At 45.9% G+C, this 288358-nt stretch overlaps 3 protein-coding genes and 3 long non-coding RNA genes across 8 annotated transcripts; 4 read left to right on the top strand and 2 right to left on the bottom strand.

Annotated features, from left to right (window-relative positions):
- Positions 1 to 39389: 39389 nt before the first annotated feature.
- LOC139054447 (uncharacterized) lies at positions 39390 to 50161 on the bottom strand. Of its 3 annotated transcripts, XR_011511238.1 has the most exons (5): positions 50079 to 50148; positions 47713 to 47894; positions 46897 to 47241; positions 46470 to 46765; positions 39390 to 39505 (listed from the first exon to the last, which is right to left on the bottom strand). It is a non-coding gene; the product is annotated as an uncharacterized lncRNA (long non-coding RNA). The 3 variants fall into 3 exon arrangements; XR_011511237.1 differs by having other exon boundaries at positions 46897 to 47894; positions 50079 to 50161; XR_011511239.1 differs by lacking the exon at positions 47713 to 47894 and having other exon boundaries at positions 50079 to 50147.
- Positions 50162 to 73438: 23277 nt separating this feature from the next.
- Positions 73439 to 203152, top strand: vnc (GNAT family N-acetyltransferase vnc). The gene is made up of 7 exons (XM_070531427.1): positions 73439 to 73604; positions 144780 to 144878; positions 144944 to 145002; positions 168598 to 168646; positions 187515 to 187675; positions 187743 to 187827; positions 203004 to 203152. Exons 1-7 carry the CDS (start codon positions 73584 to 73586, stop codon positions 203094 to 203096), a joined length of 567 nt encoding a protein of 188 aa, XP_070387528.1. The 5' UTR covers positions 73439 to 73583; the 3' UTR covers positions 203097 to 203152.
- On the top strand, positions 152489 to 153403 carry LOC135906197 (uncharacterized). Its single transcript, XM_065437458.2, has one exon. The coding sequence runs from the start codon at positions 152536 to 152538 to the stop codon at positions 153391 to 153393; it is 858 nt and encodes a 285-aa protein (XP_065293530.2). The 5' UTR covers positions 152489 to 152535; the 3' UTR covers positions 153394 to 153403.
- Positions 203153 to 205544: 2392 nt separating the features above from the next.
- On the bottom strand, positions 205545 to 208599 carry LOC139054446 (uncharacterized). The gene is made up of 3 exons (XR_011511236.1): positions 207936 to 208599; positions 207286 to 207389; positions 205545 to 207171 (listed from the first exon to the last, which is right to left on the bottom strand). It is a non-coding gene; the product is annotated as an uncharacterized lncRNA (long non-coding RNA).
- Positions 208600 to 208979: 380 nt separating this feature from the next.
- Positions 208980 to 211539, top strand: LOC139057184 (uncharacterized). Its single transcript, XR_011512617.1, has 4 exons — positions 208980 to 209070; positions 209192 to 209443; positions 211054 to 211128; positions 211197 to 211539. It is a non-coding gene; the product is annotated as an uncharacterized lncRNA (long non-coding RNA).
- A 1700-nt stretch (positions 211540 to 213239) lies between these two features.
- LOC139057177 (uncharacterized) lies at positions 213240 to 231716 on the top strand. The gene is made up of 3 exons (XM_070534984.1): positions 213240 to 213263; positions 228586 to 228825; positions 229084 to 231716. Exon 3 carries the CDS (start codon positions 229104 to 229106, stop codon positions 230118 to 230120), a length of 1017 nt encoding a protein of 338 aa, XP_070391085.1. The 5' UTR covers positions 213240 to 213263; positions 228586 to 228825; positions 229084 to 229103; the 3' UTR covers positions 230121 to 231716.
- The last annotated feature ends 56642 nt before the right edge of the window (positions 231717 to 288358 follow it).

Here is a 288358-nt window from a genome sequence, read left to right as displayed (position 1 = left end):
TCCGACTCCCCCTCCCTTTCTTTCCGACTTAGTTCTGTTGCACCCTTCCCATACATAATTCTCAATAACTGGCGGCTCTTCTGAGTCTCTAAGGTGCGTTTCTGTAACCGCACACACCCCTATTTGTTCTCTATGTAACTGCTCCTCAATCTCTGCTCACTTTTCCTTTCTTCTGCCGCCCTGCATGTTAATGTAGCCTATTGCATGGCGAGCTCTTGTTCTTGCTTTCCTGCTTTTTCTGTTATCGACGGCGATGCTCTTCTGATGTTCCCCTAGGGGACCTTCTTCATTACTACCTACGCTGACCTCCTGAGCGCCCGCGGGCCCCCTAAAAAAGCAACAGCGCGACCCCCAAGTCGCCAGCCCACTTCTCGTGCTAGCCTGTAATTGAAGTGGATCCCATCTCCTTTAAAACCACCACAACTTCTCACTTCCCTGTTTACTTCGACAACCTCGAAGCCCTTCTCTCGGCTCATTTTCCATATTTCCTCATTGGCAGCCATTACGGCTCTTTGTACGTGACTGTCACGCACAGGAACCTCCGGCATCGTGCACACCACGATCTGTACTTGAGGGGATAGCTCGCGCAAGTCGTCCACCCCTTTCGCCAAGCGCTGGGCTAGTCCTGGCCCTTTCCTGTTTAGGACGTCATTTAGCCCACTTGCTACTACGACAAGGTTGCGTACGTGGGCATTTTCTGTGAGCTTTTCTTTTGCTCGCTCCATGACAGCACTCAGTGTCCGCCCTGGAAATGTGCCTACCGCCACTCTTTTGTCCCCTTTCACGCTCTCCACAATTGCTTTTGAGCACCCAGCCATGTTTGAGTCGCCAGCGATAATCACCCTTTCACTCTCTCCTACCTCTCCCTGCTTCCCTGTGTCCTTTTCCGCGTGATTTTGACTCGACAAAGGGCATTGTCCCTTGGGCTCCTGCTTTTTCCGCGTGGCCTCAAGGTAGGTGCCGCTCTTTCCAGCTTCCTGTGGCTGCAGCGTCGCCTCACGAGGGGCGTGTTGCGCTGCTTCAGTATAGCTACGCCGATTCACCGGCGGCGAGCTGGCGACCGCTTGCTTTGGCTCCCTGCCTCCCACTTCGCCCGTAGGGTCTACCCTACTTTCTGAGTCTTTGCCACCGCTTTGGTGTCCTGACCCGACATTCTCCGCTGCCCGCGTCTCAAGTGCGTCGAGCCGCTTTTTCAGTTCGGCGCTCCTTTCTTTCTCTTCGTCAAGCTCGGCCACAGTCCTTACTAACTGCGCGGCCTGGGCCACCTCCACCTTGACGAAATTTTCAACTTTAGCCTTGTTACGTTTCACCTATGACGCGCGGTGTAGCCGGCGCGGATTCAACGGACGCCGGGGCTTCGTTCAAAGCGGCGGACATTTTGGCCCGTTCGGAGCGGCCGCGACGCATCCCCGCCGAGCGCGTCCCGGCATGTTTCAGTGCCACGTGTCTTCGTGTGTGCGTGTGTGTGTATGTGCCCACGCTTGTCAAAGCGCGGCAGCTGGGGAGAGGAGCTCCCCCAGTGTGAAGCGAGGAGGTCTGACCGGCGCCGGCCCGGCTGATGCGTCACCTCCTTCTCTCTACATGTCTCTCAGTCCGTCCGTGCCTAGCTGTCACGTGGTGTCATCTCGTGACCTTCCTTCTTGCCCGCGACGCCAAGAGTATAAAAGCAGCTGCTCCCGGACGCCAAGAGAGAGGCTCCGATTTCTACAGTTGAGTTACGTGCTCTCCCGTCTCTCCACTTCGGTCGACCTGACCGGCCGCTCTTTTGCGATGCTAGAATAAACAAGTTGTTCTGTTAGCAGTCGACTCATGCTTTGCCAGGACCTTCGGATGCTTCCAGTGTGCCCCAGGCCGCCAGGCCAACGCTACCCTTGGGGCTTGCGACCCATTTGCAACAACGGGCGCCAACGGTCCGATTGCAATAACGGGTGTCAGCACTGAGGTTCCAACAGCTGGTGGCAGCGCTGAGATTCCAACAGCCGGTGCCATCGGTGAGGTTCCAATAGCCTGTAGTGCTACCCGCTTCTCCTGCTCCCCCCTCAGGTTTGCCTTAAGCTCTTCGAACTTAGCCGCCCAATTCCCTTCCAGTTTTTGGACGGCTTCCCTGACGCCCTCGCACGACCTGCACGTGAAACTAGACCCCTCCGCGTCTGCTGAATTCTGGAATTCAGTCTCGTCGAGGAAGCACCATCGCAGGCACTCGTCGCACTGCATTGCTCCCCGTCCCCCGCGGCTTTCACGTTCTTCGATTTCATCGCTAGGCCTACGTCCCTAGGCCCAACGAGCAAGTTCGTCAAATCACTCACGCAATGCCGACCTCGACCACTATCCCAAACAAAATTAAAGAATTATCACTCCCTACTCCATGTAAGCATCCGAAGAGCTAGCTGAAAGAATTAGATAAGCCTATCAAATAGGTCCCTCCATAGAGTTTCTCACTACATTACCTGGAGGGAAATCTGGCGCTGCTGCGCAGTGGTATGCATGGGAATGCCGGTATATTGTGGATTCGGATTGGCATCGTTCTCGTAGAGACAGTACACCTTGAAGACGGGCTTGGCAAGTACCATTCCGTCTGGAAAGTGTCTGCGTTCACCCGGTCGACGGAACGCAAGCGTTAGGTTCACCCAAACGTCATGTCCGGGATGTCGCATTCATTCTTTGTTTTTCGCGTCCGTGATGTCACATCCGTCTTTGGTTTTGGCGGCAGAATGGCAAGCTCAAAGGAGAGCTACGCTCAAACAACTGGACAAAGATGTGGATCGTTTATTTTTGGGGGCTTGTGCTAGCGTAAGCTATCGTAAGTACTTCACTTTTCCATTCGATGTGCCTTTACAGTGAAAGCTCGTTAATTCGAACTTCAATAATTCGAATTTATGGATAATTCGAACTGTACGATTTGGTCCGGCCAAGCTCCCACAGAAGTCTATGTATAAAAAGTCCGTTAATTCGAACGCGAGAAGGTTCCCTCACGGATAATTCGAACTACGCTCGCCTGGCACACGGCCAGAGAAACGCGCCTACTGCCTACACACAAGGCTGTATTGCCTCCAAAACGGAGAGAACGGCGAGAGAAGGCAAAATCGGAAAAAAACCTAACCCACGCGGGGTCAGCCAGAAGGCAGCGGCGGCAGCCGCCTCTCCGTTCTACGTAACCTCCGAGACTTCTTGCCCGTTGCGAATCTCGGAGGCTTTGCAAATCTTTTACAGCTGCTAATGTTGTGCGGAGATGGCACGGCAAGCTCCAAAACACAGCGAATCAAGTACGTCGCAGCTGCGCTTGCGATCAAGAACCAACGAATCAGGGCCTTCGCCACCTTCACATGTTCAGCGTCTTTGTCTCGGCAGTCTTCATCGGTTGTGCACCTCTGTTTTCAGCTTAGGAGGTATCGGCCGTCGCGAATCATTGTGATGGTGTTAAGCCTCGGCCAACGTTCGTTTCGGTAGACATCGGTGGTGTGGCACAGTCGGACCCAGAGCTTCGACTTGAAGATGGCGTGTGCCCGCGGCACACGCCATCACTTTCTGATACGCCAAATTTCTGACATGCCCTACTGCTTCCAAATCGCAGTGTACTGTTGCCCTCCTTCACTTTCGTTAGCTCGAACTTTCGTTAATTCGAACTGAAGCGGCTTCCCCTTGCGGTTCGAATTAACGAGCTTTTACTGTACTATGCAAACCTACGCTTTCGGCTGCCTGATACTTCATTTCCAGGTTCCTTACCAGCTTATTTTCCTTGTGGCGCATCCCGCGGACTGCCGCACCGATCAGCCAGTGCTACAGTGTACTGGTAAGAGCCTTTTTCACAGTCACTTAAACGTAACATTACCTGGTTACGGTGCTGCTACACGGCAGAATGTGTAAATGGCAGATAACTCAAGTGCGGCATGTGCGCGCACTTGTTTAGAGAAAATAAAGAGTATTCATCATTTATCTCGCAATGTAAACGCACATTCCTGACACATGGTTCAGGTCTGCCGTCCGCCGACGAAGGGCGGTAGTGAATGAAGTCGCTAAATGAGTGCTTTGCGGCGTCATTGCACGCGCGGGAAACAGCGTTCGTTTACATAGTAATATGAGCCTTCACATAGCAATATCGCTGCGCTGTCAACAGCCATTCTCTGGTAACCTTTCTCCGCAGCGTAACGCTCGAGTGCTCTGTGCAGATGTGACAAAGGTTGTGTGTGCGGTCGGTATTTGTGATTTTCTAGAAAGAAGCTTCATTACAAAGTGCATGATCAGGCTGCGTGGTCGTCCATTCTACTAGAGCGGGACAATCAATAAACGATACATGCATGGACATACACATGCTGTTGCCAAATAACCCTCAAGGTGGGTGCATTTAATACTGGTGATTTAATCGTGGATGAAGACTGGGATGTTCTCTTTAAGTGCTTGCTTCAAAGTAGGATAAATCGAAACTTGGCCAACAAATTTTACTAGTGTTATAAGGTTTTGTGAGAAAGGGTGTTGTGTATACGCTCCTGACACTGCCCAGGCGGCGCGACCGAGCAGCGATCGTCAGCGCCTCTTGCGGCACCTTCCGTCAAAACTGACACTGACGCACGGCCGGTCTTGAGTGGAGCGCGCGCTCGCTCTCCTAGAGACCGGCCGTGACTGACGGACCGCGCTACTCACGCTGCCCACGCGGATCTGCCAATGTGATCGCTTGTTCGTGCTTGTTTTGAAAGGAAGAAATGGCGCAAGTTTTGCTGTAAGGTTTCAGACCAATCTTAAAATTAGACGGTCGGATACGCCCTGCCATTCGTCGTAAAGGGGAAATGTTCTACGCTGCCGAGCACGTACACAGCGTGAAAGAAGTCGCCGGCGTGACTGTGCTGGCGAAGTAAACAAGAAGAAAGGGGGTTTACCGAGGGGCCCGATTTTTTTATTAGTCATCTCATGAGAACTCAATCATGAGAAGTGTCCTTCCACCAAGGCAAGCACAACTGCAGCGTATCTGTAGCCTGAGTACACTCAACTATCACATTATGCTGTGAACAAGCAGCTTGCAGGCATGGCTGAGCTTATTAAGCGTTAGGGGCAGGTAAAGAAGGGAAAATCAGACATCCACCCGTTCGTGCTACAAAGGAAACCTAAACGGGTTGCTCAAAAGAAAAGTCTCAAAGTTGAAGAAAAAATCGTCCTGGTCCGGGACTCGAACCCGGGACCACCGCCTTTCCGGGGCAACTACCATCTGAGCTAACCAGGCGGCTAGCAGATGGCAGGGCCAAGTCGAATTTGTCGACAACACGAAGCAAAGGCAAGAGTTTGACGTAATAGTACTGCGGAAACCCGCAAGGTGGAGATAAGTAATTAAATAAGGGAAAATCAGACATCCACCCGTTCGTAGCAATTGCTACTAATGAAACCATAGGTGTTCTTATCCAACCTTTTGAGTTACCGTAGACCCGTGCCGCAGACCCGTGCCGTGTCCTTCCGTGGTGCTGTTTTGACACGCTTGCAAAGCCTCATTAGCCAGGGATGATAGGCGCCATATCTTTCAAAATTGCTAAAAGGCTCTTGTAAACAACTTGCAGAAAATTTTCATTAGACTGCTATTAGACAAGCAACCGCAGTACTTTGTTTAGAACTGCCGAGGCACCGGCACGACCAAGCTTGGGCCGCTCCTGCCGCCAAGACTCGGATGACCGTATCCGGCAATCTGAACCCAAACAGAGCCACACAGCGGGAAGTGCTGAGCGACTCACGCAAGCCAGAACACCTGCAGCCACCGCGCAGTATGCCTCGTACACAACAAAATAAATAGCTCTAAAAGATATGGAGAATTTTCAAAAATATGTAAGTCGGCTGCTCGGCAAGACTCTTCCTTGACCAAAAACTTCAGTCTACTGACTACAATGCTTTCTAGTACGATCCTCCAGGAAGGAAGCGCGAGCACAAAACCACGGCCGGCCAGGAAATCTGGAGTCGGAGAGCAGGCATCCCTGCACGGCTGTTACAGCCTTTTACGCAGCAGTACCGCCGTCCCCACGCTACTTTTTCCTGGGCAGTTTTCGATGTCTTGCACATTTGTCATCGTAAAACAGCGGTATGAGAACGTTTACCCGCAGGACGGTGGCGCACGTGGTTCAGAAGTTTCAAATCACACGCGGTCATAACAACAACACGTGCGCCACTACGCCGTCGACTGAAGTTGTATCAGTACCAGAGTTGCGCTTTCAACGCTACAGGTGGCGCGGCCGTCGCCGGGAAACTCCACTGTCAGGAGCGTATTGCTTTGTAACGAGTGACTTTTAAGAGTGTGACATTGTCTCCTATCGCACGTGTATATCCCGGCTGGAAGTTATTTTCATGTGCTCAACAGTGCTTCAGGAACCCTCTGAGCACTTACACGTTGATATTACAGCCACTTGTGAATTCTGGTCCTAATGTAAGCATTAAGGGGTTTTAGCACTCCTCTTAGTGATAACCTTAGACGTTAATTCTATAGTGTATATTGTTAAGTGACAAGCTGGGTCTGGTAAGTTTTACATCTTGACACTAAGAACCTGTGGCATGATGAGTTTGCGCAAAAGAACAGTGTAGGTGCCATCATATATACATTCATTGTCATTCACGCACACTATTGGAGGGACTCCAATCTACATTAAGTACAGCGCAATCGGCGCCAGTACCAGTGGTTGCTCAATGTGTGGTTTGGAATTTACGCCAGTGCAATAATCAGTACCATCTTCAATCACGCACTAACTGGACAGCGTTATGTGAACGATATCCTTGAAGGAGTGGTTGATGAGTTTCTCAGCAAAGTCCCGCTGTCACATCTTCCACTTCTGCTGTATCAGCAAGATGGGCCACCTGCATGCAGCAGCAGCCGAGCACGAAACTGGTTGGGTGCTACTTTTCATGCGCAATAAATTGGAAGGCACGAGCCTGTAAATAGGCCGGCTAGGTCACCTGACCTCTCCCCGTTCAGTTTCTTTCTTTGGGGTTATGTGAAAGATTGTGCCGGACGTCAGATTAGTTCAAGGTAAGGATAATGGATGTCTGCCACAGAATTCCGGCATCGGTCATCAAGAAAGCCACTAAAGGTGTGATAAAATAGACAGTACTACGTAGCTGCAAAAGGAGACCTATTTGAACACGTCCTCTAGGCTGATGTTCAAAGGGGCTTACGAATTAATAGATAGTAAGAGCACACAGTTTTTTTTGTCTGTGTGTGTGTGTGTGTGCTGACATTCTGATTGCCAGTTCGGCTCATAGAAGCGGTATATTTAATTTCGTGAACGCATTGGTTTTGCCTTTTCTCTACAAGTTGGTCGCTTTCCAGTGTGTTTATTTCGCTTTTATTTGTTGACACGAACCTGTTTTTGCAGCACGTATACACTTTCATGAAAAATAAAACGCTCACTTTATATTGGCTTTGGTCCGAAGCAAGTTTCTGGTGTGAAATATAACTTCGCCCGCACTCTTTCGATGCGGTGCGAGCAAAGTCTGGATTTTGAAACATTCTGTGCCTATTGCATTGCTCTTCACATTTCGTGTGTGGTCAGAGCTGCACTTTGGCTGCGTTATCAAGGTGCTTTTGTTGTCATTTATCAGTCGGCCTTGAGAGAGAGATAATAAGTGTGACGTAGAGAGAAAGGAGTAGCTGCGAAGCTGCGAAACCTGCTGTTGGGGCTCCTTCCGTACCATTATCAAGGTGGTGCGCTGTCTCTTCGGGTTTGCGATAGGCAATGCAGTTACTTTCAATCAGCTTATTTGAGGGCACTGCTTTATGATGCGGGTGAGAGTTCACTCACATGGTGTTTTTCATAGTTCGTGAGGTTATTTTCCAGTCGGTAAAATTGTACGCAATTAGTATGTGGCTGAATACACTGCAGTTAGATGTCATTTTGGGATGCCAACAAATGCCTCATTGACACTTTGAAAATTATGAGAGTTCTTCTCGAGTTAGATAATTGTAATTACCAAATTAAATCTCAGTAACGAAAGAATTACTGGCTACTACTACACTTTACTGGAAACAATATGCACTAGGTTTTCTTCGAGTAACGGAACTGTTATTTATATATATATATATATATATATATATATATCTTAGTGCATGATAGCTGTGGAACACTCTCTCTCTTCATCCCTATACTCCTTTCCCCAGTGCAGGGTAGAAAAACGGACATGCGTCTGGTTAACCTCTCTGCCTTTCCTCTCTTCTATTTCTCTCTCTCTATAATTCAGTCAGTAACCGTAATGAGGCCAAGCCAGATTCACTCGAAATCAGAATCAACAGCAGTCATGTGCGGCAGCACTTATGCTCGGACTAGCAGAAAAAAAAGAGAGAGGCTGCAGTTTTGCAGAAAGGCGAAGCAGTGTTAGTGATAGCCAAGTATGCGACAATTACACGAAGGAAGATTACACCAGCAAGGGGACTCAGGCTGTGAAATTGAACTGTCTCCTACTATGAGGTCTTGTATATACTTAACGCCGTCACTTCAGTGCTCAAGTCTTCGAGGTCAAGCGAAGTTTCTTGAAGTGCAAGAAATATATATATATATATATATATATATATATATATATATATATATATATATCGCAAGGAACCGCTTTATTCCAGCCAAGCTCGGACTACTACCTCGAGGATTAAACTGTGCTGCTGGTGATGATATATGCAGATGGAAAAGATGCGCAGGTGATGAAGTTGAAAGTCAGGCATGTGTTGTTCCCATGCTAATTCTCTCTCGCTGTGGAAGCGGCCGCCTGGCAGCGTGTAAGTACTATAAAATGCGTCAAGTATTTGGTTTTAAGCGGGAGACATGCACTATCTCTGTGCCACAGCAACGGGAATCGGGTGGCGTTCTAACAAGCGAGACATGCCAATTGACAGGTGATGTCTGCTCAATGACCGTGGAAAGTCGAATAAAACACGAGAAATTTTTTGCATAAGCCAGGAACGCACACAGGAGTCCAAAGAACTTCGTCACCAGGAGAAAAAGTCACAGCACAGTGGGTCGAGTCGTAACGAAACTTGCGAGCGTCCTGGGAGACGCCGGTGTTAAGCGGGGCGAGGCGTCTGCACTCTGCGAGGCGAGACACAAACTGTTCCAAGAAAGGAACTGATGGGGGTACAGGAGTCGAAAGGAATGATACATCAAGAATGAAACTTGGTGAACAGCCATAGATGAAGAAAAAAATGTTAAAAGCCAGTAGTGCGTTGCGTAGCCATGTTATATGTGAATGTCATGAATGGCAGGATTGCATCCCCGTTCGTGTGGCCAGGGTGGATGTATACATCGGAATCATGTCGGAGAGGGTATGGTGAAAGCACTTCGTCAACCTGTTGGTCTGCGGATGGTAACTGGAAGTCGTCTTGCAAATTCTGTTAGAGGCGCACAGAACTTCAGTAAGGATAGAAGAGAGGAAGACTGCTGCGGTCACTGAGGAGAACGCGCGAAGCGCTGCGGTGTAAGATAATGTTGTGTAAAAAGAAATCGGCGATTTCAGCTGCAGTCCCGGATGGTAGAGATGCTGTCTCCGCACAGCTTGTTGGATGGTCTATGCCCGTTGCAATCCAACAATTTCCATGTAAGGTCATGGGAAGAGGACCGTACAAGTCTATTCCAACTACTTCAAAAGGCGAAGCGGGACAAGGCAGAGGTTGTAAAGAGCCAGAAGGAGCTGTTGGGTTTGCTTTGACAATGAATGCAGGGTGCAACATACTTCGCAACGGCTGAAGATGGGCCAGGCCAGGAGCAGCGACTTCATATTCTGTTGTAAGTCTTGTGGTAGCCTAGATGACCAGTCGTCGCATGATCGTGAAAGGCTTTAAGCACCTCACATTGCAGAGAACATGGTATGACCGGGACCCATTTGTTGCCATCGATCTGATAAATGTTGCGATGTAAAACCCCATTGTGCAGCTTGAATTGATTAAGTTGTCGACGAAGTCAGGCATTTGGAGGTGACGAAGAATCTTCCATGCGTTGGAGAATAGTTCAGCAGTATGGGTGGATGCGTTAGTGGGACACAAGGACAGATGGGCTGTCGTGTCTTAGCCATTCGAGGGTTACAATGGGTAAAGCCGATGAAGAGGACTCAGGACGTACACAATCACGGAGAGGTTATGGTGAATCGTCATGATTCGCAGAGGGTAGCAAGAGAGAGCATTGGTGTCTTGATGCTTCTTTGCAGCCCTGTAGGTGACATTGAAATCGTACTCCTGTAGGTGAAGCACACAGCAACCCAGGTGACCTGATAAATTCTTTAGCGATGAAAGCCAGCACAGTGTGTTATGGTCGGTAACGACTGTGAAATGGCGGCCATGAAGACATGGGTGAAATTTTTGCACGGCCCAACAGCAAGGCACTCCTGCTTGGTTATGGTGTAGTAATTTTCTGCACTGGTTAGTGCACGACTAGCATAAGCAATTACTCATTCGCGGAATGTGTTGTCACATTGCAGTAGAATGGCACCGAGACTGACTGCTAGCGTCGGTGTGAGAGATGGTGGGCGCGGTCGGATCAAAGTGGCACAGTACTGGGTCTGACGTCGGGGCATGTTGCAAAAGCAGGAAAGCATGTTCACATTCGTCGGACGAAACAAAGGGCGCATTACTGGCGAGGAGTTGATGGAGCGGGGACGTAAACGTAGCGAAGTTGCATGTGAAGTGCCGGAAGAAGCAAGTCCAAGAAAACTGTGCATGTCTTTTTGACGCAGTGGACACAAAATTCGAGGATGGCAGTAAGCTTCTCGGGGTCCGGTGGAATACCTTCTTTGCTGACTATGTGCCCCAGAACTTTGATGGCCTGGCTGGCCAAACTGCATTTGTGTGTGTGTGCGTGTGTGTATGTGCGCGCGCACGTGTGCGTGTGTTGAGCTGCAAACCAGCATTTGCAGGACAGGCAAGGACTTCATCAAGATGTTGCAAATGTTGTGATAACATGGTTGAAAACACAATGTCATTGAGATAGCACTTTTCAAGCCACACAAGACTTATCGATCATGCGTTCGAATGTGGCAGGCACATTGCAGAGTCCAAAACGCATCGCACTGGACTCGTAGAGCCCATCAGGGGTAGCAAATGTCGTTTTTGCTTTGTCGGATTTGGACATCAGTATTTGCCAGTAGCCTGGTCTAAAGTCAAGGCTAGAAAAATATTCAGCACCGTGGAGTGAATCGAGTGCATCATCCATCCGTGACACGGGGTAAACATCTTTGCGCACGATTTTGTTCAGCGCACGGTAATAGACGCAAGAACACACTGAGCTGTCTTCGTGACAATTGCAACGACATTAGTGTCAACAGCTCAAGTGACAGTTGATCCACGAGGCAACAGTTGGGGTTCGATTTGGTTTATTGCAGTAAGCAATGCAGACCCCTCAGAGAAGCGAATAAGGCCAGGGGTAATCAGAATTGCTCGAGATAGGGTATGGTCATAGGGTAGAATGAATACGCCGCCATCCACAATGTTACAGGAGTTGACACCTATAATCTCTTCTCTAGGTGGCCAAAGAACGTAATCGGAAGAGGTGACGAGACGAATGCGTTTTTCGAGGTTAGGAAGAGAATTGCCAGTGGCATCCAGTTGTGTGAGGCGCTGACGACAAGAGATAGAAGCGAACGCCAAAGATAAGAAGTCCCACCCCAAGATGAGTTCATGGGTCACTCACGAAATACCGCAAAAGCAATGTGTTGAAGAATTTAGTCTATGGACACACGAACAGTACACGGTGCGATTGGACGAATAATAACGTTGGCCGCTGCACAAAGAGAAAGGCCGGAGTAAGGCAATTCTTGTGTTTTATAGAGTCCCGAACAGTCACATGGCAATAATCGCCAAGCGTCTTGTAACATGGAGCCACCTCAGAATTGCACCAAACAAAGATGATGGATGCAGCCAGTCTTGCCAGATAACTACATTTTGACTATTCTTTATTGTTGGCATTTTTTGTGCAAAAGGAATTCTCGCAGAGAGTTTTATCTTCAGTGGCCTTCAATTGACGTCATCTGCTACAACTAGCACATAAGTTAACTCCATAGCACCACTAGGATGGAGACATTGTGTCGTGGGATGCTTCCTTAAAAGTGGACAAGAAGATTCTAAAGGAAAAGTGTGAGATGGTCACAGTAATAACCAAGGCATTTGGCATGGGAATGACCCAGCTATGAAGGTATTATCAGATGTGGACAAGCATATAATACTAAATGGCGCCTCGCACGAGCCCCAAGTGTCAAATGTAATGAGTATTGTGCATTGAAAGGGCCAAAAATGTTTTGTACATGCAAGGGAACACTATGGGCATTTGATAGCAGTTGCTTAGATGTACTACATTAACAGGAACCAAACAAACTCCCTTAGATATAAGCATGCAGCAAATTCAAGGACTAGATGAAGCTTCAAAGAAGTAACTGCATTTCATGTAGGATAGGTGTGAATGACCTTTGTGCATGAGATCAGTGACAAAAACACTAAATGAATGCAGTACAGTGTCTGTATCATATCTTGTGCAGACCAAACTAGCCTGGAGTTTCAGCGTTCCTTGTCAGTTCATTTAAACAGGAACTACATTGTTCAAAGTGCAATATTGTTCTACAAAACATAATATGCAAGATGTAGCATGCTAACCCTCGTGGCTCAACAACTACTGAACCGAAACCTCAATGAGCAGTGAAGCTTCCTTGTAATTTTCATCGTAACCATACTTTTGCTCTTGAAAGTGAACCTCTTTAGTGAATTTGCTTGTGTATTAATTTTTCTTTAGGCAAGTATTTTTTATACATGTTAATGTCTCAATCCTGCTTTCTCTTTCCGGAGCTAAACAAAATGCCTCTTATTTCAATTTTATCTTTTGACCTAGGAAGCCATCATCTGGTGCTGTGTACAGCAAGCACATGCTTCGGGCAAGGAGGCAGCCAGCACCATATCTACATCAGCAAGAACCTCGGTGCTCAAAATAAACATTTTCAGTGCAAATAACTGTATTTTTATACTTCCAGCATGAATTAATAAGTTTCTTTTGCCTTCACATGCAGGAAGGTTTATAGGAATAAATAGTGACTGTTGAATGCCCAGGAAAAGCCTTGAAGCCATTTTACTTGTACAGTGATAAAGTACATGTGTACTTGAACTTGATAGTACAGAAACGAAAGGCAAAGTAACAGGCAAAATGCTTGGGGCAGTAGTCGTATAAATGGTAGATGAACACAGCTAATTGTGCTGTCTAGTTTCATTCAGTTTGACCAAGTGTTGCAAGAATTGCCTTCAATATGAATCATTCAGTTTAGCCAGCTAAATTCGAACTCGTACAAACTTTGGAATGTCTGCTGAGAATTTTAGCATAAATGGTATGTGTGCATCCTTCAGCAGCACTACAAGCCCAATAAGGTTTTTGCGTTACTGTACCCCCTCCCTTGGGGTTATTGCAGTGTCTACTTCAAGTGCTTGAGGGTATAATGGAGAATGACTCCAATTTGCTATAAATATGTGCAGTGTTGATCCAGAAATGAGAAGGCTATATAAATATGCAGGATAAGAGCTGGTAGGCCTGGTTATAAGCATGAATTAGAAATTTATAGACCAAAGGCAATATGAATACAATATGTTAAATTGCATCCATATGTGGGAACTGCCCACATGAAAGGAAAGGAAGTGCAATACTTGCAACCTACCAACAGAAACATCAGTCTAGGGAAGGATTCTGTAAGGATCCACTAAGTGGACTGTTTCAGCACACACTGATTAGGTAGAGCTCTAAGCTGGTAGAGCAAGCGGCAATCGTCACCGTGGGCTCTTGTGCTCTATTCATTCAGCGTGTACTGGAATGGACAGTCCACTTAGTCAACACTTACAGACTAGCCCCCTAGGGCGGTGGAAGCACGCAGTATATTAAGCTTAAGTCTGGAGTGCTACCTCCTACTTATGTGGCAACTCCTCCTGTTTACCTGTTCCTTTCAACTGAGAGCTGAGCACCGCCTAGGTTAAGTTAGAAAAAGTAACCAGCGTCCATAGAATTCAAACTATTACTATTTGCCCTATAAAGGGACAGTGGAGCCTAAAATGACACTTGACTTGGGCCATATTTTTCGCGATATGCCCGAGAATATTGGGATTTCCCATCAATTTTACCCTTCCTACATCACATAGCGAACCTGAAAACTTAACACTGTTGCGCAGAGCAATGATGGGTCAGGATTTGAGCGAGACACCTGAGCGCAAACTATGAACTGGTTTATTTTTCTGCAAGTGAAGCGTACATAAAGCCTACACGCATGCACAGGAGTCCTCTTCCCGGTCTACCTACACCCTCTATTGTCAGCGATTATGCTAATCTCTTTATTGCTGAGTGAAATAAACGGCGGGCTGACACATGAGCCCTGTGGGTCCACCTTGAGGTTGTATGCTTCCACGACTTCTCTTTTCCTTTGGTTCCTACTTTTCAGCAGAATCATTGTCTTGTGATAATCACCAGTTGATAGTTTGTGCTCAGGTGTCGTGTGTTGTTTTCTCGCTCAAGTCCTGTCCCTTCGTCACTCCGCACAACAGTGTTAAGTATGTCGAACCAACTAGCCCACTGCACAATTTTCCTGAACTTGAAAACAATTGTAAACTAAAGTCCATGAGAAACGAAGTGTTCTGTCATGACATACAGATTTATGCATGATCACTTTGCTATATAAAAATACAATTTTAGCCAATGTTAACGAAGAGCTTCACTTTTGGAGTTCACTTAAATAATGTCTGTGATGCATTGTGACAGTAGGAGGTCCTGGAGATGCTACTGTGGAGATATGTCAACATTGAGCCTATTCCTGTTTAATCTATGGATAGATGCCTTCACGAAGAGTTGGAGAAACTACACAATACAATGTTTTATATCACATGTAATAATTATGCTGTGATAAAGTGTACACACTGAGCTTAATGTTTTAGAAAAGCTCAAGAAAAGGCTCCAGAATAGGTATGATGGATAGGCAACCTTTTATTTGGCTCTCTTCATAGTGAAGTCTAGACGCATCACCTCAGCCACACTTAGTAAAATTTGTGGGCTCGTACTGCCCATGCCTTTACTGCACAAGTTGCCTTGGTGCTCCCAGTCTTGACAGGTAACACTTAAGCACCCTCTCATGCACATGTTTGTTCCAAAGCTACAGTTGCTAACTAAAGTAACTCCCACATGCGATTCTGTAACTCTAGACCTAACTGCAAAAATGCATGCAGTACTACGAGTTTGGCATGGAGTCCACATGACATGTGCACAACTTCAAATTTCCTATAGGCAACAGATAACTGGTAACCTGTTAGAGTAACAAAATGGATGCCAAGGAAAATTCACCCAAAGCCTTAGGCTGGAAAATGAGGTGTTGTGATGAGATTAATAGCAATCACATTTGATCGACTGACTAAAAGCTGGCAGGGGTATTGCATTTGACATGATTGAAATGAGCTGCAGTATGGCATGGTAACTGTGGCAGCCTTTACAATGCCGTGCTCTCTGAATTACACTTGTGTGCACCCGTATGCTGCAGCGACCAACTGATTTTATTCAAGAAAGCCAGGTTTGTGGTTCAGTACACATCATACGCTGGCAAACTCACTGATGAGTCAACTCCCTCAGATCATCCCATGAGTCTGAGTGAGCCCCGCTGAGCAGTATTTTGGCGAGTTTGAGCCCGAGTGAGCTCGGCTGAGTAGTATATTCTTATGAGTTCAAGTGAGCAGCTAAGTATAATTTTGGCGAGTCTAGATAGGGAGTTCCGATTATTTTGCCAACATATATATGGTCCGTGTACTTTCGAAATTCAGGTACGACACTTGCGCATAGGTTGGAAATTAAGCTTCTCGCCAAGTGACTACTGCAGAAATGATCATATATAGAGCTAGAGAAGAACGATACGCCTTAATGATGCAGCGTGCCGCGCGGGATCCATGTGTGCAGCGTGCCAGTGGATGGGTACGTGTTTGGGAAATTAGGGGGTTTCGACCCATCCACAGATGATTTCCATAATACCTTTCTCCATAGTGTATTATATTTTTCGATAGCAATTTTTGGACACACCAAGCGAATTTTCACCATCGCCCTGATGTTTGGTTTAAAGTCGAAGTGTGACAAAAATTATAGTGCCCCGTTGCATCCCACATGCTGGGGTTAATTGCGAATGAAAGGGTGCGAGGGTGAGCCGAGAAGGATGGCAGCTTTATGCGCGCTGTCCACGTCCCGTGATCAAGCGCGCGCTAGGGAAGGAGAGCGCGCGACGTCTCTTGCCCGGCCGTGCCCGTGCATATGGCTGTCCGCGCGCAGCAGAGTGCATACACACGGCCCGCGCCTGCCACATTTTTAAAAAGTAATTTGCGTCCGGTGTAAAGGCGGCAAGCCGACGTGGCTGCTGGCTTCACGATTGTTGGAAGTAGCGATAAGTTTCGGACAAAACTTAGAGAACAGTGACTTAAATCAGTGACTTCCTTAGAGGGGCCAAAATTTTGGGGCGTATGAGCGGCACGTATAGTAGAATGCAGTGTTCCATTGTAAAAAAAAATTTGATGTAAAAATGTAGAGTGCTGAGTGTTAGGTCTTTGTTACATCAAGGTTCAACAAAAATTAAGCGCTGGAAATCAGCGCTGGACGCATATGCAACTCCTTACTCCACACTGAAAACATTTGAGAAAACATTTTTTAAAAATACTTTGCACATTTGTATAAATCCCTACCTGCAGATATTCCTCTGGTTTAGCCTAATTATGTGCTGCCTACTTAACTTACTGACGCAGCATACGTATCATTGCGAAATTTATAATTTTTTGCTTTCAGAAAAAGCATCGAGTTATTGAATTTTGTGAACAGAAAAAAAAATTGCAACTTCCAATATAGCGCGCTTCCTAGGCTATTAAATAGCTACAATGTTCAAGGAACGTACTGTTTCCATGAGTGGTTTACTCATGCAGTAAGATATGTACTGCTCCTACACCTTGTCGACACATAGCAGCTGATATTCTTGCTTATTTTCTCATCACAGAGGTAGGTGGGGTACATGAACCTATATGCTCACACAAATCAACGTGACCAACTACTGCGGAGACATGGCAACGAATTCTTTGTTTACCTTGTGCACCACAAGTGCGAGGTTTGCGCATTAATTTGACTTCATGAAACCCTATTTATACTACAGGCTTTACGGCAGTGCTTGCATGCAGTGCCGTGAAGCGCTCGACAAAACTGCACATATTATATGGTTTGTTTGATATTAACTCGAGATGCAAACGTTTGTGCAGGCAGGCAAGCAATGTTTCCATTCACGCAGCGCACCAAAAGAGCGTGGTATATGCATTGATGTGGTTTCATGACATTGTACTTTTGCCACTACCTTTACGGCAGTGCTTGTGTATAGTGCTGCGAAACACGACGGAACTGCACATTATTATACGGTGTGCTCGAAATCCACTCGAGGTGCAAACGTTTGAGCAGGCAGGAAACGAATGATTTAATTCACGTAGCACAACATGAGAGCGCGCTCTATGCAGTCCTTTGATTTAATAAAACTCTATTTCTGCCACAGGCTTCACAGCAATACTTGTGTAGCGGGCTGTGAAGCTCGACGCAGCTGTAACAACATCCCACGGTACACCCGATTTTTACCGAGTTTGTTTTAAAGGGCCCCTCACAGGCTACATAACAAATTTTGGTTATACGCTGAAAGTTGTTACGTGCCCTCTAAGAAGTGTTCTACCGCAAGCATTTTTCAAATTGGTTCATTAACAACAGAGAGAGAATGATTGAAGTGCCGCGAACACATGATTTCAGGAGGCGAGCGTCGCCGCCTATATAAACACTCTCTCGACATTCCCCGTTTCGCCTGTGTAAGCGAATTTCCTTCACTGCGTTCTCCCATACCGGAGCCGAGGGGTCGCGCGGCGGGTATACCCTGCCGTCTTCTTTTTTTCACCGTCACCGGCACACTTCCGGTGACGGTGTCGCGCGAGCTCTTGCGCTTGTCTCGTTTCCTGCAGCGGACGATAATGCGCTCTCTACACGAGAACACGTGATTAGCGGTATAAGTCAGTGCCCCAGCACTGAGGCAAACGCGAGAGGATGAAAGAGCATGATCGCAATGCTGGAACACAGTAGACAATGACGTATAGTTTCGTTCTCTGCGCGCATGCAAACGTCGGAAAAAGGAGACGAAACGAAAATTCATCTCTCTTGCTACAGTGCGAAGTAAAACAAAAGCACCCAGGCATTCGGGTTGTATCTTTCATTATTTCTCTAAACTTTAATTAGTCCACTGAAGCAACAGATTCAACAAATAACTGATGCTTCTTCTTGAAACTTATTGTGCGCAACAAACAGGGACGAAGAAGAGAAGAAACACAAGGACGAGCGCTTTCTAACAACTGGTTTTATTTTTGAAGAACCACCTGCTTATATACCCACAGATCTGCGCGATCTAGTCAAACAGAGCACACCTATAGCGCATATAATGCACACAGATCTGCGCGATCAAGTCAAGAGAGCACATTTACAGTGCATATACCACTTGTGATAAAAAACAAAGACGTGGACCAAAGCCACCCGGTCAACATAAGAACAGCAAGGTGCATGAAACATGAAACTGATGCTGCCTTGAATCTAAGTCACGTGTTACTCTGAGTGCCATCACAGCACAGCCTGTGCTCCTATGCAGCAGCAAAGTTACGGGCATTCATCTGCTTGCTGCTGCGATAACATTATGACACTTGAACTCGGAGGTACGATTTTTGTTGTGTGAGGTTATAGATAGCCAGTAGACTACTTGTCTGATGTTAAATGCTATGACCCACTGGCAATCCACGATGCACTCAATGAAAACGTTTTTATGCTGTGTGCGGCGTGACTCACCAGTGACCCACACGCAAGAATTCTCGCTCTTGTGTTGCCATCTGAGGTTTGAAATTGCAACTAATATATCTTTTTACTGCATTGGACATGGGGTGGCATGTTTGTTTCGGAGAGTGGAGTGGCGGCACATTTCTCAGTTGGGTTTCTTGCAAACTTTTCGCCGCAGTTCTTGAAATACGTGCCATTGGAATAAGTACCTGCATTTTTCTTGCTACTCCCAAACTTTTCAGCGTGTCTCATAGATAGATCCTCATACCCCTTATGGATGCAAAAAAAAAGCACAATGCAGAGGAAACAAATAAACTTCGTTCTGGGCCAGAAGAATGCACCAGCAACTTCGCGATCGCCAGCGGATGAGTCAAGTGCTTCAGTGTCAGATGTTCAGCAGTGGACAGACAGTGAAATCAGTGAGAAAGATAGTGTTTATGAACCATCACAGACCTCAGCCAGCACGTCGAATGGAGATCAGACCTGACTGATGATTCTGAGGTGAATGATTCAGGATACGATGCTCTCATTTCTCTCAGCCCATCTCTAGAGAAATGGACACCGGCAACAACCACTTCGCCTAGTGTGACACCACACTCTAGGCCGCCCACTATCATTCAGTTGCCATCTAGCCATTATGCCCCATATTTATGTTCACTGTTTATTACGGATGACATTTGGCAAATGATGGTCAATGAAACAAACAGGTTCACACAACAAGTGTTGAAGTCAACTACTCCTAAATCTAAATCACGGTTGAAAAATTGGACGGAAACCAATGCCAAAGAAATTAAAGCATTTATTCGAATACTGATTTGTATTGGTCTCCTCTGTCTTCCTACTCCCAAATCTAAATCAAAGTTGAAAAATTGGATGGAAACCAATCTCCAACAAACGAAAGCATTTGTTGGAATACCAATTTGTATTAATCTCGTCCATCTTCCTATCCGAGTCACTACTGGGCAAAAAGTAACTTGTATGGTGCTGAACTCATTCGTCAAAATATGAGCCGTGACCGCCTTTTCCCTACTTCTGAGGTTCCGGCATTTTGCGGACAATTAACTGGTTGCAGAGTTGCAGGATCATGTCTTTAAGATCCATCCTCTGGTAGAGAAATTGAACCAAACTATTTGCCACTGTGCTTGAGCCAGGAAAGGAGGTTGTGATAGATGAAACAATAGTGCCATGGCGTGGCAGACTTTCGTTCTTACAGAGTCAGGCTGTTCAAGGCATGTACCAAAGACGGTTACAGGCTAAAGGTTGATGTATATGCTTGTGACTGAACAGTTGGCATCGGACATGCCGAAGATGTATGCTTGAAACTCCTGCAAAATTACAAGGAAGTCGTGTGCCCGCTGTACGTAGACAACTTCTACATGAGCTTGCCGCTCACTCTTCGCCTTCTAAAGGAAGACACTTTCATTCGTGGCACAGTTCGCTCAGTGAGGAAAGGGCTGCCAAAAGATCTCACTGAAGTAAAGGTTGCAAGTGGCAGTGTTACCGGACTTCAGTCCAAAAATGGAGTGAAGGCACTGAAGTGGATGGACAAGAGGCCTGTTCTGATACTCAGATCTGTCGCCAAATATGAAGCAACTTTGGTGGACAGTGGAAAGAAAACAAGGGACGGCGCACCAGTCATGAAACATCAGGCCGGTCTCGATTACAATGCAGCAAAAAAGGGCGTCGACTATAGTGACCAAATAACGTTATACCACAACTGCCTTAGAAAAGGACTCAAGTGGTACAGAAAGGTAGCTGTTGAGTTGCTTGTTGAAAGTGCCATCATAATTAAAAGCGTGGAACATTCGTGGCATGCTTGAAGGAAACTCTACGCCAATTATAAAATTTCAAGATGAACTGGCTCATTCACTGTTCGGCCCTCGTCAAGACAACATCGAAGAAACTCGTGGGAGAATGCTAAGAAAAACTGGCACATCGGCACACGAGACTCAGTGGCACTGCACTGGCTGCTATGCGGCCAACAGTACCAGCAATAGCCCAAACACTACGGTGAGAGTGAGAAAAGTGACCACTTTCTGTGGATAACGCCCCGGCAAGCCATTCATCTGTTTGTTATGCTTTAATTCTAAGCACAAGTAACCTGAGAAGCAAGCTAGCTTCAACTGTAAAATGATTAGGATGAAAACTTCAAAACATGGCTAATGTTCAGACTAAATTTTAGCCTTTCTCTAACTAATAAATATTTCTAACACAGGAACTGACTTCTTGTCTTTTCTAATGGCAAGCACTTTATAGTTCAACATAGGTTTCTAGCATCTTGAATCCATTGAGGGGCTACAGAATGTATTAAAGAAAGATAAAAATGCATAATGTTGTGTTGAATGTGATCAAGACACATGTACAAGAAACTATAGTTATTAGTTAGATGAGGACAGTAATGTGCTTTAGCAAGTTAGAAATTTGTTACCAACTTGCCCACATTCACATCTTAACAGATTTAACAATGTTTCCACTACGTGGAGAACCTTGACCTACAGTGCTTTTATCATCCTGAAGAAGGTTGGTGTTCCTATTATAACACGTGTACTTAAGAAGCTCAATCTCTCAGGATTTCATGTTGTTTTACTTGACATAAGCTTACGAGGATTACAGACTACATGCTCGTATCACAACGTAAACACTAACTTCCTTTTCAATGATTTTCATTTCTGTAAAAGCACAGTAAATTTCGTCAGACGAGAAGTGCAAATGTGTTTTTTATTCTTCCATACTTGGTGCTTGCTATTATACAACTTACTTATATCAACTTGCTTGTTTAGAAAACTCATAAAAAACACTCCCCCCACCTTCTTCTTTCTTCTTTTACTTTCCATTGACTCTAACTTTCATTATGCTAATAAACTTCAGAAGAGCTTGCTCTCAGGCTAGTTTGTACACACTGCTAAGAATGAAAAAATGGAGAGAAAACGGGACAAGAAAGAAAGGCCTACAGAATGCTGATTTGCGCGCGAATCTATATCAAGGACGGGGTGCTGTACCAGGGAAGCTAAGAAGCCGCCACAACAAACTATGGGAGCTAGGTGAATGGCTTCGATGTCCACACAGAAACATAAATATAGGAATGTTAGAGAATGCTGTGTCATTCAACAACCCCGTGAATGTTGAAAAGTGGTACAGTGATTAGCTGAAAAGAGTTTCAGAGAGCTCCAGGGAGTTGGGAGGATGATACAGTAAGGGGGCTAGGGTGGTGACACGCATTAAGGGCATCAAGAATGAAGTGAAAAATTATGGAACATAGGGGGATTGTCTCATCACTGCTCGATCGCTCAACACCAGATAGCTGTGGCCAGTTGCCTTAGCTGAGATTCACCTACCCTGTCATAGCATGTGCTGTGCTTGCTGCTCTGCAGTCTTTAGAATAGGCAGGTGTCAGGGAAGCATGCCCATAATGCCTGCAATTAAGTAATAGGCGACTTGCAAAATAGTGCTCGCTCTCTTTCATACACAGCCATGGCTGAACCACTCACTAGCAAATCTGGTAAGAAAATAACGCTGACCTCCACTGTTACTTGGGCTGCAACAAGTCTGGGCTGCAAACAAGACACAAGACAGAGCGCTGTCATGTTTTTAGCACAGCTCGCTTTCCTAAGTAATGTACCAACAAGGTCATAATATACATTATATAAATACATCAATTTGTAAACAAAATGTTATTTTTAATATAGTCATTTTTAAGAACAGCAGAAGGATGATAGCATAATTTTAGGTCTAGTGGCTGCATGCCTTAGCAATGAAAAACTTTTGTCAGAAGTTAAGCAAAGTTGTTTTGGCAACGTAAAAATGTGCATCCTCATTGCTAAAGCATTCCTGTCCAGGGAGTGCTAGGAGTTTGTCTTTGTGTGATGTAAAACCCTCCACACATTTATATAGTGCGAGAGAGAGAGGTGATGGGGGAGTGGTAGTGGCCAGTGGAGAATCCTTCCCTGAAATAAATTTCTGGCTACGTCACTGAATGTCTGCAATGCCTTGTAATAGCAATAGGTCTTGGATGGAAGCACTATAGATGATACCAGTGAACCTATTGAGCCTATTCCTGTTTAGTGAGGTGATGGATGTTTTCCCAAAGAATTATATAAACTGTACAATGGAATGTTTTGTACCACCTGTAATAACCATGCTGTAAGAAAAAACAGAAAGGCTGAGCTTAAATGTTGTAGGAAATCTCTTAAGAGGCTCGAAGATAGGTAAAGATGACTAACTCCCGTATTCTTCACTCAACACTCCACCTGGATTCAAATGCACAGCAGCCCTGCTCCTTGACAGAGGCGGTTGCTTAGCTTTAATTAAACTTCATGTCAATTACGATGAAACACAGCGTCGTCTTCAGTCTAGGGGTGGCACTGCGCTCAGCGGAATGAAGCTTCAGTCATAGATGGTTTCGGAATACAGGGTAAGTGACCTCACATTTTACTCTCTTCGTCGTGAAGTCTAGACACCAAAGCCTCGGTTTGAACAAGTAATGCTTTAAGTGCTCTCTCATGCATATGTTTGCTTTAAGGCAGGGTCAGCTGCCACCTGTACGGCCAACATGGACCACACCCACACCGTCCCGCAACATAGAATAAAGAACCAACTTATAAAGCCCAAACACACGGCTGCACGCACACATCACGACAAGCGAGACGCCATGCTGCTACCTATGCTGCTACCATAGAGTTTCTCACTACATTACCTAGAGGGAAATCTGGCGCTGCTGCGCTGTGGTATGGTATGGTATGGTATGCTGCGCTGTGGTATGGTATGGTATGCGCTGTGGTATGGTAAACTACAAATAAATTTAACACCAGGATCAGGTACATAAACATGCAAGGCGGTAGAAAGAGAGCGAGGTGGTTGGAAATAGAACAGCAGTTAAAGGACGAAGAAGTAGGTGTATACGCGCTATGCGAAACACACCTCAGGGATCTAGAAGCCCCACCGCTGATTGAAGGCTACGTCTGGGAAGGGAGCAATAGAACAACAACGGAGAGGAAGGGAGGAGGAGTAGGTATATGCTCATACACCAAGGAACAAATTGGCAAAGAATAAAGTTAACTTGCAAAGAACATGTCTGGGTATCAGGTACAATTGCCGGTAAAAAGGCATGGCTAGGAGTAGTTTATTTAGGGACAGGGGACAAATACAGGCAAGAGAACAAAGATCTAGTGAAGTGTCTCGATGACGATATAAAGCAGTTTGGAGAAGGTGCTGATATTTGTCTGCTGGGTGACATGAATGGCCACATCGGGGATCTGGATGGATACACAGATTGTAATGGGAAGTTGATGCTAGACTTCTGTGAACGACACAACCTAGTTATAGCAAATAGAGAAACTAAGTGTGAGGGACAAATCACGTGGGAGTCCCGTAACAGACAAACGACCATTGACTACTGCTTAATGTCGCAGGGATTGTATAGCAAGCTAGCAATAATGGAAATAGACGAAGAGGGGAAGTACAGCCTCGGAAGTGATCATAAACGTATTAGTCTACAGTTGGGAGCCCTACTCAAAAGAGAAATACGGGGAAGCCAAAAAGAGTACGCAAAATTAAATGACGCGCAAATAGCGCAAATAGCGGCTGGCATAGAGGAAGCAATAAAGAAATATCCCATGGAGAGGTGGGATTATAATCAGTTAGAACTACTCATTAGTACAAAAATAAAAGAGGTAAAAGGAGTAAACCGCTGGAGAGGAAAGGGGAAGCCACGAAGTTGGTGGAATAAGGAAATTAAAGAGGCCATCGAACAACGACGGTGGGCATCTCGGGAACACAGAGAAGCAAAGAGGGCGCAATTATCTGAAGAGGAAATAGGCCAAAAATGGGAATATTATCGACAAAAGAAACAACAAGTGCAGGTCCTCGTCAAGGCAAAAATAAAGCAGTCCTCTGATCGCTGGCTGGCTGAAGTTCGCGATGCAACTAAAGGGGGGTCAAGAAAATTCTGGAACCATATAAGCTGGCTGGGTAAAGCTAATCACAGAAAAGAGGAACAGATTCACGATGCCACGATGCAGAGTCATTTAGGAAAGACGATAGGGTAATCGCCCCAAGTGAGGGAGCAACACAGAATAGCATAATAGAAAACAGCTTAGAATTGACCAATCTTAACTGGAAAAAGGCGGAAGCAAATGTTCCAAAATGCACGTCCGCGGGGATAGACGAAATTCCAATCAAGTTAATTAATGAACTTGGCCCAAGAAGCAAGGAAACGCTGATAAAAGCATTGGAGGCAGTCATAACAAATAAGCGAATTCCGCACAGCTGGAAACAGAGTAAAATGAATTTGATTTATAAAGGGAAAGGTGATAAGAAGAACATAAAATCTTTCCGACCAATTACGATAACATCAGTTATATATAGGCTGGCGATGCAGGCGGTGAAATTAAAAATGCAGTCATGGGTAGAAAGTAATGGAATATTTGGAGAACTTCAGAACGGGTTCAGAAGTGGTAGGCGCTTAGATGATAGCCTGTTCGTGCTTACCCAGTGCATAGAAATAGCTAAGGCGGAAAATAGACCTCTGTATTTAGCCTTCCTGGACATAAGTGGTGCCTACGACAATGTGAACAGGGAACTCCTGTGGAACATATTAAAAGCTGAAGGTATCGGTAATGAGGTAATTGATTTTCTACAGGAACTATATCGAGAAAATAATGTTGAAATAACATGGGAAGGAATCAAGAGTACGACAACTGTCGAGGTTCACAAAGGATTAAGGCAAGGTTGTCCTCTATCACCGCTGCTGTTCATGCTTTATATGATAAGCATGGAAAGAAGGTTACAACAAAGCAATCTAGGGTATAATCTGTCGTACAGATTAGGCGAAAAGGTTGTTGAGCAACGACTACCAGGTTTAATGTATGCGGACGATATTGTACTGTTAGCAGATAGCCAGGAAGATTTGCAAACTCTGGTTAATTACTGTGGGGATGAAGGAGACAGTTTAGGTTTAAGTTTTAGTGCAGCTAAGTCCGGTGGGATGGTTTTCAACGATACAACTGATCAGGAGCTTACAATACAAGGCCACGAAATACCCCAAGTGGCCGAATACAAGTATCTCGGGGTATGGATAAACAAAGGGCAGATGTACACGGAAAAGCACGAACAGTCTCTAATAGCAAAAGGGCGAAGAGATGCCGGGATAATGAAACATAAGGCATTGTGGGGTTACAACAGGTATTAGGTACTGAGAGGCATTTGGAAGGGAGTAATGGTGCCGGGGCTTACTTTCGGGAATGCGGTCCTGTGTTTAAGGGCAGAGGTTCAGTCGAGACTAGAAGTAAATCAGAGAGCTGTGGGAAGGTTAGCACTAGGTGCCCACGGGAAAACCACAAACGAAGCAGTACAGGGAGATATGGGCTGGGCATCATTCGAAGCAAGGGAAGCTCAGAGTAAAATCCTATACGAAAAACGTCTGAGGAAATTGGATGATAACAGGTGGGCCGCCAAGATGTTTAAATACCTATACAGAAAGAGCGTTGACTCACAATGGCGGAAAAGAACTAGGAAGCTAACCAGTAAGTATGCCAGACACGAGGACGAAAAAGGACAGAGCATTAAACGACAGGTTAAAAAAACGGAAGATAAAAATTGGATAAATTCAATGGAAAAGAAGCATAGCGTAGAACTATATCGATACTGGAAACAGCAGATCAGGAAGGAAGCGTTTTATGATAACTCAAGAGGCAGTGCCCTACTCTTTGAAGCTAGATCAGGATGTCTTAGAACACGGAGCTATAAAAAGAAATTTAACGAAGAAGAAGACACATGTACTGTGTGTGGTAAATATGTAGAAACAATGGAACACCTCATACTAAAATGTGATGGTATCAATCCCGATGTCGATGCGGCCACAGTCACCCTTCCTGAGGCCCTAGGGTTCAGAGATAATGATAGTCATGTAAATAAATGTGCGGTGGAAATTAGCAAAAGGCGATTGGAGGATTGGTGGCTCAAAAGCAGAGAGGGGACATAAGGTTAAAAGGGTAGGAAGACGTATTTAAAGAAAATCGAGAAATTCAATAACACATAACACAGATAAAAATAAAAGGCAAAATAAAAATCTGAGCATGGTGGCAACTGCCATCGCCCCGTTTCAAAGGGGAAGCTCCTACCATCCATCCATCCATCCATGCATGGGAATGCCGGTATATTGTGGATTCGGATTGGCATCGTTCTCGTAGAGGCAGGGGCCGGCGTTGCGCGTACCTGGTGGTTCTAACGGGTACGTTGCGTTCACCCAAATAGCCAACTTATTACTGATTTGGCTTGGCTCCCGTTGGATTTTTAAAAGGCGGCGGTAGTGCGCTTTGGACATTTCTTGAATTTCTTGTGAGCGTCTGTGCAACAAGGTGTAACCTTTCTCTATGGTGAAAACTTTACGAGGTGTTTCTGCGTTGTATGTTCGATTTAAGTGGTCTTCGCTGCCGTGGTTAGTTTGTTTGGCTAGTTAGTACATGTGCAAACGGTCTTTTGGGATGTTCTGGAGTTGTGGAAGGTCGTCGCCCCTATTGCAAGTACTTGCGTTGTCGCGACATCATTCGAACACTACACGATCAGAGCAGAAACAAGTGCTGTAACCTACCCCGGTTATTGTGTAGGCGTCAGCTCTCGAAGTATTGGTCAATGCACGGTGGGAGCCCGTTTTATCTGCGGATGCGTGCTTGCACCAACTCTGACGAAACTCTGATCATTCGGGACCTATGAAAGCAGTGCTGTGTTGTTTTTGTTCCCTGCTTAGTTCGCCTGTTTACATACTCGCCTGAATGTGTGCTATTGTGGTTTTTAAGTTTTCCCCCGTGGGTCTGTACCAGATACCTCGCATTCAGCTGCTTGTCACCTGTGGTCGTTTATAACTTTGCTGCAGAATTTTGTCCTTAAGTCGAATAAACTTTGGAAGGAAATCGTGAAGCTTTACTCCCGGAAAGCGCTTGTACGTCCATAGAATTTACAGTTCAAATGCAACACATATCCTCATTTAAATTTTAGAAGAATTTATAGTTTCCGTAAATTGAAATTGCAGATAAACAGAATTCAATAAATTGAAGATTTCTATATGCACACCAAAGAAGTTCTGCAAAGTAAAACGGTTTGTTACAATAAAGTTCAATATACGGAGGTCTAATTGTACAAAATTGATTGATATAGGGGTTGATTGGATACAGGGTGTGCATATTCACACGCCTGGTTCCGTAGTCAGTCGTTACGTGCCGCTCTACTTGGGCAATAAACCAAGCAACAGTTTTCGAACTGTTCATATATCGGGAGCACACCAAGAAGGTGATCTAAAACCTCCAGGCATATGGTGACTTTCTGTTCCAAAAGAAAAAAAAGTAATAGTAATAATGTGTACAGTGGCATAGCAGAGTAAACAAACAAAGAAGCTGTCTTTTTAAGACAATGCTACATTTTTTTTTCCTAATTACAGCAGCTGTGCAAGGTGTTCTAGACCAGTTAGGATATTTGAAAATTCAGTGTGATGGGCCAGTCTGTTTCCCTTAGTGTTATAATGTCCTCATATTCTTGCGAAGTTAATCATATGACTCCTGTATCCTTACTACATTGAACTCCTGAAATGTTTTATTCCGGCCACTGCTCCTCATCCACCATGCTGCTTCTGCTTAATAGTTCTCAAGGCAATTATATTGCCCTCCTCTCCCTATTATTCAGGCAGAGAAACAGATCCACATGGCCATCACAAACTAATTTTCACTTGCACATGCCCTGACGTTCAAAACATTGCAGTTGAGCTGGAAGCTAGAATCAAGCTAGAAGCTAAAGGGAAGCTAGAATTAGCACTAGTGAAATGTGAAGGTTGTTAGCAAAAGTGCCCACAGTGTGTGAGGCCACAGTTTATGCGAAGATAAAAGTTTTGAGAAAAATTGTATAAATTTTGCAGTTGATATTGTTGTTTTATTAATGCTGCTCTTGCTTTAGTTATCCTTTTTTTTTTAGTCACCATATGTGTTAAATGTCACAGCATTTGATATTATAGCATTGACATATATCAGTGGGGTGGGGGGTCCTCATCTGGATAGTTCATTTCTAATGCATACACTTTGCATGGCTTGTTCGCGTTGCCAACACCTACTGTATTACTTTGCTATTAAAACCTTCACAATTGTTTTTCACACATAAATAAAACAAGCAGTCTAAAAATGCTCCTTTGTCTCATGCAATATAGCGCTCCTCTCAACTAAAGCTGTATGTTCTCGAGACACAAGTTGACAGCTACATGTTAGCTGCAAAACCTCTTAAATTTGCAACAATATTGAATATATTGAGACAAAAAAGCTATCTTGGTGAACATAATGCTGCAGATGCTGACCAGCACATGAGTAGTGCTTCTTTTATTACAAACATTTAATCACATTGCAGAGAGTGTGTACCACTTAAATCACAATCATTTTATTGAGATATTTTTGTGTCATTTGCATGTGGCAGAAGCAGGAAATAGTAAGCTGACTCTGCCTTAAAGCAAACATATGCATGAGAGAGCGCTTAAAGCATTACTTGTTCAAACCGAGGCTTTGGTGTCTAGATTTCACGACGAAGAGAGCAAAATGTGAGGTCACTTACCCTACATGTATTCTGAAACCATCTATGACTGGAAGCTTCATTCCACTGAGATGAGCGCAGTGCCACCCCTTGACTGAAGACGACGCTGTGTTTCACAGTAATTGACATGAAGTTTAATTAAAGCTAAGCAACCGCCTGTGTCAAGGAGTGGGGCTGCTGTGCATTTGAATCCAGGTGGAGGGTTGAGTGGAGAATACAGATGTTAGTCATCTTTACCGATCCTTGAGCCTCTTAAGAGATTTCCTACAACATCTAAGCTCAGCCTTTCTGTTTTCTTACAGCATGGTTATTACAGGTGGTACAAAACATTCCATTGTACAGTTTCTATAATTCTTTGGGAAAACATACATCACCTCACTAAACAGGAATAGGCTCAATAGGTTCACTGGTATCATCTATAGTGTTTCCATCCAAGACCTATTGCTATTACAAGGCATTGCAGACATTCAGTGACGTAGCCAGAAATTCATTTCAGGGAAGGATTCTCCACTGGTCACTACCACTCCCCCATCACCTCTCTCTCTAGCACTATATAAATGTGTGGAGGGTTTTACATCACACCAAGACAAACTCCTAGCACTCCCCGGACAGGAATGCTTTAGCAATGAGGATGCACATTTTTACGTTGCCAAAACTTTGCTTAACTTCTGACAAAAGTTTTTCATTGCTAAGACTACGCCTAAAATTATGCTATCATCCTTGTGCTGTTTTTAAAAATGACTATATTAAAAATAACATTTTGTTTACAAGTTGATGTATTTATATAATGTATATTATGACCTTGTTGGTACATTACTTAGGAAAGTGAACTGTGCTAAAAACATGACAGCGCTCTGTCTTGTGTCTTCTTGTTTGCAGCCCAGACTTGTTGCAGCCCAAGTAACAGTGAAGGTCAGCGTTACTTTCTTACCAGATTTGCTAGTGAGTGGTTCAGCCATGGCTGTGTATGGAAGAGAGCGGGCACTATTTTGCAAGTCGCCTATTACTTAATTGCAGGCATTATGGGCATGCTTCCCTGACACCTGCCTATTCTAAAGACTGCAAAGCAGCAAGCACAGCACATGCTATGACAGGGTAGGTGAATCTCAGCTAAGGCAACTGGCCACAGCTATCTGGTGTTGAGCGATCGAGCAGTGATGAGACAATCCCCCTATGTTCCATAATTTTTCACTTCATTCTTGATGCCCTTAATGCGTGTCACCACCCTAGCCCCCTTACTGTATCATCCTCCCAACTCCCTGGAGCTCTCTGAAACTCTTTTCAGCTAATCACTGTACCACTTTTCAACATTCACGGGGTTGTTGAATGACACAGCATTCTCTAACATTCCTATATTTATGTTTCTGTGTGGACATCGAAGCCATTCACCTAGCTCCCATAGTTTGTTGTGGCGGCTTCTTAGCTTCCCTGGTACAGCACCCCGTCCTTGATATAGATTCGCGCGCAAATCAGCATTCTGTAGGCCTTTCTTTCTTGTCCCGTTTTCTCTCCATTTTTTCATTCTTAGCAGTGTGTACAAACTAGCCTGAGAGCAAGCTCTTCTGAAGTTTATTAGCATAATGAAAGTTAGAGTCAATGGAAAGTAAAAGAAGAAAGAAGAAGGTGGGGGGAGTGTTTTTTATGAGTTTTCTAAACAAGCAAGTTGATATAAGTAAGTTGTATAATAGCAAGCACCAAGTATGGAAGAATAAAAAACACATTTGCACTTCTCGTCTGACGAAATTTACTGTGCTTTTACAGAAATGAAAATCATTGAAAAGGAAGCAAGTGTTTACGTTGAGATACGAGCACGTAATCTGTAAGCCTCGTAAGCTTATGTCAAGTAAAACAACATGAAATCCTGAGAGATTGAGCTCCTTAAGTACACGTGTTATAATAGGAACACCAACCTTCTTCAGTATGATAAAAGCACTGTAGATCAAGGTTCTCCACGTAGTGGAAACATTGTTAAATCTGTTAAGATGTGAATGTGGGCAAGTTGGTAACAAAGTTCTAACTTGCTAAAGCACATTACTGTCCTCATCGAACTAATGACTATAGTTTCTTGTACATGTGTCTTGATCACATTCAGCACAACATTATGCATTTTTAGCTTTCTTTAATACATTCTGTAGCCCCTCAATGGATTCAAGATGCTAGAAACCTATGTTGAACTACAAAGTGCTTGCCATTAAAAAAGACAAGAAGTCAGTTCCTGTGTTAGAAATATTTATTAGTTAGAGAAAGGCTAAAATTTAGTATGAACATTAGCCATGTCTTGAAGTTTTCATCCTACTCATTTTACAGTTGAAGCTAGCTTGCTTCTCAGGTTACTTGTGCTTAGAATTAAAGCACAACAAACAGATGAATGGCTTGCCGGGGCCTTATTCACAGAAAGTGGTCACTTTTCTCACTCTCACCATAGTGTTTGGGCTACTGCTGGTACTGTTGGCCGCATTGCAGCCAGTGCAGAGCCACTGAGTGTCGTGTGCCGATGTGCCAGTTTTTCTTAGCATGTGGACACTTCTCCCACGAGTTTCTTCGATGTTGTCTTGACGAGGGCCGAACAGTGAATGAGCCAGTTCAACTTGAAATTTTATAATTGGCGTAGAGTTTCCTTCAAGCATGCCACGAATGTTCCACGCATTTATGATGACACATCCAACAAGCAACTCAACAGCTACCTTTCTGTACCACTTGAGTCCTTTTCTAAGGCAGTTGTGGTATAACGTCATTTGGTCACTATAGTCGACGCCCTTTTTTGCTGCATTGTAATCGAGACCGGCCTGATGTTTCATGATTGGTGCACCGTCCCTTGTTTTCTTCCCACTGTCCACCAAAGTTGCTTCATATTTGGCGACAGATGTGAGTATCAGAACAGGCCTCTTGTCCATCCACTTCAGTGCCTTCACTCCATTTTTGGACTGAAGTTCGGTAACACTGCCATTTGCAACCTTTACTTCAGTGAGATCTTTTGGCAGCCCTTTCCTCACTGAGCGAACTGTGCCACGAATGAAAGTGTCTTCCTTTAGAAGGCGAAAAGTGAGCGGCAAGCTCATGTAGAAGTTGTCTACGGACAGCGGGCACACAACTTCCTTGTAATTTTGCAGGAGTTTCAAGCATACATCTTCGGCATGTCCGATGCCAATTGTTCAGTCACACTTTCCGGCATATACATCAACCTTTAGCCTGTAACCGTCTTTGGTACATGCCTTGAACAGCCTGACTCTGTAAGAACGAAAGTCTGCCACACCATGGCACTATTGTTTCATCTATCACAACCTCCTTTCCTGGCTCAAGCACAAGCAAAAATTCAATTTCTCTACCAGAGGATGGATCTTAAAGACATGATCCTGCAACTCTGCAACCAGTTAATTGTCCTCAAAATGCCGGAACCTCAAAAGTAGGGAGAAGGCGGTCACGGCTCATATTTTGATGAATGAGTTCAACACCATACAGGTTACTTTTTGCCCAGTAGTGACTCGGATAGGAAGATGGACGAGATTAATACAAATTGGTATTCCAACAAATACTTTCGTTTGTTGGAGATTGGTTTCCATCTAATTTTTCAACTTTGATTTAGATTTGGGAGTAGGAAGACGGAGGAGACCAATACAAATCAGTATTCGAATAAATGCTTTAATTTCTTTGGCATTGGTTTCCGTCCAATTTTTCAAGCGTGATTTAGATTTAGGAGTAGTTGACTTCAACACTTGTGTGAACCTGTTTGTTTCATTGACCATCATTTGCCAAATGTCATCCGTAATAAACAGTGAACATAAAGATGGGGCATAACGGCTAGATGGCAACTGAATGATAGTGGGCGGCCTAGAGTACGTGTGGTGTCACACTAGGCGAAGTGGTTGTTGCCGGTGTCCATTTCTCTAGAGATGGGCTGAGAGAAATGAGAGCATTGTATCCTGAATCATTCACCTCAGAATCATCAGTCAGGTCTGACTCTCCATTCGACATGCTGGCTGAGGTCTGTGATGGTTCGTAAACACTATCTTTGTCACTGATTTCACTGTCCACTGCTGAACATCTGACACTGAAGCACTTGACTCATCCGCTGGTGATCGCGAAGTTGCTGGTGCATTCTTCTGGCCCAAAACTAAGTTTATTTGTTTCCTCTGCATTGTGCTTTTTTTTTTCATCCGTAAGGGGCATGAGGATCTATCTATTAGACACGCTGAAAAGTTTGGGAGTAGCAAGAAAAATGCAGGTACTTATTCCAATGGCACGTATTTCAAAGACTGCTGCGAAAGTTTGCAAGAAACCCAACTGAGAAATGCGCCGCCACTCCACTCTCCGAAACAAACATGCCACCCCATGTCCAATGCAATAAAAATATATATTAGTTGCAATTCAGACCTCAGATGGCAACACAAGAGCAAGAATTCTTGCGTGTGTGTCACTGGTGAGTCACGCCACACACAGCATAAAAACGTTTTCGTTGAGTGCATCGTGGATTGCCAGTGGGTCATAGCATTTAACATCAGACAAGTAGTCTACTGGCTATCTATAATCTCACACAACAAAAATCGTACCTCTGAGTTAAAGTGTCATAATGTTATCGCAGCAGCAAGCAGATGAATGCCCGTAACTTTGCTGCTGCATAGGAGCACAGGCTGTGCTGTGATGGCACTCGGAGTGACACGTGACTTAGATTCAAGGCAGCATCGGTTATTTGTTGAATCTGTTGCTGCAGTGAACTAATTAAAGTTTAGAGAAATAATGAAAAATACAACCCGAATGTCTGGGTGCTTTTGTTTTACTTCGCACTGTAGCAAGAGAGATGAATTTCCGTTTCGTCTCCTTTTCCCGACGTTTGCACGCGCGCAGAGAACGAAACTATACGTCATTGTCTACATGTGTTCCAGCATTGCGATCATGAATGCTCTTTTATCCTCTCGCGTTTGCCTCAGTGCTGGGGCACTGACTTATACCGCTAATCACGTGTTCTCGTGTAGAGCGCGCACTATCGTCCGCTACAGGAAACGAGACAGGCGCAACAGCTCGCGCGACACCGTCACCGGAAGTGTGCCGGTGACGGTGAAAAAAAGAAGACGGCAGGGTATACCCGTCGCGACCCCTCGGCTCCGGTATGGGAGAACGCAGTGAAGGAAATTTGCTTACACAGGCGAAACGGGGAATGTCGAGAGAGTGTTTATATAGGCGGCGACGCTCGCCTCCTGAAATCATGCGTTCGCGGCACTTCAATCATTCTCTATCTGCTGTTAATGAACCAATTTGAAAAAATGCTTGCGGTAGAACACTTCTTAGAGGGCACGTAACAACTTTCAGTGTATAACCAAAATTTGTTATGTAGCCTGTGAGGGGCCCTTTAAAACAAACTCGGTAAAAATCGGGTGTACTGTGGGATGTTGTTACAGCTGCGTCGAGCTTCACAGCCCTCTACACAAGCATTGCTGTGAAGCCTGTGGCAGAAATAGAGTTTTATTCAATCAAAGGACTGCATAGAGCGCGCTCTCGTGTTGTGCTACGTGAATTAAATCATTCGTTTCCTGCCTGCACAAACGTTTGCATTTCGAGTGGATTTCAAGCACACCGTATAATAACGTGCAGTTCCGTCGTGCTTCGCAGCACTATACACAAGCACTGCCGTAAAGCTAGTGGCAAAAGTACGATGTCATGAAACCAGATCAATGCATATACCTCGCTATTTTGGTGCGCTGCGTGAATGGAAACATTGCTTGCCTGCCCTGCACAAACGTTTGCATCTCGAGTTAATATCAAACAAATCATATAATATGTGCAGTTTCGTCGAGCGCTTCACCGCACTGCATGCAAGCATTGCCGTAAGGCCTGTAGTATAAATAGGGTTTCATGAAGTCAAATTAATGCGCAAACCTCGCACTTGTGGTGTACAAGGTAAACAAAGAATTCGTTGCCATGTCTCCGCAGTAGTTGGTCACGTTGATTTGTGTGAGCATATTGGTTCATGTGCCCCATCTACCTCTGTGATGAGAAAATAAGCAAGAATATCAGCTAGCTGCTATGTGTCGATGCATATGCTTTTTATTACAAGGTGTAGGAGCAGTACATCTTACTGCATGAGTAAACCACTCATGGAAACAGTACGTTCCTTGAACATTGTAGCTATTTAATAGCCTAGGAAGCGCGCTATATTGGAAGTTGCAATTTTTTTTCTGTTCGCAAAATTCAATAACTCGATGCTTTTTCTGAAAGCAAAAAATTATAAATTTCGCAATGATACGTATGCTGCGTCAGTAAGTTAAGTAGGCAGCACATAATTAGGCTAAACCAGAGGAATATCCGCAGGTATTTACACAAATGTACAAAGTATTTAAAAAAAATGCTTTCTCAAATGTTTTCATGCAGTGTGGAGTAAGGAGTTGCATGTGCGTCCAGCGCTGATTTCCAGCGCTTAATTTTTGTTGAACCTTGATGTAACAAAGACGTAACACTCAGCACTATTTTGTTACATCAATTTTTTTTTTACAATGGAACACTGCATTCTACTATACGTGCCGCTCATATGCGCCCCAAAATTTTGGCCCCTCTAAGGAAGTCACTGCTCTAAGTTTCGCCCGAAACTTAGATATCGCTACTACCAATTGACACTCGTGAAACCAGCAGCCACGTCGGCTTGCTGCCTTTACACCGGCCGGAAATTACTTTTAAAAAATGTGGCACGGGCGGGCCGTGTATATGCACTCTGCTGCGCGCGGACAGCCATATGCACGGGCACGGCCAGGCAAGAGACGTCGCGCGCTCTCTGACCCTAGCGCGCACTTGATCACGGGACGTGGACAGCGCGCATAAAGCTGCCATCCTTCTCGGCTCACAATCGCACCCTTTCATTCGCAATTAACCCCAGCATGTGGGATGCAACGGAGCACTATAATTTTTGTCACACTTGGACTTTTAACCAAACATCAGGGCGATGGCGAAAATTCGCTTAGGGTGTCCAAAAATTGCTATCGCAATAATACACTATGGAGAAAGGTATTATGTAAATTATATGTGGATGGGTCGAAACCCCCTAATTTCCCAAACACGCACCCATCCACTGGCACGCTGCACACATGGATCCCGCGCGGCACGCTGCATCATTAAGGCGTACGCATCGTTCTTCGCTAGCTCTATGATCATTTATGCAGTAGTCACTTGGCGAGAAGCTTAATTTCCAACCTATGCGCAAGTGTCGTAGCTGAATTTCGAAAGTACACGGACCATATATATGTTGGCAAAATAATCGGAACTCACTATTTAGACTCGCCAAAATTATAATTAGCTGCTCACTTGAACTCATAAGAATATACTACTCAGCCGAGCTCACTCGGGCTCAAACTCGCCAAAATACTGCTCAGCTGGGCTCACTCAGACTCATGGGATGATCTCAGGGAGTTGACTCATCAGTGAGTTTGCCAGCGTATGATGTGTGCTGAACCACAAACCTGGCTTTCTTGAATAAAAACAGTTGGTCGCTGCAGCATATGGATGCACATAAGTGTAATTCAGAGAGCGCGGCATTGTAAAGGCTGCCACAGTTACCATGCCATGCTGCAGCTCATTTCAATCATGTCAAATGCAATACCCCTGCCAGCTTTTAGTCAGTCGATCAAATGTGATTGCTATTTATCTCATCACAACACCTCATTTTCCTGCCTAAGGCTTTGGGTGAATTTTCCTTGGCATCCATTTTGTTACTCTAACAGGTTACCAGTTATCTGTTGCCTATACGAAATTTGAAGTTGTGCACATGTCATGTGGACTCCATGCCAAACTCGTAGTACTGCATGCGTTTTTGCAGTTAGGTCTAGAGTTACAGAATCGCATGTGGGAGTTACTTTAGTTAGCAGCTGTAGCTTTGGAACAAACACGTGCATGAGAGTGTGCTTAAGTGTTACCTGTCAAGACTGGGAGCACCAAGGCAACTTGTGCAGTAAAGGCATGGGCAGTACGAGCCCACAGATTTTACCAAGTGACTGAGGTGATGCGTCTAGACTTCACTATGAAGAGAGCCAAATAAAAGGTTGCCTATCCATCATACCTATTCTGGAGCCTTTTCTTGAGCTTTTCTAAAACATTAAGCTCAGTGTGTACACTTTATCACAGCATAATTATTACATGTGATATAAAACATTGTATTGTGCAGTTTCTCCAACTCTTCGTGAAGGCATCTATCCATACATTAAACAGGAATAGGCTCAATGTTGACATATCTCCACAGTAGGATCTCCAGGACCTCGTACTGTCACAATGCATCACAGACATTATTTAAGTGAACTCCAGAAGTGAAGCTCTTCGTTAACATTGGCTAAAATTGTATTTTTATATAGCAAAGTGATCATGCATAAATTTGTATGTCATGACAGAACACTTTGTTTCTCACGGACTTTAGTTTACAATTGTTTTCAAGATCAGGAAAATTGTGCAGTGTGCTAGTTGGTTCAACATATATACTTAACACTGTTGTGCGGAGTGACGAAGGGACAGGACTTGAGCGAGAAAACAATAGACACCTGAGCACAAACTATCAACTGGTGATTATCACAAGGCAATGATTCTGCTGAAAAGTAGGAACCAAAGGAAAAGACAAGTCGTGGAGGCATACAACCTCAAGGTGGACCCACAGGGCTCATGTGTCAGCCCGCCGTCTATTTCACTCAGCAATAAAGAGATTAGCATAATCACTGACAATAGAGGGTGTAGGTAGACCGGGAAGAGGACTCCTGTACATGCGTGTAGGCTTTATGTACGCTTCACTTGCAGAAAAATAAACCAGTTCATAGTTTGCGCTCAGGTGTCATGTGTTGTTTTCTCGCTCAAATCCTGACCCTTCATCGCTCTGCGCAACAGTGTTAAGTTTTCAGGTTGTTCACTATGTGATGTAGGAAGGGTAAAATTGATGGGAAATCCCAATATTCTCGGGCATATCGCGAAAAATATGGCCCAAGTCAAGTGTCATTTTAGGCTTCACTGTCCCCTTATATAGGGCAAATAGTAATAGTTTGAATTCTATGGACGCTGGTTGCTTTTTCTGACTTAACCTAGGCAGTGCTCAGCTCTCAGTTGAAAGGAACAGGTAAACAGGAGGACTTGCCACATAAGCAGAAGGTAGCACTCCAGACTTAAGCTTAATATACTGCGTGCTTCCACAGCCCTAGGGGGCTAGTCTGTAAGTGTTGACTAAGTGGACTGTCCATTCCAGTACATGCTGAATGAATAGAGCAGGAGAGCCCATGGTGATGATTGCCACTTGCTCTACCAGCTTAGAGCTCTACCTAATCAGTGTGTGCTGAAACAGTCCACTTAGTGGATCCTTACAGAATTTTTCCCTAGACTGATGTTTATGTTGGTAGGTTGCAAGTATTGCACTTTCTTTCCTTTGATGTGGGCAGTTCCCACATATGGATGCAATTTAACATATTGTATTCATATTGCCTTTGGTCTATACATATCTAATTCATGCTTATAACCAGGCCTACAAGCTCTTGTCCTGCATATTTATATAGCCTTCTCATTGGAGAATGGAGTCATTTTCCATTATACCCTCAAGCACTTGAAGTAGACACTGCAATAACCCCAAGGGAGGGGGGACAGTAACGCAAAAACCTTACTGGGCTTGTGGTGCTGCTGAAGGATGCATACATACCATTTATGCTAAAATTCTCAGCAGACATTCCAAAGTTTGTACGAGTTCGACTTTAGCTGGCTAAACTGAATGATTCATATTGAAGGCAATTCTTGCAACATTTGGTCAAACTGAATGAAACTGGACTGCACAATTAGCTGTGTTCACCTACCATTTATACGACTGCTGCCCCGAGGATTTTGCCTGTTACTTTGCCTTTCGTTTCTGTACTATCAAGTTCAAGTACACATGTATTTTATCACTGTACAAGTAGAATGGCTTCAAGGCTTTTCCTGGGCATTCAACAGTCCCTATTTATTCCTATAAACCTTCCTGCATGTGAAGGCAAAAGAAACTTATTAATTCATGCTGGAAGTATAAAAAGACAGGTATTTGCACAGAAAATGTTTATTTTGAGCACCGAGGTTCTTGCTGATGTAGATATGGTGCTGGTTCCCTCCTTGCCCGAAGCATGTGCTTGCTGTACACAGCACCAGATGATGGCTTCCTAGGTCAAAAGATCAAAGTGAAATAAGAGGCATTTTGTTTTAGCCCCGGAAAGAAAAAGCAGGATTGAGACATTAACATGTATAAAAAATACTTGCCTAAAGAAAAATTAATACACAAGCAAATTCACTAAAGAGGTTCACTTTCAAGAGCGAAAGTATGGTTACGATGAAAATTACAAGGAAGCTTCACTGCTCATTGAGGTTTCGGTTCAGTAGTTGTTGAGCCACGAGGGTTAGCATGCTACATCTTGCATATTATGTTTTGTAGAACAATATTGCACTTTGAACAATGTAGTTCCTGTTTAAATGAACTGACAAGGAACGCTGAAACTCCAGGCTAGTTTGGTCTGCACAAGATATGATACAGACACTGTACTGCATTCATTTAGTGTTTTTGTCACTGATCTCGTGCACAAAGGTCATTCACACCTATCCTACATGAAATGCAGTTACTTCTTTGAAGCTTCATCTAGTCCTTGAATTTGCTGCATGCTTATGTCTAAGGGAGTTCGTTTGGTTCCTGTTAATGTAGTACATCTAAGCAACTGTTATCAAATGCCCATAGTGTTCCCTTGCATGTACAAAACATTTTTGGCCCTTTCAATGCACAATACTCATTACATTTGACACTTGGGACTCGTGCAAGGCGCCATTTAGTATTATATGCTTGTCCACATCTGATAATACTTTCATAGCTGGGTCATTCCCATGCCAAATGCCTTGGTTATTACTGTGACCATCTCACACTTTTCCTTTAGAATCTTCTTGTCCACTTTTAAGGAAGCACCCCACGACACAATGTCTCCATCCTAGTGGTGCTATGGAGTTAACTTATGTGCTAGTTGTAGCAGATGACGTCAACTGAAAGTCACTGAAGATAAAACTCTCTGCGACAATTCCTTTTACACAAAAAATGCAAACAATACAGAATAGTCAAAATGTAGTTATCTGGCAAGACTGGCTGCATCCATCATCTTTGTTTGGCGCAATTCTGAGGTAGCTCCATGTTACAAGACGCTTGGCGATTATTGCCATGTGACTGTTTGGGACTCTATAAAACACAAGAATTGCCTTACTCCGGCCTTTCTCTTTGCGCAGCGGCCAACGTTATTATTCGTCCAATCGCACCGTGTCCTGTTCGTGTGTTCATAGACTAAATTCTTCACCACATTGTTTTTGCGGTATTTCGTGAGTGACCCATGAACTCATCTTGGGGTGGGACTTCGTATCTTTGGCGTTTGCTTCTATCTCTTGTCGTCAGCGCCTCACACAACTGGATGATGCCACTGGCAATTCTCTTCCTAACCACGAAGAATGCATTCGTCTCGTCACCTCTTCCGATTACGTTCTTTGGCCACCTAGAGAAAAGATTATAGGTGTCAACTCCTGCAACATTGTGGATGGCGGTGTATTCATTCTACCCTATGACCATACCCTATCTCGAGCAATTCTGATTACCCCTGACCTTATTCGCTTCTCTGAGGGGTCTGCATTGCTTACTGCAATAAACCAAATCGAACCCCAACTGTTGCCTCGTGGATCAACTGTCACTTGAGCTGTTGACACTCATGTCGTTGCAATTGTCACGAAGACAGCTCAGTGTGTTCTTGCGTCTGTTAGCGTGCGCTGAACAAAATCGTGCGCAAAGATGTTCACCCCGTGTCACGGATGGATGATGCACTAGATTCACTCCACGGTGCTGAGTATTTTTCTAGCCTTGACTTTAGACCAGGCTACTGGTAAATACCGATGTCCAAATCCGACAAAGCAAAAACGACATTTGCTACCCCTGATGGGCTCTACGAGTTCAGTGCGATGCCTTTTGGACTCTGCAATGTGCCTGCCACATTCGAACGCATGATCGATAAGTCTTGTGTGGCTTGAAATGGAAAACCTGTCTGTGCTATCTCGACGACATTGTGTTTTCAACCATGTTCTCACAACATTTGCAACATCTTGATGAAGTCCTTGCCTGTCTTGCAAATGCTGGTTTGCAGCTCAACACACGCACACGCACACACACACACACACACACACACACACACACACACACAAATGCAGTTTGGCCAGCAAGGCCATCAAAGTTCTGGGGCACATAGTCTGCAAAGAAGGTATTCGTCCGGACCCCGAGAAGCTTACTGCCATCCTCGAATTTTGTGTCCACTGCGTCAAAAAGACATGCACAGTTTTCTTGGACTTGCTTCTTCCGGCACTTCATATGCAACTTCGCTACACTTACGTCCCCGCTCCATCAACTCCTCCCCAGTAATGCACCCTTTGTTTCGTCCGACGAATGTGAACATGCTTTCCTGCTTTTGCAACAAGCCCTGACGTCAGACCCAGTACTGCGCCACTTTGATCCAACCGCGCCCACCATCTTTCACACAGACGCTAGCAGTCAGTCTCGGTGCCATTCTACTACAATGCGACAATACATTCCGCGAACGAGTAATTGCTTAGGCTAGTCGTGCACTAACCAGTGCAGAAAATTACTACACCATGACCAAGCAGGAGTGCTTTGCTGTTGGGCCATGCAAAAATTTCACAGTTGTTACCGACCATAACACACTGTGCTGGCTTTCACTGCTAAAGAATTTATCAGGTCACCTGGGTTGCTGTGTGCTTCACCTACAGGAGTACGATTTCAATGTCACCTACAGGGCTGCAAAGAAGCATCAAGACACCAATGCTCTCTCTTGCTACCCTCTGCCGAATCATGACGATTCACCATAACCTCTCCGCGATTGTGTACGTCCTGAGTCCTCTTCATCGGCTTTACCCATTGTAGCCCTCGAATGGCTAAGACACAACAGCCCATCTGTCCTTGTGTCCCACTAACGCATCGACCTATACTGCTGAACTATTCTCCAACGCATGGAAGATTCTTCGTCACCTCCAAACGCCTGACTTCGTCGACAACTTAATCAATTCAAGCTGCACAATGGGGTTTTACATCGCAACATTTATCACATCGATGGCAACAAATGGGTCCCGGTCATACCATGTTCTCTGCAATGTGAGGTGCTTGAAGCCTTTCACGATCATGCGACGACTGGTCCTCTAGGCTACCACAAGACTTACAACAGAATATGAAGTTGCTGCTCCTGGCCTGGCCCATCTTCAGCCGTTGCTAAGTATGTTGCACCCTGCGTTCATTGTCAAAGCAAACCCAACAGCTCCTTCTGGCTCTTTACAACCTCTGCCTTGTCCCGCTTCGCCTTTTGAAGTAGTTGGAATAGACTTGTACGGTCCTCTTCCCATGACCTCACATGGAAATCGTTGGATTGCAACGGCCATAGACCATCCAACACGCTATGCGGAGACAGCATCTCTACCATCCTGGACTGCTGCTGAAGTCGCCGATTTCTTTCTACACAACATTATCTTACACCGCAGCGCTCCGCGCGTTCTCCTCAGTGACCGCAGCAGTCTTCCTCTCTTCTATCCTTACCGAAGTTCTGTGCGCCTCTAACACAATTCGCAAGACGACTTCCAGTTACCATCCGCAGACCAACAGCTTGATGATTGCGATGTATAGTCACGTGCAATATGAATTGCAACACCGGTGCCCGTGGTCGAAGGGGTTCCAAGGCTGTACGGCTGTGCAGACACATGGTAAGTTCCAGACCGAAACACAGCTTCAATTAGTGGTGTCTATTAAACTGCTATTTCGAATGTCAGAGCTGCTGCGCAGCCGTGGAGCCCCTTCAACAACGAACAAGAGTGTTGCAAGTCATATTGCATGCGACTGTACATCTACCCTGGCCACATGAACGGGGATGCAATCCTGTCGTTCATGACATTCGCCTATAACATGGCTACGCAACGTACCACTGGATTTTAACATTGTTTCTTCATCTATGGCTGTTCACCAAGTTTCATTCTTGATGTATCATTCCTTTCGACTCCTGTACCCCCATCAGTTCCTTTCTTGGAACAGTTTGTGTCTCGCCTCGCAGAGTGCAGACGCCTCGCCCCGCTTAACACCGACGTCTCCCAGGACGCTCGCAAGTTTCGTTACGACTCGACCCACTGTGCTGTAACTTTTTCTCCTGGTGACAAAGTTCTTTGGACTCCTGTGTGCGTTCCTGGCTTATGCAAAAAATTTTGCAACACTTCTTGCTTATGCAACACTTCTTGCTTATGCAACACTTCTTGAATGCCCACACCACCGTATCATCGGGCAGCGAGCACAACCTGCGACACCCATGTGGCCACAGTGACGAGAGGCGGCCTGCGCAGCTGGCCGGTTGGGGTCATCAGGTTGTCGCCGGCCATCCACTGATTATATTGTTCACGGACACGGTCTTTAACAGGCTTGTTGAGCACGACGTCCAGTGGCTGAAGTGTTGACGTCATGCCTCCCGGAATGACGCGAGTTCCGTCCTCCCGTCGCGGAGTGCCAGCTTCAATCCTGCGGTCAAGTGCCCGCGAAAGGCATCGAAGACGAGCATGCTCGGACACCGCAAGAGTGCCCCTGGTTGCCGATTCCAGACGGTCTTAATCCAATTGAGCATGAGGGCCTCGTCCATATAGCCCTTTTCATTCACGCGAACGACATCCCGTGGGAATGCCTCTTTCGGCAGCGTCTTCCTCTTGAATATTACGTATGGGGGCAGCTTTCTGCCATCTGCAGTACACGCGAACATCACCGTGAATGCTCGTTCCCTGTAGAAAGAAGCTCGACTTCTTTTGTGCCGCGTTCGCACACTGTGGTGAGCGACGGCATGTCGAACCACACCGGCATTTCATCCGCGTTGCCGATCTGTACCAACATGTAGCCATGCTGCTGCCGGAGACGGATAACATAGCGCTGGAATTCGACCAACTTGTCCTCGTATGCCTCTGGCTGCTTCTGCCAGATTGATTTGCGCTGTCGAAGTGCGAATCCCTTGCGTTGCATGAAGTGACGAACCCAATAAATGGAGCCCTTGAATTGTTCCTTGGGCAGTCCGGATTCTCGGGCGATCTCAATAGCTTTGATGCAGATGAGTTCTGCTGTGACTGGCAAAGATCTGGCACGATGCTCGCGGACAAAATCCGCCACCCTGTCTTTGAGCTCCGGGTGCACTGCGCCATAGAATAAAGAACTTCGTCAGAATAAAGAACCGCACAGCGCCCGCGAGTTGGGCCGCGTCGGTCACCAAGGGGGCGATAACAATGTGGATGCCGAAAGGTCTGCGCTCCTACATGCTGCCAGACGAGTATTCATGCTGTGCCAAGGGCCGGTATGTAAGTCAAGGGGTGAACTTTTAGTAATATTTTTGGGAAAAAACCTCAACCTATATTCCGCACTATACGGTACTCGCACTGCTGGAGACATATGCCGTGGCCGAGAACCTACGGCTTCCCGACTACTCGGGTGCCACCACCTGTGCCACACGCAGTTGCACTGCGGCACCCTGCCTAGATGGAGTCCATAAGCCAGGAAAGCCACGCACGGCAATCTATGTCCGCAGCACCCTGGCGCGTGCTGTTCTACCTGTTGCTGACATCGCCGGTGGCCCCTTGGAGTCATGCGCCGTTGTGGTACGCCTTGGCAGCCAGGACACGGCTGTGGCGAGCATCTGCATCTGTCCAGGAAAGCCGTGGGATCCCTCCAGCCTCATCCAGCTGGCTGTTCGCCTTGGTGGGCATGCAGTCCTGTGCAGTGACTTCAACACACACCACACGGATTGGGGAAGCCGCAGCTGCACCCGCTGAGGCAAAGGCCTCACAGATGCCATCAGCTGAGCTGGCCTGCTGACCTTGGAACACCAGGGAGCCCACCTACGTCTACCGCAGAGCTCGCACGGCCATTGACCTCTCCCTCAACACTGAGCAGTGCTCCTACTCCTGGGCCACAACTTCGGACAAATGGGGGTCTGACCACTTCCCTATTGTGATCAGCCCCAGGTCTGGGAGAAGGCCTAGGTCAAGAACTTACGTCACAGACTGGTCCCTGTTCCGGAAGCACTGCAGCAAGTTGGACGATGGCCGTGACTTCCTGAGCGCCATCGTGGATTGTGCTCAGGCTGCCACCGTTCAGTGCTCTACCCAACCAGATACCCCCGCTCCGGACCTCCACCTGCTCAACATTCGTGCCTCCAGGCGCCGTATGGAGCGTGGAGCAATCCGGACGGGCAAGGCAGAGCATTGGACCGAGTACAGACGTGCAGATGCCCGCTGCAGACGCCAAGCCCGGCGCAGGAGGAGCCTCTGCTCTGCCATCGAGGGCAGGTCCAGGGGACCCCTGGCTTGGAGACTGCTCAAATCCCTCACCAGCAGGAGAGGAAGCCTACAACCTGTCCTCGCCGTGGCCATCACGCTGAGCATCAGCGAAGAGGCCCTTGCGGAGCTCCTCGCCAACCAGTTTGCGCTGGCTGTACCACGCACTGCAGCCATCCTGAAGGTAGGGCAGCCTTCCGTCAGCCTGCCTAGCTGCCTGCACAACCACCACACAGGGTCTTCGCTTCTGTAAATGGCCTGTCATCCAGTCTTGGGAGCCTGGCCTCACAGTTCATTGGCCCAGAAAGCAGTCAGAGCGCTTTTTCGCTGCCTGAGGGCAACAGACTTGAGTGCCCGACTATAGACATCCTACACTTAAGTTCTCTCTTCCTCTTTCACTCCCCATTCCCCTCCCCACGTGTAGGGTAGCAAACTGGACTCAGCCTGGTTAACCTCCCTGCCTTTCCGTCTTCCCTTCTCTCTCACCACCCAGGGTGGCCATCGAGCCAGGTTATGGCTATCTACCAGGACCCGCTGACGCTGCACGAGCTCCAAGCATCGCAGTGCACCAGGAGCCCAGTGCACCAGGAACCCAAATGCTTCGCAACCTGGCCGCCAGCGAGCAGCTGCACCTGCTTGACTGCTTAAACATCTGGCAGTCAGGGCAGGTGCCGGAGTCATGGCGCACAGCCTACGTGGCCCTCATCCTGAAGGCCGGCTGAAAAACGTGAGCTCCTATCGGCCAGTCTCACTCACCTCTGCTGCTTGCAAGCTGATGGAGGCCATTGCTTTCTGGCCGATGAGCAGATAGGCTTCCGGCGGAGCTGATGCAGTGCGGACTCCATCGTGGACGTGGTCTCCACGCTGGAAGAGGCCAAGGCCTGCGGTGACGCCGTGCTCCTGGTGCTTATCGGCATGAAGGGGGCCTTTGACGGCCTGCCCTATCCAGTTGTTCAGCAGGCCCTGGACCTATTTGGTAGAGGGCGTCCCACAAGGATCAGTGGTGAGCCCTTTCCTGTTCAACCTGGCCCGACTGCCTGCTGTCCTGCAGACTGACCCCAACAACCACGTGAATACCTCCATCAACGCGGACCACATCGCCCTATGTGTGCGAAATCCACCACACAGCCACAGCAGTGCGCGCTCGGCTCTGCAAAGAGCCCTCGACACCGCCGCTGCTTACCTGAGCTGCATTGGCCTTGCCATCTCGGCAAGGAAGACGGAGGCCATGCTGCTCCACCCAAGAGCAACCGCCCGCTGCACAGCTGCAACTGGAAGGCGACCTTGAAGCCCGGCAGTGACGTACCCGGGGCTACACGTTCATCACCGGCTGACCTGGCTGCCTGCTGTCAAGACCCTGCATGTCCAGGTCCTCCGGGTCCACAAGGCAGTCTCCCAGCTTGTTGCCCAAGGACAGAGCTGCACCACTAGGTGGGCTCTGCGGCTGTACCATGCAGTAGCCACCTCACGCCTGCGGTACGTCCTCCCACTCGTGGCACTACCACGTGCCCGTCTCAAGAAGCTGGAGCTGCAGCATGGGGCCGAGATTAGGTTCTGCCTGGGCGCTCCCTGCAGCTCTGAAATCGCTGCAACCTTGGCCGAGGCAGGAGCATGGTCCCCATCACTCCTGTCACAGCCCACATTCTACAATCAGCCACAGCTGTGCACATCGCTGAATGACACTGCGTTCAGGAATATCGGTCGCATACCAACCGCACACACAACCCCCATCACACCTGCACTGAGCATTGCGCTGCGGAGAAAGCTTATCAGTGAATGGCTACTGACAGCGCAGCGAAATTTTGGTTCTAAAGCAATTTTTCCCGACCGTGCAATGAGGCCGCAATGCGAGACCGCAACGAAGCCGCAATTTGGTCACTTTATTCACTACCGCCCTTAGCCGGCAGATCTGAACCATGCATCAGGAATGTGCATTTCCATTGGGGAACAATAGAAACTCTTATTTAGGCTAAACAAGCGCGCGTACGTACGTACTTACATGCCGCACTCGGGACATCTGCCATTCAAATATTCTGCCATGTAGCAGCACCGTAACCAAGTAATGTTACTGTTACGTGCTTCTGACAAAGACTCTAAATAACTCTGAAGGAGCGCAGTTCCGTGTAATATACGTTCTCTGCATTAGGACACTGTAGCACTGGCTGGCCGGTGTGGCGGTCCCTGCAATGCATCACAAAAGCTCGTGAGGAACCTGGCTATAAAGTATCATCACAGAACACCTATAGACCAGAACACGCTAGTCTCGCACCCAGACTAACCAAACGCATACTCTCGCACCCGGTTTGCCCGGTCGACCGGCGCACTGGGCTGCCAAAGTGTGTTCGCCGGCGACCAGTAGACATGGCAAGCGCCAGCTCTAGGGCTCCAAAGTGCGGAAATGTGCCCGTTCACACGGATCCAAAGTACAAGAAGTCATCTGGGCATCATTGCGTCGTGTTTGGATGCCAAAACAACCAGCGGAAAAGGAGCAGGTTGCTTAGCGCTGTTTGCGAAGAGCACAACACACGTAGGGAATCGTGCCGGTGCGGTGTTTTCAGCCTGCACCGATTTCCATCCGCAACGAAGAATGCCAAGCTACGCCACCGGTGGATAGCTGCAGTGAATAGGAAGAACTACCAACCCAGTGAAAATGCACGAGTGAGTATTCGATCTGTGTATATTTTGGTGCCACGTTCAACTTTGCGCCCTACAAGCGTAATATGTGTACCCCGCAGGTTTGCTCCGAGCACTTTCTGGGCAACAAGCCCACAGAGCAGAATCCCGCGCCGGTGCTTCGCCTTGGCGATAACAAAAAGGCCAGCCTTTTCGTGTTTTCATTCAGGCAGAGCTCCCGACGGTTAAACGGAACAGTTGAGTTTGCGGTTAGCGATACTTGCAGCTGGTGCACGGAATGAACATTAAGCGTGAACAAGTTGTAGGCCGTGCTGGTGAGCGTTATTACTAATGAAAGTAAACCGAAGTCTGCTCGTCACGTAGCATGCGTCCACAAAAACGTAAACGACGACTACTCGTCGCCGAAGGTGTTCTTGCAGCGCACCTACCTTTAGGAGCTGGTGTTGCAGGTGTCATTCGTAACGAATTCATTTGAGCCTCCTGAGCTCTAAACTGCGTGCGGGCTGTTATGCGGGGCAAAGCGCAAAATATTTCCGTTCATATGGCGAGGAAAATAAGGTGCTTAATTATTCTTGTATTTTGTAACAAAATTTTGATCGTTCTCACTATTTTTTTACTGTTTTTTTTTCTAAGGGAGCGCCAACAATCCGATGGCCTCGCACAATCGAAACAGGTCTGGTACCAGGTAGCTGCAGTTGGTGGGGCTAATTTCTTGGAATGCAGGTGCGGTTGTTGTCTTGTACCAAAGGGGTCCTGATGATGCAGCTTTAAGTAGGGATGGTAATTTTACGTGCCCTGTCATGGTTTGTGCAACTGTACAACGCCTGCATCTGTCATGCTCGCCCTGTTATATGGGCTTTGACTGCACATGTAGTTGAACATTATAACTACTGTAGTACCTCATTTTCCAATGAGTGCAGGTTTAGCATCATATGCTGCTTGTTCGAGTGCTGTAGGCTTTTGTTCTGAATGTTGTACTCTTAAGTGGTTGCACGATACAATTGGCCTGGTGTATTTTCTATTTCATTTTGAGAGGACTTTATATCTTCGCAACAGTGATGGCATGGGAAAGAACTACAGCCCTTCTTACTATAACATCTATTTTGTTTTCAATGTGCAGGTGGTGAAGGGCAGGCGTCTGCTAACCAGGCAGTCAGACGACCTCGCCAGTTGGTTGCCAAACGCGGCCAACCCAGTAGAGACCATGACAAACAAGACCAAACTGAAAGTGCAGATGACAGTGTTCTGCGTGCTTTAATAATATATGGCACCAACACAGTGCTGTAAATTCCTTCACAGGTTACGTGCCAAAAAGCTCACACGTGTTCTAGCATATAGCGCGCGGTTTGTACAAACGTAATAGCGTACCTTCCCGATGCATTCGCTTCTGCAGTCCGCACAGCACTCAGTGTGGCCATTGCGGACTTGCATGAGGTCTTGAAGTTTGATTGAATCCAGACAGCGAAAATGACAGGTTAGAAAAAACGCGAAACACGCCTTCCGCCCAGCTAAAAAGCCCAAGTTTCGCTTTCGCGCCGGGTCGCATCACCCGGCGTGGCAGCCCAGGCCTGCTACTTCGCGGCGCTTGGGATAGATGGCGCGACCGGCGCTCATCAATATGGCGGCGCCCTTTGAATTCACGGTGTTCTGGTGTATATATGGCATCATGCAGTCGAAAGATTAGCTACGCGTAGTAGATGCACATCAAACGCAAAGACGAAGTATACTTACGAGAAGCAAAAGCCCGAAAAATAAGCGATCCACCGCTTCGTGCACTCCGAGCCTGCCATATGCCATATTACGCCGCCAAAAAGGCGGGATAGGACCAATAGGTCGTGGCAATGCCTCCTTTACTAGATGCCAGCCGCGTTGCTCGCTTTCCCATTGCGGAGGCGGTTCCCTTAGTTCGTGGCCTCCGCGATTCGCAGCAACGGCGCGCCGCCGGAGCCGATCGCGGAGCCGATCGCGAAGGCCACGCTTAGTTGAAGTTAGTTCAGCATAAATTTCGTGAGGCGGCGCTCGTTGCCTTTTCAACTTCCGGCGGATGCGGGCCTCCGAGATGGCAACAGACGCCATGGTAATCTCCGAGGCCGCAGCACGTGACGCAGACGTCCGCCACAAGCGGCGCTCGTTGCCTTTTCGCGGAGGAGAGTAAAGGGAGAGGGCCAGGAACCGAGTTTACGGACAACGCGGCTGGCATCTAGTAAAGGAGGCATTGGTCGTGAATAGGACATCACGGACGTGAAAAAACAAAGACCGGATGTGGCGTCCAGGACGTGACGTTTGGGTGAACCTAACGCTTGCGCTGCGTTCACCGGGTGAACGCAGACACTTTCAGAGGCAGGACACCTTGAGGACGCGCTTGGCAAGTACCGTTCCGTCTGTCACAATGATTCATTTTCTACTAAAACAGCACATGAAAAGCTGCTTTAGCTTTATTATTACGCGAAAACATGTTTTGTTTAACTATGAGAACTTGTTATTGTGTGTACGACTACATGTTACGTGAAAAGTATCAGCGCGCCGCTAAAGCTGGAGGACAGACGACAAGGTTTGCTCTCGCTTTGCAACAGTTTGTCGTCTGTTCTTGCTTTTCTTCGCTTGGTCATGCATCGTGGGTGAGTAAAGATGTAATATGCGTGAATGGAAACATTTTATCAAGATTTTACTTTGAGAACGCTTTATTTGCGTAGCCATATCCACGTTTTAGACGAAGCCTCTTACAACACCAGCCAACACGAGCCTCGCAGACACATATACCGTCATTCCCATGACTTAAGAAACTCCCATAGACGGTGGCGCCAGATTACCCTCTAGGTGTTATAGTCAGAAACTCTATGGGTCTCTCCTACCACCTAGGCCCATGCCTAGGCCTAACGGGGGAGCCGACAGACCTAGACAAAGCCTATCCTACCAAGAATTCAAAATTTGCGCCCCTACTCCATGCAAAAGAAAACACTTCAAAACACTAGTTAATAAAGATAATAGAGTACTTAGCTACGAACGAAGTCGCTGAAGCCTCGTGCACAGGAGCGTCCGCGAGCCACTCATGGAAAAGGCAGTGTCTGCTGTGCCCGGGGCACAGCAGACGAAAGGTGCCCGAAATGTCTACGTTCACCCATGACGTCACGTCCGCTATAACCCGTGATGTCACATCCGCTCATTTTCATGGCGTCTGTCTTACGGAGCCGGCTGCGCTGCGAAACGGTTCGTATTCCGTGCCCACTTAGAGCGTGAGTAATTCATCTTTCCACGCTATATGCGTGTAATAAAGGATTGGGGCTGTGAGCTGTTTGATGCGTTACCATTGGATACCTTGTGCGCATATTTTGCCTCATAGCCGCGTCAAATTGCCGCCGGCATGTGACATCTTATATGGAGCTGCTCATGTGAGTGGTATTGCCTCCATCAGGATCGTCAGTGCGTGCACAGAACCATTCAGTAGTCTGATTCAGGGGAGGGTGCGCGTAAGAACGAGGACGTAAGAAAACACTGGCATGACGAGCTGTTCCGTCAGATCGCGTTACATCGCGCTTTTTTTCTAAGACCATCTCGCTCGAGCGAGAGGATCTTAGAACAGCATTACTACTGCTTTTTTACAGCTTTGCTGCGGCTCATTTAATCATAACCTGCATTCTTTTAATAATACAAATGGCATCGCTGCGCGGAAGAGCGTCTCTTGAAGTTTACAAACAAGAGCCAATGCCGCCGTGCCTGCTGCATGCATACACGCTTACCAACGCAGCTACGACGCTGCACTAGCTCTGCTACTGCGTGATACAGGGTCACTGTGATAAGAAAATTAAAAAGAACAAACGAAATTAATGCAGAAAATGTCAAACGCTGCCAAGCGTGATAAACGGACCTGCCTCGCTAGACGAGTTGAATAAATCGGCGTCCTGAAGTCAGCTTCGCCGCAGTAGACTAGTGTTACGCGGTGAAGCATGTCAGAACTGAAGAGTGACCGCTTTCACCGACATATATAATATGTGTTCCTTAATGGTGTACGCGTGCACCTGCCGTCTCCTATTACATTACGCGCGCCGAGGCGCCTAAGTGTACTGGCCGGCCTTCGGCGCTATTTCGGACGTGGCTGTGGTGCTTTGAACCGTTGGTTTGTCGACCTCGTAAGCCAGTTAATGTTTACACGGCCATTTTTTTTCTGAACTGTTGATTTCCTCCGTCTTTGTTGTGTGTGAAAAGGTGACAGATACACAATATAGGGAGAACGCATGCACTTTCATATTTTCTCGCGCTCAAAAAAAGCCGGAGGAATAAGGTTTCTTCACTGTGCCATAGAAACTATATGTTTGCTCTCAAAGGTAATTCTGATTCATTGGATATGTTCCTGTGCTGTGTTTATTTTCTTGAGTGTGCTTTAGTTTTTGCACGTTAATGTTTCAAACTCGTTTTTATTTTCACAGACTGAACATCCCACGTCTTGGTTTGACTTCCTGGTACAGGATACTTGCACTTAGCATGGAGTGATGAAGCAGAGCAGTGTACTTTTATTAAATGTGCAGATTTTAGCAGTATAACAGCCGTTCATTAAAAAAAAAATGTGTGCTGAAAATAAAGTGTTCTTACCCACATTCCTCGTTGTCTATTTATTTATTTATTAATACTGTCAACCCTCATAGAGGGTCATAACAGAGAGGACAATACAATTACATAAATCAAATATGGACAATGTCAGTGTACGTAAAGTTGCTTAGCACTTGTCAATTCACAGTGAATAAGATGTTCACTTGAATGCTGTTCAGCACACTTCTGACATTTATCAAAATACGTACAATGAATATCAAGTTGCACATATCACTTGGCACTTCAAAACTAAATCGAAAACTCCCATAAATATGCCTCAGCAGCATTTTTAAAGTCGGTGACATCTTTTAGGCTAACAATAGCGTTTGGCAATTGGTTCCACATTTCTATCGCATCCAGGAAAAATGAGTATCGATATGTATCACTGTTGGTACGGTCCGGCTTCATGACGTAGTCGTGGTTATTTCGCGGGTATCTTTTGCCTGGAGCATGTAGATATTTGAGCTTATCAATCTCAAGTTGATCTTGCATTATTTGATGAAGCACCTTCAGCCTATATTTTTTCCTACGTACCTCAAGAAGATAGAAGTTACAACGCTGTAACATAAGCGTGACCGATTCCTTCCTTCGGTATGTCGAACAAATAAAATGTGCCGCCAGACTCTGTATCCTTTCTAACTTCCTCTTAAGCGTCACTTGATGGGGACTCCAAACAACGGCTGAATATTCTAGTATCATCCTAATGAAGGCGGTGTATGCAATAAGTTTTACATTACGCGATACATGTTCCAGTTTTTTTTTTCTCAGAAAATATAACTTGATAGGCAGTTATGCAGACGTTATCTATATATTGGTTCCATGTCAATTTTGCTTGTATTTCTGTATTCTCATCAGCAAAACCACTTATATGGGGAACTGATCATGATAAGTGCTCATGAGCATTTTAAAGAACAGCCTTGAACCCTACTCATGTACCGGTAAAATGTATAGATGCAGTGAAATTGAAACAGAAGGCAAAATAGCAAACATGATGCAGTATTTGTCAGACAATTATGTCAGCAATCTTTGCATAAAACAATTTACTTAGAGCATACTAGCACTACAAAGTACCCATCTTTCTTGTTAGGCATACATTACCACAAGCTCTTTAAATGTGGTCACAAGAGAGATGCTGGCTTTAATGAGGAACTATAGAGGTTAAAGGCAGCCATGAAAATGTATTAAGAAATAATGCAATGCATAGCATTTACTCAGTTCAGAGAGCTTCCAAAGTTGCCATAAGGCCTTGATAGCTGTGGATGAGGGAACAGTTGTAGTCCAATTGGAGTATGAGAAATGAACATTAAGATCGAAACAAGTAACAACTTGTAATGCAATTAAAAAATCTTGCTATACCTTTAAAAAGACATTGAAATAAAATTAGTGTGACAATTTCCTTTTACTTCATTTAGGTTCAACATACTTATTTTAGTAACACAAAAAAGCAGAGGTGTGAAGCACATAAGAAAGATACTAGTCTGTTTTTATATTCTGCCTTCTCTAAATTCAAAGTTCAGTAAAGTTATCTTAGAAAGCTACAGTAAAGCCATTGCATCTGCCTGTATGGTGTATAACAGCAGCAATCGCCAGCCTAACTGCTTGGGTTTACAGTGCCTTATTTGTATTGTATACCTTTTAAGTGCTGAGCTATAGGAAGATTGATTAAGGTGGCCAACATGCTGAACCAGTAGTTTACTGAGTAAAATACATGGAGAAGGGTGGAAAGATAGGACAGAGCACAGGGGATGTATTCCGTGTCCACCTAGTGGAAATGTCCATTTCATCCGCTGCTGAAGTTCTGATTGGCTGGGCTGGGGTATGCACGAGAAGGAGACATGCTTCCCCAGCTGATTCAGCAGAAGAGGATATGGAAATGTCCACAAGATGAATACTTACAAAGCTATTCAATAAAGTACTTCTGTAACCAACATGCCTGCTATGCCATCCTTGCTTTCAATGTCTGTCTTAGTAAAAGTGTGAAAGAACCAGGTTTGTGCATAAAAAGTTTTCCGGAGGGTGTGTGCCTTGAAGCTCGTAGTGGTAATCGCAGGAAACGGGGGTGGATCCAGAGTAGCACCAAAGGGCAAGCCTTCATCGAAACAAATAGGGAGGAAAGTGACTGCATGCTCAAACTTGTCAGCTCACAAGTTTGCCAAGATTAAGTGATGTCAGAAGCTGATGAAGCCTACATGGTTAATTTATAACCGCTAAGGCCAAAATTATTTAGATACTTTTTATGAGGACTACGTATTTACTGGAAATCACAAAATAATTATATTAGTGCAGAATACCTTCCACTAGGTGTGACGTCCTTGAAAGAACGAAAATGTTTGAGTTGTACTTGTGTGGTGCATTAAGGTACATTAAACAAAAACTCAGCAATGGAAACAAAATGCAAAGAGTAGTATTTGAAATAAATTGCCACCTCTTGAGTGCTAGATGAATTCAAATAATAATAATAATAATAATAAGCAAATGAAGATCGGGCATACAAGATAGATGCTTCGGCTCCCACTTGAAAGCCTTGTTCGCAAAGATTGTGAACAAAGCTCCAGTTGAACCAGTTCTTATTTTTCATTTTTGTGGTTAGCATCTAATTTTAAACTACTTACCATGCCTCTTTTGACCAAACCAGACAGGCTGCCGTCAAACTCTTCACTACTTCAATGCAAATAATTGGAGGTTGGCAAATACATTTTTCTAATAGGAATAGTAGGTAACGAATAGTCAAACACTGATGCATACAGTTACAGCAGGCATACTTATCTTGGAATTAAGCACCATGCTTATATTGTCTAGTAAAAAAACGACAGCTATCAAGGAAGATTAGGATTATTTTTAAGCAAAAGCAATTATACCTCATATACTTGAAGCAGATGTAGTGCTTCTCAAGAATCACGTCCAAACTGCACACACTAAAACATTAAGCTGGGATATTCAAAAACACAAGTACATGTTTTGCTCGCCAAGTGACTTTTAATGTGCTCAATTACGTAAAGTGTGCTATTATATGATTAATGTAGTTTGCTAATGTAAAGAAAGAACAAGCCAAGATCTCTTGCTTCATATATATGCGCTGAATCAAGAAAGTAATTAAGGAAGAAGAACACCAGAAATAAACACAAATATTTGTGTGCTTTCTGGCATAAAATAATTCTCATGTAAGCCACATAACATGCTTTCCAAAGCATCCCCTATCTTAACTTACAGCTGCATCACATGAAGGCACTTTCTAAGAACACACATGCTTCATGATCATTCACTGTGTTAGTGACTCCCACTGAAGTAGACTGAGAACATATCTGGGCATTACATTCAATAGCTGATGTAAAGTGAAAAGACTGCTGCTTGTAGGTACGAATGAACCAAGTGAATAAGTAATATAAGTTCTCAAACTTCTAGTAGTAAGGGTGGCAGCACTTAAGAAGAACATATTGCAACTAAAAATTGCAACACATGATGAAATAGCTGAAATAGCTAGGGAGAGTTTAATAGACCAATAAACAGGAAACTGCCAATTCCCAACATTTCTGAATACTTTTCTTCACATGTACTCACCTCATAAGTATGACTTCCCTTAATGCTCGAACCTCTGCCTTAATTTCATAATTCACCATTCTCGCTGCTTCGCTCATGCTGATTGACATCTAGCACAAAGGTTGGCAAAAGTATCTGAGCATGTGCATGTGTTGTGAGGCAAGCTGCCCACATCTGGTAGCCGCATGCCAATTTCTCAGAGTAGATGAAAGGGAATTCTTGAGGGTAAACCATAGAGAAGACGGATACCTTGGTTCAATGATAACTGAAAACACCAACATGGAAAATTTGGACAGCCCACAGAATCAGCAGAATTGACATAGTTTGGAAAAACTGAAAAGATGCATTATGATATTTATGTTAAACAGGTTCCAGTCAAGTTGAAGATTTTCACTGTCTAATAAACTTATAAGACAATCCATGACCAGCAATACTGTATGGAACCTAAACAATTTTAATAATATCACCTAGAAGTCAGGATGGAGAAGTAACTGAATTGAGGATGCTAAAATGGATGAGGTGGAGGCAGATTGTGAAGACGTCTTAAAAAATTAACATTCAACACACACTTAAGTTGGCAAAGATTGGACTCAATGTTCAAGAAGAAATTGACTAAGATAATTGATTGGTATACATACATGAGAGAGCAGCAACAATACAGCAGAGATAACTGTCATGCAAGAGGAAAGGATGTCAGTCTAAAAATTAACATTTGATCAGAAGAATGGTTATGCCTGGGCTCAGGGTCACGTACAATTCTGTATGGTACGCATGATGTCAGAGCTGCATCGCATAAGGAACTGTGGCCTTACATGCCTTGATTATGAAATGATGTGGGCCAAGAGTGGAACAAGGATAGCATCAAGAGGGGGCCTCCTCCAAAAGGAGAACGGTAGGGAAATGGGGCGAGAGAGATTTTCTACGCAACACATACAGAGTCATATGAGTCATAGTCATAGAAACCATGACCCAAGGAGCTGCACAACAAGGTATATAAATTCAACCCTCTATACAGTTAAGCCTCAGTATAACGAAATTCTCGATATAGCGAAGTATTTAACTTTTCATAACCTCTTCTCCATTGAACACCATGCATTTAGAGCCTCAATGTAAAGAAGTGTGTTTGTGTGCAATTTCAATATAACGAAATTTCGCTTCTGCCGCAGAGGAGTGCCAAGACAATCAATGGTAACTTCCGCGGACGCAGATAGACAAATGATTGAATTACAAGCGGCTGCTTGCAAACGCACCTCTCAAACTGCGTGCAGCGCGACAAGAACAACAGCGTGGAGCCGCATCATGTTCCGCATAAGTCCAAGTGCGATCAGATCCTATCGCGCCCCGCGCACTTGTGCTTTAGGTGCGAGGGTGAGACAAGAAAGATGGTGGCTTCGTAAGTGCGGCCTTCCCACGCGAGCAATGGCAAAGTGGGGAAGGAAAGCGAGCTCGCGGTAACGCGATCAAGCGCGCGCGAGGGCGCGGAGTGGGGGGGGTAAGTTGGCGCGCGTCTCGGCCATTACTGCGCGTGGCTGTAAACGCGGCTGAGCGCATAGCCGCGCACCCCGCTCTAGAGGTAATCTGCTGCGTGTGGAAAGAGCGGGCATGCCAGACGGCGTGGCATCATGTAAGCTGTTTTCCCGCACGTTTAGTATTGAAGGTTGCGCAATCTCGAGTTTTGATGACCCGTTGGAACGAGAAGCAGACGAAGCATTCGCTCCCAGCTGCTGGCGCTTTTCATGATAGCGTCGTCGCAATGCGACCGGGCGACGCTTTGGGGGCGGAGTGCACGCGAAAGCATATGGCGTCACTTAATTCGTACGTACCGCTGATGTGAAGATATCAACGTGGCATGAAACCGTATCATTCATCACTGACTCCTATATTCGTCAAAATAAAATGTTTTCCCATTCAAACTTGCTTTCTTTTATTGCCTAATAATTCGGAAAATTGCATGGCCCCTTTCCATGCAACAAAAATTGATTGGCGACTGTACTCATTTGCATAACAGATCGAATTTCAATACAAGGAAATTTCTATATAACGAAGCGAATTGCCGATTTTACCTACTTTGTTATATCAAAGTTTAAATGTATAACGAAATTACCTGTTCTCTACACGGGGGCGGCATGTGGGCTTGTTCGTTGATCATCATGGAACAGCATGTAGTGTAGCGCAGCAAAAACAAGAACACAAGAAGAAATGAAACACAGAAACAAGTGCCTAATTATGTCTGTGTTTTGCTTTTTCTTGTGTCCTTGTTTTCGTTCCATTACACTACATGACATTCAATACTTTCACTGTCACATTCATGAGCACTGAAAACCTAGAATCAACTAATATCTTGCCCGATTTGCCATAATTAAAAAGAAAAATGTGGGTATAGTAGCATGGTCTAATTGGGTTCTGGTGATTTTAGTATCACTGACATATAGCTTTTAAAAATGTTTAATCGTTTCTTCTGTTAAGGCAGAGTACATGCTCAACTGCTACAATAAGTGTGAACGTAGGCAAAAACGACATTTTTGGCTCTTGCATCAATTTTATGGCATGTTGCGTGATCTAAGCAAGTGGTTTCAATTTGAAGAAGTTCTCGATTTAACAAAATAAAACCTCACATCCCAATAAAATTTATTAACTAGACTTACTGTACTTTATAACCAAAGTACTGTATTACTATAAGCAGCTACAGCTGCCATGAGTGGCGAGCAGAATTGAAATGAAATTGCTTTAGTCGAAACACGCCGAGCGCTGCTGCTAAAGTATGCGCCACATGCATTGGGCGACTGCGGGAACCGCGGTACCACACGCAGTTATTCAAAGCAGCACATAAAAGTGCCGCGGACTCAAATTGGTTAGTAAATGCATTTGGAACCAGTCTTTCGATTACTCAATTGATATATCAGCCACACACTCGCATAGCACGGCCACGTGGCAAACGCGGCCATGCGGACGCTTCACTATGCACGGATCGGCTGTTTGCAATATTGGGGCACTCTATGGGTGCATGTTTAAAGCACAGCGTATTTTGCCTATCGCGTGATCATTGCGGGTGCTCCATGGCTGAGTGTATTGCATGGTACAGAATTGGCCCCAGTACCAAAAGTACACAGGTAGGGTGGTCCGTGTAGATGAAGCGTGAACGCGAGCTCAACATAACCACGTCGTCATTATTCTGTAGCGATTATTTATGCGAAAGCGCCAAATGGCCCATTGAGCAAAAAAGCCGGCGTCTGTCGTCTCAGCGAAACAGCACCTCAAATCTCATTGGCTGCGACCACGTCACAAGCACACCTCGATGAAACAGAGCGGGTGAAAGGGTACACCTGCTGTCGCTATAGTGCACCAGGTGTTGCGTGAGGGGAGAGGGCGTCGCCGCGATGCCACGTCATCCTTGCTCTCGCAAGTCGCCGCCCGGTCCGTATCTCCACCCTCCACTGGGCTTAACTGCTGCGCGTGCCTGCCAGCCTTGGTGGCCACTGCTGTTTCCTGGTCTCTGGTCATGCAGCACGTCGGTGGCATGCGGTGTTGGCACCACAGGCTGCTGCTGCTTGCTAGCTCGGGCCCAATTTAGCTCTAGGGTGCATCACTTGCAGCGTAAAACTCGAAGGACTGCTCAGCGGCGTTCAATTGGGCATTAATGATTTCGCAATCACAACTCAGATAAGACATGCTTAGCTGTCCTCATATGTTTTTCTTTAGTTGCCAAGTGGACGCATCATTGTTCACCATTCACAGTCTTCAATCTGTCGTCATCATTGCATTGTCATTTCAAATTAGTTGTAATATCACGCCGTCGGATGCTGCCGCCTTCACGCTGTGTAGTATATACGCAGTCGTTGCCATGCATGCACTCATCATCCCAAAGTTTTTATGCCTCAATCGTGATGACTCTGGACTTGTCATCCCATTGTCGATCATGCCATCGTTGTCACCGCATCAGCATCGTACTGTTGTCGGCATTCGACAGATGCCTTACACAGATCTAGCATTACCTTTTCAGCTTCTAGAACAGAATGCACATGGTGATCTACTGCAGTAATATTATGAGAGACACTTGGGCGGAACAATTGCTGGCCTCAATTGCCAAGCCTCCCTGTAACATCATTTATTTCAATCTCCATAATAATCCTAAATTGTGTCACAAAACTTCTACAACAAATGTCAACATGGTTTCCATAAGACCTTGTCTCTCATGAAAAACACAACTATATTGTCATGTTCACTAACTTGATCTCCTCCATTGAACTTAGTTCTTGCGTTGAATGGATGCTTTTAGCGTTTTAAATTCTGCTACGTGGTGCCACTGCCTCCTTCTCCTGAATAAGCTAACTTAATATTGATCCACATGCAATTACTAAAATTCACTGAATGCTTTCTTCATGACTAAACACAATTTTTATGTTAACAACCCCAATTAACAAATCTGTCTTTTGTCACTTCTGGCATGCCACAATGCTGAGTGTTTAGGACCTTGATTTTTCTCATTTTAGATCTCGCAAAGAACTTAACGTAGAAAACTAAACTTTCTGTTGATGACTGTGTGTTTTGTCGTGAAACAACCAAACTCTGGCAGGTCTGTTTCTGTTCAAACAGACTAAACAAATGGCCCACTGAGTAAAAAAGGCAGCGTCTGTCGTCTCAGTGAAATGGAACCTCAAATCCCATTGGTTGTGACCACATTGCGAGCGTGCCTCTACGGAGCAGAGCGGGTGAAAGGGTACATCTGCTGTCGCTCTAGCGCGCCAAATGTTGCGTGAAGGGAGAGGGCGCCGCCGCAATGCCACGTCATCCTTGCTCTCGCAAGCGGGCGCAAAGTCCATATCTCTGCCCCCCCCACTGGGCTTAGCTGCTGCACGTGCCCAGTGGGGCAATGTCTCCACTATATGTCTCTCCGGAGTGCCATCACTAGTTAAAAATCTAACATCAGTACCCTAGCAAAAAAACTGATAGAAATTTCTATAGTCTCTTAGGAATATGTATAGGTTGTACAGGTCCTTCTAAGAGTGATATATATTCCTACCTGACCCATAGAACTCTTTACCAGACTGGCAGGCAGCAGATAGATCTCACTGTGCTGCCTACAAGCCCAAATAGCATGATGTACGTATCAGTATTTTAAACCCAGATAGAGATCATCATATGACATACAGAAATCTGATTGAGGCACTGATAAAGCATGTTAGAAATAGCACACATGCCGGTGCCCACATGCCTGAAGAGACGTTTTTAAAATGAACTGAATATACAACCCTGAATGCATTGCCTGTCACGTGAACAGATTAACAAACACAGTTGGGATATTGGAGTATCAAATAAAAATGAAGTGTGTAAACTGTGCAATTATCAAAACTTTTTACAGCTTGTATGCAGATATATTATCCTAAACATGTTTCAACATAAATTAAAGCACACATTTTTAAAGCACAGCAGTGTTACTTAGCCTGTGAAACTACATTGGGGAAGTTGCATGAGAAAAGTATCAGTCCATCATTGTAGCAGGTGTGCTCCAGTTCTATTTATACAAAATTACATTTACAAATTTTGCGAGACGGATGTGCAACATTTAATACATATCCAAAACAGGATTACTATCATCATCATCATTATATTTATGTCCACTGCAGGACGAAAGCCTCTCCCTGTGATCTCTAATTACCCCTGTCATGCGCCAACCGCTTCCAACTAGCACCCGCAAATTTCCTAATTTCGGCGCACCATCTAGATTTCTGCCATCCTCTAGTGCACTTCCCTTCTCTTGGTACCCATTCTGTCACCCTAATGGTCCAACGGTTATCTAATCTGCACATTACATGACCTGCCCAGCACCATTTTTTTCTCCTAATGTCTATTAGAATATCATCTATACCCGTTTGCTCTCTTGTCCAAACTGCTCTCTTTCTGTCTTTTAAAGTTATACTTAGCATTCTTCGTTCCATCACTCTTTGCACGGTTTTTAACTTGTTCTCAAGCTTCTTTGCCAGTCTCCAAATCTCTGCGCCATATGTCAGCACCCGTAAAATGCACTGATTGTATACTTTCCTTTTCAATGATAATGGTAAGCTCCCAGTCAGGAGCTCACAATGTCTGCCGTATGAGATCCAACCCATTTTTATTCTTCTGTGAATTTCCTTTTCATGGTCAGGGTTTCCTGTGATTAGTTGACCTGGGTAGACGTACACCTTCACAGACTTTAGAGGCTGACTAGCGATCTTGAACTCTTGTTCCTTTGCCCGGTTATTTATCATTATCTTTGTCTTCTGCATATTAATCTTCAGCCCCACTCTTACACTCTCCCTGTTAAGGTCCTCAATTATTTGTTGTAACTCGTCCGCAGTGTTCCTGAATGGAACAATGTCATCGGCAAACCGAATGTTGCTGAGGTGTTCGCCGTCGATCCCTACTCCTAAACCTTCCCAGTTTAATAGCTTGAATACTTCTTCCAAGCACGCAGTGAATAGCACTGCAGAGATTGTGTCTACTTGTCTGACTCCTTTCTTCATAGGTATCTTCCTACTGTTGTAATAAAGTTTATTTACAAAAGCAAAACAAAGCACTTTCAAGACTGTGGATACTAACTGTAGCTCTAACATGTCCGGCTGAGTTTGTGAATGCCATAAATTAGACACTGTAACCAACGTGATTTCATTAAAGCTACTTTCTAGGCTAGTTTATGCATACTTGATTTGAAAATTAAAACAACGCTAATGCATCCATCCACAAAGGAACAAGGACAAGACACAAGCAACATGACTACAAACATGACTAGGGTTTATTTTACACTCCACTATCTAAAGAATAAGCAAGCAACTTTAGCCACATTTAAACAAACACATAAGAGGAAGAACACAGACTGAAGTACCAACTTCACCATGCCCATTTGTGCTCACAGATGCTGTATAGAGCACCAGGTCTAATTGGCATATGCTTTTATAATATTACAACTTCATGTGAAGCTATTTTGTCTAGACTATGCATTTTTGCATTCATCCCAAAAGTGTTGTGATATGTGAGAACACAAGTGAGCTTGTGCAAAAAGAACAAACTGGCATGGAACACTGACAGGAAGCAAGGAAACAGGACAAGCATCGCTATTGGTACAAGATCTACAGCAATATATCAGAACATGACAATACAGCAATATTATTTAAGCAAAAGTGAGTACATATCTGAGAACTTATTCAAGTAAGAACATGGATTTACCATTTTTAAAACCACATTCATGAACAAAAACAGCTAAACATCAGTGCACATATTGCAAAATAAGAAGACACAATTCTTCACTGGGTGCTAGTTCAACCACTGCACCTCGAAATATGTAAAAGTAGTTTAACCTGTGTAGCCTTCAGCATGCGAAAGCAAAGAAGACTATCAGAACAGGCTTCATATATAGTGTTTGGAGTCTTTGATTCAAGCCGTAATACATTGTTAAAATAAAATTTCAGAGTTTGCTTGTTTCATTCAGAAAAAAGATAGTGTCTTAGTCATGCTGCCACAGTTAACGGATAAACTTGCACCAGCTACATTGAGTCAAAGGAGTAAATAAAGTGAGGCAGACAGATGCATGGTGTGAAAATGATGCTGTTGTATCAAGTAGCATAACTGCTCACTTAACATTCAGCTGCTTTCCATGCCTCTGCATACAGACTGAGAAGCTTTACCTCTTCACCGTCTGCTAGTGAAGCACTGTTTGTTCACTGTGATCATCCACTCAAGGCAGTCACGTGGTTAAGTAGGGCCCTTCGCTACATGTAAGAACACCGACCCGAAACTGTGCATAAGTCCTGTAAAATATTGTCATTTTTTGGCTACTGCAGCTGTTCATCAGCAGCTGCATCACTACTGCCAACATGCAGACCATGCAATTCCCCAAGCACTTAATCAACAAGAGTACAATAATGAAGAGTGGCAAATTGGGCCAGCTGGTTCATTAGGAAAACAAGAAGCTAACGCATGAAAAAATAAACACTCTAGAATTTTGATGGCTCTGGCTTGGTTAATATATTCAAACTTCAAAAAGCTGATTATTACAGAATGCCATAAAGTGTGGTGCACTGTTACCAACTGTTTTTTTTAAAGCTATAACCTGTTATTACCAGACATTCATGTACCGTGGCTGAAGACATACTGATCATCGTTGCCATGTCTTGAGCATGGGAATTAGTCGCTTTCATAAAGGTTTCGTATTATCCATTCAAAAATATTGTTGTCTATTAATTTCTATATACACATAAAGGCGCATAACTTTGCTGGGTGTTACGTAAACTAGTGGCTCCTCTCTTCTGACGCAGACTGAAAGGTGCTTTGCATGGAGAATTTCAATAGGAAATAGTTTCTTGCATTTCAGAATTATACAAGAATTCACTCCAGTAAGAATTCTACAAATGAGAGAAAACGCACTTGAGAAGCTGATAAATGCACTGTTTTTAGTCTTTATAGTTCAAGTGTACTGGAGAGAGTGGAATGTTTGTTGGTTGATGAGCATTCGCTAATATTCAGTGACACTTGTTGAGTCACAGCCACGGTTGTGGACTACAGCCTGTTTTTCACTTTCATCCAAGTTCAGACACAGCTTTCCAGTGCCTAACAAAACTGTCTGCTGACCAGCTCTCCTCTCCTGTACACCAAAAAACTCACTGCTTCTGGTGAAAGATTTAAACTAGCTTTAGCTGCCTGTAACTTTCGAGCAAGTACATAACATTCCAATATTTGCAAAGGAACATCATTAGCTCCGCTGACCGATTTCACAAGAAGTTCATTTCCGCCTTCAAATACAAATGAAGAATGCGACCAATGAGGTGCTAGTTTAGCCGCACTTTTAGGAAGATGCAGGATTTGGTGTACATTGTATGTCACTGCACCCAATCCAAACAAAGACTGTGCTCTCACAACAAACTCCGAGAGAAGATCAGATGATCTCATTATGGTCATCTGAAGTGACGGTGTCTAGTAGAAGTATATAGACACCCTCCACAAGCAAACTGGAATGTCTGACTTACTTATCTGGCAAAAAGCCATGAAGGCATGGTAATGAATAATGAAGAACCCACCACTTCCATTCACTGGCTTTCCAGATTGTGAAGTCTAATAATCTTTGTGGTGTACGTGTAAACCAATTCGGTGGCTTGATTGCCAATAACCTCCTGTTTGAAAAGGCTAAACTTTGTTGTGAACCAATCTAAACATCTTTTCTCTTTTAAATGTGATCACATTTTTATTCTTTTTAAGCTGTTGTATGGTGTATATTTGTTCCAACAATCTTTCCTTTCTGAATCCTGGGCTTCATATTTGATTTATATGTATTGTCTTTTCTGATAATATAAATGCATTATTTCTGACTCATTTTTTGGGCAAATGAGGAAGCTTGCTTCTCCTTGAAGCACATTACACCTATACAACACACATAGATACTGATAGACTAAAGATCTGGCAAACTAATATGAATACACTATTACACTAATAAAAAGAATACACTAGTAGACTTGTACAAGCAGAATAGCACAGATACGTCCAGAATAGAACTGAAAGTAATTTTATCAGTGTATCAGTTGTATCGTTTCATAATGCAGCAGAAACAAACTGATTTAATTTTTATTAGGTTGCCCTATCAGATTTTTCGCTAGTGATCTTTCAGTGTAAATGCATATCAACTTTTTGACTAATGCTAATAACTGAACACATGGCTTTTTTTGCTGCAAGTTTTCTTGGACTCCTGCTTCCCTTAAACTTATACTGTATGATATGCTTGCAAGATCAAAACTGGAGTATGCTTCATCAATCCGGGATACACCGACAAAAAACACAACTCTCATATTTAGTTGAAGCCATACAAAACCAACCTGTACATTTTATTGTAGCTGCTTATTCCCATACCGCAAGCATATCAACAATTACAACTTGCCTTGATTGGCCAGGCTTGTCAACAAAAAAACTTAACCATTTATTTCACAAATTCTCAATTGAAACATATGTTATTACCTCCTTGTATCTCACTGAGAATGAACTACAACCTCAAGGTACAGGTGCCAACTTGCCAAACCAATCTTTACTATTCCTGTAAAAGGCAGCCTCAGAACACACACACGCACACACATATATATCAATGAGCTACAAGGAGGTAATAAAACATGTTTCAATTGAGAATTTGTGAAATAAACAGGCAAGTTTTCTTGTTGCCTAGCCAATCAAGGCAACTTTTAATTGTTGATATGCTTGCGGCATGGGAATAAGCAGCTACAATAAAATGTACAGGTTGGTTTTGCATGGCTTCAACTAAATATGAGAGTTGTGTTTTTTGTAGGTATATCCCGGATTGATGAAGCATACTCCAGTTTTGATCTTACAAGCATATTATACAGTATAAGTTTAAGGGAAGCAGCAGTCCCAAGAAAACTTGCAGCACAAAAAGCCATGTGTTCAGTTATTAGCATTACTCAGAAAGTTGATATGCATTTGCATTGAAAGATTATTAGTAATATGATTACCTATGTACAAGGTGCTTAATAAGAACAGAGTGTTTAATTTTGTAGGTAAATGTGTTAAAAGGACTAGTCATGATGTGAAAATCTCATTTTACTTTTACCACCCCACCTTACCACCATTTTACCTTTACACACACACACACAGACACACACACACACACACACACACACACACACACACACACACACACACACACACACACACACACACACACACACACACACACACACATATACCATGGCACCCTGGCACCCATTCCGTAACTCTAATGCTCCATACGATAGAAAATACGATAGAAAATTGGGCAAGTTGTTGAAGCTTCATGGCAGCTACTGCATGACAGATGCTGACAAAAGTAATAGAATGGGACAGGATACAGCACTATCAAATGAAGTTTATTGAAAGAAAACAACCAATATATAACACACATCATGTGACCAACACCCGGCCCCCTAGCATATGCAGATACATACCAAAACAACCTTCACATCACCGAATGCACATGTTTTGACGGCAACACACATGTCACGGCTGATTAATCAATGTAAAAAAACAATTACTAAGGCACAATGCAACTCAGTGGCTTTACTTAAGATCTAACACGGCAACTCGCTATCTTACAGCGAGATGGATGGCTGGCTCGCACATAGTGAGCCTTTCTTTCTAATGTGATAAGCCTCCATTAATTCATGTGAGAGCTTTTCACAGTGTGTGAACAGCAGAATAGTACTTTCAAAAACTGGATGAAGCCCAATGCTGCAACAATGCACAGAAAGGTGTGGATGCGCAAAAACCTTTAAAAAACTATGGTACTTCCTTAGTCGAATGTTTAGGCACCTTCCAGTCTGACTGATATACATTTTGTAGGCTTCAAGAAAAAGGAATCGAATAAACAACATTTTGTGTGCAAGAGACAAACTGTATGCTATATTTCACTTTGCAGTCCTCCCTGCTCAGACACCCGTTGTGAAGAATGTGCTTGTTTATTGCTTCACAAATTCCCTTCAGCTTATCTTTAAATGAAAACCCAATCCTCTCCTGGAACTTAGAAGCCACCTTTTTCTGCCTGTGCGACAATTAATAGAGGGGATAATGGCAACTTTGTTCCGCTCTTGCTCCTTAAGCTTCTTCCACCCTGGTCGCACCTTAAGTTCCTTAATTAACGTGCTTCAATATAAAGAAACCAATGAAACTGAATAACCTGCCTCATTAAGCCTTGTCACCAGATTCCTTACACTTTCAAGGATAAGGTGAGGATAGCTCTTGGTTGGGGCATCTCTAATTGCGTGAGTGGCAATACTGTACTTAATAAGTTTTGGATGGCTAGACCTATAATCAAGAAGGAGCTTAGAAGTTCTCAACTGATATCCCCAGCATACGTGATCCCACATAAAAGTAAGCCTGACATAAGAAGTTGCAGCACATTTTTTTTCTGGAACTTCTTAAGTGAAGTTGAAACCTTGCTATTGTTCTCTCAATAGCTTCAGTACTTCGATGACAGCTCTGTGAAAGTTATCATTTGCTCATGAAAAACAAATAATCATCCACGTATCTGAAAATTTTAAGAGCAAGCCCACTCAGGTTTTGATTATCTTCTGGTCAACATAACTTAAGATATTACTGAGCACTGGTGCAACACCGGAACCTATGCAGATGCCAGCATTCTGGACACATATTTTACTTTCCCACCAGACCAAAATTGACCTTAAATAGAAATAAAGAAGCTCCAGAAAGTTTGCAAGAAGAATTTTACACCTTTCAGCAAATTCCAGCTAACCTGTTTGCTTGTGTATGCAGTCCTTAACAAACTGCAAGAGACGCACCTGCGGCAAAGAATTGTATAAATCTTCTGCATCTATACTAAAGCCTGCCCATTTTCCCAAATTATGCTCCTGCAGGAAGTGTACAACAGTCTGAAAGCTGGCAGCAAGAAATTGGTCGTTGATTCCCAGCCTGTCAAGGTGTGTCTGCAGAAATTCTGAAACATGAAGCCATGATTTATATTCCGACACAATGGTTCTGAAATGGATTCCCTAAGCTTGTGTGTTTTGCACTGAAGAAGGCACATAAAAGAAAACCTTTTTCCACCTTAACATCATTTGAGACTGTTGTCAAACCAAACTGATTCAACTTCATGACAGCTCAACATTTTATGTCAGCTATATTGGTATAAATTTCATTAAAATTGATGTCAGTGGCTGACACACCCTCCTCTGGAAAAGTGTTTTCCAACATGACAACACAATGCCCTTTTTTGTCTCCAAGAAACCTCCAAGTTTCTGCCCCATACGTTAGCTCAGGTAGAAGGCAATGATTCTATGCTTGATTGTACGAAATTATATATATATATATATATATATATATATATATATATATATATAACTTTGTATTCACCATCCAGGGCCAGGGAACAAGAGAAGCCAGACACCACTGACCAATTTCTGACTAAAAGAATTAATTTTTGACCTTATACATCTTGTTTTTACTGTACATGGCCCTCACCTCCATCCAGGTTCCCAACATTTATATCTAAAAAGCTTGTCTATCACCACATACAGGGTCTGTCCTGAAAGTAATGTCAGTAAATTTATTGTGATGTGACTTATGTCACAGCGGTCTAACTGGTTGAAACTAGTAGTGACGGAATCCAGCTAAGCAGCGGTCCGTTAGTCAGTGTGCTCCGAACATCGGAGAGTGTCGGACGGGCCCGTCGGTGAGCTGTTTTTTATTCTTGTGCAAGTGAAAATGCAGCACTCATTAGAGCAAAGATTTGCGATCAAGTTTTGTGTGAGACTTGGCAATACCGCTGCGGAAACTGTTACTATGCTCAAGACTGCTTATAAAGAACATGCCTGGTCAGATCGGCAAGTGTTTCGGTGGCACAAGGCCTTTTGGAAGGCTGGAAAGAGGGCGACGACAAGGACTGCGCTGGATGGCCATCCACGACCACTACGACTGACAATGTGACACGAGCGAGAGAACTGCTGAACTCAGACCAACGATTAAGTGTTCGTTTAATGGCCGACATGTTAAACGTTTCGAAAACCCAAGTTCATGAAATTGTCACAAACAATATCGGCATGCGGAAGGCGTGCACACAAATGGTTCAAAAAGTGCTCACTGACAACGGAAAGTCACGCGGCATTGAAACATGCCAAGAAAATCTCAACATGTGCAAACGTGAGCGAAAATTTTTGGACAACGTCATTACAGAAGACGAGACTTCGGTATTTCAATATGACCTGGAGACCAAAAGGCAATCATCTGAGTGGCACACACACTCGTCCCCTCTCCAGAAGAAAGCCAGGATGAGCAAATCAAAGATCAAGATCATGCTTATTGTTTTTTTTCGACATCCACGGACTGGTTCATCATGAGTTTGAAGAACCTGGAACCACTGTGAACTCCAAATTTTATGTGGATGTCCTTGAAAGACTGAAACGCAGGGTTCAACATATCCGGCCGGACATTGCACACAACTGGAAGTTGCACCACGATAATGTGCTGGCCCACAGTGCCTTCATCGTCACCGACTACCTGGTTAATGCAGTGGGGCCAACGATCCCCCAGCCCCCATACAGCCCGAGCTTGGCTCCCCCCTGACTTTTTTCTGCTTCCATGCCTCAAAACACCCCTGAAAGGCAATCATTTTGGGACAGCGGACGTGATGAAAGCAGCTAGCACCACAGCATTAAAGGCCATTCCGGAGGAGGACTACTGCAATGCATTCGAGACCTGGAAGTCTCACTGGAGCCGATGTATTGACGCAAAAGGAGAGTATTTTGAAGATTTTTAAACTTTTTGTAACAACGAATTCAATAAATGATTTTTGATCGCCTTACTGACATTGCTCTCAGGACAGACCCTGAACATGCACCTTGAAGGTATGTATGTGGAAAGCATTTCAACCTCTGCTTGCTTTTCTGCATGGAATAAGACGGCCTTTTGTCTCTAAACCACTTACATTTAAACTATTCCATTTGGTTCATTTTTCTAACTTCTGCAGAGTTGCATTCACAACTTTTATAGTTAACCGGCTCCGTTTTCATTTTTGCTTCCTAAAATATGCCTTCCTGTCATGCATAACTTGGAAGGCCTCCTGTTAGCAATGGGTATTGTATTTCAAGACTATCAGTGCAATGTTGCATGAAGAAAACTATTCTTGGAGAAAATTATTGTTCAGCTTGATATCATGATACTGCTGCATGGTTGTTATTTAACTCTGCAAGAGATTGGTCCTGCCATCCTACCAAGAGTGCATTTCATGGGTATTACTCTCTTTCTTTTGACATTAGTTTATGAGGCTCACAGATATGTATCTGTGTCAACAATAACACCTGACATCTAATTTTGTGCAACATGCACTACATTTAATCAGATAAAAGTTGCATGTTTTGTCTCTTGGACCAGTCTGCTCAGTGGTAGGAGGTCGAGACCACAAATGAGAATGGCTGGTCAAGATCTGTGGTGTATTTCCCGTGTTATGCATCTGACAAGATTTCATGGTGGCAAGGAGACATGTCGGACCTGATGTGATCTAATTATTGTGCACTGAGTTATCAGCATGATAATATCCTTAATGCTATAAAGAGTACCTCCAGCAAGCAGTCTATATGCTTATGCCTTTTTGTTGCTTATGGCAACAAAATCCAACATCCTTTGAAACATGCTCACTTGCTGTCTGATGCACAAAATGAAGAACGCTGCCTTCTCTAAACTTATTAGCAACAAGAAAGCCACTCTGGAAGCAATTATATACATACACAGCAACACACAATAAAACCTACAAGTGGGAGAAAAAACACAAACTAGGCTTACAATAAAAGAAACCTGACACCCAACAAGTGTTACATGTTACTCAAGTATGCACATTCAACCTGAGTTAGAGAGATAGATGGTCGACTCCTGCACTCCTGTGCATGCATGTGGATATGTTAAGCCTCAGCTACTCTTTCTATATCATAACTGTCCCCATGTTTGTGAAATCTGGTGTACAACTGCAAGAACAATGATGGCTTGACAGGTGGTTTACCTTTCAGTGAGTTCTATAAGGAGGATGCATCAACTCTTCCAGCCAATGTACACATTACCACATGAAAGCAGCAGCTTTTAAACAGCACAACACCATACAGCACAAATTATATATTTGCCACATGTTATTAAACTTACATAATTAAAGTACATTAGAATTGGTGCTAAGGCTGGTGCACAATATATGCATATACTTTAAACAATCATAAATAATGCAGGAGCTTGGAATATGATTGGCTATTCTCGGAACTGCTTTGATAATACAAAAGTCAAGGCTTTGTTTTTGGCATCACCCACTCCAATTCGTTTTCTTTCTTTTTCCAATTGAAGCATTGGCAAGGTTTGTGCCATGCGCTTCGACCATGATTTTTCCTTGTTCGCGCACGGCCATGACCATAATACAATAAAATCGCCCCAGTAACGCAGTGGTCCCTGCCTACTTTTTCATATACTTTACCGCAATACGTTACGTATGCTTCACCGCATAACATGACTGTATTGCGGCAAAGCTGATTTTATGGAACTGACATTATGTAACGGACCTTTTGTTCTTCTGCTGCTCGCATGAGCATAAGCTCGAAAAACCACAAAATAAAGACTTGGCTTGCTGCTGGTTGATTTCTAGCTAACAATTCGAGACGTCCACGTTGTTAACAAAAGCATCGGTGAAGTTTCTCGCGCTCGGACGCGCTTCAAAAGGCAGCGTGTGACCACCTATAATTAAGGCAGTCATAAGCGGCAACGAAATCCACACAAGGTACATCAACTTCCGCAAAGCTACTGGGCAACGCCATCAATAACTGGCACACGGGCCACCCAGGAGCTGGCAAACGCTGCGATGACATCCACACAAACCACGTCGGTTTTTCACAAAGCTATTGGGCAACACGATCAGTCACAGGCACAGGTGAAGTCCGCAAAACACTACATGAGCAGAACCACTACGGCCATACTCAATCACTTCGCCACAAGCTCTCACATATAACGACATCAAACAGCTACAATCACTTCTCCACAGCCACTGACCCAGGCGAAGACCGCACGGACAGAACGGAAGCACCGATTCTGGGCTCGATCGTCGCGTTCCACAAAGCTAGTAAACCACACGAGCAGCCAGGGGCACGGCCGAAGTCCGCACGGGCAGAATGGAGCTCACGTCGCGTCCATCACTTTAGCGACACCTATTTAAAAATAATATACAGAGCCAAGCCAAACCATTATTTAGCGGCTATTTGGGTGAACCTAACGCTTTCGGGCCCCTAACCGTTCGTACGACCAGGGCACTATAACGGTTACCCCCCCTTTCCACTCCTACGACCGGGTCGCAGGAGTGGCGGCCCATGGAAAAAGTTTTCCACCCTACTTTGCCATGTTAAGCGTCGCCATCTGGCGTCCCCCCCGCTAAGTTTCATGCGCTGCCGCTGCTTATTTTCGTACCACTGCGGAAGGTACAGTTTCCCTTCTCTAATGTTGGTCGTTATTCTATGGAGCCCTCGGGGGCGACGTTCAGGTGGCCGTGGTAGCCGTGGCTTAGTGTTTTGTGATCGTACATTGAGACGTTGACTTGTCCAAGACCTGTGCTCCTGCACTTTATTTATCTTGAAAATGAACATCCGTTGCGCAAAGGTAAGCAGCGTTATTGGTTTCTGTGTTTTCGCGGAACCTTCTGAGGTGCCCCGTGAATGCGAAGGATTTGTCGCAGGTACCACACTGCAACCGTTGTAATCGGTAGTATTCAATACGGCAGACGGAGGTTTCAGGTGATTAAAATAAGGTGATTAAGGTGATTAAAATAAAGCGGGCGGTGCAGGGCACCCAAGTGGCAGCCGCGAGATCAAAGCTGGAACCATGGCGGTCCGCGGGTTCGGGCCGGCGAGGCCTCGGCGTATACTGTCGGGCATGCCGTGCGCACGCGGAGGCCCAGGCGATCCTCACGCTTTGGTGTCACTCCTCTCCCCCCACCCCACTCCTCGGGTGTCCTGGAGGCGCCGCCAAAGCGTACTTGATAACTTTCTTGTGTTGCTTCTCTGCGTTTGCTGCTATTATTTTTAAGCACGGCGAATTTCAGAGAAGCGTGTTTCGCATAGATCGTACAGATTTCTGTTGAGTGCATTTTCTTGAATGTTTCCTTGGGATGTTATACTGAAGGGATGGCTGCAACTTTGAGCCAATCTCCAGCGGTCAAGAGCTTATTCCTCATGAACGTTTCATGATTTATAGAGTCGCAATTACGAAGTTGAGCCTTGTGCGACTAGGTTTGGCCATGCAATTCAGATTCCCGGTGTTGCGGCTCAATCTTCAAGGAATCGGTGGAAGCAGGCGTTTACGTGCTTGTCCGGAGTGCCCGAAAAATATAGCCGTTAAGTGGAAAGGGTGGTCTTAAAATTTTAAGTTTTACGTTCGGTAGTGCCGTGATTACTACAGGAGATGCTGAAAATGTCCACCACTGGCTTTAAGACGTCTGCGCACGACGCTGCATAACGTACGGTAGAGGGTTGCTGGAGTTATTTGGGCTGGGGAATGGCTGTCTGTAGCAATGTGAGTGTTGTTCTCATAAAAGGTCATAAAAGGTGATTCAGAGAAGGTGCATGGCACCACAAATAAAAAGGTGCAGGTGGTGCCAGTTATGGTGTGCCAGGCTGCAACCACTCACTGCAGGGTTCAAGGGTGCACTGCGGTAGCACCTTGCCCTGCACCCCGCTCAATCGAGCACGGGGGTGCAGGGTGCACCACTGCACTTAAGTGAATCGAAGGCCTAGGTGCAGTGAACCGTTAGTAGGTGCACAAGGTGCAGAGAAACTTGGCTGAATCGAATAAACCTATACCCGTCCTTTGAGTGCACTCCATAGATGTTATTAGGTCTGCAGGTCTTGCACTATCATATTGCACGTGAAACTGTGATGTCATTCACAATTATCATTATAGTTTTAGTTTCTCTGCACCGTTATACCCAAGTCGCATGGTCACATTTTAAGGGCCCTTGAGTCGAGGTCCTTTGACACTGCCAAACTCGGTTGAAGGTGTTGTTTTGCTACCACTCAGCAGTTTTCAACGGCTCTTGAGAGTTTCACTTGTTCCACGTTATGAACGAGTGTCGTGATGGTCACCATACCAAAGCCTCACAAGAAAAAAAAAAAAAGAAAACTAACCAGTCATTCGTAGCACAATCTACCTGCATGTATAAAAGTATCTAACTCGGTGCTGATAGTTTTTAGAGAATGTTTTGGGGGCAGACATTTCTTTATCGTGTTTGTTTCAAAACACTGCTACGAGAGGGCATGCAATTGCTACTACAAGACCTTCGAGAGTTCGAAAGAGTTGCATGAAACTGTTGACTCGATTGACTTTTTGACTCGGTGGCCACCGAATCAGCGTGTGTGGCAGCACCCAATTTGCCAATGAGTAGAGAGACTGCCAGTTCAAGGGCCTCTGAAGTGCCCGTGTGAGGTTGGTTGTATTTTTTTTACTTTCGGCACAAGGCAGCTCTGCTTAGAGGCTACTGCCAGTGCCTCTTCAGTGGGGTATAGCGCTGCGATTGCATCATTGTCGCATCTATAACCCTGTCAATGTAATCGTGGTTGGTTAATTGCCGTGGACAATAGATAAACTCTTAGCAGAGTGCGTTTGTGGTTTTTGGGCCTTGCCAATGGGGGGCTAGTTCAACGTCATTTCTTTTCATGGGAGGTAATCTGTGGAGGGCTATTTATAGCTCCATTGCACACACTAATAATTACTAGTGCATATGAATGAGCGATGCATCAATACAGAGATTTCAATTCACCATGCGGAAGTAGCATGAACTTGACATCAAACTCAATAAAAGAAGGCCGTTCCAGTGCTGAAACAAGTTCAAGCATCTGTGATTTAATAAGCATGCTATCGTTTGAAAGGCAACTGATGGCCATTTTATGAGAAGCACACTCGCCAAGGTGCATGATTCAGTCTTCAATGCAGGAGTACTGGGCACTGTGGTACAGCATGCAAGTCATAAAATGCAAGCTATATTTGGCAGGTTTGATAACAAAGTCTGTTGCAGTCAACTCATGGGAGCAGGAAAAATACAGTAGCTCATTGAGTGATCGAAGAATAGGACATTGTCATATTAAGAGACTCTTCTGGTTGATGCAGGACCATCTGTGTCGATCCTTGGTGGCAAAACTCTCTACAGCTGTTGGGCTATCCGAAGTTGAGAGGAGCCGTCCAGGGATTCCACTCAATGTTGACTTAAAAAAATCACTATAAAATTTATTACAGGCGCTGAAGTGTGCAGAGCTCTAGTGCTGTATTTTTCATGCGCAAGTTTGGGTCGCCTCCCCCCTTTCTGTGTTACCCTCGCTTGAGGGCCCTTAGGGGTATTTCAAATAAATATATCATCATCATCAGCCTGGCTATGCACACTGCAGGGCAAAGGCCTCTCCCATACTTCTCCAAATACCCCAGTCATGTACTAATTGTGGCCATGTTGTCCCTGCAAACTTCTTAATCTCATCCGCCCACCCAACTTTCTGCCGCCCCCTGCTACACTCCCCTTATAATCCAATCCGTAACCCTTAATGACCATCGGTTATCTTCCCTCCTCATTACATGTCCTGCCCATGCCCATTTCTTTTTCTTGATTTCGCTAAGATGTCATTAACTCGCGTTTGTTCCCTCACCCAATCTGCTCTTTTCTTATCCCTTAATGTTACACCTATAATTCTTCTTTTCATAGCTCGTTGTGTCGTCCTCAGTTTATGTGGAACCCTTTTCGTAAGCCTCCAGGTTTCTGCCCCGTAGGTGAATACTGGTAAGACACAGCTGTTACACACTTTTCTCTTGAGGGATAATGGCAACCTGCTGTTCATGATCTGAGAATGCCTGCCAAACGCACCCCAGCCCATTCTTATTCTTCTTATTATTTCAGTCTCATGATCTGGATCCACGGTCACTAGCTGCCCTAAGTAGATGTATTCCCTTACCACTTCCAGTGCCTCGCTACCTATCGTAAACTGCTGTTCTCTTCCGAGACTGTTAAACATTAGTTTCCTGCAGATTTATCTTTAGACCCACCGTTCTGCTTTGCCTCTCCAGATTAGTGAGCATGCATTGCAATTGGTCTGCTTAGTTACTAAGCAAGGCAATATCATCAGCGAATCGCAAGTTACTAAGGTACTCTCCATTAACTCTTATCCCCAATTCTTCCCATTCCAGGTCTCTGAATACCTCCTGTAAACATGCTGTGAATAGCATTGGAGAGATTGTATCTCCCTGCCTGACGCCCGTCTTTATTGGGATTTTGTTGCTTTCTTTATGGGGGATTACGGTGGCTGTGGAGCCGCTATAGATATCTTTCAGTATTTTCACATTCGGCTCGTCTACACCCTGATTCTATAATGCCTGCATGACTGCTGAGGTTTCGACTGAATCAAACGCTTTCTCGTAATCAATGAAATCTATATATAAGGGTTGGTTATGTTCTGCATAATAGTTTCTGTATCATCTGATTGATAGTGTGAATACTGTCTATTGTTGAGTAGCCTTTACAAAATTCTGCCTGGTCCTTTGGTTGACAGAAGTCTAAGGTGTTCCCGATTCTATTTGCGATTACCTTAGTAAATACTTTGTATGCAACGGACAGTAAACTCATTGGTCTATAGTTCTTCAAGTCTTTGGTGTCCCCTTTCTTATGGATTAGGATTATGTTGGCGTTCTTCCAAGATTTTGGTACGCTTGAGGTCATGAGGTATTGCCTATTTCTAGTTTCTTTTTCACTGCTTTTAGGCTTCCTTTGTTCATGAGAGCATGTTCAATTCTATCCATATTATACTTCCTTATGTCAGCTGTCTTAAGCTTGTTGATTAACTTGGAAAGTTCTGCCAGTTCTATTCTAGCTGTAGGGTTAGAGGTTTTCATACATTGGCATTTCTTAATCAGATCTTTCGTCTCCTGTGATAGCTTACTGGTATCCTGCCTAACAAAGTTGCCACTGACTTCTATTGCATACTTCTCAATGATGCCAATAAGATTGTCGTTTATTACTTCAACACTAAGGTCCTCTTCCTGAGCTAAAGCCGAATACCTGTTCTGTAGCCTGATCTGGAATTCCTCGATTTTCCCTCTTACCGCTAACTCATTGATCAGCTTCTTATGTACCAGTTTCTTCCTTTCCGTCCTCAAGTTTAGGCTAATTCGTGTTCTTACCATCCTTTGGTCACTGCAGTGCACCTTGCCAAACATGTCCACATCTTGTATGATGCCAGGGTTAGCGCAGAGTGTGAAGTCTATTTCATTTCTAGTCTCGCCATTTGAGCTCCTCCATGTCCACTTTCGGCTATCCCAATTGCGGAAGAAGGTGTTCCTTATCCATATATTATTTCGTTCTGCCAACTCTACTAATAACTCTCCCCTGCTATTCCTAAAACCTATGCCATGTTCCCCCACTGACTTGTTTCCAGCCTGCTTCTTGCCTACCCTGGCATTGAAGTCGCCCATCAGTATAGTGTATTTTGTTTAGACTTTGCCCATCGCCGATTCCACGTCTTCATAGAAGCTTTAGACTTCCTGGTCATCATGACTGGATGTAGGGGCATAGACCTGTACGACCTTCAATTTGTACCTCTAATTAAGTTTCGCAACAAGACTTGCCACCCTCTTGTTAATGCTATAGAAATAAATCAGGGTGTCTACCAACCTGGAAAACCGGGAATTCTCAGGGATTTTGGGTAGTCTGGAAAAAATCAGGGAAAACTCTGTGAATTTGTTCCTCTATCAGGGAAAATTAGCTGTAATTTTATTAAAATGGTCGAAAGTCGCGGTTATGCTGGCTCGAGTAACAGGCAGGAATCGTAACTAGTCGTCTTTGGCGCCCAGTTGTCGGCTGGAGGAGTTGTCAGTGTACAGTCAACGACCGACTTTCCGGATTCCCGATAATTTGGACGGCTTCGCGGCACCACCACGTACCCCATAGAGTCAATGTATCATAACGTCTGAGATTTCAGACGCGAGAACTCTTCGCCGACCGATTTTCCGGATGTGTTGCGTGATCGCAGGTCCGAAACGGCATTAATGAAAGCCACCGCTGCTGCCATTTTTATTACCTCGCTGCCTTGAACCGGTGCTCTCGCACGCAGATCCGCTGGCAGCCGTAGCCACCACTGCGGCAACGCTAGGCCTAGCTTCTTCGACGTTCGCTATTCAGCTTCTTGCCGTTTGGTGCCGTGTTTCTTCATTTCTCCGCTGTCAGCAATAATTTTGGGTTCGAAGTTCGGAAAGCACGGCGCATTGCATAATGCTGGTTCCCGAAAGTCAGTTTCGCCTCAGTACAGTCGTGTGAAGCGGTGAAACTTAACAAGCGTAGAAAGGGGCAATTGTCACGGGACACAGTGGGCCTCTTCGATTTTCGCTGTTCTGGCAGCCCGCTGGTAGCCAGACGGCAGCCAGCTAGTTCCGGTTCTGACAGGAAGTCACGTGGGCTGGGATCCCAAGACAACCCGAACCTGCCCGAAGTTTGCAAAATCGAACGCCGGTACAGCTGGCCGAATGTAAACATGCTACCAACATGGCAGCGCCCGTCGAGGCCGACGCGCGCTCGGCCTAGTCGGCCCATTTATGCGTTGCCACCTTGAAAATGTATAGTTGCATTCAGGAATACGATCGCTTTCGCGCGATTTCGCGCGACTCGTCGCAGGACGCGTACTGGGCGAACCTCGCCTTGCGCAGCGCAACAGATGGCCTCCGACGCGGCAGATGACAAGACGCGAAATCGTGATTGTATATCGAAAGCGATAGCTGGAAGATCCCTATTCGCAGCGATCACGTCGCCCTCCGGCGACATTGATGAGTTGGCGCTGTGTCATCACAAGACATGAGAAAGCAGGTTATCGGGTACGTCTCATACGCATAAAATTTCGCGCCTACCTGCATGAGCTTCGATTTCAGAAAGTTTGTTGTGGCTGATGGTGCTTCTCATTTAAGGAGCTGGACGCGGCTGGCGCGTGAAAATGCACGTCGCCTGTGACCAGCGAAACGTTTCACACGAAAAACAACATTGGTCGCAATCATGAGAGCAATAAGCCAATGTACGTGTGTCTAAATGTACCGAGTGCAATCAGTGCAATCAATTCGAGCTGCCACCTAAGCATACGACGGAGAGACGGAGCGAACACGGGCTAACTGCAAAGCCTTCGCGAACTGCAGAGAAAGGAGAGATATACATACGCGAAATATGTGAAAAGGAACGCCACCAGAGAAAGACGAAACCAAGATGTACCGCAATGTGTGAATGAGCGTCTACAACTCGCGTGGAACACGATGCAGATAACATGCACGCATGAGAGCGCGGCGCGCTGTTTACCACCGCGAAGAAGCAATCAGGGGACACACACACACAAAAGCTTCAAACAGTTCACCACGGCTCGTATCACACCGCTTCGCGATGCGGAACGGAGCGTTAGCACCTAAAAAGATAACGCTAGAAGTAAGGAAATCCGGAGATGACCGTATACAGTTGACTGAGCGAGATAAATTTAACTCCTCAAGCGCCCGCGTTGAAATCCGTGAAGTCCCCGTAAAGATGGCGGCGAGCGCCCATTGCCTCTTTTAGTCGTCTGCTAGCCAGAGAACTTCCAGAGAGCAGCCAGACCAAAATCGTCCTGGCAGGTTCTGGCAGCCCGCGGGTAGCCAGAGCCGTCCAGCGCGAGCAAAACGAACGCCCGGCGGAAGTGCGTAGCGCGGTGGGCGGAGCAACCCGAGAAAAACGAAGACGCTCTGGCTGGCTCTGGCAGCCCGCGGGTAGCCAGAAGTGGAAAATCGAAGAAGCCCAGTATGTATTCCTTAATTTTACACGTGTGCACCCGCCCTCACCTGTCACAGTAGGAGCATCGATATGCCGAATGAGTGCACTATCAGGCAGTCAGAGCTTTTTCAGACTTGCCTGTGTTGATTTGTGCCCTTAAGGGCAGTAAAAGGCATGGATTTATTTTTTCGGACTGCCTGATTTTTCGAAAGCTTTCGCGGCCCCTAGGGGGTCCGAAAAATTGGGCGTTGACTGTAAATTGACCAAGAGTATTCTTCAAATGGTGCGTGGGGCGAATGCGCGGCGAAAGGAGGATGAGAACAGAAGGGATCGACGCACTGAGGAATGAACGGGGAATTAAGTATGCGATCGCTTCTTTGAAGGAGCCTGAGCTCAAAAAAAACAAAGTGTTGGCTAACGCCGAGATGCAGGTGTCCCTCATTGAAACCAACGTAAACTCTTTAAAACAGTGAAACACAACACTGAGACGTCTTGCCCGAGCTGAGAGTATGTCAGGACAGTTGAGGTTGACTTACGAGCTGTTTAGAGAGAATCTCAATTGTGACAAAGTTTGGGCCTCATACCACTGAGCTTGCTATCAGTTGATAGAAATAGCTCATATACGAAAATATTTGCTTCTGTATGCATCTCCTTTTTATTTGTACTTGAGAATGTCCAACTTGATTTGCAATTTTTTTTGAAGACATTTTATTTGCTGTACAGTTTAATAACCACTCCCTTCTGTTCTTTTTTTGAATAACATAAACACTACTCCTTAGTATTCAAATCAGATTAAGTCGGTTTTCTTTAAAAACATTTTCATATGCTTACTAGAGAGTGACAGCATCGGGCGATATGGTTTCAGCCCATCTTGAGATAAAACATTGTTCTGCATCACTGAGGGAATTTCGCAAAGGCACTCAGGGAAAACCTGGAAAACTCGGGGAATTTGGAAATGTCAACTTGGTAGACACCCTGATAAATATATAAGCAGTCGCAAAGTAAAGATGTCGGGGTTGCTTGTATAATAGGCCAGGTGAGCTGCATGAAGACAAGGACATGAGATACAAAAAAATAGCACAGCTTGAAAGTATGTAAATTAAAAATGTTACACAAAAATAAACACAGAAAGGCAATATACCCTTTAGCTGATGACTCTGCATATGGAAGTTTGCTGCTACCCATTAGTGAACGAGATTAATTCAGTTGGACCACCATTGGGTGCTCAGTCAGTGTCTGCCAAAAAAATCCTTGCCAGGTGTGGTGTGGCTTTTGCAGTGTGCACTTAAGTGTGTCTGTTGGGGGCTGTACTGAATGTGTGTGGTGCTAGCTTTGTGTGGATTTACGGTTCATACTCTTTATCAACTGTATGTCTTTGGTAATACATGTGCCTTTGCTAAAGCTCGTGGTAAAAAAGTTGAGCGCACACGAGCAAGTAGTCTAGCCCTGTATACCTTTCCTGTGATCAGTGGTGGAATAAAAAAGATTACATGCTCACGCCGCCCTGATATGGTTCATAAAACAAATTTTAAATGTGTAGAATATCAAATCTACGAAGTGCTCCTTCCTTAATGGGAAAATAAAGAAAACAAATTTCAGCTGCACTAGTAAATTACTTATAGAAATAATAAAGTAGCCGCTCTTACTGTGAGAACAGGTTTCGTAACCTTAAAACAGATGCTAGAAAGACAAGTGGCGACCCTGCTTTGGAGTTCCCGCCCCAGCCTACTGTGATGTCATAGATTTTGATGGCGACTGCTCAGGCTCAGGTAAATGTTCTTCAGTGTTGTACTACATTCCATCCTATAAGAGTGGAAGACGACTTAGCAAATTTCAAGTCCTTTTACAGGACCACAGTGGCCCAAGTACGAAAAAGTACTTTGAAATATGTGATGTCAAGTTAGTGCTGGTATTGCAGTGCAAAATACATTCAAGACTGTGACCTTCATTTGCTATTCTAATAATCTACCTCATACCAAGAAATGGAAGATTGTATCTCTCTATGGTGTCCCTTTAATGCTCCTTGCGTGGTTTTGCAGAGCGCTGCCAGTAGCATGTCTCCGTTAATGTATGATCGCTGCTTATGTCACAGCTTGCTGTGGTGAATCACTTAGTATGCTCCTAGTTTTTATGAGTATATGATATGTGAATAAAGAGAATGCTGAACTAAATTTCGTTTTTCTGCGTGTGCTTTTCTGGGAGGCTTACACCTGCTCCAAAATTAGATTTTGCTTGCTCCAATGGCTGCTCCAAAATGCTGAAGGGCATTCCCCCCACTAAATTCACAACTTGGCAGGTATGTAAACAATCTTAATGCATGTGGAAATGCTGCCTTTTTGGGCACAGCCACACCTGTACAGCGAGATCTTCAGACTCCCTTATATGTCACTATGTTTGAGTGTGCTCAGGGCAAGTATTAAAAAAATGTGGGCTATCTTTCCCTTTCCTCTGCTCCCTTCCTCCCACAGAATTTTATTAATTGTAAAGTTCACAGCTTGGCAAGTATGTAAACAATCCCAATGAGTGTGGAAATGCTGCCTTTTTGGGCACAGATGCAGCTGTACCACAAGATCTCCTTCAAACTCCCTTATATGTCGCCAAGTTAAAAAAATGTGCTCAGGGAAAGTAAAAAAAAAGCATGCTATCTTTCCCTTTCCGCCGCTCCCTTCCTACAGTAGGATGTTACGAATTGTAAAGTTCACAGCTTGGCAAGTATGTAAATGATCTCAATGAGTGTGGAAATGCTACCTTTATGGGCACAGTTTGCTTCATTTCGCAACAAAGTCAAGGTGAAAGAACTGTCTACTTGAGAAGTTTCAAAATCTAGGCGCTCAGTGAAGAAAAAAAAATCATTTGTGGGTTATCAGCAGAATTCATTTGGCAGTATACCTGTACCACGAGATCTCCTTCAGACTCCCTCATATGTCACTAAGTTAAAGAATGTGCTCAGGGCAAGTGTTAAAAAAAATATGGCAGCACAGACTCTGACTGCACAAAGTTACAGTTATAGGCAATGTACAACTAGTAATTTGCATACTTCACTCCTTTTTTTTTGTAATTGCATTTCATCTACCACGTTTAGGAGATAACACTCAGCACCGTTCTACTGCCTTCAGCACGAATTGTGTGTCATGATGTAGAGAAGGGGTGAACTCAGTGGCGTACCAACGATTTCACCAGTGGGGAGGGGCATACCGAAAACCATCTCTCTCTCTCCCCCCCTCCCCCCCCCCTCTCTCTCTCTCTCTATATATATATATATATATATATATATATATATATATATTATTGCCACCTGATGTTTTGAGCCAGCAAACGGTCAGCATTGCATGCCGAGCAAAGACGATGAAGACGACAAAGTCAAAGATCCCACGCCAGCTGGAGAACCGTCCCTTCGTGTCTGGCTGCTGGTACTGTTGCTTACTGTTGCCTTAGCATGTGGCAAACTGGTGGAGGTGCTGGGTAATTAATCAGTGCACCAAACCTCTCCCAGCAGCAGGAGCTCCGGCCCCGTACTGGTGGTTACGCCTGTACATCGTGCCAGCAGAAGGATCTGTGGACAAGCCCCTGAGTTTGGACTCCTCCCAGAGAAAATGGCAGCTTCGACCACCCCAACCGGAATGGAAGGCAAAATGCCGATTCATTGGACGCTACTCAATCCGCGAACGCCGAATTCCTTCCACGGCGCCATACATGAGGATTGAAGCTTGGCTGGTGCACTATGAATGTGTTTCTGCGTTCAACAAGGATGATACAGACAAACTGAAAAACGTATATTTCAGCCTTAACAATGGCGCATGTGTTTGGTATGAGAACCGTGCAGATGCCCTAACTTCATGGGCAGAATTCAAGCGCCGGATTCTTGAGACGTATGCGAGCCCTGATCGCCGAGAGCGAGCTGAGTGTGATCTCCAGTCCCGTATACAAATGGCGAACGAGGGTGTCGAAATGTATGTCGAAAACATGACTCATCCCTTTCGATGAGCCGACCCCAGCATGTCGGAAGAAGGTCCGGTACGTGATGTGCGTAGTGAAAGAGCAGCTGTTCAGCGGTCTCGTTCGCAGTCCTACCAAGACTGTCAGAATTTCTTTCCGAGGCCGTCACCATGGAACAAACTCTTCGGCAGCGGGCACCATCATACTGCTATGGAACAATATGTGCGATCACGAAAAGGCGAGCAGTGTGAAGACGACGACGACGATTAGAAGCTAGCGCGGGCTGTTGCCACTTGGCCTAGCGCAGCGTAATTTCTTGTAAATATACTTGTACATAGCTTTTCGTCTGCCTCTTCCTACGTAACATATCTGGTAGGGGTGGACGTTCCCTGTACCTCGTCACGGAGCTTCGCAGTGGACGGTATGTCGAGCCTTCCTTCATGGCTCCCGGCGACGACAACCGGACTCCCCAGGCTCCGACACCTGCTGCCACTTCGACGACCTACATCACTCTCCCTGCTCCCCGTGATCCTGGCGTATTCTCGGGCAAAGATGGGGAAGACGTCGATGACTGGATCAGCCTGTATGAACACGTCAGCCGCAATAACCGGTGGGACCCTACTATTATGCTCGCCAACGTAGTCTTTTACCTCGGTGGCACACCTAGAGTTTGGTATCGCACGCACGAAGATGAGCTCACCAGTTGGGATTCACTTAAAACACAGCTTCGAGACTTGTTCGGCAACCTCTACGGTCACCAACTTGCCGCGCAGAAGGCGCTTTCCAGCCGTGTACAGACGTCAACAGAGCTCTATGTCACGTACATTCAGGACGTCTTGGCTCTGTGCCGCAAAGTTGACACCCACATGACTGAGTCGGACAAGGTTGCCCACATCCTCAAAGGCATTGCCGATGACGCCTTCAACTTGCTCGTTTGCAACAACATAGCGACGGTGGATGCTGTTATAAAACGTGCCGCTGCCTGGAACTTGCTAAAAGCCGACGTATTGACCAGCAGTTTGCCCATCTGCCCAACACCCCAGCGACATCTTCCTGTGTCGACACTCCTCGTCCCAACAACACTGGCGACGTTACCAGGATCGTCCGCCGTGAGATCGAGGCCGCCTATCCGGCTGCCCTCGACTCCAGTCCCACCAACACATCTGCAGTCATGGTCTCACTGATACAGGCAGTTGTCCACCAAGAGTTCGAAAACATGGGTCTTCATACCATCTGCTCGGCCCATCATCCCGATACCCGCCCGGCTTCGATTCCGCCCAGTCCCGCATCTTCTTACCCACCACGTTTCCGCAACCCATCTGAATGGCGCACTGCTGACGACGAGCCCATTTGTTTCCACAGCCATTGAATCGGGCACATTTCTCGGCACTGTCACAGTCGCTGGAATTCCCCGACCCGGTTTACTTATACTGCCTACTCTCGCCCTCCAGGTGGCCCTTCTCGTCCCTATGCCGCACGCTCTGATAACGCCGCCGCTGATTCTCCTGCACCGAACCGCTCCTATTCTCGTTCGCCTTCGCCCCAACAACGACCATCTCGCTCTCCCCAGCCCCGTCGCTCCTATTCGCCGACTCCCTTCGGACGCCGCTCCCAGCCGGAAAACTAGCCGATGCAGCGCCTCGAGGTGACGCTGCATTGCTCCCTACGCCGCCAAATCCTCTCCTGACGTTGCCCACTCATCTGAACCTTCTTGACGTGCAAGTCGACGGTGTTCCTGTATCAGCTCTCCTAGACACTGGGGCGCATTTGTCGGTAATGAGCGCGGATCTTCGTAACCGGCTGAGGAAAATAATCACCCCCGCCACGACGCCTGTTGTCCGTGTCGCCGATGGCGGAACAGCCCCCGTAATTGGTATGTGTGCCGCCCGCGTCTCCTTCGCCGATCGCTCCACTACCGTGCTATTCACAGTCATCGCTCACTGTCCCCACGACATCATCCTCGGCCTCGACTTCCTCTCCGCACATTCTGCTCTCATCGATTGCTCCGCCAGTACTCTCCGCCTTGACCTGCCTGTTCTGGATCCCGCTGAACAACACCTTCCTCGCCTCAGTTCCGTCGACTTCGTTCGCTTGCCACCTTCGGCACTGACCTACGTTGACCTAGTGTCTTCCCCACCAGTCCCCGATGGTCACTACATCGCAGCTCCTATGCAAAACGTCCTCCTTACACACGGGGTCACAGTACCTGATACAGTTTTATCCATTACGACGAATTCCGTCTGCCTGCCAGTGATCAACTTTGGCTCGACGACACAAGTACTGCCACGCGGGATGTCTCTGGCCCAGCTTTGCTCATTTGAGGATCACTCAGTAGCATCTATTGCAGTAGACGACAGTTCATCCGATACTCCTCTACCAACGCAGTTGGCAAATTGTACCATCGCTGACTTACAGAAAATGATTGCGCCCGACTTGCCGTCCGAGCACGCTCGTGAACTCTACCGCGTTCTGTTTTCCTACCACGATATTTTTGACTTTAACGATCGTTCTTTGGCCCAAACTACAGCTGTCAAACATCGCATTAATACCGGCGATGCCCCTCCTATTCATCGCCGCCCGTATCGAGTGTCACCAGCTGAGCGTCAAGTCATTCACGCAGAAGTTCGCAAAATGCTTGCCAAGAACATTATTGAACCATCATATAGTCCATGGGCGTCACCTGTTGTCCTGGTCAAAAAGAAGGATGGCTCATGGCGCTTTTGCGTGGACTATCGGCACCTCAACAGGGTTACCAAAAAGGACGTGTATCCCCTACCTCGGATTGATGACGCCCTTGACTGCCTCCACAGTGCTCGCTGTTTCTCTTCTATTGACCTTCGCTCCGGCTACGGGCAGATTGCCGTGGACGATCTCGACCGCGAGAAGACTGCTTTTGTAACACCCGACGGTCTTTATCAATTCAAAGTGACGCCGTTTGGTCTACGTAACGCCCCTGCCACTTCTGAACGCATGATGGACTCCCTTCTTGACGGTTTCACATGGTCCACGTGCCTGTGCTACTTGGATGACGTTATCATATTCTCCCCAACGTTCGCTACGCACAAGCGCCTCTCAGCAGTCCTGGACGTTTTTCGTCGAGCCGGTCTGCAACTCAACGCATCGAAATGTCAATTCGGCCGTCGCCAGATTACCGTCCTTGGACATCTCGTTGATGCGAACGGATTGCAACTGGACCCAGGCAAGATCCATGCTGTTGCGCACTTCCCTGTTCCGAAGTGTGTCAAGGATGTGCGCAGCTTCATCGGCCTTTGTTCGTACTTCCGCCGTTTCGTGAGAAATTTCGCCGCCATAGCACGAGCACTAACCGAGCTTTTGAAAAAAGACGCCCCTTTCCAGTGGGGTGATAACGAGGCCTCTGCATTCTCACATCTAATCGACATTCTCACAACGCCTCCCGTTCTGGCCCATTTCGATCCTTCTGTGCCTACCGAAGTCTGTACTGATGCCAGCGGTCACGGAATTGGCGCAGTACTGGCACAACACCAGCGTGGCCACGACCGTGTTATCGCTTACGCCAGCAGGCTCCTCTCAACCGCGGAGTGCAACTATTCCATCACTGAGCGTGAGTGTCTGGCCCTAGTTTGGGCGGTTGCGAAATTCCGCCCATACTTATATGGCCGAACCTTTTCCGTTGTCGCAGACCATCACGCGCTTTGCTGGTTATGCTCACTGAAAGATCCTACAGGAAGACTTGGTCGCTGGGCCTTACGCCTCCAAGAATATTCGTATACTGTCACCTATAAATCTGGCCGACTACACAAGGACGCTGACTGCCTGTCTCGCTACCCGGTCGACGAGCCTGACGACGCTGACAGTAGTAGCGCCAACGGCATTTTCTCTGTGTCTGCCTTCGCTAACATCGCCGATGAGCAGTACCGAGACCTATCGCTGCGAGCACTTATCGAGCGTCTGCGCTCAACACCTACCGACGCATCCGTTCGCCAATATGTCCTCCAGGGCGGCATTCTGTATCGAAGGAACTTCCTCCCTGACGGCTCTGATCTTCTTCTTGTCGTGCCAAAACAGCTACGACAGACTGTGCTCTTTGAGATGCATGACGCACCCACTGCAGGACATCTCGGGGTAACCCGCACGTACGACCGCGTCCGCCACCGCTTCTATTGCCTGCTCTCGCCCGCTCCGTTCGACGCTATGTTGCTGCCTGTTATCTCTGCCAGCGACGGAAAACACCTCAGGTGCTACCTGCCGGTCATCTCCAGCCGATCACCGTCCCTGTAGAACGGTTCTTTCGTGTTGGATTAGACCTGCTCGGTCCCTTTCCCACGTCATCCTCTGGGAACAAATGGGTAGGTGTCGCGACTGATTACGCCACCCGATACGCTATCACTCGTGCTCTCCCTACCAGTTGCGCCACTGACATCACGGAATTCCTCTTGCGTGACATTATCTTGCTTCATGGCGCCCCGTGACAGCTGCTTACTGACCGTGGTCGAAACTTCCTCTCGAAAGTTATCGCCGACATTGTGCGTTCCTGCTCCATTCAACACAAACTGACTACCTCATACCATCTGCAAACCAATGGCCTGACAGAGTGGTTAAACCGTTCTCTTACCGATATGCTGTCCAAGTACGTTTCGAAAGACCACCATGACTGGGACATTGCCCTTCCTTACGTAACATTTGCGTACAATTCTTCCCGGCACGACACTGCCGGATTTTCTCCATTTTATCTACTGTACGGTCGCGAACCTACCTTGCCCCTAGACACGGCACTTCCTCCTGCTGCGATCTCAACAAGCGAGTATGCGCACGACGCCATCGCTCTCGCCGACCATGCACGCCAGCTTGCCCGTGCTCGACTGACGGCCTCACAAGCCACTCAGCAGTGTCATTACAACGCCCGCCATTGTGACGTACAGTTTTCGCCTGGTGCGCTCGTGCTCCTGTGGTCGCCCTCCTGTCACGTCGGACTTTCAGAGAACTCCTTTCGCGATACACAGGGCCCTACTGCGTGCTGCGCCAGGTGATGCCTGTGACTTACGAAATTGCTCCTGTGGGTTCAACCTCGTCCTCTCCTTTGGCATCAAGTGATGTCGTGCATGTCAGTAGGCTCAAGGCCTACTACACTGCTTCCGAGTCCGATCTTTAGTCGCTCCGGGACGGCGCTTTTGCAGCCGGGGGTAGTGCTACGGAACAATATGTGCGATCACGAAAAGGTGAGCAGTGTGAAGACGACGACGACGATTAGAAGCTAGCGCGGGCTATTGCCTCTTGGCCTAGCGCAGCGTAATTTCTTGTAAATATACTTGTACATAGCTTTTTGTCTGCGTCTTCCTACGTAACAATACGAACACCAAGTGAACGCTGCCTCACTTGTGGACTTCTCCGGAGCTCTCGGTGGCCACGTCGATTTCTTTCAAGAGCTCATTCGTTCCGTAATCCGCGAAAAACTCTAGAAACTGTCGGTACCCTCGCAGCCGACGCTCAGCTCCTTGTCTAGCGTTCTCTGTGACGAAGTCCAGTATGCGCTAAGAGAACCACCCTTCAACACAGAAGTTCGACCGCTAAGAACTGAAAGCCCCCGTATGTCATATTCGTGAGCTTTGAGGCAACCTGCCCCACCTTCCTCCCCGCTTTGCACTGCGTGCCAGGCCATGCTGCAGCCCGTCCAAGTGGCCTCGTATTACCAGGACCACCGACAGGCCCCAAGGAAACCAGACATGTGGCGGGCACCTTATTGCCGTCCCCTTTCCTTTTACTGTGGCGAAGCTGGGCATGTCTGCCGACAGTGCTCCTATTGAAAGCTCGGACTACGCGGATTTTTAGCAAACTCACTGCGACCTAGGTTCGGCCAGCGTTCTCCTGAAATTGAAGAATATGTTGCCCAACAGAGCGGATCCCCATCAGCTCGACACCAGTCACATCACACTCCCTTTTGCCGCGATGGTTTTCTCAGACTCGCCGTATGTATTCGAGCGTCGTGCAGGGTTGGTCGCCCAGCCTGCGCCGAGAAAACTAACCAGCGGCCTTCAGGGGCGAGGCCGCTCAGTCTGGAGATGCTCAAGGATCCCTACTGACATGTACGCGGACTGACGATACATTGACGTTGACAGTACCTGCTGATTACGGAAGAAGAATTTCCTGGGACATTCCTGTACTGCTTGACGGTCATGAATTGACTGCTTTAGTGGGCATAATCTATAATCAGCGAAAAAGTGGCCACACTCCTGAAGAAAATGACGACGCTTTGGAATCAAACGCCAGTTCGTACAGCTGGCGGGCACATCGTCACACCACTCAGCATGTGCACAGCACGAATACAAATTCACGGTTCTACATTTGTTGCCAGCTTGAGCATTCTCCCTCAGTGTGCTCGAGACCTATTCATTGGCAGGGACTTTCTCAGGGAGCACGGAGCTATCATCGACGTTTGACAACGCCTCATCACTTTCTCGACAAAGAGCGCTGCAGCGATGGCCAACACCATCCACCCTCGAGTATCTCCTCGTGTCATCGACGATGCTGTCACGTTACCTAGGCGTACAAGTGTCGTGGTTCAAGCGGCATGTGACAGACTCTTACACGGTGAAGTGGTCGCAGAAAGCAATCACTCTCTTCTGCTTTCTCAAGGTGTTTGCATAGCAAGAAGCCTTATTGATCTCCATGATGGTTACTGTGAGGTTCTTGTCACGAACTTCAGCTAAGAACACCGGCACCTTTTCTCCGGTACTGTCATCGCCTACGCCGACCCGATCGCCGATGTCACTGAGTGTTTTATTTCCGAGGCAATCGGCACTGCTGAAGCACTTCTACGCAACATCGACATTAGTCCAACGCTTCCTGAATAGAACAAACAACCCCTGCGCGAGCTGTTGCTCGAGTTCCACTCTTGCTTTGCACGGTCGTCGAAGATGCGTCAAACATCAATCACAAAACACCGTATCATCACCTATGACGACGTGCCCCCCATACGGCAACAGTCTTATCGTGTTTCCCTGACCGAACGACATGCAATTCAAACGCAGGGGAAGGAAATGCTTCAAGATGGCGTAATACAGCCTTCATGCAGTTCCTAGTCATCGCCAGTCATTCTTGTTAAAAAGAAAAATGCCACGCTTCGCTTTTGTGTTGACTATGTGGGGTCTTAGGGTCTCACAGGAGTACCGACCGCCGCGGGTTCGAGCTTAGCGAGCCACAGGGCCGCGTCAGCCGTCAGCCTCTAGCGCCGCTGCGCGCGAGCTCAGGCCACAAGGGGCTACCGAGTGACACACGCAAGAACACAGTATTGCCCTAAGTTTACGGGAACCGTTTATTGTCTCCAACGGCACCCAGCACTGCACGAACGCCCGGTCCCGGGACGGCGGGGAACCAAAGGGGTCCCGCGCCAAGGGCGAAAAATACAGTTAGGGGGCACCTGTAGCACATCGCTGCGAGAGCACAGGCTCAAGCTGGGAAGCGCCGCTAGGAAAAGTCCTGGCGGCTATGCTACTCACTCTCGCGATAACCGATGGGCCAACTCGCGAGAGCTCGGGCAATCTCCTTCTACTTGCGCCTCCAATGAGTGCGGCTCGGTGTGGTACGACCTCGCGCGAGCATTAGGCACCCGTTCTTCAGCTTAGCGTCAGGATAGGAACAACACGAGGTACGCGCTCCCTGCATGGGCAAAGGCACCGTGCGTGAGCTCAGTCCTAGTCACAAAGGTTTTGGCGGATGAGAGGAAGCATGTACGTACCGGGCGCCGTTCCAAGGAGCAAGAGAGCCGCTACCGTCACGGCAGTAGCCACCTGGGGCCGCTCCGTGACGTCAATAGCTCCGCCCTCACGGCGAACCACCGCGAGTGGAGCGCCACCGCTAAACTGGTTCGGAGCGAGGACAATCTGGCTTATACGGATTGCAGAACAAGGTGAAATGCGCCCGCGCAATGGCGTGTCGAATTCCCTAAGTCCCCACAACTACCGAAAGCATAACAACGTCACAAAGAAAGGCATGTACCCGTTGCCTCGTGTCGACGATTCTCTGGACAGGCTGAGGCGCGCGAAGTATTTCTCTTCTATTGATCTGAAAAGTGGCTACTGGCAAATTGAAGTAGATGAACGGGACCGCAAGAAAACTACTTTTGTGACTCCAGACGGCCTTAACAAATTTACTCCCTTTCGGCCTCTGTTCTGCTCCAGTGAATTATGGATACCGTTCTCGCTGACCTCAAATGGAAAAACTGCCTCGTCTATCTCGATGTCATTGTTTTTTCGGAAACATTGAAGAGCATCTTCAACGTCTTCGGAATGTATTCGAAGCCATTCGATCAGCTGACCTTGCACTCAAGTCGGAAAAATGCCATTTCGGTTACTAGGAACTGAAGTGCCTTGGTCATGTGGTGAGCAAGGCACTTGTTTGGCCCGATCCCGAGCAGGCTGCTGCCATAGCTGCCTTTACCGCTCCAACCGACAAGAAAAGTGTCCAATGATTTCCAATGATCGACGCTTCATAGAAAATTTTTTGAAGATTGCAGAGCTGCTATTTCGCCTTACGCGTGACGACGCGCCATTCCTCTGGACTGATGAACAGACCGCCTTTGCAGAACTACAACGTCGATTGTTTTCTCCTCCCATGCTCGGTCATATTGATGAGGATGCTGACACAGAAGTACCCACTACCCCCAGCAATATCGGTCTACCCTGGTGCAACGGCAAGATGGGACTGAACGAGTTATTGCCTACGCGAGCCGCACTCTGTCACGCGCCGAGTCCAATTATTCCACCACAGAGGAGTGCCTCGCGGTTATTTGGGCTACAAAGTTTAGGCCATATCTCTACGGGCGGCCACTTAAAGTTGTGACCGATCATTACGCTTTGTGCTGGTTGACCAACCTCCAAGACCCTTCTGGACAATTGGCACGTTGGAGTCTGCGACTCCAGTAATTTAACATCATGATCGTATACAAGTCAGGCAGAAAACATAAAGATGCTGACACGCTATCACAAGCATCTGTTGAATCTCAGAATCCTGACGAGAAAGACGACAGCACCTTCCTGGGAGCCCTCAGTGGGCCGGATCTGCTCGCTAAACAGCGATCGGACGCTGAGTTAAAGTCCAACATTGAGCACTTAGAAGGCGGCATCACGTCCATTCCTCGCCCTATTTCGCGATGGTTGTCGTCATTTTGCCTATGAAAGGGCATCTTATACAAAAGAAACACAGGTGCCGCCGACAAGCCACATCTTCTAGTAGTGCCTCAAGCCCTTCGCGACGACATCCTATTAGCCTGCCACAACAAGCTGACATCTGGTCACTTGGGCTACTCAAGGACTCTGGACAGGGTACAACTGTACTACTGGCCTAGGCTGACTGCTTGCATCAATTGCTATGTGAAAGGATGCCGTGAATGCCAGTGCCGCATGTCACCACCCTTCAAGCCTGCAGGCCTTCTACAACCCATCGACCCTTTGCGTACGCCGTTTGATCAAGTTGGAATGGACCTTCTTGGATCATTTCCCTTGTCTTCCTCTGGCAATAAGTGGATCATTGTCGCAACTGATTACTTGATGCGTTATGCTGAGACGAAGGCACTACCACGCGGGACAGCATCTGAAGTTGCCCAGTTTTTTATGCATCACATCGTGCTTCAGCACAGCACACCGTCATTCATCATTACTGACCGAGGGATGGCATTTACGGCGAAGCTTCTGGACGACATCTTTAAGTTGAATTACATGAGTCATCGAAAGGCCACTGCATACGACCCTCAGACGAACGGCTTGACAGAAAGACTAAACAAAACACTGGCAGACATGATCTCTATCTACATGGATGTTCATCGCAAAATGTGGGACGAAATATTGCCGTATGTAACGTTTGCGTACAACATTGCCACGCAGGAAACTACACGATTCACGCCATTTCTCCTCGTTTATGGTTGAGATGTTCATTGTTGAGCAAAAAATTGATTTCTGTGCGCCTAATTTTAAGCAATATATAAAAAACCTACTCATACACTATCAAATTAATTACACATAAATTGCTATCATACTAATTTTTTTTTAATAATGCACTATATATATTGCTTAACCTGCGCGGTAAATGTGATTGCACAAACAAAAACTGTAGCATAAATGTCTTTTACACATAGTCATTGTATAATGTACACGTTATCTTGTTTACTTGTCTTTTGTACATCGTACTTGCTTGTTTTCCTGTTATATTTGCTTTTTTTGTTTGTACATCGTATCATCATGTAACCCGAACGCACTTAGGAGCAAGAGCCCCTGTCAGGCCGTATGGCCTTTAGCTCTTGTTTCCTCTTTCTTTATGTAATGAAGAAAGGAAATAAACTTCAAACTTCAAACTTCAAACTTCAAACTATGCTAGACGGCATGATTCCGTATGAAGGCATCGATCAGCTCGACCAGTTAGCTCCTGACATCGAGGAGTACATTCAGCGCGCCAAGGAAGCACGTCAACTGGCCTGTCTGCAGATAAGGCAGCAGCAGTGTACAGATGCAATAACGTACAATCTCCACCATCAACAAGTTACCTATGAGCCTGGTGACCAAGTTTGGGTTTGGACCCCCATTATATGGCGAGACCTCTGCGAGAAACTCCTGAGCAAGTACTTCAAACCATACACAGTATTAAGGCGTGTAAACGATGTGAACTATGAAGTGATTCCAGACGAAGGCCTGCCATCGTCCAAACGTCGATTACCATGCGCAGAGATCGTACATGCCGTCCACCTCAAGCCGTATTTTACACGGTGATGTTAATATAGTGTACTGGTGAAACAAACTTTTTTTTGCGGTAGTCGCGTCGTCCTCCAAAAAATTGCGAAGCATTCTTTTTTTTTTGTTCCCGACCACAAAACACATTTTTTGCCTCGTGCGCATGTCCGTATGTGTGCTGGCGCATTCCCTTTTTTTTTTACTTACCTCATTTTTGTACTTTCTGTGTACGTCTTGTCTTTGAGCATCGAGTCGATGCTTGATTTGGAGGGGGAATAATGCCACCTGGTGTTTTGAGCCAGCAAACGGTCAGCATTGCGTGCCCAGCGAAAATGGCGAAGAAGACGATGATCCCGCGCCAGCTGGAGAACCGTCTCTTCGTGTCTGGCTGCTGGTAGTGTTGCTTACTTTTGCCTTAGCACGTGACAATATATACACACACACACATATATATATATATATATCGACGGTACCATTGTACAGAAGGAAGCAGACGAGTCTCTGCGATCGCCTGATTTACTTTGCCTCATCCTCTTCTTTCTTATGCCCACAGTCCGAGTGCCCAAGCCTAAGTTCCTCTTTGTCTTCGTGTGAATCATTACACTATATATATTGTGAATCGCCATTGCATTAAGCGAAAGAGCCTGGAATTGCATCGGCCAGGTAATTTTGTTATTACCAGCCATGTAAGCCAGTATCAATCACACAATGTGAACGATGGTAGGTCAAAAAATTATTTGAAAATGTGCCCTGAAATTAAATAAAATCTCAAGAGGATGCAGTGACAAAAGACAATGAGTGCTTGACAGGAGTCCTTGACCCCACACAGTAGCAGCAGTGCAATGCATATAAATCTAGACATTTGCTACAATTTTAATTATTCAACACATGATAATACCTGGTGTATTATAAGTCTACAACACAAATTTGTCCCCGCAGGTGCGTCTGCGTCAGCAGGCGTTTGGTGTGTGGCGACACCACGGACCCGAGCACACGAGGGTTGGACCCTCCCGCGTGTAGCCGTGCGCGGCTTAGCCGTGTCTGGGGAAAAGGGGATCCTGGGGGTTGAGCCGATGCTGGGTGTCTGGACCTTTAAGGCCCCCCGGCGGAGGCAACACACCCCTTTGGCCTCTGCTTCACATAGACGGCACCCCCGGACTGACCCACCCGGGGGAAATCGGCAGTCGCCTCTTCCTATCTCTTCCTCTCGAATCTTTGTCTTTATCTCTTACTTTTTACCTTTCCTGTCTTCTTCTCTCTTCCATTTACTTCATTCTCCTCGGCGGCAAGGGTTAACCCTGTGTGGTTATCCAACCTTGGGTACACCATATTTGGTTATAGTGGCGGCGTACGGCTGGCGTCGTGCAGACTTGCATGCAAGCTCTGCCGCGTCCCCTCGTTGGGCTCCGTGGTGGGTGGTCGGCGCTGTTGCCGAATTTTCATACATTTTCATGGAAACCTCTTTCCCCAAACTTCTTGATCGCCCTCAGAAACGAGGGCGCACCGAAGAGCTCTTTCAATTTTTCGGACGACAAGTCCACAACTTTCCTCGATTTCACGTCATTCACTCAGAAAAGCCAGACAAACTAGTGCGATCCATTTCACCGTTCCTTGTTTCCAAGTCTTTGACCGAAGTTTTCGGTACAGGATATAAGGTGTCGAGAATGTCAAGTGGCGATCTCCTTTTGGAGCTCCAAAACCAGAAGCAGTATGAAAAGCTGCCGAAACTTGTCGCATTTGGCGAGACCCAAATAACAGTAACCCCGCACCGTACCATGAACACAAGCCGCGGTGTTGTCTCGGACGATGACTTGCTGGAGCTCACGGAGGATGAACTCTTGGAGGGCTTCAGTGACCAGAACGTTATCAATGTTAAAAGAATTAAGATCAGGCGTGACAGCAAAGAAATCAAGACCAAACACCTTATATTGACTTTCGGCTCAAGTATTCTGCCCGAGTCTGTAGAGGCCGGGTACATCAAGCTCCGTGTTAGGCCATATGTGCCAAATCCGCTTAGATGTTTCAAATGCCAACGCTTCGGTCACAGTTCGCAGAGCTGCCGAGGCCGTCAAACCTGTGCGAAGTGCAGTGCACACGAACATACTTCTGAAGCTTGCGTGAACACTCTCCATTGTGTAAACTGTGAAGGCGAGCACGCCGCATACTCGCGGTCGTGCCCGTCCTGGAAAAAAGAGAAAGACATAGTCACAATCAAAGTAAAGGAAAACATATCATTCAAAGAGGCACGCAGGCGTGTAGCATACTTGCCAAAGAAAAGCTTTGCCGAAGTGGCGCGTCAGGGGGCAGCGTCACAACGGCCTCCGGCGGCTGTCCGACCCACAGGCAGTGAGTTGGCAGCTACGCCATCTGCCCCCACGGCGGTTGCAGCTAGCGCTGCTCCGTCAACCCTGAATGAGGGATCATCGACCCCGAAGGTTGGCGCAGCCGAGGTTGCCCCGGCCTCCCCGGCCCCGTCCTGCGCTGGCAACAGCCGGCGCAGCCAAATCCCTCAGGGAGCCTCATCGACCTCCGGGCTGGTGGGCGTAGGGGTCTTGCCCTCCAAGGCGGGACCCTCTCTAGTAACTTCTCGCTCACAAGAGCACGTGTCCGGCGCCTCACACGAGCCAATGGACACTACACCTTTCCTCACGGCGCGCCAAGCGCCTAAGGAGCGGCGAGGCTCCCTCGAACGCTCCAGAAAGGGCAAAACCCCGATTACAGGGCCTCGAAAGAGCTCTGTAATCTAAGACATCTTTCAGTTTCCGTACACACAGCACCAACTTACATTAAATATGGATACACAAATCATACAGTGGAACGTCAGAGGTCTTCTTAGGAACCTTGATGATGTGCAAGAGATTATACACAAACACAATCCAAAAGTGCTGTGTCTACAGGAAACACACCTCAAATCACAACACACAAACTTTCTCCGACAGCATGTTACTTTTCGCAAAGATCGCGATGATGCAATCGCATCATCGGGAGGTGTTGCAATTGTAATCCAAAAGAGCATAGCATGTCAACATTTACAGCTACGAACGGCCCTTGAAGCAGTGGCGGTTCGAATTGTTCTGCTAAACAAACTTATCACTATTTGCTCGATTTATATACCTCCACACTACAAACTAAGCAAACATGAATTTCAGTCCTTCATAGATGAATTGCCAGAACCGTACGTTGTACTTGGGGATTTCAATGCGCACAACAGCCTGTGGGGCGACTCTCGTATAGATGCGCGAGGCCGTCTTGTTGAACAGTTCCTCTTCTCTTCTGGTGCATGCCTGCTGAATAAGAAGGCACCCACATATTATTCTCTCGCCAACCGAACATTTTCATCAATTGACCTCAGCCTAGTTTCCCCGTGTATATTGCCTGAACTCGAATGGGAAGTTATGAAAAATCCTTACGGGAGCGACCACTCCCCCATACTAATAAGAGCATCTAAAGAAAACGAATATCCTCCACAAGCTCCTAGGTGGAAGATAGACACAGCCGACTGGCAGAAATTTCGAACTCTCTCTAGCATCTCATGGGCTGACCTATCTTCTTTAGAAATTGATGCTGCTGTGGATTATCTTACAGCATTCATAATAGATGCCGCATCACATTGCATACCCGAAGTAAGTGGTTTGGCATGCAAACCACGTGAACCGTGGTGGAACAGCGAATGTCGAACCGCCCGTAAGAATCAGAACAAGGCGTGGGGGTTGCTGCGAGCTTCTCCCACCGCTGAGAATCTTGTCAACTTTAAAAAAATAAAATCCCAAGGTAGGAGAACCCGCCGGCAGGCCAGAAGAGAAAGCTGGCACAAGTTTTTATCGAGTATTAACTCGTTCAGAGATGAGGCCAAAGCCTGGAACAGGGTTAATAGGATTCGAGGGCGGCAAACATATTCACTCCCTCTAGTAAATACACAGGGCGATACACTGAAAGATCAGGCCGACTCACTTGGGAAGCACTTTGAGAGTGTATCAAGCTCAAAACATTATTCGCAATCCTTCCTAAATTATAAACAAATAGAAGAATGCAAGCCACTCATCAATAAATACCGACAGAATCAACCGTACAATTGCCCTTTTAGTATTGCCGAATTGAAAGCTGCCTTGAGCGCATGCAAAAGCTCCTCACCGGGATCCGATAGAATCATGTATGAAATGCTCAAAAACTTACACAATGACACGCAAGAAACACTACTTACACTTTTCAACACTATGTGGGACGCAGGGTACCTTCCAACGGCATGGAAAGAAGCCGTTGTGGTCCCTGTTTTGAAACAAGGGAAAGACCCTTCTTCAGTGGCAAGTTACCGCCCGATAGCCCTCACAAGCTGCATGTGTAAGGTATTTGAAAAAATGATAAATCGGCGACTCATCCATTTCCTTGAACAAAACAAAATGCTTGATCCCTTTCAGTGTGGCTTCCGAGAAGGGCGCTGCACAACCGACCATCTTGTACGTATTGAAGGACATATTCGTGACGCGTTTGTACACAAACAGTTCTTCTTATCGATATTCCTCGATATGGAGAAGGCGTACGATACGACCTGGCGCTACGGAATCTTGAAAGATTTGTCAGAAATGGGCATTCATGGTAATATGCTAAACATAATAAAAAGCTACTTGTCCAATCGTACCTTCCGGGTGAAAGTAGGCAATGTGCTGTCACTTCCTTTTGCACAAGAAACCGGTGTACCCCAGGGTGGCGTGCTCAGTTGCACACTCTTTATTGTTAAGATGACAACACTTCGTGCTTCCTTACCACCGGCCATTTTGTATTCCGTCTATGTGGACGACATTCAAATCGGTTTCAAATCATGTAACCTCGCAGTGTGCGAGAGACAGGTACAGCATGGTTTGAACAAGGTGTCAGGGTGGGCAGAGAAAAATGGATTCAAAATCAATCCTCATAAGAGTTCTTGTGTTTTGTTCACAAGGAAGAGAGGCCTAGTTCCGGATCCCTGCTTGGAAGTGTGTGGACAACAGATACCTGTAAACAAAGAACATAAATTTCTAGGTGTCATACTTGACTACAGACTCACTTTCGTCCCCCACATTAAATATCTTAAAGAAAAATGTCTGAAAACAATGAACATAATGAAACTTCATTCCCAGACTACGTGGGGTAGTGACAGGAAGTGTTTAATGAATCTATATAAAAGCCTCATTCGATCACGACTAGACTACGGTGCCGTCATTTATCACTCTGCCACCCCGAGCACACTAAAGATGCTAGACCCTGTTCACCATCTGGGTATCCGTTTAGCCACAGGAGCTTTCAGAACGAGTCCCGTACAAAGTTTATATGCAGAATCGAATGAGTGGTCACTACATATCCAGAGAACATACATCAGCCAAACATATTTTTTGAAAGTCCACTCTAATCCCGAACATCTCTGTTTTAACACCATTAATGATATGACATATGCTACACTATTTCGTAATCGTCCTTCCGTAAGACAGCCTTTCTCGCTGCGTGTGAGGGAGCTTAGTCATGAAATGCATGTTCCAATCCTCGAACTTCGCCTAATGCATCCAGCCAAGCTGCTACCTCCTTGGGAGTGGCAGTCGATACAATGCGATACATCTTTCATTGAAGTTACAAAAAACGCTCCAGAGATTGAAATCCAGATGCATTTCCGGGAACTCCAGCACAAACACTCCTGCACGGAGTTCTACACAGACGCATCGAAGTCACACGACGGGGTGTCCTATGCAGCCGTCGGGCCATCCTTCTCAGAAACCGATGTACTGCATGCGGAAACTAGTATCTTTACGGCGGAGGCTTACGCACTATTGTCGGCTGTGAAGCATATAAGGAAATCAAAACTCCAGAAAGCAGTCATATATACGGATTCCCTTAGTGTTGTGAAGGCCTTGATGGCTTTCTCAAACCACAAAAATCCAGTAATTAACGAACTTTATTCTGCTCTGTGTAAAGCGTATATAGGTAATCAGCATGTCATCATATGCTGGGTGCCAGGTCATAGGGGCATCGAAGGTAACATTCTTGCGGACCAGATGGCCACGTCAGTTACATCGCATTCTGCTAATCCCACCGCTGCAGTTCCTGTCACAGACCTGAAGCCCTTCTTACGGAGGAAACTACGGAACCAGTGGCAACGGCTATGGGACGCAGAAACAAATAATAAGCTCCACGTGATAAAGCCACAGTTAGGATTCTGGCCTTCAGTAACAAAATCACGCCGGACAGATGTCCTATTCTGTCGTCTAAGAATAGGACACACATTTGGCACACATAACTTTTTACTCACCGGAAACGAGCCTCCAACCTGTGGTAGATGCGGGGAGAGGCTGACCGTCCTCCACGTCCTCCTGGAGTGTCGGGAAGCCGAACATGAAAGAAAGAAGCATTTTCCCTTAGCATACCGGCAGCGCATCCCCCTTCATCCAGTAATGTTACTAGGCCCAGAACCGCTGTTTGACTCCAGCGCAGTCCTGGGCTTCCTGAAAGATGTTGTATTACATGTTATAAGCCCCACACACTCGTAGCGTCTCCTCTTTCCAGAGGATGCCGCTGTGATAATCTTTTTTATGTAGCACATGCCTCTAGGCCCTTGTGTCTCAAGGGCTCTAACGAGGCAGTGGTGCTCTAGTGAATTTTAGAATCTTATATATTTTCTATTTTGCATCATTCTTTTACGATGGATTTTAATGTACATAGTATCCGTCATTAGTCATCGCCATAATTTTATAGCACGCAGATTTTACGCACTTTACAGCGACTATTTTTAGGCCACTTTACAGCCAAGTCACATCTCCCATATTACATCGTTAACACTACCACTTGTCATGGCGCTCTTTGGCCAAACCTGGCCCTTGCGCCATAAAACACAACACATCATCATCATCATCAACACAAATTTGTTCCTAGTTAAGACAATAGTATTGTTGAGGTTAAAGCAACACAGTCAACAAGAAATACTTACAATATTTACAAGAAAACGTCTGCAGATGTTTACGACCTTGCAGTATTGCGAAACAATTTCCAGCTAAGTATTTCATTTGAGCAGTTGAAACAAGAGTTTCAGGTTCCTGTAATTACATTTTAAAATGTAGCCAGTATAATTGCAGTTCCATTTGAAACCTTGCCTGCATGTAACGCTTTTGAGAACTTATTGTTAGGAATTTCTAAAGGCAAGTAATACATCAACATACATTTTACTTCACCAGAACATTAATTATAGCCTTCCCCAACCCCCTTATGTTTGCTAGATTTTACCTCGGTTTGGCTCGCAGTTCTCCCAATGCAGAGAAATAAATTCTGCTTTGTTCGTAAAACACATTTATATAAAGCTCTGGATTGCTTGCATGCATAATTAACTGCAGATGTCCTAATTTGTCCCCTCACTTTGAACTTAGCTTACACATTACCCATAAAGTGTCTCTTATTTTCGCCAAATATGCCCAAGGTGCCTTGATTAGTTCACCGAGGACCTCGGAGAAACCAACTATGAACGTCTTATGATGCATAAAAATGGGGGGAGGGGGGGGGGGTTGGATTCAGTAATTATTTGCAACGCTTCTAACTGAACCAAGAACGTAAACATTTTGTCAGACATCACGCTTACCATCACCACCCCTCCCATTTCCACGAAACAAGTTTATTGTAACCTACAGCTATGTCGGGACAAAGGGAAGCTGCTGATAGTGACTGTAATACACATTCTAAAACTTGATTAAGACATTTTTTTTTACAAATTGAAGCTGTGTTTGACCCAACTGATTTACCTTTGCATAGAGATATTTCGTAGCATTATTGCTCTGCAATTTTCGCTAAATTTAATCTTGGTGACATTTGTACTTCTGCCAGGGTAAAAGGCTAAATGTTGTCCCATTTGTTAGACACACTCATGATACTTTGGAGCACTTGTATATGTAACTTCTTACCACAGCCACACTTACGTACCCACTTTGAACTTCGCGTACACGTCCCCCATTACCTCGGCATTACTGTCGGGGAACATAAAGAAGCCACCTTGTTTAGATCCCTCAGGACACCAGGCTAACCTAATATACATATCATGCATCAAAAGCCTTAAAAAAAAACAGTGCTTCATGATTATTTGTAATGCTTCTAAATAAGCCAGAAATGTTATATCTTCGTGACACATTGCTCTTAAGCTGCAGCCATTCCTTCTAAATATAAAGTTTGGAAAAGGCAGGGTTCTCATGAAAATTTGGGAAACGTAGTGAATAACGGCAGCTTGACACTTTCGAACACTTGCTTAACATTAAAAAAAAAAAAAATTGCAAAAGCTGTATTGCATAGCGTTCTCCCTATGTTAGCAAAATTTTGCCTCAGTTATAATTTTAATTATGCCAGATCAGTGGTATAAGTTTTACGCCGGTCGTAAAACACGCTGGTAGTACTCTGGACCACTTGGATTGTAAAAAGGTGCATTTAACCCACCTGGTTGGAACGTTGCCTACATATTACACACACTATGCCTCTAATTTTCCTCAAATATGAGCAAGGTGCCTTGTTCAGTTCACTGAAGACACCGGAGAAACAAACTGTGAGCCTTGTATATGACGAACAAAAATAAGGAAAAAAAAAAAGAGGGTTCAGTAATTATTTACATTACATTTAAAGGAAGTAAGTGATAGTTTCGCAATGCATTACACAAAAAATGCTCCCTTTTTACATGGAACATGAAGTTAATACATTGTGCACTTGTTTTAGGAGTCTCGGAAACATTTTGAATAACAATAGTATGACACCTTCGAGTGCTAGAACAAGTAACTTTCTACAACGGCTGCAATGGACCCACACAGATTAAATGTCTAGCGCTCGTCACTCGGGACATGGTTCCTACTTGAACTAAATATGAACACATCGCATAGCTTATTGAGGAAACTGGGAAATGTAGCTAAATGACTTGTGTAACGCGTGAAGATTAGGGAAAAGCAGGCATTTGGTAAATATTATTGAAGTGCATAAGTGACGTACACCGTTCAAACTTTCGATATGTGCCACCCAAAAGGTGGCTCCCATTGCCTCGAGATATGAAACTGCTTGTTTTGCTTCTGCCAGGGACTGTGTGCTAGTCCAACCCTTATGTTGAAACAGCCTAAAAATAAAATGGGCAGACGTCAGAAGTGACACCATAGTGATAGAAAAAAATTTGATATAGTACAGTGGTATCTCAATAAACAGAAATCGCATAAATGGAACTCGTGATAAATGGAACCAATTTTCCAATTTCCCTGGTCCCTTGAGGTTCCATTCAAAGAGAGTCTACTACTTATATATATATATATATATATATATATATATATATATATATATATATATATATATATATATATATATATATATATATAAATTGACTTTTTAAGTATAGCTTGAAACGTTCAAGAAAGTGGTCAGGCAGGGAGATACGATCTCTCCAATGCTATTCACAGCATGTTTACATTAGGTATTCAGAAACCTGGATTGGGAAGAATTGGGGATTAAAGTTAATGGAGAATACCTTAGTGACTTGCGATTCGCTGATGATATTGTCTGGCTTAGTAATACTCAGGGAACCAATTGCAATGCATGCTCACTGACCTGGAGGGGCAAAGCAGAAGAGTGGGTCTAAAAATTAATCTGCAGAAAACTAAAGTAAGGTTTAACAGTCTCGGAAGAGAACAGCAGTTTACGATAGGTAGCGAGGCACTGGAAGTGGTAAGGGAATGCATCTACTTAGTGCAGGTAGTGACCACGGATCCGGATCATGAGACTGAAATAACCAGAAGAATAAGAATGGGCTGGGGTGCGTTTGGCAGGCATTCTCAGATCATGAACAGCAGGTTGCCATTATCCCTCAAGAGAAAAGTGTATAATAGCTGTGTCTTACCAGTACTCACCTACGGGGCAGAAACCTGAAGGCTTACGAAAAGGGTTCTACTTAAATTGAGGACGATGCAACGAGCTATGGAAAAAAGAATGATGGGTGTAACGTTAAGGGATAAGAAAAGAGCAGATTGGGTGAGGGAACAAACGCGAGTTAATGACATCTTAGTTGAAATCAAGAAAAAGAAATGGGCATGGGCAGGACGTAATGAGGAGAGAAGATAACCGATGGTAATTAAGGGTTACAGAGTAGATTCCAAGGGAAGGGAAGCGTAGCAGGGGGCGGCAGAAAGTTAGGTGGGTGGATGAGATTAAGGAGTTTGCAGGGACGACATGGCCACAATTAGTACATGACCGGGGTTCTTGGAGAAGTATGGGAGAGGCCTTTGCCCTGCAGTGGGCGTAACTAGGCTGCTGCTGCTGCTGCTGCTGATGATGATGATGAAACGTTCAGGTGTCAATAGGAAAGTTGTGGAGCTCCACAAATATTTGCCAACCCAGGCACTTCAACGAGATAGACTTAGCGTGGGCATTTTTATTTGGGAAATATGAAACCCCGTGGAGCAAAAAAAATACCACATGACAGCGCGCTCTGCGCGCCCGAATGCACCACAATTGCAGCGCTCTCAGCAGTCTCTGCCTTTAGCGCTTCTGGTGTAGTTGTAGGTTTGCGGTACCCTCGGTCTTTCACATGTCCCCACAAGAAGAAGTCAAGAGGTGTCAAGTCCGGTGACCTTGCAGGCAATGCCACTGGTCCATGCCGCCCGACCCACTGCCGTTTGAAGGCTTCGTCAAGCTGCAGGCTCAGGCAAGGCTGCTGCCGTGGACTGGTGCACCGTCGTGATGATACCAAGTTCGTTTTAAAAACGCGAGAGGAAGATCACAGCGAAAATCTTGGACTGGGCCTTCCAAGATGTCATTCATGTACCGATGAGCAGTGAGCATGTGGTAAAAAAATATGGGGCCAATTATTCTTCAGTCAAAGATACCGCACCATACACTGAATGACCATTGGTACTGGTGACTGGTCTGCGCCACCCAATGCAGGTTTGTATCACTCCAGTAATGCGCATTATGGATGTTGACTTGAGGATTTTTGGAGAAGGTTGCCTCATCTGTCCAGAGCACTTTGTCAACAAAATCTGGGATTTCGTCACTGTTCACAAGGATCCAATTTGAGAAATCAAGCCACCATTGAAAGTCTTTTTCTTGTAGCTTTTGATGTAATTGGAGGTGATACGGATGCATTTCAGCCTTCCTAAGAACTCTTGACATCGAAGATTTAGAAATGCCGACCTCACCACTCACATCATGCACGCTGGAATGAGGGCTAGCACTCATGAAAGCCAAAATGTCTCCTTCAGCCTCTTCACTGATGGTCCCCTTTCTGTACCGCATCTTCTTGACCGCGTGTACCAGTTTCTTTCAGTGTCAGGTAACTCCTCATAATTGTGTTCGCGCTTGGTCTTCCTCCACATTGCCAATTTCGGTATACCTTGGCAGTTTTCCTCTTGTCGCCTCGTGCCGCTCCCAAGGCTAAGACCATGTTCGCCTTCTGCTTGCTTTACAGCATGCTTTAGGCACTGCAAACAAATTTTTCGAAATGGTTGCGTGGCACGACAGTAATAGACAGTCGAGCTCACATGCATCTAACCGCTGGCAAAGCTTGGAAGAAAAGTGGCGTAACAAATTATGCTCTCTATGCACGGGTTCCAGATGTATGATGCATGTTTTGTGTGTATTTTTTCTATTCCGCATCAACTAGAATGCTAGAAAAAGAAAATTGCTCTTCTCGTCATATCGGAATAAACGGCTGATGACGGCGCGTTGTTCAGTGACGGGCGTGAGTGGCTGCTGACGAAGCGCTGTCACCAGCCGCTGCCGGTAATGTCAGAGTCAAGCAAAGGTTGAAGCCCTTTCTCGTAAGTGAAGGGAAGGCACGGTACTGGCGATGTTTTTACAAATCACTCATGAGAGCGCTGTAATTGCAGCTTATCGGGCGCACAGAGCACACTGTCATGTGGTATTTCTTAACCTCCGCGGGCTTTTGTTTCTCCCGAATAAAAACGGCCACGCTATGTATATCTCGTTGGAAATATGTGGATTGGGTAATGTTTCTGAAGCTCCACAACTTTTTAAAATTGGTACAGTGCAACATACAAAGAAACTAGCCGAGCCGGCCAGATAAAGGAACAGAGCGCTGACTCCAAACTGGTTTATTAGGGAGTTGCACAAAATATATATCTACAAGAAAGCATCAGGACAAGTCTTCAAAGCACCTCACAAAACGTCACACCGATCGAAGGCTACACCATCACAGAACGCGCAATTTCATCATGCAAAGTTAAACTGATCAAGAAATCTTGCTTCCTGTGGAGATAAGCACAAAGATTGCGCTAACGCACGTGCTGCCAACCCTTGCTATGAGATCAGCTTCAGTGATCTCCTGCGTAAGTTGTGATCGGTGCTTTTTTAGCACTTCACACCGATAAAAATTCGGTTTACATCCACAGTCTCCATCCACAGTTTACATCCACAGTGAATTCCTAAGTGGTGGAGCACATTGTAATTATGTTCTTTTAGCCTTTCATTAAGGCAGCGGCCCGTTTGACCTATATATCTCCTCCCGCATGATAATGGAATTGAATAAACAACTCCAACAACGCATGACTGAAAACGCTTCTTGTGCATAGTCGACCGGGCAGTAGTGCGCGGATGGAACGCAATTACGACAGTACAGAGCCTGCGTAGCGTAACCGGCGCAGAAAACACTTTTTTCATCTTTTTTCATCTGTGAGAGACGTTATGCAAATATGGTATGACTACCGGCCTCTTGTGATCGTTGTTGAGCTTCTGAAATAGCGATCACAGTAGTGAAATAGTGATAGTGAATGATAGTAAAATAGTGAATAGTGAAATAGAAATAGTGATCACAAGAGGCCGGTAGTCATACCATATTTGCATAACGTCTCTCACACATGAAAAAAAGATTGGCCGCAAGGGAAACGTGGAAGTAGTGTTTTCTGTGCCGGTTACGCTACGCAGGCTCTGTACTGTTGTAACTGCGTTCCATCCGCGCACTACTGTCCGGTCGACTATGCACAAGAAGCGTTTTCAGTCATGCATTGTTGGAGTTTTTTATTCAATTCCATTATCATGCGGGAGGAGATATATAGGTTAAACCGGCCGCTGCCTTAATGAAAAGCTAAAAGAACATAATTGCAATGTGCACCAGGCCATACAGAGACACTTAGGAATTCACTGTCGCGACTGTGGATGTAAACCGAATTTTTATCGGTGGGAAGTGCTAAAAAAGCACTGATCACTACTTACGCAGGAGATCATTGAAACTGATCTCATAGCAAGGGCTGGCAGCATGTGCGTTAGCGCGCCATCTTTGTGCCTATTACCACAGGAAGCAAGATTTCTTGATCAGTTTAACCTTGCATGATGAAATTGCGCGTTCTGTGATGGTGTAGCCTTCGATCGGTGTGACGTTTTGTGAGGTGTTGTGACGACTTGTCCTGATGCTTTCTTGTAGGTACAGTGAAAGCTCGTTAATTCGAACTTCAATAATTCGAATTTATGGATAATTCGAACTGTACGATTTGGTCCGGCCAAGCTCCACAGAAGTCTATGTATAAAAAAGTCCGTTAATTCGAACGCGAGAAGGTTCCTTCACGGATAATTCGAACTACGCTCGCCTGACACACGGCCAGAGAAGCGCGCCTACTGCCTACACGCAAGGCTGTATTGCCTCCGAAACGGAGAGAACGGCGAGAGAAGGCAAAATCGGAAAACAAATCTAACCGACGCGGGGTCAGCCAGAAGGCAGCGGCGGCTGCCGCCTCTCCGTTCTACGTAACCTCCGAGACTTCTTGCCCGTTGCGAATCTCGGAGGCTTTGCAAATCTTGTACAGCTGCTAATGTTGTGTGGAGATGGCACGGCAAGCTCCAAAACACAGCGAATCAAGTACGTCGCAGTTGCGCTTGCAATCAAGAACCAACGAATGAGGGCCTTCGCCACCTTCACATGTTCAGCGTCTTTGTCTCGGCAGTCTTCATCGGTTGTGCACCTCTGTTTTCCGCTTAGGAGGTATCGGCCGTCGCGATTCATTGTGATGGTGTTAAGCCTCGGCTAACGTTCGTTTCGGTGGACTTCGGTGGTGTGGCACAGTCGGACCCAGAGCTTCTACTTGAGGAGGGCGTGTGCCCGCGGCACACGCCATCACTTTCTGACACGCCAAATTTCTGACATGCCCTACTGCTTCCAAATCGGAGTGTACTGTTGCCCTCCTTCACTTTCGTTAGTTCGAACTTTCGTTAATTCGAACTGAAGCGGCTTCCCCTTGCGGTTCGAATTAACGAGCTTTTACTGTATATATTTCGTGCAACTCGCTAATAAACCAGTTGGAAGTCAGCACTCTGTTCCTTTATCTGGCCGGCTCGGCTAGTTTCTTCCTTTGTATGTTACGCTGTACCAGTTCTAGAATGCAATACCAACTCGCCCAATCTTCAACCCTAGTGAACTCCACAACTTTCCTATTGACGCCTGAACGTTTCAAGCTATATTTAAAAAGTTAATTAACTTATCTAGACTAATTTCTCAAAGTTGAGCAAAAAAATAGTACTGTAAGTTTAGATAAATGCTGACATCCACACAATTTCTGTTCTGAAGAACGCATAGGTTTTTTCAAAATCTTTGTCCAAGTTAGCTGGGACAGCCTGTGTATGTTCAATAGTTCCGGTATTTGATAATCCAACAGTTTCATGCTGTAAAGCGCGTTATCGTTGATCGCGGCTGATTATCGTCATTTTTTTCAGACCCCCTCCTCCTCGTCATTAGGTTACAGGAAGCCAATTTTGTGTTTTGAAATAGGATTACGTGGTCCCAAAAAACTATGCATGAAGCCAGGCGTGCAATGTGAAATTTGTGTTGGCAGGAACTACCCAGTGCCAGCCTTCTCCGCAATGCCAGCGTGTGTGGTGCACACCATGGACGCTGCCCCCTTCGTTGTCTGCTACAGCTCTTCACGGTGAGGCACCAAAGACAATCCACACTGCCCGTAACGGTACGCAATAAAGAAAAGCATTATGTGGCTAATGCATTCAGAAAGAAACTTTGGCCTCAGCTGTTATTTGGTTGGACTTCCCTGTGCTGCTGAAAGCACCCGATTTCAAAAGGGGTGGGGGGGAGGCAAGCAGCATACTTTGCCCCTCCGCTTCTGACAGTGGGGGGGCAAGTGCTCCCCCCCCTCGTTAAGTACGCCGGTTGGTGGACTACACTCCAGTTTGGTCGGTCAGCACACCTACTCAATCTAGCCACTGTAAATGATAGGGCCCCTCACCAGGCCTTATAGCAAGTTTTGGTTATACGCTGGAAGTTGTTATATGCCCTCTAGGGAGCGTTCTACAGCAAGGATTTTTCAAATGCATTCGTTAATAGCTGAGATAGAAATATTTAAGTGCCACGAACCCATGATTTCAGGAGGCGAGTGTCTCCGTCATTGTAGGCACTATCTCCACTTACGCTCGTCGAGTCTCTGCAAGCGAAATTTCTTCCCTGCGTTCTCCCATACCGGAGCTGGAGGAAAGCTGGAGGATCGTGTGACGCATACGTCACGGGCCCCACTGCCTTTCTTTTTTACAGCGAAGCCGTTTATGGCTAGGGTTACGTGCAATTTTCCTGTGTGCGAGCGAAAACTATCATCATCAACAATGGCTTGTGCCACTGCTCGCGCGTTCATTGTCGTCTTCTTCCACGGCAGGCTTGTTGCTGCCCCCCAGTATAACCCTGCAAATGTGCTTGTGCCACGGCTCGTGCGTTCGTCGTCTTTTTCCACAGCTGGCTCCATTTCCGCTCATCATGCCAGTGTTCCCAAACTGCTCCTCATGCTCGTGCCACTGCTCGCACCTTCGACATTGTCGTCTTCCACAGCTGGCTCCAATGCCATCAATCAAGCTAGGGTTCCCATACTGCTCCTCCCTCTGTGAAGGCGCTAATGGCACTGGACCACTACCAGTCGGTGCGGTGATTTGTGTCTGAAATTCTTTGCCTCAATATACCGCTTGCGCCTTCGTCGTCATCGTCTTTCAGAGCTGGCTCCGATGCCGCTAATCATGATAGGGCTCCCATACTGCCCCTTCCTATATGAAGGTGCTAATGGCACTGGACCACTGCCAGTCAGTGCAATGATTTCGGTCTCAAATTCTTTGCTTCTATATATCGCTCGTGCCTTCATTGTCGTCGTCTTCCACAGCTGGCTCCAATGCCGCTAATCATGCTAGGGTTCCCATACTGCCCCTCCCTTTGCGAAGGCACTAACGGCACTGGACCACTGCCAGTCATTGCGGTGATTTCGGTCTTAAATTCTTTGCCTCAATATATCACTTGTGCCTTCATCGTCGTCTTCTTCCACAGCTGGCTCCAATGCCGCTAATCATGCTAGGGTTCCCATACTGCCCCTTCCTCTGCAAAGGCGCTGATGGCACTGGCCCACTGCCAGTCAGTGCGGTGATTCGGGTCTCAAATATATCGCTCACGCCTTCATTGTCTTCTTCCACAGCTGGCTCCGATGCCATTAATCATGTAAGGGTTCCGATACTGCCCCTCCCTCTGTGAAAGCACTAACGGCACTGGACCACTGCCAGTCACTGCAATGATTTCGGTCTCAAATTCTTTGCCTCAATATATCGCTAAATCAAGACACAAACGTATATAACGAATCTATAACACGAATGAATGTGGATGTATAGCAATGCATCTGCCTTTCCTCGTGATGACTATCAATCAAGACAATAAATGTGTTCGTACCTTTGTTCAAAATTCTGTGTCACCACTTTATTGTGTGCTACACAGCTTTGCTGGTCATCCACCTTCGCAGAGTGAAGTGGCTCAGGATTATTTTTTTCTCGCTTTTTTGCTGCATGGCCCATTTCTGCTGATGGTCTCGCATGCAAGCTGTTTTGTTTGTCTCAGTTCGCACTCTGTGCACAGGAACACCTGACTCGCTGAATGAAAACTAGGAAGGTATCAGCCTCGATCAAAAAAAGGTATTTTAAACTACCAGTCAGCTCATTCGAAGCTTGTAAAAAAGGGGAATTGCAAAAAACTGCCTGCGTGCTGCTTTTGATAAGTCCTGCCAGCATGAAATGCAACATAGCGTGTTCTTGCAGTTGCAAAGACTGTACAGCGCAGGATTTCAGTATGATATGGTCACATGATTTTGGCTTCTAGCGCGAAGTGAAACACGGACACAGAAAGGAGCAGACAGGACGAGCGCTCCTTTCTGTGTCCGTGTTTCACTTCGCGCTAGAAGCCAAAATCATGTTACCGTACCAACTCGCCCAACTGTCTCTCCTTTTGATATGGTCACCTCGGTGCTAGAAACCCTTGCCAAGGAAGCACGGGGCCCATCAGAGCTCCGCCCAATCGTAGAGCCGCAACGTCATAGACCTGTTGCCATCCCGTACTACCACCAAATCTCCCACCGCCTCAAAAAGGTGGCTGAAAAATGTGAAGTACCGGTGGTTTTCACGGCGGCCAAAAAACTGGTGGCCATGTGCAACATGGTGCAGGGTAAGAGCAAAAGAAATGAATGTGGTATCAAGCACGTCGACAGGTTCGTCCCATGCAGAATAGGGGCAGTGTACCAGATACCTCTCCCTTGTGGCAATAGCTACATAGGGCAGACGGGACGGTGCCTAAACGTCAGACTGCAGGAGCACCGCGCAGGAGTAGAAGGATTGGCGGGGTTGGAAAACTGGCTGACCATTGTCGCCACTGTCGTAATTGCACGCCTAGGTTCCGCGACACTAAAGTCTTGAAGATGTTTGCGTCACAACTGAGCCGAGAAATCTATGAAGCTTACTGTATAAAAATGCAATCTGGCAGTTGTGTAAGCAGCTCTTCAGTGTCATTGAGCGATAAAGAAAGAGTTCAAATATTTACAAGCAAATTTGCGGCACTCACCCCCGCGTGCCAATGTCGAGTGATAGCTGTCTGATGATTAGCAAGTGTGATCACGATACTTGTATAAATGTGGGATTTCCCGGAGTAAATCTTAGTTGAAGTTCTGCGCCTGTCTTGTGTGTTCCTTCTTTGTCCCTTGTTTTTGTGCGGGTTACATGATGCATTCCAATAACGACCACCAACTAGCCCGCTTATCCCTGTTAGATATGAAAACTGAGGCAGATGCAAGCATAACACAGAGCATGATCCCCTCGTAGGTGTGTTTCCATCAGCAGGCATTTGGTGTGTTGCGGCACCACGTGCCCGGGCACACAAGGGTTGGACCCACCCACGTTTAACTGTGCGTGGCTTAGTTGTGTCTGAGGAAAACGGGATCCTGGGGGTTGAACTGATGCTGAGTGTTTGGATCTTTAAGGCCCCTTGGTGGAGGCATCACACCCCTTTGGCCTCGGCTTCATGTAGACGGCACTATTGCACTGACCCACCCGAAGGAAATTGGCTTTTCCTGTCCTCTCCAATGTTCGTCTTTCTCTCTTGCTTTCAATCTTTCCTGTCTTCTACTCACTTCTGGTTACTTCTGATCTTCCAAGTAGCAAGGGTTAATCTTGTGTGAGTAGCCAACGTAGGTTATGTCATATTCAGTTGTAGCGGCAACCTACAGCTGCCATTTGCGGGACCTGTTTTTACAGGCCCTGCTGCTTGCCCTTGTAGGGCTCTATGGTGGGTGGTCGGCCTTGCTGCTGAAAACTTCACATTCCCCTATGGCTAATTTCGTCCCCCCACTCCCTGATCACCCTCAGAAAAGAGGGCGCACCAATGAAGTTGGCTTTTTGGTTGTCAAAAATAATCCTTTTCTCGATTTTATGTCATCCACTATGAAAAACCAGACAAACAAGTACGTATAATCTCACATTTTCTTGTTTCAAAACCTCTAACTGAGGCACTTGGACCAACTTATAAAGCATCAAAAATGGCTAACGGTGATCTCCTTTTGGAAACTCCGCGGTAAAAAGCAACACGAGAAACTGTCTAATGTAGTATTATTTGGTGATGTCCCAGTGAGTGACCACACACTGAATGATGAACACCACCCGTGTCATTGTTTCCGATGCTGATCTGATGGAGCTGACTGAAGCTTGGGTGATCAGAATCTAATCAATGTCAAGAGAATTAAGATGCGTGACAGAAAAGGGATCGAAACTAAGCACCTAATTCTAACTTTTGGATCAAGTATGCTGCCTGAGACCATTGAGGCAGGAGACAAAAGATCCGGGTCAGACCGCACATACCCAATCCTCTCCGAATCTCTAAATGCCAAAGATTCAGCCACAGTTCCCAGAACTACCGAGGCCAACTAACCTGTGCCAAGTGTAGTGCCCACAAGCATCCATCTGAATCTTGGGGAAACACTCCTCATTGTGTCAACTCGATAGGGAGCACGCCACCTACTTGCGGTCCTGCCCATCATGGAAGAAAGAGAAGGAAATAGTTACACTTAAAGAAAACGTTTCATCTAAAGAGGCAGGCGGGTATCATATCTGCCCAAGAACAGCTTTGCCGAAGTGGTGTGTCAAGGGGCAGTGCCACAATGGCTTCTGGCAGCTGTCTCGCACACACGCAGTGAGCCGCCAGCGGTGACATCTGCCCCCTTGGCGGCTGCAGCTAGCGCTGCTGTACCACCCCAACAGAAGGGGCCATTGACCTCCGGGCTGGTGGCCTCAAAGGTGTCGTCTGACGTGTTGAGGCCTTCACGTCAAACGCACCACATGTCCAGCTCCTCGCAGGAGGCGATGGACACAACAACCAGCCAGACGGCACTGCCAGCGCCTAAGGAGCGGCGAGATTCTCGTGATTGCTTCAATAAAGACAAGCCTCGTGTCATGGCACTTGGAAAGTGTCCCGTGAGTTAATCTTCATCACACAGCACAGCACAAAACACTGTTTTCATAATGGAGACTCAAATACTACAATGGAATGCCAGAGGACTTCTTCGTTACTTTGACATTACAGAACTGCACAAACATAATCCAAAGTTGCTGTGTGTTCAAGAGACACATCTGAAACCTACACACACAAGCTTTCTTCGTTATTATACCATCTACTGTAAAGGCTGTGACAAGGCAAACACCTTGTCAGGTAGTGTAGCAATAAAGTGCAGACCACCTATAACGTAACCGCTTTTAGTGCGGGACCGGTTATAGCGTGGGTTTCTTGATCACCGATATATCTCCCATTGAACTCAATGTATAAGTGGACCGTTTATTGTATAGGCGTGCGAAGCAGAATACCGGTTATAGCGCGGTTCCTTTAAGCGTGCGACCATGAAATTGGTGCACTGAGCACGGCCGCATGGTTGCCGGGTGCGCAAACACAAAGAAGGGGGAGTGTGGGTGCATTCGTGGAGACCAGCGGCGAAAAGCGGAACAAAAAGGAGGAGAAGGGCAGGAGACTTTAGAGGAAGGAGGGCGAATGTTTTCATCATTATAGCAGCGTGGTAAAAAATGCGGGGTAAAAGCAATAGCGGCTATGCACTCTTTTTTTTTTCAGTCTCTTTGTTGCATTTGGTGTGTGCACATCGTGACCTCGTCGTGTCGTAGTTGTCCTGTGTGCATGTGTGTTGTCGGGCTTTTGTTACCATGGCGTCGGCGGCGTCTTCAAGCGGTGTGAGGAAGAGGCATGCCTTATCGCTGGAGATGAAGGAACGCGTTGTAAGGTACATAGACAGTAGGCTGAAGAAGGCGTCGGTGGCGGCCAAATACAGCGTTTCCGACACAACCATGTCGACCATATACGAGAACAAGGACAAATTGTGGGAGCAACTGCAGCAAGATTCGTCTTCCCTGAAAGTACGAAGACATGGATGCAGCACTCTTCAGATGGTTCCGTGAAGTTAGGGCTTGGAGCATACCATTGAGTGGCCCTATGCCCCAACAAAAAGCCAAGTCCCTTGGTGCTCTTTTAGGCCACGACAACTTCAACCTACTTAATGGATGGATCCAGCGATTCAAGAATCACCATGGCATCGGCTGCAAAGTGGTGTGCGGTGAAAGCGGTGATGTCAACGACGAGTCCATCGAAGTCTGGCTTCGCTTAAATTTGGAAACCATGCTGTCCACATATACGAACAGAGACGTATACAATGCCGACGAAGCTAGCGTATTTTATAACCTTCTGCTCAACCGCACTCCTGTGCTGAGAGGCGAAGCCTGCTCTGGCCGCAAAGCCTCAAAAGAGCGCACAACTGTGTTGTTCTGCGCTAACATGGATGGGAGTGACAAGCGCCACCTGATTGTCATCGGAAAATCAGCGAGGCCACGTTGCTTTAAAAAGCGAGAGTGCCTGCCAGTGACGTACAAATCCAACAAAAAGGCATGGATGATGCAAGACATGTTCACACTCTGGCTTTGCAAGTTCGATGAAGACATGGTGGCAGAGAAGCGACAGGTCATGATCATTCTCAACAATTGCACAGCTGACAACATCAAGCCAAAGTTGACTGCAGTCAAGTTAAGGTTTCTGCCTGCCAGTATGACTGCAAAATATCAGCCGCTCGACCAGGGTGTCATTGCAACCGTAAAGGCACTTTACAAAAAATGCATCTGCAAAAGAGTTTTGCTGAGCATGCAGCAGCAGCACCCTCTTAAAGTGAATTTAAGGGGCGCGATTTATATGGTTGCTGCTTCGTGGTGGCAGGCAAAAGCCACTACAATAAGCAAGTGCTTCAACAAAGCAGGCTTCGTGCGCAATGCACAGGCTCTTGACGCCGATGAGCCGAGTGACAATGTTGCCGATGAGACGGTCAACACCGACGACGTGCGGTCCGGCCTCGTTGAAAGCAAGTTTGTTTCTGCCACAGACATCTTCCAAGAATATGTTGACGCAGGTGAGCCGGAGCTTCCTCTCTGCGAGGAAGCGAGCATGGATGATGCAATCGTCGCAGCGGTGCGCAGTAGCACGGAGCTTGCAACTGAAGACGAGTCGGACGACGATGTTGACCTGACGCCAGACCCAGATGTCCCGTGCAAAGACGCTTTGGAATATTTCAGCAAAGTGAAGATGTACTGTGCGAAGAACAGTTTGAGTGAGAAAGTGCTTCAGTGCTTAAGCCTTGTAGAGGATGAAATTGTTCGAAGCGCTGTTAAAAAAAATCTCCAGACAAAAATAACAGCGTTCTTCCGCTGTTGCTGCACTTGTCAGGAGAACTTGGTTTCTGTGCTGTGTTGCATGTGTGTGTGTGAGTGAAATATGTAATAAATTGTGCTTGAAAGTTGGGTGGTCCATTTGGCATAGGCAAAAGCCGAAAAAAGCATGCTTTGGTTATAACGCGGCACCGCTTATAGCGACAACTCCCACGGCTTAACATTGTAAGCGGTCTACACTGTAGTTGCTGACAAGTCAGTAGCTTGTCAACAACTCGCCCTTCAGACACTCCTTGAGGCAGTGCCAGTTTGGGCAATTCTTTTCAGCAAGTTGGTAACTGTATGTTCCATTTATATACCCCCGAATCATCATCTCGTGAAAACAGACTTCTATAACCGTATTGATCAACTTTCCGAGCCCTACTTACTTGTGGGAGATCTTAACACCCACAATACGATATGGGGAGACTCGCAATGCAACGCGGAAGGCCCATTCAGAGAAATTTTTTTAGTAAACTCTGGTGCATGCCTCTTCAATGAGAAGGAGCCATTGTATTATAATTTTCACAATTCATATTCATCAGTAGACTTGTCAGTGTCAGTTTCTTATTCCCTGACTTAGAATGGAATGTGATCAGAAATCTACTCGGAAGTGACCACTTTTCATTAAATCTAAGTTTAGTAAAACGAGTTGACTCCCTTCCACATGTCCCTATGAAAAGGCCTTTGACAAAGTTTCTCACCGCCACTTACTACTAAAGCTTTCTTCTTTGAACTTACACAGTGACGTACTCAAATGGCTCGAAGCATTCCTAACTGATCGCTACCAATTCGTTTCTGTAAATAACAAATCATCCACTCTTCTCCCTGTAACTTCTGGAGTCCCTCAGGGATCAGTTCTCGGTCCTCTTCTTTTTTTAATTTATATTAACGATTTACCCCAACACGTGTCTTGTAAGATACGAATTTTCGCCGATGACTGCGTGATTTACCATCCAGTTTCTAATGCTACTGACGAAAACACCTTACAACAAAGTCTTAACAACGTGCAGTCTTGGAGTGAAAATTGGCTGATGACTCTTAATCCCAACAAATGTAAACATATGTCTTTTACCCGTCGCCGTAACCCTTTCCTGTCCTCTTATACTATAGTAAACGTTCCCTTAGAATCAGTAGAATCATTTAAGTACTTGGGCGTCACACTTTCTCGTGATCTCAGTTGGGGTACGCATATTTCCAACATACTTTCATCAGCTAACAGAACTTTTGGCTTCATGAGACGACACTTGCGTGACGCCCCGCAGAACGTAAAACTACTAGCTTTCAAATCCCTTATCAGACCGAAAGTCGAATACGCATCACCCATCTGGAATCCATATCAAGTCTATCTAGTTAACGAGCTCGAGTCCTTTCAAAACCGCGTCGTCAGATACATCCATTCCTCATACTCATACGACGTAAGCGTATCATCCTTAAAAGCAAAATCTGATCTACAGCCCCTTGCACGTCGCCGTGCTACTGCTAGCCTTTGCCTCTTTCATAAGTTTTTTTACAGTACCTTATTTCACGAGCCATATATCACACCACCCGCACGCATATCTCTACGAACTGGGCACCCATTACAAGTCTTACGCCCACGCTCCCACACAACTACATTTTCCTCGTCTTTTTTTTCCCGCACAGCATCAGATTGGAACGCCCTTCCCCACCACGTAGCTGCAATCACTTGCCCGACATCGTTTCTGGAAAATGTGTCCTTGTTGGCTAATCATTAACTTGCTTTCTCACGTGTTATTATTTCTGTTGTTTTGCACTTGCGAAAATGTAGCTTCAATGTACAATTTTTTCTGTATACCTGTGTTTATATTTGTATATTAATCTGTACCCACCCCTTATGTAATACCCCTAGCAAAGGGGTCTTTAAGGAAATAAAACTGAACTGAACTGAACTGAACTAGGTGGAAACTAGTCTCTGCCAATTGGAAAATTTTTAAGGAATCAACTTCTTTATCACAAGATTTTATGAGTGCATTTAGTATAGATGACGCAGTAGTGTTTCTACCATTTTTATCATTGACACAGCAGAGAAGTGCATTCCACAAACAAGGGGTAGCCTGTACAAACGACGAATTGGTGTAATGAAGACTGCAGGCAGGCTCGCAAAACCGAAATAAAGCATGGGGCATACTTTGTTGGTCGCCAACTGCTGAAAATCTGACAGAGTTCAAACACATGAAATCCCAGGGAAGGTGGACGCGACAGCAAGCTAGTAGAATGAGCTATGAGAGTTTTATTTCAAGCTTAAATTCCTACGCACAGAAGGAGAAAGATTTGAATGGGCTTAGAAGACTTAATGGGCAGCAAACCCCTGTTCGACAATCAAGGGAACACTTGAAAAATCAGGCAGACACCCTTGGGGATCTCTTTAAATGCATATATAGCTCAATTAATTATTCTAAGTTGTTTCTTAAATGAAATAGCAGAATGTAAGGCACTGGATCAGAAATGCGAACTGAATGAATCTCATAACATTGTAACATTGCATAACATTGCGTTGGCGTGCTGAGAGCCTTATTGAACACATGTCAGAGCTCTGCACCCGGAGCTGACAGGATCGTATACGACATCATCAAAAACTTGCGTAATGTTAGATACGGGACTGTTTCCTGAGCCTACTTCGAGTTCACCAGACCACATCGAATCGCACCACAGCTAATTAAGGAGCGCAGAAGCACGGATACCGCATTCCTGAGGCGCGGCACGTGCAAACAAGTTGGCGGCCCCCACTTCGTGTGCCGCAGCTGGAGCTATTCACTGCTTGACTCTTCCCAAAAGTGAAGCGAGAGCCTGGCACTGTTCCAGGTAACGTGGGTCCAGAGGCAAGACGGCTGTAAGGCACCGTGAAACCCTGTCCGCCTTGGTCCGCCGTCGCCCCCATCCGCCTATTGTGACGGCGCATTGCAAGTCAGCAAGGCAAGACCGCAGGGAGAAGTAAACCCTCGGACAATGGGGGACCAAGCAGCAACCCTCTCCGCCGGGTGTGACACCATCGCACGGGCGCCTACCATTGGCCGAAAATGACAACTGAGCGGGCTCGCCGATTGGCCGAAAATGGCGTCAGCTGAGCGGGCTCTCCCATTGGCCGAATGTGACTTATCTTTGAGACACCGAAGGGCTTAAAAGACACAGACCGAGAGCATTCCTAGAGGATTCCTTGATTCGTCTCTTTCGAGCTTCTTGTGACAGGCCGCAGCGTCTGAGTTGCTGCCGGCCCGTAATGACTTTAAGACTGTTACTTGACTCTCACTGTAAATAATGTAAATAAACCTCCCAAGTTTTCATCCCGACGTCCTCCTCGACTCTTACAGTAAAAACACTCAAATAACACTACTTGCACTTTTTAACTGTTTGTGCTTCCGGATACCGCCCTTCAACATGGAGAGAGGCTATTGCAGTTCCAATATTGAAACAAGGTTCTTCAGTTAATAGTTGCCATCTGATAACTTACAGGTTGTCTTTGCAAGCTATTTGAGAAGACTTATGACACGACGTGGCGCTACAGGATATTGCAAAATTTGTCGGAGATATGGGTATTTGCAGAGGCATGCCTAATGTTATAGAAAGCTACTTGCCTAACCACATATTCTGTGTCAGAATTAGGGATTCTCTCCCCAGGCCGTTTCTCCAGGAGCAGGGGTGCCCCAGGGTGGTGTACTTAGCTGTACTCTCTTGATTGTAAAAGTGAATTCATTGCACTCAATTCCACATACGTTGTCTTATTCAGCATATGTTGGCAATCTGCAAGTTGGTTTCAAATTGTGTAATCTCTCAGTTTGCAAGTGATAGGTTCAGCTTGGCCTGAACAGGGTGTTGTGAAATGGGCTAACGAAAATGGGTTCAAGTTAAATGCGCAGAAAAGCTCCTGCATCATTGTTACATGGAGGAGAGGCTTCTTCCGAGATGTTAATATCGGACTTGATAGAGAGTGCATACCTCTGCACACAGAGCACAAATTTTTGGGGGTCATACTCGACTACAAACTATCTTTCATGCCCCACATCAAATATGTTAAGAATAAGTGTCCACAAACAATGAATATTCTCGAAGTTCTTTCGCACACAACATGGGATAAGGATAGGAAGTGTCCAATAAACCTGTACAAGAGCCTCATACAATCGCATCTGTACTATGGCACTGTGGTCTATCACTCTGCAGCACTGAGCACGCTAAAGATACTGGACATTGTTCATCATTTAGGGATCTGCCTGGCCACAGGCACCTTCAGGACAAGTCCTGTGCCAAGTCTACGTGGACTCAAATGAGTGGTCACTTGAACTTCAAAGGTCATATTCTAGTTTTGCGTATTTCCTGAAAGTGTGTTCAAACCCTGAACATCCTTGCTACACAACTGTAAATGACATGACGTGTGCTATGCTGTTTAGCAATCACCCCACATTCGGACAACCCTTCTCGCTGCGTGTTAGGAGTCTTAGTGAAGAAATGGTTGTCCCGCTTCTAGAAGCCGGTCGGAAGACCCCAGCAAGGACGTTATCACCATGACAGTAGCAAATTGTAAAATGTGACAAGTCATTTGTAGAAGTATTGTGAAGCATGCTCCACACGAACACATTTGAATGCACTTTTTGAACTGCAAGCGAAGTACTCTTGCATGCCTCGCAGGGGCATCTGCGTAAGCAGGCGTTTGGTGTGTTGCGACACCACGTACCCGAGCACACGAGGGTTGGACCCTCCCGCGTGTAGCCGTGCGCGGCTTAGCCGTGTCCGGGGAAAAGGGGATCCTGGGGGTTGAGCCAATGCCGGGTGTTTGGACCTTTACGGCCCCTCGGCGGCGGCAACACACCCCTTTGGCCTCGGCTTCACGTAGACGGCACCCCCGGACTGACCCACCCGGGGGAAATCGGCAGTCGCCTTTTCCTGTCCTCCTCTCCAATCTTCGTCTTTCTCTCTCGTCTTTTTCATCTTTCCTGTCTTCTTTTCACTTCTGCTAACTTCCTAGTCTCCCGGCGGCAAGGGTTAACCTTGTGTAGCTAGCCAGCCTTGGTTATGCTGTATTTGGTTATAGCAGCGATGTACGGCTGGCGTTGGCAGGGTTTCTCTAGCAGGAACTCCTGTCACGTCCCCCTGTTGGGCTCCATGGTGGGTGGTCGGCATCGCGGCCGAAAACCCTACTGTACTCATGGAAAACGCTTTTCCTAAACTCCCTGATCGCCCTCACAAACGAGGGCGCACCGAAGATCTCTTTCAGTTTTTCGGACGACAAGTCCAGAACTTTCCTAGATATCATGTGATCCACTCAGAAAACCCAGACAAACTAGTGCGTAACATCTCACCGTTCCTTGTTTCGAAGTCTTTAACTGAAGTTTTTGGAACAGGATATAAGGCGTCGAGAATGGCAAGTGGCGATCTTCTCTTGGAGCTCCACGATAAGAAGCAGTACGAGAAACTGCCGAAACTTGTCTCATTTGGCGAGACCCAAATAACAGTAACCCCGCACCGTACCATGAACACCACCCCGGCGTTGTCTCGGACGATGACATGCTAGAGCTCACTGAAGCTGAACTCTTGGAGGGCTTCAGTGAACAGAATGTAATAAATGTTAAGCGAATTAAGATCAGGCGAGACGGTAAAGAGATCAACACGAAACACCTGATACTCACTTTCGGTTCAAGTGTCCTCCCCGAGTCCATCGAGGCCGGTTATATCAAACTTCGTGTTAGGCCATACGTGCCAAATCCTCTCAGATGCTTTAAGTGCCAAAGGTTCGGCCACAGTTCACAGAACTGTCGAGGCCGGCTGACATGTGCCAAGTGTAGTGACACTGAACATTCCTCCGAAACATGCCAGAAGACTCCACATTGTGTCAACTGTGATGGCGAGCACGCCGCATACTCGCGCGTCTGCCCGTCCTGGAAAAGAGAAAAAGAGATTGTGACAATCAAAGTCAAAGAAAATATATCTTTCAAGGAGGCACGTAGGCGGGTGTCATACCTGTCTAAGAGCAGCTTTGCCGATGTGGCGCGTAAGGGGGCAGCGTCGCAACGGCCTCCGGCGGCTGTCCGACCCACAGGCAGTGAGTCGGCAGTTACGCCATCTGCCCCCGCGGCGGTTGCAGCTAGCGCTGCTCCGTCAACCGAAGAGAAGGGACCATCCACCCCAAAGGTGGGTGCAGCCGAGGCCGCCCCAACCTCCGAGGCCCCTTCCAGCGCTGGCAACGTCCAGCGCAGCCAAATCCCTCAGGGAACCCCATCGACCTCCGGGCTGGTGGGCGCAGGGGTCTTGCCCTCCAAGGCGGGACTCCCTCTCAAAACCTCTCGCTCGCAAGAGCGCTTGTCCGGCGCCTCACACGAGGCAATGGACACTACACCTGACCCCAAGGCGCACCAAACGCCTAAGGAGCGTCGAGAATCGCTCGAACGCTTCAGAAAGAACAAAACACCTATTACAGGGCCTTGAAAGGGCTCTGTAATATAAGGCATCCACTCCATTTTCGTAAACACAGCACCAATTTACCTTAAACATGGATACACAAATCATTCAATGGAACATCAGAGGTCTCCTTAGAAACCTTGATAATTTGCAAGAACTCATCCACAAACATAATCCAAAAGTGCTGTGTTTACAGGAAACACACTTAAAATCTAAACACACAAACTTTCTCCGTACGTATGTTATGTTTCGCAAAGATCGCGATGATGCCGTCGCATCATCGGGTGGTGTTGCGATTCTTACTCATAGAAGTATTGTGTGTCAACCTTTACAGCTACAAACGCCCCTTGAAGCAGTGGTGGTTCGAGTTGTCCTACTAAAAAAACTCATCACCGTTTGCTCCCTTTACATACCCCCGCATTACCAACTGAACAAACATGAATTTCACTCCTTGATCGATCAATTGCCAGAACCTTATGCTGTTCTTGGCGATTTCAATGCGCACAGCTCCCCGTGGGGCGACTCTCGTATAGATGCGCGAGGTCGCCTTGTTGAACAGTTCCTTTTTTCTTCTGGAGCGTGCCTTCTCAACAAGAAAGAACCCACATATTACTCTCTTGCAAACCGATCCTTTTCGTCAATAGATCTTAGTATAGTCTCCCCGTCTGTACTGCCTGAACTTGAATGGGAAGTTACCAACAACCCTTACGGTAGCGACCACTTCCCTATACTGCTAAGATCATATAAAGAAAACGAATATCCACCATACGCTCCTAGGTGGAAGATTGAGACAGCTGATTGGGAGAAATTTCGATCTCTAACTAGTATCTCATGGGCTGACCTGTCTTCGTTAGGAATTGACGCTGCCGTCGAGTTTTTTGCAGCATTCATAATAGATGTCGCATATAAATGCATATCAGAAGTAAAAGGCTTGGCCTGCAAACGGCATGTCCCATGGTGGAACGACGATTGTAGGATCGCTCGTAAAAAACAGAACAGGGCGTGGGGGTTGCTACGCGCTTCTCCCACTGCAGAAAATCTAGTCAACTTTAAAAAAGTAAAATCCGAAGGCAGGCGAACCCGCCGACAGGCCAGACGAGAAAGTTGGCAGAAGTTTCTATCAAGTATTACCTCTTTCAGAGATGAGGCGAAAGCCTGGAACAGGGTCAATAGGATAAGAGGGCGACAAGCACACGCACTCCCTTTGGTGAACACAGAAGGCGATACCCTACAAGATCAGGCGAACTCACTTGGGGAGCACTTTGAGAGCGTGTCAAGTGCCAACCATTACTCGCAATCCTTTCTGAAATATAAACAAATAGAAGAATGTAAGCCACTCATGAAAAAATGTCAACAGAATGAACCATACAATTGTCCTTTTAGCATTGCCGAGTTGAGAGCTGCCTTGAGCGCATGCAAGAGCTCTGCCCCGGGATCTGACAGAATCATGTATGAAATGATCAAAAGTTACATAAAGACACCCAAGTTACACTAGTCACAATTTTCAACACGATTTGGGCTGCGGGATACTTCCCGACTGCATGGAAAGAAGCCGTTGTGATCCCGGTTTTGAAACAAGGCAAAGATCCTTCCTCAGTGGCAAGTTACCGCCCGATAGCCCTGACAAGTTGCCTTTGTAAGGTATTTGAAAAGATGATCAATCGCCGTCTCGTGCATCTCCTCGAGTCCAGTAAAATGCTTGACCCATTTCAATGTGGTTTTCGTGAAGGGCGATCTACAATCGACCATCTTGTGCGGATCGAAGCGAGCATTCGCGATGCCTTCGTGCACAAGCAGTCTTTCTTATCTGTATTTCTGGATATGGAAAAAGCGTACGACACAGCCTGGCGGTATGGAATCCTGCGCGATCTTTCCGCGCTAGGTATCCGCGGGAATATGTTAAATACTATAGAAAGCTACCTAGAGAACCGTACATTTCGAGTGAAAATAGGCCCTGCACTGTCGCGTACATTTATACAGGAAACTGGGGTACCCCAGGGTGGCGTACTCAGCTGCATGCTCTTTGTCGTAAAGATGAACACGCTTCGTGCATCCTTACCACCAGCTATTTTCTATTCCGTCTACGTAGACGACATACAAATAGGTTTTAAATCCTGCAACCTCACAGTCTGCGAGAGACAGGTACAGCATGGTTTGAACAAGGTGTCACAGTGGGCAGAGAAGAATGGATTTAAAATCAATCCTCACATGAGTTCCTGTGTTCTGTTCACAAGAAAGAGAGGCCTGGTCCTGGATCCTTGCTTAGAACTGTCTGGACAGCAGATACCTGTAAACAAGGAACACAAATTTCTAGGTGTCATACTTGACTATAGACTCACTTTCGTCCCCCACATTAAACACCTTAAACAAAAATGTCTGAAAACAATGAATCTAATGAAACTTCTATCCCAGACTACGTGGGGTAGTGACAGGAAGTGTCTAATGAATATCTATAAGAGCCTAATTCGATCACGACTAGACTATGGTGCCGTGATCTATCATTCTGCAGCCCCGAGCGCGCTAAAGATGCTAGATCCGGTCGACCATCTAGGAATCCGTCTGGCCACTGGCGCTTTCAGAACGAGTCCCATACAAAGTTTATATGCAGAATCGAATGAGTGGTCACTTCATATCCAGAGAACATACATCAGCCAAACATTATTTTTGAAAGTCCACTCTAATCCTCAACATCCGTGTTATAATACCGTTAACGAGATGACATACGCTACACTCTTTCGCAATCGTCCCTCCGTAAGACAGCCTTTCTCGCTGCGTGTGAGGAAGCTTAGTGAAGAAATGCATGTTCCACTCTTTGAGCTTAGCCTAATGCATCCAGCCAAGCTGCTACCTCCTTGGGAGTAACAGCTGATACAATGCGACACATCTTTCGTTCAAGTTACAAAGCACGCTTCAGATATTGAAATCCAAATGCATTTCCGGGAACTCCAACACAAACACTCCTGCACGGAGTTCTACACAGACGCATCGAAGTCACACGACGGGGTGTCCTATGCAGCCGTCGGTCCATCCTACTCGGAATCCGACGTATTGCATCCGGAAACTAGTATCTTCACGGCTGAGGCCTACGCAATGTTGTCGACCGTGAAGCATATTAGGAAATCAAAACTCAAAAAATCAGTCATGTATACTGACTCCCTAAGTGTTGTGAAGGCTTTGATATCGTTCTGTAAGCACAAAAATCCTCTCATAATCGAACTTTATTCCGTCTTATGCAAAGCATATGTATCTAACCAGCATGTGATTATATGCTGGGTGCCAGGTCATAGGGCCATCGAAGGTAATGTTCTGGCAGACCAGATGGCCACGTCAGTTGCATGGCATTCTGCTAATCCCACCACTGCAGCTCCTGTCACAGATCTGAAGCCCTTTTTACGGAGGAAACTACGCAACCACTGGCAACGCCTGTGGGACGCGGAAACAAATAATAAGCTCCACGTGATAAAGCCACAGTTAGGATTCTGGCCTTCCGTAACAAAATCACGCCGAACAGATGTCCTATTCTGTCGTCTCAGAATAGGACACACATTTGGCACGCATAACTATTTACTCACTGAGAATGATCCTCCAACCTGCGGTAGATGCGGGGAGAGGCTGACCGTCCTCCACGTCCTCCTGGAGTGTCGGAAAGCCGAATATGAACGAAAGAAACATTTTCCCTTGGCATACCGACAGCACATCCCCCTTCATCCTGTCATGTTACTCGGCCCAGAACCTTTATTTGACACCAACGCAGTCCTAAGTTTTCTGAAAGATGTTGTCTTGCATGTTTTTAGCCCCACATGTTCGTAGCGGGTCCTCTCTTCAGAGGATGCCGCTGCGATAGCTTTTTCGTATCGCACATGCCTCTAGGCATTTGTGTTTCAAGGGCCCTGGCGAGGCAGCAGTGCTCCAAGTAATTTTAACATCCTATATTTTTCTACTTTGCATCATTCTTCTACGATGGATTTTAATGTTCATAGTATTCGCCATTTGTCATCGCCATAATTTTATAACAAGTTAATTTTACGCACTTTACAGCGAATATTTTTAGGCCACTTTACAGCCAAGTCACATCTTCCATATTACATCGTCAACATTACCACTTGTCATGGCGCTCTTTGGCCAAACCTGTCCCTTGCGCCACAAAAAAACACATATCATCATCATCATACTCTTGCATGGAATTTTACATGGATGCATCAGTCGCATGTGGACGTGACCTACGGCACAGTTGGACCCTACTGCACTCGCTAACCAGCATCTTTATGGCTGAGGCCTATGCGTTATTGTTGGCTGCAAAGCACATTATGCAAATAAATTTACTGAAGGCAATTGTATTGATACATGCATATTGCGTGTTTCTTGTGGCCGAAGCACGCGGGTGCCCCGACGAAGACGACGAACGCTCTCGAGCTGTCGGCTGAACTGGCCAGCGCTGTTGGCCAGTTCAGCCGACAGTTCAACCTAACCTTTTGTAAATATACTTTGTAAATAGTCTACAGTCTTAATCCTTAATTCGCGTAACATTTTAGTGGAGGGTGCCGTTCCCCGTCCTCGCCACGGAGCTCCGCAGTGGCCGCACCGTTCTGCTTTCCGCCATTGCTCCCGGTGACAACACCTCGTCTCCTTCTACGCTTGCGACCCTGACAACAACGTACGTTATAGTTACCAACCCCCCAATCCTGGCATATTCTGCGGCCAAGATAATGTCAACGTTGAGGACTGGCTCAACCTGCATGAGCGTGTTAGCCAAAACAACCGCTGGTACCCTACCATTATGCTAGCCAATGTCCTATTCTACTTGGGCGAAACTCCTCGTGTCCGGTTCCAGACACACGGGGACGAGGTCTCTAGCTAGCATGCTTTCAAGGAAAAGCTCGTCTAACGCTTTGGAAATCCCACCGGTTGGCAACTGGCTGCTAGAAAAGAGCTTGCTACCCAAGTTCAGTCTTCTACTGAATTGTATGTCTCGTGCATATAAGACTTGCTCGCTCTTTGCCGGAAAGTCGACGAGAAAATGGCCGAGGTTGACAGTAGGCCACCTACTCAAAGGGATCGCGGACGACGCCTTCAACTTGTTGGTCTTCAACAGTGTGTCCACCATCGACGTCATTTTCAAGGAATGCCACCGCTTTGAGCTCACCAAAAGCCGCCGCGTCATTCCACACTTCTCCCGGCTCCCTACCACGGCTGCGACGTCGTCTTGTGTCTACCTTACCGCTTCACCACCCTTAAATGAGCATGTCACATGTATTGTTTGCCACAAACTCGAGGCTACAAGTCCTGCGGCGTTCCATTCACGCCCACTTGAACCCACCATTGACCAACCAGCCCCAGCGATCTCCCTCATTCAGGCAGTTGTGTGTCAAAAATTTGCAAACCTAGGGTTTCCTGCTGCCTGCTCCGCTTCCCGACCTGACGCCCGACCGCTGCCGACTGCTCCGCCTCACGGTGATCTGGATTCCTCTCCCAGATACCGCAACCTTGCCGAGTGGAGAACTCCGGAAGACAAGCCCATTTGCTTCCGTTGCCTCTGCATTGGCCACGGGGCTCGCCACTGCCGCACCTCCTGGACATTGCCGTATTCAAGCTCCTTTTCCCCATCATCTCGCCCATATGCCAATCCGCGCCGTCACTCACCTCGCCGTATGCCTCCTACCTTTGACGTATCCGTCGATGTCAGTTGTCCTGCTCGCTCGCCGTCACCTCAGCGCTGTCGGTCCCCGTCGCCCCAGCCACGCCACTATTCATCGCCCACCAATTATGGACCATCCTGGACGGAAAACTAGACCATGCAGCTCCTGGAGGTAGTGCTGCATTATCTTCTTTGTGTCGAAATCCTCCGTTGACGCTCCCAACGAACCAGAACTTACTTGATGTTCATGTTGACGGTGTCCCTTTGACGGTGTTAATAGATACTGGAGCCCAGGTGTCCATAATGAGTTGTAACCTTCGTTGTCAACTGAGGAAAGTTCTCACGCCTCCTACTATTCGATCCGTACAGTTGGCCAATGGCAGCACTGTTGACGTCACTGGAATGTGTACTTCCCATATAAGTATCGCTGGCCGCCACATTCCTGTTCTTTTTACAGTGCTGACCAATTGTCCCCATGATCTAATCCTCGGACTCGACTTTCTTACGGCGCATTCAGCTTTGATTGACTGTTCTGGTGGTACCCTTTTCCTGGAACTTCTCGCGCACATTCGTGCTGAACTGCCGAACAACTTTAGTGTGTCCGCCTTCGTCCGCCTGCCGCCTAAAGCCTTGACTTTTGTTGATTTGCTATCCTCTTTTCCTGTGCCCGATGGTGATTATGTCGCCACACCTGTTCTTGATGTCCTTTTGATGCGTGATATCACTGTGCCCCACTCTGTCGTCACCATCACCGATAACCGGACATGCCTCCCTGTCTTTAGTTTTGGCTTGACAAAGGAAGTTCTACCCAAAGGCATATCAGTTGCAATGCTCCGTGCTATCGGAGATGACCACGTCACGATGTTTTCCGTAGACGTCTGCTCAGATTCTTCACCATGTCCACAGGATGCTATTTGCCCTGACACAACCTTTCGTCCTATGATTGCTGCAGACCTATTACCTGAACAAGCAGCAGCTCTGTGTCGCCTTTTGGTTTCCTACCACTACATATTCGACCTTAGCAATTGCCAATTGGGCCAGACTTCAATTGTTAAGCATCACATAAATACTGGTGATGCCAGTCCTATTCATCGCCGGCCACATCGAGTTTCTTCTTCAGGGCGTAAGGTTATTCAAGATCAAGTGACCAAGATGCTTGCCAAAGGCATTGTTGAACCTTCGTCGAGCCCTTGGCCGTCGCCCGGGGCTTGTTAAAAAGAAAGATGGCACATGGCGTTTTTGCGTAGGTTATCATCATCTGAACCGCATTACCAAGAAAGACGTCTACCCCTTGTCTAGCATTGATGATGACCTCGATTGTCTCCATTGTGCCAATTACTATTCATTACTAGACCTACGGTCTGGTTATTGGCAGATTTCTGTGGAGGAAAAAGACCAATAAAAGACCGCGTTCGTCACTCCTGATGGTCTATATCAATTCAAAGTTATGCCATTCGGTCTATGCAACGCCCCGGCAACGTTCGAACGCATGATGTATTCTTTGCTTCCAGGGTTCAAATGGTCAACGTGTCTCTGCTACCTAGATGACGTTCTCATATTTTTGCCTATATTTGAGGCGCACCTTGAGCGCTTATCAGCTGTTCAAGTCTTCCACGAGGCTGGGCTCCAACTAAATTCCTCGAAGTGTGACTTCGGTCGTCGGCAGGTTACAGTGCTGGGCCACCTCGTCGACGTTTCTGGTATTCAACCAGGCCCAGAGAAAATTCATGCTGTCACGTCTTTTCCTGTACCTTAGTCTGTCAAAGACGTCCGAAGTTTTGTAGGACTCTGCTCCTACTTCCGACGCTTCGTTAAAGACTTCACAGAGATTGCCCGACCTCTTACTGATCTTCTGCAGAAGGACGTGCCATTTATATGGAGCCCCGCTCAAACTGCCACGTTTACCCACCTCACCAACATTCTCACCACGCCACCTATACTGGCCCACTTTGACCCGTGCTCTCCTACAGAGCCGATGCCAGTGGTCACGATATCGGAGTCGTCTTAGCCCAGCGCCAACAGGGTCAAGATCGCCTTATCGCATACCCTAGTCGCCTCCTCACAGCAGCGGAGCGCAACTATTCGATTACAGATTGTGAATGCCTGGCTCTCATCTGGGCGGTTTCCAAATTCTGCCCGTACTTGTATGGCACGCACTTCTCTGTAATCATGGACCGCCATATGCTCTGCTGGCTTCCCTCACTCAAGGATCCTACCGGCCGGCTTGGTCGCTGGCCTCTGCGGCTGCAAGAATATTCCTATACAGCAGTGTGCAAATCGGGTCGATTACATCAATACGCAGACTGTTTATCACGCTATCCAGTGGACAAACCACCTGCCGACTTTGACCCCAATACCGACGCTTGTGTTTTCTCCGTTTCTCGGCTGCTAAACATTGCCGGCGAGCAACGTCGTGATGCCACTTTGCGCACCATCATTGATGGCTTGGAATCTTCGCCTTCTGATTTGTCCCTTCATCTGTTCTCCGGGATGGTCTATTATACCGTCACAATGTACACCCTGACGGTCCTGCCCTACTCTTTGTCATTCCTAAGTACTTCCGGTCAGCTGTTCTCCGAGAACTTCACAATTTACCAATGGCAGGTCACCTTGGCGTCTCCTGCACCTACGACCGGATCCGCCGAAGCTTCTTTTGGCCAGGCCTTGCCCGCTCTGTCCGGAAATATGTTGCGGCATGCGAAAAATGCCAGCTCCAAAAAACACCATCGATGCTCCCTGCCGCGTGCCTTCAACTGCTCGACATTCCTTCGGAGCCGTTCTTTCACGTTTGCTTGGACTTGGCCCTTTCTTGATATCCACGTCTGGCAACAAGTGGGTCACTGTCGCGACAGATTATGCCACGCGCTATGCCATCACCAGAGCGCTTCCAACAAGCTGCACCACAGATGTCGCCACTTTTTTTTTACGTGTTTCTGCAGCATGGTGCTCGACACCAACTGCTCACAGACCATGGTTGGACATTTCTATCTCAAGTCATCGCCGACATCCTGCAGTCCGGCTCCACTAAGCACAAGCTGACTACGTCTTGCCAACCACAGACTAATGGTCTCACTGAGCATCTGAATCACACCCTAACAGACATGCTTGCAAAGTACGTCTCATCCGACCATACTGATTGGGACATTGCCCTACCTCATGTAACTTTTGCATATAATTCTTTGTGTCACGACACTGCCGGTTATTCCCCGTTCTTTCTGCTGTTCGGCCGAGAACCCACATTGCCACTGGACGCATCCCTTCCATCCGCCACAGCAGAGACCAGCAAGTATGCCCTTGATGCCATCACCAGGTCAGCTCAAGCACGCGAAATTGCCCGCGCTCACTTCCTGACCTCTCAAGACAAGCAACAGTGCTTGTATGATTGCCAACACCGAGACGTCTACTTTTCGCCTGGATCTCTGGTACTTCTGTGGTCCCCAACTCGTCAGGTTGGCCTGTCAGAATAAACTCCTGTCTCGGTACACAGGGCCATATCGAGTGCTGTGGGCCGTGACTCCAGTTACCTACGAAATCGCCCCAATCAGTACCAGTGCCTCATCTGCCCCAAATTCCACTGACGTCGTGCATGTCGCACGCCTCAAGCCATATTACTCTCCTGTTATCACCAATATTTAGACGCCCTGGGACGGTTCTTCCGCCGCCGGGGGTAATGATACATGCATATTGCGTGTTTCTTGTGGCCGATGCACGCGGGCGCCCCGACGAAGACGATGAACGCTCTCGAGCTTTCGGCTGAACTGGCCAGCTTTTCAAAACAACTTTTTTTATTACTTGTACTAGAGGTATCGGAATTGAAATTCAGACAGTTATAGAAGTTCCTATGCAGATTTCAAGTGTGTTATTGCTTTTTGTGTAGCTGTTATATTATAGTTCTTGAGTTATGTGATGACTAGTGGCAAAATAGTCTGTGTGCACTTTTTTATGTACTAAATTTTCACAAAAAACATCGTGCTGTAACATGTTTAGTTCTTTGTAGATCACAAAGTGCTGATATCTAACCAAACAGCGTGTGCAATTACTATGGAACTATGCAAAAAAGATTAGAGCATTTCAACTAATTTTTTTTCTTGATTCCCTGAAATATAACTTTGTACTTTTGCAACTACTGCTGGGAGATATTGCAGTTTCAAATAGGTACCAGCACTTGCATATCTTCAAGAGTATATATGCCAAATTTCGTTAGTATAAGACAATTATAAGTGTACAAGGTTATTTTCATGGGATTGGGGAAAATATTAGTTGAACTGCCCTTATTTTTTTTTTCGTAGTTGCAGCCATCGTAGATGCTGTTTGAATAGATATAGGCACTTATCGGTCTACAAAGAGCTAAATAAGCTACAACCAAAGCTTTTTCTGAAAATGTATTACACAATAAAGTTGAGGCAGCAGGGAGGGTGCTCTAAACTTAGGAGGGTGCTCTAAGTTGCATATTTCTTCAAGGACGAACGTCTTAATTTTTTATTTAGTGGAAAGTTATATCTTTGCTTCCCTATTTCTTAATGGGTGTTCAATGTTTAATGTTTTTCTTTCAAATTACACAGAAGCATGTGTAAATGTGATATCTTGTATTTTGAATTACCCTGAATGTATGATGTGCAATAAATTTTTTCTATGCTTTGTATTACCTGTTCTGAACCCCATTCACATTTTTTAGGAGTAAGCTGACGCTTCATATTACTGAAACTTAAGGAGTGGAAGACACCGGCCAAAGAACAGCCAAGCTTTCTTTCTCTCAGTTAATACCCCTCTTAATTTCCTTTTTACATATTCCTTTATGCCCTGAGGCAATAAACAACGTTATTAAAAAAATGCAATCGCACGAACCCGAAACATATTTCAATCCCAATTCTTTTGGTGTGTGTCTCCTACTGTCGCCATGCACTATCTTGACCACACGGGACTCATTCGGACCCTTCAATTCCTGAAACTGAAAGGATTTGCGAATAACGCTTTAGATACGCCGATGTGTTACGCAGCAGATGTATTGCAGAGGCAACCACTCGATTTTAATGCTTTTGTTTGTGGGGTTTCACGTGCCAAAGTGACTCGGGCTATGAGAGATGCTGTAGTGGAGGCATGAAGGACTCTGGAAATTTCGACCACCTGGGGTTCTTTGACGTGTACTAACATCGCACAGCAAACAGGCGCCTTGTTTTTCGCCTCCATCGAAAAGCGGCCGCTGCGGCCGGGATGCCATCCCTCATCCTTGGGCACAACAATCGGGTGCCCTAACCACTGCACCACCACGGCTTAAAATTGCATTCTGTCAGCCATAGTCACGTTCGACTAGCGTTTAATGAGCTAAACCATTGCTTGCAAGAACATCACTGAAAGGCCGACGCGTTGCGTGCACGGCAGGCCTGCGTCCTTGCGTATGCTCAAAGCCAGCGGCGCGTACCATGCATCGCATTACGGCCAACAGCGCCACCTATGCCCGGCTTGAAATGGAGGAGCGGCTTCCATCCACCGTTGGCGTCGCCTCTCCCTTCTAGCCACCATATCCTTGCTGTGTTTTGCGCTGCAAAACTTCAGCTCAACTTGTCGAAGTGCCAATTTGATCGTCATGAAATAACCATTCTCAGACACCATGTAAACACCCACGGAATTCAATCTGACCCGGCCAAAGTTCGAGCCATGCAAGTCTTTCTTGTGCCATGCTCAATTAAGGACATTTGTAGCTTCATAGGCTTATGCTCGTACTTTTGTCGCTTTGTTCAAAATTTATCTGACATTGCTTGCCCTCTCACCAAGCTTTTAAAGAACGACGTCGCTTTCACGTGGGGACAGCGGCAGGCTGAAGCATTCACAGCACTCATCAGACTCTTGAGGAGCTTCCCTAGTGCTGGTTTGGGCAATAGCGAAGTTTCACCCATACCTATGTGGTCGTCATTTCCATGTAATTACCTACCACCACACGCTATGCTGGCTCTCCTTGTTGAAGGACCCTACAGGGCGTCTTGGGTGTGGGGCATTGCGCTTGCAAGAGTACCATTTCTCTGTAGTGTACAAATCCGGCCGTTTATATCAGGACGCTGACTGCTTGTCTTGTCACCCTGTTGACCCACCGGAAGCCCTCGAATCTGACACCACCATTATGTCCATCTCAGACTTCCTCAACATTGGCGATGAACAGCACCGTGATCCCTTTCTTCGAATCATCATAGATCGGTTAAGCTTGCCAACTCCTGATCCTTCCCTGCGTCTCTTCTGTATTTCCGACAGAGTCCTTTACAAACGCAACTTGCGCCTTGATGGTGCTGACCTACTGCTGGCTGTACCGGGGCACCTTCAACGCACCGTGCTTCAACAACATGACGCACCCACCGCTGGGCATCTCAGTGTTACTCGCACCTTCGACCGAGTCCGGTACCGTTTCTTCTGGCCCGACCTCTACTGCTTTGTGCCCCGGTATGTGACTGCTTGCGACCTGTGCCAATGCCGAAAATTTACTCCCGTGGCTCCAGCTGGGCTTTTACCACCCACCGATATTCCAACAGCCTTTCTTTTGCGTGGGACTCGACCTACTTGGCCCTTTCCCTTTCTCAACCAAGGGCAACAAATAGATTGCCATTGCAACAGATTACGCCACGCGCTTAGCCATTACGGGAGCTCTGCCTACAAGTTGTGCCACTGATGTCACGGATTTCCTCCTACACAACGTCATCCTACACCACGGTGCTCCCTGTCAGCTCCTCACGAATCGTAGATGTTACTTCATGTCAGAGGTCATTGATAATATCCTCTGCCTAAGCTCTACTGAGCATCAAATAGCCTCTGCTTACCATCCACAGACTAATGGTCTCAGAAAGCGACTGAACAGAACACTTACCAACATGCTAGCTATGTACGTGTCTCAAGACCACCAGGACTGGGACGTCGCTCTGCCATATGTCACTTTCACTTACAATCCGTCCCGCCATGACACTGTAGGTTATTCACCGGTTTATCTACTGTTTGGCTGTGATCCCGTTTTGCCCCTGGACACTGTGCGGCCACAAGTCACACAGTTGCACACCGCTTATGCCCGCAATGCGATTTCTCTTGCAGCACAGGCCCGCCAGGTTTTGCCCGCGCTCACCTCACTGATTCCCAGGCTTCCCAGAAATCCTGTTACGATACGCACTATAGGGATGTGCAGTATTTACCTGGCTCCCTCGTGCTCTTGTGGTCACCATCTCATCACGTGGGCCTATCAGAAAAACGTCTGTCACGATATTCAGGTCTCTACTGAATCCGGCGACAGCTTTCAGATGTGACGTACAAGATCGCTCCTGAAAAGCCAGTCTCGTTGTCCGTGCAGCCAAGAACCGATGTTGTTCATGTCTCCCATTTAAAGCACTACATGCATGCCTTTGCCTGGCCATAATTGCTTGCGCCGGGTCAGCGCTCCATCCCCGGCGGCGTAGTGTCGCGATGCAGAACAGGACATGCAGGCAAGAGACAACGAAAAAGTGTTGTTGCTGGGGCGCTTCAGCCGCCATGTTCTAGTGTCAGCTCGTGTCTTCAGCGTTCGCCTTGCATAAACAGCATTTGTGTGTGTCTCCGCCTCGCAACTATATTGATGCCTTAGATGTTCTTGAACGTCAACCTATCACTTTAGCTTGATGTTATATTTGCCTTTAGTGTCCCTTTAGCCCCTTAAGTGTTTTATTTTTTTGAAAATTCTTTACCCAAAAGTGCTTAATTTTTATTGCTGATTTCGAATCGTATTGTAATAAAAACAATTACTTGATGTTGATAAAATGTTTGCAGCATATACTAAGTCAAATCAACACAATACAGTTTATTTCTGAACATTACATACGAAACCAGCTGTGTAATCAGTTCATTGTCGAGAAACTGCTGCCAGACGCCCATCTGGTGATTTTAAATTCAAAGTCTTGCTTGGAATATCCAAAAATGGAAACCGAAGAGGCTTTGCGCCAGGATTGTCGACATCAAGATGCACCCACTGACGAGCGCGCACAATGTTCACTTCAGAGATGTTCTCATCATCACCAGAACTGCTCAATCCAGCGTCATTGCTGTCTTCACTTCCGGACACAAGATAAACATCGGTATCCAAATAATTTTCATTTGAAGAAGATGACGAAATTGAAAAGCTCATTTTTCTGGTTGTCGGGCCAGCTGTGCTGCATGTGTAGCCACCACCGGATGCTATGTTTTCGCACCTGTTTTAATTACTGCTTACTGCTAAGCATTCTTAGTCATTTGTGATCAATTATGGTCATTATAAGCCGTCATTAGACATGTTGGTCACATAAGTCATTAGTAGTCATTACTAAGCATTTTTAGTCATTTCTAGTGAATTGTAGTCATTACAAGTTGTTGTTAGACATATTGGTCATTTTGTAGTCATTACTAGTCATTTCAGGCATATTAGTCATTACTTCTCACTAATAAGCATTGTTAGTCATTTGTAATCAATTGTGGTCATTACAAGCCGTCGTTGGACATGTTGGTCACCAGTCGTCATTACTGGTCATTACTAAGCATTTTTAGTCATTTCTAATCATTTGTAGTCTTACAAGTTGTTGTTAGACTTAATAGTCATTTCATAGTCATTGCAAGTCATTTCAGTCATTATTAATCATCATTGTTCACAAGTAAGCATTCTTAGTAATTTGTAATCAGTTGTGGTCATTTCAAGCCGTCGTTAGATAGATTGGTCATTTCGTAGTCATTAGTAGTCATTCTAGTCAATACTCTAATTACTAGAAATTTCCTGTAATTTCTAATCAGTTGTGGTCATTACAAGCCGCCGTTACATATTGGTCAATTTGGAGTCATTAGTGTCATTACAAGTGATTAGTAGTAATTATTAGTCATTACTAATCATTATTAACCTCTACCAATCTCTATTATAACGTTATAATTCACTGTCACTATCAATCATTTTTCATTCTTTAATCTGTCTTCATATGACGTGGTGACGCTTCGGCGAACACTCCGGTGGTCAGGTCTGCGGACACAAACTTCACCATGAACCTAGTAAGGCTTTCGCCTTAAAATGCTGACGGAATGTTGGTGGAGTCGCACCTTCACAGTTGGCAAGTTAAGTACTTGTATCGCAGGTTTGTCTGATCAATTAAGGAAGATAACGTGTGAAATATAAAATGCTGTGACCAAGAGATTTTACCAAATCAAAATTCTTGAATTTAGATGAGTATAAACTATTTGATTAAGAAAGAGACATTGAGACATAAGTGTACCGTAATGATGCCTGTTGGTGGCTTTTGTTTGAGGGGGTTGCACTTTTATTTTCTTACTAGTGGCGTGAAATGAATAAATTAGTATAGTTTGTGCCTTTACATGTGGCCAGTTTCAATTTAGATGAATGGTTCGGTTATTTTCCAATAATATGGCTGGAAAACAACTCAAATTTTTCGTATCGGAAGAGATTATATAAGATTTATTTGATGACAAGAGGGATGACTAATCTGCTTAGAGCTTGATGAAAAAGATTCCAATTTTTAGGTAATGTTGACAACGTGGGTTTGATTATGACTACAGCTACCCTCTCATTAATTCTGTAGAATTCGTCAATGTTGCCCGCTGTGTCCTTATGGATTAGGAATCCTGCCCCGTATTGCTTATCTGGGAGACCTCTATAGCAGAGGATATGTCCGTTATTCAGCAATGTATAAGCCTCATCAGTTCTTCTAATATAAGGCCAATGATATCCCAAACAATGTTTGATAGTTCCTCAAAGAAATCTACTAAGCAAGCCTCACTCAACAGTTCGGCAAATAAAGGTTGACAGGGTCAGTTTCCATTGGCGGCCTGTCCGGACCCCGAGATTCTTAGCACCCACTGCTGCATTACAGGTCTGACCGCCGCCTTGGTCAGGTGCTCCGCAGCTGCTGGGGACTAAGGACCATGGGTGAAATTGTAGGGATCCTTTGGGCGGTGGTGACTGAATACTGCATGAGGGAGTCTAATTCCTGTTCTGGTGAGGGAGTGTCTTTGTAGAAGCTTAGTGAGCCTTCCTAATTTGGGTGTACCTAGATTAGTATAGCCCCACTCGCTCTCGGCATCTTTTGCCGGTGTCACGCGCCACTCTAACCCTGCAGGTGTTGTGCACTGGAGAAGATGAATTTCAAGCTCACTATCGCAAAAAAAAGAAAAGAAAGAAAAACTGGGATTTAAATTGCGACTATGGCAACTGAGCATTCGACAGAAATCAGCATAGAACACTCCCGGAACAATCAAAGTCATCGAAAGAGGGTATGTATGCCGGCTAACAATCTCGCAGTTTCGGCTCTTAAAAGCTATGTGTGCTGCCAAAGGGTCATCTAATGAAGAAGGCTCACAAAACTGAGCTTTTTACAGCTGACCCTCGTGTACAACACAGGTAAACAGTGTATTCCCCAGTGCAAACATCCAGAGGATTTTATACCATTAGAAATATTTTCTATTGTGAAGTTTGACAGCTTGGTAAAAAAAAGCTTGTATAAGGAAGTACTCAGTAAGTTGAGCAAAATGGGAATGACTTCGTAATGCTGGCAGAAGAAATGAATGTTTTTCCAGGTGTCAACCTTGTCTTCATGAGGTATCGTATCCTGCCAACCCAAAGAAAGTAACCTACGGAGTGGACCAAAGATCAAAAATTGTGTTCTGCCTTCAAGTTTTCACTCAATTCCTGGACATTGGAGTAAACAGTGCCTACAGCAAACTGCGAGCTGACGAGCCCACTCTTCTATAAAGAGGTTGACCTCGGTAGTTCTGCCAAGCAGTTGCTTGCATGTGTTGGAAATTTTTTGAACCAGAGTGGAGCACAAGTCTTCAGCAGGTATACAGGTGCATAAGAACATCAACAAGGCCAGAAGCTCCCGAACAGCAAATTACAAAAAGCTGCTGCTCTGAAGAAGTGCTGGAATTATGCCAACTCAAAGCTTGAAAACCGCACATTTACTTCTGCTTCACTGCTGCAAGAAATTATTTCATGGAGTTTCACAGCAGAAGCGGCTAAGAAACGCACCTAAATAGAGCGTTTTAGTTTAGCGTCTTTACGGTCCGCTCCGCTCCGAGTTGCCCCGCTAAGCCACAGCGGAGCGGTGGGCGATTTTCACATTTTAGTTATACGTTTAGTGGAGTGGGCGATGGATAGATGGATGTTATGAGCGTCCCCTTTGGAACAAGGTGGTGGGTTGCGCCACCAAGCTCTTGCTATTGTTCTGCCTAATGTCCTACCTAGGTTAAAAAAAAAAAAAAAACACGAATTCTCATAACCGAATTTTCTGACCTCCTATTGTGAACTTTGTTTTTATACGTCTCCGTTTTTTTGTCATTTCCCTACTTCCACCAATCTTGGAAGCGCCTCTTTCTAATCTCTATTGTGGACATGTTCACTTTCCTTTTGTAGTTACGGACCTTTCGTAGCTGCAGCACCCTCTGGTCAAATTCAGGGTAATAAAAGAAAATAAAAATGCCCGTTGATCACTTTTATAAAGTAAAAGGAATGTATATAACTTATTTGTCCATGAAGTATCTAGACATGCGTTTGTAATGTGTTACCGGTCCATTTTATCCAGTGGAAAGTAAAGCGTCGTCTTGGGGAACGCCACTTGATATTCAGCGAGCTTGCTTTTGCATACAATCCAATCCTTTCTGATGCCAACGGTAGCCAACGCGCTGTGCAGCACGCTCCACTCGGGCAGCTTGTAAGTGGACCGTGCTTGCCGCTCCGCTAGCCCGCTTGCGGCTAAGCGAAGGGCGCATGCTCATTCGTGCTACCGATTTGCTCAGTTGCTGAGTGGAGTGTAAAAACACCAAACTAAAACACTCTAATGTTCGGTTTCCTTAAAGGGCCCCTCACCAGGCCCCATAGCAAATTTTGGTTATATGCTGGAAGTTGTTACATGTCCTCTAGGGAGCGTTTTGTCATAAACATTTTTCAATTCGGATCATTAATAGCCGAGATAAAAATATTTCAGTGCCGCAAACCCATGATTTCAGCAAGTGGGTTCCGCTGCCAAGCAAGACGCTCTCTCCACTTGCCCTGTCTAGCCTTCGCAAGCGAAATTTCTTCCCTTCACAAGCGAAATTTCTTCCCTAGACCTCGAGGATCGTGTGACGAATACGTCACAGGCCCCGCCTTTATTTTGTTTTTTCCCTGGCACTACGCATTTCCACTGACGCCGTCACGTGCGAGCTGTTGTCTCAATTGTGCAGTACACGATTTTGTGCGCTGTGCACAAGGAAACATGACTAGCAGTATAACTCAGTGCTACGCGCATACTGAGGCAGAACAAGGGAATCACAGAGCACGGTAGAAAATGGCATAGTTTCGGTACCTACGCACGTGACCGCATGACCGTGAGAACAAGCAGACGAAGTGGAAGTACATCTCTCTTCCTTCGGTGCGAAGTAAAACAAAAAAACACACAGACATTCCATTTGTGTGTTTTATTATTTCTCTAAACTTCAATTCAATTCAATCAACAGATTGCACAGATAACAGATGTCTTGAATAATTCGAAATCATGTGTCACCACGGGCGACATCGCACTGTCGCCCGTGGCGCAGGGGCACGACTACGTCACCGCCCGGCTTGGAGCGCAGCGGCCGCGAGGAGAAGGAAAAACGGCGTTCGGTTTGAAATTTCAGATCTTTCCGTGGCGCATAGTGATATGATACTTTGCATGCACGATTGTTATCGCACAATGTATGCTCTGCGCTTGTCAGCTCAAAAATTGGAGGACGCTTAAGCTTCGCCTTCAAGAGTGGGACGCGACAGCGTTCCCGTCGACCCGCCAAGGGGTATAAGACAATGCGCTACGGCACAGCGATCACTTACGATGCGCCCCGCATCGGACTTAGCGCCCACCTATCACGCGGTGAGCGTCGAGCAACGCAGCGTTCGGCGCGGCAACGAAACGTGCGCCTGAGCGAACGGAACGAACCAAAGAACTCGGTGTCTCGGAGGGGAAACGATCTACGCCAGCCAAACGTCGTGATCGGCACGGGCAGAGAGATAGATAGTAATCTAAAGAAAGGAACGGCGCTTGATTCTGCAACCGGGAGCACGGCGAAGCGTCGTCAGGGGAGAGGGAGTCCCGCGATGCGCCTGGCAGCGGTCCCAATGCGCGCACGGCGCGCCTCCTGTCGGGGCAGCGCCGTACATTGAGAGGAGGGGGTCTTCTGTGTTTGCCGCAAGATGGCTCTGCGTGTGCGGAAAGCGCAGAAGAAATGCAGTGGAAACGCACTTCGCAACTCGTGTAATTGTGACTTCTGTACGTTACATGGTCATAATTACCGATATACACCGCAGTATAACTTTCCACGGCTCGTTTCGAAGGCAACACCGCATTCACTAGAGGCGCGTTTGCACCGCTTGGAAGCATCGAACTCGTGGCTGAGTGGTAGCGTCTCCGTCTCACACTCCGGAGACCCTGGTTCGATTCCCACCGGGCCAATCTTGGAAGTTGCTTTTTATTTATGAAGCGCCTGCCGTGATTTATCGCTCACGGTCAACGCCGCAAACACCGACGCCGACGACACCGGCTTTTCTGCGACACGAGCTCCTTAACGCTATCTTAACGCTCCTTCTATATCTTAACGCTATCTTAAACCATAGCTCCTTAACGCTATGTTTTTGATTGTATGTATCCACCTAACTGTATTAGGTGGTATCATTAAAAAACTAGATAAGCGCATGACATTGTAGCTGCTACTACAAATATGACTATGGGCCTACACTAGCCTTTGGCTACAGGCCCAACAGTTCCTTTGTACAAATTATTATCAATGAAAAATAAACTGAATTGAATTGAATTGAATTGAATCTCGTTAAAATGGCCAGACCTGGTGAGGGTCCCTTTGAGGTACATAGGGACACACATGTACCAGAGAGTAACATACTGGGTTCGTAAACCTTCTTGAAGACCCTTGAATTTGGAAAAATAGAGGACCCTTAAAACTCCTTGAAAGTAAATGTGCTCCTTGAATTACTTGAAAACTGGGGTTGGGGGTGACTTTCAAACAATAAAAGTAACCAACTCTGCATAGGGGCTATGTCATGGACGCTGCCTAGGGGAACAATCCTAAATATTTTCTTTTGAGATTGTCTAAACGATTCCAATGTGGCATTTCCACAGCCACCAAGGACAGCCTTGCTTCTCACCTTTGCCATCATGGAGCTAGACAAAGCCAGATCAAACGACCAAGCCATGCCACAATTTTTTGTTTTGCTAGTTGGTTCACACGGCAGCCATCATGGCTCCACTTTCAAGCCATGCCTGGCAGAAAGTAAGTCTCACCCAATTAACTTTAGCACGAATGTCTTAATTTGGCTCAAGTCGGACACTACTAACCATTATGCCAGAAGGCCGGTACATCATTACAATGGGAAAGTAATGCAAGTCATAAAAAGTGACCTGAAGAGCTTGAAAAGTGTGTCCAACACAGCAGCTGCTTAGTTGCAAGATGTTGCAGCTAAGAAGGACAATTCACTATTTTTCAGTGTGTGTGCAAATAAAGTTTGTTTCCCCCTCCTTGAGTTTTGGCCTTTGGTATCCTTGAAATCCTTGAATTGACCTTATCATAAGAAGCCAACACTGACACCAAGGACAACATAGGGGAAATTACTTGTGCTTAATAAATGAAATAAAGAAACGATAAATTAAATGGAAATGAAAGTGGATGAAAAAACAGCTTGCCGCAGATGGGGAACAATCCCACAACCTTCGCATTTCGCGAAATGCTAATTACTCATGCTGAAATACTTTGCTCAATACATCAGTCAAGAATGCTGAACAGGTTGCATTTGCGCAGTGTTTTTAAGGCTTCCAGTGGTTCAAAAAGAGACAACAATCGCCTCATGTCCATTTATGAATAACTTAACTGGCTGCATTTGTTTTTGTTTTTGGCAAGTGCTTAGACAAATATGAGCAAATTGCTTTATTTACTGATTCATGGCTGTTTGATGGCCTCCTACATTATGCTGCCAAGCATGGGTAGGGATTTCCACCAATATTGTGGTCCACTGAGCTGGATGAATCTGTGTTGCAGAAAAAGGCTTTTGAGTGCCTGTTGTGCATGCATGTAGAAGGAATGCAGAAGGCAGTCACGCTTGCATGCACCATTTCCATTTTCATTGCAAAATCCTCTTACCCTGTCTCCACCCCCCTTGTGTAATTTGGGGCACTCGAGGTGGATGCCAAGCATGATGCAGCCATCCAGACAAGTGTGAAATGCAATTCCTAGTGTAACAGAAAAGTAGGCCATAGCCGCCTTACATTTGCCACCTGAGACAATTTTTTGTTGGTTGATATGCTGCAGACTGCACAGTTGTTGACAGCAAACGTTTTCCCATGCAGACGGAAGACCTGATGAACATGCAGCACTGCAATTTGCTGTGTCTTCCAGAGAACTATCAGATGAAGTATTACTTCTACCATGGTCTGTCGTGGCCACAGGTATTGCACACAACTAACTGCGTTGTGTGTAGATGTGCGCCTAACGCCACCTTCATTTGTTGCAGCTCTCATATGTGGCCGAGGATGAGAAAGGAAAGATTGTTGGCTATGTGCTTGCAAAAATGTAAGTTGCTCACCATTCATTTGCTACTCTGTTCTGTTACAGGCAGATTTCGTATCTTGATTGTAAATCGTGGAGTTTACCTTATGCACCGAACTTTGCTCTCTGTGCCATTTCTTATTTTGACCGTAAAACACTGAGTACTGGCAGCTTGTTTTTGCGAATTACATGTAACATTTGGCTATAGCCCGTGCACTGTATGTACCACGTGTTGTTACAATCGGCCAGCAGGGGCAGCGACCTTCGAACCTCTCCTGCTTTCCTAAGACGAATTGTTTCAGCTTTGTGAAGTTAACACTATGTCCCATCAGTCAGACCAGCGGCGACACCATGGTGTGACAAGTTTCACAAAAAATACGTGGTTGATGGATGCCACTTGGTTGTTGACCTCGACGCTGGGACCGAGAAACTTCAGTGAAAGTGTATTCTATGGTGCTTCGTTACGGCCGCTGCTGGCTGCCAAAGCCGACTGTCAGACAAACCAGCTAATTACTGGGCCATTCCAGGAAACCTCCTATCAATGTGCGTCTGCTCCTTTCTCTAGTGCAGTGAACTGGGTGCACCTTAGGGCACTTCTCTGATTGTGTTCAGTCAACAAAGGTGCCGGAGTGGTTGCGTGCACCCTCGCTGTCAAGGCGGAGCCTTTGGCGAGCATGAATGCTCCGATCGGAGGATGGAGTGACTGCGGGTTTTCCGGGCCTTGGGATCTAGGGAGACAAGATGGATTTAAGGGGTCTTTTTCATCCTCAAGTGTTCTCCTCAAAAGATGTAGCCTGCTCTGACATGTAGCTCGTGCTACGAGAACAATGTACTGCGCTCCGTGCTGCCGCCAGTATGAGTATCCCTTGTTCTGTAAATTCGTTTGCCTCTCCTATGTAAATAAACCCCTGTTTCGTTTCTCTATCCTCTTGACCTCCTACTCATCATGAAAGAAGTAACCTGTGTCAAGAAGGCTTGGACAACAGCATGGGCCTGCTAAGCCTCGTGTGACGCCCCGGTAGCATAAGCCAGCTATTCGTTACAGGACACACCAGCGGTGTAGGCTAGAAAGCGACTCTCTGTGTGGCACCAAACTCCAAGACCACGACCTCCGAATCTTAAACTGGTAGGCAGCGGCGAGATTGACTTCAGGGACCTTGGGACATGGTGACCGACTGGTATTCTGATCAAGTTGGAGGCCACTTGGGAATCGTTCATACGGTGGAGAAGGACTGGTGACATGGTGCTGCTTCTGTGGGTAAGCGTTTGGTTTTTCCTGTAAGATTTACCAGGCTTCAATTTCTCTTGGTTAATAGATTTGAATTGATGGGGATTTTTTACTTGTATTCTGATTTGCATGGGTATTGCAGCAAGTGTTGTGTGACAGCAGAGCCAAAGATTATAGTGACCGTGGTCCTATTGTGTTTGACGAGAGCTGACCTGTTGGTTGTGTGTATAGGTCGAGGTAGACGTAGAGGAGGACTTAACAGAAGCAGAGATTCGTAAAACCATTCTCCAAAGTGACAATGATTTGAAAATCATTGAATGTCTTGGTAACAGATTTCTAAACAAAAGACAGGGACAGGATGCAATTAGGCAGGAACGGGTAGAAAGCAGGCAACAGCAGAAAGGAATGAGACAGAAGCTGAGAAAAAATTTTCGAGGAAAATGATAGGCTGGTAGAAAGGAAAGTAACGAGGCAGTTAATGGCAGCATTGGACAAAGAGATTGAATGGTTGGAGCAGCCCATCAAACAAAAACACCAGCAGCTTGAAAAAATCTGTAGGTAGAACGCAGTGAAAGTGGCGAGAAGTCGCTAGGAGATTTTTGTCGAAAGCCGAAGAGACAAGTAGTACCCGTCTGGGTTAGCAGAATGTTCATATGGGAACTGAAAGTGCTAGCTGTCAACGACGCCTTAGGCAACAGCGGCCATTGAAGGCTGTAGTGAGAGTGACGAGGTGCTGTGCCAACAGAACACTATAGGTACAGCTAGGCCAGCTTTGAACGAATTGGCAAAGTCACCATGTGTGTGCATCGCAGGTATTGCTAATGAGGTTGTTAATGAAGTACATAGTACTGCTGACCCGACAGACATGGCCACCCGTGTCAAGTCAGGGCTGTGTGCTGAAGTGCAGTGCCAGCTGTATGATGCAGTTGAGGGAATTCGCAAGATTGCGAGGTGCGCAGCTCAAAGGAAGACAACTGCATTGTTCAGGAATCAGTGAAGCTGTCTGCCAGTCTACGTAGCTGATTTAGTTACGAATTATTCGGACTGTGCAGGTGAGACAGCGATCGAGACCGACGAGCTGTGTGCCGATACACCGCGTGAGCTGGACAGTGCAGTAGAGGGCAGTTCGCAAGAGTGCGAGTTGCATAGCTGGAGTAAAGACTGCTGCATTGTTCCAGAGTCAGTTGAGCTGTCCGCCAGTTGAGGCAAAGAGAGAGTTGATTTAAATAAATATCACTCGGACTGTGTGGTAAAGACAGTAATCTGGGCTTATGAGATGTGTAATGGTCAGCACAAGGTGCGAGAAGATGGCCTGAAAGTTAGTTCGAGGAAAAAGCATCATAGAAAGAAACGTAAAGATTGAAATGCGGTGGAGAGTGTGATGCTGCAGCATGTTCTGTGTGAATGCGGACAAAGGGCACTGGGCAATTATGTTCCCTGTTGTTCCATCGTTCTCTTTGGGGTGCAGCGTTCTGTGCGAAGGAGCGCAAGGTAGCAGGATGAGACGAGGTGTTAGCAAGGCGTGACATGGTCAGCCGAAGTCATTATGAAAGCAAGTCGCCAGGACACCAATTGGCAGAGTTCTGTAACATCTGGAAATAGCCGATGAAATGTTAGGCCTTTTGTTGCTCCTGGATAGCCAGAATAGCTTTTAGGGCACGACCACGTTGAGTACGGCACAAAAGTAGGAGTCCATTATAAGCAATCGGAACGATAAACAAATACAGGTTCTTAGAAGCAAATGTTTTGTTTTGTTTGTTTGTTTTTGAGCCTTTGAGTAGTTTTGCCATTTGAGACTAGAGTTCCTTTCTAAGTTAGAAGTTTTTTTTAGGTTTTACTTTGAGAAGCTCGGGCATTTGAAAGATATGTTTAGAGTAAAGCTTTAGTTTCACGAAGTGTTCATTAACGAGCTGATAGGCTTTCTTTTTTTTTGGCAAGTGACTTGAAGCATCAAGGTTATTTGTTAAAGGCTTATAGTAACGTGCGCGTATATTAGTTAACTTTTCTTGCTAAGTGTTTTTGAAGTTTTCTTCTCAGGTTAAGTGCATTGAGTAAGTGCATAATTTGCAAGAAGTGTTGGCACAGTTCCATTAACAGGCATCCTTTTCGGACGGAAGTAAACAATGTCAGTGACTGGGTCGCTTGTGTGTTTGGAAAGTGGCAGCGTTTGGCATATTCTATTAAGCGTGTGTGGAAGTAGTTAATATGAGGCGCATATTTTTTTAAGGTTCTTGTGAGTGCATAAGTTACAGAAGTTAATTTTTGTTCTTTTAAGTTGTGTCCCGAATAGACAAAAAGGAAAGAAACATGTGTAGGCATTATGAAACGTACGAGTGAGTCACGAGTATGCGTTGAGCTGCGGCCACAAAACTAGCGAGATTTTGATTATGTATCCGTAGAGTTGATGAGGCTGTTCATTGGCACCAGTACCTGCGATAAGTACTATTCCTCTGTGATACAGTGTGAACCGGTTGTTGGTGACGTTAGGCTGCATAAGTTATGTTGAAGCATGGGTTATTTAAAGCCTTTGGTTTAGTTCTACGGACACCTGTGCTCTCCTGCAGCACGACAGTCGGGTTTCGTTGAACTCAAAGGGAACATGAGCACTCACTGTGGCGGCACAAAATTTTGTAGTCGAAATTTGTAATTCAGTTGAGCAGCTGCTATTGAAATTGTGATATGAAGCCTGGTGGGTTAACAGCTGATTCCAGGCGTTTGCGTGCTGTGTGGTGCTGTGTTGTCAGGATTGACTCTCCCCTGTGGGTTATTGTGAAATGGTTGGACGCATTCCAAGTTTGCAGTTGTTGCAGAGAGCCAGTCCATCCTCTTGGTCACCAGCCATTCTCATCCTGACCAGCAGTTGTCAGCGCTGGACAGTCGAGATTTTCCAAGGCATGGAGGAGCTGTTGCGATCGACCAGTTGGGGCAGCGACTCTTGAACCTCTCCTGCTTTCCTGAGACATATCGCTTCAGCTTTATGAAGTTAACAGTACGCCCCATCAGTCAGACCAGCAGTGACACCATGGTGTAACACATTTCACGGAGAATACGTGGTGATGGCTGCCAGTTGGTCAGCGAGGCTGGGACCGAGAAACTCCAGTGAAAGTGCGTACTATGCCGCTTCGTTTCAGCCATTACTGGCCACCAAAACCATCTGTCAGAGGAAACAGCTAATTGCTGGGACAGGAAACCTCCTGTCAATGAGCGTCCCCTCCTTTCTCTGTGGCAGTGAACCATGTGCGCCTGAGAGGCTGTTTCTCCCATCGTGTTCAGTCAACAAAGGTGCGGGAGTGATTGTGCGCACCTTCGCCGTCAAGGTGGAGCCTTCAGTGACTATGAACACACCATTTGGAGGTTGGTGTGACCATGGGTTTCCCTGGCCTTAGGATCTAGAGAGACAAGGGGGATATAAGTGGACTTTTTTGTCTCCTCTGGTGTTCTCTCTAAAAGATGTAGTCTCCTCTGACATGTAGCTTGTGCTATGAGAACAGTGTACTGTGCTCTGTGCTCCAGCCAGTACGAGTATCCCTTGTTCTGTCAATAAGTTTGCCTCTTCTATGTAAATAAATCCCCTGTTCTGTTTCACCATCCATGACCTCATACTAATCGCGAAAGAAGCAACCCTCGTCAAGAAGCCTTAGACGACGGTGTCGACCCGCTAAACCTCCGTATGACGTCCCGATAGCGTAGGCCAGCTACCCGTTAAGAGACGCACCGGCAACATAGGCTAGAAAGCAACCCTCTGTGTGACGCCAGACTCCGAGGCCACGACCCCCAAATCTTACAATGTACAGTTATCAAAAGTAGAAATAGCACTACTTGGTGCAAATAATCCTAAATGCATAATTCCTGATTCTATGCCAATCTTATCATGGCCGACCCCATCGATAACGCAGTGCCGCTCTGACCACTGACGAAAAGGCATAGAATCATTACATCATCCCGACCCAGATTTCGGAGAAACCTAACAGGTGTGTTTGGTGACACAAGAAGTTGATGCTGCTGTTTGTGTACTGTATGAATGAGAAGAAAGGGGATTAACCGAAGGACCCGATTTTTATTAGTCATAACATAAGGAGCCAACAAACACTGACACCAAGGACAACATAGGGGAAATTACTTGTGCTTAATAAATGAAATAAACGACAAATTAATGGAAATAAAAGTGGATGAAAAAACAAGTGGCCGCAGGTGGGGAACGATCCCACAATCTTCGCATTTCCTGTGCGATGCTCTACCAATTGAGCTACCACGGCATCGTTTCCCCGTTCACTTTCTTGGGTATTTATGTTTCCTTGTAGAACCCTGGGAGTGTTAGCCAGCGCCGCTACTATATAGACCTATATTGACCTTGGCGGTGGACGTGGAACATCCTTTCTGTTGCAGGCGTCATGAGAACGTGATCTTTTTGGGTGAAGGCAACCGGTCAATAGACCAACACATGCTACCTGAAGGCATCAGTGTTGCTGGATTCGAGACCCTCATTATGTAATAATGAGAAGAAAGGGGATTAACCAAGGGGCGCGATATTTATTAGTCATATCATAAGAAGCCAACAAACACCCACACCGAGGACAACATATTGGAAAATTCTTGTGCTTAATAAATGAAATAAAGAAACGATAAATTAATGGAAATGAAAGTGGTTGAAAAAAACAACTTGCCACAGGTGGGGAACGATCCCACAAGCTTCGCATTTCGCGAAGTTAGTGGGACCCCGGACACAGAAAAACAGTATTACAACACAGACATAGTAGCTGAAGACCAAATGCTGCAGTTCATCGTGAAAAAAGGGCTGAGAAGTTATTATAAGTGACATGATAACGAAACAGTAACAACGAGAAACCAACACCGCACATTCATCTTTGTACACTGGTGGCTAGGAGTCGACACCAGGAGCAATCCACACTAAGTGCGGTAACGACAGTGGCTCTGCTCAGTTTTGCAGGGAATAGTGTTCTGGAACATCCCGTAGATACTGTTCTACAGACCTTTGTAGCCATTTTTGTCACTTCAAATGGCCTGCAAATGTTGTGTTAAGGCCGCCATAGCCTTTCCATACTAAAATCAGCTCGCCTAAAATAATAGCGGGAATATTGTTCCTATAACGCTTGTCAAATGCTCGCTTAAGGGCCTCCCTATGTTTTGTTTGCTTCTCTACAGTTTGATTTGTCTCTCCTCTAGGTGCATCTTTCCTGTGATAGCGAGTATGTTGTCTGCAGGCAGGTACACTGGCTCACCGAAGGTGGCATATTGAGGGCTGCATCCCAAAGCAGTTGCATGAGATCTGTTGGGATGCGACACTGCTGATTGCAGACAACACTTACATCCTCCTGGAAATCCCGGGTACATGCTTATACAGTGAAATCTCGTTATAACGAACTTCAGGGGACTGCAGCAATTTATTTGTTGTTCTGGAGAGTCAGTATAGTCAAAGCCCCAAAATTAACCATTTTGCCCATCAACCCATCAGTTTATCAGTTGTCACAGTATGAGCTGCTACGAAAATGTTGCTGTTGGCTCTTAGCCCACGCTGTTACTATTTTTCATAGATTCCGCCACGATGCAGCTCCCTCTGTAGAGCAGCGCGCACAAGAGAGATGCTGTCGCCGAGAAAACCAGCAACAAACAAGCTCCATGTTGCCTATAGAGCGTAATGTTTCTTTTAGAGTGCAACTATTAGGTGCCCGTTCCCACGCCGAGCATTGGTGTTGGCGCAGTAGCATAACCGAGTGAACAAGCACAGCGAAAAATGACAGCGAACGCTGAACGCAAGCCGAGAAGAAAAGCATTGTGCTGTGCAAGGCTTGCAATGACTGTTACGAGAAGGCGCCAGAGGAGTGCACCGTCGTCTGTTCACCGATGGCATGTGGCTTGCGCATCGCACGATCCCATATGTGTGTAGCGGCGCGGCGATGGAGCTGCGCACCACCCCCGCAGCCATAAACAACTCCGCGGGGCGTCCCGCGGGCCTTCCGTAAGCGGACCTTCGCGAGTGTTGGACACCAGGCACACGGACACATGATCTGACTCACTGTGCCGAACGTCGTGCGCGAGCTCCCTTTTCTTGTTACTGTGTTTACTGCCTTCCTTTCGCACTAGGTCCGTGCACCGCACTTCTCTATGCTCCTTTTCCCTCTTTTCTCCTCTCGCTCTCTAAAGCCCTCGCCACTTCCGGCGCGCTGCACGCGCCCGCTCAATTCTCTCTTTTGACAGAATAAACTAGACCTTGTTACCGAAAAGACGTGTGTCCGTCTCGTTTACCACGGCTCTACAAAGTGGTGACCCGGACGTGATCTTCGCGGCACTGCCGAAGTTATTGTGGAGCCATGCACAGCAACGAGATGCAACCAGGCACTGAACCTACGGGCACGACCGAGCAACAAGACGTCTCCGCGGTTTCCATCCGACTCCCACCATACTGGGACCGCAACCCTGCAGTTTGGTTTCTGCAAGCGGAATCTCAATTTATTCTCTCTGGCGTTCGCACGGAACAACGCAAGTACCACCTAGTTGTTTCGGCACTGTCGCCTACTGCTGCAGAAGAAGTTGCCGACCTGCTTTCTGGACCACCTCCCGCCACTCCATACAGCGATCTTAAGGCTGCACTTCTCGAGCGCACAACAACATCGCAGCGAGCCCGCATGCAACAGTTGCTCTCCGCAGAGGACTTGGGAGACCGTCGGCCAAGCCAGCTCCTTCGCCGTATGCGACAGCTCATGAGCGGCAACACAACAGTAAACGATGACCGCCTCCTTCGGGAACTGTTCATGCAGCGCCTTCCAGTAAACGTTCAGATGATACTCGCTACAGCCACGGTAATGGACCTCAACAGCCTGGCCAGCCTTGCGGACAAGGTCATGGAGGTGGTGACACCAGCGGTGTGCAATGTAACACCATCAAGCACCACTGCGAGTTCAGTGCCGCAAACATCATCCTCCGCCGCTTCTCCGATCGACGTGCTCTGCAATCGCCTTGAACAATTAGTTTGTGCTGCGGAGCGTCATCGCACTTCACCCCGTCACGGAAGGTACCGCAGCTCGAGTAGATCACGGCGTCCAAGAGAAGAACGCTCCCGGTCTCAAACGCCACCACGGGTATGCTTTTATCACCGCCGCTTCGGGCAGGAGGCGCGCCACTGCCTCCGTCCTTGTGCGTGGCAGGGAAACCAGCCGGCCGACCTTTAATGGCGACAACCGGTCAGGGCCAAAGCAAAAGTCGCCTATTTCATGTCATGGACAGAACCACAGGCCAGCAATACCTGGTGGACACCGGGGCGGAGGTCAGCATTATTCCCGCGCAACGTTCCGACCGGACTACACCGCCAACCTCCTATCTTCAAGCTGTCAACGGTAGCAGGATACCTGTTTACAAGTCGCGGTCCCTCACCCTGAACCTTGGCCTGCGCCGCGTGTTCCGTTGGGTTTTCCTCGTCGCTGACGTTCGCCGTGCTCTTATTGGCGCTGATTTCCTGGACCACCATGGACTGCTCGTCGATGTGAAACGCCAACGCCTGCTGGACACTGCTACGTTGCTGTCTGTTCATGGCGTCGTTTCCTCTGACTCGCCTATAGTCGCCCCAACCACAACAATTGCTGGTGATCCTTTTGCTCGCCTCCTTCAACAGTTCCCCAACCTCACGCGACCACCAGACTGGACAAAGCCCGTACAACATGATGTACGTCATCACATCATAACAACTGGTCCACCTGTATTTGCTCGCCCACGACGACTCGCCCCGGACAAACTCAAAATTGCCAAAGCAGAGTTCGAACACATGTTAGAACTTGGAATCGTACGACCATCGTCCAGCAGCTGGGCGTCTCCGCTCCATTTGGTCCCCAAGAAATCAGGTGACTGGAGGCCGTGTGGGGACTACCGATCCCTGAACGCAAAAACCATTCCGGATCGGTACCCACTGCCTAACATCCAAGATTTCACGTCGGCACTGGATGGCACTACAGTGTTTTCCAAAATTGACCTGGTGCGAGCCTTTCACCAAATTCCTGTCGCACAAGAAGACATTCCAAAAACAGCAATTACTACCCCATTTGGCCTCTTTGAATTTTTGAGAATGCCTTTCGGTCTCCGAAATGCTGCACAGACATCACAGCGGTTCATCGACACAGTCACACGTGGTCTGCCGTTCGTTTTCGCCTACGTTGACGACTTGCTTGTGGCAAGCTCATCCCACGAAGAGCACCTCCAACATCTCCATCAGCTTTTTGAGCGCCTATCAGCAAATGGTATCGTCGTCAACACTGCCAAGAGCGAGTTCGGAGTACCATCACTTGATTTGCTCGGCCATCGCTTGGATAACAACGGCATACGCCCTCTTCCTCACAAAGTGCAAGCCATCATGGAGTTCCCCAAGCCAGCTTCAATCACTAAGCTTCGCCAGTTTCTAGGCCTGGTAAACTTTTACCGCCGATTCATTAGAAACTGTGCTATGCTGCTGGAACCCCTCGAGCGTTTGCTCTGCGGCAAACAATCGTCAACCGCACTGCCCTGGGACAGCACAACAGATGAAGCTTTCAATTCTATCAAGCATGCTTTGGCCGATGCCACACTGCTAGCTCATCCCAACCCCAACTATCCTTTGTCGCTCATGACGGATGCCTCCAGCTCTGCGGTCGGAGCGGTACTGCAACAAAAAGTAAACGGTGGGTGGCAGCCCCTTGCCTTTTTCTCAAAACGCATGACCCCCGCACAAACACGCTACAGTGTTTTCGGCCGTGAGTTGCTCGCCATGTTTCTCGCCGTGAGGCATTTCCGACACCTACTTGAAGGCCGCTCGTTCACAATATTCACTGACCACAAGCCTCTCACCTACTCAATCGGCCGCTCTGAATCATTATACACTCCACGTGAGGTGCGCCAGCTCGCTTTCATCTCAGAGTTTTCAACTGACATACGCCACGTCAGCGGCGTTGACAACTCACCAGCTGACGCCCTCAGCCGCGTGGATGCTATCACACGCAGTCGCTCCAAGAGCTCTCTCTCAACATCATTTCCTTTCAACCTCCAAGAATTGGCTACACAACAAGCTAATGACTCTGAGCTCCGTCACTTACGTGACTCCTCAACATCTCTTCAGCTTGAATCAGTTACCTTTGAAGATGTGCCAATTGTTTGCGACACCTCCACGGGCACACCTCGGCCTTACCTAACCACCTCATTCCGCAAGCAAATATTTGACTCATATCACACTCTTGCACACCCAGGCATTCGCGCATCCCAAAAGCTTGTCTCATCATGCTTCGTCTGGCCGGGCATGAACGCAGATATCAGAGACTGGGTCCGCTCGTGCGCACCTTGTCAGCGCGCGAAAGTTCAGCGGTACCCTGTCCCCCCCACAAAGCCTTTCTTGCAACCCAACGAACGTTTCTCCGTTGTGCACGTCGACATTGTCGGCCCGCCACCCCTATGCCAAGGCTATCGCTATCTTCTGACATGTGTCGACCGCTTTACACGCTGGCCCGAAGCGACACCTATCCCCGACATGTCTGCAGCTACTGTCGCCGCAGCTTTTGTTTCCATTTGGGTATCCCGATTTGGCTGTCCAACGAAAGTTGTCACTGATCGAGGCCGGCAATTCGAATCGTCCCTTTTCACGGAGCTACTTCAACTTCTCGGAACAGCACGCTTGCGAACTGCCTCCTACCACCCTCAAACAAATGGCCTCGTCGAGAGATTTCATCGCCATCTCAAGGCAGCACTCACAGCGCACGGCTGCCCAAACAAGTGGGTTGACAGACTTCCGCTCACGCTTCTCGGAATTCGATCTGCCTTCAAAGAGGACCTCTCCTGCGCTACTGCGGAGCTTGTTTACGGCACCTCGCTTCGCCTGCCAGCCGACTTCTTCAAAGACAATACCCTCACCTCCTCTCTAACAGCAAGCGAGTACGTCGACCAGCTTCGCGATGTGTTCCGAAACCTCCGTCCGCAGCCTACGCGTTTTAACAAACCCCGTGCAGTGTACATCACTTCGGACTTGCAGACAGCCACACATGTTTTTGTGCGTTACGGCCCTGTGCGCGGCTCGCTGCAGCCCCACTACCTCGGGCCATTCCCCGTTTTAGAACGTTTTCCTTCTAACTTCGTCGTCGACGTAAATGGGAAACGAGATACAATCGCGCTTGAGCGACTCAAGCCAGCATTCAGCGAGGCACCCGCGCTTAATTATCTCGCCTCCCCGGAACATGCGGACTCCGCCTTGCAAGTGCGCGGTTCGTCACCTCTTCGTCGCGTTCACTGGGCTGCCACTTGTGCATTGTGAGCATCGTTCGTCGCTTCAGCTTCCTCTCTAAGGGGGGAGCAATCTGTAGCGGCGCGGCGATGGAGCTGCGCACCACCCCCGCAGCCATAAACAACTCCGCGGGGCGTCCCGCGGGCCTCCCGTAAGCGGACCTTCGCGAGTGTTGGACACCAGGCACACGGACACATGATCCGACTCACTGTGCCGAACGTCGTGCGCGAGCTCCCTTTTCTTGTTACTGTGTTTACTGCCTTCCTTTCGCACTAGGTCCGTGCACCGCACTTCTCTATGCTCCTTTTCTCTCTTTTCTCCTCTCGCTCTCTAAAGCCCTCGCCACTTCCGGCGCGCTGCGCGCGCCCGCTCAATTCTCTCTTTTGATAGAATAAACTAGACCTTGTTACCGAAAAGACGTGTGTCCGTCTCGTTTACCACGGCTCTACATGTGGAAACAATGCGCTCCACGAGCAGAGGTCTGTCTGTGGCGGCTGCTGTGAGTTGCACCCATGCATTACCCTTGTGTTACCCACATGTCACCCATGCGCTGCCTGTCATGATCTTCCTATTAGCGAGGCAGTTGTGTAACACTTTACTCCATTTGTAACGTGCCGCACGAAACAGATTGTCTGTGCCAGCTACTACATTGTGAAATCAAAACACGTATAGAGCTGCGCTCAAATTTCGCATTAGGGAGTATCGTAGTCGGTGAATTTTTTTGTTTGTTTTCACATTACTTGCCGTGGACGCTGCAGCTGTCTCGCTTGAGGGACATGCCTGAACTATTTCCAAGTGCAAGCATGTGTAAATGGCACCATCCAGAAAGTGCAACTGTATGGTGTCCCCGCAAGCATGGAGGTTACATTTCTCTGTGCACGTGGCTGGCACAAGCACATGCAGAAAGAAGGGCTAAAGAAGGAAGAGACGCACCTCCATTGCTAGGTGACACTTGTCTGGGTGGAGTATGCGCTTGCAAAACTTGATGCGTCGTTGCCTCTGTAATAATTTTTAAAAAAAGTTCCTTTCTGGTTAATTTTTTTCTCCAGTGCTCTCTGGGGTTTTACAGAATCCATGCGCTGTAGCATTTGCTTTCTGTGCCTTGTTGTTTGCTAGCCTACTGTTCCGGCTGCCGTAAAGGATACACGGAAATCTAAGAATCCCTAGATTTCAAAATGCTAGTTCGGAGTACTGTGGTGTTGTTAACATGACAAGAAAGCTGAATAACGATCGTTATTCTGAAAAGTTCGGTATCCTGAAGTTTGTAGTGCTGAAATATTTTTACATCGAAACTATAAGCAGTCAGCACGGGATTTCTGGAAAGTTTGTTAATGTGGGGCGTTCGTAGTAACGAAGTTTCACTGTATATTGTTACATGTCTCGTATTCTGTGAGCTGACGGATGGTATGGGGCTTTGTGCAAGTGCCTGGCTCTTGAACACAGAACCATTGTCAGACACTGTGCATTTAAATTCCTGAAACACTTCTCTATTCCAGAGCTCTGTGACAGTTTTTGCATTCTTCCTTCTTTTCTTGGCAGCTACGATCCTTGAGCATTCATCAATGCACACTAGAAAAGACTGTTTTCTTCACGCCTTAGCTTTTTTTCTTTAGCTCGAAAAAGTCAACATGGACTGTCTCAAACGGCACAGTTGCATGAAATGGAAATATTGTACAGCTCGTTTTCTCCTTATACTTGGCCTTGTTGAGTTGACACTCTTGGCAGGAGCTGATGTGATTGCCAGTATCCTTCTTCGTTCTGGGCCATGTAAATATTCTCAATTTGTAGTAGGTTCACTAAAAACCATTGTGCACTCCTGGCTCTGGTGGTATAGCTCAAGAACATTTCGTACCAACATAGCTGGAACATAAAACTTTCCTCCTATGTGCATCAATTTCTCTGTACCTTCCTACATTTTGAGCGAGTTCACACCTTCCTCGTTCCCACTGCTGCTGATAACTGGAAGCCGAGAAAGTGCAACAGCATCTGACAATTCTTGTTTCCCTCTGTGGGCCACTTCAAAGTGCTCAATTTCACTGATCCAGTGGGCAACTCTTCCTTTTGGTTGAGAAATATTTAGCAAATGGGCAAGTGCCTGATGATCAGTGAATAGTTTGAATTTTGTGCCATTGAGGTAAGACTGTAAATACCTAATTGCTAGCACACCTGCCAATGCCTCCTTCTTTGTTGTGCTGTAGTTCTGTTCGGCATTCGTAAATGTATATGAATAGTAGCCAACGACTTGGGCTCCTCTTTTGCTGGTACAGAACAGCGCCTGCACCGAAGTTAGAAGCATCTGTTGGACCCGCCATGGTTGCTCAGTGGCTATGGTGTTGGGCTGCTGAGCACGAGGTAGGGGATAGAATCCCAGCCATGGCAGCCGCATTTCGATCGGGGCGAAATGCGAAAACACCCATGTACTTAAATTGAGGTGCATGTTAAAGAACCCTGAGTGGTCCAAATTTCCGGAGTCCCCCACTACGATGTGCCTCGTAATCAGATCGTGTTCTTGGCATGTAAAACCCCATAATTTATTTTAGAAGCATCTGTTGGTAAGTTTAAAGGGAAGAGTGAAATCTGGCAGCATGGGGACTGGGTCTGACAATATGGCTGATACTAGATTGTTGTACGCCTTCTCACATTCATCGGTCCAAATAAAATCTGTTTTCTTCTGAAGCATGTTATTCAATAGCTTCACTCGTGCTGAGAAGGCCTTTATGAAGTTTCTAAAATCTCCAGCCCAGGGAAAGCTCCTGAGTGCGTGTGCATTACCTGGCTTCATTTGTTGTACATGCTCCACAGACTTCCTCAGTGCTCTTAGTAAATCCGCACAGAACACGTCCAAGAAATTTAATTTTTGCCTTGAAGAACGCACACTTTTTAAAATTCACTTTAAGGTTATTCGCTCGTTGTGATATTTAGACTAAGATATCGTTGACATAGACATTAGAGTACTCCAAGAAAGGGTTTCAAAACACCATTCATCATTTGGAAACAGACAGCACTGTTCTTCCACCTGAAATGTGTCAAAGGGTGTGATAAAGGCCGTGTTCATCTTATATTCATGTTCAAGCGGTTCCTGCCAAAGTCCTTTGCAAGGGTCTATATTGGGAAAAGAGTTGACAACCTCCGGTTTCCTCAATTCCATCTATCCTTGGCATTGCGACAGGGAATAGGTCTGTTTGGCGATTCAGGATTCGATAGTTGGTACATAGCCTCGGAGATCCATCTTCTTTCTGAGCCAGTGTAATCGGTGAGGGGAATGTGGATACTGATGGCTGTGTTATGCTAGCATCTAACATATTTTAACAGAATAGCGTTAAGGGTTGTGTTGCAGACAATCCGGCATTGGTGTCAGGCGTTCCACGTCCAGTGTCGACTGTCATTTCGGGAATAATCATTCTGAACCACGCATACCCAAACACGCAGGACCTCTATGTAACGCAAGGAAGTTACTGAACGAATTGAATTTCTGAAAGTAAAATGCCTCAGAAATATCGTGGAGTACGACTTACACACAACCTATAGGCATGATAGCATCGGATTGTAATTTGAATGTACAGGAAAACACAATTCTGTTACGCAGAAACTCAAACACAAACCCCCGTTAATGCGATAGTGTTTTCCAGCTGCCGTTTGAGGTCTGTCTTATTAGGAGCAGCGAAGCCCCTTCGGTTCCTTGCACACCATCAAAAAAAAGAACCACAAAGCTCGCCCTTCATGCATAGCATTCGCTGTCAGTGTTTCCCGGTAAACATTACGGTTACATAAGCTGCAGTTCCTGGGAAGCGTGAGAAGCGCTCGGGGATCTTTGAATGCTATCGCGTTCCACTCTTAATAGGCCAAGCTTAAGCGTCCTCCAAATTTTTGGATCTTGCTTTTAAGCCCAAGTTTCTTCTCTCGGTGCATGTTTGGTTCTCGTGTCACACGGGCACAGAAAATAACAATAACTTGCTAATGCCTTAAATTTTAATGCCGTTTGTGTGGTACCACATGGACAAACTTAATGTAATTTGCCTTAATGTCATTCGCTATCTAATGCGTTCACCATAACTCATTTGACTGAGAAATGCATACCCCAGACTTCATAGCTTGCACATTGCAGTTTAATTGAAGTACATGAAACAGACTCTAAAATGTAAAAAAAAATTAAAAATTTTATACATAACTTTCAACTACAGTGCTCCTGCAAGGAGTTGTAGTTGGCGAACTTCAGGCCAGCATTGAAACTGCTTTGACAGACCAAGCGTAATTTTCATTTTTGCCTTCGGATTTGACTTGGAATGACCAGAGTTGCTATGGTTGGTTGTAACGCTGTGAAAGAGCAACAAACTCAAGCTCGCGGCACTATAGTATGCTTGCTTTTATGATTCACTATTCATGAAGGTGCAAAGTAAACTTGTCGATGCGTATTTATTTTTATTCATTACCTTAGAATTGCTCACTTCGGAAGGTCTGTCATTGACATCACATCAAATGTCATTAAATTTGGACGTGTGGCAACTCCTCTAAAAAAATGTAACTTAAGGCTCTATGCCACCGTATGCAGCGGTGGCATAGAGGTAGAACACTCGCCTTGCCTGCAAGAGGTCCGTGGTTCGAATCCCGGTGCCGGCAATTTTCCACCGGATTAAAAAAAAAAAAATCCGCGTGTTGATAAAAGTGCATAAACAGGCCTGGAGTGTGGCCTGATCCCGGTGACCAGAACCGGTGACGCGCACTCCCTCACCAGAGCAGGATTGGCCACCCTGGTGCAGTACTTGGTCACAACCTCCTATATGAACACAACAATCAAACCCCGGCCCTCAGTCCCCAGCAGCTGCGAAGCAACTGACCACGGCGGCGGTCAGGCCTGCGGCGCAGCAGAGGGTGCTAAGAATCACTGGCTCCGGACAGGCCGCCATTGGAATATGAACCTGGCAACGTTTAACGCTAGAACGTTATCTAGTGAGGCGAGTCTAGCAGTGCTATTGGAGCAATTAGAGGGAAGTAAATGGGCTATAATAGGGCTCAGTGAAGTTAGGAGGCCAAAAGAAGCATATACAGTGCTAAAAAGCGGGCACGTCCTGTGCTACCGGGGCTTAGCGGAGAGAAGAGGACTCGGATTCCTGATTAATAAAAACATAGCTGGTAACATACAGGAATTCTATAGCATTAACGAGAGGGTGGCAGGTCTTGTAGTGAAACTTAATAAGAGGTACAAAATGAAGGTTGTACAGGTTTACGCCCCTACATCCAGTCATGATGACCAGGAAGTCGAAAGCTTCTATGAAGACGTGGAATCGGGGATAGGTAGAGTAAAAACTAAATACATCATCCTAATGGGCGACTTCAATGCCAAGGTAGGCAAGAAGCAGGCTGGAGACAAGGCAGTGGGGGAATATGGCATAGGCACTAGGAATAGCAGGGGAAAGTTATTAGTAGAGTTTGCGGAACAAAATAATATGCGGATAATGAATACCTTCTTCCGCAAGCGGGACAGCCGAAAGTGGACGTGGAGGAGCCCTAATGGTGAGACTAGAAATGAAATAGACTTCATACTCTGCGCTAACCCTGGCATCATAAAAGATGTGGACGTGCTCGGCAAGGTGCGCTGCAGTGACCACAGGATGGTAAGAACTCGAATTAGCCTAGATCTGAGGAGGGAACGGAAGAAACTGGTACATAAAAAGCCGATCAATGAGTTAGCGGTAAGAGGGAAAATGGAGGAATTCCATATCAAGCTACAGAACAGGTATTCCGCTTTAACTCGGGAAGAGGACCTTAGTGTTGAAGCAATGAACGACAATCTTATGGGCATCATTAAGGAGTGTGCAATGGAAGTCGGTGGTAACTCCGTTAGGCAAGATACCAGTAAACTATCGCAGGAGACGAAAGATCTGATCAAGAAACGTCAATGTATGAAAGCCTCTAACCCTACAGCTAGAATAGAATTGGCAGAACCTTCGAAGTTAATCAACAAGCGTAAGACAGCTGACATGAGGAAGTATAATATGGATAGAATTGAACATGCTCTCAGGAACGGAGGAAGCCTAAAAACAGTGAAGAAACTAGGAATTGGCAAGAATCAGATGTATGCGTTAAGAGACAAAGCCGGCAATATCATTACTAATATGGATTACATAGTTCAAGTGGCTGAGGAATTCTATAGAGATTTATACAGTACCAGTGGCACCCACAACGATAATGAAAGAGAAAATAGTCTAGAGGAATTCGAAATCCCACAGGTAACGCTGGAAGATGTAAAGAAAGCCTTGGGAGATATGCAAAGGGGGAAGGCAGCTGGGGAGGATCAGGTAACAGCAGATTTGTTGAAGGATGGTGGGCAGGTTGTTCTAGAGAAACTGGCCACCCTGTATACGCAATGCCTCATGACCTCGAGCGTACTGGAATCTTGGAAGAATGCTAACATAATCCTAATCCATAAGAAAGGGGATGCCAAAGACTTGAAAAATTATAGACCGATCAGCTTACTGTCCGTTGCCTACAAAGTATTTACTAAGGTAATTGCAAATAGAATCGGGAACACCTTAGACTTCTGTCAACCAAAGGACCAGGCAGGATTCCGTAAAGGCTACTCAACCATAGACCATATTCACACTATCAATCAGGTGATAGAGAAATGTGCGGAATATAACCAACCCTTATATATAGCTTTCATAGATTACGAGAAAGCGTTTGATTCTGTCGAAACCTCAGCAGTCATGGAGGCATTGCGTAATCGGGGTGTAGACGAGCCGTATGTAAAAATACTGAAGGATATCTATAGTGGCTCCACAGCCACCGTAGTCCTCCATAAAGAAAGCAGCAAAATTCCAATAAAGAAAGGCATCAGGCAGGGAGATACGATCTCTCCAATGCTATTCACAGCCTGTTTACAGGAGGTATTCAGAAACCTCGATCGGGAAGAATTGGGGATAAAAGTTAATGGAGAGTACCTTAGTAACTTGCGATTCACTGATGATATTGCCTTGCTTAGTAACTCAGGAGACCAATTGCAATGCATGCTCGCTGACCTGGAGAGGCAAAGCAGAAGAGTGGGTCTAAAAATGAACCTGCAGAAAACTAAAGTAATGTTTAACAGTCTCGGAAGAGAACAGCAATTTACAATAGGTAGCGAGGCACTGGAAGTGGTAAGGGAATACATCTACTTAGGGCAGGTAGTGACGGCGGATCCGGATCATGAGACAGAAATAATCAGAAGGATAAGAATGGGCTGGGGTGCGTTTGGCAGGCATTCTCAGATCATGAACAGCAGGTTGCCATAATCCCTCAAGAGAGAAGTGTATAATAGCTGTGTCTTACCAGTACTCACCTATGGGGCAGAAACCTGGAGGCTTACGAAAAGGGTTCTACTCAAAGTGAGGACGACGCAACGAGCTATGGAAAGAAGAATGATAGGTGTAACGTTAAGGGATAAGAAAAGAGCAGATTGGGTGAGGGAACAAACGCGAGTTAATGAGATCATAGTGGAAATCAAGAAAAAGAAATGGGCATGGGCAGGACATGTAATGAGGAGGAAGATAACCGATGGTCATTAAGGGTTACGGACTGGATTCCAAGGGAAGGGAAGCGTAGCAGGGGGCGGCAGAAAGTTAGGTGGGCAGATGAGATTAAGAAGTTTGCAGGGACGGCATGGCCACAATTAGTACATGACCGGGGTAGTTGGAGAAGTATGGGAGAGGCCTTTGCCCTGCAGTGGGCGTAACCAGGCTGATGATGATGATGATGAAGGCATTAACAAACGAATGCCATTTTTTTTTGTAGACATATGGCACGAGTATTAGGCTTTCTCCTGACTGCTGTAAGATCTTTCAGCTTGAAAGGAACAGAAAATTTTGTTGTTGCTGGCTGATAATTACCTAAACAGACAAGTTTGGGGAATTTGCGATGGATTTCTTCGCGCTTAAGAAGGCGATCTGCAGTGCTCGGGGAAGCGCAAGTTTCTTGGGCCGCAGTCACTTCATTATTCCAATTAAGGTTTAACATTAGGGTTTTAATAGTTGGTTTTGAAAGTAAAAATTTACAGTCACACCCTTTTACTATGAGGGCGTCAATGTCAGCATTCAGGCCTTGATAAGAGACACTTGCTCTTGTCCATTCGTCATAAATTTTTCTCGTCCCATCAAACCTTTGTACCGGCTTTCATCGAATAATTTTTCTCTTCACAAGCGCCTAATTTATGACAGGCATGCACCACTATCCACCAATGCGTGAACATCTTCACCATTTATCGTTAGTTTGATATAAAGAAGGTTCAAAGCCGTTAGAAAAACAGTCTCAAATTTTGTCGTCAGGTGGGGACTGGGCACCATCTTCTATTAGTTCTTTTTTGTCATTCCACTGCTTCTGAATGAGAAGCAACAGGCTCTGGGTGATTATTGGGATCCGACATTAGATTGTCAGCTCGGTTTCTTCCATGCCAGTCGTTACGGTCACACGACCTCCATTGTACTTTTTCAGGAGGATAATGTAGACAATGCAGATTTTGTGTAGTTGAATAAGTGTGAAGGTGTTTCTGAAACAACTACTAAAGTTCCTCCACAGTTTTGGGCAATTTCACTTGCACCTGTCTCTGGCGTTCCTTAGGTAAGCCGTGAACAATAAGTGGCATGATAGCAGAGTCCATAAGTTTCGGGCTTGCCATCTGAAGAAGCTGCCTCTTGTCCTCTTGTAAAAATACTGGAGGGGCTTTCGTGATTGATATTTGTTGAAAACCGTGCGGTCCCACCTTTCAGCTGGGTTTTCATGGAAAACTGCCAGGAAGGTTGTTTTCCACTCGTCCCATGGGTCTGTCTTGTGCCCAGCAAAATGGAACTCATACCACTTAGCGAGTCGGGTCAGCAATAGATACATGTTCCTGATGTGCTCACCAGGCTCTTGCCATGAGCTGTCCTCACATGCTTGCTCATAGAACTTGATCTAAGTCTCTGGGCTTGAGGTTTCCCCATTGAATGGCTCAAGCTTTACCACCTCCTTGTTAGGTCTTTGTTGAGCTTGGATGATGGCAAGAAGATTCTCCATGAGCTGCTGCTGTCACTCTGCATGCTGATGCTGACGACCGAGCATTTCTTGGAGACATGAGTCAACGGAAGAGTCTTCTTTGCTTGGCAAAACCCTTGCTGGCATTTGCGCAAGCGGCACCATGACATGTTCTTGAAGCTTAGGAGTGCTTCAGTCTCAGCTTCACTGCTGTTTGAAGTTCAAGCTTCTCCAGCATCTTCTTGGCTTTTTGAGTGGCGAATTTGCGGAGTTGGGAATTCATGATGCTTTCAGTTAAATCATACTTGATGTCTTCATCCACCTTGCACGTTGAAAAATATGACTGATCACGTGAACTTCGGAATATAGTCAACATTATTCACATAGTTGCGGTCTCTATCCTGTCATAGACTGCACCAATGTTACGTTCCAAGACTGACAGCTGACAGCAACAGAACCTTGTTTTCTTCTTTTTCTGGTGCTGTTAGAGGGTGGGGCACCCATGAGAGACAACAATGGAGCTCCACAGTGGTCGTTACCTGGACAACATGATGGACAAAACAACCTGAAACAGGGCAGCCTACATCAACGCCGACAACCCTGATAGTTGTCCTGGCTCAGCCACAGAATCCAGGTACGTTCTGTGGCACCGACCACCTCCACGTGGAAGACTGGATTGCCACGTATGAGCGTCTAAGTGCCCACAACTAATGGGACCCAACGATTATGTTGGCTGAGTTGTTCTACTTACAAGGCACAGCAAAAGTGTGGTATGATAACCATGAGGAACAGCTTAAAGACTGAGAGACTGAAGCTGAGAGACTGAAGCAGAAGCTGAGAGACTTGTTTGGTCCTTGCACTGGGCGGAAAAGTGATGCTAAGAAAGAACTAGCGACCCACATCTGAACGTCCACAGAGTCATACGTCTCTTACATCCAGGATCTGCTGGCTGTGTGCCGTAAGGCCGACGGCGATATGGCTGAGGTCAAACAAGGTTGGGCATGTACTGAAGGGGATCGCTGAGGATGCCTTAAACCTGCCCATGTGTAAAAAGTGAGAGACAGTGCAGGACATAAAAGTGTGCAAATGGTTTGAGTAGGCCAAGAGTCACCGCAATGCAACGCCATTTGCACATCTGCCGAACACAGCTGTGACATCCTCTTGTGATGACAGGCTAAGATCAGGCGACTTGACGCCGATAGTGCGGCAGGAACTTGAAGCCATGATGTCCCCTGCAGCCTTTTTTACCCGTCCCGGTGAGCCGAACAACTTGCCTGCACTACCACTTGTGCAAGCAAATATGTGAAGAACTCGATAATGTTGGAGTTTATTCTGTGTGTGCCGTTGTCACTTCACAGCTTTCTAATGCTCCTAATCAGTGGTATCCTGCACACCACCGAAATCCAGCCGAGTGGCGAACCGCGGACGATTGGCCAATCTATTGCCTGCCACCGTCTTGGCCATGTTGCTCACCATTGTAATAACTGTATTGTCTCCTTTCCTCTGCAACTGCCGTTCACCAGTTATCGCTCTGAGCAGAGCCTGTCTGGTTACCAGCCTCGTTTTGAACTGGAACAGCATAACGATGGCGCTCGTGTGCTTGGAACAGTGCCTCGTCGTAGTTCAGCCGTCACCAGTCCCATTCGCCACCAGCTCGTCATCCACTGACCCCAATGTAGCCCCAACGCCCATCTGGAAAACTGAGCGATGCAGCTGCTGGAGGTGCCGCTGCATTGATGACTCACAAAATCCTCGGATCACTTTGCCATCCTAACAGAACTTGATGGGTGTTGTAGTCTACGGCATTAGTGTCCCAGTACTCATTGACACTGGTGGCCACATATCCACGATGAGTGCCCAATTGCGCCGACGCCTGAACCCCACACCTGCTGCATCATGCACCCTCCGCGTCGCCAGCAGAGGAACGCCTATCATGCTTGGTATGTGTGGTGCTCATATTTGCATCGCGGAGCGCCTAACCATTGTTTTGTTTGCCATTTTGGAATAATGCCCTTACGACGGTGTACAAGGGCTAGATTTTGTGTAGTCTTATTCAGCCTTGTTTGACTGCATGTCTAGTGTTAAGCTGGAACTAACCCACGGCTGCTATTCCACAAGTCGTACAACCACTGTTATGCTCACCCGAAGACGTCCGCCTGTCGCCTCAAGCCACTTTGTACGCGTCATTTAATATCATTTCCACCTGTTCTTGATGGCATCTATGTGCTATTTCCCACCACGTATGCACCACATATATACAACGCATGACCACGTATGCTCTGAAGAGTCTGAATTTGTGAATAAACTCGTTTATAGTGAATGCTCTTTTCTATATTGGGCAGTGCAATAACAAACTTTCTAAAGTTGTGAGTACCAGGACGTGAAAATTGTTTGATATTAATGGTGAGAAGGCTGTAGATTATTCGCAAACTGTTAGATTCCCTGAATTTGACCCACTAATTTGATGTCCCGTTTCTTGGGACCTTTTAGGTATTATGAATTATAAATAAAAGATTTGATTCGGTTTCAAAAACCTAATCTGCATGCCCCTACCATTTTATAACTCTATTAGTCATGATATGGAGCTCGAAACATGCGCAAGAGACCGTACCTTTTCCATTTTCAGGGGGCACAAAAAAATATCTAAATGAAATTTTGATAAGCTAGAAACATTCAAAAATATAGAATACATGAATTTCATCTAGTTGTGATCTCCTTTGAAGATGTGTCTCCTTAGTGCAAATGAGTGTGACACTATTTTGGCAGAGTGTGTTTCATTACCCTGAGAAAAAGCGACAGCTGCAAATATGCTTCATATGGGATATAAAGCAGTGCACATAAAGCCAACAGATAAAATGACATGCGTGCTCTTTTATATCCCACAGGACAGATTGGTTACCAACTCGCTCAAGTTGTAGCTTTATTTAAAAAGTTTAATTCAAGCAGGATATACAATGCAAGATAGATGCATTTGAAACATGCGAAAAAGCTTCATTTGAACAGCCTGCATGTGCTTACAAATAAGGCTTGCATCATTGTCATGACCTTGCAGAAACTTGTACAGTTTGTGAAAGCTTTGAACCACCACTTTGCCTGCATGAACTGTTGCTCACTGCAACAATAGAAGGTTGTACGACACTACAGCCAAACTTATTTTCAGGGAAGAAGACTCTGACGAAAATGATCCTCATGGTCACATCACTTCTCTGGTGCGTAAACATGCCTTTCTATCGCTTTAGCAAAATAAGTGCTGAAACCATCAAACTGCAGTAGTGGCCATAGGCAACCTTAAATGTATTCAGTGGAAGCATTTGATAAGTACAACAGACTCATTAATTCAACTCTGGCTAATTCAATACAAACCAAAGGTCCTGGCCAGTGCCCATACATTTCTAGGGGCCAGAACTTTCATTTCCATCCTGAAATTGTCCCTCACTGGATAATTCCAACTTGACTGGTCGACAAAAACCAGTTGTGACCCCTGTTGTGACGCCAGTGGCTGCAGTCTTGGCTGCACTATGGCATGGTGAATGCGTACAAGACACATTATCTCCTGCCAGAAACACCTAGTTTCAGCCTGCCCTAAGAATATTTTCAAGTGAAAACGGCCACTCACAAAAAATAATTACTGTATTTACCCGATTCTAATGTGCACCTTATTTTTCAAGAAAATTGGTGCAAACATTGCCTGCGCTAGGAAACCATGTTTGCAACAGCTTAGCACCTGAGCCATTGTCATCACAATTGCCATCACAAGCTAGTGACACATGTAGGATGGTAACGACAGTGCACCACTGTGTCTTTATTTACAAAAGCCCATTCAAAAGACAAGCCATTTTACATGCTAAAGCAGTGGCAATAAAGTTGTGTCGCATGTTTTCGGCACTAGTCTAGCCCTGGGCTACCATCCTGTTTGTGATTGTTCTGGAGTCATTCTATTAATGTGGAATGAAGCATGCAGTGGACCATTCAAAGGACAATATGTTGTGGTTCTAGATGAAGTGCTGTCTGAGAGTGATAATGATGGACAATACAATTATTTCTGGCTTCATGTTTGACTCCGGATTTTCTGTGACATGGGTCCCTTAACGCTGTAGCGTTAATAAGCAGCATACTTGTTGTATAACTAACTCTGCTTTTCTTTTTTCTTATTTTTGCATTTGCCATTCCTGTGGTGGCATCAGCTCCATTTATAACAAACGTAAAATGTGACTGTCCTAGTGACGTGATTACAGCTAGTACTACTTGGCATATGCAGTGTTCTTAAAAATGTGGCCTTTCAGAACTATTGCAAACATAGCAATTTAGTGTTAATGTTAATAAATTTTTAACCAAAAGTATCTCTCATAATTTCCTGGTTCTATTATTGCGTTATTGTCTAATCACCAGGTTACTTATCTTAAATTACTAGTTCTATTATTCCATTTCTGCCTAATCATAGTTGCTTAGTTGTGTTTACGAAAGGGAAAAATTGTCATTCACCTGAATGTAGCACAAAAGCTACAAAGGAAACCTATACAGGTTTCTCGGAAAGCAAGCTTCGCAGTTGAGGAAAAAATCATCCTGGTCCGTAATTCAAACCAGGGACCTATGCCTTTCCAGTGCAGCCACTTTATCATCTGAGCTAACTAGGAGGCTAGTAGATTGCAGTGCAAGGCCGAATTAATCGTCAGCTCGAAGCACAGGGACTCTGAATGTGGTTTCATACTACATTCGCTTCGTGCTACATTCGGGTAGATGGAAGTGTTCCCTTTCATGAACCTTGTGGGATTCCACAGAACTGATTGCCATATTTAGTTGTTGAACATCTTGAAGGGGTAACAAAGACGATAACAGAAGGCAGGAACACACAAGACAGCGCTGAACTCACAACTAACTTTATTCGAAGGCATACATACACTTACGTACACAACCCATAGCCACGTGCTCTCCCGTCCATGGCGTCATTATCAGTGCGCAGGCAAAAAACACGCAAAACCATTTAATCTAATGCTACGTTATGAAGCGGCTTAAAAATTCAAATTCACTATCATGCAAGTTTATCGATGGCATGCTTACACAACGCGACCCTTTTTTTCTGATATAGAAGGCCTCAATAATCTCCCTCATAGTCTGATTTTTGTGCGTGAAAAGTATTGTGGTGTCTTTATAGATTGGAGTGCACCCATGCTCAGAGCAATGCCGCGCGACATGCGAGTAGGCATTACCAGTTAGTGAGCGCCTATGTTCAGATAATCTAATATTGAGGCAGCGACCTGTTTGACCGATGTATACGTGACCGCAGGAAAATGGAAGTTCGTAAACAACTCCCATTCTACAGTGCACAAACGGGGAAGTATGCTTAACAGTACAGCCTTTCCCAGCATGAGTGGAGGCAGCCTGGGCCAATTTCCTATCGATTTTACCAGAAATTTTGATCGACTTGTTAGGGGCGGAAAAAACAACCTTTATATCAAATCTGCCTGCTACATTCCTGAGATTATGTGATAGTTTATGTACATATGGAATTACAACCAGTTTTTTCTTCTTGTCGGCAGGCTCTGGATTATTCATTCTTGCGGGTGCTCCTAGTTTTACATGTCTGACAAGCTTCTGTACTGTCATGCGGATAGCATCCTCTCGAAAACCTGCCGCTCTCAAATGTTCCAGTTGTGTTAACCCTTAGACGTCTTGTGAAAACACGATTTAGAGAGTGCGGAAAAAAGAACCAAAAACGCAATGCCGTTTTTTACCACCTTGGAATGTGCAGAGTGAAAATTTAAGAGTGGTTTTTCTGACCTTGGGCAATACATCCAGCACACATGCGTATCAGTTAGCTTGAGCCTAGTATCTAAAAATTGTAGTTCATTCTTATCCGGACTTCATGTGTGAAAACTAACCCTGAGCCACATTTGTGGAATATTTGAAGTACATTATTTTTTTAGGTATGTTATTGCGTTCACTCTGTTACACAGTTGTGTTTATTTCATTTGTATCATCGGTAGCTGTTTTTTTTTTAAATCTTAATCTGAACACCCACTATGAAGGAAAGAAAAAAGAAAAACTAAGACGGAGCGTCACATGGCACTCTTGAAGCCTTGTCAAAAAAATGTAAATATTGCAGGCATTTATTAAGCTATTCTTTGTCATCTGTACATGATCATCATAATGTGAGGTTCACATGGGGTGCTTCTTCATCATCGCTTGTGGGGTTTTCTCTTAAGTGTGATCCATGTTTCGGGTGTGGTCTCTTCGCTGCATCTTCGACGCGTAATAAACGTCGTGATAACTGCTGCGTCACAAGTGGTGGAGTGTGCTCTTCGGTCCTCCGTCATCTGACTCCCCGCTCAACTTCCTGGAGCTTCGATCAGGTCGCAGATTGTGCCAGCTGTCCGACAGCATGTTGCAGGACGAGCCAGCAGGCACTTCTACTTCAACCATCTTGGCCTTGGCTACCCCAGCCTCTTCGTATTGGATTGTCAGTGGGCACCAGCGTGATCCCCATCTGTTTGCTGGACTTCATGGTGAAGACGTCGAGGATTGGCTGGACGACTACGACCGAGTGAGTTCGGCTAACCATTGGGACGATACGTCCAAGCTATGTCACGTCACCTTTTATCTCACAGGAGCAGCCAAGACTTGGTTTTACGACCATGAGGTTGATTTCAGGAACTGGGGTGCTTTCAAGCAGCATCTCCGCCAAATCTTTGGCACACCGGCCGTTCATTCCGCCCTTGAAAAAAAGACGCTCGACACTCTCAAGCAACAATTCGGGAAATCTTATATGTCGTACATCGAGGATGTGCTTGCTCTTTGTCGACGCGTGAACGTGGCCTTGACCGAATCAGACAGGGTTCGCCACATCCTCAAAAGCATCGCAGCTATTGCTTTCAATGCTTTGCCCATCAAGAATCCTGCTACCATCGCTGATATCGCTACTACTTGCCAGCATCTTGACGAACTCGAATCATTACGGTTGCTGCCAGACACCGCTGCAAACACTACCGCCGACGACCCTACGTTACGAGCAATGATCTGCACAATAATTCGAGAAGTGCTACAGTATTCCGGCTTCGCCGCAGGGCCTATGCCTTCTCATGACTCGGATACCAATCTGTGAGATGTTGTCAACGAGGAATTGGCGTCCACGTCTGGTGCAGTGTACATGGACTCTCCAACCACTAGGGCCCCACCAACGTACGTACAAGTAACCGCAGTTAATCCAGTCATCATACCACCGATGCCCCCAAAACCAACGCCGGCCCACATGGCTTCCGTGACTACCAGTGCATCTACCCAAGCCAGCTATCCACAGTGGCGTCCTCGTCGTCCCATCTGCTGCTACTGCGGCTATCGTGGCCGCATAGCACATTTTTGCCGCAAGCACCAGCAAGACGAGCGTCGCGGATATGACGTATACGAACGGGATGACTTTTTGCCAGGAGCTACTTTCCATCGTCTAGGGAGCCTACATGACCAATGCCGCCCTTGTGCTTCACCGCGTGGCCGCTCTCCATTGCCTAGCATCCGAGACGGCTCTGACAGACCGTCCTGCGAGACGCTGTTCGCTGTCACCCCTTCGTCGCTCTACGTCCCCACTTAGGCCTGCTTCTCAATTCGCTGAGCATCATCCGGAAAACTAAATTATGCAGCTTTTGGAGGAAAAGCTGCATGGAACGACAGGACAGAAATTCCTCCATCGCGTCCATGCAATATGATATTGGTTGTAGTAGAAGGTGTACAAGGGGAAGCTTTGATAGATACTGGTGCTAGTGTTTCAGTTATTCACCGTGACTAGTGTTCGCGACTCCGGGAAGTTACGACCTCCTATGATGGACCTACGCTACTTGCTGCTCAAGGGGCCACCATTCAACCTACTGCAACGTGCACTGCTTGCATTTCCATCGATGGACTTCTGCATTACGTAGAATTTGCAGTGCTAAGTTCGTGTGCCCAGCAGCTCATATTGGGATTCGATTTTCTTTCTACGGCCTCCGCCTCCATCTGCTGCGGGCAGCGCATTCTCCACATGACCGACACGACCTATTCACTTCATGCAGATGACGCATCACTTCACTTGCTTGCAGCAAAAGATACTGCGTTACCACCTCGCCATCAAAGCATTGTTACTATCACGTCTTATGTTATTGACTGCGGCGACATGCTCATATTATGATCTGCACGCTGTCTTGCAAGAGGGATAGCCTTTGCATCAGGGCAGGTTTGGTTTGATCATGGCTCTGCATTTCTCTGCGCTACAAACCCGACATCCAAAATGATTATCATCCCTAAAGGCACTACATTGGCTTGCGCCACTGAATTGGAGTCTATCTCTGTTGTTTCCTTTAAAGCAGCTTCCTCTGAAGTTCCTTCTATTGGACGAACCGCATCTCCATCAGCTCTTGCAGCTGCCATGGGTTCTGACCTGACACCTTCACAGTCACAACAGTCGCTTGCTTTGCTCCAAAAACAGGAAGCTTCGTTTGACGCGCATTCAGTTCGTTGGGTAAGTTTTCCATTACCACACGTCGGATGGAGACAGATGGTACATCCATCGTGCGCCGTCTACCGTATCGCGTATCACTGGCCGAGAGGAAAGTCGTTGACGAGAACGTCACTGATATGCTCCAACGGAATATAATACACCCCTCTACTAGCCCTTGGTCATCCCCTGTTGTTTTGGTTTGCAAGAAAAGATGGCTCCGTTCGATTTGTGTCGTCTACCGAGCACTTAACAAGATCACACGCAAGGATGTATACCCTATGCACCGAATAGATAATGCCTTGGATTCCCTGCAGGGTGCCGAGTACTTCTCGACTCTTGATCTGCGTTCTGGCTACTGGTAGATACCTATGCATGAGGGCAATAAAGAGAAAATAGCGTTTTCGACACCAGATGGGCTGTGCGAGTTTAATGTCATGCCATTTGGCCTCTGCAATTCGCCCGCAACATTTGAGTGCATGATTGACACCATTCTTTGTGGCCTTAAGTGGAAGACTCGCTTGTGCTATCTGGATGGTATTGTTGTTTTCTCGTCAACCTTCTCTCAGCACCTGAAATGTCTGGATGAAGTTCTCATGTGCCTTGCCAACGCTGGACTTCAGCTAAGCACCAAGAAATGCCATTTTGCGAGCAAGACAAGATATTAGGTCACATTGTGAGCAAAGACGGCATTCTTCCTGATCCTGACAAGGTTTTGGCAGTTTGGCACTTCCCTCGTCCCTAAAAGACCAAAGATTTGTGTAGTTTCCTAGGCCTCGCTTCCTATTTTCGCTGATTCATACGAGACCTCGCCTCAATAGCATCACCTCTGCACAAACTACTGGGTTCTAATGTTTCCTTTGTGTGGTCTACCGAATGTGAATCAGCGTTCGCCCATCTGAAGCGCGCTCTCACATCTGAACCAGTACTTTGCCATTTTGATGAAGCTGCTCCTACCCTCCTGCATACGAATGCTAGTGGTCACGGCATTGGTGGCATTCTCCTACAGCGAGACAGCACTTTAGCTGAGAGAGTCGTCGCGTATGCAAGTTGCATTCTGACAAATGCCGAAAAGAATTACACCATCACGGAGCAGGAATGCCTAGCTATCGTTTGGTCTGTGCAGAAGTTTCGATCTTATTTTCACGGCCACCATTTTACCATCGTTACAGACCATCATGCATTATGCTGGCTTTCCACGCTGAAGAACTTGTCTGGACAACTTGGTCGGTGGATTCTTCATCTGCAAGAATGTGACTTTACTATTACCTACAAGTGTGGTAAAAAATACCAGGATGCAGACGTGCTTTCTCGCTGTCCGCTTCCTACGACACCATACAATGGACCTCCAACTACCTTTCATGACAAGCTTTCGCACGATCCCTCTTCACATGCTTTCTTGTTGGCCACTGTAGATGAGATGCCTCCACATGACAACAGATTCTTCCAATCTCATCAACTTGCCGACTCTTACTGTCAGCGCATCGTAGACCACCTTCAAGGAGCTTCGCGCCCGCCTAACGCCCGCCTTTGTCGACAGCTGACACAATTTAAGATCGACAACCGCGTCCTGTGCCGCCACCTTTATCACCCTGATGGTCAACGCTGGGTTCCTGTCCTGCCACACTCTCTACGTGCTCATGTCCTTAAGGCTTTTCATGACGGCAAGACTGCTGGTCACCTTGGTTTCCAGAAAACCTATGGCTGCATCAAAGGTCACTTCTACTGGCCTGGCTTGTCCGCCAGTGTAGCAAGGTATGTCGCTTCCTGCACCCTACGTCAGCGTCGAAAGCTCCCTACATCAGCTCCAAGCGGACAACTGCAACCGGTTCCGTGTCCACTGCAACCATTTGAAGCCGTTGGCATTGACCTGTAAGGTCCTCTTCCTGTGGCTCTCACCGGTAAACGATGGATTGTGACAGCCGTTGACCACTTGACACGCTGCGTCGAAACAGCCCGTGTGAGTTCTGCCTCAGCTTCTGAAGTTGCTGCATTCATACTTCACGCCTTAATACTGCGTCATGGTGCTCCTTGCATCCTCCTGAGCAACCGTGGAAAAGCATTCCTCTGGCAACTCGTAGACGTTACCATCTGCAAACTAAGCGCCTAACAGAGCGATTTCATCGCACGCTGTCAGACATGCTAGCCATGTACGTCGAACTGGATCACAGAAACTGGGACGCAATTTTGCCATTCGTGACTTTTGCGTATAATACCTCCGTTCAACACATGACCGGTTACTCGCCATTCTACCTTGTCTATGGTCATTCACCCTCTTCTTGTCTTGATGTCTCATTGTTCGCGCCACCTGCCAATCGACGTCCGTCCTGTGAAGAATACGTGTCCTGCATTCTGCGTTGTCGCCAGCTCGCCTGCATCAACACTGAAGCACGGCAACAGGACTGCAAGCAGCTTTACGACGCCTCTTGTCGTGTCGTGTGCTTCCGCCCTGGTGAGAAAGTGCTACTCTAGGCACCAGTTCGTACTCCTGGCTTGTGTGAGAAGTTTCAGCTTTAGTTCATTGGCCCCTACAAAGTCTTGGAGCAGACTTCTCCGGTTAAATATTGCGTGGCAAATGTTATTGTTCCAAATGACCGCCGCTGCCGCGCTGCTGAGGTTGTTTACGTTTCCTGTATGAAGCCTTTTGCGAGGCATTCACCACCCCTTAGAATTGCTGCCAGGATGGCCGCTCTTGTGCGAGGGGGACATTAGTGTGGGCATTTATTAAGCTATTCTTTATCATCTGTACATGATCATCATCATCATGTGGGGTTCACATGGGGTTCACATGGGGTTCTTCATCATCGCTTGTAGGATTTTCTCTGAAGTGTGATCCGTGTTTTGGGCGTGGTCGCTTCGCCGCATCTCCGACGTGTAAGAAACGTGATAACTGCCGCGTCACAATATGTAGACCCTCGGTCATGGGATGGGCAAGCCTGTCAACCATGGTTGCGTCTGCTGTGGTGGTTTCATCTCGCCTCTACTTAGGTGCAAATGCAGCGTGATGAAAATAGGGACTGCAGTCCATGGTGCAATGCGGCTTGTATAATGAACCTTGAGTGTTCTGCATGAGCTTCAAGGCACTGCATGGGCTCAGTGGTGACTCTACTGAGCGTGGTGGTAAGCTGAAGTGACGCCTTGGAAATTCTATGGTTGTGCGCCAGGTGTCCTAGCCTTCCTCCATACTTCAAGGCAGCACATTAGAAGCGAAGTGCTAGGCTGCATAATACTGCCTATTCTTTCCTCTGTGCCTATGGTTGTGACAGTGGGTGCCACTAAAAGTTACCATGAGCCAAACAATTCTTTGAATGGTTTGGCAACCATGGAGGACCGAGCCAACACACAGATAAGCTCCGGAGAGGAGGCTGACGTCATGCTCCTTTCTATACTCTTATCTCACAAGTACCTTGCAGCTCTGCTGAAGGTACCAGGAGTGCACTGGCAATCTCATTGTGCCATGTGATATAGTTCTGGATGTAACTGTCTGATTATTGGTGGGACTGGAGAGCTTTATTTTTGCTTGGTACGCGATACATTCCAGCGATGCGTGACTTCCAGCTATGCGTGTCGTATGCGTCGAAATAACTGTTGCATTTACCACCAGTAACTGTAATAGCCACCCTAACCGCGATTACATAGCAATATGGCAACACCTACGCAACCCAGACCGCCCACTTGAGTCCGAATTTGAGCTTGTTACTGCCTCTCTGCCCTGAAAGCGTGAAATAAATGGTTAAATCAATCATCACTTAGTGCCGTCATACGCTGAGGGCTAAGCGCCAGTTATGTTTTGTCGTTGTTATTGAGATACAATGTTTGTTTTGGAGCTGCTAGGACTACAGAGGATGAGCAAAACGTGAACAAGGTGAATGCAGGAGCCAACGTTTCGACAAGTGGACTTGTCTTCTTCAAGGCGACATATGCTTTCCTCGCCACAGTATATATAGGTGGGGTTCTTCTAAAGGGGAGAGGGTGTGAGGCGAGAGGGCATGGAAACGAGGGAAGATGTGTTAGCGTGTCGAATCAAAAGTAAAGGAACCCTGTGTACAAGGTCAAAGTGAGGGCACCCCCCCTTCCCTCTGGTCTCAACACACGCGCGTTAGCCGGCGTGTCAAGGGCGTCTGACATGCTGCCTGGAAAAGAAAAAATAAAGGGGGGGGGGAGGAATGGAAAAGAAAAAAGAAAAAAAGGGGGGGGGGATAGGCCAGAACTCCAACTAAGTGTTGTTGCCTATAGCTTGAAGTTTAGCATAGCGAATAGATTCTAAAGCTCCCTTTGAAATGTTTATGCCTATTGGTTGCAATGTCTTGAACTTATGGATAAGGTATGATTCTCTGTATTTTCTTTCTCATTCAGAATGGAAATTTGACTGTAAGATGTAGAGTTTAAGTTCATCAAAGTTATGACCTGGTTGGTTGAAATGCTCGGCGACGGCTTTGGGAAGCTTTTTAGCTGTGTCCGCGCGATGTCCATTTAATCTGACGTTCATTGATTGTCCTGTTTCACCGATATATTGTTTCTTACAGAAGGAACATTCAAGCATATAAATCACATTCGAACTTGTGCAAGTGAAGCTAACTTTGACTTCATGTGTATAACTATTTGCGGTGCTTTAAATTTAATGTCACTTTGAAGGTGCCTGCAGGTTTTGCACCTAGGGCAACAACATGCTTTTATTACGGGGGAATGCTGCTGGCTGACTTTTGCGTGCACTAACATGTCTTTAATGTTCTTGTTTCGGCGATAGGTAACCCTGGGTACAGCCGGGAACGCTTTTCGCAGACGCTCGTTACTTGATAATATCGGGTGATATTTTCTTAGGATGTTGTTTATGTTTGGGAGTGCATTAGAATATTTTGTTCTAAAGGCCGGCGGTCTGTCAGATTCTAATGTGGGCTGTCTCTTCGCCATTTCGGACTGTCTCTCCAATCTTGACGCAGCATCATAAGCTCTATCGAGAGCAACTTGGGGATAGTTCCTTTCTGCTAGCGTTGATTTAAGGTCATTTAGGTGGTCGATATAATCGTGGTCTTTGCTGCAGATTCTTCTTATACGTTTTGCTTGTCCGACAAAAATTCCTTGCTTGCAATGTCGCGGGTGATGACTGTTGTAGTCTAAATATTGCTGGCTATCTGTAGGCTTCCGGTAGAGTATCGTTCTCAGTTTTCCGTTTTCTATGCAGACCGTCGTGTCCAGGAAGTTGAGCTGACTAGGAGAGTGGTGAGCAGTAAATTTAATACTCCGGTGAAAGTGATTGAAATGGCTAATTAAGTCGGTTAAGTCGCTTGTGCCGTGTTCCCATATTATAAATATGTCGTCAATGTAACGAAGATAGATGTGGGGTTTTAAAGGGTACGATTTCAGCAGGTCTGCTTCGAGCTGTCCCATGAAAATGTTTGCATACGTGGGAGCGACTGGCGTACCCATGCTAGTGCTGAAAATTTGCAGGTAGTGTATAGAATCGAATTCGAAATAGTTGAGCGTGAGAACTAACTTTAGGAGCGATAAGTAAACTTCAGGAGCGTGTGCTTGGGGATTGATTGCGAGGGATCTAGAAACGGCTTCAATTCCTTCACTCATGTGAATGTTGGTGTAAAGGGCAGAAACATCCAGAGTGACTAGAATAGCACGGTCGGAAAGGATATGGTTGGTGTTGATGCCGTCGATAATTCGAAGGAAGTGCGGCGTGTCTTGAACGAAAGATGGGAGGGTGGTCGGTATGTTTGACAGGTGGTGATTTAAGAATTTAGATAGTGACTCAGTAGGTGCGTTGTTACTAGACACAATAGGCCGGCCTGGGATTTCTGCTGTAAATATTTCTTCAACCGGAACTTTATGTATTTTAGGAAGAAGATAAAAGCGGCCTGCTGTATTGTTCTTGGGCATCATGAAGCGATATTCAGATTGCGTGATTAGTTCCCTGGACAGGAGCTCCGCTGTTGTGCTTAACACAATATTGCTGTAATCTAAAGTTGGGTTAGAGGCAAGTTTTCTGTAATGGGTGTGGTTGCTCAATTGTTTAGAGGTCTCATTCTTGTACTTTTCTATAGGCCAGATTACGATACTGCCGCCTTTGTCTGCTGGTTTTATTACAATATCATTCCTTTTTGCAAGTTCTTTAAGGATTTGGTGTTGAGCGGGGGTCAAATTTTTGCGTTTCCGGCAATGCCGCGTTGACTCTAGGATTTCCTTTGATATCAGTATTAAGTATAAATCGAGGTCTGGGCACTGTTCGGTTTCCGGTGTCCACGTGCTAGGTGGTCTAAGAGAGTCTCTATCTTCTTTTCCTACATCTGGTCTACCGAAAAAGAACTCCTTGATGCGCATGCGTCGTGAAAACTCTGTTATATCTTTGTGGAGTTCGTATTCGTTTCCTGCATTGTTCGTCGGACAAAACGTTAGACCACGTTTCAGGAGATCAACTTCTTCGGGGCTTAGACTCTGGGATATGTCTACTACATTGCTGCAGTGCTCTGGATGCTCACCTGTAGGGCTGTCGGTGGAGCTACGTGCTGCAGGGGTTACATTACTTTCTTTGGGTGGATCTGCAGCTTTAATATCTTTGCGCTGGTATTTATCTAGTAATTTTTCCTCCTTAGTTTGGACGAATTGTTTAAGTTCTCTTCTTTCCGTTTCAGTTAACTTTATGCTGTCGAGTTGATCAGATATTATCATAAGTTGACCTTTACAGTGTTCTTCGAGAATGTCGATAAGGGAGAGCGATGCATTTTCTAGGACAGCATTCCACTATAATAATAGCCTGGAGGGTAAAGAACCAAGGGCGCATCTAACCTTAATTTTGAGACCTTTTGGGATTTTCCTCTGTTTAATGCAGTTAGTGTAAGTTTTTAGGTGAAATCTGTAATTTGTTTGTTTCACGACGAGTTTGCGGGATTGGAGGAAAGGGCAAGATTTGTTGTTGCGTGTGCTATCCCTAGTGCGTGATAGTCATTTCTGTTTGGTTCGGGCAGACCTCCGGGGCGAAAAATCTTCAGGTGGTGTCTTTTTACGCTTAATTTTCTTGTCGAGGCCTGCACCGATGTCTGTCTGCGTATCGGTTTGCTTGTTAGTGTATGTAGCTGTTTGCGTGAAGGCTTCGCGGGTGGTTGTGGGCTTCTGTATGCGCGGATGTTGTAGAGGTGGTGTTGGTTCCACGTCCACCGTTTGTGTAGATGTTTATTGGGTTCTAGCTTCGGTGGAACGTGTGTGCGAGCTGGTGTTGAAAATTTCAGGCGTGTTCCTGTGTTGAAGCTAACTGGGACGCAGGATTTATATGCGTTGTAGGTTGCGTCAATTTAAAGGAGTTCTGAGCCTGTACTTGGATGTTGTTAGCCATTACGTTGACGCCAAAAAATTTGGGGTGAAGTCCGTCCCGGGCGAGCAGAATGTCGGGGTCCTGCTGTATTTCAGCGTGGTGGATGACGTCGACGTTTTCGTATTGGTTTCCAATGTCAAGAAGAAAATCATTGAGCTTACGTGTCCCTAGTGCGGGAGCTGGGAGTGTCGCTGATTGTTGAATAAGTGGCCTGTGTTTGTTTCCGGTCCTGGGAAGTACTGTTGTCAAGGTGATTTCTGCGTTTGGTCTGTTTGTGTGCAAATCGTTTATGAGCGTTTTCATGGCCTCAACTGTGTTGTCACCGGTGTCGTGGTTAAGGTCATTAGTCCCGCAGTGAATGAAGAAATGTGTGATGTGCTGTGGTGCTGCAGCATTGAGGTCTCGGATGGTGTGTGTTGTGGCGTCGCTCTTAAAGCTAATGTATGGTGAGTGTTGGCCTGGTGGGAAGTGTTCGTGCATGCACTTGTAGTGACTGTCTCCAATTAGTGCTACGTGTGAAAAGGAAAGCAGAGGGCGCTTACCTTGTTCCTTCATCTTCCGTCGGTAGAAATCCAGAGAAAAGACGGGGAATGCGGGAGATGCAAATTCAAGACGATGAGCAAAACGTGAACAAGGTGAATGCAGGAGCCAACGTTTCGACAAGTGGACTTCTATCGAGAGCAACTTGGGGATAGTTCCTAACGTATAACGTATATGATGTATAACGTATAAACGTATAAGAAGAATCTGCAGCGAAGACCACGATTATATCGACCACCTAAATTACCTTAAATCAACGCTAGCAGAAAGGAACTATCCCCAAGTTGCTCTCGATAGAGCTTATGATGCTGCGTCAAGATTGGAGAGACAGTCCGAAATGGCGAAGAGACAGCCCACATTAGAATCTGACAGACCACCGGCCTTTATAACAAAATATTCTAATGCACTCCCAAACATAAACAACATCCTTAGAAAATATCACCCGATATTATCAAGTATCGAGTGTCTGCGAAAAGCGTTCCCGGCTGTACATAGGGTTACCTATCGCCGAAACAAGAACATTAAAGACATGTTAGTGCACGCAAAAGTCAGCCAGCAGCATTCCCCCGTAATAAAAGCATGTTGTTACCCTAGGTGCAAAACCTGCAGGCACCTTCAATGTGACATTAAAATTAAAAGCACCGCAAATATTTATACACATGAAGTCAAATGTAGTTTCACTTGCACAAGTTCGGATGTGATTTATATGCTTGAATGTTCCTTCTGTAAGAAACAATATATCGGTGAAACAGGACGATCAATGAACGTCAGATTAAATGGACATCGCGCGGACACAGCTAAAAAGCTTCCCGAAGCCATCGCCGAGCATTTCAACCAACCAGGTCATAACCTTGATGAACTTAAACTCTACATCTTACAGTCCAATTTTCATTCTGAACGAGAAAGAAAATACAGAGAATCATACCTTATCCATAAGTTCGACATTGCAACCAATAGGCATAAACGTTTCAAAGGGAGCTTTAGAATCTATTCGCTATGCTAAACTTCAAGCTATAGGCAACAACACTTAGTTGGAGTTCTTGGCCTATCTCCCCCCCCCCCCTTTTTTTCTTTTCCAGGCGGCGTGTCAGACGCCCTGGACCCGCCGGCTAACGCGCGTGTTGACAGACCGGGGGGGGGGGGGGGGGTTCGTGTGCCCTGACTTTGACCTTGTACACAGGGTTCCTTTACTTTTGATTCGACAGGCTAACACATTTTCCCTCGTTTCTGCGTCCTCCCGCCTCACACCCTCTCTTCTTTAGAAGAACCCCACCTATATATACTGTGGTGAGGAAAGCATATGTCGCATTGAAGAAGGCAAGTCCACTTGTCGAAATGTTGGCTCCTGCATTCACCTTGTTCACGTTTTGCTCATCGTCTTGAATTTCCATCTCCCGCATTCCCCGTTTTTTCTCTAGGACTACAGAGGTAGTGCCTAGCCGTAAAAGTGGTTTCATTTTCAGTGAGCAGATGGCGCCACAGCGTTAACACTGGTAATGCGTTGATGATGTGAAATGCTATAAAGGTCTAATTGTTCACTGCATCCTTAATTTACTATGCCGCTCTGGTATGGGAAGTGATGACGGTGGCGAGCAAACGCCAAGTAGAGGGCTAGCATACGATGCAGCACGGGTGAACATCTACAAGGACATTCGTCATTACTGCTGGCTCAAGATTCTGCAAGGAACTGCTGAGAAAGTGTATAGATGAAGCAGAGCCCCTCTGTTGCATTGAAGTTGAAGCTGCTCAGCTTATTGTTACAATGCCAAACGATTTGTTCCATCAATCCACCAACCATGGAGGATAGCAGAGCAGATGCTGTGGCGTGCGGATGAACACATTTTTACGGGTGTTCGGCCTTCTTATTGGCTAAAATGTCCTGTAGCTTCCACAGTGCTACAAGGAACTACTGAGATATATTTTGAAGGGGCAGCGCAAGACGACGAAGACAAAAGGCATGAAGCACATGGGACAGCCAGCCTTTTGTCTTTGTCGTCTGGCACTGCAGCCCCTTCAAGATGTTCAACCAGTACAAACCTGCCCAAATGTCGATTCTTCTACTGAGATGTAGTTTTTTTCCTTCCTCCACAATACCCACACCTACAACCTATTGTTTATTCAATTTGTTTACCCTCAGGGCTTACAGAAAGCAGTAATAATTCTCTCCACCTTGCGGGTTTCCACAGAACTATTACGTCAAAACTCTTGCCTGTGCTTTGAGTTGTCAACAAATTCAACTTCGCCCTACCATCTGGTGACTGCCTGGTTAGCTCAGATTGTAGAGCGGCTGCTCTGGAAAGGCGGTGGTCCCGGGTTCGTGTCCTGGACCAGGATGAATTTTTCTTCTACTCTGAGGCTTTTCTTTCGAGGAACCCGTATGGGTTTCCTTTGTAGCAAATGCTACGGACGGGTGGATGTCTGATTTTCTCTTTATTAATTAGAAAGCTGTATATTTATTTATTCATTTCTTATTTGCTACATACTCTAGTTTGTATCATAGGTTAGTGAGGGCTAGGAGCCACCTCAATTTGAACAGAGAAATAATAAAATTGGTGAAGAAGAAACAGGTCAACTTAGAGGCGGTAAGGGTAAAAGCAGACAAATTTAGGCTGGTACTTGCAAATAAATAAATTTTGGTGAGGAGCTTGTTCAGTCATCGTCGGAAGGCAGCACTCATAATTGAAAGAGGCGCTCCTGTATCGATGAGTGCCGTGACAGGATAGCCGTCAACATCAACCTCAAGAAGATTTCGGTTCATGGGTAACGTGAGCAGAGGATCTGAGGGCAGGGTCGACAACGCAGCTTAACCTCCAGAAGCTGCAGTGCCTAGTTTTCCGGCTGGATCCGGGAGGCAATAGGCGGCGAAGAGAAGCGACGGGGTTGGGGCGAATGAGACTGATGGCGTCGAGGTGAGGGCGAGCGGCTGTACCGAAGGTTCGGGGCAGGAGTATCAGCGGCAGTGGCTTCATGGCGGGTGGTATAGGGAACGGAAGGCCCAAAGGTGCGGGAATAAGCAGCGGTGTATGTCCGAGGAGGTGGTGGCCATCGGTTGCGGCAGTGACGAGCAATGTGTCCGATGCGACAGCAGTGGAAGCAGATCGGCCGGTCATCAGGGGTACGCCAATCAGACGGGTTGCGGCGAGATGTGGCGGAAAAGGACTGCCGAGGGCGAGGAGGGCTGCTAGAAAACTGGGGAACGCTGGGTTGAGACGTGGAACACACGGAGTTCAGACCCATGTTCTCAAATTCATTTCGGTCGATGGCCTGGATCATCGCAATGGTGGTTGCTGGCGGATCAGGAGGCGTCGTGGAGAAAGCTGGCGAACAGGTGGCCTCGAGTTCGCGGCGAACAATACGGGTGACGTTGTCACAGGTGGTGGTCTGACGTGGTCGACCCTCACATGTCGACGTAGCAGCAGTGTTGGGTAGCCGCGTGATGTGGTGTGTAATACGGCGGCTCTTAGCTTGTTCAAGGCGACGGCATTCTTTGATGATGGCATCGATAGTCGAGACGTTGCCGAAAACAAGCAAATTGAAAGTGTCGTCGGCGATGCCTTTTAGAACATGTGATGCTTTATCGGCTTCGGACATAGCATCGTCAGCTTTGCGGCCTATAGCCAAGACGTCGAAGATGTAGGAAACGTACGGCTCCGTAGATGACTGAACTCGAGACGCAAGAGCCTTTCTCGCGGCAACCTTGCGCCCAATGGGCTTGCCGAACAGTTCCCGTAGCTTCTCTTTGAAGTTGTCCCAACTGGTTATCTCGTCGTAATGCGTTTGGTGCCGCACGCGTGGGGTGCCGCCGAGATAAAAGATGACATTTTCGAGCATAATCGTTGGGTCCCACCTGTTATTAGCACTGGTGTGTTCATAGAGTTTGATCCAGTCGTCAACATCCTGTCCCTCCAGGCCAGAGAACACACCTGGGTCGCGATGTGGGGCGACCGTGACGATTGGAGCAGTGGGACAGCTGAATCCGTTGCAGAGGTGGGCGCGTCACCAGGAGGCATGGTGACAAGCTCGGTGTGCCGACCACTTCCGAGTTCCGGGGTGAGGATGGGGATCGCTGACGTCCACCAAAATGTTGCGTATGGAAGGACACAGACAGAATACGCTATTTACAGGCTATTTAAAATACACTGGAGCCAGGTAGCCAGGCCGACACTCGCTCGCCAAGGGCACAGAGCCACTTCGTCGTCGTTCTCGCGGCGGCTCTTTTCTTGAGCATCGCTTGATCATGTCGTAATAGTATGTATGTGAGATACACAGTTATTTTTTAAGAGAAGCTGGTGCAAGACAGAAATTCCATTTTAAGTAACCAAGCATGCAATTAGCTTTGGATGTTATGTATTCAATGTGCTTATTCCATGTCAGGCTGTTAGTAATGTTTACATCCAGGTATTTAGAAGTGATAACCGGTTCAAGAAATATGTTAATGGAGTAATCAGGGCAAGGTCCATTAGTACAGGAGGAGATTGGCATAGATTTACATTTAGAAATGTTAAGCTCTGTGTGCCATTGTGTACACCAAGTGGAAATAAAATCAAGGTCAACCTGCAGACCTGTGGTTGACCCTCTCACAACAACCATTGCTTTGTTATGTATTCATTATGTACTCCCCTTACACAATACTCCAACACTTAAGCCTGTGAGGTACCTTAACCCTTTCAGGATCGATTTTTTTTCACCATATGCGACCGCCCAGGGTCGATTTTTTTATTGCAGATTCCACTTCTTCTGAGGGACCTATTTCGAAAAAAATGTACCGTAATTTTTCTTGGGTGACCGTAAAGTGAGAAAAAATATTTTGCATTAGTATATATGTACTCTTTATTCATGAATAACAACAATGAAAAAGGAAGTAAACCTATAGTTCAGAATTTGATGCATTGTTATAGTTCAAGGCTAAGAATACGCTCACATGAGAATATTTCTCAAGTCTCAAACGTTCCTGCTCTTACACTAATATTTACGTCCATGGCATAATCGAACTGCATAGGTGACCGTACTCAAGGAAACTGTGTGGCTGTGTGCCCATCACAAAAGCAAAACATCTAATAAACTTTCGCTAATCTTCATCTTAGCACCAACCAGAAGCAATTAGATATCGCGAGTCTCCCCCCCCCCCCCCGAAAAATAAAGAAAGAGAAGGAAACACATGCATGGCAGCATCCTTCCTATGCTCACCCCTGTGAGCACTAAACGAGCGAGAAACAGGTGGCCGCCCTTTGAGCGATTAGTAACTAGATAGCCATCAGTTTTGTGAGTGCAAGAAGCTGAAACTGCCCGCGGAACAAATCCCAAACCGCCGCCCACCCGCCCTCGCTAATGTGTGAGTGGTAGTATATAGATGCGCCGGAGCAAACTACCTCTAAAAGAAACCATACAACGAAAACCGAGAGAGGGAGGTGCGAGAAAAAAAATTCCCTGTATTCCCACATGGTGGCAGCACGTGCCAGGAAAAAAAATTTGGAAATTGGTACGCTTTTTAAACGTACAGGCGGTGCCATAAATATACGGCATCGACCATTTGGATTTGTTCGCGGTGCCGTATATTTACGTCATTGATTCTGAAAGAGTTAACTAAATGAATAAAATGTACATTAGTCTGCACAGTGTGCACATTTCCAGTGCAAAACATTTTATGTTGCTTTGTGAAAGGTGCAATGCATAACTTAGAGATAAAAAGCCAGTCAGGCTCCTTGTTATGCAGGTCTTTACTATTAGCAGTGAAAAGGCTTTCAACTGTAAATTTTTCCAGGCTGTAAAGAGGTCGCACAGGCGTCTTGGCCTGGCTCAGAAGCTGATGGACCAGTCATCTCGTGCCATGGTGGAGTGCTTCAATGCCAAGTATGTGTCTCTACATGTACGCAAGAGTAATCGGGCAGCCCTCCACCTCTACACTAACACTCTTGGATTCATGTGAGTGATCACGTCTCTGCCTTTATTGTGCTGTTTTTGTATAACAATATTCCCTTTTTATGCCCAGGATCAACGAGATTGAGCCAAAATACTATGCTGATGGTGAAGATGCATATGCCATGAAGAGAGACCTTGTGAGCTTTGCAGCCCAGGTAGAGTGCATTCCCGTCTTCTCTGAGCCTGGTTGGTAGGGATGCTTAGTTTTGACGCTGTAACCAACGCAGATCACGTTGCTTTTACTTTTGTGTTGGCGTGTAACTGAAAGAACCTGGGTATGAATGTTCAGGAAAACAAAAATAGATTACATCTGTTCAGAGCTTGACCTTGGCATTGCTGTATGTTGGGCGTGTTAGTATTTGAACTTGGATAACATTTTAGTGACTGGCGAACAAGGACAGAGTGCAGACGTAGAATCCTGAGAAAATTAAGACTTTTATATATAAAGTCGCTGACTGATTTTTTGGACTCCAAAAATTCGGACATACCTAATTATTCGGTCTGCTTCGTGGCACCATCATTCTCCCCATAGACCATAGTGTATAACAACTGCTGAAAGTTCGGACACCGTGCAACCTTTCGTCTGACTTTTCGGACACTCCTTGAGCCAACTTGATCGAGAGCACCATGCACCTACTCTGACCGGTAAATAGTTCGACTTGCTGAACACCATTTTTGTTTTGAAGCGAGCCTCCTTGCTGCCCTATGAAGTGGCGCTACTGCGAATCGCCGCTTATCATCATCATTTCTGCCTGGTTCGTAGCTACAGCGTTCCGGTCTCAGCTTAGTAAGCCGTGTCAAGACAATCCAGCAGCTGATCTGTTTCTTTCATTGTGCATGACGCTGTGAGTAGGCCACGTTTTTTATTTGTGCAGCTGGTGACGGCGTGGTGGTGTTTGCTTTGTGTGCTGTGTCGAGCTTGCGGTGATGCAACGTGGCATACGGAAACATCGCGTCGAGTGTCTAATGGCCCGACAGTGCCCGTGCAGACTGCGCTGGGGAATGCCGGCAAGCAGGTGCCGGGAGTCACAGGATTTGTTGCCTTCCGATGTGCTCCCTACTGACGCCGAAAATGTTCTGCCGAGGCCTGCGCAGTGGTTGCATTGTGGTTCCTAACACCGTCTCATTTGACAGCTTCACAGGCGCTGATACTGCTGTACTGACATGCGCAGAACTTGACGACGGCAAAATCATTCATCAGGTTTCTGCTGCGCCACCGGACGATGACTCAGAGTCTGAAGATGACGCACCATGTGCTACGGTGCCATCGCATGCGGAGCGTGTACTAGCAGTTACTGTGCTTTCAGCTGCCTATAGTAACCGTACGAACCTCTCCGAGATTCAGGCTTATCTGATTGCGCGTAAACAGAACAGCGTGAAACGACGCATACACGATTTCTTCAAGCCTACTGCCAAGCCCGAATAAGTGCATGGAAATAAAGGATTTATTTTTTCTTAATCTGCTTTTTTTGGACACCTGTTTATTTGGACATTTCCGCAGTCCCCGTGAGGTCCGAATAAACGGTTGGCAACTGTACCATGCACAAAAGTGCCACTCCTGGTCAACATGTCAAACTGCTCTTTCTGAAATGGCAGCCTCGTTATCAAGAAGGTCGATAGACGCAATGCCTACACAGCTTGCACTATTCAGCCTGATAGATGGCGCCTCTACATTTTCGTGCATATCCTTGTGCCTGGCAAGAATCACACAATCGGTAAACAAAGGAGTGCAGTCGCACTCCTGACAGTGAACAGGTGACTGTCATGGTAATTCTGACATGTAAACTATTTTCTCTTAGATGGTCATTAAAGGGGCCCTGAACCACCTATTGGGCTTGGTGAAAAAACACATTCCACGGATAGCGTATGCTGCTGTGAACATCTCGGCCAAATTTTGCACTCGTGCTTGGTGCGTGGGGCTCATGAGCGGAATACGAACTCATCTTTTTCTCAAACACTCTCTTTTCATCAGAGGCCTTCTCACACTTTCGGTGCTGCTGGCAGCTGCCCCTTGACATCAGCGGGCTGATTCCCATAGAGCTCTGCCGTTGACCAATATTTGACATCTATCAAGAAGTGTGTTTGAATCTGTGTGCTTCTTCCTACTGTTACTAAACAGACTGAAGTAAGCGAAAATCACCGTTTAGAATTTCAATAAGAATTACATACTTTTGAAAGAAGCCGACTATCGTCTGCTGATGCTCGGCTGCACCTGCCATGTAGGCATGAAACTGTGGCCACAATGCTTATCAGTGTCATAGATGTTTAGTCTCACAAATTTCCATTGTTTAGAACACTGAACTAGCCTCTAACCACGCGAAAGGTCAGACTATACGTACACTTGCCAGCGCGCGCTCACTTTTGTCTTCCCCTGGCTAGACGTCACGGAAAAGATTGCCTAAATAAAAAAAATTAAATTCTGGGGTTCTACGTACCGAAACCACAATCCTATTATGAGGCACGCTGTAGTGGGAGACTCTGGGTTAGTTTCGACCACCAGGAGATCTTTAACCCCACTGCCTGGGACACGGGCGTTTTTGCATTTTGCCTCCATCGAAATGTGGCCGCTGCAATGATCGCTTCGTAGTGAGTTGTTGATAACACTTCAAAATGCGCAATTTGTATGTGACTACTATGCGTCGGCAGAGTCCTTCCATTTTTTTTCTGGTCACGAAACTGCCGCCTCAGTTTCATATAGAGCCAGCGCCCGCCGCTAGAGGCGCAACCGTGCATGAGAGGGCATGCGAACGCCGCTACTGCTGTGGTTGTGTGTGGGGCAGCCTCGGTATTCTAGCTTTCTCAACTTCCTCAACCGTCGCTTTAGTTTCACGTAACTATTTTTAACATTGAATATGCTTAAATTACTGCCTGAGCGCGTCTTCTGCCATGATATGAGCGCCCGGGAGGAAAAAAAAGCCGCTCATAACATGGAGCTTGCGGCGGTCTCACATAAAAAAAAAATAATAATAAAAAAAAATCTGGGATTTTAAGAGCCAAATTCACGATACGATTATGAGGCATGCCGTAGTGGGGGACTCGGGATTAATTTTGACCACCTGGGATCCTTTAAAGTGCACCTGAATTTAAATAAACGTCTGAATGAGATTTAGGTAGGAGTAATGCAAGACAAACTTCGCTACTAAATGTCCTTAAAATGCACCTGAATTTAAATAAACTGGTGTTTTGCCTTTCGCCCCCGTCGAAATGCGTCCGCTGTACACGGCCGGCTGGTCTGCGGTTCACATTTCTACATCATCGCCGTTCGCCTCAACACTTTGGTGGGCTCCGCTTTTTAATATTTGCCTGCGATTAAACACCGCGCATTCGCAACAAAGCGCCTGTGGTCCCACTTTTCACAAGATGCAAACATATGGGCTGTTGCACCCCCGCTTACACGCAAGTAAGCGCCAACTCCCCGTTGCACATAGCGCGAGATTGTTCGCCGAGCACAGCTGTTCACTTTCTGTTTAACTGTGGCAGAGATGGACTCTGACTGTGGGCAGTATCTTATAAGGAGATCAAAAGAATGAAATTTTTATTGCAAAGGGCTGCTACCGTAGAATACTTGATGACAAAGAAAAGGAAATTGAGCTGCTCCGTGCGCTTAAGATTTCTCTGCAAAGCGATGCCATTTCTGAATGAGATTTAGGTAGGATTAATGCAAGACAAACTTCGCTACTAAATCTATTCGGTGCGGCTTTTAGCAACAGATTGAGGCGAACGTAAAGTGTTAGGACCTGCGCAGTTGAAACTAGCTGTATTGTAATTACACAATCGCCTTAGCAAACAGTCGTTTAGAAGCGTCAGTAAGCCCAGCACTTATTCACGCTGCTCGTGGTTTCGACGCAGAAACGGCGAGACTAGGTATTTTGGTTCTTAATGTGCAACTATTTACAATATGTTAAAAACTTTATAATTCGATTAAGAAAAGAAATAGAACGTGTTGGTGCAAAAACAACATACAAGCACGATCATTCATTTATCATTAAAATAAGCGGACAGAAATATAGACAGCACAGAGGCGTCCGGTCATGAATGGTCCACCATTCACAATGCAAGTTTGTTAAAAGCATGACACTGATATAAATAAGCGTAAAGAAATAACATCAAACGTGAGAGAGATTCGTTGGGGTGCAAGAAACAAACACGAGCAAACGAATGGCAATAAATACAGAATGCATAATCGATTGTTTCTATCAACAAGAAAGTCTAAAACATAAGCATTTCATAACACATGGCAAAACAACTCAAACGAACACAAGTAGCCGCATCACAAATACAGCATTTTTTTTTTAGATGGCTTGTTAGAGATATCACCATTCTACTTCTTCAGCTGTTACTTGCAACACGTGTTCAGCATCGTTGTCCCACCCCGCCACTTCAACTAAACAGCCCAGCACTCGAAAAATTGCGCAGCACATGCACAGAACACACCCGATCACTCAGCTCGCCTCGCACTGCGCACACGTTTTGGTACGCGAACGGTGCCCTCTGTGGCACAGTGGTGCCGCGTCGCGGCACCTTTGGGCAGTATATGAACCTCTCCCATAGCGTGACGGCGGAGTTTCGTGACCAGAAAAACATGGAAGGACTCTGGCGTCGGTCAAGCTGGTACAGGACAAAGCCAGTCTGCACCACTTAGCATGGCTAGGCTGGAGCACGAGTGTGTGCGAGCACTTTAACCCTGTTGTACACACTACAGTTGCGTGTAGCTGCGCCTGCTGTGGAGCGTAGGTACCATGGCCGCCTTGGGGTGCCATAACGAGGCCACTTGCTGCGGTTCGCTGAGGCCAACCACATGCTCCGATTGGTCTCCGTGGGTGAGGTGGCTCTGAGTGTACTACTTCAGGTGCATGGTGAGTCGGCCCAAGCATCAACCTCAGACTGGAGCAGTCAACGCAAGTCCGAAGTGCGGCATGCATTGCTTTAAGGTGCCCATAGAGTCCGGCGTTTCCATCATGCCACCAGGGATATGTCACGCCAGCGACACCAGGATCGTCTACGATTTTCCCCCTAGTTTGGCATATTGAACATGGCCTGCAGCAGTGCGGTGATCAGCTATTGGTGCAAGTTATGTGCATGGCAAGTGAGCACTTCTGTGTTTGGCGAAGACGGAAACTCTGTATGATCGCTTCAGTGCACCTGAACTGTAGGCCAGCATGCTGTCGGCCAGCCAAGCTAGTGCACAGTACACTCTGGTCTGGCGGCTATGGCGTGAGACGTCTTCTATTCCTGCACCAAAGCGCACTGAGTGTCGCTGGTCACGCCAACTGTGCTGGACGATATTTTCGCCGGCGTCTGCGTTACGCCGGACTATATCCGTGCCTTTAAACTAATGTGTATGCTGCCAACGTACAGTCAACAGCAAAAGTTTATGGGATACGGTTTTTCCTGCAAATGTGAATTCCTGCACTGTTAAGGCATGGCATTTATAATTTAATGATTCACTGTGTAAGTGTTGAAGGCTACTACATGCTGGAACATTTAATTCGAGGCTGTGTAACCACGCTTCCCCAGAATTCATCATCTTAGGAGATCCTGCGTCCTGTAAACTATTGCAGCTGACGGTGCATGCACAAGGAAACATAAGGACAATGTTTGTTCACCCCTTGGAAATTGTGTGATTGCTGTAGAAGTAGGTGCGAATGGAGATGTGCTGCTCATGCCACTCAGTGCAAGAAAACATATCAGGCGCATATAAACATAAAACATAAACAGGCGCGTATCTTTCTCGTACTCTGTAGCACAGTAAAGGGATGAGATACCTGTGGAGACACTGTGAACTCTACTGTAAGTTGAGGGGTAGCCTCCGAGTTTAGCGTGTCGTAGGCAGCTCAATTGAAAAGTAATGATGTCTACATGGATATCCAAAATCATATTTGAACTGCATGCCACTGTGTCGTTCAATAGGCTGAGTGTTGTGGGCACCGCCCTGCTCCATTGTAGCCTTCGTAGTATTGAAGAAGGAGTGGGAGGGCCGTGAAAGAGATTTAAGGTGTTCTTTGATTGTCAATAAATTCAGTTATACTAAACGTATTGAAGTACTTCTTGCTGCAAAGTATTTCTGAAATAGTCTATTTTATTCAGTCACATCTCTCGACTTCGATAAAAAGTGTTTTAGAGCCCTTGGAAGACAATGTTTATTTGCGTTATGTACCACTGGACAGCGGCAGTTCGCACACACCACTGCCTCTTCATAATCTCACTGCCATTGTGCTGTGGTAGGGAATACGTCAGGCAAATATGACCTAATGACCGTCTAAGAGAACATAGGTAGTCTAAATGTAAAGAATTACCGTGGTGGTCATCTATCTGTGCACTGTCAATGAGCAGATAGATCTCAGATTGTGTGATTCTTGCCAGGCACAAACTCAGGTGGAGTGGTGAAAGCTGTGTAAGGACTGCATCTAACGAAATTCTTGATTAAAAGACTGCCTTTTCGGAAATAGCAGTTTGTCGTGTTGACCAGGAGTGGCACTTGTGCATGGTACATGAAAGTATAAATTTTACCAGGAGTAAAATGTTCAAGATTGTGCATTGTGCTGTCCTAAGTCTCCCCTCTGTTCTTGTTTGCCAGCTGCTAAAATGTTATCCAAACTCTATCTTAGGTCCGTGAGGCAATGTTTTGACATGTTGTTTAATAGTCAGCGCGTAAAGTTGTTATATGTTTAGGAGGTTTATTTTCATCTGTTTGGCAAATTGTTTGTGTGTATGGCAGAGGAATTTTTTTTAACATTTCATTCCAGATTTTTACACTGAGGGAACCCCAGAATAAACCGCAGCTGCTTTGCACGTGTGATCTTAGTTCAGTGTTTCCCCGCTAGTCAGTATGTCGCTTTTGTGGATGGTTGTCACTTTCCTCTTGAGTAATTGACCTGTCGAACAGTGAAGTTAGCCGACACATTTCCATCTTGAACCACACAGCCTCTGTTAAGGAGGTACTTACCAGTGGTTTGCATGGTAGGAGAAAGGAGCTTTGACCTAATTCTGGTGAGCCTTTAACCGTTGCTGCCAGCAAGTATGTTGAAAAGGTGACAGAAAAAAAATCAACAAGTATCGTCACTGCATAATTGAAAGTCTAATGTAAAGCTCCTCTCAGCGAATTTTGAGTGGGGACTTGGACATGGTAGGCGCTACCGCAATGCTTATTTCCTATCTGGTCATGCAGCACCAAAAGAACACAATTTTTTTGTGCCAGGAGGTAAAAAGTCATATGCGATGTGATGCAGACTTTCTTTTGAAGATTATCATGGGCAACCAATGTTGGTGCTGTAGCCATGACTCTGAGATAACGCAAGCTTTGAGCCAGTGGCCCTGTCCACTGAGACCGAAAAAGGTGTGACAGGTGCCAAGACAGTGGTTTTTGTTTGTGGAATTGTGCACTGGATGTACAAGCACCAGAGCACATCTTTGGGTTAAGTACCATCTTTAAGGAAGGCATCCTTTTTGTCATCCAAATCAGCATGGTGCATTCCATGCCGATCACTCATGCAGCACTCTGCTTGCTTCTACATGTTTTAATGCTTGCCTTAACCTCAACATTCCAGTCACCCACTTCATAGATTGAAGTGATACGGCACCTCACCCTTCACCCGGAAGTCATTAAGTGGACTCAAGGGCTTCCTACCAATTGCCTTCAATTTGTTTTCATTGTCTCAATTGCTTCAACCCTACCCGCACCTCTATGTACTTCAAGGAGGGCCAAGGGGTGCTCTTATTGTGCCCCCAAAGAGTGCCAACTTGTGGCTAAGTTTGGCTGAGCCTGGCTCTTACACGAACAGATCTTTCCAAATGTGTAATTGTGCATTTTTAAAAACGGGGAACTCATACAGTGTAACCAGAGTGCATGGTGTCCAATGCAATCATCACAGCAATGAAGCCTTGCTAAAGCATTGCTGAAAGCAGCGTAGCAATGCCGAAGGAAGAGGAAAAGCTGAATTAGCACAGTAAGCTAGGTGAGTTGGTGACTGAACATGTTCCTATGGGTGGGCAGCGCAACCCGCTCGTATCGTCACTTCCTTTTGTCTTTGTCCGGGTTGCTGCATAGCTCTAGGAACATGAGGAAAAGCAGTTCCCCCTTATGTTGGCACACAAGACAATTCAAGAAGACATCATGGATCAGCAAGGGCAGTAACATGCACACGCACATCAAAGCATTCTGTACTGAAACCTCTGGAAACCCTATGTGTGCTATTTCAGACTATAGTTGAGACTGGTCAAGAACGAAGGGTACTTCTGGTATGCCATTAAGCGATATGGAAGGGAACAACCAAATTGCTTTCAAAAGATCATAGTGACCAAACATGGTCACAATCTGCACAGAATATTTTATTTATTGTAGAGTTTGCATGCAAAGTAAACCCTCGTTAACTTGATATCGCAAGTATTGTTCAAGTCCTTTCTTGCCACAGTGTCAACACCATGTATTTTTCATCCCTTGTCTGGACTCTGGATATCTCAAACTGAATATACTAGAGGAATGTCTTGACCCAAAGGTTTCCATACTTTGTCAGCAAAAAGTGAACAGAATGGAGACTTGTGATTAACGGCGTTTTTTGCATGTAACTTGTGGTTACACTGGCTTGGGCAGACTTCAGCAGAAGAGGCCATGACATCATTCTGCCTGCCCCCTCAGAGCCAAACGCTTGCCTCTGCGCTATGCCTACCAAGTACTTGTCCGGAAGAGGCCACACCACAGCTTTCTCCTCTAAGTAATCGATCGTAAAGGCTGTTTCTGCTGCAGCGATTGCAGGTCCTGGCCACCATGTTTTCATCACTCGCTGCCCCTGCCGTGCACAGTGGCGTGGGCAGTAGGGCAGCGTTGCTTGCATACACTCTCTGCTTTTCTGCCGTCGCACACGCTTACTTGCTACAACTTCGTTGTGGCCTCGCCCAAGAACGGTCCAGTGGGAGCCGTTCTTTTTTCATGTTGGGTGCTGCCAGTGATCAGTGTGGTTACAGTGCTGTGACCTTGAGCAAGACGGCATTCTCGAATAGGTGCAATCAGTCCACATGCTGCGTCCCAACCAGGCGCGCATGGGAGCCTACAGCATAGTTTCAGCAAGGTTGCAGCTTGATAAGGACGCTTGCTTCAAACTTGTGCTATTTTCTGCGAAAGGCATGGCAGTTGCATTTTTCCGCAGTTCAATCTCAGTGAAATTGTCTGGAATTCATTATGCTGTGGAAATCAGCAGCGTCAGCTTTTTGCATGTCGGGAACTAGTTAAAAATTCCTTGAATGACGGGCTTGCATTAGGGTCAATCATCTGACCAGTAACACTGCTGCCCGTAGATGGTATGTATGGTGCCGAGTCATGTGGAAGGGATTGACTGAGAATATTACTGGTGCCATTTTGGGAATGCTCCATGTGGTCGATGCATGCCAAGTGGGCTTCTGTCTTTGTGATTTTGCTTATCTCAAAACTCCTATCTCACAATTTTTGCAGCTTCGAGTTGACGAGGTTTTAGTGTGCATTTTTTGCACTATTGGGCCAATAGCAGAAGCTAGTAGAGTCCTGTGAATTAGACATCATTATTGGAAGCAGCTTTGTGAACATAGCATACCACATGTGCTTGGAACAGTGTAAAAAAGACATAATCACGTTTGAGCCACCTTCTGTTCCAAGCATGTCTAACACGCTAGGCCTAGAAAAGTTGCACTGGATACAAGGTGTTCTTATAGGTTTCTTGGTTCCAGCCAGATGGGCTACGTGGCTAGGTGAACATTAGCCGTGAGAATATTTTCAGCGATAATTTTGCTAATTAACTCTTTCATTGCTCACTTTCTGTCTTAATTGTGAAATTGAAGCTGAGGAGTAGTGAAGGTCATACCTGCTTGACAGAAATGCTGACTATGGAACCACTTTTGAGATGTTTGTCTCCTAAAGTGGTCTTGGTGTTAAGATTGTCCTAAACTGTTAGAGGCATGCTTTTGGGAATCTGGAACGCGACTGTGGCGTAGTAGTGACGGTAAAGAGCGCAGTTGCAATACTGTGAATAACGAAGCTAACTTTTATTGAATCAACCTGTGCCCACGAGAACAGGCCACACCCAAAGCACAAGATAGCAGCGAACACAGTCAGTGATTGTCAAAATCTGATCTGCCGGTCGAGCGTGTTGGCTTTTATACATGCATCATCGAAGGTTCCAGAGTAATCGCTGGTGCCCGTGTGTCTTCCAGAAAATTCAGCATAATTCGCGTTGCTCATGCAGTCAGACTACACAAGCTTCAGTGACAACAGAAAATGGGTAGCAATGTCGATAACATTCGAGAAACTTCCTATACATGCGGGCGGGTCCCGCACTGAGCGATAACATTTGTTAGACGGTGAAAAGTGTGTCTAGGCATAACCGTAACTAGCCTGGCTTCAGAACCAGCGATTGAAGTTGGAGGCAACTAGCAGGTGAGCTCCCTCAAGCAATGAAAGACCTAATAAAGAAACAACAAAGAATGAAACAGTCCAGCTCAAGAGATCGAATAGAATTTACGGAATTGTCAGAACTGATCAACAAGGAGAAAATAAAGGATAATCAAAATAACTTAAGAAAGACTGAGGAAGCAGTAATAAATGGACACAGCATGAAATCAGTCAGAAGAAAACTTGGCATAAGACAAGCCAATATGTATGCACTGAAAGATAAGCAGGGTAATGTCATCAGAAATTTTGAAGATATAGCAAAAGCAGTGAAAGAATTCTATACTGACATGTACAATATCCAGAGCAGCCGGGATGCCTCCATTGAAATTAGTAATGAACAGGTTACAGAGGCTCCTTCTGTAACTTGCGATTAAGTTAAAAGGGTCTTGGAAGACATGAAACGAGGAAATGCGGCAGGAGAAGATGGAATAACTTCGGTTGTTACTGAGTGACAAGGAGGACAGTTTCGTGATAGCTCCGGCTGTGGTTGTCAACAAAAAAGCCATTCAGGCTGTCGACAAGAACTTCATTCTGGCGAACGAGAAAGCTCGGAAGGTAAAACGCAAAGCCGTTTCTTTCTTGGAAAATACTATAGGCCTCACCAAAATAGTGAAAGATGTCAAACAATGTAAGGTGGTTGCTCTAGAGGTTTTTTCACTGCAAAAACACACAAACCGGGTGTGCCATTCCATACAATAGTTGGTGAAAACAACAGTTGGCAGGTTTTGGTTAGCCGCTTTTCACAAAAACAGTTGAAGCATTTAACTATTGATCATCCCTATGCCGTAAGTAATTCTGTCGATGTTGTTTTCTTTCTGGAAGACAACCATTCAGTAGCCGTCATTTTTTCTGTGGACGTCGCAGATCTTTATTACTCAATACCACACAATGAGCTATTTCATAGTATGATGACATGCATAGAAGAAAGTGGCGAGGTAGATTTTCACAATGCAACCGGTTTGTTCTCGGAAAATTTCTTGTCCCTTCTCGAATTTTATCTAAGTGCAAGTTTTATCTGGTTTGAAAATAAGCTATTTATTCAAAAAAATTGTGTAGGTGTATTGGTTCATGTGTGGCGCCTGCTCTTTGTAATATTTTTTTATCGTTTATCGACCGCGCTTTTAAGAGTGCTTAGACAATGATTTGGTTCAAATTTTTAGATATGTTGATTTTCTTGTGATAAAACAGACTATCGACAAACGCTCCGTTACGGTAGCTGATATTTTAACTCTGTTCCCTGTCAATGGCAAAGGTTTAACTTTCACACACGAGCTGTCTAGGGATGGTAAACTCCAGTTTTTAGATTTGCAGCTATTCTTACAAACAGGTCATGCCTGTTGGATGTACTCGCCACAGGCACGTAAGGAACTTTTACCTTATGCATCTGGTTACTCGAGAATTGTGAAACACGCCATTGCTTTGATGTGTCTAGAATCTTCGTTAATGAAATCCTGTCATCACACTACGAACCAGAGTTTCATTGCTCAGTTAAATAGGCTGCAGGCTGCGGGTTACCCAAGTGTGGTGGTGACGTCAGTCTCTGAGTTATTGCTTCAGAAACTGAAAGGGAAGCATCACAAAAGTAACTGTGTTACACAAAAGAAGAGGCCTGAAGTTGTGCTGTATTGCCATAGAGTGGCTCACAATCTAAAGAATGTTGCCTCTAGATACCAAATCCCAGTAGTATTTTCTGCTCCTCAGAAACTGTCAATGTTGTGCAGCCGTATTTCAAAAACAAGTAAAAAATCAGATTGTGAAAAGAACCACGCAAAAGTTAGATTGTAGCGTTGGTGTGGTATGTAAGATTCTGTTGTCATGTGGCAAAGTGTATGTAGGGCAGTCAGGCCGCTGTGTTAACGAGCGCCTTAGAGAACATGAGCAATCCATACCGACAGGCACAGGTTCTCATATAGCCCAACATTGCAAAATATGCAAGTGCAAAGCTATGTTTCATGATTATACAATTTTGAAAAAGAGCCGTGATACCACCGCCCGAGAATTATCGGAAGCTTTTTTCATACTGTCACTGGATTCGCAGTGCATTAGTTTGCTTTCTTTAACCTTGCACAGCACTGAATATGGTTTTTGGGATTCTGTCACATGAGTGCGCTCTGGTGATCAGATGTCGTGGTGGTTCCTGCACATGATGCTCACTGCTTATGTTCTTCTGGATTCTGCTTCCTATAAAGGAGTGACGCAATAAAATGATGTCAATTGAGAGTAGCGCCTTGTCCTGTCGTCTTTCTTGTGTCCGTTGTTTTGCGCTAAACAAAGTAATTATGAATTCGCACCAACTAGCTTGCCAATGCATTCTGTTCAAACACTGTCCTTCCACGTAATAGTTCTGCCTAACCCCGCAAGGTGGAAAGAAAGCAGTGGTCCCTGGTTCGAGTCCCGGACCACGACGAATTTTTCTTTAACTGCGAGGCTTTTCTTTCGAGGAACCCGTATGAGTTTCCTTTGTAGCGATTGCTATGAACGGGTGGATGTCTGATTTTCCCTTTATTTAATTGTGCTTCCACACTCTTACATTTGTGCCAGGATACAATGGGAGCAGTGGGTTTATGGCATTGTTTAGTTATGAGTTATATTCACACTAAAAAAAAAAAAACCCAAATTACAATTGCATCATATAATTTTTTCCTAATTTTGAAGCATCCTTGCGCATCATAGCATTCCATGCTTTCACACTGGAAACTGACACCACCTTGAGCCACAGTGTTGTCACCTCCACTCACTATGGTGCTGGTAGTGCCTGGCCATAGCTTAGCAAGTTGGTTGTTCGACTGGCACTTGCCTGCCTTGTTCGGTTTGGCTGGTCGCCTTGTGTATACAGGTGGTGGCACTGTGTGGTGAAGGATTCTGCGTCAGGCTATGCTGAGAACATGTTGAAGGTTATTTGCATTAATTGCAAAGAAATTGAGAATCAACCATTTATCAATGGTAACTGAGTGCCAGTGGATCGACATGATCTCATCACTGGTGTTGTTCCGCACATGACCCCCTGAAGCATGGACTGCAGCTTTCCCTTGCTACTGTGGTTCACATGGTGGACCCTTCATGAGCAGGATCCTGATGAAGGTCCCAGCCAGCGCCCGTGCTTTTGTTATTTTGATCCTAAAATTGGCCTTCGCTGGATGATTGGTCAACACGCACACTCCTGACCCCAGTGGTGACTCCTTTAACTGTCTTCGAGAAGCTTAGGAAACAGATTGAACACACCCCTTGCCATGGGAAGATTTTCAAGTGAAAATTGTAGCTTGCAATGAACGCTTACGGTATTTACCCAATTCTAACCCATGCCGTCTTTTTCCAATAAAATTGGTCTAATAGTTAACTGCCGAGTGCAGTCGGATATGAAACCGAAAGCTCATTCACAGTGTTCGCAACAGCCTACCGTCGGAATAAGTGTCGTCACCATTTCCAGATGGCGACAGAAGTACGATGCTCATGTAGTGTAACAACGACGTGCCACTTTCAGTCTTTGCTTATGAAAGGAGGAGTTATTTTACATGCTAAGCTATTGGCAACAAGTCACTTCACATGTTTTTGGTATTCTGGTGGATTGCATGCATTGCACAACCACCTAGTTTAGGCGAGGGCCACTATCTCGTTGTGGAGTCATTTGAGAAATGCAGTTTACTGTACAGAGGACTTATTGTGGGTCATAGACAGCAATAAAGTGTTGTCGGGAGTTATGAATATAGATATTAGGTGTAAATAAATCTTTAGTATGTGAAGGTGAACTTTAGGGGTGTGTGAATAAGAATTGAATAGTGGCAAAATTGAAGTGAATCAAACCGAGTATTTTTTGAATAGTTTGCAAATAATGTACAGCCTTCTCAACATGTTTTTTTTTCTGTCGTTAGACTGCACATTATAAAGGGGGCTTCATTAAAAGAACAAATGGAGCATTAGGAACAACTAAGCAGATTGTTTGCAAACTCGAGGCTTCTCAGAGCATACCCGGTCATGTGAAGGAAATGTTGGCCAATTGTTGCCCGTGCGTACCTTCGCAACCGAACCACCCGTGCTTGTCTGCGGCGATGGCAGACTGAAAGAAAGCACTTTTTCTCTAGTTTGAATGGTTGCAACAGATGGTGCGGCTATTGCAATGAAAGTATTATGATTTAATCTGATGAGAGTACACAGGTGCTGCATTTATAAATGATAGTACTAAACAACACCATGCCGAATGCAGTGTCTAAACATTTTATTGCCAGTGATCGCGTTTAGCAAGAAAAGCTGTCTGAACGACGTGGTGTGCTCTATTACGTTATGTCCATTGTGAATGGGATCAAAGTTATCTCATTTTTCATGCTCAATCATGTACATTCGACGATGTAAACTGTTAGAAAAAATTGGAATTTTTTTTAGTTGTGACTATTCGATTTGATGGCTTAAGCGGATAGCGACTATTCAATCTGAGGACCAAATCAAATAATACATTATTCGATTTGGAGGCATGCAGCATTTTTCTAGCGAGAAAATAATCGGGGGCAAATCAAATTTCTACTTTGTTTAGAAAGTCTAATGTCGTTTCTACGTTAGTTTTCTGCTTTGAACAAACAGGAAATGTTTGTGCATTTGATTTGGGGGTGTGTGAGAATCAGGCAAATACTTGTAAATTAATCAGCAGTTGTGGCATTTGTTCTGCTTCATGTTTAATTCGACCAATTTCTTCTGTCCCGTTGGAGTCAAATTAATGGAAGTCGACTGTATAGCAATTAACACCCCATTAGCTGTGGTGGTATCAAGGAAGTGGCTCTTCATGTAGGGAGTCAATTCACACCATGAGACACCATGGATGAGCAGCGTCATCTTTCATGCCTTTGTGCAGCAGGTGTCATGTGCAATGCTGTATCCAAGGTGGTTGCAGAAATGTCATTGACTAAAGTGAATGCATCTTTTCAGAACAAGCTGAGCCCCACTGACCCGGTCAGCTTCTTTGACTCTAAAAGCAGCAAGAAGGAACGCGACAAAGAGCCAGACACTGAGAAGCACTAGTACTTCACCTGCTGAAGCATATGTCAAATAAATTGTGTGAGGTTGATACACAGTGACAGTCGATTTACTGCACTGTTCTGGGTGAATTGTTTGTGCAGTTCTTATTAGCCAATTTATGTCCACTGCGGGACGAAGGTCACTTCCAGTGATCTCCAGTTACCGCTGTTTTACGCTAGTTGATTCCTAATTTCATCACGCCACCGAATTCTCTGCCGTACCCGCCAACGCTTCCCTTCTCCGGGCACCCATTCTGTAGCTTTAAAGGGCCCCTCACCAGGTCGGACCATCATGAGCTGACAAGCGCAGTGCATACAATGCACGCTAATGATCATCGTGTCTGCTAAATATTACATTGCTAATCGCCGTGGAAAAAGCTGAAATTTCAAACCGAATGCCGTTTGCCCGTCTCCTCACGGTGCCACACTCCAAGCCGGAGGGTGACGTACACGTGCGCCTATGTACATGTGTTTGTGCTGTGATGTCGCTCATAGTGACTTGGAGAGTTATTCAACGCAACGTCTGTTTGTGTAATCTGTTGCTTCCGCAGACGAATTAAAGTTGCGTTACATGAATTACCTGGCCTGCCCAGTTGCATTTTTTCCTCTTAATATCAACTCCTCCCATTAACACTCAAGTCCACACTGCTGTCTTTCTGTGTTAAAAGGCACCAGGCCACATAGCAAATTTTGGTTATACGCTGGAAATTGTTAACATGCTGTCGGGGAGCGTTCTACCGCAATGATTTTTCACATTGGTTCGTTATTAGCGGATATAGAAATATTTCAAGTGTTCCGAACCCACAATTTCAGGAGGCGAGCTTCACTGCCAATATCGACACTTGCCTCGTCGAGAGCGAAATTCTTTCTTCCTGCCGGGGAGGTCGCGTCGCAGTTTGCGCCTTCTTTTTTACTGCGTGGCACACCACAGAACAGCTATACAAACTTAAGAGAAGCGAAACTGTACCTTCCACAGTGCAATGGAAATAAGAGTAGCAGTGGTGTTGCGAACTAAAGTATGCGACCGAGAGATGGTGCTGGCACTATTATCATCATCATTGCGTAGCGAGCAATATGGCCGCTACGGTAGCAGCTGGTGGGGTTCGTTGTGCTGCTCGCTCGCTGGTTTTGGGTGTTTTGCTACCGCTTTCGGAGCAGTGTTCGTGTGTACGATACTCTAAAATGACTATCAATACGTTGATTATATCGCCAGGTGATCGAGAGGCCTCAACTGGCAAAAAAACACGTCGTACAAGTAAGCTTACATTGTTTATTGTCAATCGTGAATGAAGCAGTACATGCTCACAATTTTCGTACAGGTCAGGTGGACATAATGCTGTGAGTTAATGAGTTTACAACAGTTTACAGTAATCTATTTAACAGAATTGGAAGCTGAAATCGAGCGAAGTTTTCTCATCGCGTTTGGTGTGCCGCTAAAGCAAGGACAATGATATTGTGCGCGCCTACACTAGTACTTGTCTTGCATACAGTGCTGTTTGACGTGTTCCATACTATATGTATGTTGTCTGCCTTCGATGATTTCAGCTAGATTAAAAAAAGAAACGCAAGAAGTTCTCGGCAAACATGTACTGTCAGTAAGGTAAGCTTGAGCTGCAATGTCGCATTTTTTTCATAACACATTGGCGATAGGCGTGAAGTCTAGAGGGAAAAAACGTTATGCTATATTTCAGATCACATATTGTGGGTTTTTGATATTTCTACTGCACATTTAGTGTTCAGCTGCAGCAGTAAAGGCTTTGACACAAGTGGAGTACTCGTAGGAAGGCAAGGAATGTTATGGAGATGACAGTGCTTACAAGGACCTCTGCCAATATTGTGTGTAAACAAGGACACTAAAGGCCTGTTCGATTCAGTCAAGTGTCCCTGCACCTATTCGCGGTGCACTGCACCTAGACCCTCGATTCCCTGAGGTGCAGCAGTGCACCCTGCACCCCCGGTTTCGACTGAACAGGGTGCAAGGCAAGGTGCCGCCGCGGTGCAGTGCACCCTTGCACCTTGCAGTGAGTGGGTGCAGCCCGGCACACCGTGCACCCCCTGCACCTTTTCGTTTGTGGTGCCGTGCACCTGTTCCTGAATCGAACAAACCTTAAACAAATATATAAGCATGCCCAAATATTGCTCACGGATCCTTGTAAAATGCAATTTACGGTTTCATGTTGAAAAAACATCTCGGTTTGCTTGTTCAAACAATGCAAAAAGGTTACAAGGAGATGAATACGTCAGTTGAGTAACAGAGGTGAGCAAGGGAAGCCTCAGCCTGTAGCCAAAATTTCAAAAATCAAACATATTTGTGAGGGTAGTGACGAAGATAAGTTCTCACGCTGAGCCTTCCCTTGCTCATCCACTGTTGATTGGCTGAATGTTAAGCCAAACTTCGAGTATATTTCAAAACTTTCTGTGAACACACTGTCCTCAGGTATGTCATCTGCTGTTTGAAGAGAAAGAAAAATTGATTTTATTGGTTCGTCATGCTTGAGAAGTGTGGAGTACAGTTGTGTGAAGTTGCCTGTTCTAGCCATCTATTACGGTGCAGGGCTAGCCTAGTTACCGATTTTATGCAAATGAAAAATGCAATATCCAGTTGTAATTCTTACCCTATCACTTACCATCGTAACAATGTTCCCTTATATTTCATCATGCCCTATAAATATATTGGTGTACACCCGGTCACAAAAGTTTACGAACCATGAGATCTCAGAAAACGTTTAATTCCAAGGCGGCTTGTAGCAGTTGCTAGTAAAACTGTATACGACAATGTTGTTAGCATATTGTAGTCGAGGCCTGAAATGCAAGTACCAGGCTGCGTTGTGAGGTTGAGGAGATATTCAGCTTTTTCTCAAATTTCATGGTCCGTAATATGTTGTGGCTGGGTGTACATATTACAAATAATATAAATTGGACCAATATAGAGTATAACATTAACAATGCTATTCACCTGCTCGGGTACTTACAGTGCAACTTTTCCAATGCGCTGTCTACTTTAAAACTACACCTTTACAAGACGCTAATATGCTCACAACTTGAATATGCATCTGCAATGTGGGATCCCAGTCACGTTAGTCTTACTACTTCAATTGAACTAGTACAAAACTCTGCTCGTTTCATTCTTTCTAATTATAACTACAGCGAGTATAACCTTAATGAAGCTAACCAGCACTTATTCCCCTAGCTATTCGCCATGTTTCGCTATTTCATATAATTTTCCGCCATACCACACTTCACGACTTCATACCGTGGCCTCAAGTACATTTCAAACTGCATCGATCATCGCAGTAACGCAGGGATTGATTCGTTGTGTAGCAAGAATCAAAGAAAGCAAGAAAGAAAATCTTTCTTTCAGTCTTTCATCCCCGGTACATCTCAGGGATGGAACCACCTTCCCTCAAGTATCGTAGCCATCACCGATAACAAACTTTTTTTGCAAAACATTAGCCAACATTGTATAATCAGGAGAATCATTGTGTTACCAAAACTCACTGTTCTTGTTTGTTTTATGCTACTGCTTTGTAACCACTCCCCTCTTCCATGGCATACGGCCCTGAGCGTACTTTAAATAAAAAAGAGAATAATAAAGTGAAGGGTGGCTGCCAGAGTTTCAGTGACCATGAAGCATCATTTCCTCAAAATTGCACTGAGCGGTTTTGAAGGCTTTAAAATTATTTGCAGTTTCATGTAACAAATTAACGTTATGAAGGAGCATGTGATACTTGTTGGTAATGCCCGTCAATCTGATTTTCAAATAGCAGATGACTGAATTTGTGCATTACCAAGTAGGAGCTTGCTACATGACGAGAAAAGAAACAAGGTGGGACTCAACTTGTTACTTCTCCGATTCTCATATGTATGTCAAATTTTCGCATTCCCGCTCACTACGATACAAAACTGAAGACTGTTCCTTTCCTGATGGGGCTCACTGCCCTCTATCTGGTAAATTTGCAAACATTTCATGGTGAGCCACGTAGTTCAAGAGGACCTGTTGTCATTATGGTGTCTGTTGAGCTTCTTATGGCTTGACATGGGCAGCTTGTAAACCAATAATCTCTCTTTTGTCCTTCTTCCTGAAAAGAGAAATCATGAAGCCATGACAAACATGCAAGCCAAGAATGGTGAAACAAAAGCTTGTCCAATAAATGAACAAATCACAGTTCTATTTGAAGTGTTCAGAAACATACCTTGCAAGGATTCTGCATCTGTGGCGACACATTCACTGTTGACTTGTACGTCCAGAGACAATAGAGTCCAAAGTGGTGATCAAAGATGAGCACCATCTTGGAGGCTGGAGGCAAAAGAAGAAAGCCACAATTACTATGGTGGAAGTGTGAGTGAGTTTGTGATTCACGTACGACTAAGAACAGTGCACAAAACGCTCCATGACAGAAAAGCACACAAACACACACATAACACTGTTTTTATTGTGCATTTCTTTCAATGGTGTCCTTGTGCGGGTTGTGCTTAGTGAAGCCTCGATTAAATTTTTTGCCAACTACTAGGTAATAAACACAGCAATGTTATTATGTATCAAATGATATCAATCTAATTGTATCACCGGAAGTACACTTGCACTAATCTACTGGGAATTTATCGCAGTGTATCATTCATGCAGACGCAGCCAAAACTATTTATTTTTTATGCTATACTCCGTATTAGGAATTTTAGCCACGTGGCAAAATAACAAGAGCCTTGTTTGAATTGCCTTTGAAGAGCAATAACTTTAATATGATTTTCCACATTGGAAAAAAAATTGACTACAGGAATCTGTTTTACCCGTTTGCACCCGAAGAAATTGAAAGTTGAAAATGCGAAGCAGTGTTTCTTGACTCACCGGTGCGCACACCCAGAGGCTGCAAGGTTAATGCTCTTTCTTGGGTAGTTTCCAGGCAGACTGTGCTCGGTTCCAGCGACGAGTCTTCACGCTAGCTAGCACATTTTTTTTAAGCGGCTAGACGCGGCAGATCACTGACGACGGAAGCCGTGTATGTAGCCATTGCGCCAGTGAAACGCCGCAGCTGATAAAATTCGCCGTCTTTAAACACGATCACCTGGTAGCGGCTATAGAATGTCGGGTGCATAAACTGGCTGAGATATTATTGTTGGCTAATTACGACGAACCTGCGTGATGCTCCACGAAGGAAACGACCACCCCGTTCGCATATATAGCCGCCGTACAATTTGAATCGATCAACCGCACGGACTGCAATCGATACCAGTTGGCTGTTGCTTATCACACGTGTGTGAGGTCTCAAAACCTTTATTCAAGTAATAAGGCACAGACTTTAATAACGTAAGTTTAATAAAAACAATTGTCTGTTTTTTTTTGCCAAAGGTTACACGTTGACTATGTTTGATGGTTATTATGTGTGCACTTACAGATCAAATATAGAGGCACGCGTTGAGCGCCCCTAGCAGAACAAATACAAAATAAAGTATGCGACCGAATTACAGTAGCTCCACTTACGCGCTTATGCTGAAACGAGCCGCGGTTGATTTTTCGCCCACTGTGGTGATCGCTAGAAGTTGAGAGTGTGTGGGGCCTGGCATAGAGTTAGTAGAACGACTCTAGAGGAAAAGCTGGGCCGGAAAAGTGGGAACCTCTAGGGCGGCGCCCTGTTGCTACTGGTCAATGTGGCCAGCGCAATTACTATTGAAAGAGCTGAAAACAAGTACAGGTCACCTCATGCCTTGTCATCTAAAACGCATATTTGATGGCTTTATGAAGGTGGTGCGTTAATATTAAGTTTACAGAAAGCGATCGCTAAGTCCGTGACTTATGTAAATCACGATGTACGCATTCATGCAATAAAGGATGACGCGAATTTCGGTTTCGAATCTGTTTTTTGGATGCGCAGTAGTTTCGTACAGTTTAGGTTTGACATGCGATCGCGCGTCGACATCGGATGGCACACTCGTGCCTTATGTGCCACCGAAGCCCCGAAGTGCTCCGGCATATACCTCCACATGTAAGTAAACGAATGTATCTCCTTGTTGAGAATATCACGCGAGTAGGGAGCTCTTGTGGTGCATCACAATCGTTTGAGAAGCGTCACTTTTCTACATGCGGAGCGGTGATTTTATTTGCAGGTTTCCCTTCAGTAGGAAATTGCTGCAGGCGGACCAGCGCACTGGAATTGTACTGGCGAAGCCACAAGCAACTCAAAGAATCTGTTTAATTGTTGCACTTTGAACAGTCATGCTTCTACAAAGGCCACAGCAGAAAAACAGCCTGATGCCGAGTATTTCTGTGCCACGAAGTAATCAAGAGGCGAGTGCCTAATGCGGACGAAATCGAGCTCTTTCATCGAGACTTAGAACGACAGAAAGCTGAGCTAGTTGGTAAGGATTCATTATGCAAAACAGATGTGAGGCGTGCAGACAGGACACAAGAGTAGAGAAGTGGGCGGCGCTCGTGTTGTTTACTAAATACTCTACTCTTGTGTCCTGTCTGCACGCCTCACCTCTGTTTTGCATAACAAGTGCATCAACCCACATATTAATAGCGTAGGCATTTTGTTAACTGTGCAATATTTTCAACACTTCCTTGCATGCCATTTCATGTGGATTATCTTTTCTGGTCACAAATTTGTGCAGCGAATCTATTTGCATGATCGACTCCGGGCCTGTGGGACCGTTCACTTGCACTTGATGCTGAGTCTTTTACATGTATCCATAAACTGCAGATGTGCACATCAGATCCCTGCGAGCATTTTCAAAATTCACTTATTATAGACAACAGGCACATATACAATACTGACATAATCTCAAATACCACTAAGCAGTTGGGACACATTTTTGTTGATCATACTCGCAGGTAAAATAAGTAGATCATGTGGACAGCTCCAGCTCGTTTTCCTTAAATCAGTGTGTGCAAGGGGTATGCAAAAATAATTTTTTATCGCGCATCGATTATTTTGCTGTATAAGCAAGAGAACCCACCACGTTAGTGTAACGTATCTTGTACATCACGCTAATATGTGCTTTAATTTACCAAGTGAGATGAGTTACTTTTATGGCTCATTCAGTCATATCACACTGCAAGCTGCATTCATCAATCTTCAATTGGATTTTGCAAATGTTTAATGAAACATGTTTCCCAAATTTTATGCAGACATGCAATGGCAAGCCCTTCCGTGTGTTCCAAAGGTAAAATTTAAGCTCTGAATTAAAGAAGACATTTCTAGTCAGAAACAAGCAAAAATAGTGAATGCAGAGTATCAGAAGCCCAAGGTACAGAAATTATGAGAAGTGTCGAATGATTTTAAGGAAAGAGTCGTATTTGAAAATGCAAGACTGTTCAGTGGAGGTCAAGCAAGTCAATATAGGTAGAATACTCTGCAAAATTATGCGAGAGAGGGGATGTCAAACTATGGGTCAGGAAATGCGTTGTTTTTCTGCAAAACAAAAGCTGATTGCCATTACATAAGTCACTTTAGCGTCACGAGGCTGCTGCTTGATAAATTCAGAAATAGACCAAAAAACAAGACACGCAAAAATAAAAAACAAATTTAATGATGCTCTCTCCACACTGGGATAAATAAAAACAAACACATCACATCTAATGTGGACATATCAGACGCCTTTAACACTAAAGGAAAAATTCAGTTTCGAGCTATGGCACTTGCCGCATAGATGTGGGTGCCCTTGCACTAATAGTGATAGAAATTTAGAAATGCATTTAGAAATTGAAAGCATTCATGCAGACAAGGATGATTCTTTATATTTTTGGCTACCACTTCAAATGCCTCCACTAAGTGTTACAATGCTGCACGCAGCCATACTAAGGAACTCGCAGCAACACCTGCAGGTAAAAGCAAAAAGCAGTCAAAGTGCTGGTGTGTACTGGACACTATGTTTGAAAACATTTAGGCAAGAGGAGTGCAAGAAGCAGACATAACTGCATTTATTTCCATAATTCCCCATTTGAATGGCCTTTTCTTTTTGCTTAGACAATGCCTACGCCTAGCCACAGCAGCTCCCTCATACAGACTCCGCAAGCCAAGAGGCCGTGGAGGCAAAGGCAGGTAAGAGGCAAGAAGCAATAGCACTGGTTTCGACATTCATCTAATTTCTTTCTTTTTCTTTCGTTTAGGCAGCCAGCACACCCCGAACAGCCACCTTGACTGCGGGTGTGTCACCCTAGTCACCAAGGAAACATTTGAGGGAAAGCAACAGGCAATGTGAACAGCCACTTCTCCATCTAAACAATACTCTTTCTCTCGGATGACTCCTACGCCTCGCCACGCCAGCACACTTGTGCACAAAGATGCCGCGGAGGCACGTGCAGGTCAGAGGCAAGAAGCAGTGACACTGGTGTCGACATTCACCCAATTTTTTTTACTTACACTGAGGCAGCCAGCACACCTCGAACAGCCACCTTGACTGCAGGTGTGTCAGTAGATTCCTGTCGTACATATGCTTATAATAAACTTGAAGGCAAATGGGACAATGATGCATTGTTTTTTTGAACATTTATTGTACACATACAATATATGTTATACTTTGCAGCGCTACAGAGCATATTTTGAAGCTTCCCCCTATATTTTGCACATTTACTTACATATGTGTTGTGTGGCCCTCAATGCAGTTCATGTTGTAGCAGCTGCTTTGTCTGTGTATTGCACATTGGCTAAAGCTCATGATATCCACATACTTCTCTCACATATGCACAATAAAGTTCTATGTAGTCCTCAGTGTCACAACAAAAAATGAAAGTAAGCAATCCGATTGTGGAATTGTGTTTATTACAGTGATTCCTATGACAGTTACTGACAAGTTGACAACTTGAACTGGTCAATCCGTCCATAGCCTCCTCTATTTTTCAAAAATAAAGGAGGCTATGATCCGTCATGGCAAGGAATTGTATGTATACATAAAAAAAGGGGGATATGTGTGTGTGTGTGTTTGTAGTGGGGGGTATAGGATTAGGGCGGTACGAAAAAAATGTACCAACTCCGTCTAGACCCATTCTGTTAAGGTACCGTAACAAAGCGTATTATGCATAAAGTTCATACAACCAACTCTGATACTACTACACACGCCAGGCGACGCGAGCTACATGCCATGACGCATTCGCGACTGCACCGGATGCCCTCCATATTATTCTCGTTAATCGTGTTCACTGCACCGAGGCAAAAGAAAGATCATGGGCGCAGGTGCCTTTAAAGTATCTCGACCTTGCGAGGCACTGCTGCGCGTGCCAGGGGAGCTGTCCGTGCGAACACTCCCTGGCACACACCTGACTCGGCGGCCCCAACCTACGTACCGTTCTGCTTCGAGCTTTGATCCCCCCACTTCTCCCTTGGGTGCCCTCGAGTTCCTGCGCCGCCTGCTTTATTATAATCTCAGGTGCTCTCCTGAGACTTCCGTTTGTCGGTTACATGCGCCTTACAGCTGGATCAGTACTTATAATAATAAAAAAAACGCGATCTATCGTCGCGACGATAGATCGCGAAAGCGGATTTTGAAGCATACCGCGTCCGTGCGAACATAATTACGGAACGCCAACGAGGAATCTGACCACAGCTTCAAGGTAATCTCGTCGAGTGACACTCCTGCAACAGGCGTGACCGCTGAAAACCGCATACCGCCGGAAACTTCAACATGATCATCCCTCGGTTGCATAACTGCCACCTGTACGGCCAACATGGATCGCACCCACACCGTCCCGCAACATAGATTAAACAACCAACTTATAAAGCCCAAACACACGGCTGCACGCACACATCAACAGAAACTACAAGCGAGACGCCATGCTGCTACGCTGCTACGGTTGCCGGATTAAAACTGACTACTGTCGCCATGTCTAGCAAGCGTCTCAGGGGCTGGCAACCGCGGCGCGTAGCAACATGGCTGCGCTCTTGGGGTTCCCGATTTTAATGCATGGGCCCTATGGGTAGCTTGTCCTCTAGAGTCAGTATAGTAACTCTATGGGGCCTGGTATGGCACGAGCACATCATAAATGGATTTCTCCGCTCTTTCTGCGCATGCGCGAGGACCAGTGGTCGCGAGAGAGAAATGTGGGGACTTTCTGTCCTCGAGATTTCTCTTCGACTAAGTACTACGGAGAAGAAAGTAGTTTGCTTAGTTCGTCCCTAGCCGAGCTGGCAACACAATCGACAGAATGCGTGGCCGGCAAGGCGAAGAAGCCGTGTCCAAGGTAAGTTTGTTGTTTTTTTGTTGCGACGGTAGCATATTAAATTTTTATAGTCGCAGGGGGATACGTTTCGAAGTGAGGTGTCTTCTCATATGACTTTAGTGGCAAAGCATTACATCGTGCCGATGCATTGTTCATTAGTGTCGTTGAGCAAGGTCAGCATACCGCTCACTTCAGGAGATTCGCGGGGACGGAAACAGTTTATGAATTCGACTGCCGTGCCGGCGCGAGTTTGTTGCTTTTTTTGTTGTTGTGTTTTGCGGCGGTTTCATATTATATTCTGATAGTCGCAGGGGGGATACGTTTGGACGTGAGGCGTTTTCTCGGATGACTTTAATGGCAAAGGATTACGTCGCACCGATACATTGTTCATTAGTGTCGTTGAGCATACCACACAGTACAAGGGAATCACGGGAGCCGAAACAGTTTGTGAATTCAACTGCCGTGCCGATGCATTAGTTCTTAATGTAACTTAGCATACAACACACTTGGAGATTCGTGGGAATGGAACATTTTGTACTCTGTATGTGAAAGTACAAAAAACTTGCGTCGCCATGCAATATGAGCCGTAGATCGTTGTGAGAGCTGAACAGCCACATTGGCAAAACACTATGCCCTGCAGATGGATACGGAACAAATGTATGCTAAAGAAAAATGGTCGACATGCAATTTCATAGAAGTAGACCCTTGTGAAAGCTGTACAGTAACACTGATATTGGCTACGTGGTTTGTGCAATCAGCCAGCTCTTCTAGATTCAGAAAAGACTTAAGACCGGATGAAAATTTCTCAAACTACAAGAAGGCATTCTGATTTGATAGATCATAGTTTGGATGCTTCCAATAGAAACACCTGCACCATTGGAAACTAAGTTGCAGTAAAGGTTGGACTTCAGAAAGTAAATGCGTCAACATTACACCAACGATAAACGCAATTCCACTACATGGATGGCTTGCCTTGTATGAAAACATTGTTTTCACCTTTTGCTCTCCTGCTTGCTACATAAGCATTGCGGATTAAGGCGAAGTCTCACTGTTTAGTGCAATGCGTTTGTCACTGGCTGACCTATCAATCGCTATCAATGTCGTATGATTAGCATTAAAAAGTTCTTCAGCTCCTACTTTGGGACTAATGAGCCGGCTGTGCTTACATAGGTGCGGATCCACCTCCAGAGGGTCATCACTGAATTGCATTTTCTTTTTCTTTTTTTTTTACAGGTGCGTGGACACCTGCATAAATAGTGTTTTTTGACTTACTGCACATAGGTTACCGGGCTTTCTACCAATCTTTTAAATCCCCCACACAGGCGTACGTTATCCTCTTCATTTAGTAAAGAGGGATAAACATCGACAAAATGATGCAGCTCAAATAGCTTGAACGTGTATGCGTTTTCTATCCGCAGTGACGGACAAGACGGCTCGAGCGTTGCACAATTCCGTTTGCCTAAAGGCAGCTTTGCCGTAAGGCAACAATGTCACACAATCAAGCATGCGCAGTGTATTGCGGCGAAGTATACCAAGAGTAGAAAGCGGCCACTGTCAGAGGATATAGTGTGATATACCTGCGCACCTGCCATCACGTCTCCTGTCGCAGTACAAGCACGGAGACGCCGAACAAATGTACTGGCAGGCCTTCAGAGCTATTTCGCACGCGGTTGTAGCGATCTGAGCCCTTGTTTCGCCCACATAGAACGCCCCGTATATGAGCTAGACATCCTAACAGCCGGGATTAGTAATACGCGCTCCTTCATTAATTACCCTTGCGCACAAGCACCTCAGAATCGCTGCGAAACTGCTCAACGCAGCGAATATCAGTGTTACTGTACAGCTTTCGAAGGGTCTACTGCTATGAAATTGCATGATGACCATTTTTCTTTAGTATACATTTGTTCCGCATTCATCCGCAGGACGTAGTGTTTTGCCAGTGTGGCTGTACAGCTTCCACAACGATCTAAGGCTCAGATTGCATGGCGACGCAAGTTTTAGTACTTTAACATACAGAATACAAAATGCTCCATTCCCACGAATCTCTAAATGTGTTGTATGCTCAGTTACATTAAGAACTAATTCATCGGCACGGCAGTTGAATTCACAAACTGTTTCCGCTCCCGTGATTCCCCTGTACTGTGTGGTATGCTCAACGACACTAATAAACAATGCATCAGCAAGACGTAATGTTTTGCCATTAAAGTCATCCGAGAAAACGCCTCCCGTCCAAACGTATCCCCCTGCGACTATCAGAATTTAATATGAAACCGCCGCAAAAAACAACAACAAAAAAAGCAACAAACTCGCGCCGGCACGGCAGTCGAGTGCATAAACTATTTCCGTTCCCGCGAATCTCCTGAAGTGTGCGGTATGCCGACCTTGCACAACGACACTAATGAACAACGCATCGGCCCAATGCAATGCTTTGCCACTAAAGTCATCCGATAAGACACCTCACTTCCAAACGTATCCCCCTGCGACTATAAAAAATTAATATGCTACCGTGGGAACAAAAATTGGAAGACGCTTAAGCTTCGCCTTCAAGAGTGGAACACGACAGCGTTCCCGTAGACCCGCCAAGGGGTGTAAGACGATGCGCTACCATGGCGCTTCGGCGCAGCGATCACTTACGAGGCGCCCCGCATCGGACTTTGCACCCACCAATCACGCGGTGAGCGTCGAACGTGCGCCTGAGCAAGCGGAATGAACCAAAGAACTCGGTGTCTCGGAGGGGGAAATGGTCTACGCAAGCCAACCGTCGTGATCGGCACGGGCAGCGAGATAGATAGATAGTGATCTAAAGAAACGAAGGACGCTTGATTCTGCAACCCGTGAAGGAGCAAGGCGAAGCGTCGTCAGGGGAGAGAGAGGCGGGCCGCGACGCGCTTCGCACCGGTCCCCGCACAGCCCCAATGCTAAAGGGACTTTACCCAATGCGCGCGTGGCGCGCCACCTGTCGGGGCAGCGCCGTACATTGAGAGAAGGGGGTCTTCTGTGTTTGCCGCAAGATGACTCTGCGTGTGAGGAAAGCGCAGAAGAAATGTAGCGGAAACGTACAGTCGACCAAAAAAGTTTACGGACCATGACATCTGACAAAAAGCTGGATATCTCCTCAGCCTCAAAACGCAGCCTGGTGTTCCCATTTCCAGCCTTTAGTGGTATGTGCGAACAACATTCGGATGCCCGGTTTTACTGGCTGCTTTTAAAGGCTACGCGTATATTTAGAATTTTCTGAGATCTCGTGGTCCGTAAACTTTTTTGGTCGACTGTACTTCGCTACGCGTTTAACTGCGACTTCTGTAATTTCATCATCAGCAGCAGCCTAGTTACGCCCACTGCAGGGCAAAGGCCTCTCCCATACTTCTCCAACTACCCCGGTCATGTACTAATTGTGGCCATGTTGTCCCTGCAAACGTCTTAATGTCATCCGCCCACCTCACTTTCTGCCGCCCCCTGCTACGCTTCCCTTCCCTTGGAATCCAGTCCGTAACCCTTAATGACCATCGGTTATCTCCCCTCCTCATTACATGTCCGGCCCATGTCCATTTCTTTTTCTTTATTTCAACTAAGATGTCATTTACCCGCGTTTGTTGCCTCACCCAATCTGCTCTTTTCTTATCCCTTAACGTTACACCGATCATTCTTCTTTCCATAGCTCGTTGCGTCGTCCTCAATTTCAGCAGAACCCTTTTCGTAAGCCTCCAGGTTTCTGCCCCATATGTGAGTACTGGTAACACACAGCTGTTATACACTTTCCTTTTGAGGGATAGTGGCAACCTGCTGTTCATGATTTGAGAATGCCTGCCAAACGCACCCCAGCCCATTCTTATTCTTCTGGTTATTTCAGTCTCATGATCCGGATCCGTGGTCACTACCTGCCCTAAGTAGATGTATTCCCTTACCACTTCCAGTGCCTCGCTACCTATCGTAAACTGCTGTTCTCTTCCTAGACTGTTAAACATTACTTTAGTTTTCTGCAGATTAATTTTCAGACCCACCCTTCTGCTTTGCCTCTCCAGGTCAGTGAGCATGCATTGCAATTGGTCTCCTGAGTTACTAAGCAAGGCAATATCATCAGCGAATCGCAAGTTGCTAAGGTATTCTACATCAACTTTTATCCCCCATTCTTCCCACTCCAGGTCTCTGAATACCTCCTGTAAACATGCGGTGAATAGCATTGGAGAGATCGTATCTCCCTGTCTGACGCCTTTCTTTATTGGGATTTTGTTGCTTTCTTTGTGGAGGACTACGGTGGCTGTCGAGCCGCTATAGATATCTTCCAGTATTTTTACATATGGCTCATCTACACCCTGATTCCGTAATGCCTCCATGACTGCTGAGGTTTCGACTGAATCAAACGCTTTCTCGTAATCAATGAAGGCTATATATAAGGGTTGGTTATATTCTGCACATTTTTCTATCATCTGATTGATAGTGTGAATATGGTCTATTGTTGAGTAGCCTTTACGGAATCCTGCCTGGTCCTTTGGTTGACAGAAGTCTAAGGTCTTCCTGATTCTATTTGCGATTACCTTAGTAAATACTTTGTAGGCGACGGACAGTAAGCTGATCGGTCTTTGGCGTCCCCTTTATTATGGATTAGGATTATGTTAGCGTTCTTCCAAGATTCCGGTACGCTCGAGGTTATGAGGCATTGCGTATACAGGGTGGCCAGTTTCTTTAGAACAATCTGACCACCATCCTTCAACAAATCTGCTGTTACCTGATCCCCCCCAGCTGCCTTCCCCCTTTGCATAGCTTCTAAGGCTTTCTTTACTTCTTCTGGCGTTACCTGCGGGATTTCGAATTCCTCTAGGCTATTTTAGCTTCCACGATCGTCGTGGGTGCCACTGGTACGATATAAATCTCTGTAGAACTCCTCAGCCACTTGAACTATCTCATCCATATTAGTAACGATATTGCCGGCTTTGTCTCTCAACGCACACATCTGATTCTTGCCTATTCCTAGTTTCTTCTTCACTGTTTTTAGGCTTCCTCCGTTCCTGAGAGCCTGTTCAATTTTATCCATATTATAGGTCCTGATGTCCGCTGTCTTACACTTGTTGATTAACTTCGAAAGTTCTGCCAGTTCTATTCTAGCTGTAGGGTTAGAGGCTTTCATACATTGGCGTTTCTTGATCAGATCTTTTGTCTCCTGCGAAAGCATACTGGTTTCCTGTCTAACGGCTTTACCACCGACTTCTATTGCGCACTCCTTAATGATGCCCATGAGATTGTCGTTCATTGCTTCAACACTAAGGTCCTCTTCCTGAGTTAAAGCCGAATACCTGTTCTGTAGCTTGATGCGCAATGAAGATTATGAAGTCTATTTCATTTCTAGTCTCGCCGTTCGGGCTCCTCCACGTCCACTTTCGGCTATCCCGCTTGCGGAAGAAGGTATTCATTATCCTCATATTATTCTGTTCCGCAAACTCTACTAATAACTCTCCCCTGCTATTCCTAGTGCCTATGCCATATTCCCCCACTGCCTTGTCTCCAGCCTGCTTCTTGCCTACCTTGGCATTAAAGTCGCCCATTAGTATAGTGTATTTAGTTTTCACTCTACCCATCGCCGAATCCACGTCTTCATAAAAGCTTTCGACTTCCTGGTCATCATGACTGCATGTAGGGGCATAGACTTGTACCACCTTCAATTTGTACCTCTTATTAAGTTTCACAACAAGACCTGCCACCCTCTCGTTAATGCTATAGAATTCCTGTATGTTACCAGCTATTTCCTTATTAATCAGGAATCCGACTCCTAGTTCTCGTCTCTCAGCTAAGCCCCGGTAGCACAGTACGTGCCCGCTTTTTAGCACTGTATATGCTTCTTTTGTCCTCATAACCTCACTGAGCCCTATTATATCCCATTTACTACCCTCTAATTCCTCCAATAACACTGCTAGACTCGCCTCACTAGATAACGTTCTAACGTTAAACGTTGCCAGGTTCAGATTCCAATGGCGGCCTGTCCGGAGCCAGGTATTCTTAGCACCCTCTGCAGCGTCACAGATCTGACCGCCGCCGTGGTCAGTTGCTTCGCGGCTGCTGGGGACTGAGGGCCGGGGTTTGATTGTTGTATTCATATGGGAGGTTGTGGCCAAGTACTGCACCAGGGTGGCCAATCCTGCTCAGGTGAGAGATTGCGTTACCGGTTCTGGTCGCCGGGATCAGGCCGCACTCCAGGCCTGTTTGTGCGATTTTCTCAACACATGGTTTTTCTTGTATTTTCCGGTGGAGAATAGCGCGGCACCGGGATTTGAACCACGGTCCTCTTGCACGGGAGACAGATACTCTACCGTCCCCGCAGTCGATCAATCAATCAACCAGTCTAAAAGACATGATGGACTTTTAAAAATAGCTTTGAAATTTGTCATTTACCTCTTAACTGCTTGGACGAACTCAACTCGTCAATGGCAATAATCCCGTTTTTAAAGCTTTTTGGACAAAGTCAGCATATCTATTTAATTTTTCTTCCCCTACATAGATGGGTGCAGTGCCAGCATTTGAAATCTGTGGTTATTTCACTTTTCTTTTTTCTTGTTTTTCCCCACTGCATGGATGTCAGCACTTTTTCAGCACCTCAAAGGCCGCATTGATTCAGTGTTCGTGTTCAGTTCAGTTTATTGTCCTTAAAGACTCTCGGAAGAGGTATTACACAAGTTCCACGTCATGTACGCATCATTAGCTATATTCAAATGTGTTCTGCAAGGTGGATTGCAGCCATTTCATCAGTGCTCAAGGGGTGCGCTTATTGCAGTCTTTGCTTTCTACCACATAGATGGTGGCACTTGGACAGTGCTCAAAGATCGCGTTTTAAAAACATGCACTTTTTGCACCTTTTGGCAGATATGGAACGGTGGCATCTGCCACTGACAGTTTGCATGGGAGTATCACAGGCAAAGGAAAGTCACTTGTCGACTCTGACAGTGAAAGAGTGAAAGCAATACATTTCTTCTATGAAGATTCTTGCTTCGCAGAATTGTTGATTTTGAAACACGGTGAAATAAAGGATTTTCTAACTACTGTTTGTGGTACAAGTAGACATATATTGCATAGTGAAGAGCTAAGTGAGGTATTCATGAAGCAAATTCATCGTAGAAGCTACAGAAAGGCTTTCGAGGAAGTGTACAATGAAAAAAAAGGAAGAAGAAAAGGGGGGGAGGGGGAGTCCCCTCTGGTCAAAATAATCACCCATTTGAAAGGTCAAGCAGTTTAACTACCTATAACAAGTTCTCGAAGGGGCAAAACCAGTAAAAAAACACACAAAGGACAAGAGGAGAGGTTCACACCACAACGACTGGACTATCAACTGAGCTTTATTAGAATCGGTGTAGTCCCAGCAAGGCCAGCAGATCATGCACAACCGCATCATCGCTAATCAAAGATCATGAAAAGACAAGAATCGCTTCTATCGTGACCAACCTAGAAATGCAAATTCTTTTTCGAGTAAGCGCACCGAGGTCATACTAACGCAGTTGTCACCTAATAAACTGATGTAGTACGGTACGCTTCCAGGACTTCTCGCTCTTTGCCCTTGCCCCTACCAAGAATCGTTACATAGCTGAACAAAGGATAACAACCACATTCATTGCTATGGCGAGGCAAGTTTGCACCGTTGTCTGACCCCAGGGAGGAGTGGTGCTCACGCAGGCGGTCATTAATACATCGACCGGCTTGGCCTATGTAAAATCTCTCGCATGTGAGAGGGAACTTATAGACAACCCCTGCAGCACATGCCGTAAACTATGCCATGCATGCCTTTTGTCCTTTGTGTTTTTTGACTGGTTTTTTTCCTTCAAGTACGTACCAACTGGCCCAGATTTCAACCCTTCAACAAGTTCTCTCTCCGTAATCTTAGCACAAGTGTATACTGAAGTTCCTCCTAAACAATACTGCTAGCTTTCTATCAGGCTTTCATCAAGCAGTTTGCACTGAGAACAAGCAGCTACGCACGGGTGTCTCCGGTAGGATGAACGACTCCGGCTCCAGCGGTGCTAATCCCGTGGAGGTGAGCCCTGGTACAGCAATGTCACCGGGAGTGGACCAGGTCTCGTGGAGAGCTTTGCGGACCCGCTTGGATGGCGAGAGGTTCTCTTTACATGCTCATAATTACCGATATACACAGCAGTATAGCTTTCTACGGCACGTTTGTAAGACGACACCACATTCACTAGAGCCGTTTTTCTCCCTCTTCGAACTATCGAACTCATGGCTGAGTAGTAGCGTCTCTGCCTCACACTCCGGAGACCCTGGTTTGATTCCCACACAGCCGTCTTGCAAGTTGTTTTTATTTAAGAATTGGCTTCCTGGATTTTTCGCTCACGGCCAACGCCGCCTACACCGACGACACCGGCTTTTCTGCGACACGAGCTCCTTAACGCTGTGAGTTAAAATAGCAACAAACTCACCTTGGACACGGCTTCTTCGCCTTGCCGCCCACACATACTGTAGATTGTGTTGCCAGCTCGGCTAAGGACGAACGGAACTAACAACTTTCTTCTCCGTAAACCAACCTAGGCGAAGAGAAATCTCAAGGACCGAAAGTCCCCACATTTCTCTCTCGCGACCACTGCTCCTCGCGCATGCGCAGAATGAGTGGAGAAATCCATTTGTGATGTGCTCGTCTGGTATGGCCAGCAGTTTTCAACGGCGCGACCTTGATGCGGCAAATCTATTTCGATCCCACCGCCGCCACAGTATTTTTCGTCATCGCGCGCCTTACTGCTGCAAAGCATGCTCCGCCCCAGCCATAGAGTTAGCATAATCAACTCTAGAGGAAAAGCTGGCCCCATAGAGTTTCTCACTATAACATCTAGAGGAAAATCTGGCGCCACCGTCTATGGGAGTTTCTTAAGGTACAGTGTACTAGAATAGGGGCAGTGTGTTCAGACGGCGGGGCGCGCCACGCACTGCTTTGAGGCCGGGAGCGTACACAGGTCCCGGATGTATACGGCGGCGCTGCAGTCGCACGGGCTGTACGGGCGCGTTCTCCGTGTGTTGCGGCCGGTTGCAGCGCGCTTGCTCTGAAGGATTTGGATTGGAAAAACTTTAATAAAAGTCCTGCAGGACGCACGTCAGCGCGCAGTGGGCGTCTCCCACGCAGGGACCGACAGGGAATACCTGGCGGCCGCTGCGCGAGCCTGCTGGACGGCCCATTGCTGGTCTTGTAGGAGCGGGCTTCTTAGGGTCTTCTCCTTGCTCTGAAGGACTCTTAAAGAATTTCTCGAGTTTCTGTCTCGTTGGGAGTCACATGCAAAATAATTGCCATTTGTTGGGCGTGTTGGTAAACTGACCTGGAAAGCATATTTAGCGCCAGCGAACAAGCACAGAAGGGAGACACCACAATGCGCTAACTTCAACTTGATTTTCAGAAAATATCCGCCTATTTAACTGTGCCTGGGCTAAATAGGTGGGTGTTTCCTGAAAATCAAGTTGTTGAAGTTAGCGCATTGTGGTGTCGTTCCCCTTCTGTGGTTGTTTGCTGGCGCTAAATATGCTTTCCAATCCAAAAGAACTTTGCGGCTTCTTGAGCCAGTCGACGGCAGATGAGCTCTGTGTGACAATGTGCAGCACTTTGGCTCTGTTAGAATACTTGGAAGGAGCGGGTTTTAAATACTTATTGACATCTAGACTAAGCCAATATAAGTTGTAGAAATTCTCGTGAGGTAGTCGTGCGGATCCAACGATCACCCAACGCCGTCTCAATTTTTTATTGTCGCGAATTGCCTGTCTTTTTATAACTTGGTGAAGGCAATCCAAACAGGGAACGCAGTGGTCAGTAAAGATTTGGTATCGCTGCTTCACTCACCTGATGATTCTGACAAGGAAGGGGACGTTGCGTGACTTGATGAGTTAGTTGAAGCTGGGAATCGAACGCTGGTAGAGCAGGGCTAAACAGTACTCCGGCAGAGCACAGGGCTTATGTGGAGAAAAGGAGCGATGACCGCCTCATCAATTATATATGGCAGGGTATGCCACGCCAAAATTTTTTACTCGCAACAAATGTGAGGACTGCCTCGCTCTTCTTTTGCAGAACTCTAGTGCCAGTAGCATAGTCCCAAAATTCACAAATTTGTGACAGGGCAGAATTGCTGTATCCCTCCAAGTTGCTTTTTGAAGCACTTAAGTAACTTGAGGGATTGTATCTGCAACCTTCTTCGGCAAATAGGAGCTTTGCAGCGACATCATAGTTGATGTCATGATTCTAGTGAAAGCTTTATATTTAATTGGCTATCCCACAAACTGCAAATTACATGCTGATGATTTCACATCTGCAGTTGTGCGTTTTTATGTCCTAGCAAGGCTGCGCTTTTATGTTAAAGGTCTCAATCAGTGAAGAGAAGCACGATGAAGAAAGAAATTGCACGTTAAATTTGGCTGGTGCAACAAAAAGCTCAACTCAACAAACAAAAACTCAACAAAAATGTACAACTTCTGGTGCATTCAAAAAGCTAATTTTGTTAATATAATTAAGAAATGAAAAAAAAATTATGGGGTTTTACGTGCCAAAACCACTTTCTGATTATGAGGCACGCCGTAGTGGAGGACTCCGGAAATTTCGACGGCCTGGGGTTCTTTAACGTGCACCTAAATCTAAGTACACGGGTGTTTTCGCATTTCGCCCCCATCGAAATGCGGCCGCCGTGGCCGGGATTCGATCCCGCGACCTTGTGCTCAGCAGCCTAACACCATAGCCACTGAGCAACCACGGCGGGTAAGAAATGAATTAAGGAATTCATTTGCGCATATTAATTCAGCAGTAGGTCTCCACTGTTTGGGATGGAATGTACTCGCACTGTTTTTCTGTGTTTTGGCATACTGTGTGTAGTTTTGCAGAGATCCCTTTTACTTGGCGTCTTTCCTGCTTGTTTTATTCCTTTCATAGAATTGTAGGATGTCGGTGTGTCTCATACTCGCACATGAGCCTGACGTTCGAGAGCACTTCATGATGTAAAGAAAAAAAAAATCATAAATAAACTGTGCAAATGTAGTTGCGGGGGGTTCGCGAAACAGAATGAAAGAACGAGGGACAAATGTTTATCGCGAAAGAAGGTAAATGCCAAGCAGGTAAGCTCTTTGGCTTTGGGCTATGTACAGGCTCGTCCACTCTTAGGGTGAACACGGCTCACCGTGGCCGCGCTCCGCGGGGCGCCAGTGCGTCCGGAGCGGCGGCGCATCGAAGCGAAGCGGCGCAGGCGCCCACGGACCTCGGGGAGGCGCTTCGCGTCGTCTGCTACAGCGGTGGAGCGCGCCGCTCTGGCTTTGCTGTAAAGTACGCTTCGCTAGACCCAGGTGACTGAGCGACCGAGGCGGCGTGGCGGGAAGGCGCACTTCACTTACTGGAGCATTTTCCAGCTAGTTCGGTCTACAGCTTGTGAACAGCCTGCTTAATCAATATACATTAACAGAAACAAGCTTATCGCCACATAAATCACTTAGCATGTTTTTAATAAGTGATGAGGGTAAAATTACATGTCATTTCTTCGCGATCTTTATTAGGCTGGGGCGTAGAGGCGACGCTTGATAGTCGTGTCAGAGACGTCACCCAGCCAGAGGCTGTTCTTAATTTCCCGAGCGATAAAGGTCGGGTTTGCAGCAGCCGCCGCAACAATGGTCATGTATTCAGCTTCAGTGGTTGCTCTTTGCCGGGCTTTACGGGGAGCATCCGCAATTCTTCCATCCTTCTTGTAAGCCTGGACTATTCGATTCACAATTTTCTGTGGCCTTTTTGTCATCTACAATATAACGCATTGAGAATAGTTTTGTAGGCACAGATCTACAATGCGTCGTCTTTCTTTTTCCGGTACCCGCGACATGGCTAGTCTCCGAAAGTGCACCGAGGAAATGAAATTATCCTGCACTGTTACAGAGTTTTTGTCGCCGAAGTGCCATGACAACCAACAACCGAACAAAATGCAATTCATCATGCATTTAATGCGTTTAATGAAAACATCTCTGGTGTCTTTCGATTTGACGAGTCATCCCAGAATATTTAACTCGTGAGCGGCCAGTCATCCAGTTGAGCAGCCGTTGGCTGCCCCGCATCTTCATATTAAGCTAAGATTGGGTAGCATGACCTAAGCAAAACAAAAAAAGGGGGGGGGGGCTCGGCGGTAGATCCGGCTGACGCCCATGGTCAGTTAAAAAGTAGACTGGCCCGAACATAGCAATCTGGCTTGGGCCGGGCTTGGCTTTTACAAATGTCGAGCCCGTTGGCCGACCACCGGCATGCTGTCGGCAGACGACACCGGGCCGGCCTCATGACCGCCGGTTTAATTATCGTGGCCACGTTCGTCCAGCACACGGACCGGCCACTTCCCCACGACGGCAACAGCATCGCTTGTTCAAGGCAAGGGTTCCTGTGCCGTATTCATATTTGGGTTTTACCCACTCAGCCTCGCCACCCCCCTAACCCCTAAAAAAAGAGAAATCAATTCCTCCTTTTCTCCAAATTTATCCGATGCCCCCCTATATGGCGTAACGCAGAGGCCATGTGCCGCTTCGGGACGCATACCGCACAATTATATGCTAGTGAGAATATACATACGACCTATTCCGAGGAAGTACTGAAATGAAATACAAGCGAGTAACGACTTAATTACCCGGCAACACGTAACTTAAGCTTGAAAACAGACATGTAGATTATAGATTTTCCACTTCAATTACGCGGTCGGGCAAGGCCTGACTGTCCCAACGTGGGAGCGGCCCGCAGCGCGCTGAGTCGCGTACCTCAGGACCTTTAATATTAAAGTTTTGCATCCATTCATCCATCCATTCAATTACCTATTCAAAACGGACAGAAAGGGCATTCGCATGCGGCGTGCATCGACTCCAAGGAGAAAAAAACAAACAACCAAATAAACGACGGCGCCACATGTTTCACTCCACCTAATCAATGTAATCAAATAACTGACCGACGATTCCTCTAAATAAGAATGCGACTTCTCACCTCAGGTAGCCGTCAAAGGACCGGCACCGCTTCGGCGATTTCAACCAATCTGTGACAACAAAAATATGATGTAGAAAGATGAAAAGGGGGAGTAAAACTGCCACCAAATCAATTGCTATGCAGGGGAGAGCCCTTTCCAACATCGCGTAAAGCGCTCCATGCACCCCTACCAGCGACATTAACGCGTCAATAAGAAAGTCGCGAAGTAGTGGATGCCACTTCTTAGTTGCTGTCGAAGTAATATTATTGCCCTCCCTAACGGTAAAATCGATGGCAAACATGATGATGCATGATTGAACAATCGTTCTCTACCTTTCTGTGGAATTTATTGCGGGTTTCGGTCGCTTTTTTAGGTCAATTAAGCAAATTCGTTCTAGCATCAAGACATGCGCGAAATGGCGTGCTAGGCTCATCACATGATGACTCCAACGAAGAAGAGCGCGCCTAATAGGTTTCTGGGTATGCACTACACCAAGTGCTGTGAGAGTAAAATGAAATGGCACCAGCCTAATAAAGATCGCGAAGAAATGACATGTAATTTTACCCTCATCGCTTATTAAAAACATGCGAAGTGATTTATGTGGCGATAAGCTTGTTTCTGTTAATGTATATTGATTAAGCAGGCTGTTCACAAGCTGTAGACCGAACTAGCTGGAAAATGCTCCAGTAAGTGAAGTGCGCCTTCCCGCCACGCCGCCTCGGTCGCTCAGTCACCTGGGTCTAGCGAAGCGTACTTTACAGCAAAGCCAGAGCGACGCGCTCCACCGCTGTAGCAGACGACGCGAAGCGCCTCCCCGAGGTCCGTGCGCGCCTGCGCCGCTTCGCTTCGATGCGCCGCCGCTCCGGACGCACTGGCGCCCCGCGGAGCGCGGCCACGGTGAGCCGTGTTCACCCTAAGAGTGGACGAGCCTGTACATGCATATTGTTTTGCCTTCTCTTCTACAACAGCGGCTGATGAACCATATAAGCGCTTGACGTTGGGTCGCGGATGCCGCGGCCGCTTTTTTATGAATGCGAACCGCAAAAGAAAATGTGGGCGCCTGGAATGTGAGTTGGTTATAATCAATTCGATCTCCTTTACTACGGCGTTATTTCCAGCTGAGTTTTCCGTCCGAATAATTTCTGGTTACGTGGCAGCGTGGCTGAAAACAAATTTAATGGCTTTACGCCACTATACTTCGGTGTCCGCCAAACCTTTGCTGTCAGGTTAAAAAATCCGTCTAATGGGCGTTGAGATGCGCTAGGAGTGCACATATAATTCATCTATTATATGAGCTGAGTTTCGGGGATGCATTTTAACATCCGCCGAGCATTTGCACGTCTATTTGACTGCGACAGAAATGATTATCACAATATCAACATGCAGCCTGCGAGCGCGATCGCATGCCATCTACATGAAGCGCCTCAGCGGCGAGCGCTTCCTGAACACACTGCCCCTATTCGAGTACACTGCACTTAAGGGTCGCTGTGCCGTCATGTGAATGACGGTATATGTTACAGTGTATAGGGGCAGTACTGCCTCATCCCTGCGCCGCGTCGCCGTGGCGCACTCAGCGTCGACTGCTCTGGCGCTGCCGCCTGCTTCTCCCGAAAACTTCCCCTCGATTCGTGTGCTCTGTTGGATCGTGTCGACTGCAAGTCCAGCCGGCGTTTTCAGCAGTACCCTCTGTGCTTGCTCTGTGCTCGATGCTTCACTCAATGTGCACTGTGAGTGAGTTTGGCAAGCCGCTGTCAAAATTACTACTTTGCACCCGGTTGCAGAACTAGCTACAGTCGCGTGAAAGATGCACTAAAGGCGTCTTTTTTCACCGTTCCACTCGATGAAGAACAGCGAAAGGAATGGGAGAGGAACTTCCACCGTGCAGATAAGACACTGGATGCATCTTGCGCCGTCTGTGAGTTGCACTTCGAACCGCGATTCACAATTAGGGACTTCGTGCACCTTATACATGGCTTGCATTGACGTCACGGCTAGGAACCCTGGGATACTATTCCGCCATGCTGGTGCAGTCGCAGCGCAGTTGATGCGGTTGATGCGTGTGCGGTAGTTCGTCGATGCGTCGCAATGGTTATCTGCGCAGTTGTTGGATGCTCCAACCGCACTTGTTGGGCGAAATCAACGAATACAAACTGTTTTCGTCTTCCAAAGATCATCGGACATCAAGGTGACCGTACGAGAGAGTTATCCGCGAAGCGACGGGGTCTGTGGCTGGCTCGGATAAAACGCGCCGACCTCAACACTGAAAGGACCGGCATACGTGTTTGTGGCGCGCACTTCGTAAAAGGTAAGCCCGCCGCATATGCACAATGCTACTTTAGCTGCAGGGTGTACATACAAGCACAGAGGAATGGCTGATTTTTTAACGAAAATTTTTGTTGTTGTCGTAGGCAGACCATCAAAACTGTGGCAGGAGGCGGACCCGGACTGGGCCCCTACGCTTTTGCTCGGCTACAGCGCAAAACGTGGAGATCCCGGACGCCACGCTCGCGCGGCAAAACGGAGGAACCAGGCGCGTGCAGCCCAAGCACGGCATGCAGCGGAGGCGACGAACCCGGACGACCTTACCGCTTCTCAGTTGCCCGCGCCGCGTACGGACGACGAAGTCGGCGTAGAAGACGGTGAAAAAGGTGAGCGTCTTTGTTGCGCGTTTGGAGCAGAGACAAAAAATGATAGAGAGGGGGGGGGGGGGCTGACGCTTTTGACGCTTTTTTTTTCAGTAAAGTGGGGTAGCCCAGATGTTACTCTCCTGTGTGTGTGTGTTTTTTTTTTGCCAGCCCATATCGTGTGCCCTCCTGCAACTCCCCCTCCCCCATTCACACTCCGTGTTCATTTTTGTTTGCAGCACATGATGAACTGCATAATAAAATGAATTTTGTATGTTGCAGGGATTGTAGTCCAGACGGACATGACAATGGGCGACCTCGAAGCATTGGAGAAGGAGTGTGTGTCACTCAATGAGCGTCTCTACGCTGCAAGGAATGAAAACAAGCTTCTGGAACTGACAGAAGACGCCCTCAAATGTAGCGACAGAAAGGTTGCATATTACACTGGCATGGCAAATTTCACAATCCTTTATGCACTGTTTGGTGTCATCGAGAGATTTGTGTCACACAATGCGAAAAACAGTTTGCCAAAGTTCCAGGAATTCCTGCTCTTCATCATGAAGTTGAAGCTAAATTTGCAGATTACTGACCTCGCTTTCAGGTTTAATGTGTCAGATGCCACAGTGTCACGCATATTTGACAAATGGCTGCATGCTGCGTACTGCCGTCTAAAGTCTCAAATTGTGTGGCCACAACGCAGTGCTCTGCAACGCACAATGCCACAAGCATTTTACGATTCTTTTGGAAAAAATGTTGCAGTCATAATTGACTGTTTTGAGATAAAGATAGAGAGACCATCTTCGTTTCTGCCCAGAAGTGAAACATGGTCCCAGTACAAAGGTAGTAACACGGCAAAATATTTAATTGGCATTGCACCACAAGGTATTGTCAACTTCATTTCTGAAGGCTGGGGAGGACGCACTAGCGACAGGCACATAACTGAGCACTGTGGTCTTTTAGACAACTTACTTCCAGGTGACGTAGTGCTTGCAGACCGAGGGTTCAATGTGTCTGAAAGTGTTGGGTTTTACTGCGCTAAACTTCATGTACCAGCGTACACTAAGGGGAAGAAGCAACTTTCCGCAGCAGACGTTCTGAGCACTAGGAAACTAGCAAATGTAAGGATACACGTTGAGAGGGTGATCGGGCTAATCAGAAATAAGTATGTTATCCTGAAGGCCACGCTGCCCATTGACTATGTTGTTGGCAGACCTGGAGACAATTTGACACCTCTTGACAAGATTGTTACGGTTTGTTGCGCCCTTTCCAATCTATGCCCTTCAATAGTTGCATCACTAAGAGAGTGTAACGGTGACTAGGTCTGTCTCTCGGTTGCGCAAAGATGATGAAAGTTACGGGTCCGAATCCCTCTGAGAAACTTTTCTTTACTTGAATATGTTGCCTTAAAGAGTGGATTCGAATAAGTGTGTTGTGCTAGCCATTAAAATAGCTCCAGAGTTATGCAGAACATTGTTTCACTGTGGTTGTTCTTAAAATTGCATTGTTCCTCTGTAAAATTGCACTCTTCCCATGGCAAAGATGAAATGGTTAACCCGAGACAGTAAAGTTGCAAGATTCACATTGTTCCTTTTTTAAATATTTTGTCTCTCTGTGCCTTACATGTACCATGCTTTGTGCCCTGTATTGGTTATGCACCTTCTGCAGGTACTAATCTGCATCACTGTGCATAATGCAAAATTTTAAGATGCGAACATTTCAATTTAGTGAGTGTTGTGGATGAAAACCAATTAAAATGTTTTTACAAGTTGAATCTTGAATACGTATTTGTATTCTGGTGATTACCAGTTGCATGTGTTTATGGCTCTCACTGATGCTGGTAATGTGTGGAGTGTTTACATACGAAACACCATGACCTAGAAGGGTTGAAGAATAAAGTGTATCTTTTTAGAAATCCTGAAAGCTCTGCTTATTCCTGACATGACATATGTTCCATGGTCCTTGCACCAACTTTCTTCACACTGGCAGGCTCAGATTGGCAACGTGGGTTGAAGCCTGAAGTGTGCTTTAAAAAAAAAAGAAAACACACTAATCCGTCTTGTCTTTACATTGAGGACAAAACCACTTCTTTGCTCTTGGCTTTTGCTTGAGTCCAAGACAGGAGAAGTGGAACCACTTGTACTGGCATGATGCACTGTCACAAGCAACCATTTTTCCAGTGTCTGGTCCACGGCAGAAACAGTATTCGACATCGTCGGACAGCTTGTCTTCAAGATTGCTTTGCTGCCTCGTGTAGTAGCGACTAAATAGCTCGGGTAAAATTACCCTCTCGAAAAACTGCTTTGCCTGAGCAAATATCTTGATGCAAAACTGTTCGTCACGTCTTACTCTTTCAATGTGTAACACATTTGGTCCCCACACCACAAAGTCGCAGAATTGAACCTGGCACACAGTCATCTGGGTCTGGATTTGATAATAGTAAGCGTGATCTGTCTTCAGCTTAAATGTTCCACCAGTATCACGCAAGCATGAATTCTGAGTGGTGATCTCCTCGGCACCTTTCAGCAAAAAAGGGCACTTTAACTCCACGACACCTTTCCCACAGCAGCTGCACGAGACGATGGCATCTGGTGACGCACCGATAAAAGGGTAAGCAGTGCTGAGGTGCAAACCAGACCCGCGGCACTGGAAGTCATGATGTTTGGTGGCTTCCTTATCTGTGTAAGCTCGCAAAGCATCTTGTTCATGGTCCAAACCCCACATGACGGCAGGGACTCTGACGGAATTTTTTTCAGGGTAGCATACCGACTTCAACAGTGATATGCTGGGGCTTTCGATATTTGTGTGACAAACCCTCTTCATTACCGAAGCTGTTACTCTGCCAGCCCGATAAAGAAACCAGTCCGATGAGTTGCTCTGCTGTCTTGTGGCAGCCTCAACTGACTTTATCGTGCCCTCTCCGAGTGAAAATTCAGACAGAAAGTTCTTCGCCTTCTTCAGAAGCATGTCAAGATCATCAGCCAAGTTCTGCTCGCTGTACAACTTTCTTAAGTGAGCAGGCTGGGATCGTACGGGCTCCTGGAAGCTCTCGCAATATTCTGGCAGCACTGAAAATAGCGCGGGTACAACGTTGGTGGTTTTGAAAGCTCTATAAAGGCCTCCAAGTTCCTCTTCTGTGGGCGGTGGGATGTCCAAGCGTTTCTTCGGTTCAACCTCTGTTGTGCTGCTGTTTTCATCATCCAGCTTTCGCTTTTTCATTCTGGACGAAGTGAAATCTATATCTTTGAGCCTCCTGAACTGTACTTTCTCCACGTATGCAGGAAGCCAGATGTTGTTGTTTGAGGTGCAGCTGATAGCATTCTTCATTCTCACGCCAGTCTCAGTGGCATACAAGCAGGCTCCGACATGAGAGCATGCCTCTCCTAATCCGGCCATACAGGTGCAGTGGGCTGTGAGCACAACCCCACTTTTTTTGCATAATATCCATACATGTAGCGGCTGGTCTCGCATCCTTTGTGAATGGTTCACCTGGGAAGGAAATATCAGGGTACAAATTAACGTTGGGCACATCTCTGCACGAACTTGCGTCACTGTTGAACTTGTCGCGCACTAAGCACCGGCAACAGCAACAAGCCGAATCAGTTAAGGCAGGCCATAAAAAATCGCGTGACGCAGTAGCCGGTACTTAGATTGGATGGGGGCGATCAATATCAATTTCTTCCCGCGTGACTTTATTATTCGTTCATTAACTCGTTTGGCTTCCAATCTGAACAAAGCATCAAAAGTTCCTATCATATGCGCGTAAAAAAAACAAAAAAAGAAACGAGGCGTCATCTGAAATCGCCAAGGTACATGTGAAGAAACCGAGTCTAGCTTGAGTTTGTAAATAATTCTTTTGTTTACGTGAATCCTCACACTTAAAGACTTGCAGAATGAATGAACGTTATTTATCCTTTTCTCTCGTTAAAAAACAGCTTACGAAACTTTGCTACTTACCTCTCCAAGCAGAAGCACCTTTTCACCTTGCAGCTGCTTTGCAGACAGACCCTTCACCCAGCCGCTAGTAAAATAATTATGCGCTTCGGTCGACTTAAACGCCTTCATCTCCTCAAGGGTCAGAAAGTTTGCAGAGAAAACAAGGTAATTGACGATGTCACCATAACAAATCTCTGGGAATATGCCGACATCACTAGCCGTGTCCGTTCCCGGTCGCAGCGTGAAGGGGTCGATGTCACACATGCGTACTTTTTCCGCATACCGCACGCGCTCACACCCCGTGAGATCCAGGTGGTAGTTCGCGTCCAAAGGCTGCTGACTGAGAAGCGGCGGCATATCACACGTAAAAAACACACCGTCAGCGACTGTGAAGGAACGCGCGCGCCCCGGCTGGTGCACTGCGCTGACTCCGCTTGGACTGCACCAGCATGGCCGCCACAGCGCGCGCCGGTGAGCGTGACGTCACGTGAAAGCCATGTATGGCAGCAAAGAGGTGCGCATTCCTCGTGAGAAGCCACTGCTATCAGAAAACGCTGATTCTTCCGAATTTACCACAGTAGCTGACGAAGATGACACCGAAGCTCAGGAACAAAAGGAAAAGGTGTGAAAATGACAAAGCACCCGCGAAGAAAACAAACCGATGCGCACTGTACAATAACGATTCGGAGTTTTCACCGGCGCTTCCGGGATAGACCATGACTCGGCACAAGAGGAGGGCGTTACGGCAGAGCGCCAACACTGTTTGTCGTTTCTTTTTTATTTAAAGACTCCTTTCAAGTATAGGAGTTCACATCAACTCCCAGACCTTGACGGAGTGCTTTATTGCACGTCGACTCGGCCTGAAATCTCAGGAATAAGCAGAGAACGTGCTGAAAAGCGTGGACAGGGCAACGTGCACTCTAAGAAAAGTTTACGCCCTTTGAGTCGTATCTTGCCACACAACAATAATCGTCATGTCTTATCCATATTTCCTTTCTTTAACGCCGCGAGCCCGCTACTTCCCAGTAACGAACGGCATTCGCGTTATCAGCATGACATGTCATTCCCGACAGGAAAGTAGCGGGCGCGGCGTTTTCAAGAAAGGAAACGCAAGCAATTGAAGGCAGATGACGATTATCGTTGTGTGCCAGATATAGACCCCAAGGGGTGTACTTTTGCGTAAGAGTGTGATATAGGTGGGGCAACGTGAAAATGTTTGCTTTAGTACAACACACTTCCGCGCTGCACGCGCCTTACCTGAGAAAAATAGAAAACGAAGTGGTGGGTAAATTCGGCGCGGTGGTGCTGGAAACGCGGATGCACGGTCGTTGTGGCAAAGCCAGACTCGCAATTTCATCGATCAGCAAGAGAAAACACTCGAGTGTCCCTTGCTACGGTGACTGCGGCGCCGGTATCAAGCTAGTATTAAGAGGAAGCTTTAGCTCGGGTGCTCCTATCTAAATACATGTAAAAGGAGAATTCGTTTTTCTCGGCAACTACTGCACCAAATTTGGCGAGGTTTGTTGCTTTTAAAAGAAAAACTTAAAATCTAGTGAATGTTGGTTTCGAATTTTTGATTTAGGTCCTTAATTTTTCATTAAACTGTGACAAATGTCGCAAATTTTCAAGAAAAGAAACTATCAAGTTTACAACTCTGTAACTCTAAAACGATAATACAATTCTTTGAATTGCATCTAATAGTACATCTAAAGCGGACAAAATTAATATGCTATACATGAATCTAAAAAAATTTAGTAATATGGGAATACAGCTTTTGCAGAACCTTTGTAAACAACGTAAGGAATTCACGTAAGATATAAAATGACGTATGATATTTGTCCGCTTTTAATGGTCTAATGGATGCCGTTTACAGAACCGCGATATCTGTTTTTGATGCAGAGTTATGAATTTGTAAACTTCGTTCTTCTATTTCTTTCGAACTTCCGAATTTTTGAAAATTCTTTTAATAAGATCCAGGACCTAAATTGAAATTCCGCTTCAACAGTCATTAGAATTTAACTTTCTCTCTAAAATGCAACAAACTTCATTAAAATCGGTCCAGGGGTTATCTCAGAAAAACGTGTTTGCGTTTTACATGTATTTGAATAGGCCGCGTCGGAGTTCAGCCCGAGCCACGGAGCAAGAAACATTTAGGAGTAGAAACTCCGCTGTTTGCGGCGACCAGAAAAGGTCACAAGCCCGCGGAGCGGCGGCGCCTGGCGGCCTGGAAAGAAAGTACCGCCGTTGAGAGCGCGCCGGAGTCGCCTGCCCGGGCGCTGCATATTTTTTTTTTTTTCATTTTTTTCGCTACGGCTCCTACGACGCACCGCATGGCGCCGCCACTGTGTGCGGTCCCGTCGGCGCATACAACAATTGTGACCTTATCTGGTCGCCCGCGCTCGCTCGCGTTGACGGGAGTTTCACCTCCTAAATGTCTTACTCCGTGGCCCGAGCTAAAGCTTCCTCTAAATAGCAAGGTTAGTTCATTCGTGCTTCCGTCAACAAAACATCGCCGACGATCTGTAGATCAACCGCAACAATGGTAATTTAGTTCAGCGCACACTGCGAAGGTGCACCAAAAGAAGTTTCGTGCGTTGCATGTCGTGCATTTTACTTTAATTACGGTCAAAACAGTAACGCGCGATAGCCGCTTTACCGCAACGCGTAGGAAAGTTTCAGGTGACGCTTCGAACCGCGCCACCTGTCGGCGTCGACACGAAGTGCGTCAAGCTCTGCCGCGATGTGAGCACACTCACCTCCTCCTCACCGACCATTCCAGCAGATTGGGATGGATTCGTTGGGGCCGTTTCCGATTTCAACATCCGGGAATAAGTGGGTCGTCGTGGCGACGGACTATCTCACCCGCTTTGCAGAAACTAAAGCTCTACCAAAAGGCAGCGCAGCTGAAGTGGCGAAAATTTTCGTGGAGAACATCCTGCTGCGACATGGTGCCCCAGAAGTCCTCATCACCGACAGAGGAACGGCTTTTACAGCAGAGCTCACCCAAGCCATTCTGCAGTACAGCCAGACAAGCCACAGGAGGACAACTGCCTACCATCCACAGACTAATGGTCTCACGGAGCGCCTGAACAAGACCCTCGCCGACATGCTAGCAATGTACGTCGACGTCGAACACAAGACGTGGGACGCGGTCCTGCCGTACGTAACCTTTGCGTACAACACGGCGGTGCAAGAAACAACACAGATCACGCCGTTTAAGCTGGTTTACGGCAGGAACCCGACGACGACGCTTGACGCCATGCTGCCGCACGTAACTGACGAAGAGAATGTTGACGTCGCTAGCTATCTCCAGCGCGCCGAAGCCCGACAGCTCGCCCGCTTGCGAATCAAGAGCCAGCAGAGGACCGACAACCGACACTACAACCTCCGACGACGCTTCGTCGAGTACCAGCCTGGCGACCGTGTTTGGGTCTGGACCCCGATAGGCCGACGAGGACTCAGTGAGAAACTACTCCGACGCTATTTCGGACCCTACAAGGTCATCCGACGTATTGGCGCTCCGGACTATGAGGTCGTGCCAGACGGCATTTCGCATTCACAGCGGCGCCGCGCACGATCTGAAGTGGTCCACGTGGTGCGCCTTAAACCCTTTTACGGACGCTGACGAACTTCGTCATTTTTTTCTTTTCTTTGCTACGAGTGCTTTTGTTTATTACCTTCGTTTGTTTGCAGCATCGGGTCGATGCTTTTTAAGAGGGGGGTATTGACACGTGTACTTATCTTTATCGGGCGACCACGTTTCTCCGCTTAACAATTATAATCGCACAGCGAGGGACGCATCCGACGTTTCTGGAAAGTTATCGATGCTTCTACCCGGCTGTCTGTAGTCGCCGAACCTTGTGTTATCTGATTTCATCGCGTAACGCGAATGGTGTAGAACTTTGTGGAAGGCACGCGGGTCCAAACGATTAGTCTGGAACATTCGACGACTGCTCTATAAAAGGCGACGCGCTTGACCCGCTGATCAGATTTTCGACGATCGCCAACCGTGTTCGCCGCTATCGTTGTGCTATAAGTGTAGCCTGTTTTGTGGGCACAGGTTCGCCCAATAAAAGTTAGTTTTGTCTTTCACAGTATTGCTACTGTGTTCTTAACGTCACCACCACGTGACAATATATACTAGCCTATTCCAAGTGCTGAGGTTATGTTTAGAAGAAATTCTATTTTCAGTCTTATCATAGACCAAAACGTCTATAGCCGTTTGTAGCTGTTTCAAGAAGTTGTTAAGAGGTTCTGTGTTTCGTGGGTCGGTGCCTCATGGTAGAAAACGCGTGTTTATTAGCCAGTTGCCAGCTTCTATGATCATGTTCTTTGTAATGTGGGTGTTTTAAAGGATACTTCACATCTGTCATCATGACTGAGTGCTGCTGCCTAGCACTCCAAGTGCTATGCTTAGTACACATGCGCAGCTATCCAAGAAAATTGACATTGGGATAACTGCCGTTGAAGCACACTTGGTTGAGCATTGCAAGCACAAGGCAGAAAAGGTGAGTTCAGCTTCGTTGTCTCTTGTGCAAAGCATTATCGTGATCTGTCTCCTGGCTTCTTCGTACATCCAGTCAAATAGGCTAAATAATAGTAACGTGCCTGATGGTGGGTCCTTAATCTGGGTCCTTAGTGCAGCCGCCCAATTCTTTACCCATTAGGCTACACATGCATGCATAGCATGCCAGATTAATCTCACTGGTTCTCTCGTAGCAGCTAATTCTTTCAGATGTTATGTGACACGGAGTTTGGGATTCACCCACTTCAGCTTATCGTTGAGACATTCACAACCACTTTAGCTGCTCATAAAATCATTGAAGTGCATGTAAAGAGCCTCTATGTTCTGTCTGTTAAAAACATGCTCCATCATGCTGCAGCATTGTGCACATTAGCTTTGTGTGGAAGCCACAGCTGTTGCAATGTGCTGCACCGCAATGCACATTGGTTATGTGGAAAAGCTACCATTGTTGCTACGCTCTTTACACTTATACATGTCAACTTTGTGGCAAAACCACTGCACTTGCAATGTGCTGCACCTCAAAACATTTCAGGTATGTGGGAATGCACACTTGCATGTGCTCGATTTGGGCATTTTTAATTCATAGGATTATTTCTTCATACCAAGCACTTTGCAGTAGGCAATTTTACGCCCAGACTGGTTTCTGTCTTCTGCATTGAAAACAAAAATATGTTATGGTGAGCCCGAACCTGTCTTCCAGCATAACAATCCGATGCTCTAACCATTTGACCACTGTCGTGCACATACTTCTTGTTCGCCAATGCATAGGTGTGTGTATGGGATAGCGGCACGTGTATTACAGTGCATAATACCTGTCAGGGCGTGTGTGCATATACAAGTTGCTTATATAACTGACAGCACGTCAGTCTCTCCCATTCTTCCTTTGTGACTGAACTTCGAGGTGCTTTGTTAGAATGCACCACCTTTGGGATTCGCTCACATTTCTAAGTCCTCCTCACTGTAGCAGGTAGCACAACATGGGCACTGTGCAACATAGTAATAACTTTATGCTGTAATGTTTCTTCACTGGAGCCAAAAAGGAATCATGTAGATCCAACGTACTATCGGCGTCAAATGAAAGTTGAACAGCGCAGCGCGTGGTCCAAGCATGAGTGAAGATATAGTGTGCGCCGTCCAGTCATCACCACTGACAGGCGCGCACATCCGGTTTGGCCGCACTGCGCGATCCCCCTCTAGTGAGATAATTTCACTTCTGTTCTGGTTCTTACATTTCAAAGGGAGAAAATAAAAAATAAATATGAAGCTAAAATAGTGCAGTTTACGGCGAGTCTTGTCGCACAGATCACCGTCAGTTTGCACCGTCATCGCCCGCGCCGCGCGGGTGAATCTACCTTGCGATGACGGTGCAAACTGCACCACGCGCTGTTCTCGCCGACAGCACTTGTGGTGTCGGCGATCTCACGGCCTAACCCTGCTGCCCATCGCCAGTTGGGTGAATAAACAAAAAAACATCTGTACGGTGAATAGACACTTCGTCGATATTTGAAGCAGATCGTTAGTGGATATCAAGAAATGTGCACTGGATAAGAGCGAAACATTGTAACCGACTGACTGACGGAAGTAAGGCTCACAGGATAAGTTTTCTCTATCTACACCGATAATGCAGCACGTATTGTGCAATTAAATCGCCTGTAATGCTCAGCAATTACCGCACTCGATTGAAGTCGCCATCGCAGCGACGCGCCATTTATTGCAGGAAGGTGGCTTTGATGTAATGCCGAAACGCTTGTTTGAATCAAAAGCCTCAGAAGCTCTCTCAGGGGTTTTTAAGAAGTGCGAAAAATTGTCTCGTGCAAAAGTAAAAAGCTGTGTAAGAACCTGAATTTAACGAAACTGGTGACTGCAATAGAGTCGGAGAAAAAGTTGAGCCTTGATGTATCACGGCAAAAACTCATAAATATAACTGCCCCTTCCGCGTCATAGTCCCAGAAAATGGGTCATGGCAAAAACAGGTCTCCCTGTTTCTCCAGCAAAATTTGAGTAAACTATCCATTGACGACCCGTTTCGCGTGAAGAATTCGGAAAACGTCGTAAAATACATGGCACAGAATGAGAACAAAATGCTATCCGCCTTCTCTGTTGACATAAAAGATATATTACTCGATACCACAAAATGAATTGATGGAAAGCGTCAATGACTGCATCGATAAATTTGGAGCAATTGCTTTCCAGAATGCCTCTGGCATATAGCAGTAGGTTCCTTTTTGGAACTGCTGTCCGTTTGCCTGAAGTCCACGCACATAAAATGGAACGACGACGTCTTTCTACAGAAAGAGGGTGTCTGTATAGGTTCGTGTATAGCCCCTGTTTTAAGCGGCATCTTTTTCGCTTCAAAAGACAACCTGTTAAAGCAGTGCATATAGGGGACAAATGTTATGCAGATCTTTAGATTTGTCGATGACTTTTTAGTGTTCTTAGATTGTGACAGTCCAGAATTGGAGACCCAGTCATCATTAGTATTGACAGAGTTTAAAACAGCCTTGCATCCTCTAACCCTGACACATGAGCTTCCGGCTGATTACTGTTTAAGATTTTTAGATTTAGAGTTCACTTTTTCATCGTGTCATGTGTGCTGGCAGTTCAAGCCAAGGGCTTGCAAACCCATCCTCTCCTACCATTCAGCTCATTCAAAAGTAATAAAACGAGGCATCATTCAATCATGTTTAACCAACACACTTAACAAGTCATGCGTGCATCAGCTGCAAAGCAGTTTTCATTGTCAGGTCAGCCGCCTCAATGGGGCAAGTTACCTCACCATGCGATCGTATCTGTTGCGGAAAAAATGCTCAAACAGCTCAAGCAACCTACCGCTGTAAACCAGGGTCGAGCAGGCCCTTCTGAAACCAGGTGTGCCATTATTCCATATGTTCACGGCATATCTCACAATCTCAAAAAAGTAGGTAAACGAACTGGTGTTCGTGTTATATTTTCCGCTCCGAAACGTCTTGGTTTGATGTGTGCCAAAGTGAACGCAGGAAATCGGGAAAACAACATGGGCAGAAACATGTCGGATGTGTAAAGAAAGTAGTTTATTCGGTTCCCTTGTCGTATGGTTCATCTTATGTAGGCCAAACGGGCAGATGTCTAAATGAGATATTACATGAGCATAGATATAAGATGGGAAACCAGCTCTCCGGTCATTTAAGTGCGCATTTTAAGGCTCACAAGTGCTTCCCAGATTTCGATAGAACCAGTCTTCTGTACAGAGCTGACCATCAACTGACAAGGGAGATATTGGAAGCGCTCGAGATCAAAACGCGTGGTGTTGATTGTATCAGTGAAGCCTCAGTTTCGCTTTCGACAAAGGAACTGGCGTATCTTCAATTTTCAATTTAAATTTATTTTCCCATCTTACAATACAGATGGAGGGGTTGCAGAAGAAAGCTACACCAGGGCAGCTTGACAAGTCTACAAACCTAAAGTTCAGCAGGGAGGCAGTACTGGAACTTGTACAAAAAACAAACAAACAGATAAGTATATCAAGTAATCACTAAAGTATACACGAAACAGCAACACGTGCACACAAGTAAACTCAAGCCATATTATTTAAACACATAGTATGAAGCTCCTCGCGCGAATAAGAAAAGTCAAAATTGATGAGAGTATAACCATTAAGAAGAGATGGAAGAATATAGTGAAGGCGTTCTTGTCCGAGTTTAAGTCGAGGTGTCGGTACTATCCATTCCTCGCCATGTCTTGTTGGATAGCTTAACGTTTTTTTCTTTAGTTCTGCTAATTTCCTGAGATTGGTTATATTATTCCTGATTTCCGATGTAAAGATGATACTGAGACGATATTTATAGAGATTATGTACTTTTATCACTCTAGAATTACTAAATAAAGTTGCACTTGGATGTCCGTATGACGTATTATACACATGTCAGAGATACCTTTTTTGGATTAGGTGAATACGTTCAAGGTTAGTGAAGGTTGTGGTACCCCAAACTAAGTGGCAATAATTCAAATGCGAGTTAAAGATCGAGTTGTAAATGAGCATTTTAGTTTGTGTAGGGAGGATGTTTTTTAAACGACCTATAGCGCCAGTGATTTGAGCTATTTTGTTTGAGACCCAATTAACGTGATGACCCCATGACATATTCGAGGAAGATATAACCCCTAGGCATTTGAACCGCTCTATTATTTCTACAGGACGTGAATTCAAAATAATATCTTCATGCGGTAGGATAAGTTTATTTTTTGGTTTGAAAATGACTGCCTTAGTCTTACCCTCGTTTATTTTAATTGAATTAGCAATGGACCAATCCTCGAGGGCTTTCATTGCAATGTTGCATTGATCAATAAGTTCGGAAATGTTATTACCGGCAAAAAACAGACTTGTATCATCCGCATAGATGACAAACTTTGCATCATGGTTAATATTTATTATATCATTTATATAAATATTGAAGAGTAAAGGTCCTAGCGTACTTCCTTGAGGGACACCGCACATGAGAAGTTTCGGTTCAGACTGCATACCATTAATTAATACCACTTGTTGCCTAAATGATAGATAAGAGTTCAATAATGATAGTGCTCTCCCTCGGATACCATAGTGCTGTAATTTATTAAGCAGTATTTTATGGTACACGAGGTCAAAAGCCCTTGAAAAGTCCACAAACACACCAATGACAATAGCTTTGTTTTCTAGTTGTGTTATTATATATTCTTTTTGTTCGAGCAATGCAGTCTCAGTTGATGTGCCTTTGCAGAAGCCAAACTGAAATGGTGTTAGCAGGTTAAATTTATGAAAGAAATTAGACAGTCTTAGATGAAGCATTCTTTCAAAGGCTTTTTAGAACACTGGCAGAATTGAAATTGGTCAGTAATTACCAAGAACATTTCGATCTCCCTTTTTAAGAAGGACAACGAGTTTCGCTAATTGCATTTTTTAGGGAAATACTGCAGTTACTGAACAGATGTTAAAGATGTGAGCAAGTATAGGAACGAGAACTTCAGCTACATGCTTGACTGGCCGAATTTGAATGTCATCAATATCACAGCTACTGCTGTTGTTAAGATTTCTTATTACTGACATTACGTCACCTTCGGTAACAGGATGCAGGAAGACTGATTCATCATTTCGAATGTGCATGTATTTGTTAGCATCAGATTGAGCAGCGCTAGTAGTCAGGTTAGTTAAAAACGTATTGAATACATTAGCCAATTCCAAACCACAAACTTCCTTTCCATCAATATTTAGTTTGGTTAAAGCAGTGTGTGCACTATTACGCTGTAATAGAGTATTTAATCTTGCCCATAGTGCACTATGTCGAGCATTCTTGACGTCTAGTAGTGATAGGAAGTTCTTGCAGATCGCAGTGTTTTAGTCAATTTATTCCTGTATTTCCTAAAGACCGCAAGGTCCTCAGCCTGACGAGTGCACAAAAAATGTCTGTATAACTTTTGTTTCGTTTATATTTCTCTGCGGAGCTCTAACGTTATCCAGGGCTTGCGGGTTTTGCGACTTTTTATGCGGGTCACAGGAGGAAAGCAGTCATGATAAACTTGTTTAACTGTATCAATAAACGTATTATAGGCTAAATCTGCGTCCTCTAGTTCAGCTATCTTGCTCCAATCTATTTTCACAAGCTGGTCCCCAATGGATGTCAGTGATGTCTCTGTAATTGCTTGGTATGTGACTGATGTAGATTTGCTCCCCATTGCATCAGGCTTCTCTATGCAAACAAACACGGGAAGGTGATCACTAATGCAACACGATAAAACGCCCGATATAACATTCGTCTGCATAGAGTTAGTGATAATTAAATTAAGCACAGAATGGCTTTCACTTGTGACTCTCGTTGGTATATCAATCAGGTTAACAAAACCATTAGACGCAATGGATGTATTAAAATCTCTAGCAGACGGACTGGGAATATTCAAGTCAATATTAAAATCGCCGCAAGCTATTAACGTTTTCTGATTATGACGCTCAACAAGAAAAGCCATAAACAGGTCATAGAACTCCAGAAATGACGAAATATTACCGTCCGGAGGCCGGTAACATACAGAAAACACAGTGCTTTGCGTACAAACCGACAGAATTTCATAATCTCGGGTTATTACAGTGTATGATTCAAGTAATTGACCTTCTAGATTGTTGCTGAGCAATAGTGCAACACCACCGCCACGGACATTTTGCCTATTTACGTAGTATGTGGTATAGTCTTTCAATCTGAAAACATCATAGTCACAAGTGCTCAATGTCTCTGTTAACATTATTGCAGAAAATTGAAAAGAGAAACCGGCAAAGAATTCTTCTAAGCAGAATATTTAGTTTTTCACTGACCTAGTATTGAGGTGACTACATTTGTGAATAGCCGTCGAGAACTTTGACACTGCTTGGTTAATATCATTAGACAAATAATAGCGAGTCTCATTCATCGTGCTTTCTTTGAACACAAAAGAATAAACTTGTCATCAGTTATAGTTTGCCAAGGTCGTCTTTACTCCTAATAACAGTGGTAGCTGCTCCACTGGACTTTCGAGCAAGAATTTTTCCATTTACATACCAGACAAAATCATAGCCTTTTGCTTTTGCCCTCTCTTTCGCAGCTCAAGAAGTTCGCTGTGGAAGCGAGTTAAATTTTCCTGAATGAAAACTTTCGGTTCACTCTTCTTGAGCGCGCTCTTTTTCTGCAGCCATGTGTCCCTTATCTGTTGTCTGGCAAACCTGATAATAATTCCGGGAACATTATCTTGCCTCGCTGGCAGTCGGTGAGCTGATACAACGTCAGCATCAGTCAGCCGAGGGACACGAAGCCTGTCAGCAACCTGATCTAGTGACGATAATATATGTTCTCGCCAGGAACAACAGGGACACCATGTACTTCCAGTATAAGCCGCCGGCTGCGCAATTCCAAGTCATTCACCTGTTGCCGAAGCTCATGTTGCACTGCGTTGTCGACCACGTCCTTTTCCTCTAGTTCTGTCACTCGCATTCTGAGTGCCTTTATTTCACTGTCTTGTCGAGTTATCTTTTGTTCAAACTCGTCAAACTTTCCCGACATAAACTGGAGTGATTTTTCCATATCATTGATTATTCCAACTAGGGCAGGCAGGCTTTCTAGCTTTTGATTTATGGCCGCGAGAACCTCCGTTTCAGGTTCGCTGTGAGTAGCGCGTGCTGCAGTGTTTCTGCATACTGGGCATCTCCAGGTGATTTTGGCACTTTCCGATTTTGTTTTAAATGATTTCTCAGCTACACCAGCGCACTTGCCAAAGTGGTATTCGAGAGAGCACTCGGAGCATTGCACCGACCCTTCGTCTTTACGAATGGGCAACTGACAAGAAGAGCAAGTATGGGACATAGTTGAAACTTTCACAATGTGAGCACAAAACAAGGGAAACCTTAACAACAAGAGCAAACAGCACTACAGGGCAACACTGTGGCAGCGGCAGCAGCAACGTTGTAGGTTGATTTTTAACGCAATAATAAATAATTTGAGCACCAACCTGTAACAAGCAGGATTCAACGATTAGCAGGTGTTCCCACGAGCTGCCACCGCAGCCAAATGATCGCCAAGGAGCAAAAACGCCCACTTATAGCGGTTCCCGAAGCTTGCCAGGTGCGCATGCGCTTGGCAAAGATCGCGGAAAACGGCGAAGCGAGATGGTGAGTACATCGGGGCTTCCGGCGTGGCAGTCCTTGCAGCGCTTCCCGCAGGTACTGTACGAGGTCAAAAGGCACGTACGATGGCTTGCATCAGCAGTGTATGGAAGCTGTAACAAGCAGGATTCAACGATTAGCAGGTGTTACCACGAGCTGCCACCGCAGCCAAATGATCGCCAAGGAGCAAAAACGCCCACTTATAACGGCTCCCGAAGCTTGCCAGGCGCGCATGCGCTTGGCAAAGATCGCGGAAAACGGCGAAGCGAGATGATGAGTACATCGGGGCTTCCGGCGTGGCAGTCCTTGCAGCGCTTCCCGCAGGTACGGTACGAGGTCAAAAGGCACGTACGATGGCTTCCTTCCATCAGCAGTGTATTGTTACGAACTTGCACCGCTGCACCACTATTACGACTTTGTGGTCCCGTAGCGCTCGTCACCCGTTTCGTGACAGAGCGTTGGTAGCGAAGACTCCGAGCCTGGCGTCGATGAGAATAACAAAAGGGACTTTATACATTATATACAGGTTATCATACAGGACATGAACGGGTCGGCACTGGGGCCGAGTGCTCACAACAAACGCGACTGTTCTCGCACGACGACGTCCGGCGAAAACGCGTGACACATCTCACCCCAGTCGGGAGCGACACTCTCTCCCGGTGGGTCGGCGGATCCCGTTTTTCAGGCGGCGTGTCGCTTCTTTTATAATCCCCGAGGAAACATTGTCACTCAAACGGCCCAATACAAAGTCAGCACACGACGGTCGTCCGAGGGGTCCAACCAGCGACCGCGCTGGCCACCCGGTTCAAAGTTCGCGCGCGCGGTGACCTCCAGGCAAAGGGAGGTGCGGCGCCGGGCTGTCTGGCACACGCTGACACGTCCAAACATGCGTCTCGCCGAGGCTTCTCCCGCAGCAGGACACCGCTGCCTGACGGCTCAGCATCTTGACTTGTGAAGGGAGAATTAGGGCGCTCGCAGGATAGATTCCGCATCTTGCAGATTCGGAATCCGGGCTTGTGGTAATGGCACAACAGCATCCCCGCCCTCAGATAAGGCGCCGGGAAGACGAGCTGCCTCCACGTGGCTCGGATGCCGGGCGCGCACGTTCGTCAGGCTCGTCCAAGTTCACGTCCAGTGTCGGGACGCCAGGTAACTTCACGTGCCCAGGTCCGACTCGCCAGGACAGGAGCTCTGCTCACCGCGTCGTCGCCAAGGCACCTTGACCAGCTCCGCTCGGGTCGTTCCTAAGACCTTGCTTCTCGCCACTGGTCCCGCTTGGTCGTTCTGCAGCTTGCAAAACCGACCGGCAAAAGGCAACACCCAACACGAACAAGTGCCCTCTGTCTCCCGTCAAACACCAGACAAGGCCATAATCCAAATCAACCTAACTAAATTGCTATCCCTCTTTTTGCTCCCGCTGCAACAAGAGGCAGGTGTACGATCTAGTACACAAGGCTCAAACAACCAGTTTTCAAATTAACAACGCAACAAAATAGAAACAATTATTAATCAGCAATAATAATTACAAATAGAATGGTCCCCTTGAAATCGCTTTGGACCGAAACCATACTTCTGAGGAAGCAAATGAGGTCATTCATTTTTCCCGGCGATATTTTCGCGGAATCCGAAGCTGCTTATATTTGCGACCCTGCTTATCCGTGTAGCGGCGGTACGATAAGCCAGATTCTTTGCCAAATGAAACCCCCTTTTTTTTCACTCCCCGTTTGACGCTCTTCCTCAGATCGGCTAGTGAACAATCTTCCTGTTGCTCGCGAATCCGAGTTTCCCTTTCAACTGCAGCCTGCTCCTGCCAGCTGGCGGAAACCGGAGCGAGTGTGGAGCCCGCGTCGCCTAATTGCGGCGTCGCGTCTATATCGCGGCTAGCACTGCACGCGTCACTCCCACTCACTTCCAGGACCCGCTCGTCTAGGCCAGCGTCCGAGCTCTGCCTCTCCCGTGACTGCTCGCCACTCAAGTTACCTTGATCAGTCCGTGTGCCGCACCGCCTTTCGCTCACCGACGCTAAGTCGAGTTCCCTCGACAGCGGGCGCGCTTTGGATCGCGTGGGGGCCATGTACGCCACGTCGGCAAAGAATGATTTGCCCTGATCCCTCAGCAGCTGCTCCGAGCTATTTGAGAAGAGGTAGGAAAATTGCTCCGGGAGGGCGGCTGACACAGCGGCTTCGGTGTTAAGTTTCCCAAATTCTCCTTCAATGATAACCGTTGCGATCGGTAAACAGACACTCTCCTTCTCGGCCACTTGCCGTATCCTAACGCACTCTCCCGTAAAATCACTCGAGGAGACGAAAGACGGGTGAACAACGTCCATAGTTGCTGCAGAGTCCCGCAGTGCTCGGCACTTCTTGCCGTTTACCTTAATTTCCTGCACATAGGGCTCCAATAGACGTATGTTTTTGCGAGTTTCCTGTATCGTTGAAAAAGCAATTCTCTCTGGGCAGCTTGCAGCGATGTGCCCTTGCTTTTTGCAATTGTAGCAGGTTAACGGTTTCCGTTTTTCGAAAGAACGCGTCGTATCGTTTCGCTGTTTCGGACCATCGTCATCATTTTGAGATGCATTCTGTCCTTCCCTTACAGTTTCTTTGGGAAGGGACTCGTCGTCCCGAAACTCGCGACGCGTGATTTCCTTCCGTTCGTCGGGCTTCCCGTAAAACCCATCTCTTTTATCTGCTTTTTCTACACGCACTGCCTTGCTGTGTAAGCTGCGGCGGGTGTAATACTCTTCCGCTAACTCTGCTGCCTTGTTTAGCTTAACCTCCTTTAGCCTATCTTGCAGCCAGAGCCGGACATCCTCATCAATGCAACGGTAGAACTGCTCCAACGCGATGCGTTCGACAATTTTGTCGCGGTCGTCGTAAACCTCTTCGCCCTTCAGCCATTCCACCAGGTCGGCTTTTAGACGAAACGCGAAGTCAACATTCGACTCCTTGCCCTTTTTTGCATACCGGAACCTCTGCCGGAAAGCTTCGGGCGACAATTTGTACTTCCGCAGTAGCGCTTCCTTCACATTACTGTAGCTCTCAAACGCCTCTTTCGATAAGCAAGTTATTACGTCTGATGCCTCCCCAGGAAGCAAGGCTAACAGATTCTGTGCCCAAAGGGATCGCTCAATGCTATTCCGTTCACACACGTGCTCAAATTTCACGAGGTATTTGGCCATATCCTCTCCGACGACAAAGGGTGGAAGTTGATCGCGTATTCTGGGAACATTAGAAGTGAGACTAGGCGCTGGCGAGCTATTTCGGGTCTCCAACTCTTTCATTTTAAGCTCGTGCTCACGAATCTCTCTCCTTTCCTCCTTTTCCTCCTCGCGACGTTGCTGTTCTCTCCTTTCCTCTTCGCGACGTTCCTGTTCTCTCCTTTCCTCCCTTTCCCGACGTTCATTTTCTCTCCTTTCCTGCTCGCAACGTTCCTTCTCCTCCCTTTCCCGACGTTCATTGATACCCGCCCTGGCCTCAGCGGCTTCCTCAGCCGTTACGTCCCCAGTCCTCATGACCTCAAGGATCGCATTCTTTCTTTTGGTTGAGCCCAACTCAATGCCCAACTCCTCACAAATTTCGAGAAGTTCCTTCACCTTGTACTTCTCCATCGTTCACACTGTCCTCCTGCTGTTTACCCTTTTTGAATATACCTGCCGTACGCTACTATAACACTACTAGTAAGACATATGCAAGTATTTCACACACTGCCCTGTTTTACCCCCTCAGCATCCCCTGGTTTTCAAAACACTCTTACTAGGCTTGAAACACACAAGGTTATCACAATGCAACACCAAATCCTTCCCTAAGCTACTATAACCTGTGTCAGAGAAAGTCTGGTGTTTGAGGTAAACTTCAGGCACTCACCGCGCCGAGGTAGCTGATGCCGGTCAATCCCGTAGCTGCCATCCAGTGTTACGACACCCAACCGGTGCCACCAGTGTTACGAACTTGCACCGCTGCACCACTATTACGACTTTGTGGTCCCGTAGCGCTCGTCACCCGTTTCGTGACAGAGCGCTGGTAGCGAAGACTCCGAGCCTGGCGTCGATGAGAATAACAAAAGGGACTTTATACATTATATACAGGTTATCATACAGGACATGAACGGGTCGGCACTGGGGCCGAGTGCTCACAACAAACGCGACTGTTCTCGCACGACGACGTCCGGCGAAAACGCGTGACACATCTCACCCCAGTCGGGAGCGACACTCTCTCCCGGTGGGTCGGCGGATCCCGTTTTTCAGGCGGCGTGTCGCTTCTTTTATAATCCCCGAGGAAACATTGTCACTCAAACGGCCCAATACAAAGTCAGCACACGACGGTCGTCCGAGGGGTCCAACCAGCGACCGCGCTGGCCACCCGGTTCAAAGTTCGCGCGCGCGGTGACCTCCAGGCAAAGGGAGGTGCGGCGCCGGGCTGTCTGGCACACGCTGACACGTCCAAACATGCGGCTCGCCGAGGCTTCTCCCGCAGCAGGACACCGCTGCCTGACGGCTCAGCATCTTGACTTGTGAAGGGAGAATTAGGGCGCTCGCAGGATAGATTCCGCATCTTGCAGATTCGGAATCCGGGCTTGTGGTAATGGCACAACAGTATGGAAGCTGTAACAAGCAGGATTCAACGATTAGCAGGTGTTCCCACGAGCTGCCACCGCAGCCAAATGATCGCCAAGGAGCAAAAACGCCCACTTATAACGGCTCCCGAAGCTTGCCAGGTGCGCATGCGCTTCGCAAAGATCGCGGAAAACGGCGAAGCGAGATGATGAGTACATCGGGGCTTCCGGCGTGGCAGTCCTTGCAGCGCTTCCCGCAGGTACGGTACGAGGTCACAAGGCACGTACGATGGCTTCCATCAGCAGTGTATGGAAGATGTAACAAGCAGGATTCAAGGATTAGCAGGTGTTCCCACGAGCTACCACCGCAGCCAAATGATCACTTGAGAGTGACACTTAAACGTTACTCTGTATCTTGGGTTCCTTGTGCGATGCAGATGACTGCCCTGTTTATTCTTGTTGTTTTGATCCTTGACAGCAGCTATATATTACTATGTCAAGAAATAAAACACCTCAGTTGTTAGTGCGCCTACGTGCTGTCTCCTGTCCCCCTTCTTCGTGTGTTGTCTTATTCGGCGCCGTCTTTGTAATCAATTTTGCGTAAAAGGAATGTCTGCAAATTCAACACGTGAAGTTGTGTGTGATGCCTCGCTAAATACTTAACATTCCCTTAGTATTTAGCAACCCGCCGTGGTTGCTCAGTGGCTATGGTGTTAGGCTGCTGAGCACGAGGTCGCGGGATCGAATCCCGGCCACGGCGGCCGCATTTCGATGGGGGCGAAATGCGAAAACACCCGTGTACTTAGATTTAGGTGCACGTTAAAGAACCCCAGGTGGTCAAAATTACCGGAGTCCCCCACTACGGCGTGCCTCATAATCAGAAAGTGGTTTTGGCACGTAAAACCCCATAATATTATATATATTATTAAACTTAGTATTTAGCAATGAGAGACATTGCATTTTACATAGAAGAAAAATCTTGGTAATTGGCGTCAGCATGTTATCCGTGTTAGAAAGACACTGCCCAGCGAAGCTGTCATCGTGATTCTTATTACTTTGGTGTGTTGTTCTATTCAAATATGGCCATTCATTAATGCGTAAAAAAATACTTAGACACGCATTAATTGTGAAAACGTTTGCTGCTACATTCATCCCCCTCTGAAACAGACCTCCAAAAAACGAATTGCTCATGGCTGCTGACACGACGGCGCGTCATGTAGAGTACTTACATAGTTAATTCACAAACACCATAGTAGCAATCACCCGAGAGAAAAGTTTCATTGTTAAGATCGAGAGCCAATCAATTGCATGTGATAGGACAGGACACAAGAGTAGAGAAGTGGACAACACGAACGCCGACTATCAACTGAAGGGAGCACTGAGGCGAAAAATGAAAGAGAATGGTAACACCACGTGTCGATCGGGTGCACGTGCTGGTCTACGTGAGAGATAACTGTTAAGGCACTTAATCTCTTCCTTATGTAAAGTAATCGAAGGATGACTCACGCACGCACTTCCACCATTATAGATATGCCATGCCTCTACCATAGGACCCGTATCTTCATTCTTATGCCTGTACAATATCGCGCATTCATCTAACTCTGGCTTGCAGTTACAATCTCGGCAATGTAGCGAAAGATTAGAAGGTGATCCACCGGTTAACGACCTTTTTTGTTCCATTAGCCTCTGATTGATACACCGTCCCGTTTGCCCTACGTAGAACTGGCCACAGCTAAGGGGAATTTTATAAACCACACCCATACGACAGTCAGTAAAACTGTTGTTCTTATTGTGCTTTACAGGACAAATATCTGTTCATTTTTTGCCTTTTACCCGCTCCTTTTTATTCTGTATGGCAGCGCATATCTTACCTAGCTTATTGGGAGCAGTGAAAGCAACATTAACATCATATCTACTAGCAACTTTTTTAAGCCTGTGCGACACTGAATGAATATACGGAATAGCCACTACTCTTTTTTTGCTATCACTGCTTTCTGTAATCTAGTTCGTCCCTCTCGAAACCGACTTCTTTAGGCGCTCAGCCACAGTGGCCACCGCTACACTATGATAACCTGCTTCTAATAGGCGCCGCACCTGCGCATTAAAACTGGCGCTCATTTTGTGCATGCAGGATCTTGTGAGGGAAGACTTAAGGAACGACATGGCAATTCCGTTTTTTACCAATTTAGAATGCTTGGATTGAAAGTTTAGCAACTGCTTCGAAGATCTTGGGGAGTACTGCCAACAAACAAGATTTTGTTCGAAGATCAAGGAAATGCAATGAAACTGAATTACACGTCGCTGAGGAAATTCCTTGGTAAACTTTAATCCTCCCCCATAAAGTTTAAATTGCTCACTTACCGAGGTAGCAGCGGAAACTAAATCGTCCATATTACAGAAAATCAGGTAATCATCAACGTAACGAAATATCTTGATTACGCTATCACCTAAGGCTTTCTCTAAGCGGTTGTCAACCTTACTCATGAAAATGTTGCTAAGAATAGGGGCAACGTTTGAGCCAATACAAATGCCTGATTTCTGCAGAAAAACGCCATTTCTCCACCCAATCAGCGTCGACTTCAAGTACATTGAAAGAATTTCTAGAAAAGCTCCCGTGGAAACACCGCATCTGTCCATAAAAGCCGACTCTTGCATTTGTTCTTTAATGCACTCATTTACGGAATTTAGCAACCCGTCATGCGGCAAGGAATAATACAGGTCTTCGATATCCATACTAAAAGCTGTACAATCACCAGGATTTTCCTCTCTCAAATACTGAACTAGTGCCTGAGAATTATGTAGGCAAAAGGGCTCTGAAAAAACTAGTGAAGCTAGGCAGTTCTGTAGGTAACTAGCGACACAGACCTGCATAAAAAGGTCGTTAACCGGTGGGTCGCCTTCTAATCTTTCGCTACATTGCCGAGATTGTAACTGCAAGCCAGAGTTAGATGAATGCGCGATATTGTACAGGCATAACAATGAAGATACGCGTCCTATGGTAGAGGCATGGCATATCTATAATGGTGGCAGTGCGTGCGTGAGTCATCCTTCGATTACTTTACATAAGGAAGAGATGAAGTGCCTTAACAGTTATCTCTCACGTAGACCAGCACGTGCACCCGATCGACACGTGGTGTTACCATTCTCTTTCATTTTTCGCCTCAGTGCTCCCTTCAGTTGATAGTCGGCGTTCGTGTTGTCCACTTCTCTACTCTTGTGTCCTGTCTGCACGCCTCACTTCTATTTTGCATAATGAATCCTTACCAACTAGCTCAGCTTTCTGTCGTTCTAAGTTTCATAGTGGCCCTCAGTAGCCTTTATCGACAATATAGCACACCCCTGATCACGTAACGGTAGCAACCGACTGTCGGTATGGCGAGGCACGCTATGTTCGCCAAACCCATCAGTTCACTGCAACTTCGAATTGAAACCATAAAGCATTCTTTTACAGCGCCAACTGGAATGGCTAAAGTATTCTCGAGCTACTACAGCGCAGCTTAGATTGCATAGAAAAGGAAAATTCAAGCACCTTACTGTCTCACCATGTCTCGATACAGCGTTTAATTATACAAACGGATAACTATTCGCTTCGTCGGTACATAAAAGAGAACCTTGCCCAACTGCAGGCTAAATAAGGTTTGCTCCAATCCAGGAGGAGGAGGAATAAACTTTATTTGTGCACAGCAGATTTGAGACCTAGGCCTCTACCTAAATGACGGCCTCGAGCCCTTGGGCCCTGGCGGCATCTTCGGCCTGCTGGATTGCCTTGAGTTGGTCTTCCGGTGCACAGCTGAGCAACGCGGTCTCCCACTGCTCTCTGGTCTTAAGAGGAAGCTTTAGCTCGGGTCATCATCATCATCATCATCAGCCTAGTTACACCCACTGCAGGGCAAAGGCCTCTCCCATACTTCTCCAACTACCCCGGTCATGTACTAATTGTGGCCATGTTGTCCCTGCAAACGTCTTAATGTCATCCGCCCACCTAACTTTCTGCCGCCCCCTGCTACGCTTCCCTTCCCTTGGAATCCAGTCCGTAACCCTTAATGACCATCGGTTATCTCCCCTCCTCATTACATGTCCGGCCCATGTCCATTTCTTTTTCTTTATTTCAACTAAGATGTCATTTACCCGCGCTTGTTGCCTCACCCAATCTGCTCTTTTCTTATCCCTTAACGTTACACCGATCATTCTTCTTTCCATAGCTCGTTGCGTCGTCCTCAATTTCAGCAGAACCCTTTTCGTAAGCCTCCAGGTTTCTGCCCCATAAGTGAGTACTGGTAACACACAGCTGTTATACACTTTCCTTTTGAGGGATAGTGGCAACCTGCTGTTCATGATTTGAGAATGCCTGACAAACGCTCCCCAGCCCATTCTTATTCTTCTGGTTATTTCAGTCTCATGATCCGGATCCGTGGTCACTACCTGCCCTAAGTAGATGTATTCCCTTACCAGTTCCAGTGCCTCGCTACCTATCGTAAACTGCTGTTCTCTTCCGAGACTGTTAAACATTATTTTAGTTTTCTGCAGATTAATTTTCAGACCCACCCTTCTACTTTGCCTCTCCAGGTCAGTGAGCATGCATTGCAATTGGTATCCTGAGTTACTAAGCAAGGCAATATCATCAGCGAATCGCAAGTTGCTAAGGTATTCTCCATCAACTTTCTATTCTATCCATATTATAGTTCCTGATGTCCGCTGTCTTACGCTTGTTGATTAACTTAGAAAGTTCTGCCAGTTCTATTCTAGCTGTAGGGTTAGAGGCTTTCATACATTGGCGTTTCTTGATCAGATCTTTTGTCTCCTGCGATAGCTTACTGGTTTCCTGTCTAACGGTGTTACCAACGACTTCTCTTGCGCACTCCTTAATGATGCCCATGAGATTGTCGTTCATTGCTTCAACACTAAGGTCCTCTTCCTGAGTTAAAGCCGAATACCAGTTCTGTAGCTTGATGCGGAATTCCTCTAGTTGCCCTCTTACCGCTAACTCATTGATTGGCTTCTTGTGTACCAGTTTCTTCCGTTGCCTCCTCAAGTCTACGCTAATTCGAGTTCTTACTATCCTATGGTCACTGCAGCGTACCTTGCCGAGCACGTCTACATCTTGTATGATGCCAGGGTTCGCGCGGAGTATGAAGTCGATTTCATTTCCAGTCTCACCATTCGGGCTCCTCCACGTCCACTTTCGACTAACCCGCTTGCGGAAAAAGGTATTCATTATCCGCATATTATTCTGTTCTGCAAACTCTACTAATAACTCTCCTCTGCTATTCCTAGAGCCTATGCCATATTCCCCCACTGACTTGTCTCCAGCCTGCTTCTTGCCTACCCTGGCATTGAAGTCGCCCATCAGTATAGTGTATTTTGTTTTGACTTTACCCATCGCCAATTCCATCATCGTCATCATCAGCCTGGTTACGCCCACTGCAGGGCAAAGGCCTCTCCCATACTTCTCCAACAACCCCGGTCATGTACTATTGTGTCCATGCAGTGCCTGCAAACTTCTTAATCTCATCCGCCCACCTAACTTTCTGCCGCCCCCTGCTACGCTTCCCTTCCCTTGGGATCCAGTCCGTAACCCTTAATGACCATCGGTTATCTTCCCTCCTCATTACATGTCCTGCCCATGCCCATTTCTTTTTCTTGATTTCAACTAAGATGTCATTAACTCGTGTTTGTTCCCTCACCCAATCTGCTCTTTTCTTATCCCTTAACGTTACACCTATCATTCTTCTTTCCATAGCTCGTTGCGTCGTCCTCAATTTGAGTAGAACCCTCTTCGTAAGCCTCCAGGTTTCTGCCCCGTAGGTGAGTACTGGTAAGACACAGCTATTATATACTTTTCTCTTGAGGGATAATGGCAACCTACTGTTCATTATCTCAGAATGCCTGCCAAATGCACCCCAGCCCATTCTTATTCTTCTGATTATTTCCGTCTCATGATCCGGATCCGCCGTCACTACCTGCCCTAAGTAGATGTATTCCCTTACGAATTCCAGTGCCTCGCTGCCTATTGTAAATTGCTGTTCTCTTCCGAGACTGTTAAGCATTACTTTAGTTTTCTGCAGGCTAATTTTTAGACCCACTCTTCTGCTTTGCCTCTCCAGGTCAGCGAGCATGCATTGTAATTGGTCCCCTGAGTTACTAAGCAAGGCAATATCATCAGAGAATCGCAAGTTACTAAGGTATTCTCCATTAACTTTTATCCCCAATTCTTCCCAATCCAGGTCTCTGAATACCTCCTGTAAACACGCTGTGAATATCATTGGAGATATCGTATCTCCCTGCCTGACGCCTTTCTTTATTGGGATTTTGTTGCTTGCTTTATGGAGGACTACGGTGGCTGTGGAGCCGCTATAGATATCTTACAGTATTTTTACATACGGCTCGTCTACACCCTGATTCCGTAATGCCTCCATGACTGCTGATGTTTCGACAGAATCAAACGCTTTCTCGTAATCAATGAAAGCTATATATAAGGGTTGGTTATATTCCGCACATTTCTCTATCACCTGATTGATAGTGTGAATATGATCTATTGTTGAGTAGCCTTTACGGAATCCTGCCTGGTCCTTTGGTTAACAGAAGTCTAAGGTGTTCCTGATTCTATTTGTAATTACCTTAGTAAATACTTTGTAGGCAACGGACAGTAAGCTGATCGGTCTATAATTTTTCAAGTCTTTGGCGTCCCCTTTCTTGTGGATTAGGATTATGTTAGCGTTCTTCCAAGATTCCGGTAGGCTCGAGGTTATGAGGCATTGCGTATACAGGGTGGCCAGTTTCTCTAGAACAATTTGTCCACCATCCTTCAACAAATCTGCTGTTACCTGATCCTCCCCAGCTGCCTTCCCCCTTTGCATATCTCCCAAGGCTTTCTTTACTTCTTCCGGCGTTACCTTTGGGATTTCGAATTCGTCTAGACTATTTTCTCTTCCATTATCGTCGTGGGTGTCACTGGTACTGTATAAATCTCTGTAGAACTCCTCAGCCACTTGAACTATCTCATCCATATTAGTAATGATATTGCCGGCTTTGTTTCTTAACGCATACATCTGATTCTTGCCAATTCCTAGTTTCTTCTTCACTGTTTTTAGGCTTCCTCCGTTCCCGAGAGCATGTTCAATTCTATCCATATTATACTTCCTTATGTCAGCTGTCTTACGCTTGTTGATTAACTTCGAAAGTTCTGCCAGTTCTATTCTAGCTGTAGGGTTAGATGCTTTCATACATTGGCGTTTCTTGATCAGATCTTTCGTCTCCTGCGATAGTTTGCTGGTATCCTGCCTAACGGAGTTACCACCGACTTCCATTGCACACTCCTTAATGATGCCCACAAGATTGTCGTTCATTGCTTCAACACTAAGGTCCTCTTCCTGAGTTAAAGCCGAATACCTGTTCTGTAGCTTGATCTGGAATTCTTCTACTTTCCCTCTTACCGCTAACTCATTAATCGGCTTCTAATGTGCCAGTTTCTTCCGTTCCCTCCTCAGGTCTAGGCTAATTCGAGTTCTTACCATCCTGTGGTCACTGCAGCGCACCTTGCCGAGCACGTCCACATCTTGTATGATGCCAGGGTTAGCGCAGATTATGAAGTCTATTTCATTTCTAGTCTCGCCGTTCGGGCTCCTCCACGTCCACTTTCGGCTATCCCGCTTGCGGAAGAAGGTATTCATTATCCTCATATTATTCTGTTCCGCAAACTCTACTAATAACTCTCCCCTGCTATTCCTAGTGCCTATGCCATATTCCCCCACTGCCTTGTCTCCAGCCTGCTTCTTGCCTACCTTGGCATTAAAGTCGCCCATTAGTATAGTGTATTTAGTTTTCACTCTACCCATCGCCGAATCCACGTCTTCATAAAAGCTTTCGACTTCCTGGTCATCATGACTGCATGTAGGGGCATAGACTTGTACCACCTTCAATTTGTACCTCTTATTAAGTTTCACAACAAGACCTGCCACCCTCTCGTTAATGCTATAGAATTCCTGTATGTTACCAGCTATTTCCTTATTAATCAGGAATCCGACTCCTAGTTCTCGTCTCTCAGCTAAGCCCCGGTAGCACAGTACGTGCCCGCTTTTGAACACTGTATATGCTTCTTTTGTCCTCCTTACCTCACTGAGCCCTATTATATCCCATTCACTACCCTCTAATTCCTCCAATAACACTGCTAGAATCGCCTCACTATATAACGTTCTAACGTTAAACGTTGCCAGGTTCAGATTCCAATGGCGGCCTGTCCGGAGCTCGGGTGCTCCTATCTAAATACATAAAAAGAGAATTCGTTTTTCTCGGCAACAACTGCACCAATTTTGACAAGGTTTGTTGCATTTAAAAGAAAAACTTAAAGTCTAGTGACTGTTGGTTTCGAATTTTTGAGTTAGGGCGTCAATCTTTTATTAAAAACTGGCGAAAATGCGAACTTTTCAAAAAACAAAACTGTCAAGTTTACAACTTCGTAACTCCTATAGAAAAAACGATAATACAATTCTGTGAAATGCATATAATAGTACATCCAAAGCGGACAAAATTGATATATTACACATGAATCTCAAAAAATTTAGTAACATGGAAATACAGCTTTTGCAGAACCCTTGCAAACAACGTAACGAATTCACGTAAGATGTAAAATGACATATCGAATTTGTCCGCTTTCAATTATCTAATGGATGCCGTTCACAGAACCGCGATATCTGTTTTTGATACAGAGCTATCAATTTTTAAAAATTGTGCTTCTATTTTTTTCAAACGGTGAAATATTTGAAAATTGTTTTAAGAAAATTCAAGCCCTAAATAGAAATTCCGCGTCCAACAGTCACTAGAATTCAACTTTTTCTTTCAAATGCAACAAATTTCATAAAATCCGTCCAGGAGTTATCTCATAAAAACGTTTTTGCGTTTTACATGTATTTGAATAGGCCGCGTCGGAGTTGGGCCCGAGCTAAAGCTATTATTTTATTCTGTATGGGTGTACGAGGACAAGCCCAAACCATATGTTGTACAATCGCAAACATTCATAGAGAAAGCACCACTGCATATATTTTCACTTGATTTCTGACCCTCCACCGGGGAATTTTGATATCTTCAATATGTCCCATACTACTAACGATTGACGCTTCGACTTCTTTCTAGCTGCAGCCATGCGGTCCAACAGGCATATTTCACTAAAAAATTTGGGCCGAGCATCCTGTGGCAGTTCGCCAAAAAGATTCGTCATGTATATTCCTCAAGCAACAAGCACCAGTAAATTTCTCAAGTGAGTTGAACGTGAAGCACGGAAAAGGGAATATATGTTGGTACATTCCTATTTGCCGTCTGTAAATAGCTGTAAGCTTTCATTAACTTTACTTCAAATTTCCGCCGCAAAAACGCGTGAAGAACCGCCTAATGTTGACAAGCAGTTAAATAAGCAAGTGGTGTTTGTAGAATCTAAACTGTTATATTAGTTAAGTCCCCGTGTTACTGCCGAGCGTTTCTGGGAAGAAATGCTAAAATTAGGTATTATATCATGAACTACTCATCGTGCGCAAACCTGTTTTAGCGGATTAAAATAACGTAACTGTTGTAGAAGTCATATATAGCCAGTGTTTGTGACATACTTGTTGCACCGCGGCAGGTATGGTATCATAACTGGATTCTTATATGCTATGTTTTTGCGATTGTCCATCCGCGCATAAAAAAAACCCGCAATGGTTGGTCTGCGCTCCTTCGGCTGGCACTGTAGCGTTGCCTTTGAGAGCTGCATTGTTGTCTAAGAAATTAGCTCTTTGAATAAATGTTCGCAAAGGAAGACGTCGTAAAAATATATTTGAGACGACCACCATAAGTATACAAGCAGAGAGAACGAGGGCGAACAGACGCAGAAAGCGCCCGGACAACGCCTGAACTGTAGCAGACGACAGGCGCGAGTCCATGCCCTGACGTCACGCGGGCGGCGCCCGCAGCGCCCCTGTAGTTTGTTCTCGGGGATAAAGTAACTCAATTATGCTCAATGGCCCCGGCCATCTGAACATCGCCTCCGAGTGCTCCGTGGTCGCTGCGCATGCGTTAGCTGAGAGAAGGTGAGAAAGGAGGACAAGTTAACTTTACCAGATGTGACGTCACATTGTTGTTTGTTTTTGCTTTTCTGAAATAACTACTCTCGAACTCTGACGCATGGCTTGCGTCTCGTTCGCGCGCGTACGTATGGCTGTCCACGGAACGAGTCCACGGAGCACTCGGGTAGAGTGTGCTAGAACATCTGAGTGAGACGAACGAGGCGCTCAAAGCGAGGCGCTGGCTGTCGAGAGAATTGAGGGCGCTGTGATCGAAGTGGATTGGCTGGGCGCGCCGGCAGACGCGGCGCAAGCTGTGCGCTGCGGCCCCAGGCCCCGTACACTCTCAAGTTCAACAAATGTCCACAGAGGGCGAAAAAATCGACCGCGCGCCGCTGCTAACAAAGCCGACCTAGTAGCGTAACCTCGGGATGCGTTCGTTAGTTCCAACATTTCCCGGTAGAGGCGTCGTAATAAGCGCAATTTTATCTTACAAACTTTCTCTTACAATTACCGAAGCATTTTCTTTTACATAAAAACAGGGCAAAATTATCATTGCTAATTAGATATTGTACTCTTTGTTAGTAAGTTTATTGTTTCTTCGCCATTATAAACGCAAATAGCGTTCAGCATCATCGATCTTTCACGTGACCTCTGGCCTGGATTTAAAATTTTTACCGGTATTTCCGAGTGCACGGCGGCACGGATTCATTCGTTCGTACACTCAAGACTGGTTGCTTCTTTGTTTCTAAAACTAGTTTCTTGCGCTTCGATGTAACTTGGGGTGAAGTTACGTGTTTGCAAGCGGACATGTAAGCCCGGCAGTTGGGTTTCGGTCGTGAGCCATTCGGAACAGGTCTGCATCGAAACGGGAGCTGGATTTTGTTGCGGCTGACAACGGCAATAACGGTGAGTCGTCTAACACCGCTGCTTCAATCGTTATATAATATCCGTCTCATTACCTTCCAGGCGGGCACAAGTTAACGAACTAGATCCTGCATTACATATGGGCAGTGAGGATCTCAGTTGCTGTTTCCTAAATAAACCTTTACTTGCGAGGCTGTCGTTTGGTTTACACACACAACCAGGAAAGAAAGAGCGATATCGGAACGCGCGTCTCATTTTTCATGTTATTGTAGCCGTGGTTGTAGGTGACTGAGTAGCCTTATCAATATACATATTAAACTTTTTTTTCGAGTCGGCCGGCAACGTCTTTCGTCCACAAAACTGAATAATCCTTTGGTAAAATGAAGTGAAAGTGCAGAATTTAATGTATTAAACAGTTGCAAGCATGATAATTCACCCATATTTCGTACTTGTTGGTTCCAAATGTTCTTGCTGTTCAGATTGGTTTACCGTAGGGCATTTATTTTTGCAGTAGTGAAGTGGTGCATCACGTTCGTGCAGAAAAATAATGCATCAGTTCTAATAGCTTCATGACTTTCATGCATTTGCTTGTAGAACTAGCAGTGTGATCACTTCTAGTGTATAAATGAACCCACAAATGTTCTCATTTGTGATCTTAATAGTACTTGCGCTGTTGACATGCATTGTAGTTAGGCAGACCTCAATTTTATGGACAATAGCAATATTTATTTAACATGCTGCTTAAGCACCCTAGAACAGACAGTGTACATTTGCATGTGTTCTGTAGTCGCAAATCATTACAACATATATGTCACACCTTTTTGCATTTCATATTGCAAAACTTTGCTTTTTCAATTTCTGATTCAGTCAAAATTTCTGTTCCAGACATGCAGTAATGAGGACGGTGCCAGTATAAAGCAACACACTCCACGCACTAAACAGAAGCTGCTGCCTGCTAAAACAAGGTCATTGTGTGGACATTGGCTACTACTACAAGGTAAACAACACATGGTTCAGAAATAAATATGTTTGATCTATGCTGTATTGGCTTGCTGTTTGCAGCAGATATGAATGTTTGTTCATATTTATGGTTCAGTGTAATTGGTTCGAACATATAAAACACCCATAAATTTGGCTAGTCTGTGCTGTATCTCACGTGTCACCATTCTGCCCCAACAGAGTCTATGCCAAGCACATCTTGGTCGTCACAGGAGCTCCTATCTGCACTAACAGGAAGGGGCTGGAGCCGAATTTGCAAGGCTTTTACACCAAGAACAAAGAAGCACATGCACAAGAATACGGATGAGATATCAAGTCTGCAAAGGACTGTGTTAAGACTGCAAAGAGCTTCAGCCACCATTCCACCAGCACGGACATTTGGCTGAGTCATCCAGGTAACTCAAAAAGGACTTTCTAGAAATTCTTCGTCTTCAGATGCACCTGCAACATCTGACCAAGCACGGACGACGCTGGCCAAAAGATTGAGTTCCATCAGTTTGCCCTTAATCAGCTTCCTAGCCATGTTAATTCCGTTTGTGCCAAGTGTAATTTTTCTTTTATGAATGCAAGCTTTCTCATTGCCCATTTTTGTTAGAGGTCATTCATCCTCATCCAAATATAAAGGTCAACCGATTCTTCGCTGATACTTAATACCAGTCACTGTCTAGCAGCCTAACATATCTGTAGCAGTATCTTCTAGTGTATGTTGTCATGCGCAATTACTCTCCTGAAATAGCTGATGCAGTATCGGCATGCGTCTTGCATTAACCTATGCACATGTGCTATGCACCATTTTACTTTTCTTGATGTTTTTAGCCTTCAATGCTTGCAGAGCAGAGTGGCTTCTCTCTTGAATGCAAGCTTTCTCATTTTCCATATTCCTAGTCTCGTTGATGATTGCTCCTCTTCCTTGATAGCCTGGGTCTTTGTGCAAGCTACAGTGAAGTGATTGATTGCAGAATCTGGTTTTGCTGCCACACTTGGTTGTGGTAACTGTGTTACGTTTCTCAGATGTGGGGGCCTGGTCAGTTGCATTGGTAAGCAGTCCCTCGAGGTAAGCATTTGCTCCTGCAGTCCGCAAAGCGACATAGACTCCCAGTATACACACACCGTAACTGGTGCGCTCCGTTCGTTCTGGCCTGCTGCAGCCATGGGCAAATTGTGCTTGTGGCCTACCTCGGCCATGATTTGCTCAAAACGGAGACCAGCATATGTGCTTACATGGTTCGAAGTGTATGAAGTTGATAGCCGTATGGGTGGAAAGGCCCGCAAGAATGGCTGCCGAAGGTGATGCCCACAAAAGCGACTTGTCCACATTGCGACAAAGTGGGACACAAAGTGTGAGCCACACATAGCGGCCCCCGAAAGAAAATAAATGTGCAGGTTGGAAAGGAGTTAACGCTAAAATGCCGGGTAGTCCATGTCGCTGTGTTGGTTGCGGCAGCAGATGCCTGCGTCACCTGATTGCTTTGCAATGGAAGTTGCTCATCTTCAACGGCAACTGTTGGTTCAAACAGGTGCAAGGCTCTGTCCAATCTGTTTGTACCGCAGGTTTTCGCTCGTTACCAGACCACCACATGTGACAAAGGCAAGCATTATGCCTGTAAGATGGTTCGTAGCCAATGTATAATGTATTGTCTGAATCTCATGCGGTGACTGATTGCCGTTTAATTTTGCTGTTATGTCACTTGGTCACTGTCGCAGTTTTATGTTTTTCGAATATTGCGGCCCGGTCGGTTTCACTGGGAAGCAGCCTCTCGTAGTAAGCATTTGATCCTGCAGTCTGCACAGCGACATAGACTCCCAATTTACGCACACCGTGATTCGTGCTCCCCGTTCACCCTTTCCTGCTGCAGCCATGCGCAAATTGTGCCTCTGGCCTTTCTCGACCGCGATTAGGCATGAACGGAGACCAGCATAAGTGCTTACATGGTCGGACGTGTATGAAGTTGGGTGGAAAGGCCCGCAAAAGTGGCTGATGAAGGTGATGCCCACGAAAGCGACTTGTCCATATTGAGACAATGTGGGACACCAAGTGTGAGCCACACATTAGCGGCCTCCAAAAGAAAAGAAACATGCAGGCTGGAAAGGAGTCAATGCTAAAATGATGGGTAGTCCATGTCGCTGTGTAGGCTGCGGCAGCAGATGCCTGCGTCACCCGACTGCTTCGCACTGCAAGTTGCTCATCTTTAACAGCGACTGTCGCCGCAAACAGGTGGGACACTCTGCCCAATCTGTTTCTGCTGCTGGTTGTTGCTCGTTAGTAGACCACCACGTGCGACGAAGTCGGGCACTACGCCTGTAGGTAGGCAGCTCAATGTACCCTAAGAGACCCGTGTATGTGAATGCTCACTGTTGCCATATGGTTCGTTGCCAATGTATAATGTATTGTCTGAACCTCATGCAGTGACTGATTGCTGTTTAATTTTGCTGTTATGTCACTTGGTTATGGTCGCAGTGTTATGTTTTTCGAATATTGCGGCCTGGTCGGTTGCACTGGGAAGCAGCCTCTCGAAGTAAGAATTTGATCCTGCACAGCGACATAGACTCCCAATTTACGCACACCGTGATTCGTGCTCCCCATTCACTCTTTCCTGCTGCAGCCATGGGCAAATTGTGCCTCTGGCCTTTCTCGGCCGCGATTAGGCATGAACGGAGACCAGCATAAGTGCTTACATGGTCGGACGTGTATGAAGTTGGGTGGAAAGGCCCTCAAAAGTGGCTGATGAAGGTGATGCCCACGAAAGCGACTTGTCCATATTGAGACAATGTGGGACACCAAGTGTGAGCCACACATTAGCGGCCTCCAAAAGAAAGAAACATGCAGGCTGGAAAGGAGTCAATGCTAAAATGATGGGTAGTCCATGTCACTGTGTAGGCTGCGGCAGCAGATGCCTGCGTCACCCGATTGCTTCGCACTGCAAGTTGCTCATCTTTAACAGCGACTGTCGCCGCAAACAGGTGGGACACTCTGTCCAATCTGTTTCTGCTGCTGGTTGTTGCTCGTTAGTAGACCACCACGTGCGACGAAGGCAGGCACTACGCCTGTAGGTAGGCAGCTCAATGTACCCTAAGAGACTCGTGTATGTGAATGCTCACTGTTGCCATATGGTTAATCGCCGATGTATAATGTATTGTCTGAACCTCATGCGGTGACTGATTGCTGTTTAATTTTGCTGTTATGTCACTTGGTTATGGTCGCAGTGTTATGTTTTTAGAATATTGCGGCCTGGTCGGTTGCACTGGGAAGCAGTCTCTCGAAGTAAGCATTCGCTCCTGCAGCCTGCACAGCGACATAGACTCCCAATTATCATGCACCGTGATTCGTGCTCCCCGTTCGCGCTTTCCTGCTGCAGCAATGGGCATATTGTGCCTCTGGCCTTTCTCGGCCGCGATTAGGCATGTACGGAGACCAGCATACGTGCTTACATAGTCCGATGCGTATGAAGTTGATAGCTAGATGGGTGGAAAGGCCCGCAAAAGTAGCTGATGGAGGCGATGCCCACGAAAGCGACTTGTCCATAGCGAGACAATGTGGGACACAAAGTGTGAGCCACACATTAGCGGCCCCCGAAAGAAAAGAAACGTGCAGGTTGGAAAGGAGTGAACGGCTAAAATCTGGGGTAGCCCATGTCGCTGTGTAGGCTGCAGCAGCAGATGCCTGCGTCTCTCGATTGCTTCGCAATGCAACTTGGGCATTTTTAACGGCGACTGTCGCTGCAAATAAGTGGCACACTCTGTCCAATATGTTTCCGCTGCTGGTTCTTGCTCGTTAACCTGACCACCACGTGCGACGACGACGGTGAGCCGTTTACGAGCTCGCGTCAATGATTCCAGCGTATCTCGACATGCAAATTTTATTTCTGCTATTGCACGAGAATGTACACTGCTTGTCTTTTGCCAATAAAGTCGCGCGTTCTGTTCACTCACTTGTGGCTTGTTTGTATGGGCGTCAGTAGAGGCTCTTGGCAATTAGAACGCACCAGCTACGTGGCAGCGAAGGCATTGACGCATGCCGCCTAGCCTGCGGAGCAAGCACGGCGCGTACCAGCGTACGCGACCGGCAAAAAACGGCCATATTGAATTTTGCGCTAAAAAAAAAATTTGCACTTCCGCTTCCGGATTGAGCAACGTCATCTGGCGTCCCCCAAAGTAAGTTCCATGCGCTGCCGCTGCTTATTTTCGAACCACGGCGGAAGGTACAGTTACCCTTCTCTAAGTATCTTCTTTATTCTATGGCGGCCCCTTCTGCGGCGTCTTGGCTGTACGGGTTGATTCTTTTTATTCAAACAGGAGTCATTGGCGCAGTACGGCACAAGATAGGCCCCGAGGTGTTTCGGAACGCTTGTAGTCGCTTGACCGTCCCCTCCGTGTGCGCGTCAGGTGAGTTGCAACTGCCGCGCACTCCACAAGTTCGCGTGTATGTCTGGCCTGGCAGCTTACACCAACGTTACTAGACTAGCTTCAGTTGTAAAACTCCCCGCCCGCGCGCTTACAGCCGCTGTCGCCACTTCTGTGTCAGCCGCCAGAGGGCAACGCTGTTCCATCGGGCTCCACTGCAGACGCCTCGTCACAGCCTTGAGCTCGTGCGGACGGGCCGCCGTTGGTGCGTGTTTCACGCTCGCTGGCGTTCCCCTTCTCCGAATTAAGGCTGTTTCACATGCTGCGACTGCAACGACGAAAGTCGGTGCCGTCGCACGCGTCGCAATGCGATTTTTAGAGGGCTCATTTCACATGATTGCGATTTCAACAATGCGACTGGTGCGACGCCCAGGGTTGCTTACTGCCAGGTTTCCTGACACACGGTGCATAATTCTTTTATTTTAGTGAATAAAACGTCTACACTATAATATTATTGACTTCTCTTGATTAGAAGCAAATAATATATGCGTTTACTAATTTAAGAACGTTAGTTAAGATTTGTCTTGGGGTGCGCGACGGCGGTTTTGTTAGTTCAGTGCGACATCGCGCACGTAAACAGCTGTTCGCAGGTGGTTCAGCCAGCGATTCTTTATTCTATGGTTCAGCGTTGTGTGTTGTCTTATCTACATTCTATGACCGTTTCGTTCTGCCTGCGCTTCAACAATCTACAAGATGACCTATCGACAAGTTCATATAGCTACCCTCACCGTATATGCAGTATTCGGAATTCGGCTGCCACGAAGTTGTGTCAGCCCAGCAAGATCCTCGCGCTACGCGTGCTCGGCGTCAGCTTCTGGAGAAACGATACGTGTATATTGCCCGTCATTGCGCATATGTGGTGCCTGCTCCTAGCCATATTCTTACGCCAAACGCAACAAGAAGCACCAACCCGAACGCCCGCGTGTGCCCCGGAACGAAGCCTCAAACGATCAGTGTGATTAGGACGTGGAATGAAAACTGTGTTGTGAAATCCAACCTTAGCGCTAGCCTGGTTCGTCCATCGCCGTGCTTGCGCTGCGAATATATATATGGGAGCCTTCTCTAAATATTTCTAAAGGCGCAAAAGCCGACGCATTAAATGTTTCGAGCAGTTACCGTCGCTTTTGTAGAAACCTGTACGTTGTAATATAGCATTCTAAAAGACACGCTTCTCGTCCACTTTGTTGTCCCGAGTCTCGCGCTGGTAGTATACTCGGAACTTCTAACAAGAAGACCATATCAATACGCGCTATTCATAATGCAGGATCGTAGGCCCACGGCAGGCGCACTTGCTGTAGAATTTTTCAGCTTTCTGCTCAGCCTCGCACGCCTCTCACGGTTAGCCTGTTTTGTGGAAATAAATATTATTATATTATTAATGTTATTAGATATTATAGTTTCTTCACTGTAATTTATAGCAATCATCCAGATTTCTTAAGCTAGTCATGCATTTAACCTGTATTAGGTCAACATTGTTATGACATGCTTATGGGAGTCATTTCAAACTAGATTGCTCAGCCAGAGAAAGTACAAGTGCAAGCTTCAATGTTTATTCCAATTTCGTATTCCTAAACAGATTATATTGGCAGAATTTTATGCCTGCTTGCATTTCCTGCAATTCAATGTTCAGAGCTGGAAAAACTGATTCCTTTTCTTGCTGCCGAAAGGCTGCTCCAATGTCGATAGCAAGCTATAATTATTCATTTCGAAAGTGTTAAGCAATGACTATATGTCTAAGCATATCAATGCGTTTTTGTTCCACGAACACAATAAAGTTTTCTCTCTCCCTCTAATTGACAGCCATGGAATGAAACCATTCACTTTCATAAGTATCAGGATGCAAACATTCTGGAGATTGTCCTGAGCATTTGTCTGCATCCTATAGTGTGCATGTTTGTATTAAGTTCTCGTGTTACAATCGTAGTGATCTACACATATTGTTATATTGCAACAAACTAATTTATTTCACTTTGTTTTCAAATCTACCATGTGGCTATGCTGTAATACCATGGCCCATGCATTAATAAGCAAAAAAGAAAACTGCAGATTCAGTGTAGGTGTTGGAATCTATGCAAAGTGAGGTTTCTGTCAAGTGGTCAATTAAATGCTGTTAAAGTAACTGCGATATATACAATTTGTCTTATTTTCAACAATCCAACATGTCATCTTTTGCAAGGTTTGCTTATGCACCGCATAGGTCACAACCTTAATGTCATGTAATCTTTATGCATTACACTGTTCACAAACCATACCGAAACGCAAATGGCAGTTAATGTAGATGCACGCTGCGAGACATCAACACAGTGACGTTTGTTGAGCAAGGAATGGTGCGAGGTGTATGCAGATGAATGAATGACGTGCTTATGTACTTATTTATATACCTCGCAGGCTGCAAGGTTGGAGTATTATGCAAGGGGGAATAAGAAAGTTGTTACATAAGGAAGAAGGGCACAACATTAAAAAAAAAACCAGCAAAAAAAGCAGTACCAATACATTGCACCAACTAGCCCAACGTGTTTTACTGGCACAACATTATACAATACTTGACAAACAATAACAGAAAAAGTTACTGCCCATGCACCCTGTACAGACGGTAAACCAGCGAAGCTGAAATGTGCAGCCCCAGTGTTTATCACTGGGTTAATTCCAATGGTTTATTCAAGTCTTTCTATATTATTGGTTATGTCTGTGTTTCTTAATGAGGTTATGCACATGTTTGGCTTGGGTTTATCACATTGTTTATTTGGAATGCCACACATTGCACTTTGCAAGATCGCCATCATGGAAAGTGCAATGAGTGGTTCATTGTGTTAATCCAGCGGGTCCATCAAAGTCTTTCTGAATTCTGTTATGCACTTGTGTTTTGTAATGCGTTAATCATAATGTTTATGACTCAGTTATGCACTGTAGTTACGAAGTGACACACCGGGGCTGCACATTTCATTTAATTAAATACAGGGACACATTTTAGAACCTATTGGGAAGTCTGAAAGAGACTGCTGCACGCGTGCTCTGCTGCTAGAGAGAAACGACGTCACTATCGGTCTAGCCAATGGCCCACCACACCTTTGCTGTGAGATAATAATGACATCATGATCTTGTCTTAACCCCATCCCCCTCTGTGTCCCTTCCCTGCAATAATACGCAGATAAATGTATGTTTGAAATGCATAAGCATTTCTATGTCTACCCAACAATAAATGTCTCCGTCCATCATGCAAGACGAATGCAATGGCTCATACCCCTACACTAGGGTTTTTGGGATTGGACCATGAGTGTTTCACATAGGCATATACAGCTTCACTGTAAAAAGAATGAACACCTTTCTGCTAGAGTCCGAGACAGTCATGAGGTGTATTAACAAATGAAAGTTTATTTAACATGCCGAGTAAATGCTGTTTGATAAGCAATAAATCGAATTTACACAAAAAGCAGAAGCAAGATCTGATGTGTGTCAATACAGATCCCAACAGGAAACGCATCCATCTCTGAAAGTGTAATAGCGACCATGCTGACACAAGATTCTCCCAGTGTATTTGCATCTACAGCATCCATAATTTCTCTAGGCAGCCGATCTCCACAGAATGCTAGCTTCTTCCTTTACAATGCACTCTCCACATCTGAATGTGCATTGTAGAGGAAGAAGCTAGCATTCTATGCAGATCGGCTGCCTAGAGAAGTTACGGCAGCTGTAGATCTAAAAATGCTGGGTTAATCTTGTCAGCACAGCCTCCGTTAGAAATGGATGCATTTCCTGTCAGGAAACGCACATGAATTTTCGCTTCTCCTTTTTGTGTATGTTCAGTCTATTGCTTGTCAGCGAGCATTTACTCGGTGTGTACATTAAACTTTTGGTTGTTAAATCATATCGGTTTTCTTGTTTGTCCTATGTGTTCTCTGGTGCCATTTGCAGCCAGGCTATTCGTTTTTTTTTAGACTGCAACAAGTCACTTTAATGGCCCTCATGATACCTTACAAAATTTTTTATTTGGCCAATGTTGCAAGAATGTACAGTGTGAAGCAGTAAGAACAGGGTATGCTAACTTCTAATTAAAAGGTCTATTGTGAAAATGCAGTGATCTATAAAGGTTACCACGAAGTAGTACAGCAATAAAACCTGATAAAGACTAGTGCTTGATGAAACCAAACATAAAAGCAGGAAAGGGAGAAAATACATATAGATATACAAGTCCAGGGAAAAAAACATTGTGATCACCAAGTGTGCATGTGGCTACCTTCCAGGAAACTCATTTTTTTCCCAATGGCATGGAACTGGAAGAATTTGCTTGCATAAGCAAGCGGTCAGTCTGTCTATTGGAATAACAACAGTGTTTCCTGAAAGGTGCTGGCATGCAGGATTGGCAATTGTAATGATTTTTTCCTGCACTTGGAATTTTTCTCTATTTTCTTTCTGTAGCATTTTTATTTATGTTTGGCTGCATCAAGCACCAATTTTTATCTATCCTTCAAAGATGTCTTTCTTTTTGTGAGGAAAACTCGGGGAAGGCAGGAGATGGAAATTCAAGATGATGAGCAACATGAGAACAAGGTGAAAGTAGGAGCCAACGTTTCCACACGTGGACCTTGAAGAAGACAAGTCCACTTGTCGAAATGTTGGCTCCTGCTTTCACCTTGTTCTCGTCCTGCTCATCGTCCTTTTTTTTCTGGTAATTATATGACTCGCCACATTTTTACAAATGAACCTCAGTTGAAAGTTAGTCCTCATCCATATCTAGTGTCATCCTGTTGATACTGCTTCACGCTATGCACTCTTGCAACATTTGTGTGTGCGCGCGCACACAGGCATGGATTTGGATGTGAAATCGGGCCCTGGGGCAGAGGTATCATTCTTCTGTGCAGCCTCGTGAATTCATTAACTATATTGCAACAGAAATGTGATGGACAGGAACGAAATGAACACACAGAGCGCTTCGTTCTTGTCTGTTGTCTATCTGTTGCACTTTAGTTAATAATGAATACACACAAACTCATCTAGTTTTCAGTTATTATGTTGGGCTTATAAGCCTGCTTGTGTCCTGGAATATCTGCATGGCTACGTATCCTGTAATTTAATTTCTGGCCATGTGCTTGCAAGTCGCGTGTCAATCACCTGATTTTCCTGACAATCTTGTGTGATGTGCAGGCACAGACAGTTTCTGGTGAATCCATGCAGGGTGTTGTGCAGGGTGTAATCTGCACTACAAGTGCTGCTTTGATTGCTTTCAGTTCAGCTTTTCTAGGTATAGGATGACCTGGAATGGTACTCACTTATATGGGGTTTAGTTTATGTAGTATCGTACTACTGTTACACTGCTGCTATTGCCAGATCAGTGTACTATATGTGCCTTATGTTTGCTTGCATCTTCATGATTAGCAACCTCCTCTGTGTGTTTTTCAGTTGCATATAGTCTTCTGGCCTAATTGTTTGCCCCCATATTCCACGGTATGGGCCTGTTGTGTTTCAAGTTCAGGTACTCCCGACGTTGTGTTTCTGAAGGGAGAGGTAGTCGTCTTTGCATCTCATATGCTAGCTGGCATAGTATCTTGGGACGAGGTTCTGAGCTCTTGAGACAAAGAATTTGTGCTGCAGGCTGCAACTCTACTCCGTCTAGGTGCTTGTTCGTTACTTTCTCATAGAGGTCTTCAAGCATGGTACAGCTGGAAAGACCTGTTATTACTACCCGATGCCTGTATTCAATGAGTTGTCTTTTTGTGTACTGCTGGTAATTCATACCGTACGATACCTTGGACACAAGCACAGCATCTGCGATTTTCTATAGTATCCACTCGTCCACCCCCATTATTTCGAGATTATTCTTTTCACCAGATGTGGAAGTTGCGTCCAGGCACTGCATAATTGTTTCACCCACGTGCTGGCTCTGCCTTCATGGGCTTACACTAGCTGAGGATTTGTGGATGTTGACTTGCGGGCATATTTGTCCAGCTATGAGGATCACAATGTGCAATCTGGGGTAGTTCTTGATTCTAGTCTTTTTTTTTTCCGACGTTGATATGAGCCGACTTATCAGAAAGCGAGAGGCCAGACTGGTAAAGAAAGTTTGCAGTGTTGTCGAGGGCTTGTTGCATCATTCTTGATTTCTGTATAAGGTAGCTTTCCCATGGACTGTAATACACCATAGGCTGTAGTGTTTCTTGTAGTATGCCCGTGTTGTTGGTGCATGTGGGTCAAATGTACCTCCAACTCTCACCTGGAATTTTCTGTCTTTCAGAAAGTTACTGTTTAAGTGCTCTACCAGAAATGCTTTTGCTCATCGTTCCTCTTATTAGAGCAGCATGAGGTACTGCTGTTAAAAGCCTTTTCACTCTCTTCATTCTTTCATAAGCGGTATTACACAATGTCCTGCAATAAAGTTTCTGCTGCTTATGGCCCACTCATATCTGCCAGAAGGGACAACTCTTGAAAAAGGTTTTCTTTGTGCTATGTGTGCGACGTAGTATAAGCATTCATGCCTTTTGTACATCTGTAGAACCAGCTTCCTGACAGAGTACTTGCTATACCTGATCATGCTTATTTGTGCAGTGCTGTTGAACAATACATATCGATGCAATGAATATTTACGCATTCGAATTATCATGAAAGATGGTTGTTTTACAATTCTGCCCTTTGCTTTCTATTGGTGTTAGATTTTGCATAAGCATGCCCCCCTATGCAATAGTATTTTGAAGTGTAAGGGTTCAATAAAAGGTGAAGAAATAAATCTAAGTGCAAGAGCTTTTTTTCTCACCTACGACTCCCATCGAAATGCGACTTCCATGGCTGGCAAATCAACCCCTCGCCTTGTGTTAGCAGCAGAATGCTATAGCCACAGTGGCAGGTGAACAAATTGAAGAACAATATTTCTGTCTATAATTTTTTTTCTTGCCTGTATGTAAGTAAAGTTTGGTATAAGTTTGTCATTGCAAAAAAGCCCAGTTTATAGTCTTTTATTGAATAAGCCACATATTGTGTATAGTTGAAATGCAGAAATTTGTTCTGAAATCCTCGGGTGATATATGTTCTTGCAAGTAGCATGGTATTTCATTACTTATAAAGATAATAATCGCAGCGGATATCGTTATATGGATTTGCACACTAATATATGTGATCACAAACTTATTAGAAACTTACTAGAAACATGTAAGGCATGAATGTTTCTGCACACTTGATCCGCTGTGAATGTGCAAGAACTGCTTGTACTGGCTGACTTCACTGCACAGTTTTGATTTACTTTTCTTCAGCGTGTCGTTTTATACTGTTTTAGCCCCACAAGAACAGGCCGTTTGCCTGCTTTTCGCATTGTTGCACGAGTTCTACATAATTGTGCTGGAGGGTACGTTGTCACTTTGCCAATATAGCAAGCAATTTAATTAATCTGCTAGCTGTACAGTTAATTACCTTGCAGAGCAAGTGTTCATACAGATGCAGTAAGGATACAAAGTCCGCAACATAGTCTTATGTTTACTGGTTTCTGTGCAAGAAAAAAAAAATCTCCAGAGAAGAGGTGCAACTTAACGTGCATGTAATATTTTATTCAAGCCACGGATTTAATGCTACCGCAGCAAATTCATTACGATAGCCTACACTTTTGCTCTGTCAAATTTAATAAGAGGCAAGATAAGCTTTGAAGATGCATCGGGAAATTCATGCTTGAAAACCGACAAGAAAATGCAACTGAACGGTACCGCGTTCAGCGCAACGTAGAAACTTCGGGTACTTTGCTGTCTTGTTATTTGCCCTTGCCGAGGTTGAAATAATTCAAGCTGCTCCGTAAGCGCGATTTTTGCATGCTACTCAACAAAAGAAAATTGTGACGACCTCGTCGTCTGCTGGGGATCGAACACCTCCTAGGACTGACAACTCGCAAAGGCGCACGAAGCAAACGTGAAAATGCACTTCATTTGCTGTGTAGCGTGTCAACAAACGCATAGCAATAGGAGAATGCAATCTGTACAAGTTTTTTATTCTCCCTTAATTCGCGCACGTACCTAATTCGACGATCCACGTCTCCGCGATTGCACTTGTTGTGCGAGACGCCATCAAAACAAACCGGCGAAATAGCTCCGTTGACAGCTCTCCACGCAATTTCGACGGAAAATCGCAGCGATCGGTGCGACGGTGCGACTGTGCGACCAACCGGTTGGTCGCAGCCGAAAATCGGGGGGTCGGCACTGCGACTGCGATTTTCATCGCAAACGACGGAAATCGCACTTCCGGTGCGACGAAAATCGCATCATGTGAAACAGGCTTTAGTTAGACCACGAGAAAGCGATATCCACCTACAGCAATAAGATCTATCGCACCAGTTCGTTAATACTGATGGTATGCCCGCAGTCCGCAGTAGTCGCTTGCGTTCGATGTCTCGAGTTTGCTCGGCGGTGTGGTTAGCAGCCATCGCCTGCGATTTGCCGCTTGTGATTCTTTGAAATTAAATTTCTTCAAAATATAAATCTTTCCGTTACGTAAGACCATGAGTGGCTCATACTCCCTTAAGCAATGGCTCATACCCCCGTAAACGCGGCCTCCCCATTACGACGACAGAAGTGAAGCGAAATTCTACGCTGGAAAGATGAACGGCCATGCAGCCAGCTGTGGAAGACGACGACGAACGCGGGAGCAGTGGCACGAGCGCGTGCCATTGATTTCGCGAGCCGAGGAAGCCGCTTCGAGACAAGGTATCGGAACCGCGTCCGCGGCGGGTGCCCAGATCCACTAAAAGACGCCGGACTCAAATCTTGCTGATTTGAAATAAAAGTTTACGCTCTCTCTCTCTCTCCCGGTCTTCCACCCAGCCTGCATCTGAGGCGGCGGCACTCGTCCCCTGACCTCCGCGTCGGGGGGTGGGTAGATCACCTTTTCCGTTGGACATTAAAGTTTATTCTATCTATCTATCCCGGTCTTCTTTCGTTCGGAGCGCGCACTTTGGGATTCAGCCGCAGGGATGCATGCTTCGCTGTCGGAACATTCCTTACGGAATCTAAACGAATGCCCTGCCAAATTCCTTTCTTTTTGTTTTTACCATTAAATTAATTATTACTCATTCAATATGACCTTCCTGATTTTATTTAACAGATAATTCTGCGCTATTCAATGCTATTTTAATAGCTATTAGGAAATTTCTGCTCCATGATAATTTCGAATAATCCACCCATTTCTTGGCCAATGCCCCAACGTGGGTAGGAGCCACACGCATCACAGGCTACAACAACAACAACTGTTCCCGGTCGGCACGAGGAATCGCTCTTTTTCACGCCGAGCGAAGCATCGCATTGCTGGGAGCAGAGAAAAAGTGGTGCGCCAAACTGTTGACATCGTTCCGATAGCGGCCTATGCAGCCAGGTACGCAGCACGTCGGCATCGTCAGCTGATATTCTTACGAAACTCGGCGAAGGCTACAGTTTCAAGGATGACATGCTTGCTGAAATTCGCCGTCGACAACGAACCACAGACTACACTAACGCTGCACCGCGTGCTTAGTCCGGCCCGCCCGCGTAGCCAGCTAGTGAGGAAGTGAAGCCGGGCGCGACTGCAGCGCTACGAACGCGCGGGCGGGTGGCGGTTCCGCGCAACGACGCCGAGTTTTAAAACTGAAGCTAGTCTAGTAACGTTGGCTTACACGGAGTCTACCATAACTTTTGTTCTTCGAATACTGATGAAATATCCGTCGTCATGCAAAGGTAATAAAAAAAAGTCCTTAACCAGACGATGTCTTTTAGGCAGTGGAATCGCGAAAGCATGCTGTCAGCGCGAGAACGAAATAGATTTACGCGGAATGCATGGACGCGCACAAAAATAAAGCGCAGGAATGCGTTCGGGCGCGATTCCAAATGAAAGTCTGGAATCGCAGAGTCGAGAAATGTTACAAAGTCGGAGCGCTCAAGGGCCCCCGCGTGCGCAAATTGCAACAGCTGAGTGCAAGACTGGGATTCGAACACCACTCAGCGCTCAGTTTACTTCTCTCTGAACCTTTTCGTTGTGAGCAGGCAGGCTATCACTCACCAAAGTTCTGTTGTACAAGCAAAATATTTTCTTGGTGTTGCACAAGGATGAATACATTTTTGGTTATGGCAATAAAAGGACGTGAAACATGCCAATAATTGGAGAGGAATGATGTATATTATATAAACCACTGATGGCAAGTGCAACTCAAATGCAAAATATGTCAACATTTATTTCGCGAAAGCAACCAGCAGTACTGCTTGTCAGTGTCACAGACACCTGCGCACTTTTAGGTGCTTCATCCTTTGACGCCTTTCATCATTTGATTTGTTTAGGCCCTTAATCAGGAAGTGGAGCCGTGTTACAATATAAAACTTCACAACCTTGCACTTCGCCTTCATGGACCGTGCATCCAATAGTTTTTGTTCTGGTCCCGAGCAGTGACAGCACATCCAGAATGCTGTCAGCATGTTTTTGATTCATGCTGAAGCAGCCCGTAAAGGCACTCTCTAAGTAGTTAATGAACTCAAAGAGCTCTTTAGATGGATACAGCAGTCCACCTGTGTCAGCGAAGCTGATAAAACCAGAGTGCAGGTCTGACCTCCCCTCTGCATTGCTCACAAGCAAAAGAGTGCGATATGCATCACATCCAGTTTTTTTCACAAATTTCCTGGCGACATATCCTGCCATGTGGTAGATAAGGCGCGAGTCACTTCTTTTTTGAACTAGACTTTTGTACTCACTGGAAACACCGTTGCCTTTCTGGCTGGCAGCATCCTCTAGGGAATCAAGGTCCCCCCTTGAAATATAGCTGTCAATTGTGTCTTCCAAGGTTGTGGAATTTGACAGGTCTGTGTTTCCTGTGTCAAGTAGCGCTGTGAGGACTAGTGGCTCAACACTGGCACCATCAACAGGTCTGGCCAGGCTGTAAAAGCTTCGCAGCACCTTCAGCAACGAGTTTTCGCTTGAGGAATGTTCTGTACGTAATCTCGGTCGCACTCAGGCTGAACAGAACAGCCCTTTCAGAGGTCACCGTGCCAGAACTTGCTTCCAAGCTTGACAGTGCATAAACAGTGCCTTCGTAGTCGGAAAAATTATGCACTGACCAGTACGCTGAAGGGGTCTTCAGGTCCCTGAGATTGTTTGAGTCAAGAACTGGCCATTGCGTGCACTCCACTGCCGACTCGTCGTCGCAGTTTCCACTGTCGTGCACGGCCGTAGGTACACTCGTGCAGGCTTTCTTCCTTTTGCAGCCCGGGCTTTCGAGCACGGTAGACGTGCCACGCTTGTGTGGTGCACGTTTCGGGGGTGCCTTTGAGCTCAAATACTTCGGCGTATTGGGCAAAAGCGTGGGCACTGCTTCCGGTGTGAGCACGGGCACTCCGCGTGCGATTCTCACTTCTTTGCCGGCCACTACGTGCACGTAGTCACGAAGTATGTACCGTTCTTCAAAGTGCAGCTCACAAACTGCGCAGTTCTCATCCAGAGGCTTGTCAGCGCGATGGAGGTTCCGCTCCCAGGCTTTCCTTCGAACCGCATCTTTCAGGACGCTGAACAACGACAGCTTCTTCTCGGCTGGGACGCCCGCGTAGCCGGTGCGACATCCCGGTGCGTAGCAGTGACGATGCCTTCGATTAGGCATGCCACACACTTTGATGGTAACTGCAGGATAAAACAGTGATCACAAAAGAACGAGCTACGCAAAGAAAACCGCCGCCGCTAGCTGCTCGAGAACATTCCTGACGCTTCGTCTGCTCCGGCGCAACCCAATCCACTTCGACCGCAGCGCCACCGCAGCATTTTCAACGCGGAGCGCCTTACCTCCTAGCAAGCGCGGAGCCGGTTATTCGGCCCACTCGAAACCTTTCTATAGTCGGATACAACTTTAGAAAAAAGGGGAGGCCCCGCCAAGATGACCGAAGCGGCGAAGTCACCGGCCGTCCGGCGCATGACGTCGGTCCAGAATGCGCGCCCATTGGTGCACCCGCCTCGGAAGAGTAAACGCCCCCTTTTATCTAAAGTTGTATCCGACTATAGTACACTCTAACTCGGGGGCGATGTTCAGGTCCGCCAGGTTGTCGGCTGCAAGACGTTCTGCGCGCGCTTGGCCAACGCCGGCTTGGCGCGCTTTTGTGCGTGTCGATATTCGTGCGAGCGCAGTTTGACTTGAGCAATCGTGGGCTTGGACTCCGTGAGATTTGCTTTCCTCATATGCGAGTTAGGGGCTTGCCGACAGGTAAACCGCCGCTGTACTTAGGTGAATACCTTGTTTTTCGTGATCCTGAAATAAATAGCGCGTCGCTGCCATGGTGACTTCAATCGAGTGCGGTAATTGCTGCGCATTACGGGTGATTTAATTGCACACTACGTGCTGCATTATCGGTGCATTATAGAGAAAACTTATCCTGTGAGCCTTACTTCCGTCAGTCAGTCGGGTAGATGTTTCGCTCTTATCCAGTGCACATTTCTTGATATCCACTAACGATCTGCTTCAAATATCAACGAAGTGTCTATTGATCGTGCAGATGTATTCACACAACTGGCGATGGGCAGCAGTGTTACGGCCGTGAGTTTTCCTTTCGAGCAAACCTTTTCAAATTGAAGTTTTCGCTCATGTTCGCGAGATATAGCAAATTTAAGTGTTACACCCGCGGCTGTATTTTGCGATTCCATGTGACCTAGATTTAAGCTGCCTCAGGTTGTATTAACGCGCGCAGAGGCTTTTCGAAAAATAGTTGTCACCTGAGAAATCAATGCAGTGTGCCAGTTCTTTTGGAATGGTGCTATTTGTGAAATTGATCATATTTCCCCTAGTCATGCTCAACTACTTACTGGTCAGATGCTTGAACTTCCGAAGAAGTATTTGTAAAGTTTCCCTTCCAACTCAGCATTGTAACCGACGGTTCTCGGAAGTATGAGTGGTATTTGCCCCTGCAACACTGCCATGAGTTCAAGTTCAAATTGTGCCCACCGACTGTCTATCCCTGTGCCAATAGAAAGCAAAGAACTCATTTCTCAATTGTCGCAACATTTCTTTTTCATTCCATCTTCAAGAAATTTGTTTACTTCTTTTCCTGGTCATTGTGGACTTGCACATATTGAAGTTTTGGATAGTTTGGCAAAAGCATTGCATAGTGGGCCTGTAGGTTTTTTTTTGTATTTAGCGCATTGTTCTTCTGACTGGACAAATTAAGTAACTGCATGACAAATAGTTCACTTCCTTAGAATGTCTGTTCCATGAGCCTCATAACAGTACACAGTTGAATTTGGCACATACACCTTCATATGACCAAGTGTAGGTTTGTATTGCAATGGAAATAAGAACATGAGTGCTTCAATTGTCTTCATCACATTGCTGATGCCTTCAATGTATAAAAATGGCTTGTAACAATATTGCTGTGTTTCATGTGAGGATATGGAATAGAATAACTTTCTTCTTTTATGCTGAAGGTATTCACCCCTTTTGCCTGTTGGGCTTCAAATCTTGTAGAAAATGGTGTGAGCAGCTTGTGGTGTGCCTGAAGAGCAATGCTAGTTTGTGCATGATCATATTGTTGCTGCTGGGAAGATGACATCTTAGGCACATTTTCTTCATACAATTAACACTAATGTTTCCATCTTTCCCCTTGTGGCTCAATCGTAGTAGACCTGTTCGTTTCTCAGTTACTTAGTTGTTTATTTTTGTTACATATCAGTGTTATGTACTATCAAGTCAGTGGGAATATAAAGCTATTTGATGTTGTATTCATGGGGAATCCTAACCGATCCGTCGTCATGGGCATGTGCCATATGTCACAGGCAACAGTCATTTTAGTCTCTCTTCTTGTGGTAAAAGTATCCCAAAGCCTATTTTGTATGCTTGCAGATGAGTTGAGATTTACACATCAATGCCAGCTCACAAAGCATCTAGTACGGCAATCAGCCAGCCACCTCTGCAGAGGGAGAATTCTGCAGTTTCCAATCATACTGTTTCTGTTGTCCTTGGCAGAGATGTTGATTGTACACAGAGGGAATATATTGTTGGACAATAAAAATAACTTGTCATGACAAGGGCAATATATGGTAGAAATTATAATAGGCTGTGACCAGCATTAGCGCAAGCCCTGCAGTATCTAAAAAATCAGTAAAGTGCTGGTTTTCATATGCTATAGCTGCTGTGTGCATTAAGCTCAAAACTCCCTTCTTGGCAACATAACCCAGGAATGCCCACTCCAAACACTCTTGCACATGCACTTTGACAGCATCTGCTTTGACCTACCTAATTGCATATCAGTAAAGATGCGTCTAGTTCACTAAAGACTGACAATGCTGCACTCGAATAGAACCAAACTGTTCTCGAAAAGTTCTTGAAACCAGTCAAGCAGGTTTTCGAGAACTTTTAATCTGGCAAAATGACAAAATGAAAGTTATTTGAAATAAGTGATGCAATGCTGATGAGGTTTGGGCATGCATTTCAACGTGCTTGGCCTTCATTATCTCTAGTCATAGTGAACCTGCCAAATTGACAAGGATCTTGAATGAATTCTTCACTAGACCCAACTATTTTGTTGCTGCCCTATATTGTCTCTATAGGAAGAGTGCACAACAAAAAGCTTGTGGCTTCCTCTTATCATAACACTCTATAACTTCCTTAGATGTAGGGCCATTTGATATTCACCAATAAATACTTCCACAGGATTTAGATGATGCCTTTAGAGATGTGTCCCTCATGCTTACATGTAAAGGAGCACTGACATTTAACTTTTGGACTGAATTTTTTTATATCAATCTGGTTCCAAATGGCAGCTTTTATGACCACACCATGCCACTGAAAGCTGCGTGTGCTTTGAGCGATTCTTTGTGTGCTAAGTGCGTCACTAAATAAATTTTCTTGACTCTTCTCAGACATCTAAATTAAAATTAATTTATTTCTTGTGTTCTATAAGTCACAACCACGATACGATTACGAGGCATGCCATAGTTGCGAACTCCGGTTTAACTTTAATCGCCTGAGGTTTTTAACATGCACCCACTCCACAGTGTGCACCAAGACAGAAAGACCAATGTTGTGCTGCATAGTGGTCCTAACATGCTCAGTTTTCAATGACCTACTGATGAACAACTGCAGCATGCATCATTTGTTTGTGACCTACCATGCAATGTTGTCACGAGATTATGGGGCCACACTGCCTTTGGCACATGTTTAAATGTTGGCGTTAAGGATATATTTGTTGCGCATAGAAGGAATTTGAAGTTTTGTAGTGTAGTTAACTGAATGACAGCTACACACACATAAGAAAAAAATTGTGCCAGGACTACTAAAACTCTGCAGTGTTTGAGTTTGACCAATTCTTGCGATTTTGCACATTTCGGATGACTGCAGGTCATTCATTACAGTTATACCAGCTTTTGTACTTTTTAGACATGCTGTTTCCCCCGGTTTTATACAGTGATCATAGATAGCCACACCACACCATGTTGGTAGAAGAATTCAGAATTTTAGTGAAACGGGGTTGCTCCATGTTGAGGTGCACCAGCAGGTCATAGTAAATGGAAGCCAGAAGCAGCAGCATTTTAAGGTATTGTGCCGCACCATGTAAAGTCAAATTATTGTGCCCCCCTCCACTCTCGCTGGCAAAACCTGCTGGTGAAGCATTGTGAGCAAGCTTTCGAGGTATGCTGCGCTCTTTCCAAAACAGCGTCCGAGGCAGCCATCTATTTTGCCTACAGGACGAAAAGTCCCTGGCCAGGAGTGCATCGAACATACGGAAATAGCTGTCAATTGTGCTGCAGAACTTCTAGAGATTTATAGTTTTGACCTCAGGTTGCAGAACACAACAATGCTATAGCAAGCAGTGTGGTGAAAGCTGTTTCACGGCTCTACCACAGCATAGCCAGCACTGCATGCATATACTATACACAAGCATGAGGTTTTAGCAGCAATACTTAACAGTAAATTGTATTTGTACAACTTCACTCTGTCTTTAACACTGCCAGGCTTTAAAATACATGAGAAGAGGTCACTGTCTTTCATTTGATGTGTTTATACAAAAAAAAAGTGTGTGCATGGAAGGGGTTAAGGCTCCTTTGCAAAGCCAAAATGCTTCCTGGCATGATAAAGTGAAGCCTTGTGCATTTCAGTCTGCAGTTGCTCACTGCACTTTCAAAAGCGCAATCAGCACAGAGAGCACAGGAAAACACACAAGCAATAGTTCAGCAATTTATTTTAAACAAATGCAACTTTTTTTTACAGAAAGACCACATTCCAAAAAAGCAACCACATGCATATATATGCAGACAATACAGCCAACTTATGTTAATTGTACAGATGTTAACATGCCCTTCCTTTATATGTGGAAATGTTTCAAGTCTCAAAGTGTGCCCCTACTTTGTAGCTTGTCCTTGGAACAATGGATGATTCAAACAAATGCTAAATTTAGCACCATTGCCGCACTGATAGAAGAAAACTACATATTAAAATGGCAACTTCTTGGAGAACAGAAAAGGGTGTATAGTAAACTTCCAATAATCTGACTCCGGTTAACTTAATTTTTTCAGTTAATTCGAACCTGGCCGACGCCCATGCATTTCTATGGGATGAAACATTCATCATTTCGATCCTAAAACTGGCATGCGCCGGATAATGCGAACTTGACCAGACCCCAATAATGACCCCTTTTAGTGGAAGCGCATGTCTCAGTAGAGCTTAGGGGACAGTGAATGCGTTAAACAAATGCCATCTCCTCTCTGAAATGCCTTTTTTTGACCCACCCGAAAAAGATTTTCAAGGAGTAACGGTAGCTGACAATGTCCGATTGTGGTACTTATCTGATTCTAATGAACACTTTTTGTTTTAGAAGGACATTGAGACGAAAATTGCCTAGCTGTGCAATCGATTGCGGAACTAAAACCGTGGTTGTAGCATTCGTATGCTTTACCACATATCATGGCTGTAATACGGCGAAGCTGGCTTTAGAAAATCAGCTGCCATTCTAAAAAATGAGGCACGCGTAGGTTTTTACTTTGGTTTGGAGTTAAGTCATTTCTACTTTAGTTTTATGCTGTGGACAAATAGAAATTTGATGCACGTTCGTTTCAGAGGCGTGTTACTCAAGCACATATTGCCGAATGAATCAACGGTGCTTCAGCAGGTTTTTGCATCTTAATTCGACCCGTCAGTCTCGTGAGGGTAGAATTAATGGAAGTTGATTGTATAAACTGCGTGATGAAGCACCAAGAAAGTTACCTTGCTCAGGTAGTGAAAAAAGCATAGAAAAAGTGCTTCACACAACATCCACTGATGTTCTGTTGCCGATGCAAAAGCTGCCTCCCTTATCTGGAACAGAATAAATTCCTTTCGAAGGCAAAATAAAAAACAGAAAGAGAAGTCATCAAGACATTCCACATCCATCTTATTCAGTCTTTACAGTGTTGCTACATCACCATTTGCTTAGCCTCCTATGCCAAAAAAAAATTGTCAGAAATAAGATGACCTGATTCCCATGTTTTTCACCATCCAAGCAGTGTTTACTGTCAATTATTACTGCTTTCTGTAACCTCACCTGTAAATACTGTATGTTGACCTATATGTTAACACTGAGCTATACGATAAGCTTAGTGAAAGTTAAAAAAGAATACTGGATGTTCATTTGTTTTTTTAGACATAAGAAGGGGTGCGTAAAAGCGAGCCACATTTGCAAAATGCTTGAATAAACAGCAACTACCCCGGTCATGCACTAATTGTGGCCATGCTGACCCTGAAAACTTCTTAATCTCATCCATCCACCTAACTTTCTGCCGCCCCCTGCTACACTTCCCCTCTCTTGGAATCCAGTCCATAACCCTTAATGACCATCGGTTATCTTCCCTCCTCATTACATGCCCTGCCCATGCCGATTTTTCTTGATTTCAAGTAAGATATCATTACCTCGCGTTTGTTCCCTCACCCAATCTGCTCTCATCTTATCCCCTTAACGTTACACCCATCATTCTTTTTTCCATGGCTCGATGTAACGTCCTCAGTTTAAGTAGAACCCTTTTTATAAGCCTCCAGGTTTCTGCCCCGTAGGTGAGTACTGGTAAGACACACCAGTTATACACTTTTCTCTTCAGGGATAATGGCAACCTGCTGTTCATGATCTGAGAATGCCTGCCAAACGCACCCCATCCCATTCTTATTCTTCTGATTATTTTAGTCTCATGATCTGGACTCGCGGTCACTGCCTGCCCTAAGTAGATGTATTCCCTTACCACTTCCAGTGCCTCGCTACCTATCGTAAACTGCTGTTCTCTTCCGAGACTTAAAAATTACTTTAGTTTTCTGCAGATTAATTTTCAGACCTACCATTCTGCTTTGCCTCTCTGGGTCAGTGAGCATGCATTGCAATTGGTCCCCTGAGTTACTAAGCAAGGCAATATCATCAGCGAATCGCAAGTAACTAAGGTATTCTCCATTAACTCTTATCCCCAATTCTTCCCAATCCAGGTCTCTGAATACCTCCTGTAAACATGCTGTGAATGGCATTGGAGAGTTCATATCTTCCTGCCTGACACCCTTCTTTATTGCGATTTTGTTGCTTTCTTTATGAAGGACTACGGTGGCTGTGGAGCCGCTGTAGATATCTTTCAGTATTTTTACATATGGCTTGTCTACACCCCAATTCCATAATGCCTGCATGACTGCTGAGGTTTTGACTGAATCAAACACTTTCTTGTAATCAATGAAAGCTATGTATAAGGTGTGGTATTAAAATTGGATCTTTCGTCTCCTGCGATAGCTTACTGGTATCCCGTCTAATGAAGTTACAACCTACTTCTATTGCACACTCCTTAAATATGCTCATAAGATTTTCGTTCATTGCTTCAACCCTAATGTTCTCTTCCCGAGTTAAAGCCCAATACCTCTTCTGTAGCTTGATGCGAAATTCCTCTATTTTCCCTCTTACTGCTAACTAATTGATCGGCTTCTTATGTACCAGTTTTTTCCATTCCCTCCTCAAGTCTAGGATAATTCGAGATCTTACCATCCTATGGTCACTGCAACGCACCTTGCCGAGCACGTACACATCTTGTATGATGCCAGGGTTAGCACAGGGTATGAGGTCTATTTCATTTTTAGTCTCGCCATTATGGCTCCTCCACGTCCACTTTCGGTTATCCCACTTGCGGAAGAAGGTATTCACTGTCCGCAAATTATTCCGTTCTGCAAACTCTACTAATAACTCTCCCCTACTATTCCTAGAACCTTTGCCATATTCCCCCACTGACTTCTCCAGCCTGCTTCTTGCCTACCCTCCCATTGAAGTCGCCCATCAGTATAGTGTATTTTGTTTTGACTTTACCTATCGCCAATTCCACGTCTTCTTAAAAGCTTTCGACTTCCTGGTTATCATGACTAGATGTACGGGCGTAGACCTGTATGACCTCAAGTTGTACCTCTTATTAAGTTTCACAGCAAGACCTGCCACCCTATCGTTAATGCTATACAATTCCTGTATGTTACCAGCTATATCCTTATTAAACAGGAATCCGACTCCTAGTTCTCGTCTCTCTGCTAAGCCCTGGTGGCACAGCATGTGCCCGCTTTTTTAGCACTGTATATGCTTCATTTGTCCTCCCAACCTCACTGAGCTCTATTATATCCCATTTAATGCCCGCTAATTCGTCCAATAGCACATTTAGACTCTCCTCACTAGAAAACATTCTAGCGTTAAACATTGCCAGGTTCAGATTCCAATGGCGGCCTGTCCAGATCCAGAGATTCTTAGCACGCTCTGCTGCATCACAGGTCTGACCACCGCAATGGTCAGTTGCTTTGTAGCTTCTGGGGACTGAGGGCCGGGATTTGATTGTTCTATTCATATAGAAGGTTGTAGCCAAGTACTGCACCAAGGTGGCGAATCCTGCTCTGGTGAGGGAGTGCATTACCGGTTCTGGTCACCGGGGTCAGGCCACCAGGCCTGTTTATACAGCTGTATCAACATGTGGATTTTTTTTTATCCAGTGGAAAATTGCGTGGCACCGAGATTTGAACCACAGTGCTTTTGCACATGAAGCAGATGCTCCACCTCTACGCTATCGCATCGGGGCGCTAGTAGCAAGTAATTATACAGAAAGCGTTTTATGTACTGTAATTGGAGGATTGGAGTAGATTAGTTCGACCACTCAAGGAGTGGGAATGGTTCAACTGTCAGAACTCCGACAAAAGGACTGGAATCACATACACCACAACTCTGAAGGAATGAAGTGGGAATAGAATGGAGCGCCCCCACTCTGCAATTCTGCGCCATGCCGATATATCCTGTTCTTGGGCAATGCCAACGCAGCTCTAGAACCACAAAGACGACCGCACTACCAGGGCGAAACACATCGAAGGCCCGTCAGCGGCTGCATGAGCACGTGCTGCCAACGAGCAATCCTGCACAACACACACACACACACACACACACGCGCACATATATATATATATATACACACACGCAGTGCACAGACTGGTACCCTAGGTAGGGGCTAGGACTCGCAAAAACTATGGTGTTATCCACAAATGTGACGAGTACCAGGTCGCCGAACTCCTTGCCCTGTGCACGTTGCTGTCTATCTTCATGAGCCTAGATCCTGATGCAACCACTGGTGCCACGCTGCTATTTTCAAAGGCCACCACTAGGTGAAGCGCCAGGGACCGCCCAGGCCAGGGGACATCGGCTTGGTCCGATACCCAAACGACAGTAAACTTCGAATTGACAGGAGTACGAATTGGATTAGTAAATTCTTAACTAACCGGTACCAATTTGTAACTACTAATAACTTTCTTCTCCGCGATCGCTAGTAAGATCTGGTGTGCCGCAAAGCTCTGTATTGGGACCAATTTTATTACACCACAAACATGGCTCCACACAACAGTTTTGTTTGAAAACAAATGTGAGTGCATATGCTTGTATTTGACAGCGAGAATAATTAAGAGTCAGTCAGCAATGTCAAATACATGCAATCTGGCTTACAAAACAAAAGGAACTGGTCACTATTTAGTAATAGTTTTCCTTTGTGTGAAACAACTTCACCCTTGAAAAGTTCCTCATTCTACAAAGGTTTATATTGTGAAATATAGAAATATTTGGATGTATTTGAGTTATCACCTGGCCCAAGGAACTTCTAGTGGCAGCCTGTCTCGATCTCGCAATTCCTGGCACTGCCCAATATACAGCATGCCTGACTGCTGCAGTGGTCAAGTGCTCTGCAGCTGTAGGAAACCGAGGGATAAGGGTTGATTGCACAATTTACGGCATTTCCAAATTTTTAACTTAGTACCATCTGTATACTATGTTGACACTATGCCACTAGACCATTGCTGTGCTGCAGTCATCATAATATTAATTACTCATCGTATACACAAGCTATACAACTGTTTAGGCAAAATTCAAAACTGCGCGAGGGAGACAGGACGTGAACTGAAACATAGACACACACAAAGCACAGGTTTCCAACTGGTTTTATTTTGTGAAAGCAAAGAATTATAAGGTACTTCAATATAGCAAAACAAGGAGCAATCGCAAATAATTTGCGCACGAGGTATTGACGAAAAATATCAAGGCCATGTATGCATTAAGAGTGCAGGAGAGTCTTAATGTGCCCATCTAAGACTTTAATTCTTTCCTTGAGAATCTCCTCTTGCAGTGCAGGAGCTGCGACAGCAAAAGCTGCCTGCCTTATGAGGAACAGAATAAATTCCTTTCGAAGGCAAACTCAAGAACAGAAAGAGAAGTCATCAAGGCATTCCACATCGCTAAAAGGTGTGACAAGTTAGCTCACCTTCTTGATCCCTATCAAGGAAAGAAATAGAATTCTTAGATGGGCACATTGGGACTCTACTGCGCTCTTAATGCACAAGTGGCCTTGCTATTTTTTGTAACTGCCTCGTGCACAATTTCTTTGCGAATGTTCTTTGTTTTACCATTTTGAAGAACCTTATAAACTCTCTGCCTTCACCAAACAAAGCCAGTCGGAAGTCTACACTTTGTGTATGCATCTATGTTTTTGTTCATGTCCTGTCTTCCTCGCAGAGTTTAAAATTTTGCTGAAGCTACGAGCTGACTAGCCCAAAACATGCCTTACTTCAGTGTACAGCTGGGCTTGTTGGTAAAGCTACACAATGCAGCTCAAGTGTGTGTCTGCTCTTCCATGTTCTCATGATGTGGCTCAGCCTTGAGTGCAAGTGTAGTTTCAATATTGGCTGCTATATTTTAATGACTAATATAATTTCTATCTTCAACTTCCAGCCAGACAGAGTACCTCATACTACATTCTGAACATTGCTGCAGTGTAGCAGGATTTCTGTCTAATGCATTGGCCTCTACCACCAAATGCCTGAGAAATTAAAAAACATTATGTAGATTTCAAGCACAGTGGGGATTCATGTTACAGGAGGCATACTGTAGGTAAATGGCTACATAGTGTTGGTTCGGGTTCTTCCAAACATTGCAGTGTTGACCAATTTGTTTGTGTATGGTGAGTGATTGCATATATGACACAAGCTTTGTGAGTAGAGTATGAATGCAAAGGCCTGGTTTCTTTGCCTCTTTCCTAACACTTTGTGGCGGCTGCTGTTTTGACGAGTGGAAAACTTGGCTTATGCAGTATGCGCAAATGGGTTTGAGACTTTTAAGACCGATTTCCTTGAGGCAAAGTTTAGCATGGAGCCAGTTTTGTCAC

Source organism: Dermacentor albipictus, chromosome 1 (assembly GCF_038994185.2).
Source record: "Dermacentor albipictus isolate Rhodes 1998 colony chromosome 1, USDA_Dalb.pri_finalv2, whole genome shotgun sequence".
NCBI classification, from domain to species: domain Eukaryota; kingdom Metazoa; phylum Arthropoda; class Arachnida; order Ixodida; family Ixodidae; genus Dermacentor; species Dermacentor albipictus.
The sequence above is the reverse complement of the archived record's forward strand: the minus strand, read 5'-3'. Positions and strand labels throughout refer to the sequence as shown.

Coding starts and splice junctions, on each gene's coding strand:
- vnc (XM_070531427.1), top strand. CDS start 73,584: ATGAACATCCGTTGCGCAAAG. Junction 73,605..144,779: donor TGAACATCCGTTGCGCAAAG/GTAAGCAGCGTT, acceptor TTTCCCATGCAG/ACGGAAGACCTGATGAACAT. Junction 144,879..144,943: donor ATGGTCTGTCGTGGCCACAG/GTATTGCACACA, acceptor CATTTGTTGCAG/CTCTCATATGTGGCCGAGGA.
- LOC139057177 (XM_070534984.1), top strand. CDS start 229,104: ATGACAATGGGCGACCTCGAAGCATTGGAGAAGGAGTGTGTGTCACTC.
- LOC135906197 (XM_065437458.2), top strand. CDS start 152,536: ATGCACAGCAACGAGATGCAACCAGGCACTGAACCTACGGGCACGACC.